Source organism: Balaenoptera physalus, assembly GCF_965194825.1.
Source record: "Balaenoptera physalus genome assembly, chromosome: 1".
Taxonomy (NCBI): Eukaryota; Metazoa; Chordata; class Mammalia; order Artiodactyla; family Balaenopteridae; genus Balaenoptera; species Balaenoptera physalus.
The window spans coordinates 1,276,569-1,560,908 of record NC_138882.1 but is presented as its reverse complement, the minus strand read 5'-3'; the positions used below and the strand labels follow the sequence as shown (position 1 = coordinate 1,560,908).

Sequence of the window (284,340 nt, the reverse complement as noted above, 5' to 3'; positions counted from 1 at the left end):
AATTAATCTATGACAAAGGAGGCAAGGATATACAAGGAGAAAAGACAGTCTCTTCAATAAGTGGTGCTGGGAAAACTGGACAGCTACATGTAAAAGAATGAAATTAGAACATTCTCTAACACCGTACACAAAAATAAACTCAAAATGGATTCGAGACCTAAATGTAAGACTGGATACTATAAAACTCTTAGCGGAAAACATAGGCAGAACACTCTTTCTTTGCAATAAATCGCAGCAATATTTTTTTTGATCCACCTCCTAGAGGAATGCAAATAAAAATAAACAAATGGGGCCTAATTAAACTTTAAAGCATTTGCTCAGCAAAGGAAACTATAAACAAAACCAAAAGACAACCCACAGAATGGGAGAAAATATTTGCAAATGAAGCAACCAACAAGGGATTAATCATCTCCAAAATATACAAACAGCTCATGCAGCTCAATGTCAAAAAAAAAAAACAAAAATCAAATAACCCAATCAAAAAATGGGGTTAAGATCTAGATAGACATTTTTCCAAAGACGGCATACAGATGGCCAACAAACACATGAAAAGATGCTCAACATCACTAATTATTAGAGAAATGCAAATCAAAACTACAATGAGCTATCACCTCACACAGGTCAGAATGGCCATCATCAAAAAATCTACAAACAATAATGCTGGAGAGGGTGTGGAGAGAAGGGAACCCTCCTACACTATTGGTGGGAATGTAAATTGATACAGCCACTATGGAGAACAGTATGGAGGTTCCTTAAAAAACTAAAAATAGAACTACCATATGACCTAGCAATCCCACTACTGGGCATATACCTGGAGAAAATCATAATTTGAAAAGATACATGCACCCCAATGTTCACTGCAGCATTCTTTACAATAGGCAGGACATGGAAGCAACCTAAATGTCCATCAACAGATGAATGGACAAAGAAGATGTGGTACATATATACAATGGAATATTACTCAGCCATTAAAAAAAACAAAATAATGCCATTCACAGCAACATGGATGGACCTAGAGATTGTCATACTGAGTGAAGACAGAGAAAGACAAGTATCATATGATATCACTTATATGTGGAATCTTAAAAAATGGTACAAATGAACTTATTTACAGAACAGAAACAGAGTCACAAATGTAGGAAACAAACTTATGGTTAACGGGGGAAGGGGGGGTGGGAAGAATTGGGAGATTGTGATTGATATATACACACTACTATATATAAAATAGATTAATAATAACCTACTGTATAGCACAGGGACTGCTCAATACTCTGTAATGACCTATATGGGAGAAGAATCTAAAAAGAGTGGATATGTGTATATTTATAACAGGTTCACTCTGCTGTACAGCAGAAACTAACACATTGTAAATCAACTATACTCCAATAAAAATTAATTTAAAAAAAAAGACTGTATTAGCGGGGACTTCCCTGGTGGCGCAGTGGTTAAGAATCCGCCTGCCAATGCAGGGGACACAGGTTCGAGCCCTGGTCTGGGAAGATCCCACATGCCGCGGAGCAACTAAGCCCGTGAGCCACAACTACTGAAGCCCGTGCACCTAGAGCCCGTGCTCCGCAACAAAGAGAAGCCACTGAAATGAGAAGCCCACGCACCGCAATGAAGAGTAGCCCCCGCTCGCTGCAACTAGAGAAAGCCCGCACGCAGCAACGAAGACCCAACGCAGCTAAAAATAAATAAATAAAATTCAAAAAAATATATATATATATATATGAGTCCCTGTTTAAAAATAAATAAATAAGAATAAAATTTTTAAAAGACTGTATTAGTCGTAACCCCTTTACGTCCCAGGGTACTTCCGGCAGTAGCAACACTGGTGACGCAGCGACCACAGGGCCACCAGTCGCTCCTCCCCATAGTCACGCACCAGCCCCGTTTCACAGACGCAGGAACGGAGGCCCAGGGCCTAGGCGGCCCCCGCCACTTAGCTCACAAGCCCTGGAATTGAGGTTCCAACCAGTCACCCGACCCGAGAGCCTGCAAAAGCACGCGGCTTTCCTGTATCTGGCCGCACCCAAGCACATCACCCAGGGAAGGAGCAAGGTTGCAGCGAGGACTCCCGAGCCACCTCCTGCCTGCGTGACAGCACCCGGCACCCCCGCCCTCCTCATCTCCGTGCCTCAGGCTCCCTCCGCACCCACCCAGGGTGGGTTTCAATCTCTCCTCCAGGAAGATGGCACCCAAGTCCACCCCCGGAGCCCCTTCCTCCCCGGGGTGTCGGGGTTCCTCGCCAGTCCTGCCCCCTCTACACAGCGGCACATCAACCTCCTACTCAAACCAGGGCTGCCCATTAATAACAAAAGTCATCCAGGTTTACGGGGGACGGAAAGAGACTGAGGGAGACATTCCCCATAATCCTGCCTTCCAGAGATAACACAGGTTAGCGTCCTTGGAGAATCTTAGAACAGTATTTTCTTCTGAGGGTGTTTTACATGTTGAGATCATACTATATATAATCGGGTATTCTGCCCTTTTTTCACATAAAATTTTGTCACAAGCATTTTCCTTTATCATTAAAAACTTCCTTTGTTATCAAGTAGGTAAATAATACCCTGCTACATGGTAGTACTGTATTTGATACTTAGATGGTTTGCAAGCTCCTGCTGGTAAAAGTATTATTGTGATGGTCTTCATTTAAGGTAATGTTCTTACGAGTTTTTAAACTCTGCTCCCCCAACCCTCCCCTCCCCACCGAGCTATTTCTGCTTCTCAAAATGGGGGTACAAGCCCCCTCCACAGGCCCTGTGAGGTCAGACGCAGGCAACATCAGCACCCCTCTGCCCGGCGCACGGTGGGAGCCCAGGGGGTGTCCAGACGGCAGCGCACACCTGCGGTGCTCCAGGTCATGGGACAAACAGCACATCTCCTAGAAGCACCAAACACACAGCAGGACGCAAACAGCAAAGGCAGAAGCGAGGCTCTTCTCACTGTGCTTCTCCCTACGCTCAGAGCTCTTCGGAGGGCAAGTTTTAGGGGCCCTGAAGCTCCACCCCTGCTCTAAGAACCTGAGTTCTCGCCCCGGAGCCAGTGTGGCCGGCACAAGCCGCCCTGACCACACGGCGATGCAGACGCATTCTCCCCGCTCACACTCGCCGAGAAGTTTAGCAAGCTCTTGTTACGTGCAGGGTAAACTAGCCTTGATCCTAAAATTCATCTCGAAAGGGAAGGTGGAGCCCGCCGGGCCTCGGGGGCTCAGCCCCATCTCCCTCACCCCCACCTCACTGTCCAGGATTCCGCGGCCTGACTCTAAGAGGGCTTAATTGAGATGCAATTCACATCCATTCAATTCACTCATTTAACGTGTTCAGTTTGGTGGTTTTTAGTATACTTACAGGGTTGTGCAACCACCACCACAACCTAATTTTAGACCATTTTCACCAAAAAGAAGCCCCACTTCATTATCAGTCACTTCCCATTCCTACCCTCCTCCCAGCCCCGGGCAACCACTGACCTATCTGTACAGATTCCCCTATTCTGACTTTTCATACAATTGAAATCATATGATAGGTGGCCTTGGTGTTCAGCTTCTCCCACGGAGCGTAGTGTCCTCAAGGGTCATCCATGTGGTAACAGCTGTCAGCACTTCATTCCTCTCTATGGCTGAGTAATATTCCACTGCCTAGATAACACATTTTATTTCTCCATTCATCAATTTATGGACACGGGTTATTTCCACTTTTTGTCTATAAGAATAATGTTGCAATGAACGTCTCTGTGCACGTTTTTGGACATGTTTTCATTTCTCTTGGGTAAATACCTAGGAGTGGAATTGCTGGGTCATATGGTAACTACATTTGACATTTTAAAGAACTACCAAACTATGTTCCAAAGTGGCTGCACTGAGCCACTATGGAGAACAGTGTGGAGGTTCCTTAAACTAAAAATAGAGTCGCCATATGACCCAGCAATCCCACTCCTGGGCCTGTATCCAGACAAAACTATAATTCAAAAAGATACAAGCACCCCAAAGTTCCTAGTAGCACTATTTACAACAGCTAAGACATGGAATGTCCATCGACAGAGGAATGGATAAAGAAGATGTGGTGTGTGTGTGTGTGTATATATATATATACATATATATATACACACACACACACATATACACACAATGGAATATTACTCAGCCATAAAAAAGAATGAAATGACGCCATTTGCAGCAACATGGTTGGACCTAGAGATTATCATATTAAGCAAAGTAAGTCAGAAAGAGAAAGACAAATACCATATGGTATCACTAATATGTGGAATCTGAAATATGCCACAAATGAGCCTATCTACAAAAGAGAAAGAGACTCACAGAGGGAGAAAACAAACTTGTGGTTGCCAAGTGGAAGGGAGGGAGGGGGAGGGAAGAACTGGGAGTTTGGGATTAGCAGATGTAAGCTATTATCCATAGGATGGATAAACAACAAGGTCCTACTGTAGAGCACAGGGAACTATATTCAATATCCTGTGACAAATGATAATGGAAAAGAATATGAAAAAGAATGCATGTATGTGTATAACTGAATCACTTTGCTGTACAGCAGAAATTAACACAACATTGTAAATCACCTATACTTCAAAAAAATTTTTTTAAAACAGCAGCTGCACTGATTTACATTCCCACCAGCATCGTATGAGCGTTCCAAGTCCTCCACATCCTGGACAGTACTTGTTATTACATGTCTTTTTGTTTATAGCCGTCCCAGTAGAGGTGAAGTGGCATCTCATTGTGGCTTTGATTTGCATTTCTCTGATGACTAATGATGTCAAGCATCTCTTCATGTGTTTATTGGCCATTTGTATGTCTCCTTTGGAGAAATGTCTGTTCAAATCCTTTGTCCATGTTTTAATTGAGTATTTGTCTCTTTATTATTGAGTTGTATGAGTTCTTTGTGTATTCTGGATACCAGTTCCTTGCCATATGTATGTTTTGCAAATATTTCCTCCCATTCTACGGTTATCTTTTCACTTTTCTAATGGTGTCCTTTTTTTTTTTATAATATATTTTTGGACGCATTGGGTCCTCGCCGCTGCGCATGGGCTTTCTCTAGTTGTGGTGAGCGGGGGCTACTCTTCATTGCGGTGTGCGGGCTTTTCACTGTGGTGGCTTCTCATTGCCGAGAACAGGATCTAGGCGCATGGGCTCGGTAGTTGTGGCACACGGGCTCAGTAGTTGTGGCTCGTGGGCTTAGTTGCTCCACGGCATGTGGGATCTTCCCAGGCCAGGGCTCGAACCCGTGTCCCCTGCACTGGCAGGCGGACTCCCAACCACTGCGCCACCAGGGAAGTCCCTTGATGGTATCCTTTGAAGCACAAAAGTTTTCAATTTTGATGATGTCCAATTTATCTGTTTCTTTTGTTGCCTGTGCTTTTGGTGTCATATCTAAGAAATCATCACATAACCCAAGGGCACAAAGATCTACTATATTTTCTTAGAGGAGCCTAGTAGTTTTAGCTCCTACATTCAAGTTACGATCCACTTTGAGTTCGTTTTCGTGAATGTATTTTGTGTATGGATCTCCATTTGTTGCAAAGACTGTTATTCCCCACCGAACCGTCTTCATACCCTTGTAAAATATTAACCAACCATAAATGTGAGGGATTATTTCTGGATTCTCTATTGCATTCATCTATGTCTATCCTTATGCCAATACCACACTGTCTTAATCACTGCAGCTTTGTAGTTAAGTTTTTATATCAGGCAGCGTGAGTCTTCCAAATTTGTTCTTTCATGAAGATTATTTTGCCTATTCTGGGTCTCTTGCATTTCCATATGAATTTTATGTTCAGCTTGTTTAAAAAAAAAAATCAGCTTGTTTATTTCTGTAAAAGCCACCTGGGATTTTGATAGGGATTGCACTGAATCTGTGGGCCAATCTGCGAGTGCTGCTATCTTAACAACGTAATATTCCAATGTCTTTCCCTTTGAGATCTTCTTTAATTTCTTGCAACACTGTTTTGCAGTTCCCAGGATAAAGTCTTACACTTTTGTTAAATTTATTTCTAGATATTTGATTCTCTTTGATGCTGCTGTAGACAGAATTGCTTTCTTAACTTCATTTCAGATTGTTCACTGCTAACAGATAGGAATGCAGTAGATTTTCGTTTATTGATCTCATGTCCTGGCATATGCTGAACTGGCTTACTAGTTCTGATACTGTGTGGTGTGTGTGTGGAATGTGTCTATGTGTGTGTGTGACGCGCATGTGTGTGTGTGTGGTGTGTCTTCCCTAGGACTCTCCATCTGCAAGATCATGCAAAGAGATAATTTCACACCTTTCTTTCCAATCCAGATGCCTTTTCTTTCTTTTTCTTCCTTAACTGCCATGGTAAGAACCTCCGTGCAGTGTTGAATAGAAGTCGTGAGAGTGGGGGTTCTTCTCTTTCCTGATCTTCAGAGAGAGTGTTCAGTCTTTCTCCACCAAGTACAACGTTAGCTGCAGGCTTTTTGTCAGACTCAGCCCGCATGGTCGTTGGTTCTGGATTCTGTGGTGGGCAAGAGGCAGCCCGGCTGGGAGAGGCAGACTGTGATCCCGGGATGCTTACCGCTTGCCAGATGACTCCAAACAAATCTCGTTCTGAAACTCGATTTCCTCATATAAAAATGGCAGAAAATAATACCTACTTTTCAAAACTGTTGTGAAAATTAAAAGAATAAATTTGATTGTGTCTGGCACGGAGATGATGTTCGATAACTGTGGTCGGATCTGAATCCAGGAGCCCCTTCGAAGGGCCTGAGTGGCCTCGGCACAGCAGAGGGACCCCTACTGGACGTGGACCTTTCCCCAAGCCCACAGGACAAGTGAGATGAATCATGAAACAAAAGAATCGACCAGGGCAGACAGTGCTGCGTGTGCCACAGGCTCAGGGGGCCCCACAGACCAGGACGTCAGCTGGAGAGCCCATCCCAGGGGCCTTGAAGTTCAGGAAAAGGGGCTCGGATGGACTTACGTCCCCAGCAGGAGTGGCCTGATCTGTTTAAAAGGCAACGACAGCTCCACGGGGAGCAGAGGGGGTGAGGCTGGGGCAGGGGGCCCGCAAGGGGTGAGTTCACAGTCCGGCCAGAGATGATGTGGACCCAGACAGGGTAGGAACGCCGGGGACAGAGCAGAGAGAACAATGGGGGAGGTATTCATTCATTCATTCAACAAATAACTGATTGAGTGCTTCCCTGCTGGCGCAGTAGTTAAGAATCCGCCTGCCGATGCAGGGGACACGGGTTCGAGCCCTGGTCCGGGAAGATCCCACATGCATGCCTCAGAGCTACTGAGCCCACGAGCCACAACTACTGAAGCCAGGGCACCTAGAGCCCGTGCTCCACAACAAGAGAAGCCACCTCAATGCGAAGCCCATGCACCGCAACAAAGAGGAGCCCCCGCTCACCACTACTAGAGAAAGCCCGTGCACAGCAATGAAGACCCAACGCAGCCAAAAAAAAAAAACATTGATTGAACTCACATCCCACTTCCCATGCGGGACTTATAAGCTGGATGTTAAATAACTGTACACAAATGAATGTAAAATTGTAACTGTGAGAAATGCACAAAGGAGAGACCCTTGCTGGTGTGAGTCTGTACTGGGGTGTATCTGACCTAATCTGGGAGAGCAGGAATGCTTTCCTGACGAACTGGTGATGGAATGGGGGGCCTCCAGGCAAAGAGGAAAGGAAGCAGCAGCACATGCAAAGGCCCAGGGGTGGGAGCAGCATGGGGAGCCCAGAGCCTGGAGGAAGCCCAGCATGGCCACACGGAGGGAGCACGGGTGGAGGTGAGCCCGCAGGACCAGGCACACAACCTTACAGCCACGACAAGGAGTCTAAGGATGCAGGTAACGTGTTCACATTTACAGTTTGGAAATTTCGCTTAGACTGAAGAGAGTAGAAGTGGCTGGAAAGGAGCCTGGCTCCAGAGGGAAGGGGAAAAGCGTCAAAAACAGCCAAAATGAATGTCTTGTCATCCGCAAGTTCTTATGAAAGATAAGACAACGTTCCCGGGGGTTCGGGGCGGGGGGTGGGGAGTGACAGCTGCTGGGAGGGAGCAGGGGCCGCAGATCCGTGGATCCCAGGGCCTGGGGCCTGAGGACACAGCTGCCCAGAAAGCAGGGGAATAACACACATCCTGAGAAGGCAGATGCCGGCCGGGCGGAGGCGGGGCGGGGGCGGGGCCGGGCCCCCTGCCCAGGCGGTACCAGGGGCCCCGCCCAAAGCCTTGGGGTCCTCAGCCCCTCCTGCCCTCGCCGTCCAGCCGGAGCATCTGCAAACTCCCTCCTCCACTCACCACGTCCCCCAGTTCAGCCAAGAACAACAGCCACGTTCTGGAAGGTTCCACAGTGCTCCACTCAGTCTAATCCCCACACGGCAGCCGGGCTCCACGTGAAGCCCCCAGGGCTTCTGTTCACAATCAGAAAAGAGGCCCCGCTGGCCTGGGCCCGGCTCCTCCTCACTGCCCTTCCCTCACCTCTGCTCTCTGCGTGCGCCACAAGCTCACCCAGCAAACGCCGACCCCCGGCCTGACTCCCCCTCGGCCTGGACGCCCCCCGAAACCTCCTTGGCCTCGGAGGGGCCCCTTAGCCCCTCGGCTCACGTCCTCCCAGGTCCCTGCACCCTGTTTCTCTGTCTTGTTGTGAGACTCACCGGCGAAACACCAGCCCTGAAATTGCCCGGCGGACTGAGTGCCGGTGACCCCCAAACTCACGTGTGGCTCTAAGGCTCAGTGTGACGGGGGGCGGGGCCTCGGGGGGATCCGGTCAGGGGGGTGGAGCCCCACGGGCGGGTGGGCGGGGTTCGCGCCTAGAGCCTGCTGGCCCCGCCCCCCTCCACGAGGGCCGGCTGCCGCGGGGGGGGAGGGCCTCGCGGGACGGGACACGCTGGGCCCTGACCTCAACTCCCGGCTTCTAGGGCCGCCGCGCAGGGAGGGCCGGCCTCCATCTCCAGGCCTAGTCGCCCGCACCCTCCTCTGTCCTCCCGGAGGAGACACTTCACAAAAGCCGCCCGCCCAGGCCAGGCGGCGACCCCTGCCCAGCCGAGGACCTTCTCCCGTTTGAAGGGGACCCTCTGACCCGTTCCTTCTCACGCTCACCTCCGGTTCCCCCCTCCGTCCCCCCTGGGCTGTGCCCCTCACCCCACCACGCGGCTCTCTGTGAGGAGAGGTCACCAGACCCCGTGGACACTTGCGTGCCTGTCGCGCCGGACAGCCCGCGATGGCCACCCGACCGGCCCCGCACCCTGGTTTCGGCCACAACTCCGACTCCTCCGTTTGCCTCAAGCCCCTTCTCTGCCAGGCCTCGGTGACCCCGCGACCTTCCCCGCACCCGGCCCCGCACCCACCCTGCCCCCAAAGCAACCTTCTAGAACGTGAATCTCATCCTGCCACCTTTAGACGCCGCCCTGGGGACCGCAGCTGCCCCTGAAGGCGGCCTTCAGGCCCGTCGCCTGTGTCCGGCGCCCTCGCCCCCATCTCCATCGCCCCCCAGAGCGCCTCCAACCACCGTGGCCGAGTGACTGCCTCTCTCCGCTCGGCGCAGACGGCTCCCCTTGCTCCGGCGCGAGGCCCGGCCTCACCCCGCACACAGCCTGCGGCGGCCGGAGCAGAGGCTGCGCTCGCCCTGCCCGGCCGGCAGCTCGGCTGCGAGAACCAGACCCGGCGCCGCCGCTTGCTGTGAACAGGCGTCTCCGGAGCACGGCACGCGGGCCCAGGCCGTGGCCTCTCTGGCGGCCTTCCCGCTGCAGCCGAGCGGAGTAGCTGCCACCGAGGTTGTGCGGCGCAAGCCTGAGACGTTTCCTCTCTGGCCCTGGGGGGGATCTCTGCGACCCTGCCCTGGCAGGTGTCTCGCCGTCTGGCGCGCGACGGGCACTCGGCAGACGCGTGTGGGGCGGGCAGGGGGAAGCCAGCAGCACAGACCCTCGCGTCACAGGGCGGGCGGGGCTCGGCTGTCCCCACGGCCCCCGGGCGGGTCCAGGGGCGCCACCCCAGCACGGGGGCAACGGGCCTGGGGAGCCTGTCGTGACGGGGGGGGGGGTGGGCGTGCACCCCTGGGAGCAGCGGGGCTGGGCCCTCCGAGCGTCCTGCCCGGCGGGGACTTAGGCCTGTTCCTGGCCGCGCGGGCTGTGGCCCGGCGCGGGGCTGGACGAGCTGCCGGCCCTCCCCCAGCACCGGGAAGCCTCCTCCACAGCCTCCAGAGTCCAGCTCAAACCTTAAGCAGCCCCAGCCCTTGCACACTGTGCCTCCGGCGCCTCTGAGGGGCAGAGGATTCCCCGTCAGAAGCGGCAAGATGGGGTCAGACCTACCCAGTGGGGAATGTTCGGGAAATCACCAGCCATTTCTCCAGCAAAAAACCGAGGCTTCACGTTCCCTCCGGATAAGCCTAAGGAGTGGGGGTTTCACCGCCGCGTATTCCACCAGAAGCTAAGGAAGCAAAGATACTCGACAGCAGTTCTCAAGACCCCTGTGGGGAAGAGGCCCAGAGAGGTGAAGTAACCTGTCCAAGGGCACACAGCACGCGCTGCCGGGGGCGGCGCTGGACCCGCAGCCCCTGGAGCACAGCGGGAGGAGAGCAAGCGGTCCTCCCCAGGGACTCAGGCCGCAGTCCTCGGCAGGGCTCCAGGGTTGAGGGTGATGGATGAAGCAGTCTCCCGCGGCTCCCGCACAGGAAGCGTGAAGCGTGAACTGGCGCATTAGCCAGCGATGCCCGCAGAGAGCGCATGCGCAGGAGAGAGGACAGGGTAGGGCTGGTGAAGAGTCAAGAGTCGGGTCACCTGCCACAGTGCCCCACCCCCGCCCCCAGCCACTCGGTGGGAGGGAGGGAGGGAGGGAGGAAATGGGGCCGCTCACCTCGAGGCAGGTGGTTAGGGCCGCGCTCCGTATAAACGAGGCCCTGAGACCCCTAGATCCGAGGGTCAGGCCAGGGGAAGTGCGGGCCCAAGGCCGGGTGTTGGAAGGAAAATAAGCCCCTGAGGCTGTGCCCGCCTGGACCGTCCTCACCTGCCCTCCTGGGGGGCGGGGGCCGCGGCATCACCCCCTCCCGGGACGAGGCTCTTCTGCTCAGACAGCTGAGTGATCTGCCCCACAGGTCGGCGTGAAGGTTGGGCCTCAATCCGCCGCGGCCTAAGCCTGCGGACCCCCCACCTCCGCGGCAGGAACAGGGCCCCATCCGTCTGTCTGCCCGTCCAGTCCATCTCTCCAGGGTGGCCACTCGGCTCTCTGACCGTCTATCCCAGGCCCTCGGACCCTGCATCTCCCCCGGGAGTCGGTCCCACGAGGGGCCGCAGCCCCGCCCTGACCCCACACGGAACCTCTCCCGAGTGTCACCGAGCGAAAGCAAAGGGACGGTCGCCTCGGCCAGACCCCCAAGGGGCCCAGGCCCTGGATCCGGATCAGAGGGAGCCTCGCCGACGGGACTGGAGACGGCGGGAGGCGCCCATCTCCCCCTCCCCCTCCCCTCGCGCTGACGCCCACCTGCCCCAAAGAGGCAGCCGCACCTCCTGCTGCTTCTGGGCCCCTCTGCGCGCTCCCAGAGGAGCACGACCCCTAAATGGAGCCTGACCCCATTTGGGAGACGAGAAAGTTCTACCCCCACGCCCCTGCCAAGGGCACAGGTGCCCACACCCCAACACACACACCCACGTGCACACACACCCCCACATGCACACACACACCCCACACACTCAGGCCCGGCTTCCATCGATACGGATAACGGAGAGCTGAGGAGATTCCATCTTTGTCGATGCTGTATTTGCAGAAGCCAAAGGAATGCGATGGAAACAAGTTAACCAGCAAGATGCGTCTCGCTGAAGCCAGCGGCTAAGTAGATCGATACTTAAGAATAAGTTTGTCTTTATTTTTCTGGACCCATGCTTCAGTCCAACATTTGGTCCTAGAAGAGGTGGAGACTAAAGTTTGAATGAATTAATTTTCTAGCTCGTTTTGAAAATAAATTGCCCATTTCTGTGAGTTCCTCGTGTGCCTGCCTGGGTCGGCCGTGGACACCTGTACCTGGAGCCAGGCCACCGCCCGCGTGCAGAAGCAGAGCCTGCTCTGCACCGGCCCCAGGGCTCCAGCCTTGGGAAGTCCCTCCCAGCGTCTCACTTCAATCTCTCCTGCTCCAGCCACGCGCCATTGCCTTCCCCCGCGTCCGGGCTGAGATGAGCAAATCCCAGGCTTCCGCCTGCACACCCGAAAGTGAGGATGGTCAGAGAAGAAAGCTCCCGTGAGGCCCCACACATCTGCCACGGGCCGTTCTCCCTGGACCTGGAATCCGGGTGCAGGATTCACAAATCACAGACGAACAGAACCCGGACCCCGAGAGCCCAGGGAACCCTGCACTCCACGCGGTCCAGAGCCCATGTGTGAAACGTCACACGGGGAAAGGCTGCACGCCCCTCCAGGTGCACCACAGCCACTACCTCGGGCGCAGGGGGCGGGGACACCCCGTCAGGGACCGGCAGGACCCCAGCCCGACCCCACCCAGCACCCGCAGTGTCTCCCAAACCCACAGGCGCCCTCATGGGCCTCAGGGTCTCAGCGAGCAGGTGGGGAAGGGGGGACCACGAAGGGTGACTGAGGGGGGTCCGTGGACACGGGGACCACAGGCTGCCGGATGCAGGTTGTGGGAAGGAGGGGGGAGCAAGGCTGGGCCTGGCATGGCCCCCAAGTGTCAGGCGCCCAGGGGCACCCGACCTCGTGCTGTGGATGCGGGCAGGAGGGGCAGCCCCGGCCCCCGGCTGAGCAGTGATGACCCGACGGCACAAACCCGCCCTGCACGTGGGACCGCAGCCCCACGGCCCATTATCCTTCCTCCAGACGCACAAGGACGCGTTCAGCTAAAAACCATTAAAAATGGACACACTGTCTTCCCGGCTAAACGTTACGGGCTCTGACACATAAGGGCTGCTACACACGGCCCCCCTGAAGGAGCTGGGACGGGGGCTTGGGCTGAAAGCAAATGCCTTTTAATGTGAGCATATGAGAGTGTGTGCTGTGTGTGTGTGGTGTGTGTGTGGTGTGTACAGTGTGTGTGTGGTGTGTACAGTGTGTGTCTGAAGTGTGTACAGTGTGTGTGGTGTGTTCAGTGTGTGTGGTGTGTACAGTGTGTGTGTGGTGTGTACAGTGTGTGTGGTGTGTGTGCAGTGTGCGTGTGGTGTGTGGTGTGTACAGTGTGTGTGTGGTGTGTGTGTGGTGTGTACAGCGTGTGTGTGGTGTGTCTGTGGTGTGTACAGTGTGTGTGGTGTGTACAGTGTGTGTGGTGTGTGTGTGGTGTGTACAGTGTGTGTCGTGTGTGTGCAGTGTGCGTGTGGTGTGTGTGTGGTGTGTACAGTGTGTGTGTGGTGTGTGTGTGGTGTGTACAGTGTGTGTGTGTGGTGTGTACAGTGTGTGTGTGGTGTGTGTGTGGTGTGTACAGTTTGTGTGTGGTGTGTACAGTGTGTGTGTGGTGTGTCTGTGGTGTGTACAGTGTCTGTGTGTGGTGTGTACAGTGTGTGTGTGGTGTGTACAGTGTGTGTGGTGTGTGTGTGGTGTGTACAGTGTGTGTGTGGTGTGTACAGTGTGTGTGTGGTGTGTGTGTGGTGTGTACAGTGTGTCTGTAGTGTGTACAGTGTGTGGTGTGTACAGTGTGTGTGTGGTGTGTGTGTGGTGTGTACAGTGCGTGTGCGCGCCGTGGAGAGGGAAGAGCAGCAGGCAGGGGTGACGGGGGTGACAGGCTCTGCGAAGACCGCCGACCCCCTCACCGCTCCCCGCATGGAGCTGGCAGGCGGGGCTCCACATCTGGTGGAGCCTGTGCGCCATCCCCTATCCCCCAAACACGCATACACACACGGCGGGACCGCAGGTCACACAGGAGGACGGAGGCCCCACGGCCACCTGGGAGGGGCCTCAGCAGGGAACCGGAGAGGCATGTGTGTGACACGTGTGTGATGTGTAAACACCCGTGTGATGCGTGTTATATGGCCACACGTGGGAACATGAGGCGCCCTGGGGCGGGAGGCTACACCCTGACGAGGGGCCGGGCTCCCGGGTGGTCACATGGCACAACCACAGCGCCTGGGGGCTGGGAGGGCCGCAGGCCACCTGCATCCGCTGGCGTCACCGTCACCTCTGGCCCATCCCTCGGGCGAAGGGGCTTCTGCCTCCAAAGGTGCCAGGAGACCTGCCCCCTTCCCTCCACCCTCTGCAGAGCGGCACCCCTCCTCCCGGGGGCCCCAGGCTTGAAGACGTCACCTCTGTGAGCAGCACGAGGTGGGCAGTGAGGGGACGCTGGAACCGGACCATCCCAGCCGGGCAGCCCCGGAGACGGACTCTGTCTCAGAGCTGATCCCTCGGCTCCGCGCAGGGCAAGTGTCCGTCCCCAGGGCAGCCGCTGAGATGAAGCCGCGTGTGTGTCGGATGCAGAGTGGACCCCAGGACACACACGTGCCCTTCCTCGGTCCCCTGCGTCACACATGCGCATCGTCTGACCCTGTGTCCCCAGAGCGAGGGGGCAGATGTGGCCCAGAGGCCCAGGCGGCTCTGTCCAGGAAGCAGGGGAGCTGGGAGGGGCGGGTAGGAGTCCGAGGCCCCCCCTCCCTCCCAGCTCTGCCCGCTCCTCAGACTGGTCACTCCTGCCCGTGTGACAGCCCCTCGTGTGAGCAGCCCCCGGAGCCGCCCGGCTGCTGGGCCTGGCAGCGGGTAACCGAGAAGGTGGGGTCCACTGGGCGCTGCCCTCTCCCCTCCGCAACCACCATCCTGCCCGCCAAGCCCCCGCTTCGGGGAGAGGAGGGAGACCCACAGCAGAGGCAGGCCCGTCAAGGCCAGACCCGCGCACCCCGGGGCCCAGTGGTCACGGTCTGGGCGGGCAGGCCTGGGGTCCTGGATGGCCCAACAGGAGGGAGATAAGCAAGCGATCCTGGGGAGGGGCAGGGCAGCTCAGAGCCTCCAGAGAGTCGGGGGGTTGAGGCGTGAGCACCACCTCCCTGATTACCTAGGCAGCGGCGTCTGCCCGTCCAGCCTTGGGAAGGACCCCTGGACGTCTGACTGTTTGGAAGTCCACCCTGCACCTGACCCTCCCTCTCACGCGCTCCCCCAGGTCCCCGCAGGCTCCCTGCTGAGCGGGCAGTCCCCCAGCAGCTCCAGAGATCCAGACTCAGGCCCTGGTGGGCGTGCAGCAGATGGGCTTCTCCCCATGACGGAGGCCTCCCTGAGGGTGTGGACCCCGAGCTCCCAGCCCCCCGCCAGGGCTCCTTCCCCAGCCAGCAGGTCCCACTGTGGGAGGACGGGGCAGGGGGAGGGGGAGGCCCCACGAGGGCCACGTTGCGTTTCTCTCCACGCTCAGCCCCGTGAGGTCAGTGCTTGGCGCCCACTTCAGAGATGAGCAAGCAGGCTGAGCAGGGATGAAGTCACCACTACCGCATTCCCTCCCCCTCGGGACCCTCAAGGCGCAAACATCACGGGGGCTGAGCCAGGAGCCCTGCCTGCCCTCGGTGGGGTGGGGAGTCAGTGAGGAGGATGCAGTCTGTCCCCCCTATTTCCACGAGGGCCTCCTTCCTCCCAGACGCCTGGCGGGCCCTGGGGAAAAGACGTGCCCAAGACTTCCCTGGTGGCACAGTGGTTAAGAATCCACCTGCCAGTGCAGGGGACACGGGTTCGAGCCCTGGTCCAGGAAGATCCCACATGCCGCAGAGCAACTAAGCCAGTGTGCCACAACTACTGAGCCTACGCTGTAGAGCCCACGAGTCACAACTACTGAGCCCGTGAGCCACAACTACTGAAGCCCGTGCGCCTACAGCCCGTGCTCCGCAACAACAGGCCACCGCAACGAAAAGCCACGCACCGCAACAAAGAGTAGCCCCCACTTGCCGCAACTAGAGAAAGCCCGCGCACAGCAACGAAGACCCAACACAACCAAAAATAAAATTAATTTTTTTAAAAAAAGAAAAAAAAGACATGCCCTTCACTCTTCACACAGAGATGCCTGTTCCCACCAATACCCCTGACAGCTCACCGTCTCGTGCGAATCCCAGGACACGATTATCCTCCCTGAAGAAGCCAGCTTCCTCCTGCCTGACCCGCCATGCCTCTCCCGGCCCAGACACTGCCCTGTGGCTTTCTCTGCTTCTCCTCCAACTCCAGCGGCACCAAGGGCTGGGGGCCTGACCTTCCCCGGCAGCTCCCCACTTCACGGTGTGGGAGCACAGATCCAGGCTCAGAGTGAGGAAAGAATCTGTGCCTCAGCACTTGCCGAAATCCTGATGGGATGTTGGTTTTGTGAGGTAATGGGTGCCCTGTCATTGGGAGTATTCAAGCTGAGGATAGACCACTACTGGCATGACCCAGGGAGCGACACAGCGTTGGCCTAGACGAATTTCAAGGTCCCCTTTCTAACCCCGCACATCTCTAAATCCCTGACACCTCCACCCCACCCCTACTGCCAAGTGGCCGGTTCCCCAGGCAGCTTGTCCTCAGGAGGAAGCTGCCACCCAGTTTTTGGGGAGCCCAACGGTTCTCTTTAAAACATCACTACTCTTGCAGGGACAGCCTGGTGGTGTTAAAATTAAATACAAAATAGAGACTAGACTTCAGAAATTCCCTGAGCAGACAAAACCATTTAAGCCACGTAAGCAAAAGTACATCTAGCTTATTTCATGAACATAAGCAAACCTTAACCTAGGTTACTTCTTGTAAATGCCTCTGACAATCATAAAAGAAACAAGTCATCGTCCTAAAGGCCGCGGGAGACAAAGGCACACCTCACCCTACCGTGCTTCGCAGATATCGTGCATTTCGCAAATCGAAGGTCGTTGCAGCCCCACGCGGAGCAAGTCCATCAGCACCATTTTCCTGACAGCCTTGCTCGCTTTGCGTCTCTGTATCACATTTTGGGAATTCGCACAATATTCCAAACTTTCATTATTATTATATTTGCTGCGGTGATTTGCGAGCAGTGATCTTTGATGTTACTAGTGCAGGTGTTTGGGCATTTTTTTTAGCAATAAAGTGTTTTGTAATCAAGGCACGTGTGTTGTTTTCACAGAGATGACGTTACTGCACACTTAAAAGACTGCAGTCTGGTGTAAACGTAACTTTTAGATGCACAGGCAAACCAAAAACTTCATGTGCCTGTCTCTACTGCGGTGTGCCTGCTGTCACTTTTGACCAGTCCCCTGGTGTCTGGAAACCTTGCTGCAATGAGCAACCAAGGTGAAGGGTGAACACTCTCCCGGGCACCAGATGCACCATCCTGGGGCATCCCGCCCGAGCTTCCCGTCAGTCTTTGAATTTGAAAGCTCCCAGTTCACAGTTGGTCCTCACATGCCCGATAAACCCTGATGACACTATTTACTGATTTGGTGGTTTGAACTGTGCTATTTCTGGGTTTGGAACAGGGGTCGGGGTAGGGTGGGGGCTGCTCCGGGGCCTGGGCTCTGTCTGGTGTTGCCGCCCCGCGGTGAGCGGGCCACAGGACAGGGCAGAGTCTGGACCAGATGGGGACCAGCCCGGCTCCTGCCAATGGAGGGACGGTGGAGGGGGTGCTGGCAGGAGAAAAGGGAGCCCCGGCCCAGCCCCCCGAGTGCGTGAGAGGAAAGGTGAGTGTTGGAGCACCTCGGGGCAGGCAGGCGGTCCAGTGGTTAGGACTCGGCGCTCTCACTGTCGTGTCCCGGGTTCGATCCCTGGTCGGGGAACTAAGATCCTGCAAGCTGGGCGATGGCCAAAAAAAAAAAAAACAAAGGGCCCACGGAGCTTAAAAACAGTGGGAGGCACAGGCACGGGGGCGTGGGGAGCTCAGCAACCACAGGCGGGAAAGGCCACCCTGGAGACTGAGCACGCTCGGTGGAAAGAGGCGGGGGGAGGCAGGCCAGGCCTGCAGGACCGCCCCGGCCTCAGGCAGGGAAAGAGCTGAGACCCAGGGACACGCCGGCCGCCTGCCCAGAGACACTCCGGTGGTCCCCCTGGGTCTGGGCCGCCACAGAAGCCGTCCTCTCCATCTGGCGTGCAGGCTTCTGGAGGAGACAGCCATCGCTCACATCCTCCACTGCCACCTGCCAGCTCGCAGAAGGCACTTCCCCAGAGGCGCCGCTGATCCCTCTGCGGGTTAAAGGCTCGGGACACAGCGCCTGGATCCAGGAGGAGCTCTGACCAGCAGGTGCCAGAAGCGCGAATGCGGAGTGGAGGGAGGGCCAGGAAAGGCTGCAGGACGCGGACACGCGGAAGGAAGACGCACGGCGGCCACGGCTGCCTCTCCCGGTGTCACCAGACGGGGCTGGCAGGCTCGGAGTTGCCTAACGCACACTGGGCGCCTACTGTGTGCACAGCACTTTCCCACGGATGAGCCCAGCCCAGGAAGGAGGGCCGAGCCTCAGAAGCCCGCTGGGTGCTTCACCGCTATGAGGCCACAGAGGCTCCAGGGAGCAGGACCGGGGCACAGGTGCGGGGCACACAGTGATGTGGCTCTTCCCGGGCTGACATCCAGGAGGTCCCCAGCCCCTGTCTGTGGTGGGTGCCCCCTCCTCCCACCCCCCGCACTCAGCCCCCACCTGGCTGGTCGGCACACTAGGTGGGAGAAGCATTGCTGGGAAGACGGCGCAGAATCTCCACGGGAGGTACGACCTGGAAGGAAGCCCAGGATCGGGTACCCCAGCCCCTGCTGCACAGCAGGAAATGAGGCCCAGAGAAGGGAAATCTCTTTCCAAGTCAGGAGGGGAGTCAGAGCTGGGACACCTCCCTCGCCCCAACCCCAGGTGGAAGGTCCTCTCTGCCTCTTAAGAGCCATGTGGGAGGCTTTCCATACTGGGGGGACACAGGAGCCCCTAAAACCGCACACGGGGACAGAGGATGCAGGGGTCTGGTCACCTCCCCAGGAGGGCCATGTGGTGGGCAGGGAACACTCCCACAGCATTGCACTCAGGCCAGTGTGTCGGGTTCAAGCCTGGCTCCCCAGCAAGTATCCTTGGAACCTCTGAGCCCCAGGTTCCTTATTCTGTAAAATGGGAATAATAATAATAGTACCTGCTTCACAGAGAACTGGGATAATTGAAGGAGGCTGTCCACATACAGTACTCAGAACAGGGTCAAGTAAACAGCAGCTTTAAAAATAAGTACCGTTGGGACTTTCCTGGTGGCCCAGTGGTTAAGACTCTGTGCTCCCAATGCAGGGGGCCCAGGTTCGATCCCTGGTCAGGGAACTAGATCTCACACGCATGCCGCAACTAAGAGTCTGCATGCCGCAACTAAGGAGCCTGCCTGCCTCAACTAAGACCCAGCGCAACTAAATAAATAAATATAAATAAATAAATATTTTTTTAAAAAGTACTGTTGTTCTCAGTCTCCATGGGAACTGGTTCCAGGACCCCTCAGACACCAAAATCTAAGGACGCTCAAGTCCCTTATATAAACCGGCGTTGTGTTTGCGTATAACCTAGCACATCCTCCAGCACGCTTTAGCTCCCCTCTAGATTACTGATAATACCTAATACAATGTAAATACTATGTAAATAGTTGCTGGCATGTGGCAAATTCAAATTTTGCTTTGTGGAACTGTCTGGAATTGTTTTCAAATATTTTCAATCTACAGCTGGTTGAATCTTCAGGTGTGAAGGAGAACCCACGGATGCAGAGAGCAGACTATATACCATTTGACCCAGCGATCCCACTCCTAGGTATGTACGCAAGAGAAATAAAGACATTCGTCCTGTCTAAAACCTTTACACGGGGCTTCCCTGGTGGCGCAGTGGTTGAGAATCCGCCTGCCAATGCAGGGGACACGGGTTCGAGCCCTGGTCTGGGAAGATCCCACATGCCGCGGAGCAACTAAGCCCGTGCACCACAACTACTGAGCCTGCACTCTAGAGCCCGCAAGCCACAACTACTGAGCCTGCGCGTCTGGAGCCTGTGCTCCGCAACAAGAGAGGCCGCGATAGTGAGAGGCCCGTGCACCGCGATGAAGAGCCGCCCCCGCTTGCCGCAACTAGAGAAAGCCCTCGCACAGAAACGAAGACCCAACACAGCCATAAATAAATTAATTAATTAATTAATAATTTAAAAAAAAAACCTTTACACGAATGTTCACAGCACCAGCGTTCACAACAGTCAAAAACCAACCAAAATGCCCATCAACAGATGCATAGATAAATACACTGCGGTCTATCCCTGCAACGGAATATTATTCAGCAATTCAAAGGAATGAAGGACTGATACATGATACAATGTGGTTGGACCTTGAAAATATATGTAAGTGAAAGAAGCAAGTCACAAAAAACCACATAATGAACGATTCTATTTATGTGAAACGTCCAGGGAGACAGATTGACAGAGACAGAAGACAGATTATCCACCGGCTAGAGGTTGGGGAAAAGGAGAACAGGAGTGACCACTAATGTGTATACTTTTTCTTTTGGGTGAAAAATGTTCTGAAGTTAGATGGTGGTGGTGGATGCACGACTCTAAGTGCACTAAACCCACTGAACTGTGCACTGCAGCTGAGTGACCTGTACAGTACGTAAATCATATCCCAGTAAAGCCGTCTTTAAAAGTAAAAAATCTACAAACCCCTGTAAGGTAAGGGGCTTTGATCACAGTTTTGAGGAGGGTGATGGGTTCAGAGAGCTCGAGCTTCGGCCCACAGTCTGGGCAGGAGGCTATAGGGTCTGACTCTGGACTCTGTGGTACTGAACTCCAAGTCTGGGGCTCTTTCCCGAAGCTTCTCCCGAGCCCGAATCCAGCCTGACTCCCAAACACCTTGGGAAAAGCCTTCGCCCCTCCTCTCTCACGGAGCCCCTCAGGAAGTCCTTCCAGCTCTCTCATCACACCTCCAGCTTCCTGAGGGAGGACGTTCCATGGGATCTAAGGTCATAGCCAAGGTCACAGGAGACAGGCACCTGACCAGGACCCTACACTCCAGCCAAAGCCCAACACCTTCTTGAGGAAGCCAGGGGGTGGGGCGGACGAAACGCAGTGGGCTCTGGGGGCTGTGCTCGCTTTCGAGGTGACCTTGGCAAAGCAACTCATCTCCAGGGCTCTTGGCAAAATGATAATGAGGAGGCGACATTTCCAAGGCCCTGAGTAGCTCCGAAGACTTAAAGTAGCCTCTCCTCTCCATACCTGCCATTCACCCCAATGACCAGCCAGAGGGCTATGGGGCAGCGGGCATCACTCAGTTGGTGGCCTGGGTACCTGCAGCGTGCCACTCCCCATCCTCAGCAGAGGCCCTTGGCCTAATCATCTGCCCAATACTGTCAGCAGGCAGGAAGGAAGGCGGCAGGCGAGGGAGGGGACAAGGGTGCCATCAACCAGGGCCCTGGACGCGCCTGGCGGGAAAGGTGCTGAATGTGCCTCAAGCCACCCTCCGCCCCACCCCGCCTCCTCGCACTGCAGACAGCCTGGCCGCGGGTGAGGAGGAAGGGCCCCCCTGCCGTCCCAGGGTCACCAACCAGGTGTCCCAGCTCGAAGGAGATGTTCCCCCGCCCCCGACTCTCTGCTTGTACAACCGGGGACCACGTCCAGAAACACTCCCGCCCGGAGCAGGCCGACCAAGGAGGAGCAGACGCTGGGAGAGGGCGGGCTCAGCCACCCAGAACCCTCTGTCCTTGTGGGGAGAGCGCCGCACTGGGGCTGGTGCTGTTTGTAGAAAGCGCAACAGGCCAGAGCCTCCACCGGGAAGCCCGCCTTGGTCAGAGGTGAGACGGGAGGAGACCAGCGTCTCAGACCATCATCCAGGGCATCCTGGGGAACGCGAGGGAGGCGGTCACCCTTCTCCACCTTTCAGAGGGGACAAATGAGGTCCAGGGGTGGGGAGACGCAGCTTGCCTGGGGCCGTGCGCGGTAACTTCACAGCAAAATCACTGGATTCCAGGTCCTTCTGACCAAATACCATCACAGCCTTGCCTCATCCCCTGCTCCAGGCTCCCACGCTGCTGCTTTATCTACAAAGCGTCCCTTCGGTTTGAAGAAGCACCATAATAACAACAGCGAAATCGTCATACTCTTACTGTTCTCAGAGCTTCACATAAATATTAATACACTGGATCCTCGTATCGACCGTATGGCATACACACTCTTTTATTCCCACTTTAAAGATGGGGAAACTGAGGTGCCCAGTGTTGCAGTAACTTAGTTACGGTCCTGCAGGAGATGGGATCTGGACGAGGCGCCTGGCGCCTGGGTGGCGGTGCTGGGCACCTGTCACGTGCCAGGTCCACACACCCCAGACCCCACCCCGATGGGCCAGGGCCCCGGAAGACGTAGGGAGTCTGCTCTGGGCTGCGCTCTCGCCCAGGGCTGTGCGCTAGGGGTCCCGGCGGACAGGCTGCAAGCTGCCTCCGGCTGAAGGCTGCCCCGCTGCCCCTGCTGCTGCTGGACGGCTGATCAGACCAGGTCGCAGGGCTGGCCTGGGCGGGGGAGGCGGGGGGCCCTCCCTCAGTCTCCCTGCCGCTGCCCCAGGTCCACGTGGGACATCGATCGCCCTGACTCTCCGGTCTCCGGGGACCGCCAGTCCTGTGATCGTCTGGGGGCCAGGGGACCGGGGTTAGTCTTGGGTGGCAGCCCTGACCACCAGGAACGTCGCGGGGCCCCTCTGGGGCAGGCAGCACAGCCAGAGCATTCCCAAGAGAGGAAGGGGGCTTGGTGGATCCACCCACAGTCTCCCACCTGGCGGATTCCCACAGCAGGCAGCCCCTCCTGTGCCCAGTGCAGCCCCAGGGCCTCGCCCCAGTCGCGTTCTGCTTCCCAAAGCTCCCTTCGTTAACCTGTGAAGGTGCGATCCCAGGCGACCACAAAAGCCACTATAGCAGCCGGCAGCTGCCGTGGGTTCAGGAACTGCACTTCAGTGGAGGAAAGGCTCCGGGCTCTGGCCCTCCTCCCCCGCAAGCCCTTCCCCAACTTCAGGACACAGAGCAAGCAAGCAGGATGCAGAGAAGGAAAACGAAAAGATAACAAAACAAAGGCAGGACAAAAAAAAATCAGGCACAGCCTCTCTTGACCTGACAAGGACTTTTTCCACATCTTTCCCTGGGCTCAGGGGCCAGAGAAGGAGCGAGCCTGAGCCCCGCTCAGGGGGCCACCCGCTCCGAGGCCTTTGTGCAGGAGTCCATTCCTCCAGGGAGCTGGGGGCGCGCCAGCTGCAAGCAATCAGGGAAATGTATCGGGGGTCAGGGCGGCGGGCGGGGTGCAGGCTCTCCGAGACACACACAAAGGGTGATTTAACATGGTGGATCCAAAGGCTGCCTTAGAAGCCGAGTGCTGACGCCGCAGGCCCCAGGCGCTGCGACCTCGCTTTTCAGAATCACTCCCCTCACTCCCGTCCCAAATCGGACTTATTTCCCTTCCTTTGCCACTGGACAAATATTGACTTTCTTTCACTCGTGTCACCGATGGCACTGAGGCCAGCGGGCTGGCTATTGTCTCCTCTCTACAGGGTGGGCAGGCTGTCACGGAACAGCTCAGAAGGGCCGGCAGAGCCAGGCCAAGAGGGAAAGCCAAGAGAGGAAATCTGGGTCTTGGAAGTAATGTTTCTGCCTTTCTGTCCTCTCTCCCTTGCCCAAGCCCGTGGGGTTTGTTTTTCCACGTCTGGCTGTCCTGCTGCCATGCAGCCTGTCAGGCCCAAGAGAAGCAGAGCAGCAGCTGGTGTCACTGGCAGAGCTCGGGCCTCGGAGCACGCGTCTCTGGCTCTGGGTGACCTCAGGCCGACCCTTTCATTCTCTTGGGCCTCAGTGTTCTAACCTGCAACCTGGGAATGTTGGATTTGATGATCTCACATCCTTTCCGCTTCAGTCAAGGCCCCTGACCTTGTGCTCTGATTTTAGAAGAGATGGAAAATAGCTGCTCCGCGGTTCATGGGGAGAGTGGGAAGGGCACCGGCCTGAGCATCCACAGGGCAGGTGCAGCCCCGTCTCTGGTGCTCGGATGCTGTGTGACACTGGGCAAGGTGCTCCCCCTCTTTGAGCCCAGCTTCCCCACCATCAAAATCAGAGACTGAGGGCTTCCCTGGTGGCGCAGTGGTTGAGAATCTGCCTGCCAATGCAGGGGACACGGGTTCGAACCCTGGCCTGGGAAGATCCCACATGCCGCGGAGCAACTAGGCCCGTGAGCCACAATTGCTGAGCCTGCGCGTCTGGAGCCTGTGCTCCGCAACAAGAGAGGCCACGACAGTGAGAGGCCCGCACACCGCGATGAAGAGTGGCCCCCACTTGCCGCAACTAGAGAAAGCCCTCGCACAGAAACGAAGACCCAACAGCCATAAATAAATAAAATAAATAAATAAAATTTTTAAAAAAATCAGAGACTGAATGAGATGACGCCCAAGGTCCCTTCCGGCACCCCAGGCTGTGGTCCACTCACCACACACGGCCCGTGGGCGGTGATGCCTTTTCTCCAAGAACTTATTTTCCAGCCCTTTCCTCACGACTAACCTTGAACGGAGGCTGTCGGGCCTCTGCCTTGTATCCTTGTCACCAGAGGCTTCTGTCAGCCTCCCAGTTTCTCTCTGCAGACTCACCTCCGCCTGCAGCCCCTGCCCCCAAGGCCCTGTGATGAGAAGCAGCTCCTGAAGTCCCAGGCAGAGTACAGCGAGAACAGGATGAGGAAGGCAGGGCTTCTCAGCAGCTGTGCGTGGCAACACCTGTGGGACGGTGGGCTCCGTCCCCACTCTTCCTCTAGCCTGAGTCCCCTCTGTGATGACACAGAACCTCAAAAAGCCCATTCCTCATGCAGCACTCAATTCACACTAAGAACTCCCCACATCCCAGAAGTTTTACATAAATTATTCCCGTGTAATCTTCAGAAGAACCCTAAGAAGTAGGTAACATTGTTCCCATTTCACAGATGACATAACTGAGCCTCAGTTATGTCAAGTAATTTGCCCCAATTCACACAGCTAATATGGAAAGAGCCAAGATAGGAGTCTGAACCTGTCTGTCTGCAAAGCCTTTACTCTTAAGCACCAGCATTCTTGCTGAGGAGATGTCATCATCTCCTCGCAGGCTGTCCCAGGACCTTAACAGAGGGGTGGTGAGAGGCAATGCCCACATGACTCCGCAAACCTCCCACCCACCCCGCCCCCAGCCTCAGCAAAGGCAGAGCCAACGGGGTCACAGGCAAGACGGTCAGAAGGCCCTTCGAGCATCTAAACCAACCTTTTACTTTGCAGTTGAGAAAACAGGGGCCCAAGGGGTGTGACTTGCCTAAGGTCACACGGCAAGTCTAGGGTAACCCCACTACCCACCCACCAGCGCACCCGTGTTGACATCCCAGGGTCCCGAGAGCGCCCCCAGGCAGGGCCAGTGCCTCTGCCATTCTCCCGCCGAAGCCCTGGGTGCAGATGTGCTCTGGCTGCTCACGCCCGGGGGCCAGCCTCACCCCCTCTCGGCTCCAGTTGGCTCCTTCCTCGAAGGCTGGGGGTGGGGAGGATGGAGTGAAGCCCATCTTGTAACCACAGAAGGGATGGGAGGTGTGGCAGGAGGTGGGGCCGGGGGAACCAGAGGAAAAGAGGTGAGATTACAGGGAAGTCAAGCATTTTCTTTCTTTCCCGTGAAGTTTCTGCTGCAGAATCACTCGAATGATCCAAGACAGAGACAGAGACAGAGAGAGGCAGGCGGCGCCGCTGTCCCCATTCTGCAGAGATGCTCTGGAAGCTGCAGGGAGATCACACCGCAAGTCCACCCCCACCCCCACCCCCTCCTCCGGCCTCTGTCCCCGCTCCCCGCAGGTCTTTATCTTTCTCATTGGCAGCAGCTGCTCGCTCGGGACTTGGAAGGCTCAGCACTGGACTAAACATCGTACATGTGTTTCTCATTTACTTCTCACAACAACCTAAAACACCACAGCTGTTACCATTTTGTCGCGACAACTAACTGAAGCTCAGAGACGTACAGTAACTTGCTCAAGGTCACACAGCCACTAACCAGTGATCCCGGGCCTCCCAAGGATGCATGGCGGGGGCGCACAGGACCAGACTGTGGCCCACTCATACCGAGTAACTCTCTCGAGCTGTCTCCACTCTGCGGACAGATGTGCACTGGGAATTCCAGGGCCACCTGCCCCATCACCCAACCAAGCCCACTTCTTACGATCAGACTCCAGCCCAGAACTGCAGCCACAGGACTGCAGGGCTGGGAGGGTCCCGGGGAGTCATCTAGTTCAACCCCTTCCATGTATAGGCGAGGAGAGCAAGAAAGGGGCTTGCCCAAGGTCACACAAGGTCACACGAACGGGAAGCAGCGCCTAGAATTAGACTCAGGCCTCCTATCTTAAACCAGGACCCTCTCCACAGCACCCTGAGGCTCAGTGAAGAGCTACCGTCCGTCTCCACTGGAACAGAGCCAGAGGCACCCCAAGGAGGCGTCAGGTTAGATGCTCCCAGCAAGGGCAGCGAGGTGCACAGCGGGGTGCTACGGGCCATCGCGGTGCAGACCTTTCAGATCCTCCTCCTCATCCTGGACACAAGCATGACCTTGGGAGGCCCCTGACACCCCCTGAGCCCACAGGCCTCCTGCCCAGCACTGGGAACTTTTCTCCAGGAAAGGCCTTGCCCCTACAAAGAGGGTGGGTGATGCGGAAGATTCTGAGTCTCACAGCCCTGCTGCCTTGTTGCAGGAAGGAGCTACAGTTTCCCCAGAGGCTAGGTCACAGGAGGGGTCCGCGGATGAGGCTGACCCCAACCCCTCAGCTCACCTCACCTGCGGGCGGGCCAGGACTGAGAGGGACTTCAGACACCATGAACTCCAAACCCCCATTTTCCAGATGAAGATACTGAGGTCCAGAGGGATAAGTGAGCTGTCCAAGGTCATAGGCGGGGTTGGTATGGAAGCTTCCCGACTCCCCCCAGGCACGCTGGGAGCGCAGCTCCACACCGCCCCCCCCCCCGCCCCGCCTCCCCAGGAAGGGAGCGCTGAGCTGCCGCAGACAGGTGGGCGAACGAAAACGGCTCATTTCTAAGCGCCCAGGCCCGGCAGGTGCGCCCGTGGGCTTGTTCACCCACTGCCCTGCCCCCACACGTCCCCACTCCCCACTGGGGCACCACGCACCCCATCACCCGGAGATCAGAGATGTGCAGCAGCTCGTCCAAGGTCACACAGCAGAATGAGTACAGCCTGCTCTCCTACTGCCCTGCTGCTCCTTCCCCACCCCCTCCTTGGTCTCTCCAAGCTCCGCCGCTTGCCAGGATCCTGGGGACCTTGCTTCCCCCGATGTACCGGGCAGCGCGCTGGCTCGTGTATGAAAAAGTTTCGTGGAGAGGAAGGGGCGGAAGACGCCGCCGCCCATCCCAGGCCCGGACAGCCGCGGCCTGGCGGGGGACGCGGAAAGGAAGCGATCTCCGCGCTCCGCCAGGTCCCCGGCGCGCCCCGCTCCCTCACCGTCTCCGCGGTGGGCGCGGCTGGGGTCCCACGCCCGCATCCACTCGCCAACGCGCACCCATTCCATCCGCCCCCCGCGGCGCCCTTCCCGCGGCTCTCGGAGAGGGGTTCCCGGGATAATTCAGGACACCTCCCCAGGGACCATCAGGGTAATTCCGGCGCAAGCGGACTCCCGGAGCCCCGTTCCGCACCCGGTTCATCCGCCGCAAGCGCCGAGCCCACAGTCCGGGAGTCCCAGGTGGGCGCCCGCATCCGCCCGCGCCCCCGGCCCCGGCCACCCCGCCCGGCTCCTCTTACCCGGGGACGTTCCGGCGCCGTGAGCCCGAGCTCTCGGCGAGGGCAGCGGGCGGGACGCCGCGCTCCCGGGGTCCAGGCCCCTCTCCGCCTTCCCGGCGCCCGGCCGCTGCGGCTCCGCTCCGCCCGCCCGCTCCCTCGCGCGCCGCAGTAGTAACACCTGCCCCGCGCCCGCCGGCCAATCGAGATGCTCCTCACATCCGCCAGCACGCGGCGCGGCCCGGGCCTCGGAGGGCGACCCCCGCCGGCCGTCGCGCAGACCCCGCCCCGCGATCCCGCCCCCTCTCGGGCCGGGGCGGTGGCTGGCAGGAGGCGGGGGCGCGGGCGGGGAGGGGGAGAAGTTTGCGGTGGGCGGGGCCGGCCGCGCGCCCCCGGAGCCCCGCGGGGAGCCCGTCTCTGTGGAGGCGCCCCCGCCCGCCGCGCCCCCCCCGCGACACTCCCCCCAGCACCCCGCCACCCACGGGCTTTCCGAGCCTCTCGGGCTTGGGGATTGGCTGGGAAGGACGGCGGGCGGGGGGCCTCCCCGCGATCGGGAACCAGCTAACGGGTGGGAAGGAGCCGATTTGCTTCGGGGGCTACGGATGAAGGTTTTCCTGAGTCGAGAAAGAAAAGAAAAGGGAGGCGAAGAGGAGCGGTGGAGACAAAAGGGGCGGGGGAGGCGGGGGCGTCGGGCCCAAGAGCCCCGACAGCCCCGGCCCAGCACCCCAGCACCCGTCCGAGCATGAAGTCCCGACTGGTACCCAGGGCTCTCCCCGCCGCGTCTCGGGGAGGAGAGAACGCGGGCCGGGCGGAGGGGCCCTGCGGGGGAGGAGGAAGCGTCTGGGGCACAGGATCCCGGACCGGCTCCCTCATGGGAACCCACCGCTTCTGCCTCTCGAGAAGGCAAGGCCTGGGCCCCCTGGACACAGAGGCAGGTACTCCCCACCCACAAGTCAGGATGGGCAGGGAGGACGCCAGCCTGGGATCGCCTCTGTGCCTCGGTCTCACCCCTGAACCCCATACTGGGGGCCCTCAGCACCCACCGCCCAGATCTCAGGACCCCAGTTCAGCCGCGCAGAACTTAGCGCTGGTGCCAGGCGGCCCCCATCCCCACCTTCCCCCCTCCCCTCCACTCTCAGCAGCTCCTCCCCGGTTGCTCTCGGTCTGCATACTCAGAATCCTGGATCAAGTTTGGGGTTCGACCCAGGAAGAGACACCCCCAAATCCTGTGTGTTGGGGGAGGCCTTACTCAGGCTTCCGGGGCCCCTCATCTCCGCGGAGTCAGAGCAAGGAACCCCGGGAATTCCCGGTACCTGCAACCCCCCTTGTCTCCCCTCCTCCCTGCGTCCCCAGCCCGCCAGCCACATCGCTGGGAGCCGGGCCACTGCAGTGCGGCGGCGGCACTGCTGCTCTCGCTGGGCTGGAGCCTCCCTTTAGAACCAGCCAGGCACGGACCCTGGTCTGCAGAAAATGCTGACTCGGGGTTTCCAGGCTGCCAGCGCAGCAGGGAGTGTGTGCCACCCGCATACCTGGCTGGGGGGCACGTGGGCGGGAAGAGGGAGACAGGACTGATGTCCGAGACCCTCTAGTCAGTTCTGCTGACCCCTCACCATTCCTCCCGAGGGTAAGGGCTCAAGGTCAGCTGTTCAGCAGGAGGACACCAGGGGTTTCCTCCCACCCCTCCACACCCCCCACCCCAGCTGCTGGTCTCCCACACTGAGTGGGGACCTGTCACCTGGCTGTCCCTCTTCTGCTTCTCCCTGGAGAAAGAAATGCTTCTCCTTTGAAATCCCACAAAAGCATCTTTTGCCAGGAGGAGGAAGGAAGGGGCTGAAAGTTCCGCAGGCTGGACTCAGGTCAGATGCTGGGATTTCCTGACGCCCAGGGTCCCGGGCTGCCATCCTGCTTGATTAGAAAGCCTGTGGCTTAATGATTGGACAGTCATGCTGCTTGGGTGCAGGGGGGTGGATGAAATGGCCCTCATGGCTCCTTCTGGTAAAATGGATCAAAAGATCCCTGAGCCTCGCTCAAAGCTGCCTCCAGTAAAGTGGTCCAAGAACTGATGAAACGGTCTAATGACAGGAAAACAAAGCATTTAGGCAGGGCTGTCTGCTCCTCCGGAGGATACCTGTGTTTGAGGTTTGAGCTCCCTTCAGTGCACCCTTCCCCTGCTGGGGGCTGGGGTTCTGAAGGGTCAGGTGACATGTGCACAGGCAGGGCCGGGGACTAGATGGGGAGGTGGGAGCACCATGGCTCCTTGAAAAGAGGCAGCTTGGAGCCTCTCAAGCACCAGATGACCCCTCTCCCGGGGCGTGGGGTGGGGGGGTAAAAACAACTTACAGCCTTGATTTCACTTGAGTCTTTTCAACAATCCCAGAGGCAGCAAGGCAAGGATGGGGCAGGTCTTCACTCCACTGTGGCACAGGAAGCCCCCAAAGGCTTCCCAAGGTCTCGTGTTGGTGCCGAGTGAGGCGTGGAGTCAGGTCCTGTGACCCCAGATGCTGGCCCTCCCCTAGTCCACACAGGCTAGTGCACAGCTGTAGCTGCGCCTTCCTCCCGGACGCTCCTTACCTCCTCCCCGCCATTGCCCCTGCTACCCTGTCTTCCCCTGTCGGCTTCCGGTGCACATCACTAGATGTGGCCCTTACCCAGCCTCCAGCCTCACCTGGCACTGCCACGCTTGCCTTCTGTGCTCCAGCTGCACTGATCCCCTTGCAGGTCCTTACAGGGCTGTGCTCTTTCCTGCCACACACAGAACCTCTGCCCATGCTGTCCCCTCCACCCACACTGTCACCCACCACCCCCTTCATCCTGCCAGCCTCATTCCCCGACGCCTCCTCCTGTGTACCATGCTTCTCCTCTGCAGCACCTGTCACCTGTTCTTGTTCCTCTCTCCCCGTCCCCGGCCCGTGAGCTCCAGGTGGGAAGGACCTCAGTAAATCTCAGTGGTTCTGAGGCTCAGCATCCTCGAATCCTGGCACTGCCGCCTGGATGCTGTGTGATCTTGGGCAACCACTCTATGCCTCGGTTTCTCACCTGCACCACAGGGGTTCTAACTCTAATTCTAAATCAGAGTTACTGTGGGGATTAAAGGGGTGATGTATGTACAGAGACCAGTGGGCTGCCGTGGCTGGTGCACGGCCTCAGCTTCTGCTGGTAAAGAAGGAACAAAGGGTGGACACGTCCCTCTACTGCCAGCCTTCTCCCCAGGGACCAAATACATCTCCTCTCCTTGCCCCCCAGCCCCCTCTCACTCCGCGGCTCCTGAACCCTAACTTCTGCCCCCGGCTTCCGGGATGAGCGGAGAGCGGCTGCAGCCACTCCTTCCCTCCCCGCCCAGGCCTGGCCTCTCCAGTGCTGGCAGCCGGGTCCTCTGCTTTGTCCCTGCATTGGCCTCGGGTGCCAGCACAGCCCGGGTGTGGAGCCCCGGTGGCCGAGCCAGGAGGCAGGGTGGCCTCTGTCACAATCTGCATCAGCGTCTCCCCGAAAGCCACGTCCAGTGAAATCCGCGTCCCCAGCCTCTGGAGGGGTCCTTTGGCGCCTCCTCTGCAGAGACCCCCGAGGTGCCCCCGACCTGGGCTGAGGCCAACCCTGCAGGATCAGGTCGGGGCAGTCAGGAGAGGGCCCCAGGGGCCTTGGCCGTCTCCCTGGGTTGGCTTCCTGTTGCTGTACCATGTCCTCCTTTCTGTCTGATCTGGGCCTTCGTGAAGGCCGCTGCCGGGGAGGTGGACGGCCCTTCCCCAGCCCTACGGCCTGACACCCCACAGCTGGTCCCCTGGAGAAGTAGCCACGGCAGCCTGGCTAGAAACTTCCCCCAACCCCCAGCCCGGGGGAGAGGGAGGAGGGAGGGAAAGGAGAAGAGGCCTCTCTAAAGGCTCTTGACCGAGTTCCCTCCCTACTTCAGACCTGTCCAGACAAAGTAATGATTCTCAGCTCTTCCTTCCAGAATTGCAGCAATTGGGTTTCTGCAAAGAGCTTCTAAATCCTGCAGTCACCGCCGTAACCACCACTCGTGCTAACGGTGGCCCTCCCACCCCCTCCCTCCTCCCTTCCCTCCTCCCTTCCTCCCCCTGGGCTTCACTGGACAACCTAAGCAGCAGTCTGGGACCACAGACTTTGAAGGACGGGACCCTCACTGCCGTCCTGGCCGCACGGTGGACGCTGTCGGGGTTAAGAACATAGGCTCTGCAGCCAGACGCTGGGAGTGAACCCTGGCTCTGCCACTTAGCAGCTGTGTGACTTTGGGCCGGTTACTTAACCTCTCTGTGCCTCCTCTGTAAAATGAGGACAAAAATTGTTTGTGCCTCATACAATCACTGTGAATATTGCATAAGTAAAAAAACATTAAAAAACTCAGTGTCTGGGACATGACGGGTGCCCAGTAAGCATTAGCTCTTTTTTATATTATCTCTACAGATGGGCAGACAGAAAAGCAGCTCCTGGTTACCGAGTGCCTTTCCACGTGCCAGGCGGTTTGTATGTCGTGGCGCAAGGGGTGCAGGATGGGCCACGTCAAACCTGAGGAGTCTGCTGACACCCCTCGTCCGGGAATTTATTTGCATCCACTTGTTGATGTGGGGCTAACGAGCGGCACCTGGGGAAACAAACTGCGTCTACAGCTGGGCTCCAGGCACGGGTGGCATATCTGGCACCCGTTAAATGGGGGTCTCGGATAAAGAAATGGTCAGAGAGAAAGAATGCAGCTGACGGTGAGCCAGACCCCACAACAGGGCTTGAGGGTCCGAGGGAGGGACCCTACAGGAGGGGGAGAGTGGCTGGCCCTTGACCTCCTCTGACCCGGTGACCTGGGAAGCAGGGCAGGGCCCCGGCCGCCTGCTGGGAGACCTACCCCCGAAAGGAGCATTTCACCCCTGAGTGTTCTCATTCGCTCTCTGAAGGAGTGAGAATGTCTCGGGGGCACCGAGACAGCCCAGCTGCAAGTGGGCAAGTGGCCGCCCAGCAGAGAGGCACCTCGCCGGGCAGCTTGCGGAGGCTCCTGGGACGCTGGCCAGGTGAGGCCGGCGGGGGGTGGGGAGGTTTCCTGGAGGAGCAGGTGGACAGGGTCGGGTTCTGAGATGGTGAGGACAGGAGACACACCGAGTGCTCTCCTCGTGCCAAGCACTACCTGCTTAATGCTTCTTATTCCCATTTTACAGAGGCAGACAGAGGTAAAGCAACCTGCCCAAGGTCACACAGCGAGGGAGTGGAAGACGCAGGGTATGAGCTCTGACGTTCTGCTCAGAGGCTGCACCCTGCCCCCCTCTGCCACCTGCTTCGCTGATCAATACTGGGCCCCTCATTCCTAACTGCAAGCTGGACGGGGTGTGGACACTCGGGTCCCACCTAATCCTTACAGCTACCTTATGAAACGGGTGTTGTCCCCAGCTCACAGCTGAGAAAACTGAGGCTCAAAAATGCAAAGGATTTGCCCGAGTTTACATAGCTGGGAAGTGCCAGAGCCGGGGTTCAGGTCCCCCTGCCCAGGACCACCGGCTGCCATAAATCCAGTTCCAGCCCCCCCTGCACAAAAGGCCACTCCCACACAGGCTTCACCCAGGCATGGGAGCGATTCCAAGGTCTCTCCAGACTCTGGCCAGACATGCAAGCCATCGAGTTTGGGAGAGACCCCCAAAGAGGAAAAGGAATTGGGTCTGAGCTCGGAGGATCTTCCCAGAGAGTTCGGGAAGCCACAATAACCGAGTCCTGTGACTGTGGGTGTGTAAACTGCAGTCCGAGGGCCTGTGTGTACGGCGTGAGCCTCCTCTGAGCCATGTGTGAGGGGCCCAGATGATTGCCTGCTGGGCAGAGCACAGGTGAGGGTCAGGCTGCTCTTGGGGGGAGCAGAAGCTGGCAGGGATCCTTCCGTCCCGCACCCACTGGACGTGTGTCCATCACGTGTAAGCTCTGCTGGCCGGGTCCACGGAGCTGGGACACAACCCCTGCCCGGGAGGGTCTCCATCAGGATGGAGCAAGGGACACGGGCTCGGGGCAGCTGTGCACCTGGAGGCCTGGACCGGGCGGAGGGTGCCTCAAGGGGGCGGAGCCATGAGAACTCCCTGGGGAGGGGAGGTGCTCAGCCAGGGCGCGGGCACCGAGTGCTGACAAGCATGGAGGCGGAGGCACCGGGCAGAGCCGCCGGGGGGGTTGGGGGGGGGTCCACACACAGGCCCCCTCGCTTTACTGCACTTCGCAGACTCTGCGTTTTCACTAACAGAAGGTCTGTGCAGGCCCTAGACAAGCGAGCCCATCGGCGTCTTTTTTCCAACAGCCTTTGCTCACTTCATGTCTCTGTGTCACATCTGGTAATTCTCAGAATATTTCAACCTTTTTCATTAGTGTTCTGCTTATGATGATCTGTGAGCAGTGGTCTTTGATGTTCCTACAAGGAATAGTAGAAGGCTCAGGTGATGGTCAGCACTTTTACCACCAAACTATTTTAAAATTACAGTATGCACATTGTTTTTTCAGACATATTGCCACCACACACTGAAGAGGCCACAGGATGGTGTAAACATAACTTTACATGCACTGGGAGACAGGAAAACTCGTGTGGCCCGGCCGGGCTGAAGGGGCCGGCTTTGACCCACACAGGCAGCAGGGCTGTTGGGTCAGGGGAGACGACCCCGCCAGGCTAAGGGGGAGACCCCACGCTGGGCGACTGGATGGGGTGAGGGGACACGGGGGTCGGATGGCTCCTGGGTCTGGCTGGTGACTGGAAGGGGAATGAGGTCGTTCATTACGAACAGGAGCACGGTGGGCGGGGGTCTGGGGAGGTATGAGCTGGGAGTCCACGTGGGGAGCAGGGCCAGATTCAGGAGGAAATGTCCAGGAGGCTCTTGGAAATGTGGCCTGGAGCTCAGGAAAGGGGTTTGGACGGGAGATGCGCCTTTGGAAGACACTAATTCATAGAACATGGAGAAACACCTGCTCTGAAGATGTTAGTAACCTAAGTGACAGCAACCAGCTTTGGTCCCAGACTTGGACTCAGGCTGGTCAGTTCTCGCCACCTCAGTGCTCCTCTCTCTAATAGCTTCTACCTCAGGTCTGAGCAGCTGTAAAATGCCCCCAAACCATTCCTTTCTCTTTCCTAAAGGTCTCGGGTGTGAGTTTCTAGCCACATATCGTTCTACCCATTTTACAGAATTGGAAAGTTGAGGCACATCTTTACTAAGCCATGCAAGCTGACTGTAGAATCTGAAGCGGTGTCCATCCCCGCCGACCTCAGCCGGGAGAGCGGTTGTTTTTTTGTTTGTTTTTTCTGGGGTTTTTTTTGTGGGTTTCCCCCCAAAGGAATGCTGTATTGACACATCACCCATTATCTACTTTAAGGAAAAGATAAATCAGTTATTATACCTGCATCCTGCCTTCCCGCCACACCCCATCTGAGAGGTTCCAACCCTGAGGAAAGAGCACAGAGCAGTGTTCCTTCCAAGGCACGAGTGTGGACTGCAGCCACTGCACCCCACAGTGTGTCTGAAGTGACCAGCAGACACTCAGGTACCAGACAGCACATCACGGTCGACCAGAGAAGACACTGAGCTGACGGTCCCTCCCCTTCAAGAGTGCACAGATGCAGGCGAGGTCTCTGCCCGCTAAGAGCCTGTAAGGCACAGAGCTGCCCCTGCAGGCATGCCAGACGTGGCGCCCTGGGTGAGAGGCTGCTGGGCTGTGGCAGCTTCGGAGCGGAAAGAGATCTCTGTAGCTCCTGAGAAAAGGCAACAGCAGAGTCCCAGCTGGCCCGACGCCCTGGCCCTGACCTACCTGCGGGTCTGCCTGCTGCTTGCTGGCCCTGGGCCTCAGCTGAGCTGGTGCAGCCGATGCTGGGGAAGGGGTGCCTCCCCTCCGCCCCGCCGCCTGGCTTGTGGGGAGAAGCAGGCGTGTGTCAGCGTGGTGGTGACGGCAGAGCATGGAGCGCTGGGGCCATGCACACGCGAGGGCTCCAGCCCCCGTCTCCGCTGCCCCCCCCAGGACCCACCACACAGCCCCTCAGCTCCATCTCCCACGTCTCCCTCAGTTGCTGGCGTCTGGCTTCCGCGGGACATGGTCCCAGACCAACGTTGACGCTCAGGCTGTCTTCTGTGCTTCCGGCCTCCGTGAGCACAGTGGACGAAGCGCATGGGGACAGGAGTCTCCCCCACGGTGGGACGGCGGGAGCTTGCTGCGGCGCAGGGGTCCTCGCCTCTCCGTCCACCAGAGTCACCCGAGGACCTGGGAAGAAGGACTGCCAGCCCCCGCCCCAGACCCACCCCTCCATGGCAAGACCACGACTGCAGAGTCAGGCCTGCCTCATGTTCCCGGTGGGGCTGGATGAGCTAGACCCTGAGCTCCAGGTTCTTCTCCTGAAGGAACATCCGTGGCCGGTTCCCCGAGGGAAACGCACAGGAAGCACAGTGCCTGCGGCCCGAGCTGGCCTTTGACGCACGCGCACCACCCCACCTCCCAGCTCCGCGGCGCCTGGGGCTTCCTCCCAACCCGGTGCTGCAGTCAGCCCCCAGCCAGCGTCTGCGGAAGGTGCGCACCTCCTGACGGCACGACGGCCTCACACCTCCAGGCTGTTACCCCAGAACCCTGGTGTCACCTTTTCCGGCTGCACCCACCCAAAACACCGTTCTCAAACTGGCCCATCTGATCGCCCAACTCCCGCGGCCCTGCGCCCAGCGCCGACTCTCCTGGACCTTCCGGCCACGCAGCCTCCCAGTGCCCACTCCCCGCTTTGACTCTCACTGTCTGGGTCCCCTCGCGGCCCAGACATTGTCCCTGCCCCCTGACGGTCCTGTGGACACGAGCCCAGCACTGCACACCCTCCTGCACCACCCCACCGGTTCAGACTGCAAACCCCTGAGGCAGCGCAGTTGCCGGCACCTGGCGGTGCTTCATCAGCCTTGACCCTTTACCTCACGTGGGGTGACAAAGAGATGGGGACGTGTGCAGAGACTAGGACAGGGACTGAGCCGTCTCCAAGCGCACCCTCAACAAACTCGCGCTTCAGTCTCCAGATGGGGGAGCAGAGACTGGTGCTGAGGCAGGGCTGCTCCAGGGGAGCCAGACCTCACCGGGCCTCCGCGGTGCCACCTCTGTGGATTTTCTCCTCTTCTGGTTCTGATCCGGAAGCCTGGGAAGCTGGGTTCTGGGTGCCCTCATGGGGCGTTCAGTCCACTTAGGGACCTGACACTGATCGTACGACCACAGACACACACGGCAGATCTTCGCTAAGGTCAGAACTGTGATGGAGAGTGGGATGGTGCTATAGGACTATTAGAGGGACTTCTCAGTGAGATCAAGGGCAAAGCTTCCTGGAGGAAGCAGCGCCTGCACTGAGGCTTGAAAGCTGCCCAGAAATTAACCAGGCAGAGCGAGCAGCTTCTGCATGACCCGGGAAAGAGGCGGCCGTGGCTGGACTGGGTGCCGGGATGACGGAGGAGAGTGAAGGGTTGGATGTAGAGGCGCGGGGCGGGTACTGACAGGCGGGATGGGAAACCTGGAGCCAGCCCAGGCATGGGCAGGTGGGTGAGAGCATGAGGTGGGTGTTGGGTCACCTGTGAGGCATGCAAGTGGAGACTCTGAATGTGCAGGTGGGTGCAGGCGGGCTTCAAAGGAGGGGTCCGGGCTGAAGACCTGCTGTGAGTCACCCACTTAGAGGAGGGGGTTGAAGCTGAGGGGCCTGGACCCCCCAGACAGCAGCCCTTCTAGAGGGACATGCACCCCGTTTCACAAGGCCGTCCTGTTCAGCTTCTCCATCTCGGACTCATTTAGGTCCCCTGTTTCCTTTATCTGTTGTTAAACCAACAGCTGACCACGTGCCCACGAGCCGTCGGTGACGAGGGAACATCGCTGTCAGCTGAGGTGCGAGGGGGGCTCCCGCCAGCTTCGTGCTGTCTTTCCACGTCCCTCTCGGCCCTCAGGAGGCAGACATCCCTGCCCTTGTTTCCGGAGCAGGACGCTGGGGCTCAGAGAAGCAAAGCCCTGCCCGGTATCAGTGCTGGACGCCTTCTCGCTTCCGGGGCTGCTTCGCCAGAAGAACGGCCCGTGCCCAGAGGGAGGAGGGCAGGAGCCAGGCACCACCTCCACTCAGGGACCGACTCGCATCCCTGATGGACCAGCCTCTGCTCACACAGTCCTGGCAGCCCGTGGCCCACTTCTCACATCGTTCAGCGCTATTAGAGTGGATTCCTTATCGTAACTGAAATCTGTCTCCCTGTGGCTTCCTCTGCTGGTCAGAGGCCAGCCGTCCAGGAGACCTGCATCCTCCCTCTCTGAGAACAGTTGCCGGGCCTCCCTGGACGCCTGTGTCTGGTCAGGTTCACTCCTGTTCCAGTGTCTTCCTTTGCCTCTCACATCCTGGCCAAACTCTTCTGGACAAGACCCAGTATGTCTGTGTCCTTCTTAAAACGGGATGTACAAAGAGGTACAACCCACCCTAAATATGAGCCAATTCGCCCAAAATCAAGGTCAGATGGAGGCAGAGCCAATCTCTTTACGGTCAGTGGTACATCAGGCCCAGGCTTGAGCGGAGCTAGTCCAGACCCACTGCACAGGAGGCATGTCCCAGGTCTTAGGGGACCACAAGAGGCGCCCAGGACTGGAGGGCATCTTTCTGCACCCACGAGGCTCTTCCCTGCAGGCAGGCCTGGAGCCCACTTCCCCGGCCTCCCTCCCTCTGGGGGCCGGGGTACCACGGGGCCCTGGGGAGGAGTTAGGGAGGGAGCAGGCAGTCAACGCAGGGACCCGGAAACCCTGGTGGGTCCCTGCTCGCCTCTCCACCCCACACAGGATCTCGGGGCGGCAGCTGGGAGGTGCCCCCAGGCCCACCTTCCCTGGGGCCGGCCCAGAAGCCGAAGAGGGCAGCCTTGACAAGGTCTGGAAGTCAGGCCGGGCCAGCAGCTGAGGGTGGGTTTTGCCTCTGGAGGGTGGGGGGCACAGGGCTCCAGGGAAGCTGGGGGGACGCCAATCATGCTGTCCCCGTATGTGGCATCGGAGCCCGGCTGCCCCACCCCTTGGCCACCTGGAACGGCCAGCCAGTGGGCCCCCAACGTCCTGCACCAGCCCGGCCTCTGCTTGGGACCAGCTCTGCCCCCCTCGCTGACTGACCTGGTCAGGGCACGTCCCCGCTGGGGGCCTCGGATCCCTGTTGGCCCAATAAGCTGGGCCTAGATGGCGGCGTGGGCCCTTTAGCCCCAACAGTTCTGGGGGGTTCGGGGGGGCTGGCAGTGGGTGAATGACCGAGGCTGCCTGGCCCCTTTTGGGGGGGAGAAAGAGGAGAAATGGTGAGCATGGTGATTTCAGCTAAAAGCGCCCCGAGGATGGGGACCCACGGGTGTTGGGATGAAGGCGGCGGAGGCCAGAGCCCCAGGAGCCGGCCCCCACCCCGGCCACCCCGTTCCCCACTCTCCACACTCCGACTCTGTCCCTCGGGTCCTGCCCCGGCCGTCAGGGCGAGGAGGCCCCTGGAGCTGCATGAGGACACGAGGGTGAGCCTGAGGCAGGAGCAGCCCACGCTGTCACATCGGCTCTGCAATGCAGTGCTGCGCTTTTTTGTTAGTTTTTTTTTTTTTCCTAAAAGTCCTCATTTCCCAGGGAAAGTGCAGCCAAGTGCTTCCAGAAAGGGGTGGCCAGGTTGCCTGGGGACGTGTCAGCCCTTCTGATTCCAGGACCTGGCAGCCGCTCCTGCCCCCCGCTCGGGCAAGCAGCTCTGCCCTGGGCTCTGTGGAAGGAGCAGGAGGGGCCAGGGGCGCAGCCAGGGGAAGCTCGGGGATCACGGACTGGAGCACCTCTTAGCGCCGGGCCCAGGCCTCTGGCTTAGGCACCATCGCAGATGCAGAGACGCCTCAGGTCGAGGGGGGCTCAGCCTCCTCCCACCACCCGCCCTCCTGCTCTCTCTCTGAATGAGCTCTTTTTTGGGGGGTGGTGACAACATCCCCCTTTGTTGTATCAAATACCAAATCTGCCGCAGGGTTCTCTCCCTCCCCTTGCCCACTACATGACACACTTTCTGCAGACACTCTGCCTCTCTGCTCTCCTCCTGTTCTTGGGTTTCATTTTAAGGGAACTTTTCGATCCAGCTCTGCCTTCCCAATTAAAAAGGTGATGGGTTCAGTCAGCTACGGAAACAAACCCAAACCCGGGCCAGTGGAACGGGCAGACCCTGCCTTCTCCCCAGCGGCCCCAGGGAGACGGAGAGCAGCAGAAGGAAAGGGGCAGGGGAAGAACTGTGGTTCCGGCCGCAGCCCCTGGCTGGGTGAGTGGCAACCCCCCCCCGGGGGGCAGGTAAAGCTCTCGGTGCCCTGAGCTCTCTCCCCATGACCGGGAGGGGCTGCAAGGTCCCGTCTGCCCTTCTCCTCTGACGGCAGGTCTCTCAGGCACAGATGGCTCTAGCTTGGGGGCAGCCAGGACACAGAGGAGCCAATCTGGGCACAGCCCAGGGAGAGGCACTGCCAGTCTGCCATCTGCCGCCCAGGTGACAGCCGGTGACGCAGAGCTCCGGGCTAGGAGGTCAGAGCCTCTCCCTGCTGCCACCAGCCTCCCAGGGCCTGGCAGGAGATGCCTCCAGGCCCCGAGGTGCAGTAGGTCTTTAAATGAAAACAAGCCAGCCCTCTGCCTGGGAGACACTGCCCTCTGCACGGTGTTTCCACCAGGGCACAGGCTGTGGACGCAAGTGACAGCTCTCTGTCCCGAGCTCGGGACAGGAAGGGGGTCAGGTCAGCCGTCAGGGGGACACCCACCAGGAGTCAGAGGGAACCCCGTAGGCAGAGTAATGCTGACTAGCCTAGACTGTGGTTCCCAACTCCTCTGCCTTCTGGCCGTGGGTCCCAGGGCGAGCTCACTGACCCCAGAGCCCCGCTTTCCTCACCTGTAACGGGATGGGATCAGCCACAGTCACAGGCTGCTAGGAGGGGTAAAAGGCCTAGTGCCCCTGTGCCCTCAGCAAGTCATGCCTCCTGTTTACTGCAAATACCCCTGGACTGCCCACTTCAGCAGCCTCAGCCAAACGCCTGCCAGGTTTTCACGTGCGTTAAAACTCTCCTGGAAGCTCCACAAAGTGCAGATCCCAGGCCCGGCCCCAGAGATTCCCACTCAGGAGGCTGAGTTCAGGCACCCGGGGGATTACGACATTGTGAGAAGCAGAGGACAAGACGGTCCCAAGCCCGCAGGTCTGAGAGCGTGCGGGCGCGAGCCCAGATCCTCACCACGTCCAAGCCCTGCCCCTGTCCCCGGCCTACAGCAGCCCGGCTCCTCTCTGCACACAGAGAGTCTCCAGCGCTTTGCTCTTCCTGCTGCGGCCCATCCCTTTGCACCCATGTTCCTCGAGTCAGTGACTCATGAGCTGCCCCACCCCGTTCCAGACTTTTTCTAGGGCTGGGGGTCAGGCCATGGGCCAAAAAAACCCCTCACCCTCGTGGCCCACGTAATTCTTTATTCACTGACACATGGACTCACTCATTCTCTCTCATTCATTTGCTCACTCATTCACTCATTCATTCTCTCATTCATTCATTCACTCATTCATTTGGTCATTCATTCACTCACTCATTCACTCATTCATTCAACACTTCTGCGAGTCTACTCTCTACAAGGCACAACACTAGGGGCCAAGGTTGACACGTGCAAAGCACCCCCCCCCTTGTCAGAAAAAGGCCAAGGAAGTGATGGTCCTTAGAAGCCACATGCCCTTGGGTACCCTCAGCTCCAAACCCAAGGGCAGGCTCAGGCTGACTGCCCCCCACCCCACCCAGGAGGTGGCCAGAATGGGCCCCCTGGGCTGCCCCTGCTCCCTGGAGGAGAAGCTGTCTGGAGAGGGGGACGGCCCTCCCCAGCACACGCACCGTCACTGCCAGGTACAAAGTACTTTTTCCTCCCATCCAGCCCCGGCCCTTTACCTAATTCTGTGCCTTGTAATTACGTGTGAGGACGGGCCAGTTCCCCCAAACACAGCGCTCCCTGGAGCCGCCTGGCAGGGGAGCTCGGCCGTGGCCTCGATTCTTCCTGCCACCCCGCACCCAGCCTCTGCTCCCAGAACAGGCTGCAGGCGAAGGCCACTCCCCCACCCCCGCCGCGGAGCTCAGAAAGCACCCAACCCCCTCATCTTGCAGAAGGGCGAGAGGCTCCGAGCAGGGCCTGATTTGCTCTGGGTCGGTCACAATCTAGTCCATTTCTTCCATTCACCCCTCATTCATTCATTCGTCCAACACCTTGAGAGTCTATCAGGTACCGAGGCCGTGCTGGGCACCGTACACACGAGGATGACCAAGACGTGGTCAGTACAACCGCCACAATATAGCACAGGAAGTGCACTGAGAACAGAGAGGGGCCAGGGCTCCGGGGAGAAGTTTTAGGGAGAACAGGAATCACACCAGCACATGGCATAGGAAGGGCACCCCAAGCACAGGGAGTGGCAGACAACCAGCGGCAGATTTGGGACCAGGCCCAGATCCTCAGGTTCCGGTGTTTCCCTCCTGCCTCCGAGGCCTCGCTGCTCCCTAATACTTCCTGACCCCCTATGCGGACCTGGGCGTGCCCAGCGGAGAGCTTTGCACACAAGGGGCCAGAAGGCTCACACCCTCAGGTTAGCAGCAATGTTCAGAGCAGCCCTTCAAGGGCGCGTCAGGGCCAAGGGCTGCCCTTCCCCCACTCAGGGACAGGACGGCCAGGCTGCCGCATGGCATGGACCAGTGGTGCCCCCAGCTTCTCTGGGCAGGTGCCAGGTCACTGGAGACACTGTGCACAGAGATGACAGATGCAGCTGGGGCATCACACACCGCTTGTTTCAACCGTTGGCTCAGCCACTGACCATCTGAGGAGACTCGGGCAAGTCAGGTCACTACTCTGAGCCCCAGATCGTCATCTGTGAAAGAGGGTCAGTAACAGCCATTTAATAAGGTTGGAGGAGTAAACAGAAGGTACACAGACGGTCAACATAAGTGCACACGGTCAGTAGGTCTGTGTGACGGGGCGGAGGGACAAGTGGCTCGTTCTTTCCCGGAGGAGAAGGGGCAGCAGCGGAGGCTCCGAGTCCCCGGAGAGCCTGTCCTCCACCCGAGTCACTGTGCGCACCTACGCGAGTTACTTAACCTCTCTCGGCTTGTCTGTGGCTGTCTTGGGTTTTGCCCCAGTGGAAATGCAAACACTTCACAGGGTTACTATGAAAATTAAATCCTCCCACGCACGGGAGCGCCTGCCTGCGGTGAGAGTGCAGTAGACACTTTCCTTCCTTCTACAGAACTAGGCTCCTGCTCCACGCTTCTCAGCATCATCTCAGGTCCTATGCCCTGAAGTTTTCCTTCATGGGACTGAGGATATGGGATGTGGGGCAAGGGATGGGGCCGAGGTCCCAGCCCAGCATAGGGGGTACCCTTCGCGGTCACCGAGAGACAGAACTCAGGCGTCCTTCCGCTCCAGGACGAGGGGTATCACCCTTGGCAAGAAGAACGATTCTCCCCATCGAGCGCCCCAGCTTTGCCTCCAAACGGGATCCTCCTTCAGGACTCCCAGAGCCCATTCACGGCACCTCGGGCTTCTGTCCGCTCTGCTTCAAAACTCAGGGTCAACGTCTCACAAAGACATTTTATTACAGACACTATCAAACTCATGTAGAAGCAGAAAGAACGGCCTCCTGTGCTTGGCCCCCGGCTCCAACATTTATGAACGTTTTCCAATCTCGTTTCGTTTGCCTAGATCCCTCATGCTTTGCTTTTTTTTTTTTTTTTTTTTTCCTGGAGTATTTTAAAGTGAGTCCAGATATCATGTTATTTTTCCCATAAATACTTCAGTATAACTAAAAGGCCTTTTGAAAAAATATATCTCTCAACGAACTTATGGTTACTGGGGGGAAGGGTAGGGTGGAGGGATAGACTGGGAGTTTGGGATTGACATGTACACACTGTTATATTTAAAATAGATAACCAACAAGGACCTACTGTATAGCACAGGGAACTCTGCTCAATATTCTGTAATAACCTAAATGGGAAAAGAACTTGAAAAAGAATAGATACATGTATATGTATAACTGAATCACTTTGTTGCACACCTGAAACTAACACAACAGTGTTAATCAACTATACTCCAATATAAAATAAAAGAATTAAAAATATATGTATGTATCTTTTTATGACTATCTGGCCATTATCACACCTAGCACAGTAAGATTCTTTAATAGTATTAACACCCAATCCACATTCAAACTTCCCTAACGGTCTCAAATTTTGCCCTTTTTTTCTAAGTCCTATGTTTTCTTCTGGGTTTCAGGTCTTATGTTCAAGTCTATTTTGAGTTGACTTCAGTATATGGTGTAAGATAAGGGTTCAGTTTTCCCAACACCATTTATTGAAGAGACTGTCCTCCCCCCTTTGTATACTCTTGGCTCCTTTGTCGTAAACTAATTGACCAAATACGTGTGGATTTATATCTGAGCTCTATTCTGCTCCATTGATCTGTGTGTCTGTTTTTATGCCTGTGCCATACGTTTTGATTACTGTAGCTTTGTCATATAGTTCTTTTTAAATTTTATTTATTTTTTTGGCTGCGTTGGGTCTTCGTTGTTGCACATGGGCTTTCTCTAGTTGCAGAGAGTGGGGGCTACTCTTAGTTGCGGTGCACGGGCTTCTCATCATGGTGGCTTCTCTTGTTGCAGAGCACGGGCTCTAGGCATGCGGGCTTCAGTAGTTGTGGCACACAGGCTCAGTAGTTGTGGCTCGTGGGCTCTAGAGCACAGGCTCAGTAGTTCTGGCACAGGGGCTTAGTTGCTCCATGGCATGTGGGATCTTCCCGGACCAGGGCTCCAACCCGTGTCCCCTGCATTGGCAGGTGGATTCTTAACCACTGCGACACCGGGGAAGTCCCTGTCGCATAGTTCTTATAAACTGATGGTTGGATCTCGAGGCTCCATTAGCTGCAGGTTAGATTTCCGCCATGACCCACTCATCTCCTTCCCAGCACCACTGGCCCAGCCGCAGCTGTGTGTCCTCTACACTGGGGCTTCCTCAACGTCTTGTAAATCCTAGATGCAGGCTCCCTCTCACCTCTGGGCCTTTGCACCTGCCATCTCCTTCTTCTGCTTCCCTGGGTGGGATGTAACTTTTCGGACACAGTTCAGAGACACTTGTGTGGGTGGGTGCGTCCCCTGCTGTGCCCACTCCCCCTCACAATTCCCGGCTCCGGGCTCCTCACTTACCTCTGTCCTTGCATGCATCCCCCACCCAGGCTGGGAGCCCCTGAGCTACAGGGCTGACACTAGTCCTCTTCCTACCCCCAGGGCCTGGCACCAGGCCTGGCACAGAACAAGCATTTAATCAGTGTTTAGGAGTGGATGCAACTTGCCCAGCAGCAGCGCTGGCTCAGAGGGCGGTAGGGCGGTGATGGGGTTTTAGAAATGTTCTCAGGCCGGGCGCTGGATGAATGGTTAGCACCCGGCAGCAGCAGAAACCCACAGGCCAGGGAGAGCCCGCCTTCTGCGGGGGTGGGAGCGACAATCCAGCCAGGCTCTCCTGGACCCCGGAGCCCGTCCCGCCCTCGGGGAGCTGGAGACCGGCACTCCCCGGGCTGCGCTGCGTAAGGAGAGCCTGCTCTGCCTCGGGCCGGGCGGACTGTTAGGGGACCCATATCACAGGACTTCAGGTGGAGTCTGCACCCACAGGCGGAGGGTTAAACGTCCCCAAAGGTGTCCAGATGGGGCGTCTTGACTGGTCACAGCAGGGGCCGGACCACGTCACACGTCACGTCTTCCTGCATTTCTCTCCTTTCTGCTCATTACGGCCTCCGAGCACGTTCCCCCCACCCCCTTTGCTCTATCTCCCTTCCCATCTGTCTCCACGCCCATCACACCATCCCTTGTTCTGTTTTTCCACATTAATTGGTCATCAGTCCAACATTTATATTTTTATTACTCGTTGTGCTTATTCAATAGACTTTTGTGGTCACAATTCCTAATTTAAGAAGCAGATAAATGGGACATCAATTTGTTTCTTCAAAGAGCTCACTAAAATAAGTCAGTTTCGTCAGCAGCTCTCAACAGGAAAAAAAGGTTATCTGGTCCCTGGTCCTTACGATGCCAAACAATTCATTTAACTTAAATTTCCCCAGTGATCTGACAGCTTGACTGGCTGTTTCAGCAGAATCTAGATCCAATCTGCTAGGGGAAATGGTAAAATTCTCTTCACCCAGAGAATTTCCCATCCAGGAAACTGGGGCAGACTGACGCCCGCGGAGCAGCCCCATGGCTCAGGCCTCCCTGGGAATCTGCGTCTACTTTATGTCTCACGCTTAATACCAAGAGGAGGGACAGTGTGAGGGCAGGAGCCAAGCAGGGAATCTCTCCCCCAGAGGGAGGCGCTAGTAGGAAACCACAGCTCCTCCAGCTGGCAGAGGGACGGTTGCAGGGGCAGGGGGCGGGGAGGGGAAAATGAGGACCAGAGTCTGGACCACCTGTTAGGGACTAGAGCCACAGAGGACACACAGGCGGCTGCTGGAGCGGCCTCCTGAGCAAAGGGAGAGGGGCCTCCCCCCGCCCTCCAGCCTCAGCCTCCAGTCTCAGCCTCCAGCCTCGCCAGCGCCTACCTTTGAGCTGAACCTGCCCAGGTTCCAGCTGGCAAAGGAGCCTGGGAGATGTAGTTCCCTGCCTTCTAGGCTGAGAAGAGGGCAGGTGGGGAGTGGGTCTCAGGGCAGCAGGCGACCAGCACAGCGTGTGTGTGTGTGTGTGTGTGTGTGTGTGTGTGTGTGTGTGTGTGTGTGTGTGTGTGTGTCTGAATGTCGGGTCTGGCCAGAGAGAGGCAGTGACACTTTAGTGCATTCTGGTTTCCCAAGAAGCCCCACGAGGTAATGACCTGAGAGCACAGCAGGCCCCTCCCCTCGCTGTCAGGGCCCCGACACCACAAATGGGTAGAGAGCTCGGCGGGAGCAGAACAGAGGCCGGGGTCTCGGGCCCCCTGGGACACAGTGCCCTGAGGGTCCAGCAACAGCGCACTGGTACCCACAGACACGCGTAAGTGAACACCACGCGCACGCCTCCTGACTCATACGTGCGTGGCACACTCAGACACGCACAGGAACTGTGGCTGAAACTCCTCGTATGGGCTTTGAATCTTCTTCCTAATGTGGTCTAAAACTCTCAGATGTGGTGTGTGGGGTAAACAGGTAATCGTACCTGTGGAAGTGTTTCTAAAGTTCATGGCGCGTCTCACACAAGTGCAGAAACGGCACCTGGGTCGTACCGAACCTCTGGTCTGTGCTCCATCGGCTGGGAGTGGAGGTGACACAGACGTCACAGGCGGAGTCACTGTAAGGGTCACAGGGCTCCGAGGTGCCCCTGACCTGGGGGAAGCTCGAAGGACAGCACCGCCCCCCTGTGGAGCCCCCCAAGACCGGGCGTCTCACGGGCGTGGCTCTGTGCTCCCCTGGGAGCTGGTCTGAGAGGCTGGCCCACCTCCCAGAGGTTAAGCAGGAAGACAGGGACGTATCCCCCCAAGTCGGTCGCCGGGAGCCCCTGCCTGTCAGGTCAGGGCGCGAGCCAAGCCCCGCTGTGGCCTGGTGACACTTCCCCACAGCTGTGGGAGGAGGTCCAGGGAACGCAGCGTGTGGGCTCCGCCCGCGGGCCGCGATCACGAGCGAGGGGCCCACAGCTGAGCAGCCCAGGAGGACGGAGGCCCAGGGACCAGCCTGGCACCAGGAGCCGGGGTCACAGCGAGGGCTTTCAGGGCTCCGTGTGAGCCTGGACTTAGAACGCAGCCCCTGCAGCTTGGCAGGTCCCCGGCACGACCCCACCTTGGGGCTCTGTGGGCAGACAGAGGGGGCCCAGGGGCACCATTACCCCCAGACCCAGGCGGGCGGGTTGCAGGGGACAGAAAAGCTCTTTGGCCAAGTTTCCTTTGACACCAGGGAGCTTCTGGCTGACACGGGGGTTAGGCTCCTGAGACCCCCGTAGCTGAAGACCTGCAGACTCCCCAAACCCCCGGCTGCCATCTCAGGAAAGACATTCTTCCCGAGCCATCTACGAGTAGAAGGAAGGGGTGGGGGCCAACTACACCGGCCACCAAATGGAGATCAGTGAAGTTCCCGCCAGGACTAATTACCACACTCTCGAGCCGGGAGCATTTCTACCGGCCAAGCGGCCTCGGCTGGCTTGAACAGCATGGGTGGGACGTGCTGGTGCCTTAACCCCCTGGCGGCTCTGGTCTGGACGCAGCTGTCAAGGAAGCAGGGTGAAGGGGGGCACAGCCGGCGGCCCTGGGTCGCGGCTCTGCGTTGAAATTCATCACGGTTTGTCCAGCTCCCTCATCTTTGCTCAACACAGGCCCTGAACAGGTCACGCAGCCACTGGTGCAACCTGGCGGTGGGAAGGCTGGTTCTCACACGCCCTTCCTCCCCGCCTGGGTCCACGCGCGCCGCACCGAGGCCTCCCCACCACGTGCGCGTGTGGGCAGCGCTGGCCGAGGCGAGTCCAGTCAGGACTAGTGACCGGTCACACCGCGGGCCACTGGCTGGGCTAGAGGAGCAGCCAGAGCAGCACAGCGCAGGGGCGCCGCTCTCCCGCTTCCCCACGGCTTCCCCGCGGCTTCCGCACGGCTTCCCCGCGGCTTCCCCGCGGCTTCCGCACGGCTTCCCCGCGGCTTCCCCGCGGCTTCCCCACGGCTTCCCCACGGCTTCCACTCGGCTTCCCCGCGGCTTCCGCACGGCTTCCACTCGGCTTCCCCGCGGCTTCCCCGCGGCTTCCGCACGGCTTCCCCGCGGCTTCCGCACGGCTTCCACTCGGCTTCCCCGCGGCTTCCGCTCGGCTTCCCCGCGGCTTCCCCGCGGCTTCCACTCGGCTTCCGCGCGGCTTCCACTCGGCTTCCCCGCGGCTTCCGCACGGCTTCCCCGCGGCTTCCGCACGGCTTCCGCACGGCTTCCGCACGGCTTCCCCGCGGCTTCCGCACGGCTTCCACTCGGCTTCCCCGCGGCTTCCCCGCGGCTTCCGCACGGCTTCCCCGCGGATTCCGCACGGCTTCCCCGCGGCTTCCACTCGGCTTCCCCGCGGCTTCCCCGCGGCTTCCGCTCGGCTTCCCCGCGGCTTCCGCACGGCTTCCACTCGGCTTCCCCGCGGCTTCCACACGGCTTCCGCACGGCTTCCCCGCGGCTTCCGCACGGCTTCCCCACGGCCGAGCTAGCCCTCAGCCAGAGCGAGCGCATCATGGTCTTCCTCTGACTCTTGAAAAAAACCCGAAAGAGGTTTGGGGAAGAACAAGGACCAGAAGCTCCGAGCTGAAGAGGAGCGTCTGCAACAAAGCCCCAGCTCCAGATGCCAGCCCGGTTGTGCCTCAGGCCGAGGCAGCCATGCGTGTGCAGGACAAAACAGAGGGACACCCTCTCAGTAAAGGGAAACTAGGCAGCTAAGATCAGCCCTCCTTGAAGGCAGCTAGGAAAAGTTTGATGTAACATAACAATCATCTTAAAAGTATCCAAGACCCAACAAGATAAGGAGGAGACACTGGGCTGAAATCTGGCAGCGGGAGTCCAGAGGTAAAGGCACTTTTGTCCTGAGAGCGTCCGTCCACCGTCCGGCAGGAAAAACAGCTAAGCAGCCTCCCGGGGGTGGGGCCCAGGGTGGGGCCCACCCAGCAGGGACTTTGATAAAAACCACCTGTCGTTCTAAACCCTGGCCTCATCACGGGTGTGCATTTTAGAATGGACCGGATGGACCTCTGCTCTGACTTCTCACCCTCTGGTGATGGAAACCCAAGCCTTGAACTTCAATTAAGGTGCCTGCTTGAGGAATGCCCCCAGCACCTGCTGAAGCAAACAAAAATCCTCTCTGGGGGAAGAGAGCAAACGATTTGTCACACTCGATGCTCAGCAAGAAACTGAAGATCAAGCGCAGAAGGAAACAGAGGCCTTGAGTGCAAGCTGTCAGGAAGAACAGGTGACAGGAGACCCACAGGGGCGCCAGGGGGTCAGAAATCGCAGGTGCCGACCCTAAATACGAAGCCTGTAACTGATAAATGCAATAAAACCCGGTGGACAGATCTCACTGCAGGTTTGACGCAGCTGAGGAGGAAACTAATGAACTGGGAGACAGCTCAGAAGAAGGAGTGGCGCACAGCGGCGAAAACTCGCAAACGCCCAAGGAAGGGTAAAAGACTGTGAAGGAGACGTAGACTTAACTGGAGTTAGAGTGAGGAAAAACAGATGACGGGGCAGAAAGACCGAAAAGGATACTCAGGGCTGAGAAAAGATATCAGTGCACAGATTCAAGAACCCCAGCAAATCCCAAGCAGAAAAAATAAAATAAATGTGCATCTAGACATATCAGAGAGAAAACACAGAAAACAAAGAAGAAAGTCCTAAAAACAGAGACCAAACAACCAGGCGCAGAGTGGGAGAGAGGCAGGTGCCTCCTGATGTCCAGGAGCTGCTGGGACAGAGCTGACGAGACCCTGTCCCTCCTGGACACCCAGGCCTGTGGGTGGGGTGGGCAGAGTTAAAAGGAGCAAAGAAAACCTGGGGCCAGAAACAAACGTTAAGGGTCCCCCGATGGCAGGTGGTGGGCCTGGGTCCCTGATCATTGTAACAAACCTCTGGAAAGGGGGAAGGTGCTTCTCAGTCTGGCTTAGAAACTGACAGAGAACAGACAGCAGGACAGTCTCCAGGACAGGCCTCTGTGGCCCGACAGCTTCAGGGCTAGAATGCATAAGTTAAAAAGCAGGTGATGGGGACTTCCCTGGTGGCGCAGTGGTTGAGAATCTGCCTGCCAGTGCACGGGACACAGGTTCGAGCCCTGGTCCGGGAAGATCCCACATGCCGTGGAGCAACTAAGCCCATGCGCCACAACTACTGAGCCTGAGCTCTACAGCCCGCGAGCCACAACTACTGAGCCTGTGTGCCACAACTCCTGAAGCCTGAGCGCCTAGAGCCTGTGCTCCGCAATTAGAGAAGCCACCGCAATGAGAAGCCCACGCACCGCAATGAAGAGTAGCCCCCACTCGCCACAACTAGAGAAAGCCTGTGCGCAGCAACGAAGACTCAACGCAGTCAAAAACAAATAAATAAATTAAATTAAAAAAAAAAAAAGAAAAGCAGGTGATGATGGCCCAAACAATCATACAAAATCATGGGCCTGAAACCTCAGTTACCTTCCAGGAAAGAATCAGCAATCTGTGTCTAAATGAGGCCCAAAACAAACCAAACACAGATCATTTTGTCCACATACTCCAAAAGCAGTCTGGAGTGAGTTTGGACTCGACTAGCATCGAATGACGTGGCTGTTACTGTGTCGAGAAGACCTACCCTCACGCTGGGACACGTCGGCTCCAGCCGTTCACCCTGGGGTGACCTCAAGGGAGCAGTGTCGCCACACGCCCGGCCCCTGCCCCGCTCTTGGGTGAGCAGGGAGCCCAGATGCCGGCCGCCCCTCAAAGATTTACTGTTCTGTTCCCACCACCGTCTCCAGCCACCTCTAGTTTCTCAGCCGGTAATGCATTTTCTACATCCGTACAAGGTTTGTTCGAGCCGGGGAGGTTTATTTAGCACACTCAGGCTCAACAAAGCCTCCTCAAGTTCTGAGTGCGTTTGCCGTCAGAAGCCTGGATGGGGCGGCTCGGGTGCCGGGCGGCGGCTCCGGGTGCGGTGACGTGGGGACACGTTTACACGGCCACGACGCTGCTGTGCTGTCCCGAGTGGACGGGCCAGCGCGCGGGCGCCCAGGTGGATTTAATTACGCACGGGCCCGGCGTCAGCTGGCCTGCCGAGCACGGGGACACCTGTGTGGAAGGGGACGATGGTCCAGCCCTGCCCTCCGAGCTGACCTCAGCCCCCTCGCGCTGCCCTGCACGTGCTGCTCTGGTCCCACGGCACCACCTGTCACTCTCAGGGCCCCTCGAGGCCCTGTGACCACCCCGGGGTCTCAGTCTCCCCGGCTGCTGTAACAAGACACCTCAGACGGCGGCTAGTCCACAGCTGATTTCTCACAGGCTGGGGCTGGACGTCCAAGGTCAAGGCCCCGGCAGATTCTGCGTCTGGTGAGGACCCGCTTCCTGGTTCACAGACGGCGTCTGCCCAGGGTCCTCACGTGAGGATGGGGCGGGGGAGCTCCAGGGGTCTCTTCTCATAAAGTCACTGACCCCAGCACAGGGCCCAACCCCCAGGGCCTCACCCCCCCCAGAGGCCCAGTGTAGGTCGGGGGTCAGCTCAGGGATTTGGGGGCCCGGCCTTCAGCTTGGAGCCCCGTCCCTGCCTGTCTTGCTTTCCTCGGCGCACTCAGCCCGTCCGAGGTTTTCCTGACTGTCCCGTCTCCCACGTCCGCGAGCTGCACAGAGAGCTGCTTCATATTTATCACCAACCCCCGGGACTCTGCACGTGAGACCACACAGCACACGCTGGGGCAAGTAAGAGGCAGTGAACGCCGTGCTTGTGGGGCATGTGAATCAGAATGAGTCGTGTTGCCACGCGTTTAAGTTCATTCATTCGTTCAACAAACCCTCCGGAGCTCCCACCAGACGCTCCAGCCGACGGTGGGGACTTGCGGCAGGCCCAGCTCCCACTGAGCTCCCGGACACGGACACGACCGGACGTGAGATCGCGCGAGACTCTGGATGCCGGGCCAGGGACGTGGTTGCACAGGGGCTCCCGGGCTGCGGGCACGGCGGGTGCAGAAGGACACTGGGCACTGCCTGACCCTCCCGTGTGCACTCGCCCTGGGCGCCGGGGTCTGAGCACCGAGCAGGACTGTGGCCCTGATGAAACACGTTCTGACCCCCAGGATTCCTCTCTGGCCTCCGCCCAGTCCAGCCGGCCGGGCTGACACAGCCGAAGGGCACCGACAGGGCCAGGTGAGGGCTACCAGGCTGAGGTTCGGGCCGCCTATCACCTGGCCTGACTTCAGCAGGGGTCACTCTTGCCCTGTCCAGACACTCTGCAGTCTCCCCCCTCCACGGGCCGGGCTGGGCAGTGCCTCGGCCTCCTTCACAGACGGGAAACCAGACACTGAACAACCTGCCTGGTCGTCCGGGCAGGACCAGCTTCCACCGGGCACGACTCACCCCGAGGACCAGTCCCTCAGGGGCCTCTGCCCCTCCCACCCCTGCAGCCAGACAGGCGACCCGCCCTGCTCCAGCCGTGACCCAGCGTGGCCCATCCCCCGCCCTCCCCTCCCCCTCCCCCCATTCAGAGTCCACTCAAGTCCCACCCCCTGCACCCAATACGCAACTTCGAGGTGCTGGGGACTGGAGGGAGGCTGGGTGAGAACCCTGTGGCCCGGGGGGCCCAGAACATCCCTCCCGAAGCCCACCTGGCCCACCTGCTCTGAGCGCCACTCCGCTGACAAGCTCTCGCCACCCTCATGGTGTTTGCGTGTCTCTCCCGATGGGTTATTGGTTTCTCCAGGGCAAGAACCTGCCTTATATTTCTTGCCCACCTTCCAAGTCCTGGCACACAGACCCTCCCTCAACTCATATTGACCGATTACGTTTCTCTTGGCCTTTTCTTGCTGAGGCTACTGCTTTAAACAAGTGGCACGAGTCTTGCGTTTCATACCAGACAACCAGGCTCAGCTTTTTGGATATAACAGCTCTCATCAAAACAGAAGCTTTTCACTAGGCTCGCATTTGGCCTTAATAATAAAAAGCTAAGCTGAAGCCAAATTCATGGATTTGCTGCTAATCGCTCTTCCTGGCTGCCTGGACCCGAGCCCGACTTGACAGGCATAAAGGGGTCAGCTCAGTTCTGAACCCCATGACGAGATGCTAAGCGGGAGAAGCAAGTGGAAGAAGAATACGGACTACAGAACGCTATTTGGGTAAAGGCTGTGGACACATGGCCGGCAGACCGTCTCCCATCAACCTCCTCTTCCAACGTGACGTCGACACCGAGAGAGGCCTCTGCCCTCCCCTCGAAACCGGGTGGGTTTGTGACCGAGAGATGACGCGGAAGTGACGCTACACGGGGCGACGGTTAGATAACGAGTGCGTCTCCACCCTGGTCTCCCGGGACACCTGCCCTCGGAACCCAGCCGCCGTCACCCGGAGAGGGACAGAGGTCACCGCCACCCGCTGACGGCAGCGCCGACTCGCCACACGTGATGAAGCCGTGCCAAGTGGAGCCTCTGGGCCGTCCCGTCCCTGCTCAGGTGTCAGCAAAGCAGTCTCAGCAAAGCAGTCACTGCTGTCGCCTGAGCCACGGAATCGGGGCGGCTTGTTACCCGGCACCGCCCCAGTATCAGCAGGCCCTCTGCTGTAACTGATACCAAGGCCAGCCCGCCACGCTCCGTGGACGGCCACAGGGGCAGGACTGGAGGGGACGCTCCAGCGGGGACTGTGCCTTACCCAGGATGCTTTCCATCCATCCGCACGTTCTTATGAAGGAAGAGAGCGTAGGTATATTATTTGTGTTGTTTTTAAAATATGGAAAAAAACTGACGAAACATTAGTTCTGTGAAAATGGATGTTTGTTATATTTCCCTGCTATTTTAATTTTCTAAATTTCTTTTAATATGGCAGCCGGTGAAGACTGATTCTATGACCGCGAGAATCCGGATTTAGGGTCCGTGACTGGGAGGCAGAGACTGTTCATCCCGACGTGTCTGCACCCCTTCTCCCCTCTTTCCTTCCATTCTGAGGCTCCCCGGACCCGCCTCCTCACGGCATCGCCATCTCAGGCGTCCTCTCTGCCCGAGCCCCGCTCTCCTGACCACCACCCGCACCCGTCCCCCAGCCCGCTCCCCACTCTCCTGAGCCGCCACCCGCACCCGTCCCCCAGCCCGCTCCCCGCTCTCCTGACCGCCACCCGCACCCGTCCCCCAGCCCACTCCCCGCTCTCCCCAGGCTCTCTCCTGCCTGCCCCGTGCCCCCCCTCCTCCGTGTGCAGGCGCTCAAGCGCATCCCATCCATGAATTCACACGTGCGCCCACACACGCACCGCCCATCTGCACACTAACCCAACCCCTGGCGCCGGCGGCCTGGCGGCCTCCGAAGTGCTAGTTCTCATCTGACCGCAGCTGCCCGTTACCCCGTCCTTGCTGTGGGGCAGCACCCGTCGCCTGCCCTCCTGCACCCTCTCCCCCTCGGCCTGTCCTCCTGGGGCTGACACCGCCACCCCTTCTCCTTCCCTCCCTGCCCGGCTCCCGAGATGCCCCAACAGTGAAGACCCCGTGTCCCCTCCCGTGTGCCCTCCCGTGTCCCCTCCCGCGTCCGATGGCCAGAGCCAAGCTCTTCCCCACCCCTCAAGTCGCGTCCACCTTCCCCCTCCGTTTCTGGCTCAGCTCTCGGCATCGCCTGGTCCGGGGCTCGGGGATCATCTCCAGCCTTCTCCTCCTCTGTCTCCCGCTACCAGGTCTGGGGCATTATTCTCCTAATCAGCCCCCAGTGCAGGCACACCCCCAGAGGCCCAGGCCCTCACCGTTTCTCACCTGGATCCCATTAACCCCCGTCTCCCTGCCGCTCGCCTTTAACCAGGAATCACGTCTCTGCCAGAGAGAACTTTCTAACATGCACACCTGGTCCCACCTCACCCGTCATCATCCTCGATGGGTAAAACCCAACTCCCAGCCCTCACATCGCCTCCTGCAAGCCTGCGTGCAGCTCACGCCTCCCTGCTTTCTCCTGCGGGGCGCCCGCCGCCCAGGACGCCCCGATTCCTCAGGTGACCTCTACTCCTCCTTCAAGGTCAGCTCCAGTCAGAGTGTCCTCAGCACGACCTGAACCTCGTCTCATGCCGTTGCCCAGGACACGGGCTCCTGAGAGCAATGCGGTGGCCCTTTCTCCCGTGTCTCAGAATCCAGCATGAACATATGGGGCTCCATACACTTTGGCTAAATACAGAGCGTCCTAAAATCAAACCTGAAAATCCAGAGGATTCTGATTAATATGGGCCATCGTGTGACTGTTGCTGAAACACGAGAGCAGAACACGTGGCTCCGCCCCTTGGAGACGGCGCAGCGCCAAGGGGGACGTGCCTCTGGGGTCATTGAACCTGCGGAGCCAAGGGGGGCGTCCAGGGCTGTGCACCCGCTGGGGGCCCCAGGCTGCAGGATGCTCTGAGGAGCGGGAGGAGGGCCCTCGCAAAGGTGGCGTTTCACGGCGCTCCCGTGCCCCAAGGCCAGGGCCACGGCCACGCCGTCCAGCCGGTGCCTGGGGACCGCGTCCCACACACACGTCCCTGGCCACACACGCACACACGTGCCCCCGGCCACGGCCGAGCATCGGGGCACGACTTCCCTTGCTGCCCCCAGCCGGCCGAGCCTCCCCAAGGCCACCCGCCCACCGGCCTGACTCCAAGGCCATGGACCCTCCCTCAGGCCCCGCGGCCCCGGGGAGTTAGAGGAAGGGCCTTGGGACGGGAGCCAGAGACGCGCCCACCCTCCACAGGGGGACCCCAGAGCACGGTCCACTTGGGACGTCGAGTGGAGGCCCCACCGAGAGCCCATCAGCCTCCAGGGCTTCAGACCAGACCGCAGGACCTTGGCCACGAGGGCAAAGCTGGGGCAGGGTCCCCAGAGCAGGATGGGCCCTCCCCAGAGCGGGGGCAGGGATGCCTGACCTCGGGTATGGACGGCAGGCCTGAGGCGGCTGCTTGGGGTACTGCTTCCGTCCAGCGGTGGGCAACGTGAGGGCTGAGCTATGCCCCATCTCCTAGCACTGCCTGCCGTGGAGTGGGAAGTGGGGTCCTTGGTGCCGAGCTTTCTGGAGGGCAGCTGTGAGCCTGGCTGAAGGGTCACATCTCAGATGGTGCCCTCATCAGCGGCCCACCGACCGGCCAACCACGGGCCTTCTGGGTACAGCATCCCTGACGCGGCAGGGGCTGCAGCCGGGGCGGCCCTCAGGCTCCAACACCACCTCCTGGCTCTCTGGGCCCCCATCCCATCTCCCCGCTGAGACGGACCCCGTGCAGGGCAGGAACCACTTCCCGCTGCATCAGCCCGGCCCCTCGCACAGAGCTGACGCACAGTAGGTGCCCAGGAGGGCGTGCTGGCCCCCTGGGGGCACACACAGGGAGGCAAAGGGAGCAGGAGAAGCTGCCCTGTGACCTGACTCCGGCTGCCCCACCCTTCCTGGCCCAAACAGGTGCCCAGAGAGGCACCACCAGCTCAGGAGACTGGGCACGAGTACAGAAAGTCAAACAGTGAGATACACAGCCACAGGGGTCATGACAGAAGAGGGTTAACTGCTAAAGGACGCAAACAGACAGGAAGGGCCAAGGGAGCTGTGTCAGCGTTAGAAAAGGCTTCAAGGAGAAGCGGGCTTTCGTCTGAGCCTTGAAGGTGGGGTGGGGATGTGAAAACCCAAAACGGCTCCTAGTGAGCGAAGGCCCAGAAGTGGGAAAGCCTGCGGGGGGCGGTGCTGGGGGGCCTCAGCTGTCCCCCAGGGTTCAAGGGGGGCAGGGGGGAAGGCCGGCGAGCAGGGACCAGCCCACACGCGGGACAGGCAGGAACCTGACCCAGCAGGCGAGGGCAGGAACCAGGGAATACTCAACCAACCAGGCAGATCCTGGCCTCCTGACTTCCCAGCCGTTCCGCTTCAGGAAGAAAAGCACACGTGAAGGATCGCAGCCCCGGCCTTCAGGAGACGCAGGGATGCCGCCCACGAATCAGTAAGGAAAAGACAGGTGACCCAGTAGCGAAATGAGCAGAAGACTTAAAGAGGCACCGCAAGGAAGGCCAGCGAGTGCGTGGAAAGGGGCTCCACTGCTCAGTCACCGGGGAAATCAAAGGAGAGACCACACCCACCCACCCAAACGGCTGAAACAAAAAGACAGAAAACACCAAGGGTTCGCAAGAATGTGGGGCAGGAGGAGAAACTGGCACGAGTATTCGGGAAAATGCATAACCTCTGATGAAACACAAGACACACACACAGCCCAGACGCAGCAACTGAAAGGCGTTTATCAAAAGCACAGGAAGCGGTTTGAGCGTGGGGCGGGGCCTAGGCTCAGGACCCACGAAGCCAGAAAAGGCCTTGGCCGGCAGGGCCTGGGCAGGGCAACGTTCAAGCGTGGGGCTGGGCCTCTGCTTAGGACCTTGCGCGGGAGGGGAACGGCAGCACGTGGAAAGGAGGGCCTCCGGAGTGTGGGGTTCCCGAGCGTGGAGGATCGTATGTTCCAGCAGAATGTGCTTCCTTTAGAATTGCCGAACAGACTTTTACAAGAGTAAGTACTGATGATGATACTGAAACAAATTCATCAACATTTATGAAGGAAATGAGAGAGCCATCATCTATTAGATGAGAAAATGCGTCACCATAATAATGATGAATGAAAATACTGCTGGTTATAAAGTCAAGGAAGCTGCCCTGTGAAACTGGGCTATCATTCGGCAGTGTTGTTGAGTTTTCCCTTCTAAATTCAGGTTCTAGGTTGTTACAAGATACTGAGGGACTCCCCTGGTGGCGCAGTGGTTAAGAATCCGCCTGCCAATGCAGGGGACACGTGTTCGAGCCCTGGTCCGGGAAGATCCCACATGCCGCGGAGCAACTAAGCCCGTGCGCCACAACTACTGAGCCTGCGCTCTAGAGCCCGCGAGCCACAGCTACTGAAGCCCGCGCCCCTACAGCCCGTGCTCCACAACAAGAGAAGCCAGCGCGATGAGAAGCCCGCGCACCACAACGAAGAGTAGCCCCCGCTCGGCGCAACTAGAGAAAGCCCGCGCGCAGCAACAAAGACCCAACGCAGCCAAAAATAAATAAATAAATAAATAAATATTTTTAAAAAACATAGAAAGCAGGTTAATGACAGCCCCAGACTGGAAACTACCTAAAGGTCATCAACAGTAGACAGACGGGTAAGTGGAGGTGCATGGTCAGGACGAAACATGACCGCCGCGCGAAGAAATAAACCGAATGACGGGCAGCGAGACTGTGAATGTCGCAGGCGAAGCTCTGCGTGAAAGAAGACCGTCACAGGTGAGGGCGTTGGGGGCCGTGTTATTCCAGATCGAAACCAGGCAGAACTAGTCGATGGTGCCAGAGTGAGGCTGGGGAGATGCCCGGAATCCCTGCCCATCTTGGGGCGCCGGGGGTGCTCTGTCCCCTGGTCTGGCTGCCGGTGACGCAGGCTTGTTCCGTTTGTGACCCAACCGGGCTGACAGTCTGTGCACTCTCCTGGACTGATGTTGTACGTCAGTCAAACGTCTCTCAAAGGAGGGCGCGTGCAGAAGCTTGTCCGGGGCACCTTCTCTCCGGCGTCCCCCCCTGCCCTGGACGTACGGCCTCTCCTGAACTTCACACGTTTCTTCACACGTGTGGCAGAGCCTCCAACGCCCTCTCAGGCTCCCAGCATCTTAGCTGGACCCCTCCCTCCAGCCCTGACACCCTCCAGGAAAAAGCACTTGGTTGGGGGGGGTGGGTGACCTGCCACGTTAACGCAGCAGTGGGCTGGGGGCTAGCGGGGAGGTGCCCAGGAGCCCAGCCTGGATTGGAGGGAGGCGGGCAGCACAGCAGGGAGACAGAGCCCTTGGTGCAATCGGGCTCTTGGAATCCCACCCTCTCCCAGCAAACCGCCTGCCCAGGAAGTAACTGTGGGACAAACAGCACTTTTATCTCCTAAAGAGTGAAATAAACGAGAATAGAGCCGTTTCCGCTCACCTGGTGGCATCACTCGCTCTCTGGGCAAAGTGTGTCTAGAGGTTATGAGAGGTGGGGCTGGGGGTACACGTTGAGAGAGACTGATCTCACTAGTGATCCCCTCCACCCCAGGCCCCCCTCCTCACCACCGCTGCTCACGCCAACAGGAAGTCCACTAGCAGTTAATCCACCAGCGACGCGGGGAATCACCGGCGTCCACCTATCCAGGTCCAGGCATTCAGCACCCCATGCTTCCTTCCATACACCCGATGCCGCCATCATTCTGGAAATTCGAGGCCCAGGTCCTCTGGTGTCTCTGCCCCGAGGGCCCTCTGGAATCAACCTTTCTTAAACATCCACAGTCTTTCCCATGTACTTCACCCCACTGCCCCATCTCACCCGCAGGCAGGGTTGCCATGTGAGGGAGAGAGGAAAGTTCGGGGAAACGTACCCTTGGAAGCTGGTGTCTGGGTGAGGTGCCTGCGTTTCTCCTTTTTAATGCTTTGTTGCAAAATGCACCGGGTGTTTTATTTCAGTCCAGACTGAAGCACATTCCAGGGCAAATTTCCTATCGCCTGTCACAGCTCAGGGGAAAAAAGAAAGCACGTTTCCCAGCTCCATCACCTAGGGAAACAGGCTCGCGGCAGAAAGTGTGTTTCCTGCAAGTCAGGCGAGGGAATGAGGTCATCGGGAAACAGTCTCACGGGGTCCGAGGCGACTGCCGGGTGCCCCTGGGGCCGGAGAGAGGACCAGACCGGGGGACGTGGCCGTGGTCCCCGTTAGCACATGCTCCCCGGGTCCTCGCTTGTCGCCCTCCTGCCTCAGCCTGGCTTCTCCTTGTCACCCCGCCTCCCATCCTAACCTCGGACAGACAGGGTCTCAGGGAAAACAGGCAACTTCTCTCCTTCTCGAGGGTGGAGTCCCTGCCACCTGGGTCTCCAACGGCCAAAGAAAGAGGGGCCGAGGTCTGGGGCAGGGGCTCCCCACTCCCAGGTCCCCCACGAGGCCGAGGACAAGTTACCCTGAAACCCATTCCCGACACTCTGCCGGGCGGAGCAGGTGGAGACCCTCCACCCCTGACCGCCGGCCCTGGCTCTCTGCCCGCACACCCCCCGGCCACTCCCCGCCCCCGCACGCGGCCCAGCTGCACCCCCCAGCCCCTGCAGTTTTGTTCCGTGACCCCCTCCATCTGTCCGGAAGGCACCGGCTCTCCTTCAGGACGCCTTCCTGACTTCCTTGGGCAGAACTGACAGCCCCCTCCTTTCACCACTTTGCTGTAGGAGTTCATCTCAACACACCGTCCTGTGCGGTGTGCTGCCCCTGAGCTGGCGCGGGGCAGGGACCGTGTCTGAGCACCTCCACACCCGCAGCACCTGGCAGCGCCTGCCCCCTGCCGAGTCCCCACTAAAACGTCGGCCGCATGAATGAGTGAGGCTGGCAAGGACCCGCCCGCCGGCTGTGTGTCCTCGAGAAGGTCCCCAGCCCCAGCAGTCCCACACGTGCCAGGTGTGAGATGCTGCCCCGTCACCTCCTCCATCTCCCCCCTCCTGCCTGGAGCAGAGAGGAGCCCAGAGCGTGGCCCCGCTGGGCAGGTTGTGGGCCTTCAGCTGGACTGGGCGCTGAGTGACTGCTGGGCAGAGAAGGGGGGCTGTGAGGGGGCCCCCCCGGACACCGGAGAGAGAGCCTGAGGGTGGTGACACCCCGGCCCGCCTGCTCAGACAGGAAAGGCTGATCTGTGAGAAACAGCCTCGCTGGCTTGTTTTTAAAGAATAGATCCTCTTCCATGTCATTAATTTTCCCCTTTGGGAACCTGAGACATAAAAGCTATGCTTTCCTCCCTCTCCCGTGCCTTCCTATTTGCCAAGTCCTTTGCACCAAACACTGAACTGAAGCTGAAATAAGAAGAACGGCCGTCTCTTCAGCCATCACAGCCCTGAGGGCACATTCTCGGAGGGGGGACAGTGGCCCAGACGGCAGCTGGTCAGCCAGCGCCCCTCCTGCCGCGGCAGAGGCTGGGACAACAGAGATGCCATCGTGGGCAAAAGCTCGTGGCCACGGCCTCTGGTCCCCGTCACCCCTCAGACCCGGGGCTGGACTTCAGGGCAGAACACCAACGTGCGTCCACCCCCCCACCTGCAGCGTGAACTCCGGCCACGCTGCTGAGTCTCGGTCGCCCCGTCTGTAAAGTGGGCTGATGCACTGCCTGCACCCTCCTCCTCCACCCCTGGCACCAGCGAGGAGGACCCTGTCACTAAAACACTCTGCCCACCCTGATGGAGGACACAGGCTCAAGCCACAGTCCTGGGAGACCTTCTACTGGCCTCCTGGACGGCGCCCAGGTAGCAAGGGCAGACGTGCGTCGGGTTGGCGAAGAGAGAGCTACCGAGGGATCTGGCTCTGCACCCAAATCCCCAATCACATGTTCCTCTCTGCTGAGCAAGCATCACTCACGGTCTGCCCTGCCCGCCGCGTTACAGGGGACCTTGCGGGGGGTGGGGTAAGTGCAGACCCAGGGGGGTGCGGGCTGGAGCCCGGGAAAAACTTCTCGACCACGGAAGGAGCTTGCAGGACGTGGAAACAGACGGTCAGAGGAAACGGCCCATCTCTCGGGGTCTTTCAGAACTGGCGAGTGTGGGCCGAGTTAGTCTTTGTGCCTGAAGCAGTGTCTGCAGGTGGCCCCTCACCCCCCTCTGGCAGTGATGGGAGAGCCGGGACAGCGTGGCAGAGGGAAGATTAAACGGGGAGTCAGGGTGTGCAGGCCCTGGTCGTGGCCTGCAACTCCGTGGAGGGTTAAATGCTCATGGGAGCGGCTCCAAGGGGGCCGACCCCACACCGACAGAGCCGGGGGCCGTGGAGGCTCTGCGGGGGGCGGGGAAGGCTCTCCCTCCCTCCCCACCATGGAGCCAGGCCCCGAGCAAATCCTAGCCCAGGCTCCTCCCTAAACACGGGCTCTGCCGTACTCTGCACCCTGCAGAGCTGATCAGGAGGGGCGGGACGGGGGCGGTGAGGGGGGATGGAGGGAGGAGGCTGGTGCAGACCCCTAAGCACACACCCGGAGCACAGCAGACTGCCCGACAGACACACACACACACACACACACACACACACACACAAAGACAGTCCCATCCTCCCATCCCCCACGGGGACCAGCCAGCCTTCTCAGCTGCTGTGGCTGTAATTCTATCCTGGGATCCCAATGACATCATTTACTACCCACCAGCCATACGACCTTAGGCAAATCACTTAAATCCTCTGAGTGTCCTTCCTCATCTGTACTAGAAGGCCATTCTCCAGGACTGCTTTAAGTCCCCAGGGGCAGGCATTGTGGGTGGACCCTCTGTCCACCATCAGTGTCCCACTGCCTCGCAGACACCCTGGGGGCTGCCTGCCCCCTGCCCCGCTGCCCGCCAGTTCACTGACATTCCAAACACTGGGCAGCAGAGACACCCCACAAAGCAGGCAAGTCCTGTCCCCAGAATTAAGGACTCTGGGCCCTGCCCCTCCCCTGCAAAGTTCACCCAGAGAAGGCTGCCCCGCCGGCCCCCTTGCACAAAACCCCATCCCCCTCGGGGAAGAACCCCCCACCCCAGGGCTCTGAGAGACAGGGAAAGCCAGGAGTCCCACACCTCCCAGGAGGGCAGCGGGTAACATCTGATTACACCAGCCTGCTCCAGCCCCGCTGAGTCTTTCATACAGGAGCAGTGATCCATCAGTCACCATCAATTATTCACCCACGTCAGGGCCAGAGCCAGGCACGCAGCCCGGGAGCCGCTGGAGCGGGTCCCCCCGCCACCCTACCTCCACTCCCCCGAAAGGCAGTCGATCACCTCTCCCATCCCCCCCCACCCCGCCCACCCGGGGTCTCACGAGCGCCCACCTCTGGAACGCGTACACGATAGTCAGATGGCTATCACCCCGCTGAACACATGGCCAGCAAGTCACAGGCCAAGCAAAGGCCGGCACACAGGAGTCTCACAGCAAGGATTTCCAAGAATCAAGAAACAGAGAGACCTGCTCTCTGTCAAGGTGGACAGGCATGTCTGGTGGCAGAGGTGCCTGGGCAAAAGGTCCCAGGCTCCGTGTCCCCAGAAAGACGCCCACTGCCAGCCCAGCCCCGGCCCCATCCTGAAGGTCCCCTTTCCGCAAGGAGAGGTCACAGGATCCTGGACTCTAAAAGTCAAAGAGGAGGGACTTCCCTGCTGGTCCAGTGGTTGGCACTTTGCCTTCCAATGCAGGGGGTGCGGGTTCGATCCCTGGTCGGGGGGCTGAGATCCCACCTGCCTCGCAGCCAAAAACCGAAACATAAAACAGAAGTGATATTGTAACAGACTCAATAAATACTTTAAAAATGGTCCACATCAAAAAAAAAGATCTTTAAAAAATAAATAAAATAAAAGTCAAAAAGGAAAGGCCCTCAGGACCAAGCCAGCAGTGTTGCAGGTCCCTCCAACAGCACGACCACTGAACCCACCCGCGGACAAGGCCCTCCCATCAGCATTTGCCCAGTAAACATTTACTCGGCATCTTCCAAGGGTCAGGTGCCAAACACGACACTAGTTTACACCCAGCACAGCCCAAGTCCTTGCTGACCGCCTTCCTAAGAGTGGGTCACGGTCAGTCTTTGTGGATCAGGTGTTGTTCACTGGGCCCAGCAGGAGATGAGACGGGGAATCTGTTCTCCTTCGGACCAGAGCCTGGAGCTCGCAGCAGTGAGGCCGGGGCGCCCAGCTTGCTCCCCCAGGCCGGCCCTGTACCACAGCCACCTCCCCGTTTGGCAGTGGTTTTTCCAGACTGGACCTTGGCAATGAGCATTCCTGGTGCCAGAGGTTTAAGCCCCAGGTCTCCCGCCCACAAGAACACTGTACCCACGCGTGTATCCAGCTGTCTTCTCTGCCAGGATCTGCCTCACTTGTCCCTGCCCTGCCCTACTCCCGGATCTGGTTCTGCCCACGGGTGAGGAAGGCAGCAGACCACCTGGTGTTATGAATGGCATGAGGAAGCACTGCCCAAAATACAGCCCGGTGGGAGGGGGCAGGGGAGGGGAGGCCTGGGTGGCAGGGACACCAAGTAGGCACTTGCATCTCCGAGCGGAGTTCGCAGGGAGAGGCACCAAAGGGGAGACAGCAGGTAACCTGACTATTGCGAGGATTTTCCCTTTTGTTAGGTGAGTCCTGGAGGGTCCTAGTGACCCCATGAGGAGGGTGGCACCTGGGCTGCCTGCCTCTCATGACTCAAGGGATGACAGTTACACCTTCTGTCCTGGCCACATGCCCTAGACAGGGACACGGGAGGGCGTGGATTATCCGCTTTGGAAGGTATATGGTGGTCCAGGTGGAGCTGTGGGTGGGGAAGGATAGAAAGGGAAGGAACAGAGGCGGAAGAGACCTCCTCCACCTGCAGGGCGCCCTGAGCTCCGGAAGCAGAGGAATGAGCCTGTTCAGATGAATGGAGAGGCCGCAAAGCAGCGCTGCCCAGCCGCAGGGCCCTCAGAGCTCTGGAGAGCCGCCAGCCCCTGCCCCCTGCCCCGGCAGCTGGCCCCGCCCCCTCCTACCCAGCCACGCCCCCTGCCGCCCCCTCCTACCCGGCCACGCCCCCCGTCTGCGGGCGGCCCCCAGCTCAGCCCTCACGCCCGCTCCGACCCACCAGTCGGTGCAGCCCCCGCTCCAGGGAGGCCCACCCCAGCCTCGCTTCCTGCTGGGTCCCCGCAAAAGCCTGCCCCTCCCACCAGCCCAGGCTGGTGTCCGCATGAGAGGAGTGGGCAGTGAGGCGTCAGCATTAAGGGCCAGAGGGACGAAGTCGCTGACACTGAGAGGCCGCAGCCGGATTCCAGGGCCTGAGGTCGTGTGTCGTGTGTCCCTAGCGCCCACAAGCTAACCGTCCCAACCCAGGCCGCGCGGCAAACTGCTCCTGAAGGCCTCCTGCTAAAGGCGTCCCAGACACGGGCTCACGGCAGAGGTGCTTGGAGCCCGTGCCCCCATTTTATCGTAGAAAGTGGGACCCAGGGGGGAAAGGCGGCTCGGCCACGGTCTCAAAGAGAGGGAACAATATCCACCACACCGGTTGTCCCCTCACCCCCGCCTCTGTCTCCGCCGAAGGGTAGGACGCAGCCGGGACCCTCCATCAACTGAGGCGCGCGGGGCTCTGTCCGTGGTGCTGAACGGCCGCCGCCCCGCGCGCTGTCAGCCCCGCGGGGGCCTTGGCATTGCGGGGGCGGGGGGCGGGTCCATCCTTCTGCAAGGACGGGGGATAAAGAGGCAGACGTCCCGGAGCATGGGAACGGGGAAGCCCACCACTCCAACACCCACCGCTGCTCGTGTCCTGAACTGGGCGTGCGCACCTGAGCGGCGATGCTGAGATACGGTCCTTGCAGAGAAGTTAGTGAGAAAACAGGACTGATCTGGTGAGTCCCAGGGTTCCCAAGAGGAAACTTTCTAAGAAGGAATTCACAAGAGAAATGTGGAGGATATGTAACAGGAGAACCTTTCAAGGGTGTGGGGGGATTCTGAAGGGTCCTGCCAAGAAGCTGGAGGTCAGGTGTCAGGATCTTTCAAGGTCACAGGTCCAAAGTCCAGAACCATGACCCTGACCCTTCTGGGGGGGTCCTTGGAGTCTAGTGGGCGGAGTGTCAAAACATTAATGCACTGTCTATCTGTCCTCTGTTGGTGGCAAAGTAACTTCAGATTAGGTTTATGTGTTTCTAGCATAAACCTTGAGATTCGCTGGGAACAACAGCAGGGTTGTGTTGAAAAGAAGGGGCTGAGTCTATCCCGAGCCCCAGCCTGGAGTCCCTCCTGAAAAACCGAGAAGCCGTATTCCTCAGGGACCTGGCTCTCTACTGTCCCTTCACTACTGAGGTTGAGTGATGGTGGCGTGTTGCAGGGCAAACATTCCGCATGTGTGAATGGACCGCACACAAAAGAGCCGTTTCAGCAGGACACGCACAGCCTCCTGGATTTAAATGGGCAGAACAGGTGGTGGGAGCACCTGCGAGTTCCCCTGCAGGTTTGACTCTCACAACTGAAGTCTCCTGATGCTGGGTCCACACACAGACACACACACACCACCCCTTACCCTGGAGACAGCGTCACGGCACGGATGAAGGGGGCTTTCACCCTGCGAAGCCCCTCTCACCCGGCGTTATTCTCCCCACACACACACTGAGATGCACCCACTGAACATGGTGACACCGGCACACAGCTCTCCCCACACAGACCCTAGGAGGGAGGCAGTTGTGGTGGTCAGTCCACCCTCTCCTAAACCTACCCTGGCCCAGACTCTCCTCTGGGAAGGAGGTCTCACCACCTGCTCAGTCTTCTGTCACAATGTCTAACAACATTTACTGTTCAGAAACTCCTCTTGCATCCACTTGAAATACTTCACACTTTAGGTTAATCCTATTGCCTTTCTGACATCGTGAATCATTTTTAAAGATGTGGAGAGTCTCCCTCGTTGGAAGTAGGGAACAGGGTTTCATCGGACCCCCCGACCCACATACACACGGAGAACCTGTGGCCACGGGTGACGACAACAAAAAAGTCCAAGGACACAAAGGTCCCTCGAGAGGGCATCTGATCCTCCCATTTCCAGGGACAGCACTGCCCCAGGGTCCCCTGAGGAGAAGGCCTGGAGGAGCCCATCTCCCGCCCTTGTTTCTGGGTCTGAAACGTGAAACACCCTGGCCTCCCTTAACCCCCAAGCCCAGCCCCCCCCCAGCAATCACATCACCAGCAACTAATACACTTCTCAGAAGCCATATTTCTATTACAGCAGGACAAGAGAGCAAAGGTGTAATTGGGCTCGAAGTGATTGAGTGTGACAACTGCACAGTTAGCCACATGTGTCATCAAGAGACGGGAACTAGGGACAGTTCATGCTCAAAAACTCATTTCCCAGAGGACCTGACATCTCCCTCTCACAGACCTCCAGACGGTGCTGACATCAGTGGCTAAGCCAGGAGGAGAGATCCGTGGACTTGTCTGAGGGGGAGACCTTGGGAGGTCATCCACCACCCGCACCTCCGCACAAACACTCTCTCTGAAAAGCTCTTTCTCTGCTTTTCTGGAACATCTATCCGGCACCCTCTCTTCACCCCTTTGATCACCAGCCAGATGTCTCAGTGCCACAAGCAGGAAAGTGCAGCCTAATATCTACCCTAAGCCCTGCATGCTTCAGTTCTCAACCGCTGCTCTAGTCCCCCCCTCAGGGCAGTGCCAGCCACTTCTCCTGTCCCGTCTCCATCCCTGACCCCAGCCACACTGGGGACACACCTGCACACCCACTCACCATCTGAGACACCCCTGGTTCTCGAGCTATTCTCCATCCCCCTGCTCTCTGGAGGGAGGGCCAAGGAGCCTTCTCAGTCTTGTTCCTGAATTCCTGTCCCAACCTCCAGGGGAAGAACTATAGTTTGACCTTTGAAAACCTTGAATACTTTCCTGGGGCTCTGAGAAGGGGCGGCAGGATTTTCTAGCCAATCTCCTCATTTTACAGAGGAAGGGACAGCTACAAAGAGGGAAAGTGACCCGCTGGAGGCCACCTGGCAAACTGAAGGCAGAGACCACACTGCCCGTCCCTCTACAACCCAGGCCCTGCCCCCAACTCAGAGCTCCTCCCACAGCCCCGCCCACAGGTGCAGTGCTGCACGGGTGCACCCACACCCCCGGCAGTCCCGGAGGGACCTCCCGGCCCAGGAGAAGGCCCCTCCGCAGCCCATGAGTCAGGCTGAGCCCCCCACTCCCAACTGCTGGGCTCCCCCAGCATAAACCCTTGGGACACTGGGCACTTTTTACTTCATACCAATTATCACAATCGTAACTAAGTGACCATCTTTTGTTTACTGTCCTGCCTCCTCAGACTGTAAGGGCCCCGAGGGCAGGGACCGGTCAGCTCTGTTCCAGCAGAGTGCCTGCTCGTGGGTGGAATGAACGAGTGAGTGAGTGAGTGGGAGGCTGGAGGGGGTGGGGGCCTGGCCAGGGACACACAGGGAGGGGCTGTGAGGCTGGGGGCCCTGCTTCTCTACCAGCTCCAACACTGAGGACGGAGGACAGGCGACGTCGTGACTTTCCTTCCCTGGAGAACTCAAGCACGGAAAGGATGCTTGACACTGGGGGCTGGTTTGCTCCAGGCGAGCCTTCAGGTTGCTGGAAGGAGTGAATGAGGCTACATGCTTCTGTACGTGCCTCTCCCCCCTTGTCCTTCCCCAAACACCTCTGTCACCAGGGCAGCGCGCCAGGTCCTGACACACACGCACCATCTCACCCACCCCGCGCCAAGCCCCTGCGGCCCCTGAGCGACCCCCTCCAGGAGGAGCTGCAGCCTGGAGATACGGCCTCAGGGTCAATTTCATCCTCAATTTCCAAAGAATGTGAGAGAGAGGAACCCGTGCCCACGGGCAGGCTGCCAGCCGTGGGTGCACAGCGGGTGTGCCTTGTGTGTTTGTGTGAAATCGTGGCTCTTCCCTACCCTGAGCAACATGCCCGGAGGTGCCGCAAACCCCAGACAAGAAGGAAATGCTCTCTGGAAGGGGGGCCGCTTCGGATCCGTCTAGTTCATTAAGGGCCACAGCCCAGGGCCCCAGAACTGAGAGTCCTGGGGGTCCCAACCCGCCCTAGGGAGGCCCCTGCCATCCTCTGAGCACCTCCAATCACTCTTGAGTTCTCTGCCCACTAGTGCCAGCCCAGGGCCCACCCTCAGCTCCTGGGTGCAAGGAGGATGAGCCAGAGGGGAGGAGCGCTGGAGAGCGAAGAACTCCCGCTGCAGCGGGAAGACCCCACGGGCCACGTCCAGGGTCTGGACGCCCACCGCCCTCCCCAGGAAAGGACAAACTGCTCCAGTGACCCTTCCCATCCGGGGCTGGCGGAACCCATCCTTTCCTGCCTTGGCCTCGCCCCACTCCTGGACTCTGGTGGGTAGCCCAGGATGGCTGAGCCGGGAAGCAGCCACGTGCCAGCGCCGTCACTCACCTGGTGAGGCCGTGAAGAGCAGGACGTGGGGCCCCACAGGGCCCAGTGCGCGTGTGCAGGCACCTACCCTTGCCCGGAGGCAGCCATCCAGCAGCCTCCAGGCCTCCCCGCCCTCCGCTCACCCTCCCGGGATGATCTGACCCCAGCCTCTCAGAGCCAGAGCCGAGGAAGCCACGGAACAGACGGCAAGACTTCCTGTCCTTCCCACCTCGGAGACCACGGCGCTGGATCTGCCTTCCCATACCCCCCTCCACCCCTGCTCACCACCTACCCCTGGGGGAAGCCTGGGGACGCCTCCCAGCCTCTGCAGGGGTGAGGACCTGGCTTCTGTCACTGTCCGTGACCCCTGGGCGCCCCTGCTGCTCCTCCCCCAGGAGCCCTGCTTGGCTGGGGGTGGGCCCGGGTCTCCCCACGAAGCCTCAGACCTCAGGGCGGTTGCCGACCGCGGGCTGGGCCCTGTCCCCTCCCTGCCCCCAGGAGCGCCCAGTTCCCAGCATCATAAAGCTAATCCAGGGGCTTCCCTGGTGGCACAGTGGTTGAGAATCTGCCTGCCAATGCAGGGGACACGGGCTCGAGCCCTGGTCTGGGAAGATCCCACATGCCGCGGAGCAACTGGACCCGTGAGCCACAACTACTGAGCCTGCGCGTCTGGAGCCTGTGCTCCGGAACGAGAGGCCGCAATAGTGAGGGGCCCGCGCACCGCGATGAAGAGTGGCCCCCGCTTGCCACAACTAGAGAAAGCCCTCGCACAGAAACGAAGACCCAGCACAGCCAAAATAAATAAATAAATAAATAAATAAATTTATTAAAAAAAAAAAAAAAGCTAATCCAATTTCTTGGCTGTGCTCCCCTCTGCCCCCTGCAGTGCCAGGATGGATCTGGAACCAGGGCAGCCTCATTAAAGGGATGCCTTTTCCTCCCCGTGGGAGAGTCACCCTGGGAGAGCCAGCCGTGTCCCCTCCTGTCACTTAACCCCGTGCTTCCTGCTCACAGCGACCCGGCCACACCTCCACCTTCCTTGGCTCCTGGCGGTGGGGCTGGGCGTCAGCCCCCAGGCCTGCTTCCTGGGATCCCACGCACTCGGCCCCCAGGTTCTTGTTTACCCTCCCTGCACCCCTCCCTCCAGGTGGGTACAGGGAACCCAAGGGCCTGGCCCCTGACCTCCGACCCCATCACTGGGCCTGAGATGGGCCCATGTCAGTGGGCACAAGGGACCACAGCTGACAGTGAAGGGGGAGCCAGGCAGCCCCAGGAGGACAGAGATGAAGGACGGTGTGCTGGCTTTTGTGCAAACACACACAGGAGGTCACAAAGGTCACAAAGGGCTTCGTTTCTGTAAACAGCAGGAAAGTTGCTCCCTCGGTCACTTTCCAAAAGGACACGCCCGAGACACGGGGTGATCAGTTCAGACCAGAGTCGAGGTCAGGAGGAGACACTCCACGCACACCTTCCTGCCCTCGGGGGGGTCCTTGCACTCCAAAGCTGACCTGGGGATGTCACCTCTGCTCCGGGAGGGGACAGACAGGCAGCCCCACGGGCCCCAGGCCACACACGCGTGCCCACCCCACCTGGTGCCGACAGCACAGCATCTGCGCTTCAGAGGAAACCGAACCTAGGAGTGGGCGTGAGGAAGGGGCTACAAGGAGAAAGAATGGGAAGACAGGGGCTGAGAGATGAAGGTGCAAGGCAGCCCCTCTCGCTCACACACACGCACGCATGCACCCGCTGCAGTCGGTGACAAGTCTGCTTTCTCCACAGCCGAGCAGGAAGCCGGGTGCAGAGCCATCTCCCCCTCGCCTCCCCAACGACCAGCTGCCGTTGTCCCCACCCTGCCCCTGCCGGGCAGCCTGAGCTAAAGGGCTTGCAGGAGGACTGGGGTGAGCTTCCGTGATTTGGCCTCCGTACCCCTGCCTCTGCTGGGCTCCGGGGAGGGTTAAGTGCCTCCCGCCACCCCCATCCTCAGTCTCAGAGCCCCTCCCACTCCTCCGTTCATTTCTCTGTTCCCATCTCCCTAGCACCAGGCTCACAGTTACAGCCACTACCCTCGATACTAAATGCATGGCATGGGTGAATTATGCTCTAATTGCAATATTCCCTAAGTGCTAAATTCCAGGGCCACGGCATCAGCCCAATTATGGGAAGCCCTGCTAGGGCTCTCCGTGGCCTGAGGACGCCCCATCCCACTCAGAGGCGCCTGGTCCCCACAAAGACCTCAGGGGAGCCTCCCCTGCCCGGCCACGGTCCTACCCCGGTCCCGGGGTGCCCAGCGATGGGCCTCAGGCTTCCCAGCTTCTTGGCGGAGGGCACAGAGGGCTCCACAGTCAGAGGAAACCTGGCTCTGGGGGGCAGCAGTCCTGGGCCAGGAGCACCTGGAGGCCCAGCCCCCAGGCGCCACGCCCTGCCCCGCGGGGGCGCTCCCAGGCTGCTCCCTTCTGCGCTGGCACCTTTTAGGAGTAGGTCTTAGTCCATCCGCACCGGGGGTGGAAGGACGGGAGCCAAGGAGGAGCCTGTGGGTGGCCCTAGCCGCCCTCGCCGGCCAGGCTGGGAGCAGGGCTGGGAGTTCCACGAGGATCCTGCCTTCTCAAGCCCGGACATGAAGGAGGAGCAGTCAGACACCAACTCGATCCCATTTCCCTCTGCTTTCCAAGGAGCCCCTCTCTATCCAGTCGGTCCCCACGGCCCCCAACATGCATGCGCACACATGTATGCATGCACACACGTGTGTACACACGCGCGTGTACACAGGCCTGTGTCCTGCTGCTGCTGGGAGGCAGAGGAAGCCTGTAATTAGAGAATTCGGGCCTTGCGGAGGCTTCTGGTGCCAAGCCAGCGTCCCACTCAGACAAGGCTACTGAGGCCGGGGCCCCTCCATCTCTCTGGCGCACCCGCCACGGCTCCCCCCCGCCACCCCTTCAGGGCAGGCGCTCCTGAGGCTGCCCAAGCGCCCTGGCGAGTGCCATGAAAACCCAGCACCAGCGCAGGAGGCCGACTCAATTTTGCCAAGGGGTCGCCACCTCATCTGGGAAACGTCTGTTGCTTGTGCTCAGAGTATGAATGGCCTCATCCCTGAGGACCCGCGAGCGTGTCTGTCGAGGGCTCCACAGGCGGAGCTCGTGGGAAGGGGCAGGGAGGGGAGGAGAGCCCCCAGGACGCCCCCCTCAGTGGTGCGAGATTTTGAACAGGTCACATAACTTCTCTGGGCCTTTGCCGCCTCACTGTGAAATGGGACAGGGGTGGCTGTTCCGAGGACCGCAGTGACGAGAGAGGCAAAAGCTTCATCACGGGGGACGGACCGAGGGAGAGGAGGGCTTGACGAAGCAGCGGGTCGACCCCCAGCTCCGTGTCCCCCCGGACACGCCGGCCACCGCGGCTCTGCCCACGGCGAACGCGGAGCTCCAAGGCCCCAGACGAGCAGCCAGAGATGAGCCTCTCCTGACTTCACAACAGCAGTCGGGCTCCCCTTCTTCTTCTTTCGCCCGACCCCCAATCTGGGGACTGCCCGGTAGCACCAAACCCTCCAGGGTCAGTGACCATTATAATGGCCCCAGCAACTCGTACCCCACTTTCCTAAGCGGCCAGGTCTGGAAGGGGCCTAGCAACCAACCTCCAGACCCTGGTGTTTGGTCAGAAGGTCCCACGGCCAGATAGGTGAGGAACTCTGGTGGAGGGTACCTGGGGAGGGGGCTTTCAGGACACCTCTGCGTCCCATGCATTTGGGGATCCTTCTTGGTGTGGAACTTTGGACCCCTGGCTGAAGTTCAGACGTCTTTAGGGGAGGGGCCGGTGGCCAGGGGCTCCCTGCAGTCCAGACTCACAATGACTGGCCAGGATCCAAATTTACCCATCACTCTGGCCACTACCCTGAACTCTCAGTTGCAGGGATGAAAATGAAGACTTCTGGGACAAATTCTTCCCCAAAATTAAGCTTTGGTAAGACACGGCTGGGGAGGCATAAATAGCTGCCTGAAAGTCAGAGGGATGAAACGCTGGAAGAGCGCGCAAGGAAGCTATAGCTGCTCCTTCCCTTGAGTTTTTAAGAAAAGCCAAGGGGGAAGTGCCCAGTCCAGCTATGGAACCCAGAAGGAGCCGTCTGTGTGCTAGGAGGCAACGCAATAATGATGAAAGCGCTTCCACGGCGCTCCCGGCGCTGTGCGCTGCTCCAAGCACGTTCCTGTAACTGATTCATTTAATCCTCACCAAGAACCTGTGTCACATGTGTGAGTTTCATCTCCATTCTACTGATGGGGAGACTGAGAAACAGAGTTTGGTTAACTTGCCCACAGTCGGGGTGAGTGGCAGAGCCCGAGGGAGCCCAGGCGACCCGGCTCCAGTCACCACCCGGCCTCAGATAAACATCCACGCTGTGACACTCCTCCAGGAAGCCAGGCAGCACAGCGCGGGCTTCCTGCTCACTGACAACGCAGGTCTGGACCCCAGCTCCTCCAACCGAGTGGATGACGGGTATCAACCCGCTGTCTGTGCAGTGATTGTTCACGTAGAGAATTTAGAATTTTATCTGTCCAGCGGGCTATGTTGACAGTTACCAGTTATTAAGTGCTCACTACCCTGTGGAGTGAGTGTTATCACCTCTGTTTTACAGACGAAGCTCACCAGACCTGGTCAGGTTAGCCCATTATATGCTCTCCAAGCATCCTGTATGCTCACCTAACACCTGTCACAGTTGTGATTAATTACCTATGTAATTATCCGTTTAATTGTGTTACTCACTGGACCGTAAGTGCCATGAAGGCAGGAACCAGGTCTGTTTCGTTCCCACCGAATCTCCACTGCCTAGCGTAGCCCCTGGCAGATAGCAGACCCCCAAAAACTAACGGCTGAGTGACGCAGAACCTGACGCTCAGAGCAGCTAGGGAACTTGCCTCGGCCCCAAGGAGCGCAGAATCCAAACGGCAGGGATCTCGTCTGCTGTGTTCAGCGTGGTACCCACAGCGACTAGAACAGAGCCTGGCACGTAGTAGGGCTCACCAATAAGCACTTGTTGAATTAATAAAGTCACACTCTGTAATCAGTGCTCAGGAGATTTGAACCCAGGCCTGTAGGGCTCCCAGCCTCTATGCTTCGCTGCTTCCTACGTTAACCACCCCGCCCGGTACTGAGCAAACACCTGCTACTATCCCCTCCGGCTGCCATTCCGCTTCTGAAGGAGTACCCCCATCACCCGGGACCCTGTGTTGTCTGGCTCAAGAAAAGCAAGCCCAGCTTCAGCTAGAACCTACACCAGGAAAGTCCAACTACCCAACCGCGGCGCCAGGTGAAACAGTTCCTCCTTATCCACAGCCTTGGACCACCCATGAGGACGCTCTGTCCGGGGCGGGGCGGCGAGCCCCACTGTCCCAGCCCAGGAGCCCCAGCCTCCTCCCCCTCCATCCCCACCATCCCCACACCCACTCCCAGCCCGAACACCTGCTGCCCTCTGCCTGAGGGGACCCAGCTGAGCGCCCAGCGGGAGACAGAGGGGCCAGTAGAGGTCACACTTGCCTGGGGCTGGGGAATATTGATTGGCTTGGGGAGGGCAGGGAAGAGGCTTCTGCAGGTCTCTGCTGTGCCAGGGACAGCCCTGTGGCATCTGCCTGGAAGCCGCCTGAGGGTGAAAGGGAGGATGCCCTCCGGCTGCAGTACAAAGTCAGGAGAGCCCGGCCCAGCTCCAGAAAGGGTCTCCCTGCCCCTGCCAGGTCTGCAACTAGGTGCGCGCTTTGCCCAGGGATAAAACCAACACCAGTTATGAGATGAAGCCAGTTGCAAGCTCTTCTGTAGGGAAAGGGCAACGTTTACAAACACTAACACCTTTCTCTTTCCCTGGTCCTGATCAGTGGGTAGCAGGTCCCAAAGCTGAAGAAATGAAAATTGTATTTGCGTAATCCCCCCCACCTAAAAACTGTTGCCTGGAAAAAAGTCCTGGACTGCTGAGCAAAACAGACTCTCAGTACAGTAGGCTGGGCTCTACTTCCTGGGGACAGAGGGCCAGGTCCACGTGAGGCTAGAAATGGAACGCTTACCTCTGCGTCAGCTCCCCCTTGGACAAGGCAGGGAGGGGAGGGGGCGAGCCTCAAGCACAAGAGGTGCCCAGAAAAAGCCAGGCCCCCCAGGGTCATCTGTCCAAGAGCCAGCAGGGCAGGGGAAGTTCACCGCAGAGAGGAGCCTGGGGTGAGGACCCAGGTAGCACTGGGGGCGTGGAGAGGAGAAGCGCTGGGGCCAGGCTCTCTGGGCCAGGCTGCAGTGTGCCTGGCCAGGACCCCTGGCGCTGACTCACCCCCAGAGCCCAGACACAGGCTGCAGCTTGCAGTGCCTGCCAGGCCGCTGCTCACCAGGACGCCAGGCACGTCCCACTGCATCAGAGCTGCCCTGCCCCTCCCACCGGCCCCTGTGCCTGGGTTTTAGGGGCACTGGGCACGGCTCTTTGGCTTCTCTGGTGGTAACAGAGATGTTTCTAGCAGCCTGGAGACTGGACTTGTCGGACCTAAGCAGGGGGAGATGACTTGGGAGGATTAAACCTGCCCTGTTCTTACGGTCACACCCTCTGATGAAGTGCCCATGTTACGGGGAGCTGGATGGGTGGGTTGAGGGCCATCTATTATACATGGGAGCCTCCCCCAGGGCCGAAGCAGGGGTGGGGGTTGGGGGGAGGGGGCCCCCCAGCTCTCCAGGTCAGACCCTAGCCCACCCTCCCGTCTTTCTGGGTACCCCTGGATCCTAAGGACTTCCTGGTCCTTGTGCCCACCCCACTCCAATCTGGGCAGCCCTCTCTCCCCACTGCAGTGCCCCCTCCTGGGCCACCGCCTCCTCTGTCCTTGTGCCGCTTTCGGCCACCACAGGAGAAAGCAGCGGCCAGTACTTAATCCTCTACCCTAACAGCGGAGGGGGGAGGTTGCTGCAGAGGGGAAAGATGGGGCTTTGGCGGCCCCCCTCACACACACACACACCATGGGCTGGGGGTGTCCTGGAGGCACCTGTGGAATGTGGGAATGAAAAGGGGGAAGGAGAAAGGATAAATCACCTATCTTTTCAGTTAAAAAATAACCACCCGGTGTCCTGAGACGGGGAGGGAATAGAGGCAGGGGAAGGGGGAACCCCAAGCAGGAGAGTAAATGAAGGAGCCCAGGAAGCGAGTGGGTCTGGGTGCCCAGCGGGGGAGGAGGGCTGCCGCGGGACGGGACGTCCTAGGTCTGCTGAGTCATGAGATTTGGAAGAGGTGAGGGGCGCCTCCATCTCCCTCGCGGCCCTTGTCCCAGTTCCTCCGGACCCTCACTTCCAGACAATCCCCGTAGTTTGCCTCCTCACCTTCTCCCCATCCAGGGTCTCCGCCTCCCGGAGCTCTAGGACCCTCCCTGCCCCCCCCCCACGACGGCGGGGCCGGCGGTCCCCGAAGCTTGAGGCGGGGGCAAGAGAACCTCCGTTGGAGACGGCTCAGGCGGCAGGGGTGGGCGAGACGCGAGTGGGGGGTGTCCCGGAGACGCGGGAAGGGCGGGGGGCGCAGAGGCCGGGGGTTCAGGGGACGTCGGCCGCCCCTTTGCCCTGCAGCTCGCCCCGGGGTGCCCAGGGCAGAAATCTGCCCCCTCCTCCCGCCCCAAACCGGCAGAGCAGCCGACTCCTCGCCGCTCGGGTCCAGCTCCCCAAACGAAGCTTCATCTGGACGCGTGCAAACTCCCCCCAAAGGACGGTGCGGGCGCCAGGCCCCCTTGGCCTCAAAGTTCCCCGACCCCACCCACCGCCTGGAGCAGACCCCACCCGAGGCCCCTCGGCTCAGTAGCAGAAACTTCGGAGGTGGAGGTCGGTGCCCCCCACGGCGCCGGGGTACGACTCACCGGGGTGGCCAGCCAGGAGAGACCCGGGTCCCCGACGTGAGGGGCGGCGGGCTGCAGACGACGGCCGAGGAGGCGTCCGCTCCCGGCCCGGAGTCCCGCTGCGCCCCGGCCCCAACTCGCCCGAGTGTCTTTGCCGCAAGACTTGCTGAGCTTGCAGCCTGCGCCGCTGCTAGGGAGGCGCGCGACCCGTGGTGCGCGCTGCAGTGCGGGGAGGAGGCTGGGGGCGGGGTCGGAGGAGGGCGGGGACCCGGAGGAGGGGGCGGGGTCCCAGAGGAGGGGGAAGGGAAGGGGAGGAGGGAGACGGGACCAGGAGGAGGGGGCGGGGTCCGGGGAGGAGGTGGAGAACTGACAGGAGGGGGCGGAGTCCGGGAGGAGGGGGAGAGGACGAGGAGGAGCGGGGCGGGCTGGAGGAGGTGCAGGGGGCGGCCTGCCCTGAGCAGACCCGGGTCCCCCTTCGCACAGTCCCTCTGAGCTCTCAGCGCCCCGCCCCCTTCCTGCTCAAGGTCACGGCTGCGGCTCAGGGTCAGGAAGGGTCGAAGCGGAACCGGGTCTCGTAGTCCCCGCCTGAGATGGGCTGTGTCTCTAGGGCCAGCTCCTTCTCCCCAACCCACTGCAGCTCGAGGCTCCATTAATGGCCTCAGGAGCCCGTAGCCATTTGGGATCTCTAAGCCCCTCTCCTCCCCGTCCTCCTCCTCGTAAGGCCACCTCTACCTGTAGTTGTCACCTGGAGGGAGGGGTTTCTGAGCCTAAAGGGTTGGTGAGGAAGAGGAGGATCCTTGGGAGAAGTTAAAGGTGCCTGGGGCAGGTGAGAGAACAGGGAGGGAGGGGAGGAGGAGGACCTAGAAGGAGTGGAGATGACCATTTACCACATGACAGGGGTTTCCACACGCGCTGGCCTCTCAGTGCTGAGGACAGCCCTCTAGGTGGGTGTGAGGGCGGTTTGCAGGGAGGAAACGGCCCCCGATGGTACTTTGGCCATGGAGCCGCAGACTGTCCGTGGTGGATAGAAGGGGCAGGGGTGGCAAGCACCAAGTAGAGCTCTTCCTTCCGGGGCAGCGGGAGGAGGGACACAGCGCCAGGAGCTCCTGGCAGCACGGTGCGACTATCTGAATATTCACGAGCTCATTTCCAGTCAACTTTACAACAGGACTGCAGCACCTGCCTCTCCCAGGGATGCCCAGAGAGGTTCCCGCCAGAATGCGCCTGACCTGAGGTCAGTCCTCAGTACACACTTACTGAGTGAGGGATGGAATACCGCAGTAGGAGGGAAGGAAAGAGGAAGTAAGCTTTGTGGAGGGGGGAGGGGGGAGGCGGGGAGAGAAGCAGGGCTTTTCCAGATCACTTAGCTGATAATACGAGGCAGAAATGGAGGCCATCCCAGCCAGCTTGCCTCAAGGGGATGCAAGGCCTGGGGGATCCTAAATGAAACTGAAGCTGTGCCCGCCCAAGGCCTGGAGGTCACCCCCACTCACCGGGCAAGGGGCAGAGGACGAAGCCGGGAGTGGAGTCTGAATCTGTGACCACGAGGGAGGGTGTCCTCAGGCTACCCACCTCAGCCAGCGCGTCCCAGGACCCGCTGCTTCCCTAAAGCGCTCGGGTCACTCCTTCCTGCTCCCCCCGACGGTGAATCTGCAGGACGCAGGCCAGAGAGAGGACTGCAGTCTTCTGGCACAGAACCCGGCCAAGCCAACTGGGCCGCCTTGCCGCCCACCACTCCACTCAAAACCTGTGTCGCCTGCTGGCCCCGCATCTGTTAAATGAGCCCGGGGATCTAAGGGCAGAGGGAGCCAGCCTGCCTCCCAGACTATTTAGAGTCAAGGCTATGGTCAATCTAGTTAAACGAAAAATGTGGTGTCCCTGGCCACGGCCTCCCATGTTCTTTTACTTCATCAGGACCAGCAGTGTCGGCTACAAACCTGACTGGGAGCTCAGCACCCCTGGCGTCCATTCCCCCGGGCTCAGGGGCTAGAAAAGGAAAGGGTGGGAGGGACGTCCACCGCCCACCCGCCAGTTGCTAGATACTTCCTTTTCAACTGTTTGTCCTTTGAAAGAAGAGTTCGTGGTCGTACTAGACCACCGTCTCTGAACGGCTGCTCAACTGGGCCACCAAGGCAATCCCTCTGTCTCCATGCAGCACCATTTGAACCCATGAAGGTGGGGGAGGGCTGCCTAGTTTTGAGAGTTCTCCAGGGAGAAAGAGCCCATAAGCCCCCGGTTACGCAGCTGCTCCACTTTCTACCGAACAAGTGCTTCCTGCTGTTTCATTTCTGGTTGTTCCCAGGTCGGAGACAGGGCACAGAGGGGACAGCGGCATCTCCCCCATCACGGCTCTCCCCGGGGACCCAGACTCCCTGCCCCTCCGCCCGCCGGCCGCTGAGCTGCTTAAATCATCCCATTTTTGCCCATCTTCTTCTCTTACAGGTCTGCTGGCACTTGGATTGCTCCCGCCCTCTGTTCTGGTGATGTCTTTGTCCTCACGAAGTTGTCAAAGCTCTGCTGTTGCCATTAGAGCAGACAGACAGAACAGAGCCAGAGCCGCCATAACACCGCAGGCCCCGGGCAGCTCCTGGGCCCTGCTTTCTCTTCACACCCCTCCCAACATAAACCCGCTCCCAACCCTGCCCTTCCCATCCTCCCACGGCACCCCCCACCCCATCCTGTCACTCTCTGGAGCAGTTTGCATTGTTCCTGACAATTTGGCAGACCTTGGTGAAGCTCTCCACTGAGACACCTGCTTTCCTGCTTGTGAGAGAGTGAAGGCTTTTAAAACTTCTGTGCAATTCCTGCCACTCAGGTCTTGGTGACCTTCATCTAATCTGATTTCGTAGACATACCAAGCTTAAATGTATTTTGAATTTACTTACATCAATATATTTCACACGAAAGTCCACTTAATTTTAGCTATTGCATAAAAATGCTTTTAATACAGAAACATTAACTCATTAGATGGGGCCAAAAAATGAAACATGGATAAAGTTAAATATCATACAATTCACATAATATCTTACGTTTTAATTAAAAAAACAAAAAACCCAAAAAACTGGTCTCTAAACAGCCGGTCAAGGCCAACTCCTCCAGGAAGCTGATTAAGTGAACTATAATTGTTTATTCCCCATGCAATGAACAAAATAAAAACAATTTTTAAAAGTGAGTCCAATAAAACGTTTAAATACTACAGAATGGGGAGGGTGGAGGAGGACTTCTTATCTCTAATTTCACACTGCCAGAGAGGGGGCATCTTAAGGTTTTTAGGACCATACCTGACATAGAGAAGAAATTAAGTCACAAAGATAATGATCTCAGATTTTCATCGGATCGAAGGACTTAGTGAACATCATGGGGCCTTCCTCTTTTCACATTCTTCCATCCCCTAACTTGGCTGAAAGTGAACCGGATTTCTCTTCTTTCTCAGAGTCAAAGGGAGTAATAATTTTAAACACCGGGTTTTATCACTGTATTTCCTCCTTCCTCGGTGAAGCTCCAGTCAGTCCTGTGTCCCAGGTAAATCCTCTGAGCCCGGGTTCTCACTCCCCCAGGAGAGGAGAGGTTTCTCCTGGACTATGCTGCCCCCTCCCCAGACCCCCCGGCCCTCTTGCAGTGAATCCAGAAATGCAGGAGGGGCTCTGCACAGAGGGGCGTGCCCCCCCGGCATGTGCAGGGCGCGTGCTCCGAGCTGGAAACCACAGCAGGCGGGACGACTCTTCTTTCCCAAGGCAACCATGGCTCTCAGGACACCGACCATCGAGGGGGTGAAAAGCAAATCAGTTGAGACACTTTCTGAATAATTCACCCGGGCCCTTTAGCATGCCCGCATCCATGAACCCTCTATGCGTTGAGGGCGCGTTTCAGAGCGGCCTGGCAGGGCCCGGCAAGGTGAGCAGCGGAAGCCAGAGGAGAGGACAGCAGGGGGAGAGGCCTCGATGGACACACGACCGGCTCGGGTGTCCCAGGGCCACCAGCCACCCTTCTCCAGGCCTCGGGTGCCACCCTGGAGCAAAACCTCGACTTCAGCCTCACTCGCGTGCCTCTTCTTGTCCAGTCAGAGCTCTCCCATCTCCGAGGATGTTGTGTATCAGGCACCCGCCAGGGGCTGGCGGCATGGAGGCCAACACTTGCACGCCCCCCAGGGCTCATGGCCTCCTTAGGGAAGACGGTGGAAACCACGTGCACCAACTGGAACCCGAGAGACCCCCAGGGGGACGGCAAGGGTCCCTCAGTGACTGACCAAGTGACTTTCCAGTGCCTCCAGGCCAGGTGGCAGCAGCAGGTCAAGGTGGACAGAACTGGAGAGTCGGACAGGAAGCCGCGTGGCCAGGGGCGCGTCTCCTAACTCTCTGAAGCTCAGCCCCCGAGTCTGTTGGATGGAGACTCCAGCACCTACCGAGGCACTGCTGTCACCGCTGGGAAAGGACTTCAGAAACCCTGAGCAGGACCTCGACAACAGGCAGCTACTGTTCTGACACTTTAGGGACAGGAAAATAGCCCCGCCAGGGGCCACGTGTGCTGGGACTGTGGGGTCGTGCAAGGTCAGACGCGAGGGCAAGACCATGGTGGTCGGGCCTTAGACCAGGCTGTTAGGATTTTCTTCAGAAGCGAACGGAGACCATTGAAGGCGTCTACACACAGGAGGAACCTGGTCAGGTTTGTGGTTTAGAAAAGCCACTCATGCTGGGTGGTTGGAGGCCCAGGCTGGTCCCCTCCCCTGCTGGCTTCCCAAAGGGGGCCGCATGTGTGGTGCCGGCCAGTTTGGGTTCTGAAGCCCAGCTGCCTGGGTTCAAATCTCAGCTTGCCTCCCACAGGCCTGGGTCCTTAGCAAGTGAGTTCACGTCATGGGAATGAGGGGAGGATCAACGGAGGGGGTCCAAATACCCGGCCCAGAAGGGGCTCCATTGGAGCCGGGGGTTATGTCATTCTTATTTCTGGCTCTGGGAGGCAAGTTTAATGATGGCTGTCCTCATATGCCCGAGAGGCTTAGTGACTTTCCCAAGGAAACCCAGTGAGTCTAGAAACCTCCTCCTCCTTACCCTTACCTGGGTAAGATTCAGAAGGGAAGAATCCCTGCACCCAACCCTGGCCCCTTAGGGCACTGCCTTGCAGGTGGCCTCCTGTCTGGAAGATCGGGGTGTGTGTGTGTGTGTGTGTGTCTGGAAGATCGCTGTGTGTGTGTGTCTGGAAGATCGCTGTGTGTGTGTGTGTCTAAGCTCACAAGTGGCACGGCCTGATGGGTCCTTTACCTGGGCTGTGGGTGTTGACGGGGCTTCTGCCCAGATAAGGCCCTGCTACCACAGAGCCCTTGCTTCAGGCCGGGCTAGTCGGGCCAGTCACCTGGAAGCCATGGCCCTCCCATCACTATAGGCCTTGTTTCCTCGCGCTGACTTGCTCTCGTTGCCAGGATCTCAATGGCTATGCCTGGCCTCCGTCCCGAGTGATGTGCCTTTGCCCACCCCAGGAGCCCCGAAGGGCAGGGTGCCCGCACACAGGCCTGCATCTGAGGCAGCGGATACCCAGACCTTAATGAGGCAGCTGAAATGCATTTCCAACTTGACTGAATTAACCAACCCAGTTTAAGGGGAAAAAAAAAAAGGTCACTCAGTTCTCTAAAAGTAAGGCTTCTGTAAGCTGCACCCTACTGGTGGCGGGAGAAAACCCACAGCCTTTAAGGGCATCAGAAACTTTGCTGTGGAGTTTTTAGGAATTCTTTATTGCTCTGGGGAGCCACACATCCCAAACGCTAGGCTCAAGGATACACAGAGGCCTTCCACCTTGTTTGTACGGGTTCAGACTCTTGAACCAGACTGTCTGGGTTTGAATCCTGGCTCCTCTATACCAGCTGGATGGCCTTCAGTCTTAACCTCTCTGAAATCCAGGTGCCCATCTGTGAAATGGGTACGAGAGTACTGACCTCATTGGGAGGCTGCGGAGGTTGAGTCACTCTATGCAAGGCTTTCAGAGAGTGCCCAGCACGTATTAAGGGTTGTGTTGGCTTTTATTATTTCTCGTCGTTGTTCGCCCCACACGTACATCTCGTTCTGGCCACACCGGGCGTCCTTGAAGGTGTCGTCTCTACTCACATGAGCAGAGTTCGTACCCAAGGGTCCCACTTGGAGGCAAGGCCTGTCCCTTCCCCAGAACGACGTGCAGTCAACATCTCTGATTCCCTTAGGTGGGAACTGGGTGGGAATGGGGTGGGGGGGAAGGGAGGCAAGTGGGCCAGGCCTTCATCCTCAGCACGACCACACAGCCAGTTTGTGGTGAGACAACCCAAGGGCAGCTCTTCTCTGACCCCGTCACAGCTGTGATGCCCGTGAGAGCAAGAAACCCCAAAGACCTGTTTACGCAGGCCCCTCTCCCACTGGACTTGAGCTCCTCGGGGACAGCGTCCACGTTCTGTGGGCCCCGAAACTACAACATTCACGCGGGTCACACAACTGGGACCAGCAGCAGCTTGGGTAGAAGGCCTGACTGCCCATCTGAAGTCCACGACTCAGTCTCCCCTAAACGGAGCGGAACCTCTAAGGGGCTCCATGTTGCAGGCGCTGGCGTAGGGGCAGGACGGAGAGGCCCAGGCAGGGCGCCAGCAGGGGCCGCAGAGGCCCGGCTCAGGGACCTGGCAGGAAAGCAGCCCGGCGCCGGCCCTCTGCTGCCCTCTGCCGCCTGCGAGACACTCCTGCAGGCTTGTCCTGAGGGCCACCCGACTGTGTCAGCGCATTCAGGGACTGCGGTCGGCGGCCAGAACTGTGATTGCCATGAGCTCAGACTAGCACAGAAAAGCCGGGCCGGCGGCACAATCTCCTCAGGAACCTGGACATCCCTCCCTCGACTAATACCCACGTGCTCCTTATTTCCAATTCTAAAGCTCAGGATTAAGGGCACAATTTGGCATCAAAATTCCAGCCGTGGCCGCACACCCAAGGGGGAATGTCAGCTCCGGAGTGGGGGTGAAGCCGTAAGAACGGCACCCGGCCGCCGTAAAGCGCTGTACTGTGCAGCGGTCTCGGCACAGTGGGAAGGCCTGGCTGCGTTATTTCTAGGACACAGGCTTGCGGTCCAGCTCATGAGTGCCCCCGCAGTCCTGCTCAGGCCACACCCCCACAATGCTTGCTCGGGGTTCAGTCTAGAAGGGGCTCTGGGGTCTGGAACCAGCAGGGAGGCTCCCAGTCACACAGCTCAGTCCACTACCGGCCCGGCCTTTCCCTGTGGTCATCGCGTAAACTGTGATCCCTGCACCGAGGGCCTTTGTCCCCAATCCCTCCCTCCGCATTTTCCAAAGACTGAAGTTGGGGAAGGGGGCATGCGAGGCAGGGCTGGAGCCTTGGTAACGTCTAAAGCGGCCAGAGATTGCCTGGGCCCACTCTGCTCCTCTCCTGGCCGATCCAACCAGGGAAACCTCCGCCTGCACCCACGAGCAGGGCTCCAGGGGTAGAGCCTTGGGCGGCGGTAGGGCCTTGCTGAGCCGAGAGCCCCGTTCCCAGGCACGCTGCCTCATTCCCGCCTCCGTCTGCTTTGCTTCCTGGGCACTGCTTGCCCTTAATGCAGCAGTAAGTGCCCTCTAACTTGCTCACTCTTGCTCCTTGAGAAGTTTCTTGGAGGGCGGGGGGGGGGTGGGGGTGGGAATGAAGAGAGCAGGAAACGGGCTGGGCACCCACGTCCACTACGACCTCAGCTAGTCAATGTCCCGAGCACAACAAGGTTGGGAGGCCCGTGCCCAACAGACCCTGGCCTCACGGGGGACACGCAGAAGCATAGTAAGGCCAGCACCATCACGGACACACCACTGTCCTTGATAACTGTGGAGAAAAGGAAACTTAGTGAGGAATTTGGGGGGCTGCTAGATTTCAGTGCATCTCTGTAACGTAAAAGCCCCTCACAACCAGGGCCACAAAGGCACAGATGACCCATCGATGGCAGTGACATAGATCATCACACTTGCCCCCTCTGGTCCCTGCTGTCTGGGAACAGAAGATGGTGGGGCATGGGCAGAGGGGTGCAGCAGGCTCCCCAGCCCCGGGCAGCACGCTCAGATCTTTGAGAGCCCAGAGGCTGCCTCTCACTTAAGAGTAGGCATAGAGCCAGACCAGGCTCATCCGATTCCAAAGCCCACGCTCCAGGGACTGCCGCCCCTCAGCTCTCACACCCGTGAGACAGGGATGCTCGCCACCGGCGCTGAGAACAGAAGCCCCGGGGGGCCACACCCGGCCGGCAGGTCAGGACCGCCCCGACCAGAGGACACCGGTCTATCTCCTAGGAGCTTATGAAGTCTTCCAAGAGCTGGACCAGGCAGCTGTGAACACAGCAGACGACCGACTGGCCAACGGCAGCTTCTCCCCTGCTCGGGTCTTCCTTGGCCCGAAGTCGGCCCTCTTCCGGTCTCGCCTGTTCCTAGTTGCCCACGAGTCAGTCTGTTGCAGCCATTATGTTTTGATTATTACATAAACCTATGAGTGTGAAGAGTTGTTTTTATAAAAACTAGATTGAGTTGCTTTACAAAGTTGCTGTTAAATTAGGTACAGGTGAAAACTCTAACAAAAGATTGGAGAAAATAAGTATCTTGAATGCTAAAGTCAAATTCCTTCACAATGTCTAAATTCTTTATCCATTTTAAAGGAAGCCGAAACTGAAAATCATAGATAACGCATGTGATTTTTGTGAAGAAAAGCCCTTGTCTCTCCAAACTAATTTTTCTCAATTTTCGTTTCTTAAGTGGATGGACATACAACTTAGGTAAGCATATCTTTTTTCATCCGTTAACTGACATTTTGATGAACTGTCCAACGACCTGTTCCGGCCCTATGCAGAAGGGGCCTCCTTCTGTGTATGTTCCTACCAGGATCACGGGCAGACAGGAGCCAGTGCTTTTTTTTTTTTCTTTTTTTAAAATTCGGTAGGTGAGTTGTTACACACTCCTTAGCGGATTCCGACTTCCATGGCTACCCTCCTGGAGCCAGTGCTTTTGAACCCGCACTCCCCCTGACCCCAACATCCGGCTAGGGGAGCTTGCAGGAGCCCCACATTTCCTTGTGGGGAGAGGGTGTCTTGGGCATTTCTTTTCAATAGAGCAAATAACCTTGTTCCCTGACAAAGACCATTTTAAATTTCTCTGTGTTCCCATTCAAGGGAAACAGAAAGAAGAGTCCTTTGGCCTCCACTCACCTGCAGCAGCTCCAATGACCTCGCAATCCCATTCCTCCATCCAACGCAGCGGGTCCTCCTGAAAATAAGAGCACATCGCTCGCCACCCTTCATCCTAGCACAAGTAGCCCAGAACCGAAAAGGGAGCTGGGTCACCATCTAAAGGTTCCATCCTAACTGATAAAAAGGTGAAGATGTATTCCTATGTAAGCAATCTTGAAACATGAAAATGTTTACAAAAATTTGGAAAAAGTGAAAGGTGCACTTTACAGATGGACTCGTTATGCTCTGGAAGTGGATTTATGACAGTACGACTTCATACGAGGTCTTGTCCAGGCAGCTTCTCTGACCCCCGGAACCGCCCAGAGAAGTCGAGGGCCTCAAAGAATCCACGTGCTGGGCTGGAGAGGGCAGAAGATGGGAGCCATCGCCCTGGTGCTCAAGGAAAGGCACTGGGCTCTTCATCCTTTTCCTCAGCTCTTCCTCCCAACAGGCGAAGTCCAGCAGAAAGGAACTGTGTTCTCTGCATCTTTACGCCGAGGAAGGACCATTCTAACAGAGGCCAACGCACAGCACAGACTGGCACAGGTACTGAACGGCAATGGGCAACGACGGTTAAAATCCCTGCTGTGCCATTCCGCCTCCTGTCCCAGGTACATGGCATCGACAGTCCACCCCAGTCTGTGTCACATGGCAGGAACCCCAGGTGGGGCCGAGCCCAGAAAAACACCCACAGGCACGAAGGCCTGGTGCAAGCCGGAAGCGGGTCTCCGTTTGAGAGGGTGGTGAGACTAAAGGAGCGGCGGGGGCCCGTGATGAGAGCCCAACCAGAGGGACAGGGGCGCCGGGCTCCAGCCCTCCGGGAGACACCCACCCTGTCCACAGGCTTACCGCTGCCCGGGGACCCATGCTTCTGCCGAAGACCCCAAGTCTCATGAACACCTCTGCCTCTCGTTACTGGAGCGTGCAGGCAGAACAAAGCGGGTTTCTACCACCTGCCACAACCTCAGGTGGCATCTCTGGCTTCAGATTCACTCTGAGAGGGATAAACGAGCCCCTCCCCCCAGGACGCTGAAATGAAGCGGTAAAGAAGCGGACCTTCCTTTTACAGTGCGTCCAAATCCCAGTCTTCCTCCAGGATAGGGACGACACACAGGCAAGCCCTTTGCGCTCGGTGAGAAATCCTACAGCCTGACTTGGGAGGAAAAACAAACAGCAGTCACGGCGCTGAGGTGGGGGCACCAGATTCTTTTCTTCACCCACGTACCCTCCTGGCTTAGGCTCCAATCTCACTCAGCCTTTTCTTCCTCACACCTCACGCAGCTGCAAGACCCAGGACGGAACAGTGTCAGCTTGCGTGTGTTACCGTCTCGCGCGTGTTGGCTCGTGTATCCACAAGGGTACAGGCCAGCCTCACAGCTCACACGCACAAGCACGGTTTGTAGATAACACACCCACTCTGGAGTCTCGGTGGGTCCCTCACAGAAGGCGTCCATCGGGGGTCCGTGTTTCTGCGTCGTGCTGGCGTGCAGGTAGGACGGAGGCTCCAGGAGAGCCGTCGTCATTCACTAGCAGGATAACTGTTGGCACGTGACAGGCCTTTAACTTCAGTATCATCGTGTGTTAACAGACCATGGCCCCACCTGCGGGGGAGGTGGTTTACATACACACACTCCTGCCCACCCCCCCACCAGCCGGGGCAGAGACTCTTCAGCACAAGGGTGCTACTGTCAGGGACTGCGAACAACCCTCCAGGTGAAGAACAAAAGCTCGTGGGGCAGGGGAGGTGCACACCAGATGGGCAGAAGCTCCCTACAGGCAAAGGCTTTATTCCAGCAGCAAAGTCCCCTTTAAGCTTATGTTCTCCGTGGACCTGGGAGAGTCAGCATCGCGCCCTAATGTCGGGGAGTCTAAGAATCGGGGTGCTTACAAAGGCCAGAAACCAGCAGAGATTGGCACAACGTTGTGAATCAACTACACGACAATGAAAAAAAAAAAGGCCAAAACCACTGCCACTCCAGATCGGACTCTGGAGATTGTTCTTCTCCACTGGCCCCAGAAGCCCATCAGACAAGGAGAAATATGACAACTCTGGGAAAACTGCAGACGATTCAAAGTCATTCTTAAAGAGATTTAATTATCTGAATTGCATAAAAGGGGGCAGTACACATTTAAATCTCTGCTACATCACAAACTGCTGTTTTTGTTGTTTTATTAAAGACCCACTGTTTCTACCCATCTTCAGGTTTATGGCTATAGAATGGAGGGAAAACAGGTATTATTAGCAACAGGATAGCAAACAGCAAGCAAGAGTCTGTTCACCAGAATGTCTTCTCCACTGCAGAACAGAGTCCTTTAAAAAGAAAAGGCAGGGAAAGGCTGTGGGCCACCCACGACCAGTAACCACAGCGAGAGAGAGAGAGACAGCCAGGAAAGCGAGAGAGCAGAGCCTGGGTGTCCACAAGCGCCTCCTCGACCCGCACCCTCCTAGCCCTCTGTGAGTGTGCACTCTCCTTACACCTCCCCTTCTGACATCTCAACCCTAAACCAAGTTTCCCTGTCAATTCAAATATAATAAAGACATCATTCCCACAAGGAGGGCCGATCTGAGGATTGGAATGATTTGCCAACATTCTGAGAAAGCCTATTTAAAAACAGCATGGCTTTAAAGACAGGTTCTATTCCTTGAAGACGGGAGGAAAGGGGGGTCTTTGTTAGTGGGGATTGGAGGCATACGGCCCACCGAACAGAGCAGGATACCAAAGAATCCCCTAATGTCTGCAGGCTACCATCCACCGCTACTGTAGCCTGGCTGGGCAGAGGCAAAAGCAAGCAACCCCTCCAGCTCTTCAAAGCCCACAGGTGGAGGGGCAGAAGCAGATGTAGGCTAATGGCTCTTAATAACCAGCATTTAGTGTCATATTAGGACCAAGGATTTATTCCACAATATAAACTGCAACATTTGATACAAGCTACCAAAAAAACAGGCGAGGAGGGAAGGAGCAAGGAGAAAGCCAAAATACAGCTGTGGCAGGTACTTACAGAGCAGCCTCTTTTCTATGTCACTAGGTCACCAGTGACACTAGAAACTAGATGTTTGCGTTCTGACATCAACCAGATGCTAAAGCACCAACACACTGTTTGGAAGTTTGTTTTGTTTTAATTCCAGCCACTGAAACCAACATGGAAGTTATTGCTTAGATAAATAAACCTAGTCTACCAGGAAAAAAGAAAAGTGGATAAAAGAAACAAACAAAAACCCCAAAAGTGAAAAACTTAAGCTCCCCAATATGGTAACAGAGTAAACAAGAGAGAAATCCCTCAAATGAGGATTTACTGGAATTTCTGGTGCTCTTCTGGGCACTGAAACTGAGTTGGACTCTTAAGCCGGTAAATCCCAGAAAGAGGTAAGATTTTAATGCTGTACATGAAAAGGTGCACGCTCCAATCCTTCCACATTGGTGGGAACCCCTGCAAAAAACAGTCAGCATTTCAAACCTCAACAATCACAAACAGCTCTTAAGGAAAAAAATACAAAAAGTGTCAAAAAATTTTTTTAGTCGTTTTTTTCTTTTTTTCAAAGAGTTCTGGAAAAATGATCCCGTAAGGAATAGAAATAGCACCGTTCACAGGCTGGTTTGAATGCCAGTCTTGCAGCTTTGCTGCGACACCGGAGGAGTCCTCTGGCCGAGTCCTGAATTACAGTTAGGGTCTGTTTGTTTTATCTCCGGCCCGGCGCGTCCGTCGCCGCACAGCACGCGCACACGTAGTCCTCCTCCTCGGCCGTCTCGGGAGAGACACCAACACAGACCTGATGGAACCACCGATTGCAGCTGCCATCACACTGGACCCAGTCCACCTGGTTACAGAGAGCAGGGAGACGGGGTTTTCAGGGGAAGAACAGGCCCGACAGACACCGGGCAGGCCACTGCCCCAGCGCTGGGACCTTGGGCACAGCAGCCCAAGCGACCGAGTCAAAGCCAGTCTTCAAGTGGTGACTGCTCTGGGGCTAAGACAGCGCCGCCCTGTGACAAGGAAGCAAAGGGCGTGGCAGCAGCATCCCTCCCACCTTCTTAGCGCTGGGCGGTGAAAGCTGGAGGAGCAGGAAGAGGAAAAAGGGCAGAGGAAGAGTTTCTTCAAGAAAAGGGAGAAGACCCAGGAACGATGTGAGAGCAGAGATACCAGTGGGGGAGGGTGAGCAATCCACTCAGATCGGCTCAAGGCAGGTAAGCAGGAGACAGACCCGGCCGGGTGAGCTGTAGCTTACAGGGTTTCTGAGTTAAGGGAACGCACGTCCTCCGCGGCCCAAACCTCACTGACCTCGTCTCCTTCCGGCTGCAGGCAGCTCACGGCCGGGCAGATGGCGTCCTCGTCCTCAGAGTCCTCCTGCCCCGAGTAGGACGTGTCTGAGGGCAGGGACTGAGTGTCGGCAGAAGGGACCAACTCATAGCTACGCTCCCTCTCTAACTTGAAACTGTTCGTGTCCTTGGGGTGGCTCAGTTTGATTCTCTTCTTTTTAGGGGTCCACATTTTGGCGACTCGATCCCACCGCTCACTGGAGAAACCTTCTCTTTCCAGGCGTCTCTTCAGTTTGCTCTCGAGGCCGCTGACTCCGTCTCGCTTCCCACGGCAGCCGTCACTCTGGGTGGAAGACGGCAAACTCCATTTAGCCTCTTGCTAAAGCCAGCGATGCTAAGAACCGGCTGCACGAGAAGCGGGTGCTGCCCATCGACACCGACACGTGCTGCAGCCCACCCCACCCCCCTTCACGTCCTACAGGACCACCTAACTTCACTGTTTAGTCTACAAAAGCAACACTGGAAAACAGAAATGTCACAGACACAATTCGTTTCAAATTAGCCAACCAGCTCCGGGAGATGGGAGATGCCACATTCTTTTTGCCAAACCCACGAGGAAGTGCCTGACGTCCACAGAGTTTCTATCTAGGTGTTAAGCCACAGACAGCTAAGGAACCAAGGCAATACCTTGCTTCTTTATGGACATCTCCACCCCTTACAGGAGGAAGGTGCATTAATTGAACAGAGCTGATAACAGTGCTACACTATTTGGTGTCATAATGAAAAACAAATCCTAAATGCCAGTGTCTGCCCTCATGCTGTCTTCAGTGACATTCCTCCCTAACTGTCTACATTCTCAGGGGCCTTACATGTTACAGGTCAGCAAGTCCACTCACAGGAAGCAGCAGCAGCATCTTACGCTGCTAAGAAACAGGACATTATCAGTTATCCCCTTCAAGTAAGTCAGCACTCAAAACGGGCACTCTTGGGACTTCCCCGACGGTCCAGTGGTTAAGACTCCTCTCTTCCACTGCAGGGGGCATAGGTTCAATCCCTAGTCGGAGAACTAAAGATCCCGTATGCCGTGCGGTGTGGCCAAAAAAAAACCCAAAAAACAAACAAACAAAAAAAAAGGGTACCCTTGGTCTAGTCACCTGGTCCTCACACCAGCTGTTGGGTTTGGTTTAGAAGAGTTAAAGCATTTGTTACATGTTGACTCCAAGAATGAAGGCTTTATCCCAAAGGCCTTTCCAGCTATAATTACATTTTCATCTCTACAGTAATTCCCTTACTGAAGAAAAATAATCCTGCTTCTAGCTATTATCACATGGAAATGATGAGAAGCACACCTTGCTAAAAGGAAACAAAAATTTCACACAGTGGCTTAAAAGCCAGTATCAAAATCCAGGTTGTGAGCCCAAAGTGCTCAGTGACAGCCATCGGAACAGGGCTGTGGGGTAGGTGGTCTGCATCCTTTCCTGGACCAAAGACAGCATCTCGTCCCCGAGCTATTGACGGATGACGACACTCCGAAGCACGCCGCCGCCCAGACCCCGACGCCCACCTTCTCACTGCTGGGTCTCACTGGAGAGCTGCGGTCAGCTTGCTGCGCAGGGCTCGGCTTTGCGAGTAGCGTCTGGTAGAGCTCCTGAATTTCAGGAAGGGACACCTGGAGCAGCTGGGCCTCCATCAACAGCTCACTCACTTCTGGGCTTAGACCTGCCGGAGACCAGACCAGATCACGGTGACACCCACCTTCGACATGAGTGGAGGAAGACCACTGCTCCCATTACCACCCTTTCCCTTCAAGTGAGGTTCACTCCACAGGCCCAGAGCCACAGCGTACCAGGCCCAAACTGGACTGTGTAAGTCTGTCAGTGACTAGGAGGACTCCTGCTAACGCAGGAGGGAGGTAACTCTGCTTTCACAGAAGCACAGAAGAGCCAGGGCCTAGGCACTCTGAGTGGGCCCAGGGTTCCAGACAGAACTCGTGGGGGAGAGTCGCCCTCAGGGAGGGACAGGAGGAAGGAGGCAGGGTCTCTCTAGAGCCCCCTCAAGTCTCCTAAGTAATGAAGCAACAAGGGAACCCATGACTTAGCATCTGATGACCACAATGCTTGGTGTTTAATTATCAGTTGGCATGGGATGAACCCTTTCATCCCTGAAAACAATGGATATAAAGACTTCCTTTCTGTTTCTTTTGCATTTACGAGCCTTTAAATACAATTCTTCTCCTACCTTACGAATACATAGTAATCCATATCCTACATACGAGGATAAAATCCTTTTTAATGGTTCCTGGTTTATCTGCAACAAAAACCTACTGCATGATCACTTTTTACTATTCAGCCCTCAAAATCATAACAATAATAATGGTGATGATAATAATAAATACAGACCATGGAGGGGGATACAGCTCCGTCCAGTAGAGAAGGGAGAGTGTAAATATGAGGTTCTGTTGTCCCAGTCATCGGGCAAGGAAAAGGACGTGGGGCCAGGAGGCTGAGATAGCTGATGGAAGGAAAACATTGCACAGTGAGGCTTCTCCAGGGTTAAAACTACTCCCACCAGCCCAAGGGAAGTAGTTTGGGTTATCAGGTAGCAACTAGCAAAGAGAAAGACTTGATTTTCCCAAACTGAAAGAAGTCTCCTGGCATCTCAGATCTGGCCAAACCAACTCATATCCACCAAGCCTTTGGTCTTCCTGGTTGTACCTGGACTGACTGCAGAGGTGAAGAGCACCACTGGGAAATAAGTCATTTTCTCTGCATGGAAACAAATCACACAGCCTTTTAATCTCTAGGTAATTCTCCTTCTGAAGATTATAACCAGACTGACACAGACATGTACCCCCTCCGGGTAAACCAACTGAGGAACTTCCAGATAGCATTCACATCCACGTCCCTACCTTCACCAGAGCTTATTAGAGGAGCTAGGAGAAACAGTCCTTTGACCACAAATTAGTAAGTAAATAACAGCTGTGTCTTTCCCTTTTATTAACATAGGTGAACTCCTAGCACATCGTGTGTAAGGAACACAAATGTCTCCAATGTAGGCTGCCCAAATATCCACAACTCAACTATGAGACAAAAATGTAACACATCATTTGCTAAGTGCCAGGCACTGTATTTCAGAAGCCTGGGGAGAAATTAAAAAGACAAGGAAACAAATACAACAGAGACCAATCTTCTGTCCTCATCTCTACTCTGCATGACTTTCAACGCCTACACTTCACACGTCTCTGCTGGTGCAGCACAAGGGACACGTAGTATCTGCAAGAGAACCTGCCAGACTTGCAAGTCACCAGGGTAACGTTGTGAGAGGCCTGAGCACTGCCTGCCTGGCTGCCCTCCTCATCTCCCACGGAGACGACAGAAGCCTGGCCGTCCCGGTGACGCTCAGGGAACATGGCTTTGGCAGGAAGACCACGGATGGTATGAAACCCACCGCCTCTGCTCTGAAGCAACTTACTAACACTCAAGACACCTCAAAACCTCTTCTTCCTCAAAAGGCAACAAGAGACAGGAGGAGGCACTTTCCCTTTCTCCTCGGTGACTTACACGAGAGGAAGCAGGAAAAAAACAGCCAAGCAAAGAATTTTAAAACACATGTATATTAAAAATACATCTGGTTCATACACATAAATGGAAAAATCACATGTACGTATGGAGAGGTGAAATCTGCTCCACAGGAAGCGTGCCTGACTATCAGGAGCAGAGGGAACTGAGGCAACACGGCAGCTACGCACAACCCTTGAAGGTAAGGCGCATGCTGGCACCGGCGGCACCACCAGAGCTACCGGCTCCACAAGAAGGTACAGAGCTGAGTCCGATAAGGAGCGAAGGAGAGTTCCGGCTCACCTTGCTCGTCTCTGGCGCCTGTCCTGCCGCGGCCTGCCATCTGCCGCATAACAGTCCTGCGCCCGCTCGCTCCCGCACGGACTGGAGGTTCCCTGACGAGAGCAGTTGTCGGGCTCTGTGCTGCCAGTTGACGGTTCTTTCGATCATATACCGCAGCGCATCCCCCTCGGGAAGGCGGACTCGGATACGCTGGAGGGAGGCCAGCAGGGGCAGAATTTTCTCTAGTGGAGGTTTCTCTGACCTCCGACAATGGGGACACAGCCAGATCCGGGGGCCCTGCGCAATACTGGGTACCGCCACACAGCCGGTGTGGAAAGCATCCCTGCAGAGTTCACACTGGATCATGGGGGCAGCTGGGGCCTTCTGACACAGGCAGACCTTCATCTCCACATCCTGGACTGGCGACAGCAATTTCCCCTCATTGGCTTGTCTGAGAGACTGCAAGGCTTCCATTTCTCGTAAGCGGGCTTCCCCAAGCGTTGCCATCTAGAAAGGAGATAACAATCAAGGACAATGTCACAGAGAACTCAGTCTTCTCCTAAAACTAGGGTCCTGGTGGCTAAGAACACCGGGCCCCAGAGTAGACTCTGCCTGCCTCACTAAGTCACGTGGGCAACAACATCCCACGGTGGCTAAATTTCCACACGTACAGAGTCAGTAACAGTGCCCACCTCACAGGGCCGCCACGACGGTGACATGGGCTGTGTGACAGACGCTCTGACTGGCACTCAGCAAACCCTCTGTGTGAGCAACTACCTAACACACACCATTCTTCGAAGTCCAACTTCCTCACACATTTCTCTCTTAGAAAATGTACCTCTCTTGAAAGATACAGGCTTTTCACAGTCTAGGTGTACTAATTTCTGAGGTTTTCGATTTGTTTTCAGTTCCACTAGCCTTTGAGTTCTTCCAGAAAGGCACTTTAGATGAGAAAGTCTGTTAAACAGCTGTAGTAACCTGTGTCTCTTACTGCCTTTAACATTAGGCCTTATATGTGCGCTGGACACCGGAACTGTATGTAGTGAAACTGGGTCCCTCACGAAAGGATCAAACAGAACCACTTCACCAGACTTCCCTTACACACATACACACACACACTCACACATTGTAAGATCATGAGGGCAGAGACAAAAGCAAGCTGCTTTTCTGCAGAAAGTGGCAAGTATACTCATTATAAAGTCTTTTCTCTCTATTAAAACGAGAGCCATGTCTCAGCAAAGTTCTGAGTTCAGTTAATCTGTATAAGCGACTTGGAAACACAAACATAATCAGCTTCACAACAAAAAGCTGAAGTGACACTGAACATGTTTCTGACCAGTATGTACAAGCTGTCCATACACGGGACTTCTACGTGAACAGACCAGGCGCCCACTACATAAACCAGCCCAGGCATTACAGATTTATTCACCTCGCACCATGAAGTAAAAGCTGCCTAAGGGTGACCAATTCAAATCACTAGCTATGTCAGAGTTAGTCGCTACCCCCTCGAACATAACACATCCATCTTCCACAGCAGAAGGCTGGACCACCAAAATCTTAATACTTCACTGAGAGAGAAATACAGAGCAACAGGGGGTAAACATAGGCCTTTAAAACTGAGCCTTCCCCTCTAGAAATAAAAACTACAGGCTGCAGGAACCATTCCTTTCCCAAGTCTATTCCTATAAGTAAGTCCTTAAAACGTTAATTTGTCATAGTTAAACCATTCTCGATGATCGGATCCAGCCACCACCAGATCCACCCTGATTCACCAGAAGAGGAAGCTGAGTCCTAAGGCCAGATCGACTCTTCTGGATGAGAGAAGAAAATGTATGAATGATGGATTAGGGAAGAAACAGATCTAGAAGTAAACCACCTAACAAACCTTTGGTATATTTAAGAAACCTACTTATTTCTCTAGCTAAAAACAACGTACAGGCAGCATATACGGGTTATGTGATCACAAAGTGATCAACAGGTAATGTACAGAGGTTCGCAGACTAGATCAGCAAGACTAGACAAGCAAAACTCAAGACAGTGTCTTTACAAAAACGAACCACATAACAGTGGAAAGTAGTACCTTGAAAACACCAGAATTATGCTCAGGCAGCCGCATCTGATTAGAGCCTGAAGTAAGGGACAAACATGCCAAAGAAAGTCTGGGTCAAAATACACAAACACATCAGGGCAATCCCATGTCAATCACAGGAGAGGTCAGGCAGCTACGAAGGATCAGACCAGAAAGAAGGTGCCTGGACCAAGGACGAGCCCAGGCCCAGTAGCAGGTATGTTCCTGCTCTGGAATGGACAATGCTTTGTGCCTTCAAAACCATCCTAGAAGTTTGACTTCATCAAACCAAAAAGCTTCTGCACAGGGAAGGAAATCATCAACAAAATGGAAAGACAACTTACGGAATGGGAGAAAATATTGGCAAATTATAATTTGATAGGGGTTAATACCCCAAATCAATGAAGAACTCATACAACTCAATAGCACAAACAAACAAACAAAACACGATCACCACTACCAAAAACAAAAATCCAATTAAAATGAGCAGAGGATCCAGTAGACATTTTTCCAAAGCAGATATACAGATGGACAACAGGTACGTGATAAGATGCTCAACATAACTAATCATCAGGGAAATGCAAATCAAAACCGCATTGAGATTATCACCTCACACCTGTTAAAATGACTGTCACCAAAAAGACAAGAAATAACAAGTGTTAGCCAGGATGTGGAAACAAGGGAACCCTCGTGCACTATTGGTGGGAATGTAAACTGGCGCAGCCACTGTGGAAAACAGTATGGAGGGTCCTTAAAAAATAAAAATAGAACTACCATATGACCCAGCAATTCCACTTCTGGGTATACATCTAAAGGCAACAAAAACACTAACTCGAAAAGATTATCTGTACCCCCATGTCCAGTGCAGCATTATTCACAATAGCCAAGATATGGAAACAACCTACATGTCCACTGATTGAATGGATGAAGAAAATGTGGTATGTATATACAATGGAATATTATCAGCCATAGAAAAGAAGAAAATCCTGCCATTTGCAAGAACAAGGATGAACTTTGAGACCACCATGCTAAGTGAAATAAGTCAGAGAAAGACAAGTACTGCATGATCTCACTTATATGTGGAATCTACAAAAAAAAAACAAAACAAAAACAACCCCACAGATACAGAGAACAGACTGGCAGTTGCCAGAGGCAACTGGTGGGGGAGATGGGTGAAGAGGATCAAAAGGTCAAAATAAGTCCTGAGGATGAGATGTACAGCATGGTATGACTATAGTCATTAATACTATGTTATATATTTGAAGGTTGCCAAGAGAGTAGATCTTAAAAGTTCTCATCACACAAAAAAATATTGTAACCATGTGTAGTGATGGATACGAACTAGATTTATAGTGCTCATTCTGCAATATATACATATACTGAACCATTGTACTATACACCTGAAACTAATATAATATTATAGGTCAATTATAGCTCAATTAAAAAAAAATTTTTTTTTTAGTTTTCAAAAAGCATCCAGATCACATAGCTATCCCTCTTTTGTTCTGATACTCTGCTCACTAAACATTAGCTAGATACTGCTTCATCTTCCTGAAGATGATATAATCTTTGAATCAACAGGGCTTACACTAAATGCAGGTCAGACTCAAAAGTATCCAGTACCCTTTTAAGTGTATTTCTTGTTGTAAACTAGTTAAGTTGGCATTGCAGTTCACATATCCGTTAGCCTGAGTGTCCTGAGTCTGCATCCCTGGACCAAGCCTCGGGCACTGGAAAGACTGTTTCTGAATCTGGGAGGCCTTCCCTGAGTCCTCTGCACCTCCATGCACCTTCCATTCAAAACTTTTACAAATGACAATTCTCCCAAAGTCGTTTTGGTAAAACAGAGTACTTTTAAAGTTATTCTTCTACTTGCGTTCCCAATATGACCAGTAAGTAAGAGAATATCCTCCCCCATGGAGAAAAGAGGAGGAAAAACCCCAGTACATACAGCTGAAGCAGTCTCTCTGCTTTCAGTCAGAGCTCTCTCCAGGTCACTCAGACTCTCTACTCTGGGGCTTCTCTTCTTGCCACTTGGCAAGGGCTCCTTTAACTTTCTCTGTTTCCTCTTCAACCCCAAAAGGCCAATATCACATCGAGGACACAGCACCTAATGTGGACAAAGCACAACCGCTGGTAAAATGGATTTCAGATGAAGCATTAGGAAGTCCCCAAATAAAAGCCTAAGGAGTGGGAAGGATGTGAGCTTCTTAGTATTTTCTGTGTAACATGCCTCCCTGAAGCCAGAAACTCTCTTCTACAAAGGAAGGAAGAAAGGAAGAGAGGGAGGAAAGAAAGAAGGAAATCTCACAAAAAGACTTTGATTCCAGATTCAGTCAAACAGTAAGTAAAAAAATGATATAGAACGATTCCAGTCATAATGTGTGACCAGCATCAGCTTACAAAAAAACACAAGAAGGGCAACTATAGCACTTTGAGAAGTGGATGAAATCTTTTATCGAGCTTGTTAAAAGCAAGTGGTGAAGCATGGCCAAGGTTAAACGTCCAATTTCAACAAACTGAGGAACTTCAAGGAGGAAAATTTCTTTCTTAGACAGTGAATGCTATCCCTAAACATATGCAGAAAACATTTCAAGATTCTTCTAAGTCTCTACTGAAACTTTCAGTAGAGACTTAGAAGAATCTCCCTGGCTCCACTGAGAAAAATAACTCCTAGAGCATAGATCAGTCAGTGATGGCACCTCTGTGTGTGAGGGACACATGTTTTGCCAGGCTAGGGGACCCAAGGTCTTGTAGGTGGGCTAACTGCAAACTTACCTCCAAGAGAGAATAGGACGAATTCTCAGTCAGGAATGTATGAGCAGCACATTCTTTCCAAACGTGAACCTCAGCTACTAGTGACTCCAGTCTCGGTAAAGAATTCAGATGCACCGGGATAGACCGGCCTCGCGTAACAAGTTCTATCAGTGTGTCTAACACTGGCACACGTCCTCCAGCCTAATAAATCAAGGGGAAAAAAAATACTTCTATGTAAGTGGGAAAAGTACCATTCGGACTGGGCCTACCCCATGATTTCAACATATTAAATTCACGGACGGATGCTGACAAAACCTGCCAGCTGGCTGATGGTGGTGGAGGTGGAGCAGTGTGGGTTCTTCCACTCGACAAGTAAGAACCTACTTTGTGCTGGGCCCATGGATACAACTTTGGACCCGGCATATACTGTGGTCCCTTCGTTCAGACTGTTTATGCCCTTGTCAATTCACTTGTCATTTTGGTCCCTATGGATGGTTTGAAAAACATTCAGCAGAAATGTAAATCTGTAATAACTCAAAGGATTTCCATACTTTTATTAGAGAAATAAAAGCAACAAAACAAATACTTTATTCCAATTCACTCACCAATGATGAATTATAGTAACTCAATATAGATTATTCAGGAAACCAAAATGAGTTGTGAAAGCCCACTGGCTCTCCAACTTTATTATTCATTAAGAATCATCTGGGGGCCTTCTATTTATTCTCACAGGATTGAAACCGTAAGGGCACAGGTATTCTGCTGGATGCGTAAAAAAGGTGACTCACAAATTATAGCCTATGCCTATGATACTCCATTTAGAAACATATGGAGTACTCCCTAAGTGAACAGCAGAATACTGGATGACATTTTAAAATAAATAATCCACTAAACACGAAGAGGTTCCTTGTTGTTGGTCACACCTCTCTACTAGTCCTTAAATATATGATGCAAGGAAAGGCCAGGCTATTATTTCAGAAATGGAGCAAAACTTGCTTTTTGTCCTTATGGACATTGTTGCAAACATAGTACTAAGTAGTACATACATTACAGCACGTGAAGGGAGCAAACCCACCCAGATGTGTGTCCTCGCTTCTGATTTCATACGCTCACCTCTCCTCATCGCCATGACCTCACCTTCTGGCTGCCAGCAACCACGAGTGAAAGGGGGACCATGACGATAACCACTACAGTTCCAACAGTCACAGACAGGAGCCTGCATCAAAGACCTCACTGGGGAAGCTTATGTACGTAGCAAACACTTGCCTTGGTTTTTTCTTTGGCGGGCTGGGGTCACCCCTTAATTATGTAATATTTATCAAACAATGTATCTTCTCTTCCCTATTAACAAGAATAGATGTCCAGATGTTTTGTTGAAAACATGTGGCTAAAACTGTCCTGTTTGGCATTTCTCATTAGCAATTGGTTAATTAGCACCGCTTAAAATTACGTAGATATTCAGAAGACCAGATGGTATTTTATTCCTAGACTCTGATGGCTTCAACAAAACAGAACTTGAGCCTCAAGAACAATATAAATTAAAATTTTAAAAACCTATCCCATTAAATAATTCAAAGATCTTTTTTCTCAATAGGCCTGTAAGACCCACTGGTTTATGATCGTTAGAGAGAAAAAGGAAGACACTCCCACCAACCACTTTTCAAATGAAGTTATCCAGCTGAATATTGGGAAAAACATAGAATATATTCTGTCTATACCTTAATAATGTTACAAGTGAATTTAATTTTCTATTTTAACTTATAGGTAAGTCTTAGCAAGTATAACATCTAGCACAGGGGCACAGATACTCAGTGCTGATTACTTTGGACAGTTACTTTAGAACGTGCTAATCTCACTGCTTTTGTAGGTATGGAGCACATTTAAGTCACTACTTGGTGAAAGTCCTGGGCCTGAGGGCCTAGTTTGGCCATGTAATCACGTATCGAGACTCACTGAATCTGCTACTCTTCATTATGTAAACTCCAAGCAGTTGGCAAGCCAGCAAGAGACAGCCGTACTTGTCAGACGTTAGAAACTGTGTTTCTCCCACAACTTCATTTTTAGCTCTTTTTCCTCAACCCCAACCAAGTAATTAAGTCTGTTATGGGAGGGTCCCAAGCTCCCAGAAAAGGTTGGTTAAATTACCTAAGCTTTAAATACTGAGCCAACTAGTCAGGACAGTAGATGGGGTGGGTAAGTGCATCTACACAAGGTTGAAGAGAATCAGTAATCTGGCCAACCCAAACACTGAACCTGTGTAGTGAGATCCAACATGTTCCCCCCTTACAAGTGTTTACATTACTGCTCTTTAGAGAAGCACTTACACACACGGGACATTTTGTAAACCCACCTGCAGGGCCTCTACGTCCTGAAGCCAGTCTCTGGCTCTCTGCACAGAGTCTTTCAGAGCCGCACCATTGGGCAGGTACGCGGGGATCTCCTCGATCTCCTTAACCACTGTAGCAAGGCTGTTCAATGAATGCCGAGGCCTACAAAAGCAAAATGACACTACTTAGCTTTTACCTTGTGGCTCATTTTTCTCATGGTTTACTTACCAGAGAAAATAGGAAAATCACTTCAGGGACTTCCCTGGTGGCACAGTGGTTAAGAATCCACCTGCCAATGAAGGGGATGTGGGTTCGATCCCTGGTCTGGGAAGATCCCACATGCTGCGGAGCAACTAAGCCCCTGCGCCACAACTACTGAGCCTGTGCTCTAGAGCCCACAGGCCACAACTACTGAGCCTGCACGCCACAGCTACTGAAGCCCATGCGCCTAGAGCCCATGCTTTCCAACAAGAGAAGCCACTGCAACGAGAAGCCCGCATACCGCAACGAAGAACAGCCCCCGCTTGCCACAAAAAAGAAAAATCACTTCAAAGGAAATTCAGAATAGCAAATAACTTTTTTCAAATGGCAAATAACTACTAGATATCAAACTACGTATTTTCAAATGGTTGCATAAGACTTAACGCAAATAACTCAGTGAAGCATTTAAGTTCGACTTATTTCTGATTTGACATCGGAATAACCATAAACTCGTATTTGCAAAAGATAACTTAGGGATAATTGACGCTATGTTAAACTAGATACGCTATCAAGACTCATACAGCTTCACTAATAAAATTAAAAATCTCCAGGATATCAACATACCAAAAGCACAGAACCCAAAACTTTTGTACCGTCTGCTCAGTGACCACTATTTCAGGATTACAAAATAATGTCTGGAATCTAGGTATTTCTTGTACTTTATGTTGTCAATTGGAACAGTAAAGATCTGTCAGACAGAAAGCAAGATTAGGGAGGAATCATCTTCTCCCCTCGGATGGTTAGCTTGAGTCCAACCCATCTCTCGAGTATAGATAAGGTCACAAAGCAACAGCACTAATGTGGAGAATTACAGCACCATCTTCATCTTAAAGACAGTGCACCCTGACTCTCAGATGTTTCTCTTTAAGACTCCTTGGGATCTTTTTCATTAACTGTGGGTTTAAACAGTTCCACTTATTTGGAAGTGTTTCCTTCTCTCAAAGATGTTATCCTCGAGGTCCAGGGAAATTTCATTAAACCAACTCTAGAAAAGGTATTTCCATTTGAACCACTCATTTCACAATCGGTTAAGCAAGGAAAGAAATTAATATTCTTTTGCCCAAGCTCCAAAGCAGCTCCGAACATCTCAGCTATTTCCGCACGCACAGCTCAGCTACTGTGCCCGCGTCCCACCCTACTCCCCATGCTCTGTGCTCCCGGATGGACGCAGTGCCAGCCTTCCCTGGGCAGAGGCATGGGTGTGCTTGTTTACCTGGCCTTGAGGAGACTCCTGGCTTTGTCATCCCAGTGCTCTGATACCGTGAGTAGTTCCTGAAGCCGTGCCATAGCTTTCTCCACAGCTGAATACGGGGCCAGACCCACCCCCAGGTCTATGAGACGTCTCATATCATCTAAGGTGAGAGAGCTGGGGTCCAGGCAAGCCTGCTGCACCTCCTCCAGCCAATGGGCCTGCTCCAGCCGGACACGCATCTCAGCAAGCTGGGGAAGCTCGACATCAAATTCAAAGCTGACGTCTAGCAAGTCTTGCAGCTCAGCGGCACTGGGCATCTCCTCAGAGAGCAATTTCTGGCTATGCTGTTGGAAGTCTTCTACACGATTCAAGAGGTCCTTAAAAAACACAGGTTGTTGCATCAAAACGATATTTTCAGTAACTGGCTTCTTGAAAACTCAGAATCTTCAATGCATATTCAACATGACCCTCTGCCATTTCACTTGATTCTAGCAACAATACGGGTAAAACAAGGTAATACATAAGCCAACTGACAGTTACACAAGTGACTCTAAGAGAGACTTATACCAACTGTAGTAGCTGGTGGTCACTGTGAAAGGTAAAAATTTCCAACCTTCTCTCTCCTCTGCAGGCCTGTTACAATCTCTTTATATACATGTTACCACTCAACAGGTTACCAAAAGCATTTGCAAATAAATGTACAAATTAACCACACGGGAAGACAACTTGATCATGTGAACTGGGCTTGTATACAAAATACACGAAGGTGGGCACCCCCACCTCCCCATCCAGGTACCTTCAGCAGTGGCGTCTGACTGAGGACACAGGGCAGGGCGTGCAGCTGGCTCACGAACTGTCGGAGCTCATTCACTGTCAACTGATTGTGGGATTTCCCTCCACCAGATCGATACCTAGACAGACAAAGGCCCAAGGAGACTGCATGAGAGCAGGTACCCCACCAGCCCCAGACTCCAACGTCATGGGGAAAACCAGCCACAGCAGGCTGCCGAAGAGCCCAAGCCAGGGCGTGCACAGTGCCCACCTCGTCTGCCTCTTGCCGTTAAGCAGCTGCTGGGCGACAGAGGCACATTTCTCCGCGTCCTGTGTCACTAAGCGGAGGTGACGTAAAAGATCGTTGTCCGGGAATTTCTTCGTCTCAGATTCCTCAATCAAAGCCTTAAAGCTGACAAGGCCTAGGAATAAAGAAAAGATCACCTCTTCTGTGATCATTATGTATGAAATACTGGTACGAAATACAGAGGGGGAGGTTCGATTTGATCAGTTCTTACCTATAGATATTTGCAATGTTTTACCTCTTTAATAAATTTGTTCTTTTTTTTTTTTTTTTTTGCCTGAGAGTGGAATGTTTTAAAAAGTGCCTAAAGCTGCCCTTCAATGTGGAAATGTTTAAGAAACAAAGAACCCCTGCCTTGTCAAAACAGAGCAAATGCAGTTCTTCCTGTGGCTGGAACCACTTCTTCCTCCTGCATTTTACTCTGCACCTGGCAGGGGACTAGTGGGCTCAGAGACAGTGACCTGCACCGGCCCTGAACAGGAGAGGGCAGCGCCACCTGCTGAGCTACAGAAAGGAAAGCAAATGAAAACACTTTCAAAGAAAAGATGCGAAGGGAAGCAGTGCCTTTCAAATGTAATAACAAGAGACAGAGACCTTGACTAGAACGAAGAAGTAATAAACCAGCATTTCACAGACTCTTAATTTAACGATATGCTGTCTTTGTCCTGAGATCTAGTTCAAAAACAACAAGCAAAACAAACAAAAACCTTTTCTAAAGGTCCATATAAAATGTGAAATACTTTTATTTCTGAGACAAAGAGGTGTAAAGGTTATTTTGTAACAACATGATGTTTGTTAAATACATGATCCTGCACAACTCATATATCAAGACTTCACTTTGATGTAAGGACATCTGCCTCATTCACTCTTGGCTTTAAAACCTCTGCTAAAGCTCCAAATCTGGCTGGACAGATGGGCTAAGTCAGGCTGCTTCAAGTAATCCATTTGCTGATAACTTTAAGTTGGCTATGTTACAATCCGTCCCAATTTGCCAATCACCAAGTCACACTTTCTATATACCACGTACTTTTCTTCTTATTAATCTTCGCCTCCAAAGCTTCGTTCACATTCAAGGCCCATTCGTTGTAAGATTCTGCTCGAAGCTTCAGTGCATTCATCATGGGGTAGAGATCATCCAGAGTGTATCTATACCTGGAAACAGAATAGCAGGCTTAGCTCTGAGATATGTGGGTTTGGAGGAAATCAGATGTTTTATACTAAGGACTTAGTGTTTTCCATAGAAAAAAATCATTCTTCCTACTCACCGCAGTTTATATTTATAAGGAGGACAGGAACATAATTCCTTTACATGATGCAGGCAAACAAGCAGGCCAGGTTTACAAGAACAGGAGATGGCAGACATGAAGCATGTGGTTTTGCATTTTACACACTGACGCTCATCATCTGGCAACAGCTCAAAATCCATTCTTTCTGAATCAATTACTCCCTAGAATAAAGTGTGTACTTTAGAGATCTCCAAAGGATAATACAATCCATCAGCCCCCAAGACAAACATGTAATAGTTGAGTTTAAATTAAAAAAAAAAAAAAAAGAGCCTAACCAAAGTAGAGAGTAGAGAGTGCGTGATTAAAAATGTGTGGGGGAATTCCCGTGTGGCGCAGTGGTTAAGAATCCACCTGCCAATGCAGGGGGACACGGGTTTGTCCCTGGTCCGGGAAGATCCTACATGTCGCGGAGCAACTAAGTCCGGGAGCCACAACTACTGAGCCTGCGAGCCACAACTACTAAAGCCCGCGTGCCTAGAGCTGGTGCTCCGCAACAAGAGAAGCCACCGCAATGAGAAGTACACGCACCACAACGAAGAGTAGCCCCCGCTCACCGCAACTAGAGAAAAGCCCGCGCACAGCAACGAAGACTCAACACAGCCAAAAATAAATAAGTAAATTTTTTAAAATGTGTGTGGACCTAGCAAATGTGGGCAAGTTAATCTATTTCACCCATCTAGGGAGAACCTCTTCTGGACACGGTAGGTCCTTATGTTTGGCCATTTTGATCTGAGTATGAGAACAGTTATTAACAGGTCCACAAAACTACAGAGATTAGCTGTTTATTCTACTCCAAATTGGCCTTGTCCATATTTTGCGTCTAGATAAGAGCAAAAGAAATGCATATACTTTCTACTACAGAGGAAATGCTATACAGGGCTTCAGAGTAATGTTGCTGGAGAATCCACAAAAATAACAAATATAAATGAAAGGAAAGAAGATGGGGCAGGTGAAAAAGACTATCGTACAGGAATTGTCAATGTGAAGATTCTGAGTGGTCTATTAGCCTCTTATATGGAAAGTTCTTGGAAAAGGTTCGACAATCTGTGCAACAGAGACTGTAATTGTAACAAGGCATTTCCCAATTGATACTGTCAAGATAAATGAGGTCTTGAACCAGGAAGTTTCTACTGTAGTTTGTACCACCTGACATCTAGCCCTTCTAGGATATACCTTTTGTTATGTAAAAATCAAACTTGTACCACTTTCTCTCCTTATCCAGAACTGGATCCAAATCTCACCTTGAGAATGCCAGAGTCTGATTAAGTCAGTTTATAAACCATCAAGGCTCCTTTGTTTTACTCTTTTATTCTGTATTTCAACCTTTTGACCATTTCACTTCCTGCTAATCAGGAAAGTACGGAAAATCTAACAAAAGAATTTTGGTTTTAATCTGGAATTAATCGTTAAAAAGGACTTTGTGATGGAGATGGCTAAAATTTTGTTTAAAGTAAGATTAAGGATCAACTCCATGGATTTTGGTTGAGAATGAATCATATTAGTTCACCCAATTTTAATTTGTAAATTTCTACATCTGGAAAAAAATTATGCGTGCTCAAAGTTCCAAAGACCTTCGTAAGATGCTTAAACCCTCTGGGCATTGTTTTCCTAATTCTACAATATCAGGGGAAGGTGAGTAAACTGCTGTTGGTTCAAGGTGAGCTCCAGGGAGCCAACACTCTAAAGAGGCACATAAAAGAAAAAAAAAAAAAATCAATGTGACTATTTGTGGATATGACTGTCCCAAAAGAATCTACAAAAAACTACTAGAACTACTGGGTTTAGCAAGGAGGTAGGATACAGAGTCAATTTTGGAAAGTCAACTGTATTTTTAAATACTAGCAATAAACAATTGGAAATCGAAAAAAATTTTGAAGTACCATTCATAATAGTACCAAAAAAAAAGAAATACCTAATTATAAACCCAAGAAAATATGTGTAAAATCTGTGTGCTGCAGTCTACAAAATACTGAAAGAAATCAAGAACACCTAAATAAATGAGGGGATAGACTATGTTCATGGATTGGAAGACTCAGTATTGTTAAGATGTCAATTCTCCCCCAAACTATCCATAGGTTTAATGCAGTTCCAATCAAAATGCCAACAGGCTTTTTGGTAGAAATCAGTAAGCTGATTCTAAACTTTATATGGAAAACCAAAGGAACTAAAATAGGCAAAACAATTTTTAAAAGGAACAAAGTTGGAGGACTCACACTACCTCATTTCAAGACTTATTAGAAAGTTACAGTAATCAAGACCATATGGTATTAGCAAGAGGATAAATGCATAGACTAAGAGACTAGAACAGAGTCCAGAAGTAGCTCCACACATGTGTGAATTAATTTTCAACAAAGGTGCCAGGGTAATTCAAAGGAAAAAGGAGTCTTTTCAAGAAATGGTGCTGGAACAGTTAGTCAGCCATATGCAAAAACAATGATCTCAACCCACACCTTGCCATAAACAAAAATTACTTAAGAGGATTAAAGACTTAAATGTAAAACCTAAAACTAGAAAATCTAGATGACTACACATGAGAAAACCTTTGTGACTTTGGTTAGGCAAAGATTTCTTAGGAAGGACACACCAAAAAAGGTCCATAAAAGAAAAAACTGATAAACTGAACTTCATCAAAATGAAAAACTTCTGCTCTTTGAAAGACACTGCTGAGAGAATGAAAAGACAAGCCACTAGCTGCAAGAAAATACTTGCAGAACACTTATCTGATAAAGGACTGGTGTCTAGAATAAAGAGAAGTCTCCCAACAATCCAATGAAAAAGGGGTAGAGCAAGACATGTGAGAAGACACTTCACCAAAGAGATACATATGCAGGTAGCAAATAAATACATGATAAGATGTTCAATGTATCATTAGCCATTAGACAAATGAAAAGTAAAAGCACAATGAGACGTCAATAATACATCTATTATAATGGTCTTAAAGGAAATTAGACTAAGGAAAAGTTTCCTTAAAATGCTATCAAAGCGCATAAGAACTTTACTAAGTAACACCCAATGACATGCAGTTGGGGTTCCAGAAACCTTACCAATTTACGAACAGTTTCCCTTAGAGCCTTCTCGTCCTCAATCATAATGGCCATGTCTTTCTGAACAGTTGATGCCACTACAACGTCTAGTACGTCCGCCTTGGAGGCCATCTTGCAAATCATCTCGTCGTGGGAAAATACGCAGTAGCGGTGCAGCAGGCGGTAATGCTCCACACACTGTCGGCCTAAGGGCAGCTGCGCCAAAAGACAGGGAGGACACGTGACGTTCATCTCTCTCCTTCCTGTTTCCAAAGACTCCTGACCTTTATTATCAATGACCAAATATCACATCTTGGGTCATATACTGATATCATATATCAATCCTAAAGCTAGACTCTAACAAGCCTTGGACCTTTTAAAATCTTTGCATCTCAAGGATCTGGCAAATTAGGTACATTAATTAAAAACTGGTTTAAAAACCCAACGTATTAATAATGCAGTAATGTCTACAACAATGTAGAATCTAATTGGAAATAAGAATTTACACATTTCCTGAAACAACTGTGTGGAACTGGTGTGGTTAATCTACTTCAGGGAACAATAATGCTCTAAAAACTATAGAACAGAAAATAATTATAGATGTAGGTATTACTACTGGGTACTATTTTATTGGGCCAACTATTTTGGGTTGGCCAAAAAGTTCATTTGGGTTTTTCCATGACATGTTACAGAAAAACCTGAAGGAACTTTTTGGTCAACCCAGTGTTAAAAAAAAAAAAAGCACTGAAGGTCGTAATTTATTAGATTTAACACCACACCCACTTAAACTAGGTAGCTCTTTTTAGGCAAATGATAAGTATTAATACTAATATAAAAACTCCACTTTACAACCACCTGAAATCAAATGTCATTTAAAATTACTGTGTTTGGATAATTTAAGCCAGTGCTGCGTAAAGTACAGTCTTAAGACTGGAACTGTTTGTTATCAGTTTGCAATGAGATACTAAGCTTCAGCCAAAACGTCACTCAGCAGACTCTTCACCAGGTCTTGGCTGACACTGCAGGGCCAGGGCCTCTCCTGCTGGGAAGGTACACAGCTGGCTGACCTGCCATTTCAGCAGCAACTGGTTTAAGCAACTAGACACATGACAGCTTCTAAGCATTCTATACCATTTCTGCAGGAAAAACGGTAAATGTGAAAAGGCTTGCTAGGTCATAATTACACACCCAGTCGACAGTGCAGAAGTTAACAGCCTCAGCGAAATTAAAACCTTGATTGAAACCGCTGTGGTAGGCTCTTGGAAATGTGATCACAAACTCCCCAGCACACTGATTAGTTCGGTAAACCTAAGGAGACAGAAATTGGAGATTTTCAGTGACATCCTCACAAAAGACAATCTAGACATAGACTATCAGATGATTCTCCAGAAAGGGTAGGAAAAAAAGTATGGCTGAATATTACCTAAAGATATTCATTTCTGCCACAAGATGGAGTAGTTCCCCAGACTGCCAGGTTGGTAAGTATCTCAAGAGAAAACAGCTTACACCACAGAAATCTGGCTACATCCAGGATCAGGACACATCTTTCCAAATATTATCATACCGAAATAGGATCTCCTACCACCAACTGAAGAAATTCCACTCTATTTCAAGGATCTCATTCCACACAGAGATCTTCTTGATTTGGGCCTCAAACTTACCTCCCACCAACAATTCCCCTTTTCCCTCTACCCAAAAACACCTATATTGCTCTAGGCACAAAATCCTCAGACTGAACGAACTACTACATAATAGTAATAGTATTAGATGTCTTTTCAATACATCTCTCTCCACCAGCGGTTCTCCAAAATGTAGTTCCCAGACCAAAAGCAGCAACAGCAACTGGGAACTTGTTGGAAATTCCAATTCTCAAGCAGCACCCAGGCCACAAGGACACGCAACTCGGGCTGAGGCCCAGCCCTGTGCTGGAACACGCCCTTCCGGGCTCTGACAGGCCAAGTCTGCAGCCGGCAACCACCGCAAGAGCACAGCCCTCCACCGGGACGGCCTCCTCCTCCTCAACTCTCTGCCACACGCACTCCCCTTCAGAGCCCCACGGCGGAGCCCTTTCCAGCCCTTTCAGAGTTAATGGCTCAGCCCCCGAGTCAACACCACTGTCAAACCACACCACTCTTCCGTGATCTGTGTAAATGCTGTCTTTCCCTTACACTGTGAGTCCCCGAATGCACGAGTTCATTCACCTTCCTCGCTAGGTGCAGAGTCTAGCCCCACGTGGTTTGCTCAACTATTAAAGAACAGGGCGAGAGGTCTCTTCTAAAGCCAGCGACTCATAACGAATCAAAAAGACCGATCAACATGGGGAGGGGGTAGGGGGGTCAAGATGGAAAATGCCAACAACGAGGAGATGGTGGTATTTTGATGACTATTGGTCCTTATTTTCTAAGCTTTGGCCCATGAATATTTTATGATCCCTCAAAGAAAATTCCTTTCCATCTGCCCCCATTTACTGGCCTATGAACCCATAGGCATAAAATGAAGGTCACAAGATCAAGAATTCCTCTTAACATTGTAAATGTATCATTTACATTTGGTTGAGCTAAATAAGATGGATTCTTCAACTTCATACATCTCAATCTGGCCTCCCAAAATGCCTTCAGAGTTTCCTCCGAAAGGAAGCCACTAAGCAAAAATAAGTGCCACTTCGTAGAAAAACATCAGAGGAAGAAGTACCAATAGCATCTTTCAGTCTAGAGTGGGAACCCTGAAATCCATGCTCAAGACACTGAAATAAATTTTCTCTTAAGCTTAATTAGGGGCAGCGGGGAGAATGTAAGATCCACCAAGCATGTCACCGTGTAAATTCAATGAGTTATTTTCTAAAGTAGGGATGGAGTATGAAGGATTCTGACACAAGAGTTTAGATCTAATTATATCAATAACAGAACCTAGCCATTTTCAGAGTACACTAATTTATACTAACAACACTTATTTTTTTACAGTTTTTGTTTTGCTGTGCTGAAGGACTGAAGTTATAAACAAAAGTTATAGTTTAGAAAGCAGGAATGGTGATGGTGTACAACCTGTGAACGTACTCTGAACTGAACACCAGAAAGGAAAGGAAGAGACAGCCGCACAGTTACTATTGCAAAGTAAGGCTGCTCAGCAATCTAGTCATCAGCTGCGACAAATCAGCTTTTTATGGTGTCTGAGGATCCAGTCCCACTGGCTTAATGCAATATTGTACTAAATTACACCACACAGCTGTTTCTATACAACCAAATCAGCTTCATAAAAACGTGAGCAACAGGGAAAAAGAGAAGTGGGGAGTTAAGCCTGGGTGGCAGGAGGACTGACTCAAAACATACAGGCACTTCGTGAGTCATCAGGGTATTGGGGTTCATGATGGTGACGAGCTGGTGGAGGAGGTCGGGCTGGGAGATGAAGAGCTCCGGGGCCAGCCTTTTCATCACAGTCTCCAGCTGCTCGGCGGCGTACCCTGGGACTCCATACCAGGTCTTTGGCTCACCCCTAAAACAGATTGTAAAAGCAGATCAATCTCAAAATTTACATGAAATTTCAGTAGCTTCTTCAACTCATACAACACTAATGCAAACAAGATGGTTAACCAGTTCCTATTTTTTAGATCCTGCTTTGTAAGGCAATGTTCAAACTGAAGAAATATCACCAGAAATATGATCTGAACATATGTAATGCATTTTCCCTCTTCAAGGATGAAGTTTAAACATGAGACTTCCCATCTGAGGTCCCTCTCTTCCCTCCCATTTTACCTGACCCTTCAGAAAATGTAAATATCTAGCATTTCTAAGAATATAAGGTATTATGTTAGCTACAGGGTATGTGGTCACCACAATTTCCTACAGCAACTAGCAAGGGATGGCAACTCTCCGCCCTGACAGCGAGTTAAACCAAACTCTAAGTAAGGCGATTAGCATTTCTAAAGAGCTCTTCTTCAAAGCACGTTTAACTGTCAACCAATTAATCTGTAACATCCCTGTGAAGTATGGTAAACATCATTTCACAGCTGGGAGCAATTGCCTGGGGAAGCAGGACTGACACTCTGCACGTAAAAGGCCAACTCCCTCTTTTCTTGTGGTACATCCTCAAATTCCTTGTGTGGGAATTTAAGTGAGTTACAGATCTTCAAATATTTTTGTACTCAGAAAGCAAGGGAAATGGAGGGGAGGGGAGGGAAACAGATGTGAAATAAAAGTTAAAAAGCCCAAATATCCGCCGCAGCCCACCACACACACACACACAGACACGCGCAGATGGGGCGCACTCTACCTACCGTGCAGAGTGATGCCAGAACTCGGCAGGCCGTGAGGAGCGGTCAGTCCCAAGGTCCTGAAGGACCCACACGACCCACACCCCTCTCCTTGCCCAAAGGGCTATCTGGGCCGCCGGGCCCACAGCACGGGAAGGGGTTTCCACAGTAAGAGCAACTCGGTGCTTTCTAACCTTTCTGCGAGTAAAGACTTCTCTGACAATTAGAGAAAAGCTGTCTATCTTCTCCCCAGAAGCCTGTTATACTTGAAAACTCATGTGCAAGTGCAGGGCTTCATGGATTTCCTACGGATTCTTAAGAACCTTTGTCTTAAATTGTTAGGATGCCTGTCCAATAGTAGTTAAAAAAAAAAAAAAAAAAAACTTAAGGAAAAAAAACCTCACCACTCTTCAGACTCAGTTAAGAGATGTGTCACAACTAAGAGGCGGGTAAGTTTTCCAACTCAGCGTGCATACCATCTGTAGGGGCTCTGGAACCCCTTACCAGTGCAGGTAGTTAATGGAATAGCTCCAGTGGTCTTCAATATGCCAACAGAAGGAAGAAAAGCACATTCCCACGTACAACCAAGGAAGCTTCATGCCGCATATGTCAGCGGTGATGTGAGCGAGGACAGACTGCTCCATCACTGGCATGTTGTTCAAATTCCAGCCACTGTCAAGATATTCCTAAAAATAAGGAGATAAAGTATAAAGGTTTATACTTTATACTTAAATTCTCTATCATGCCAGCATTTTGGAACTCTGCTGGTTTCAAAAAGCTGGCTGAAAAGTCTCCTTCAAAATAAAAAGAATTTGGGGGTGGGGGCTGGGGAGCCACTATGCTTACCTCCTGGATGCCCATAGATTACTTCTGCCCAGCTCTGCGCTTTATATAAATGGACCTGTGTGTGTGTGTCTATATTATGTGTATCTGGTTCCAATCCCTCAGATTTTCTTCAGAACGAGAAACCAAAGTTACAGAATCTGAAGTCAAAGGGAGGTAAGTGATTCTCCCATATCATCTTAGTTAGGACTAGAATTCTTCTATGGGTTCTTTCTACTATTCTTGAAATCATTAAAAATCTGGTAATTAAGGATTTTCTAAAGTATCATAAATTACTTCAAGCCAACCAACCAATTTCCATGACTATCTCAAGTTCCAAGCAACATATACGTGTTGTATGTAGCACAGCTGCTACTAGCCCAGCGTGATGACCTCTGGATCAATGGTGGGCTGGCTCTAAAGGCGCCCCCCACCCGTCCCCCCGGCGCCCCCGCAAGTCCACGAGCTCACAGCCACGACTACCTCCTCCTCAGGCGAGAGCTTCACTTTCCCGTCTCGGACTGGGAAGCCACTGCCGAACTCCTTTGAGGCGATATCAGCTCCATATTCCACGGTAACATCCTCTTCGATGGTGCTCACCAGTCGCCAAAATTCTTTCTCAACCAGTTCTGTGGGAACCATCTGTATACAAAACGAGGAAGTAAAGAGAGTGAATCTCCGCAGACACTCACAAACTGCCCGTGACCAATGTGACTAGACAGGCTAAGTGACAGGAATCACAGGATAGCAACCTGAGGAAAAACTGTGTCCATAACATAACGTCCCAAATGTTCCTCAACTGGCCCCCGACAGCTCAGACATGAACATCATTTTCTAAAAGGAATTTTATAACCAAGAGCTGACTAAGAATTCATGTTCCTCTATCAACAACCTGGCCACTACTGTAAAAGGAGTCAAGGAAAGCAAAGTGCTAAGATTTAAGAACTGGAGGTGTTTTTCTGTTTTGAGAAATCTAATATACAACCTGGTTGACTTCTGTTTAGTAACAGTAGTTAGCTGTATTTGAACGATGCTTCATTCTCTGAAATGCATTCAAACACATCACCTGAGTCCACCCTCTCACTCTTTCCACTAGACCTGGCGGAGAGTAATGTGGGCAGCCACGAGGAAAAGGCAGGGTGCAGCAACTCTGCGGCTGCAGGCCCGAGTGTAAAGGGCTGGCCAGGCTGAGTGCTTAGGATCTGCACTAATCTGATATGAGGCCAGAGGCCTGTCCCTCAAAGTGCAAAAAGCCAACCACAAATACAAGAGGCACCAGGACTGGTTAAGCGAACATATGGGGACATAATATGTAATGTAGGAGAGGTCAAAAGAACTGAAAATTCAAAAGGAATATTACTTGAATTTATAAGCCTGTTAAATAAGGGGACATTTTAAGTAACTTAACAGTTAATGTTAGTGATGTTAGGCGAAGCAGGTTCACTCATACACTGCTATGGTCCCGTAAATGATACAGCTATTAGATGGGAAAAAAATGGATAAATATTAAGAAAATAATCCAATTAAAGAGACGCATACAGGACTTCCCTGGTGGTGCAGTGGTTAAGAATCCACCTGCCAATGCAGGGGACACGGGTGGGCTCAACAAACAGATCCCGACTGGTTCCCGGATCCCTGGTCCGGGAAGATCCCACATGCTGTGGAGCAACTAAGCCCATGCGCCACAACTACTGAGCCTGCGCTCTAGAGCCCTCACGTCACAACTACTATAGCCCGTGTGCCCTAGGGCCCACGTGCCGCAACTACTGAAGCCTAGAGCCCGTGCTCCTCAACAAGAGAAGCCACCACAATGCGAAGCCCACGCACCGTAACAAAGAATAGTGCCTGCTCACCGGAACTGCAGAAAGCTCACGCGCAGCAACGAAGACCCAACACAGCCCCTGCGCCCCCAAAAAGGAGATGCATACAATGTTTGCTATAGCACTTTGTTGGTAGTGAGAAAAAACAGCTTAAATATCCAGAAGTATGGTAGGAAACCATTCATTTTGGTGTACTCATTTGATGGAATAGTAAATGCTGAATGAAGCATGCTTATGCTTCTAAGGGAATAAAGGAGAATTTAAAATACTAACGTTTAGGGACTTCCCTAGCGGTCCAGTGGTTAAGAATCTGCCTTCCAATGCAGGGGACGTGGGTTTGATCCCTGGTCGGGGAACTAAAATCCCACATGCCGCAGAGCAACTAAGCCCGCATGCCACAACTAGAGAGAGCCCCGTGCTCCAAAGAGCCCGTGCACCGCAACTAAGACCCGACGAAGCCAAATAAATAAATAAATATAAAATCCTAAAGTTTACAGTGCTACCTTATGACAACATAACAAGAGGTAAACGTGCCCCCAGGGCACAGCACATGGACTGGCACACAGGAGTCATTCAATAAATTTTGCAAAGTTTTCTTTGAATTTTATTTGTTGAGCTGAAAGAACTGCTGGTGATTTCCTTTCATTGGTATTCTGTTACTGTCACTATATGATTTGTCTCAAAAAGCCTATCTTTAGAGAAATCAAATGAAAAATTAGAATGCATTTTGAAGTACTGTGGAATGTTAATACTACCGAACAAATTAAAGGTTTCACTGTGCAAGACAATGGCTGACTATCAGGGATAAGGGCCAACTCAAACGTCTTCAGATATACCTTTCCCCAAAGTTATTAAAATCCTAAATCGAAGCAGTTATGTATGTACATACATGGACTGGCATGTTGAAGTAATCAGATTTGAACGCATCCGCCATTTCCCCGAAAGTACGGAGGGTATAGTCCCTGGCTGCCTGTTCAAAGCCAAATGCTTCCTGTGGCTTACTGCACTCCTGTCAAAACACAAAGAAAGAAAGAGGAAAGATATTTATTTATATGTATATTTACTTATGGTTCACATATATATGAGAAATCATATATATATGTTTACTAAAATTACTTGTGTAGTGTAATTCCATTTGTGTAATTTCCATTTGTCTGAATATATATCGAAATATTAACAGTGATTATCTATGGACTATGAAATTACCTATTTTTTAAGTTGTTCAGTGCCTAAGAATTTTTGCAAAGAGCATGCTTTTTTTAAATGAAATTTTTAAAAGTGTAGTTATTAAAATGTTTTTCTGACTCTCAGCTTGCTGCATAGCTGTGCAGCTCACTTCCAAGACCTCTTTCCTATTCAGGCCCACCCCAATTTTTGTCAGGAGACTCCTTATTATCAATTACCAAATCTAAAACCGGAAGGTGAAGAAAAAACCTTCTTAAGGAAGTTTTCTAATGCCACCTCTGCTATTAATTCTGACCTGAGCCAAACACTTAGGACACCTCCAGTCTCCCTTGGGAACATCATGGAGCGGCGGGATCAGGCAGAAGGTGTGGTAACTGTCATCACACCCATCACACAAGAGAAGCCGGTCCTCATCGTTGCCACTGCCACACAAGAGGCAGACATACAGGTCAACCTGCAGCATGAAAATGGGCACAGAACACAGGGGCATGAGCTGCTGTTTGATTCTGTGAAACTCTAGGAATGAAATGGATCTGAGGCATAATCTAGTCTCTCCAACATGCTGCAAGTGAAAATGTTTCACCCTCTATAAGGGACATTTTAAATAAAAATGCTTCACCTTCTGTTATGAGATATTTCATAATATCTCATGCATTCCCAACTCTGAAGAGTAATCGCCAAGATTTCTCAATTGTGTGTTTTAATTAAAGTTTGTTACTTAAATATCCAGCTTTTAGCAGCTTACAGAAACACAGTCTTCTAGAAGAATAACATGTTAGGCAATAAATTATCCACCTAACCAAAAACAGAACTTAAAAAGAAAAAGTTCAATTCTGCCATGTTAAAAGGCAAAAGTTTTTACAGTTTTTACAAAACTGAAACAGTTTCCTTTTAACATGGCAGAACTGAAGTTAACTAACCACATTAAATTACCACTTTACATTCTAATTAGTCATAGTTAAGAAGTTCCCCCAAATACACAGTAATAAAACTACACAGTCATTACCTACTATGGGTCGTATCATGTTTCCCCAAAATTCCTATGTTGAAGTCCTAACCCCCAATACCTCAGAATGTGACTGTATTTGGAGACAGGGTCTTAAAGAGGTCGTTAAAAAGGTCATATGGGTGGGCCCTAATCCAGTATGACTGGTGTCCTTGTAAGAAGAGACTAGGACACAGACACACACAGAGGAAAACCATGAGGACACAGGGACATGACCGTCTATAAGCCAAGGACAGAGGCCTCAGGAAAAAACCAAGTCTGCAAACACCTTGATCTCAGACTTGTAGCCTCCAGAACCGTGGGAAAATAAACTTTGCTTGTTTGAGCCACTCGGTCTGTGATACTTCATTATGGCAGCCAGAGCAGACTTTTTTGTTGTAGCAAATAGAAACCTGGGCTCTGCTAGTTTTCTGACTGCTTTGTTTGTTTCTGTGCTGGGGCAGAGGGAGATAATAGTTATGAACAGAACATTTAATTGGAATAACTTCCAATTCCAAGATCAAAAGCACTGTCCTCAAGCTGCTCCCAGGGGCTCAGAAGGGGGCTGAGGAAGAGAGCTTGGCTTTTTGTTTCCACCTGAGTGAACAGCTCCCCAGGCCTCTGACCCTGCGAGGCCCTAGCCTCCCTCCTATCTGCGCACTCCTTCCCTTATCCTTCCTTGCTGTCAAGTTGGAAAACATCATCTTGATTTCTGATCTACCTTCAGCTCGCTTGGAAGTGGGCTAGTCACTTATCGACAATTCTCCATAGGATCGAGCTCACCATTATTCAGTGCTAAACTGAACGTCCTCCAGAAAAATGGCTGTCAACGCCCCCAGCTGTTACTACTGATTTCATGACGCACCCGTGTTTCCCTGTTTATAAACGGATACTACAAACCACCTCTAAAGGTCTTTTCATTGTGAGACACTGAACCAGCAGTCCCAGGTAAGGCACTAAGTATAAACTGGGCTGTAAAAGTTTTTAAAGATGTCGACTCACAGCACTGGTGGTTTTTTTCGCTCGACTCCTGGGTTTCTCCTTCTCACTCTCTGTAATACACTCCTTCCTCTCAGCAGGTTCTTGCTTGAGGCTGCTTTTCCCGTCTTTCTCTGTAGGAGGCAGTCCAGGTCAGCACTCCCTCTGCTCTGCTCCCGTCAGCTCCCTCCCGTGCTCATCCCTCCTGCTGCTGAGGCACACCCGGACACAGCTCTCTGCTCGCTTCAGCGCAGCAGCACCCAGAGTTACTACGTTCAGGAGCTCCGTGCTGACTACTTTATGATGACGTGCAACTCTCACACCATTCAAATTCCAAGATACAAGCACAAGATATGATACCAGATGTTGCTCAGGTCTGTATGCTTTCAAAATGGGAGCCGAAGATATGCTCTTCTTATGACTAAGACATAGCATATGTTGGTGAAAGCAAATTCCTCTTGATCTTGACCATAAGACACTGACCGTTCACCAACAGCAACCCCTCCACGTTACAGATTATCCCTCCATGATCTAAGATTACTAGCCTCTCTAGTTTCCTGGTTTCAAAGACTGAGAATTTTCTAAAACACTAGCTATCAATTAATGAGCTATTCTGCGAAAGGTATTGCGCTAAATGCTTTCCATCAATTGTTATTGTATCAATCATATAATCCTTTGCAACCAATCTGTTTCAAAGACAAGAAAACTGACGTTAAAAGAAGTCAAGAAGTATCTCTAAGGTCATACAACTAGTTAGTGGTTCAGCCAGGATTCAGATTCAGATCTGTATTTTTACAACTCCATCTACTTTCCATTACATTGTGCTGCCTTTTCCACTAACTCACCAGTCACTTAAGAAAAGCCCATTTCAATAACTACTTCTTCATTACTAAGTGCCTGCCTATACAGAATTTCTCTCAAAGAGAGTGTCAAACCTACCTTTCAGTGACTGACATCAAGCAGTGGCCGGGCAAGCATCTGTCAATTAAAACTCAGATTAAGAAAGCCTGCCTGCCTGCCATGCCTGAAACAAACCTATCAGATATTCAGTCAAAGGCACCTATGCTTCTCACAAATCACTTCTTTACAATTAATGCTGTTGAACCAAATTTCAAAGTATTGGGTTGGCCAAAAAGTTTGTTTGGTTTTAAGTAAAAATAAGACACATTTTTCATTTTCACCAAGAACTGTATTGAACAACATATTCACTAACCGAATGAACTTTTTGGCCAACCCAAAGCAACTAGTTACAGTTGAGAAATTCAATCACATTTCTAATATGCATATATTCATTTGTTTATCTCTCCTTCCAGTCATCTAATTATGAAAACAAGGATATTAATATAATAAGATTTTATTTCTCAAGGCACAACCCAGTGACTAGTATGTAAAGTTGCTCCAATATTTTCTTAACTACCAGATGAATGATTGTTTTTACTTATTCACTCTTCCTTCCTATTCATGGATGAACTTTCTTACCATTTTCACACTTTGGAGCTGGACATCCCATTCGACGTCTCAGGTTATGAGTTCTGGCTTCTGCTGTCTCTTCTGGTTCTATTTTAATATTCATGGCCTTAAAAAAATTTGTCATATACATGAATATTTCCTTTAAAAAGACAGAAATCTTCTAAAATCCAACTGGAATCACAAAGTGCCTATAATCTTATAAATTATCTCTATTAATAGGACATTCAAAACTCTCTCCCTTAGAGCAGAGATTCCACCCTTAATATTTTTATTACTTAAGGAATGAGTGAGGAAACTTAGAAGTTAGGAGTATTCTCCACTTCAACAGGTCAAAAATTTAGGGAAAAGTCAAAGGATCAGGGATGACTTATGGGAAGTGTTACTACCCAAACTGGGAACAGTGTGTACTTCCTCCTAGAAGTTCCTCAGTTCTCATCTACTCACAACTTACACTTTGTCAGTCATAACTTAGCCAAATCCTAAACAGTTACATAAATAACGTAATTTCATCAGCCTAGAAGAGTGTGCTGGCTCTTCCAAAGTATGACAGCATTCAAGGAAAACTCAGCTTCCACAACAAGTTTCTATTAATTCTTGTAGTGAACTGTCACTACCAACTGCTCCCCTAACACCGCTGAGTCACGGCTCCCTCATCAGTGAGAGCGTGTGAGCCAGTCTCAGTACCTGGTGTCCACGAAGTGCGCATACTGGTTGATAAGCAAAGCCCCGTCTGCTCTGGGACACAAGTGACGTAGTGGAACTGTGCCTGTGTTCATTCGTGCACAATCAGGATGTCTACTGCTAACACGATTTCTTCCAGGGCCATACCATCACCTTGATGTGTCATCAAGACAGATCTAGGCATCCACAGCACTGGGCATGTCTTAACACATTTAAAGATCAAGATGTGCTCAAACAAGAACTGACTTTAAGACGAATAAACTTGAAGCCTGCTTGTGGGCTTCAAATAACCATATATGTTCCTATTCTGAGGGATTCTCACTTCAAAAAAATGGAGTTGCCAAATGTTTTCGTATCTCCAACTTACCTAAGTGAAAAGTAATTCTCTTATTTATCCATTTCCTCAGAAACCAAAATGGCTGATTTTTTTTCATCCTCACCAATAATTATTAAATAACCCAACTATTGATTTAGAAACCTAACGAATGTCATGAGGCTTCCCAGTTCTAAACTGTTCCTAATATATTAACCACCGACTCTTCATACTCACATATCCATCAAGGAACCCAAAACCTTCCCACCTCTGTGTGGGAACAAGGTAACTGGGAGAATACTCTTCTCCCTTTCCAGGAGAAACCTCTCAGAGCAGAAAAATCTAAGAGCAGCTTGTCTTTCTTAAGTATTTCACTCCTCATCTTCCCTCATGCTTCACTCTCATTTTATCTGTGTGTTATTATCACCAGCCCCCCTTGCTGCCTGAATATTTTCCGGCTTAGCATAAATGTTTGCCACAGATTCCATACTCCTCTTCAGGAGGTCTGAGAAAAACAGCTTTCACTACCTTCTTCGTAACCTCTCAAAAACAGTACTTTTCAGCAAAAATCTCCAACTGCACTCCTACTAACCTTAATTCCCAATAAACCTTGCCCAACATCACGAGGGTCACGATGAACGCCTATTCACCTACTCTTCCCTAGGCTCTGACCGTTTACCATGCAGCAGCTGACTGTCCAGGCAGCATAAACTAGAAAGATTTCAATTCCTCACTCCTCTGACAGTGCAATTCCCCCAAGTGTAAAAGCTAGAGTATACACAGCATCCCTCTGTGAGGCTAGTAAAGTTCAATCTATGAAGAGCACGTGCATGAGAGAAATCCAGGGTCAGACACACGTCAGCACCGGGACTTGAGGCCTGTCTGATCAACCTCATGAGGCTCTCACCTCCGCTCTCATGCGTTTTGCTCGTCGAGCTGGGGGACACGTTTCCAAGGGCTGCACAGACTGCCTCTGGGGAATATCATGGGGTTTGTACTCCTTGTCCTTTGTGTCTGTGGTCAGGTTTGGCTTCTGCAGACACTGGAAATAAAACACAACTGTACTGATGAATTCTCCCCCACCCCTTTTTTTAAAAAATAAATTTATTTTTAATTTTGGCCTTCGTTGCTGCGCACGGGGTTTCTCTAGTTGCGGCAAGAGGGGGCTACTCTTCATTGCGGTGCGCGGGCTTCTCATTGCGGTGGCTTCTCTTGTTGAGGAGCACAGGCTCTGGGCGCACGGGCTTCAGTAGTTGTGGCACGTGGGCTCAGTAGCTGTGGCTCGCAGGCTCAGTAGTTGTGGCTCGCGGGCTCTAGAGCGAAGGCTCAGTAGTTGTGGCGCATGGGCTTAGTTGCTCTGAAGCATGTGGGATCTTCCCAGAGCAGGGCTCGAACCCATGTCCCCTGCATTGGCAGGCAGATCCTTAACCAATGACCCACCAGGGAAGTCCCTTCCCCCTTTTTTAATCTTAAGAGAATTTCACTGGATTTTTGCAGGGTATATTTTACAATGATTTATGGAAATACATAACAGGTGTGCATATTTTTTAAATCTACGTAAACACAAAGACAAGCTTGCAGTTACCAACCATATACACACACACATATAGTTATAACAGCTTGACTTTTTTTCAGGAGGTGAATGGTGTTGCTTCAATTCATTTAATTGTTGATATCACCTCATCAGGTTACAACAGGCCACAGCAGGCTCGAGGCAGTCCCCCATGAGCCAGCGACAATTATCCCTGCTTGCAACTGTAAATTAAGTGAAGGCCCAAACTGCTAGAAAGGCCCCCTGTATGTTCCCCAAATAGCTTTCCATAATCAGAATATCTCATTTTAAAAATGTTTACAGTAATAAAATATGGAATCCAGTAAGTTTTCTAAATTTTACAATCCTGTAGGTTTAAACATAATTAGCAACCTTCTATTATCAAAAAGATATCATTTGAATTGAGAAAACAGACCATGTGACTATTATCCCTTATTAAAGCTTTCCTTTTCTTCAATATATTCCTACAAAGTCTAACTCACAAGGCAAAGGTTAATAGATAGCCCACAGCAATAACTTCGGTTCTGATCACAGAAGAATCTCTTCTTGCTTTGATTTTTCTTTCTAGTTTGATTCTAAGCTCACCGAGAAACAGTATTTAATGCCAATACAACAAAACACAGTGACAACAAAATATTACCACTGAATCTAATATGAATTTCAAGTAAATACCACTCCTTTATAAGAGGTCCTACAAATGCCACAGGAAGCATTTTTAAAAGCAGGCTCCAAAATGTAACCACTGAAGGTCTACTGTATCATCCATACTTGTAATAAGATACACTGAAATTATAACCTTCTACAACTCTTGGCTCTGCGAGCACCATTACAACCATGCAGTGTCACTAACATGACTGGCTCCTTCCTCCTGACATTTGCAGAAAGAATCCAGAGAATGGGGAGAAGGACAAAAGAAAATACAGAGCAACCATCTAACACAATCTATTTCTGACATTTAAGTAATATGTACTATTACAAAAATACTAGAGTAGATTTCTTGATACTCTAAACAAGTAACGAATCTACCACTGGGAGCACAACCTATAATATTAAATATTCTGCTTCTTCTAATTAAACCTACACACTGATCTGATCTAGAAACATCAACTCAACTAGTATGGAATATCACTGTCCATTCCATAACAAGTCCTCAATTGAGCGTTTAGAGTATGTTCAATGAAAACATGCAGATGGGAATAAAACCTGTCCCCCATCTAAATTAACCTCCTTTATGTATTATATAAACTTTCTATCGAGACCTGAAAGTATGTGATTGTGGAGATATGAAGTGAGCTGAATCACAGACATTTTATTAAGTGGATGGTCAGAAATTCAGATGTTATGTATGTGGTTCTCATCTCCCACTAGTCTAAATGGTTCTGTAATCCATGGCCTGCTTGGCTGTATAAGGACTTTGAAGAACTAAGATAAAATCAAGCTCAGAAGCTCTTTAGAATATATATGAAGAGATTATTTTGTTTCAAACCAGGATTCAAAACATACACTTGATGTGTTTGTTTTATATTTAATGCTATCGCATGCCAACTCTTAAACCTTTGTTTGAGAAACTGGGATTTAGAGGTGATTTGTATCATCACACCGTAATGACATCATCCTACAGGGGGAGAGCAATCCCTTAAGACATTTAGAAAACACAGGGATACAAGACTGAGGCCTCTGTCCCGTTATCCAGCACATCACCACTCAACTTCTCTCAAGTTTCCCGAAACTTACTTTAGGCTTGAGTTTACCCTTTTGCAACAGTTCCTTCATTGTGCACTCTCCCCCTGCCCCCTTTATTACGGGTTTATTTTTTAAGAGCAGTTTTAGGTTTACAGCCTAGTTGAGAGGAAGGTACCTAGATTACCATACACCAGCTGCCCCCACACATGTACAGCCTCTCCCATCATCAACATCCCCCACCAGAGTAGTAGAACATTTGCTACAACTGATGAACCTACATTCACACATCACCCAAAGTCCACAGTTCACACATCAGGGTTCACTCTTGGTGCTGTACATTCTATGAGTTTGGACAAAGGTAGAGGATCATCCAGAGTACTTTCACTGCCCTAATAATTCTCTGTGCTCTGCCTATTCATCTTAACACTCCTGCCCCCAGCCCCTTGCAACCACTGATCTTTTTACTGTCTCCATAGTTTTTTCTTTTCCAGAATACCACTGAGTTGGAATCATACAGTAGATGCAGTCCTTTCATATTGGCTTCTTTAACTTTCATAAAAATATGCACTTGGGACTTCCCTGGTGGTCCAGTGGTAAAGAATCCACCTTACAATGCAGGGAATGCGGGTTCGATCAGTGGTCAGGGAACCAAGATCCCACATGCTGCAGGGCAACTAAGACCATGCGCCACAACTCCTGAGCTCAAACACCTCAACTAGAGCCTGCGGGCCACAAACTACAGAGCCCACGCGCTCTAGAGCCCACACGCCACAACTAGAGAAGAGAAAAAAACCTGCACACCACAACTAGAGGGAAGCCCACGCACCACAACGAAGGATCCCGCATGCCACAACTAAGACCCAACGCAGCCAAAAATAAATAAAACAAATAAATAAATAATAAATAAATCCTAAAAAAAAAAAAGAATGCACTTAAGGTCCCTTCTTGTCCTCTCATGACTTGACAGCTCATTGTTTTTTAGCCTCCATCGTCTGGCTGTACCGCAATTTGTTTATCCATTCGCCTGCTAAAGGACATCTTGGTTACTTCCAACTTTTGGCAATTATGAATAACAAACCTGCTACAAATATCCACATGCAGGTTTCTGTGTGGATATAAGTTTGCAACTCCTTTGGGTAAATACCAAGGAATGTGATTGCTGCATTGTATGATAAAAGCATGTTTATTAGTTTTCTAAGAAATTGCCCAACTGTCTTCCAAAGTGGCAGTTCCATTTTGTATCCCCACCAGCAATGGAAAAAAGTTCCTGTGGCTCCACATCTTCGCCAGCATGTGGTGTTGTCATGTTCTGAATGTTGGTCATTCTAATGGTGTGCAGTGGTTTCTCGTTGCTGTTTTCCATTCTTTTTTAAAAATATGTATTTTAATTCTCCTTTCCTCTAAGAATTATTTTCAAAAATCAGAAATGGGCATAAAAATTTATGCACAAAGAATTCAGCAAGAGGAGACATTCACAGACAGATGGACAAAATGAAAAGGCAGAGGACTTTCTACCAGATGAAGGAACTAATAAAACCCCAGAAAAACAATCAAATGAAGTGGAGATAGGCAACCTTCCAGAAAAAGAATTCAGAATAACGACAGTGAAGATGATCCAGGACCTTGGAAAAAGAATGGAGGCAAAGACTGAGAAGATGGTTTACCAAAGACCTAGAAGAATTAAAGAACAAACAAACAGAGATGACCAATACAATAACTGAAATGAAAACTACACTAGAAGGAATCAATAGCAGAATAACTGAGGCAGAAGAACGGGTAAGTGACCTGGAAGACAGAATGGTGGAATTCACTGCTGCGGAACAGACTAAAGAAAAAAGAATGAAAAGAAATGAAGACAGCCTAAGAGACCTCTGGGACAACATTAAACGCACCAACATTTGCATTATACGGGTCCCAGAAGGAGAAGAGAGAGAGAGAAGGGACCCGAGAAAATATATGAAGAGATTAGAGTCAAAAACTTCCCTGACATGGGAAAGGAAATAGCCACCCAAGTCCAGGAAGCGCAGAGAGTCCCAGGCAGGATAAACCCAAGGAGAAACACGCCAAGGCACACAGTAATCAAACTGACAAAAATTAAAGGCAAAGAAAAATTATTGAAAGCAACAAGGAAAAAATGACAAATAACATACAAGGGAACTCCCATAAGGTTAACAGCTGATTTCTCAGCAGAAACTATACAAGCCAGAAGGGAGTGGCATGATATATTTAAAGTGATGAAAGGGAAGAACATACAACCAAGATTACTTTACCTGGCAAGGATCTCATTCAGATTCGACGGAGAAATCAAAAGTTTTACAGACGAGCAAAAGTTAAGAGAATTCAGCACCACCAAACCAGCTCTACAACAAATGCTAAAGGAACTTCTCTAAGTGGGAAACACAAGAAAAGAAAAGGACCTACAAAAAATAAACCCATAACAATTAAGAAAATGGTAACAGGAACATACATATCGATAATTACCTTAAACGTTAATGGATTAAATGCTCCAACCAAAAGACACAGACTGGCTGAATGGATACAAAAACAAGACCTGTATATATGCTGTCTACAGGAGACCCACTTCAGACCTAGGGACACATACAGACTGAAAGTGAACAGATGGAAAAAGATAGTCCATGCAAATGGAAATCAAAAGAAAGGTGGAATAGCAATACACATATCAGATAAAATATACTTTAAAATAAAGAATGTTACAAGAGACAAGGAGGGACACTACATAATGATCAAGGGATCAATCCAAGAAGAAGATATAACAATTATAAATATATATGCACCCAGCACAGGAGCACGTCAATGCATAAGACAACTGCCAACAGCTATAAAAGAGGAAATGGAGGGACTTCCCCGGTGGCACAGTGGTTAAGAAACCACCTGCCAATACAGGGTACACGGGTTTGAGCCCTGGTCTGGAAGATCCCACATGCCGCAGAGCAACTAAGCCCATGCACCACAACTACTGAGCCTGAGCTCTAGAGCCCGTGAGCCACAACTACTGAGGCCACATGCCACAACTACTGAAGCTCGCACGCATAGAGCTTGTGATCCGCAACAAGAGAAGCCACCGCAATGAGAAGCATGCACACCTCAACGAAGAGCAGTCCCTGCCCACCACAACTAGAAAAAGCCTGCGCACAGCAACGAAGACCCAACACAGCCATAAATAAATAAATAAATAAATAAATTTTTAAAAAATAATTTAAAAATTTAAAAAAAAGAGGATATCAACAGTAACACAATAATAGTGGGGGACTTTTAACACCTTACTTACACCAATGGACAGATCATACAGACAGAAAGTTAATAAGGAAACACAAGCTTTAAATGACACAAAAGACCAGATAGATTTAATTGATATTTATAGGACATTCCATCCAAAAACAGCAGATCACACTTTCTTCTCAGGTGCATACGGAACATTCTCCAGGATAGATCACATCTTGGGTCACAAATCAAGCCTCGGTAAATTTAAGAAAATTGAAATCATATCAAGCATGTTTTCTGACCACAATGCTATGAGGTTAGAAATCAATTAGAGGGGGGTTTCCCTGGTGGCACAGTGGTTAAGAATCCATCTGCCAATGCAGGGGACATGGGTTCGAGCCCTGGTCCAGGAAGATCCCACATGCTGCGGAGCAACTAATCCCGTGCGCCGCAACTACTGAGCCTGCGAGCCACAACTACTGAAGCCCACGCTTAGAGCCTGTGCCCTGCAACAAGAGAAGCCACCACAATGAGAAGCCCGTGCACCACAATGAAGAGTAGCCCCAGCTCTCTGCAACTAGAGAAAGCCCATGCCCAGCAACGAAGACCCAATGCAGCCAGAATTAAGTAAATAAAATAAAGGAATTTATTTTTTTAAAAAATCAATTACAGGGGGAAAAAACGTAAAAAACACAAACACATGGAGGCTAAACAATACGTTACTAAATAACCAAGAGATCACTGAAGAAATCAAAGAGGAAATCAAAAAATACCTAGAGACAAATGACAATGAAAACATGACGATCCAAAACCTATGGGATGCAGCAAAAGCAGTTCTAAGAGGGGAGTTTACAGCAATACAAGCCTACCTCAAGAAACAAGAAAAATCTCAAAAAAACAATCTAAGCTTACACCTAAAGAACTAGAGAAAGAAGAATAAACAAAACCCAAAGTTAGCAGAAGAAAAGAAATCATAAAGATCAGAGCAGAAATAAATGAAATAGACACAAAGAAAACAATAGCAAAGATCAATAAAACTAAAAGCTGGTTCCTTGAGAAGATAAGCAAAAATGATCAACCTTTAGCCAGACTCAAGAAAAAGAGGGAGAGGACCCAAATCAACAAAATTAGAAGTGAAAAAGGAGAAGTTACAACAGACACCACAGGAATACAAAGCATCCTAAGAGACTACTACAAGCAACTCTATGCCAATAAAATGGACAACCTGGAAGAAATGGACAAATTCTTAGGAAGGTATAACCTTCCAAGACTGAACCAGGAAGAAACAGAAAATATGAACAGACCAATCAGTAACGAAATTGAAACTGTGATTAAAAATCTTCCAACAAACAAAAGTCCAGGACCAGATGGCTTCACAGGTGAATTCTATCAAACATTTAGAGAAGAGCTAACACCCATCCTTCTCAAACTCTTCCAAAAAACAGCAGAGGAAGGAACACTCCTAAACTCATTCTGTGAGGTCACCATCACCCTGATACCAAAACCAGACAAAGACACTACAAAAGAAGAAAATTACAGACCAGTATCACTGATGAATATAGATGCAAAAATCCTCAACAAAATACTAGCAAACAGAATCCAACAACACATTAAAAGGATCATACACCATGATCGAGTGGGATTTATCCCAGGGATGCAAGGATTCTTCAATATACGCAAATCAATCAACGTGATACAGCATATTAACAAACTGAAGAAGAAAAACCATATGATCATCTCAATAGATGCAGAAAAAGCTTTTGACAAAATTCAACACCCATTTATGATAAAAACTCTCCAGAAAGTGGGCATAGAGGGAACCTACCTCAACATAATAAAGGCCATATATGACAAACCCACAGCAAACATCATTCTCAATGGTGAAAAACTGAAAGCATTTCCTCTAAGATCAGGAATGAGACAAGGATATCCACTCTCACTACTATTATTCAACATAGTTTTGGAAGTCCTAGCCATGGCAATCAGAGAAGAAAAATAAATAAAAGGAATACAAACTGAAAAGAAGAAGTAAAACTGTCACTGTTTGCAGATGACATGATACTATACATAGAGAATCCTAAAGATGCCACCAGAAAACTACTAGAGCTAATCAATGAATTTGGTAAAGCTGCAGGATACAAAATTAATGCACAGAAATCTCTTGCATGCCTATACACTAATGATGAAAAATCTGAAAGAGAAATTATGGAAACACTCCCATTTACCATTGCAACAAAAAGAATAAAATACCTAGGAATAAACCTACCTAGGGAGACAAAAGACCTGTATGCAGAAAACTATAAGACACTGATGAAAGAAATTAAAGATGATACCAACAGATGGAGAGATATACCATGTTCCTGGATTGGAAGAATCAATATTGTGAAAATGACTATACTACCCAAAGCAATCTACAGATTCAATGCAATCCCTATCAAGTTACCAATGGCATTTTTTACGGAACTAGAACAAATCATCTTAAAATTTGTATGGAGACACAAAAGACCCTGAATAGCCAAAGCAGTCTTGCGGGAAAAAAACAACGGAGCTGGAGGAATCAGACTCCCTGACTTCAGACTATACTACAAAGCTATAGTAATCAAGACAATATGGTACTGGCACAAAAACAGAAACATAGATCAATGGAACAAGATAGAAAGCCCAGAGATAAACCCATGCACCTACGGTCAACTAATCTATGACAAAGGAGGCAAAGATATACAATGGAGAAAAGACAGTCTCTTCAATAAGTGGTGCTGGGAAAACTGGACAGCTGCATGTAAAAGAATGAAATTAGAACACTCCCTAACACCATACACAAAAATAAACTCAAAATGGATTAGAGACCTAAATGTAGGACCGGACACTATAAAACTCTTAGAGGAAAACATAGGAGGAACACTCTTTGACATAAATCACAGCAAGATCTTTTGTGATCCACCTCCTAGAGAAATGGAAATAAAACAGATGGGACCTAATGAAACTTCAAAGCTTTTGCACAGCAAAGGAAACTACAAACAAGACAAAATGACAACCCTCAGAATGGGAGAAAATATTTGCAAACGAATCAATGGACAAAGGATTAATCTCCAAAATATATAAACAGCTCATGCAGCTCAATATTAAAAAAACAAACAACTCAATCCAAAAATGGGCAGAAGACCTAAATAGACATTTCTCCAAAGAAGACATACAGATGGCCAAGAAGCACATGAAAAACTGCTCAACATCACTAATTATTAGAGAAATGCAAATCAAAATTATAATGAGGTTATCACCTCACACCAGTTAGAATGGGACTCATCAGAAAATCTACAAACAACAAATGCTGGAGAGGGTGTGGAGAAAAGGGAACCCTCTTGAAGTGTTGTGGCAATGTAAATTGATACAGCCACTATGGAGAACAGTATGGAGGGTCCTTAAAAAACTAAAAATAGAATTACCATACGACCCAGCAATCCCACTACTGGGCATATACCCAGAGAAAACCATAATTCAAAAAGACACATGCACCCCAATGTTCACTGCAGCACTATTTACAATAGCCAGGTCATAGAAGCAACCTAAATGCCCATTGACAGACAAATGGATAAAGAAGATGTGGTACATATATACAATGGAATATCACTCAGCCATAAAAAGGAATGAAATTGGGTCATTTGTAGAGACGTGGATGGATCCAGAGACTGTCATACAGAGTGAAGTAAGTCAGAAAGAGAAAAACAAATATCGTATATTAACACATATATGTCGAACCTAGAAAAATGGTACGGATGAACTGGTTTGCAGGGCAGAAATTGAGACACAGATGTAGAAAACAAACGTATGGACACCAAGGGGGGAAAGTGGCGGGACGGGGTGATGGTGGTGGGATGAACTGGGAGATTAGGATTGACATATATACACTAATATGTATAAAACAGATAACTAATGAGAACCTGCTGTAAAAAAAATAAATAAAATTCAAAAATTCCAGAAAAATAAAAGAATTGAGCAACAGGAGAAATCAAATCAAGTTATGGGTATTAAAATGGAATGACACAGGGTCATTAAAACCTGTATCTTCAGGCTTCCCTGGTGGCACAGTGGTTAAGAATCTGCCTGCCCATGCAGGGGACACGGGTTCGAGCCCTGGTCTGGGAAGATCCCACATGCTGTGGAGCAACTAAGCCCGTGCGCCACAACTACTGAGCCTGCGCTCTAGAGCCCGCGAGCCACAACTACTGGGCCTGTGTGCTGTCACTACTGAAGCCTGCATGCCTAGAGCCCGTGCTCCGCAAAAGAGAAGCCACCGCAATGAGAAGCCTGAGTACCGTAACGAAGAGTAGCCCCAGCTTGCCACAACTAGAGAAAGCCTGCGCACAGCAATGAAGACCCAACGCAGCCAAAAATAAATAAATTAAAAAAAAAAACCCCAAAAACCTGTATCTTCAAAAATATACAGTGACATGTTAAGCAGGAAAAATACTGTATACGTAAAGAAAACACTTCCAATTTGTGTATATGTGCATAAAAATAGCCTTGAAAGAAAAAGCAGATAAGAGGATTAGGAGGGATTTATTTTCATCATACTTTCCTTTGTTTTTATACTTTCCACAAGGAACATGTATCAGTAGGCCCCTCAACAGATATTTATCTGTGTTGTAGATGTAATGTTTGTAAAGGGTATCGTTAAATACCTGTTCCTTTCAGACTATGACTGTATAAATGCTTACCCACTTTTCAACTATGAAACTTAGGGCCTCTCTAAGTATATAGACGAGCTGTTTCTAAACCCATAAAGCAGGGAGACGCTCTCTCTCCCCTTATTCATCTAACTTCTGCACCGAGATAAAAAGGTTCAAAGGAGAAAATCTATTGTGGGCAACTGTATGTAGATCTGACTATAAAACAGAGACATAGAGGCTCCATATACAACACTTTAAACAATTTCATCCATGGGTTCACTAAACATTCACACAGTGCACATTTCTTTAAACAACTTTCTGAGTATTAGATTAGTCACATTTTCTAGGCTAAAAAGAAAGCCCACCTGGAATCAAGGGAGAGAGAAAAGAAAAACACAATGCTACGAAAACCTATAGGATTTAAGCATTCCAGATGATATGTCTGTATCAAGACAGAGTTTTGATTAGCAGGTTTACCCTCGGAAACTATGTTGTGATCTTTCTCCCTCTCTATAGCACAGTAACAATTCCTAAAATTATAGGGCTCACTGCTCTAGTGTAGAATATCTCAAAGAGTGTAAACAATTATGACATCCTGCTTTCTACCAGGGCCTAAAGTAAGTGGGAAGTTTTTATAATATTGTTTTGCTTTTAATTAGAATAAAAGTTTGTGTCTGGATAATTTGGCAAATACCACCTTTGGGGCTTCCCTGGTGGCGCAGTGGTTGAGAATCTGCCTGCCAATGCAGGGGACACGGGTTCGAGCCCTGGTCTGGGAAGATCCCACATGCCACGGAGCAGCTGGGCCCGTGAGCCACAACTACTGAGCCTGCGCGTTTGGAGCCTGTGCCCCGCAACAAGAGAGGCCGCGATAGTGAGAGGCCCGCGCACCGCGATGAAGAGTGGCCCCCACTCGCCACAACTAGAGAAAGCCCTCGCACAGAAACGAAGACCCAACACAGCCAAAAATAACTAAATAAATTAATTAAAAAAAAAAGAAAAAGAAAAAAAAACTTGCCAAAATGTCACCCGCAAAAAAAAAAAAAAAAAAAAAATACCACCTTTGTAAGGAAACAAACACGGTTACATAGGAACTATTAGCAGAGAGCTCCATGAGCTGTCCAGCATTACTGAGTCCCCTACTCTCTACCAATGTCAACATTCTATGAAAATCTCCTCGGAGACCTCAGCTGGCAAAAGAGAGCAGGCAGGCAAGTTATTTCACATGTTGTATTTTCATGTGACAACCAGGAATACACTTTAAACAGTAAGTGAATGCAAAAGCATAAGCCGTAACAAGTAGGTAATAACCAACTGCTGTAAGAAAGGAACATCTATAGTGAAGTTAATACAGATTTCAGTTTTTGATAACAAAAGAATATTTCCTCTGTAACCTTATTCATTCCAAAACAACCTTCTTAGTATGGCTGCTCTCAAAACAGAACTAAAACATTGGAGGAAAAATCCATAAAACAAAAGTCTTCCAAGCAAGTCTTCCACACATAATCAAGGCCTTTTCATTCCTCCCAAAGACCATGTGCCAATAAGCAGTGAAATAAAACAGGTTAATGCTAGCCCCACTCACCCTCAAACTGTCTCCTGACAGGAATAAGTTGTAGGGGTTGAGAATTCGCTCATAATGCCCTCTGATATGGGAGCCTACAGCTTTGCCAGGAGCAAACCCCATCTTGGTGGCAATTTTGGTCCATTTTCTATCCTTGCAAACAACTGCAAATCCACCTTCCTCTGCAACTAACTGTTAAATAAAACAGCAAAAGAAATTAGTTCTTGGCTGTGGTCATCTTTTAAAAATACATTTTCCAAGTAAAATATATATATATGCATTATTAATTTTAAACTAGAAATTTAAAACACTGCTTTTAACAGCATATTCCATAAACTTTTTGTACCCCTCCAAAAGCTACTTCTCAGTTCCCCAAAGCAGCCAAGACTTTCCATGAGGAAGAATTAAATTAGCAATGAAATCTCTGATAAAGAAAAGGTTCTAGTAAACTGAGGAGTAGCAAGAACGGCAGCATGTCTGGTGGAAATAATGCAGGCTTTAGACTGAAATGAACTTTAAGATATAGAATTATAACTCAGCCTTTTCAGTTGGTCACCTTGGACACTGAAAGCCTCTGTTGTCTTATCTGCAATAAAACAGACAGGAATATCTACGAGGACCACTACGAAGTTTAAAAATTACCAAAAAACAGGTGGCAGCAAAATATTTCACAAGATAAGGCTTTCAGACCTGACAAGCAGAGACCAATTAATCAGAAAACTAAATGAAGAATTTTATTTTACATATTTCAAGCAGTAAATTTCTTATTTTAAGGCAAAGAAGATCAAATTCATGCTGTCAGAAAAATTATTCAGTGAGAAAGATGGTCATTAGGCTTTTACCTTATTAAGCTGAAACAAGTCCAAGATCTTCCTCTCCACATGTGGAATTTTCAGAGTACTTCCCTGTAATTCCCAGTACTTTGCAATCTGGTCCAAGAAATTTAATTTTACACGAGTTTGAGCCTAAATGACAAAGAACTGAGTTTTACTTTTACCTAGCTTATTATAAAGCTCCTGTCTATTACCTGAGCATGTGATATTTTCATTCTTAGAATATTTAAGTGCAATACCACTTATGAATTCAATAGGGGAAACTTCCCCAAAATATACAAAATAAAACTGGTTAAATAATTATACGTTAACTCAACAAAAATTTAATCCAGCCCCTACCATGTGCCAGGTAAGTAGTAGTTACACACTCAATAAGTCCTCCCGTAACATAAATAGGCGATCTGAGAGGTGCTTTATTTAAGGAGTATCATAAGTAAGTTTCTATATGCCCCTTTCGTCCTTTTACAGTTTGGGTATTTTAAAGTCCTGTTCTCTCTGAGTACAAATTTTCTGATTTGCTCAAACACAAATCTAAAAGCAGATTTACAACAGAACCACTTATCTTTAAAGTCCTGATAACTTAAAGATAACAGAAAACCAGAAACTTTCTTAAATGTTATTCCCTTGACAGATTATTACTGTCGCCTACAAGTCATTTTTAAAAATTTTGTCATTTTTCTTTCCACTCATTGTGAAATTAAGTCAGACAGTCTTAAGACTTTTATCTTGCACAAGACCAAAATTGAGATCAATATTCAGATATTCCCAACCACGTCAAAGTTAATACCCACCTCCCTATCTTTCAAGCTCGACATGAAAATACACTGAAATACTTGAAAATACATACACTAGATGCTACCACTGCCAATGCCCACAGAATTCCAGTGGACATAGGTGCCATTTAAGTTAAGAATGTTTGGTTTAGTATAGAAAAACAAAACACGGTTCAATATGAAAATCAGATTAGCAAAACATTCATATAAACAATGAACCTCTATGCTATCAATACCCAAGCCTTATTCACCCAGCACTTTAGGGCTTAAGTCGCCCACAGACTAAAGAAGAAATACTACCTCTTCTCTAGAGAATCCCCTGTGCTATTCACTCTTCCTAGGGAAAGTAAAGTGTGTTATTAAATCTAACTGAAGACATGTATTTTGGAAGAATATCAGAGCTGGAGAATCTTTTCCATTAAATGGTTCTGAAAGCCTTTCAAAACCTAAACTCTATTGGTCGTCACCTAGATTGAGAAGGATTTAAATGCATTTATTAATTAATAGGCTGGCAATTATTGAGAAAAATCAGTGTTTTTAATGAAACTGGGTTAGCTGCAAAGGTTTATCACCATTTGTTTTACCACGATTATCAGTTACTAGCCATGTTTTAGCTTCACTGAAACCACTAGATTTGTGACACAGCCTCTTTCAAAGAAGCCCCCGCTGGAATACAGGCAACCAGTATAGTAGTTAAGACATTACCTCCAATTCATTCAGCCTCTGGATACGTGGGGTAAAATGAAGTTTGTCAACATCACACGCAAATGGTGGCTGCCAATCCTAGTGGAGAAGCAAAGGTTTTCATTAGAAAAATGTGTAATTCTGACATTTAAAAAATGGTTTTAAAGTTAAAACCCTGGTTAAGTAAAGCATGTTATCTCTAATGAGTCAAACAGAACACAGGGCAGTAGTTCCTTCACTCTTTTTCCACCAGAACAGCAGAATATGTATGATGACCCTTCTCCAAACGATACATCCTGTACACACCCCGCCTAGCACCCCTCCAACCAGCAACGTCACTGAGCCTCAACAGCCGTTGAAAAATCATCAACTCAGGCAAAAAAAGACTTTGACTCCTCTATTCCATAAGTATCTCTCCTCCTACAAAATAGCTATATTAATGTCCAATTATCTACAAACTGTATTTTAATATACGTAACCCAGTTACATTAACTTTTATTATAAAATTGAGGATAAGTTCTTCTGTGGGGGGAAAAGAAAAAAACTGACATCCAAAACCAATTTTAAGAATCACCCTTAACATATCTACTGATACAGGTTCTTGGAAGAACTGCTATCAGGAGAAAATAGACAGGAAGGAGAGTGTGTATGGACTGTTGTCTGTAAGTGGAGAAAACTGGAAACAACTTAAATGTTCACGATAAGAGAACAGTTTAAAGGCATAAAAATTATGCTGTGTAAATAGGTACAGAGTTTCAGTTTGGAATAATGAAAAGGTTCTGGAGACGGACAGTGGTGATGATTGTACAACATTGTGAATGTACTTAATGTTACTGAATTGCATGTACCCTTAAAATCGTTACAATGGTATATTTTATATTATTCAGTATTTTAATATTTCAACATAATTTTTTAAGACAAAAAAGTTCATGCTGTTGTATAGCTCTGTTTATTGACATTGAAAATTTTCCTTATATATATTTTATGAAAGAAAGAAAAACAGGCTGTGCAACAGAAAAATAAAACACTGGAAAGAGACAGCAAAAAGGTTAACAGCGGTTTGTCTTTGGTAGGATTATAGGTGATTTTTCTTTTGCTTCCTTACCCATTTTAAATACAATCGGAAATATATTAAATACATTAAGTAATACCTATAAAATAAATTATTTTAGAGTAAGAGAACAAGTTAATACAAATGTTGGTACATCTGTAAATAACAATAAAATACTCTGCAGCGGTAATAAAGAATATCTAGATGTTCTAAACATGGAAAGATAGCCAACAGTGGATGAGTAAAAAACTAAAACATGCAAATTTGTGTTAACATATGTAAATTTTAAAGACTATTGTAATACAAAGGGAGAAAGACGTTATTTTTATTTCAAATTTATACTGCTGGAGTTTATCACTGCTTTTAGTTTAAAAGTAAAACAGGTTTTGTTTTTGTGATACAAACAAGTAAAAATGCCCACCAGCAATGCCTGATTAAATATTATGTTAAAAAGTAAATTTTACAATTTTTTTTCAAAGGAAAAAAGCAGATTACAAATTGGTACAAAGCTTTTTACTACCACCCCAAAAAAGAATAGGAAGGAAAAAAAAGAAAAGAAAAAAGAAAAAATGGCAATACCGTTTAAGAAGTCAATGACAGATCAGGACTTCAAGTGTCTAATGCTGTCATACAGCCTCTTCAACAAAAACTATGGCTAATGTTTAAACGCCAGTTAAAGATATACTGTACTGCTAATACACTTAAAAAAATACTACCTACTCCAAAAGATTTCTTTTTCCTACTCAAAAAGATTACAGTGATTTTTGTTTACCTTGATAACTAAAGATAAAGAAAGCAATGTGTTTAATTATACATAATACCATGTAGCAGAAGGAAATCCCATCGCTTCTTAATATTCTGTGGCAGGCTAATGGAAGACTTGATATTGCTCAGAGCTTTGCTCTCTAATACTTTATAAAAGCTGTAGCGCTTCCCTGGTGGTGCAGTGGTTGAGAGTCTGCCTGCCAATGCAGGGGACACGGGTTCGAGCCCTGGTCTGGGAAGATCCCACATGCCGCGGAGCAACTAGGCCCGTGAGCCACAACAACTGAGCCTGCGCATCTGGAGCCTGTGCTCCGCAACAAGAGAGGCCGCGGTAGTGAGAGGCCCGCACACCGCGATGAAGAGTGGCCCCCGCTTGCCACAACTAGAGAAAGCCCTCGCACAGAAACGAAGACCCAACACAGCCATAAATAAATTTAAAAAAAAAAAAAAAAAAAAAAAAGCTGTAGGCTTTCTGAAATGAATTGATCTGGGTTGAAGGTTAGACCAAAAATATATCAAAGACAATGTGTCAGAATATACAAGTAAATGATTAACATACTGTCCAAATGACCTGCAATTTTTATAGATTAAGATTTATGAGTAACGTATAATGATATTCTCCAATGAATCAAATATGCCTTCTACTCCCAAAACACGATACAAAAATTAATTTCATCTTAAGTCTACATATTAAAGTTTTATAAATTAAGGTGAGCTGTGTCTTTGTATGTATGTATGTTATTTAATTTATACTTGTTTTAGCCTGAACCCTTTTTCAAATAAAATAAATCCTAAAAATCAAACATCAAAGGGAAAACACTATGTATCTGTCACTAAGGAAGTTCACACAGTGGGTATAATACGTTTAAAATTAAAACTGTGTCAGTAGATCATTCCTTCATCAAACACAGATCACTGCAAATTCTGTCTCCTCCTCTGGTTACAAAGAATGAGAGAAAATGGGATAAATGTCATTCGGTTTTGAGACTTTGTCAGCTGTAAAGCTCTACCCCAATAAAAGAATTACATATTATTTGCAATGCTCACTGTCATATTAGAACAAAGATATCCTTGGCAAAGTCTGGCCTCACTGGGCCATGACTTTTACATGTGGAAAAAAGCCATTTACACAACATTGTATATCAACTAATTTCAATAAAAAGATTTTTAATTCAAAAAAAAGCCATCAGAGAAGGAAAGAGACCATATTAAAGCCTTTAAGAAGTGAAAAATTTCCAACAGGAATATAATCCTCAAATTAAGTAGTCAAATAAATAATGAAAATCTCCATTTAGAAATGTGATAATTTTTGGTTTGACACTTAAGTATCTAAAAGGGATATGTAATCTAACCAAAACTTTTAGCCTCTACCAATAAAATGGTTCATAAAATCATTTTTTTTCTAACATAAAAATAGCATTTCCAGGGCTTCCCTGGTGGCGCACAAGTTAAGAATCCGCTTGCCAATGCAGGGGACATGCGCTCGAGCCCTGGTCCAGGAAGATCCCACGTGCTGTGGAGCAACTAAGCGCGTGCACCACAACTACTGAGCCTGCGCGTTAGAGCCCACGAGCCACAACTACTGAGCCCGCATGCCACAACTCCTGAAGCCCGCACACCTAGAGCCCACGCTCCACAACAAGAGAAGCTACCGCAGTTAGAAGCCCGCGCACCGCAATGAAGCCCCTGCTTACCGCAACTAGAGAAAGCCCACGCTCAGCAACGAAGACCCAATGCAGCCAAAAATTATTATTATTATTTTTTTAAAAACAGCATTTCCATACAAACAAGATAATAGATTGCAAGGAGTTCCATGTAAATTCCCTGCTGAAATTCATCTTAATTTCCTTTAAAAACTTTAAAATGGTTTTATTTTAACCCTTTCAAAATAAAAGTACAGCTATATTATTTAAAAGCTCAATTATTTTCCTGAGCATTAAAAAATATATTCCTTGGGAAAGCAGTTAAGTAGGCCATTGACGCTTAAAAACCCTCAGAGAGGCCTGAGAAACACCAGGTAAACATTTTCCTTAGTCCTAGCACTAACCAAGCAAAAATAACTTACAGCACATTTAACTGAGAGAAATGTTTGAAATTATAAAATTGACCAGTATGAAAATAACTTTCATCAAATGCTAAAGATTTTTCAAAAACACCGTGAAAATTCACTCTGTAAATGCTCCACTGTTAGCACCCACATACTTAACATACTGGAATACTGTTTTAATCTTTCTAGAGGCTGCCATCATTTTAAGACCTAACGATCAGCAAAACGAGAAAGTACACCCTCTACAGAGCTTACAGGTTAGTTCTCTGATTCCCTGCAGGCAAAACCAATTAAAAATCAGTGTCAAAAGCACATTCTGGTTAGTTTACAAATAACAACATGAATTAAGAACGAAAGCATTTTTCTAGTTGCGTATATTCTATCAAACCCAGTCATCACTGAATAAATGCACTCACAGGATTTTAATCCAATGCCAGCAGAGGTAAACTCAGTGTTGTAAACACAGGTTCTTACAGTTTCTATGTTATCAACATTACCACAGAACTTCGGTGCAACTTTTAAGGATCCAAACAAAGAATTTATCTTAGTATTTTAAGGCAAGTTAGAAAAGCTTTCTGTTGAGCTTAAGATTTATCAACCTTAATAAAGATTTCAGTAACACATATATGAAATACAATTTAAAAGACTACTTTCTCATCAATTAAATGGTTTGTCAGTAAGATATCCTTAAGACACCTGCACAAATGGAAGAGGTAGTACAAGGCACAGCATAATCCTTATAAATTCCCACTTATAAACTGTAAAAACAGACTTACTATTTATGAACCCCTCAGGCATCCTATGCCACTCATGACGACACTGATAGGTGTCTATCAGGAAAGCTTTGTAATACAAAAGGCTTCATTCAAAGTCTTCCCAAGGTAAATAAAATGCTAGTGCTGCTGCTTCTCCCTTGCTTCTTACTTCCCTCTGGGCAGACTTGGCCCCAAGCAGCTTTAATTAGCCACCAATTTGTTCAAAGCCTGTTTAAGATCTCCGGTCCTTAGTGAGCCACTAGTAAAAACACTTTGAGGATTTCCTTTTTAGACTATGGAACCACACTTTTATACCCTAAAGCCTAGGCATTTAAATTGTAAATAGAATTGAGTGTATGTGGATTTTTCTGGGAAGGCTCACAGCTTTCACCAGGGTCTCAAAGGGGTCTGTAACCAAACAAAGGTCCTGAGAATATGTCTGGCTTTCCTTTAAAAATTTTGCACCTTCAAGTTCTTATCTTACTACCCCAACCCACTTTCTTTCAATCCCTTCTCTTTTTACTTAACCAAGCATAATAATAATGGATAAGACACTTGTTCCTCAGAATGTAAGCAGACGATTAGTACAGGACCAAAAAAAAAAGAGCAACACACTGAAAGTCAGAAGACCAGAATTTGCGATTCGATTCTCTTACCACCACTTCAGGAATCTCAACTTTTCCATCTGGAAAGTACGAACAATAGCTACTTTCAGGACTATGGTAAGAACTGAAATTACAAATGTAAAGTTTGTTTTATTATAAAGCAAAAATAACAAGTATTACATGACATTAAGTTCTGACCACTGAAATGTAATTTTCCTCTAACAAGAAGTGAATGCAACCTCAACTTTCAAGGAGCAACTGACCTCTGAAGTTTACCTTTAAGGACCCCATTCTTTCAGCCTAACTCTAGTTAGCATCTAGTGGCCAACCAGCACTTTTCATCATAGCAATTTCAACACAGGTTAAAGAGTTCCCCTAAATAAAGCAAATATTTTATAATAACTATAAATGGAGTATAACCTTTAAAAAAGAAGAGGGCTTCCCTGGTAGCACAGTGGTTAAGAATCAGCCTGCCAATGCAGGGGACAAGGGTTCAAGCCCTGGTCTGGGAAGATCCCACATGCCGGGGAGCAACTAAGCCCGTGCGCCACAACTACTGAGCCTGTGCTCAAGAGCCTGCAAGCCCGCACGCCACAACTACCAAAGCCTGCACGCCAGAACTACTGAAGCCCACGCGCCTAGAGCCCGTGCTCCGCAACAAGAAGCCACCACAATGAGAAGCCCGCGCACCTCAAGGAAGAGTAGCCCCCGCTCACCGCAACTGAAGAAAGCCCGCGCACAGCAACAAAGACCCAATGCAGCCAAAAATAAATAAATATATAATAAAGTTCCCTTTAAAAAAAAAAATAAGAAAGCAACATTAAAAAAAAAATAACAGTATATTTGGGAGAGAAAAGAACTTTTTGTTTTAACTTGCATCCTGACTTTTTAAAGATAATTATATATATTATGTATTAAATCCCTCTGTGTATACATTGCTATTTTATACATTTAACTCAATAAAGTCAGAATAAGCTTATATAAAATTAAAAGCAAAAACAAAAAAGGGCTCCCCTGCGTCATCCTCATCTGTCATTTCTTCAGTGCTGAGCTTTAAGGCACAGTGGTGCCCTTTACCACCTCCTGTACAGTAGAACAGACGTCAAAGAGGGCAGGCTCTCAGTCACACTGCCTGGGTTCAAATCCTGACTCTACCGTGTGGGTTTGAACTAGGTTAATCTCCCTGTGCCTTAGGTACATGTAAAAAGGGGAAACCAGGAGGCTTAAATAAAATAATAGCGGCAAAGCCTTTAGACAGGTGCCTGGCATTTACAAAGTAAATGGTTAAAAAAAAAAAAAAAAAAAGATAATCATTAGGGAATGTTCATGTTGCAAAGCTTTGTAGTTTCCAGGAAGCCTACTGCAACCTTGTTTTTGTTTTTGATTGGTTATGTTTAACACAGTGGTTTTGATTCTCTAATCTTCATTATAAATTTGTATAAGATAGAATTCATTAATATATACTACTCAAGGTCCATTAATCTATTTTTTTGCTGTATTCTTTTTCCAGCATTGAGATACATGCATCTTGCTTTTTAAAGTCAAGAGAATGTACTGTCAGATCTCCGTGCTTAAAGAGCTTCCTAGGGAATTCCCTGGCGGTCCAGTGGTTAGGACTCTACGCCCGCCCAGGTTCAATCCCTGGTCAGGGAAATAAGATCCCACATGCCGCATGGCGTGGCCAAAAAAAAAAAAAGGAAAAAAAAAAAGAAGAAAGAGAGAGAGCTTCCTGTAAGATTGTCTTCGGTTTATTAATTCAAGGGTAGAGGCGGTTAACAATGGATCTGCCAAGAGAGGAGCTGCGAGGGTGGCAATGGAATTCAGCTTCCGTAACACAAAAAACAACACTCTAGTGGGCAAGCCTACATACCGTCCCATATCAGTATTTTATATTGACCAAGCCATTTCCTGTATGTCCACTACATAAAACTTCCTAACTGCATACTCTCTTATGTGACAAAGACTAAGCAATAGAATGGGTCTAAAATACTTTTTTCCTAATACAAAAGTAATGCTTATTACTGAAATTTCAGAAAAAACATATAAAGAAGAAAAAATGAGCCAAAATCGCAGAGAAAAACCTGCTACATTTTGTTACACGTCCTTCCAGTATTTTTTCCAAAATGCTTATCTTCACAATTTCAAACCAAAAAAAAATTATATTGCCTTTTACTTATTACTATACTGGGAACATTAACATTTCATTGTATTGATACTTTAAAAATTTCTTAGTATTGGACATTTAGGTTATTTCCGTTACTTTCCAATGTTATTCATTATAAACAAAATATCTATACCTTCTAGGAAGCTTGTTTCAGCTCCATTCAGGGTCACATTTTACATACTGCAGTTACAGGAAAAAAGAAATCAACATGATCACAGTGATTACAGGTGCCTGCCTGAAACTGCCTTTTATGAATGATGGCGTGTTCTGCCTCTATAGAGAAGTGTAAAAATGGTTATTAAGGAAGAATTTAAAATGAAAACTACCTTCATAGAACAGTGCTATGGATGTTCAATAAATGTTACTGAACAAGTAAAAAGTCTAATTAGGAAAATTAATTTTAAATATCTCTATAAAGCTAAAGATTAAAAAATATAAAATCACAAAAGCTCTGCTAAAAATCTGCCAATGAAGAAAACCTGGTGACAAGAATTTGAAAACAAAGAGAACAATGTTTTAGTAAAAACACATCATGCTCCTTATTTAGATATGGGCAACTGTATCAAGCAAGGTTCATATTGTAGCACAGGGTTTACTTTAGTTAAGTGTAATACAAAAACTCCCACAGCTTTAGTGTTCAAATCATTCCACAGCCAACAGAAAAGACTGCAAGAATAAATGTCCCTTTAAAAAAAAAAAATTGCCCATATACCCAGTCAGTCCTCCTCAAAACGGTCAAGGTCATCAAAACCAAGAAATCTGAGAAACTGCCACAGCTAAGAAGAGCCTAAGAGACCTGACAACCAAACGCAATGTGGTGTCCTGAATGAGATCCTGGAACAGAAGAGGACGTTAGGCAAAACCTGAGTTCATCTGTGTAAGTTCATGGACTTGGGTTAATAACAACAGCAGTTCACTGATTATAATAAGTATGTGTCATACTAAATGCAGAATGGTAAGAAAAGGGGAAACTAGGTGAGGAGTATATGGGAACTCAACTATCTTTTCAATTTTTCTGTAAATCTACAACAGTTCAAAAAAAAGTCAATTAAAAAAATCATTTGGATCAATTTTTATCTTTTGTGTTCCAAACTCTTCTGATTCCAACAGAAAGCTCTCAAAAAATGAAACACAATCATATCTTTAATATAAAAAATTTTAAACTTGACAAAATGAGACCAAAAAGGCCCACTTCGACAGTTTAGTTGTTACTGGCTATGTGGAAAAATTTATTGTTTGCCTTTTTGAAAACACTTTACGATTTTCACTTCACAGAAGCAATAGATAGGTGAATAAGGGAAGTTTTTACCAAACCCTCTACTGGTGTTATACTATCCTCTTCAAAGGTTGAGCACAAAGAGAAACTGCTTATGCATAGGTCCTAGATTTACTCCTATTGAGTCAAGCCCTTGCAGAAGTTAAGTTCCTTTTTTAAAGTACTGCAACTCTCAAATTCTTGGCCTTAGGTCCCCTTTAAACTCTTAAAAATTGATGACCTCAAAGAGTTTTACTTCAGATGGGTTCTATCCATTTATTTTTATTGCATTAGAAATTAAAAGACATTTAAAAAAACAAATTCATTTAATAATAAGCAAAGAATTGGTGAGAAGAGTTTTATTTTGCAAATCTCTTTAATGTCTGGCTTAATAGAAATAAGCTGGATTTTCATATCTTCTGCTGTCAATCACTTGTTGTATATGTTGTTTTGATTAAAATATATGAAGAAAAGCTGGTCACAGATAAACATTTAGTTGAAAAGAGGAAGTTCCCGCAGACCTGCTGAAAAGGTCCTGTGAACTCTCCCAAGAGTCCTCAGCCCAAACCTTGGAAACAACTGCCCTAACAGATCCCTACAGGGTTCCCCACCCAATCTGCCCCTCCAGAGAACTCTGTCCACACAGATTTTAAAAGCAGCCCCTTCAAGTGTTTTCTCCATTCACTAACAATGATTTCTTGACCTGTTCGTGTAACGCCAACGTTTTTAGAAAAGCTATATGGCAACCCAGTCTTCCCTAAAGTCCTACCACCAAAAAGAACCTGAAAATACCAATGCAGTCATTTGCAAACATACACGGACTTTTGATAGTTGCACTAAGATAATAAGTACCAAGGAATAAGAACATTTGTTAAATGTTCCTCCTATAGATGGGGCTTGGTAAGAGCCAGTTTGCAGTTTTACACAACTTCGTTTAAAAGAATGTTTTAATTTCTGAATATTAAGTATTTGGGAAGGCAAAGCATTGTTTCTATGGACCATCTATTAGTAAATGAAAATACACCAGTAAAAAAGAGACATGTCGGGACTTCCCTGGTGGTCCAGTGGTTAAGAATCCGTCTTCCAATGCAAAGGATGCGGGTTCGATCCCTGGTCGGGGAACTAAGACCCCACATGCTGTAGGGCAATTAAACCCACATGCTGCAACGAAAGATCCCGCGTGCCGCAACTATGACCCAGCGCAGCCAAAAATAAATAAATACATAGAGGCATGTCATGGTGTTTCCTTATTAAGCATTAGTCCCAATAAGTTCCTTTTCCACCACTTTTAATAAAACTTGGAAATGATAATCTGTATTTATACAGCCTCTAAATGACTTAAATTTATTATTGTTAAAGCCATATGAAAATATTGATATAAAACAGTCCTCCCATTGATACTGCTTCTCAAACCTCAAAGAAATAGTTTCCTCCCAGGCCCCTCTGTAGGAACAAGCTAAGTACAATCTGGTTTATAAACAGTAAGAGGGAATAACTAGATCACATGGAGGCCATCTTACTCTTCCAAAATGTCCTTAACAGATAACTACCAAAGTCACCTGGAGTGATTCATACAGATTTTTGGCATATCCCAAAAATCTCATCAAGCCTATAATGGAAGTATCCTTTTAAATTCACAGAGGGGGCTTCCCTAGTGGCGCAGTGGTTAAAAAATCCACCTGCCAATGCAGGGGACACAGGGTTCAAGCCCTGGGCCAGGAAGATCCCACATGCCACAGAGCAACTAAGCCAGTGCGCCACAACTACTGAGCCTGTGCTCTAGAGCCTGCGAGCCACAACTACTGAGCCCTCGTGCCACAACTACTGAAGACCGCGCACCTAGAGCCCATGCTCTGCAACAAGAGAAGCCACCGCAATGAGAAGCCCACGCACCACAACGAAGAGTAGCCCCTGCTCGCCACAACAAGAGAAAGCCCGCGAGCAGCAACGAAGACCCAATGCAGCCAAATAAATAAATAAATAAATTTATTTTTTAAAAAAATTATAAAATTCACAAGGAAGGATCCTAAGAAAGCTAAATCCCTAGAACAAATCATCTTCCACTTAAATGGGCTGACAACATGATGGCCAATCATGAAAAGTTAACAGGAAAGCATTATATATTTCAGGTCATTCACAGACATCTTATGGTCACTGAATGAGTCCAGGAGAAATTTCAGATCCCTCTCCCTTACAGCAATTGTAACTGGTGCAAACGTTACTTCAATATGCCTACACCAAACCATATTACGATCAAGTAGCTACAGTGCCACGGTTCCCCCCTGCAAGGAAATTATTTAGTAAGTAGTTTTGATTGTTTTCTTTCATACCTAGGATCCCAGTGAGGAAAAGGCAGTTTTCTTGCAGAAAACTGAGACTGCTAAAGTTAAGAGAAGATTACATACTTCAGAAAGGTTCAAACAATGATTTGTCAGGCTTCCCTGGTGGCGCAGTGGTTAAGAATCTGCCTGCCAATGCAGGGAACATGGGTTTGAGCCCTGGTCCGGGAAGATTCCACATGCCACAAAACAACTAAGCCCGTGCGCCACAACTACTGAACCTGCGCTCTAGAGCCCATGAGCCACAACTACTGAGCCCACATGCCACAGCTACTGAAGGCTACATGCCTAGAGCCCGTGCCCCACAACAAGAGAAGCCACCGCAACGAGAAGCCTGCGCACTGCAACAAAGAGTAGCCCCTGCTCGCCATGACTAGAGAAAGCCCGCGCACAGCAACGAAGACCCAATGCAGCCAAAAATAAATAAATAAATATTTTTTAAAAAAATGATTTGTCGGGGAAGGGGTTTAGGAACGAGGTTGAACTCTGCCCCCTCAACCTTCACTCAGCAACACCCAAACCTACCTGGGCACCAAGGGCATGGAAAGTTAAACATCCCACACCCTAACTTTAAGGCCTCATTAGATCTGTAAACACTTGCTGCTCTACACCTTTAGTACTTTACAAACTGGTGGTCACTCCTGGAGATTCAAAATCAAAGTCAGGAAAGGGACAGTAGTGACACTAAAAATCAGCCTGAGCCTCAGAGAAGTACTAAAGGGTAAATCTTTGTTTTGTTTGATGTTCCATCTCAAGAAACATTTGCAACTGCACTAAAAAAACAAACAAAAAAAAGAGCAAATAGTAAGCCACACATTTCACTAAAAGCAAATGTTTAACAGCTCTTCAGTCCTGCTGCAATTAAGACATATTAACTATACGTCTAGCAATAAAAGTGGAAATAATTTTACAACACATGTGATCCCTAATAGCCGTATCTGAAGTAAAAGACTGAAGCTCGAACCTGAACTGGAATTGCTAGGAAGCTGCTCTGTTTATCCCACTGCCGATCATCTAATATTTACACAAGTACAACCTGATAGTCTATTCAGTATACTCTAATTCTGACCATGCTTCAAGGCTAGATCTCCTGTATGAAAGATAAAAGGGTGTACAATTACACAGGCAAGCTCAGTTTAGGATAGTAGATAAATAAATCTCATGTCCAAAACTCTTAAAATAAATTTATAATGTATCTCAGTGTTATTGTTTTAGAGAGAGCACTATCTTATTTCTTTCACATTTATTGCCACATTTAACCATCAATTTGGGGAATCCCCTGGAGGTCCAGTAGTTAGGACTCAGCACATTCGCTGCCAGGGCCCAGGTTCGATCCCTGGTGGGGGAACTAAGATCCTGCAAGCCATGCGGCACGGCCAAAAATAATAATAATTTGATTTAAAAGATGACCCACTTTAACCTAAAATATGAGGAAGTTCCAGCCTGATAAAACTGGTCCTCATTTGAATGGCTGCCTGCTATCAATGGGACACACTATAAAAACTCTTCTATTATCTACTTTCCCAGATTTTAAATAGAGGATTTTACAGCTGTGTCTACAGTTGAGACTTAAGAAAATCGTCACCAAGAAGTCATGTAAGTCTGAAATACAGGCTCAACAAACCAGCTTTTTCTCTCCTTGGCTTCCCAGCACATTTCCTGCGGCCACCAACTAGATCCTCTTTATTCCTTAAATGCTGGTGTTTCTGAGAGTTCTCATGATCCTCATTCTCATTCTACACTCCTATTCCTCCCTAACCCTGGCCTAACCCAATGCCTTCCCAGATACCCCCCAGGCAGCCCCCTCTCCCCATACTCCACCCACCTCCATATCCCCCCAACCCTAATATCTTCAACCATTCTATATACAATTTCCATTACTTGCACACATCCTACTATATAATCTAATTACTGATCTTTCTCACCAGCAGACTATGAGTTCCTTTAAGTCAAAGTTGTAAACTGCAGAACCTTAACACAATTCCTGGCACTTACTGACATATCAATAAATGTACTGAATTCAACCCATAACCAACCCCAAGGACCCAATCCATTTCTTCATTCACCAGTGCTGACAGAAAGGATTCCTTAGTTTCTTGTAGTGGTGCTGAGAATTTCTACTAATTCAAAGTCAACAGGTAAGAAAATTCCTTATATTGGCTTCCCTGGTGGCGCAGTGGTTGAGAATCTACCTGCCAATGTAGGGGACACGGGTTCGAACCCAGGTCTGGGAAGATCCCACATGCCGCAGAGCAACTGGGCCCGTGAGCCACAACTCCTGAGCCTGCGCGTCTGGAGCCTGTGCTCCGCAACAAGAGAGGCCGCGATAGTGAGAGGCCCGCGCACCGCGATGAAGAGTGGCCCCAGCTCGCCACAACTAGAGAAAGCCCTCGCACAGAAACGAAGACCCAACACAGCCAAAAATAAATAAATAAATAATTTTAAAAAAAAAATTTAAAAAAAAGAAAATTCCTTATATTAACAGCTGCCTAAACCTCATCAGGGAATTACCTAAACTAGTAGTTCTCAAACCTAGCTGAGCTTTCCAATGGCCAGAGGAGCTTCTTCCATATTCTTCCAATTGAAGCTAAGCGGTCACCGAAATTGATGAGCCAGGAGTTTCCACACAAATGAGCCAACCAACCAAAAGTATATGGAATGGCCAAGCTCATACACATTGATAAGTTAAAAAATAAGGGCACACGGTTTACTTAAAATTTTATAATTACATTTTACAGACAACTATAACAGACAAAACAAAATGGTACTGTACTTTGGTATCACATATGGGCAGCTTTCTAGTTCTGATTTTCCTGCAGTGCGTTAGGATAACCAGAAAGAAGCAAAGGAAGAGCACACTCTCCTTCCCAAAAAGCCCAGCTAATTTCTGGGATCTATGAAAGGAGCCACTGGCCACCGCGTATTAGAAAGAAGAACACTGAACTTGGAAGTAAAAAGCCAGTTTGGAATTCCCCAATTTGTCCTTTAAAAGCTGTGTCACCTTAGACAAGTCATTTAACACCTCTCAGCCCAGCTTCCTTTTCTATAAAATTGTCCTTGGAAATCGCTGGCAGTCCAGTGGTTAGGACTCAGTGCTTTCAATGCCGTGGGCCCGGGTTCAGTTCAGTCCCTGGTCAGGAAACTAAGATCCCGCAAGCCGCACAGCACAGGGGGGAAAATAAAATCCTACCTTAGCAGCAAGAACTAAGTTAACAAAAGGGAAAAGGGAACCCTCCTACACTGTTGGTGGGAATGTAAATTGGTGCAGCCACTATGGAGAACAGTATGGAGGTTCCTTAAAAACCAAAAACAGAGTTACCACAGGATCCAGCAATCCCACTCCTGGGCCTGTATCTGGAGAAAACCACACTTTGAAAAGCTACATGCACCCCAATGTTCATAGCAGCACTATTTACAACAGCCAAGACATGGAAGCAACCTAAGTGTCCATCAACAGATAAATGGATAAAGATGTGGTACATATATACAATGGATTATTACGCAGCCATAAAAAAGAACGAAATGATGCCATTTGCAGCAACATGGATGGACCTAGAAATTATCATATTGAGTGAAGTAAATCAAAGACAAATATCATATGATATCACTTATATGTGGAATCTAAAAGATTACAGCAATGAATCTATGTACAACACAGAAACAGACTCACAGACATAGAAAACAAACTTAGGGGTACCAAGGGGGAAAGGGAGGGATGGGGAGGGATAAATTAGGAGTATGGGATCAACAGATACAAACTACTATACATAGAATAGATAAGCAACAAGGATTTATTGCATAACACAGGGAGCAATATTCAATACCTTGTAATAACCTATAACAGAAAGTTATCTGAAAAAGTATATATATAACTGAACTACTCTGCTGTACACCTGAAACTAACACAATATTGTAAATCAACTACACTTCAACTTAAAAAAAAAGAATAAAAAGATTCATAATTTTCCATCTGCCGTCTCGTGTAACCCCAATTTCATGTAGATATAGGCACTATAAATAATGGTTAAGAGTACTGTGTGGGCTCATATCGGGCTCCTCCACTTAGTAGCGGTGACCTTGAGCCTGTTTACTTACCTCTTTATGCCTCATCATGTAAAGCAGGGCCAGAATTATCCTCATTTTAAAAGGCAGGTTAGGGCTTCCCTGGTGGCGCAGTGGTTAGGAATCCGCCTGCCAATGCAGTGGGCACAGGTTCGAGCCCTGGTCTGGAAAGATACCACATGCCACAGAGCAACTAAGCCTGTGTGCCACAACTACTGAGCCTGCGCTCTAGAGCCCGTGAGCCACAACTACTGAGCCCACATGCCACAACTACTGAAGCCCACGCACCTAGAGCCCGTGCTCCGCAACAAGAGAAGCCACCAAAATGAGAAGCCCGCACACGTAAGAGTAGCCCCGCTCGCCGCAACCAGAGAAGGCCCGCGCACAGCACAAGGCAGCCAAAAATAAATAAATAAATAAATTTATTAAAACAAACAAAAAAAGGCAAGTTAATGGAATAAAACCTTGAAAATCCAACCTCAAGGCTGGAAGCTCAAGGATAACATGAAGATAATGGAACACACACCAGAAGCCAAATGTTTGGATTCCTGCTCCACGATTTTTCCATGAAATTCCTATTCTCTGCAAGTTGTCATGTCCTAGCTAGCTAATACCAACCGCCAAAAACAAATTACCTTGGATCCTAAATCAAGTTTTAAACCCTGTTCCCCTCAAAAAAAATCTGATGAGCAATTATCTATTAACATAAGTCAAGGATGTATTTTACACTTGGAAGACAGGAAAAGCCACAAGGTTAGCAGTGGAAAAGAAAGTACTTATAGAAAGGAACCCAGAAGAATGGGCTGCTATTAAGTACAATCTTTAAAAACCCCAAACCAGAGCTTCCCTGGTGGCGCAGTGGTTGAGGGTCTGCAGGGGACACGGGTTCGAGCCCTGGTCTGGGAGGATCCCATATGCCGCGGAGCGACTAGGCCTGTGAGCCACAACTACTGAGCCTGCGCGTCTAGAGCCTGTGCTCCGCAACAGGAGAGGCCCGCGCACCGCAACGAAGAGTGGCAACTAGAGAAAGCCCTCGCACAGAAACGAAGACCCAACACAGCCAAAAGTAAATTAATTAATTGATTAATTTAAAAAATAAAAACCTTTAAAAACCCCAAACCCACACCCTACACAAATCCCCAAAGCCAGCCTTCCACTGGAAAATCTGGTGGCTGTTCTCAATTTGTCCAAAATATTGGATAAGAGCCTCTCTGCGAGAGGAAAAAGCTTGGAATACCTGGAATTTTACAAAATGGAGGTTACAGTCCCCAAATTCTCTTTCTAGACCTTGCTCATCTTCATGGCCTCACCCCATCCCACAAATAAAAAGACACCAGAGTACAAATCCTAAGAGAGCCTCACTCTCCCCGTCCAAGTTAAAGCCTGGCAAGGATGACATATTCCCATCTGGTTTAAATATCACCAAATGATGAGTTGGTATAACCGCACAGAAAATTGGGAGGATCTTGCCTTAAAGACCTTGAAATTATGTGGTTTTGACAGGATTTGTTCTTTGTCTCTGGAGTTAGCAGTGGAGTAGACAGCCATGTTCAGGTATCTGTATGCCTCATAGGAACGCATGCTTAACAAAAGCTCCAGCCAACTGCTGAAAACCCACTCAGGTTTAAACTCAGTTTTCTAACACTACAATTTGATCAAGCTGTGAGGTGGCAAGAATTAATGTAGGAATGCACAAAAATCTGCCTAGGGCCACACAAGGAACATAGCTGGGAAGAGAAGCTCAGCCTAGCTACGTGCTCGCAACTAAACGAAAACGCTTTCAACATTTAAAGATTTTAAAACTTTGTACACCACTAGACAGTGTTTTAACACATGTAGAAAACCGTATTGAGTGAATTGCTTGATTCAAGACAAAAACAAAAAAGCCACACTAGTAGAAATACAATATATATGGGTCCACCTAAGAAGCAATGTTATGAGATCCCATAACATATTTGAACAAAAAAACATGGTGAATCCAAATTTGTATGATCATATAGAAGCTCTAATTAGCTTTATTTTAAAAAAAAAAGTCTGCCTACTTGTTAGTAAAAGAATAAAATATAATTGGGCTCTGTCCTGAAGACCAAAATAAACCTTTTCCCTGACACCTCTTCTACTTTTCTCCCCACTTTACAAGTAACTTATTAAAGACTCAATCTACTAACCCTTCAGGCAAGAACTGGGACTATTTAAATTATGTTAGACAAGATATAATGCTGCAGGGCTTCCACAGCATCACAGCCCTCCCACACTAGGGGAAATTAAATAATCTTAAACACTTCTTAACACAAAGCTTACCAAATACAAACTCCTGCCTGTATAACACACATACACTGCAAATTTTCTGTAATAATTTACAACAGCTCTACCTGAAAAACATTTTTTATTTCAACTAATTTAAAAAAAATCCAGGTACAGAAAAGCTTCATCTAAACCAACAGAAGAATTTACATTTTGTATATTCTAGTTCTGATGTTGGGCTTTTGACTTTTCAAGTTTCACTTTTAAAAATCCCTTCGCTGTAGGAGAAATGAGGGTTATGTATTTGGCACTAACCCTCGTCTCTCTAAATCTGTCCCCAGACCCTTCTTAGCAGCGAGCAAATAAAAGCTCTGGAATTTAAGCTCCTTGCAATCCATCAATTAATCTGGACAACAGCTCTAAGTCAGTGTCAGATCTCCTTACAGCAGGTAAGAAGGCATACATTGGAAAAAAATGACTCTGTCCAAGGTCGTGATGGTATTAGATTCAAGATTCTACCCACTCATTTAAAAAAATTTAGAAACACTGACTCCTTCTTTTACATAATAGAAAAAATAAAAATCCACATACACTCCACTTGATAAAGCTTACTTTTATCCCTGCAAAATATTTCTTAAAATTTACATCAGTTGTAAAATAACATTTCCAAGTGAAATGGAATCAACAAGTTTAAAAAAAAAGCCATTTATTATGTCACATTCTGCCTAGTGATGTTTAACTTAGTTCCTGAAAAATGAAGTTATTTATTATTTTGGGGAGGAGAGTGCTTAGACTTTAAGGGGTTATTTACAGAAAATATTTTTCAATGGCCTGACTTTTAAATCACTTCTTTTGAACATTTGAGGCCATCTAAATGTTCATCAGCAATTCTGCTGAAACAGGAACTGCATCATCAAGGCTGGAAGTCGAACCACCATCTTCACAGGAAAGTGAACCTAATGACATCCTGACCAGCCACTCATTAGACCCTTTGACTCTCATTTCCTTCAAACTCCTTTTCCAAAAGGGACTTCGTTCTACTTCTTGGTCACTCCTGACTCCCAGCTCTGTGCTGCTGAGATGACGTCAGACAGGAAAATGGACCAAGAGCAGGAAAGGGAACGACGGGCACCACCTCTGACCACCACCTCCGACCACCACGCCTCTGCATCCAGGAGCTGGCCTGACAGCGGTCAGGTTCCCACACAGGCTCCAACAAACGTGTCACAAAGCAACAAAGGCCCTGGAAAGACTGAGAAATCCAATCCCCATCCTGATTAGGCAAAGAGTGGCCATCTCTCACTAAAGGCTAGAAACCTCATTCCTAATTGCCCAAATCTCACTCACCCTGAATAAGACAAAAGCTAAGCCAAGTTGTTCTCTACACCTGAGGTCACTAGTTTGCTCTCAATTCCAACACTGCTGCTCTGCTTTCTGCCCTCTTATATCCAGGAAAATATGTAAAGGGACTATATTCTCTACACTTTTGTGTATGCTTGAATTATTTTCATAATTTAAAAAATGTCATTTATACCCTGGAAATGAAGGCTCTAGCAGAGCAAAGTAACTGGTCCTAAGTCCAGAAAGAAAACTTAAATGATTAAAAGTAATAAAACAGAGGAACAGATGGGATGACTCTAGGCCATGTCTAAAGGCATATGACAATGATGCTTTAAGAGGAATGGCCTACAATTAAAATTCTGAATGTTTAAAAAAAAATTTAAAAAGACAAGAATACATTTAGTCAAATTCTTCCATCTTAGTTATGAAACAGAAATGTCCCACTGCCCTAGAGTCGGCTTCGCCCCGTTAGTCTTCATAAACTTGGAGGTTGAAAAAGCAAAGTCACCACTGAACTCATCTAATAGTTAATGACAGAAAAAGCATTTTTAGAAGAATTTTTTTTAGGTGTACAAAGGTAATATCTCATTTTTCTCTTTAATCCCATGTTAGGACACAGCAGTTGATAAATACTTAAGAAATCCTTGTTAAGCTGCATACAATTCTCATGTCTTAGACAAGTTTCTCACAACTCAGATTTTAAAATCCACTTATTAGTTTCTCAAACCTTAAGTAATCGAAAGTAAATGAGTGGCCCAGTGATATGGCACGGACCCACTCACCCCAAAGGGACACACTGGTGTGCTTCTGATGATTCCTCTTCAAGGGACCCAAACTTAGAGATTTCTTAAAGTATAGTCAGTCCTTCAGTTCCCAACATTTATTCCACATAATTAAAAAAAAATTTTTTTGAGACTGCAGTGATCTTCTACACATAAAACAGGTATATCAGCAAAATCTCCAAAGAATATCTAATTCTTTTAGAAAGGAAAAATCACACCACCAGCTCAATGCAAGAACTGTACAATGAGGAAAGCCAGGTCTTTCCAGGTAACTGGTTTTTAAACCCATAGATGGCCTTTGCCAAGAGATACACAAGTAGGCTTCGTAGAACCTAAATCCAGGAACCTAATTAATCAGCACTTTCATTTGGGGGCATGAGGTCTCCCTCTATCCTTTTCTACAACCAAACTTTAATGTGGCCCAATTAAAACAACGAGAGGTTACCAAAGCCTGCAAAAAGCTCCCATTTACAGCACATAAACCAGATTCCTTTTTGGTTTTTTTTTTTAAATTGAATAGTTCACAATGATATTTTTGCCTTTCTAAAAGAAAATTCTCTCACTGGCAGATTTCTGTCTGCCTATATTAAAGTACTGTAAACATCTGGACTTTGTTATTGTCTCCCAAACTAAACAAATAAGTAAATGAGTTTACTACTGATCTATCAATCAGAAATAAAGAAAATTAAGGACCTTAGAGACAAAGAATGAAACTGAGGATTGATCATTTTCTCTAATTTTTCTTATCAGTGTCTCTCAATAATGAACTCAACACCCCAGCTTTAAATCAGAACATTTATTAAGATTCTTCAAAGGCAATTCTCTAGTCATTCTGCTCTTTAAAAAAGGTTTGGACTGCATGTTTAAAAACAAATCCTACAACCACAGGAAAGGAAACCTTTCCAGTGGGGGTGGGGATGTAAACCTTAAGCTGTCTCATATATTTGCAATATCACTCACATTCCATTCTAAGAGTCCATTATTAACTTTTTGATTAGTTCACTAAGAGTTACAGCTAAATGGATGTCTGTGAGTGTGACCAATCTACCACTGGCAAAGTCAAATTTAGCTAATCACCCATTCAAAGACTACAACAAATGAAGTTTGTTTTTACTTTAAGGCAGACACATTCAAACTAAAACTGTAGGACTTAATCCAGCCTCCTACCAAGTGAGAAAATAAAGTTCTTCTTTTGAGAGGTATAGTTCTAAATTTCCCTTTAAAAACTAGTTACAATTGGGTACAGGGTTTCTTTTGCAGGTGATAAACATGTCCTAACACTGACTGTGATGATGGTTGTAAAACTCCATGAAAATACTAAAAACTACTGAATTGCACACTTTAAATTGATGAACTGTACGGTAAATATATTATGTCTAAACAAAACTGTTATTTTAAAAAAGTAATTATAAGTTCTTCCTTTGCTCAAGAATATTTCTATTGATAAGCTTTTCCCCCAAATATTAAAAGGTTTAAGGTGGCAAGGAATCACAACTAGAGTAAAATTTCATGACACCAAAGAAACTGGAAAAACAACAGAGAGGATTGGGCCACAGTCAAGCAAACGTAACATTAGGGAGAATGATGGGCTGGAATGAGAGCAAAAGAGCTCTGTATCACTCACACCTCCCCCCATACAAAGAGAAGTGTATTTAAGTTCCTTCATGTTCTAAGGGCGGAACCAACAGGCTCAATCAAAGACACTGACTGGATTAAGACACTGACTGTATTAGAGCATTTGAAAGTTTTACACTTTGGCTATGAAGCCTAAGGGATCAAACTAACAACCACAAGAAGTTAAAGTTGAAAAATGTGTCTATTGTGCCATCTGGGGTTTGACTTAAATCTCTAGCGTCTGGACACCTCCAGAGAAGAAATTTGTGGAATCTGCCTATCTATGGCCAAATGTTACATGTTTGAGAGCAACAGAGTAAATTACTGAAGCCATCAAATATATTCCTATCAAACTCAAGATTGAGAAAAGTATTTACTGAGCAGTCCACTATTTTTTGCCTAATAGTTACAGCCCTAAAATTAATCATCTCCAAATACCACAAAGTGACACGGAAAATATAATTTGTCCTTAAAAAGAAATCTAAGCACATCAAGGAGGAAATGAAAATTTGCATTCTAAAGGTAACAAACCAGAAGTCAGATTAACTATAAATTGGAAAAAAAAAAAAAAAAAAAAGTCCAGGAAACAAGCCTAGTTATCCCACATACTTGATGTAATTTGAGAAAAGGTTTGTTTACTACCCTCTTTAAACTTGTAACTCAGGATCTGAATAACATCTTCTTGATTTTATTACCTTTTACCATATTTATCTTACTATATTTTCACAAACAAATTTCTGTGAACCTCAAGTTTTCAGTAGCAAAGCAGTTTAAGACCATCACTAAGAATCAGCTATAAATTGAAGCTACATTAAGTACCATTAATTAAAGGTGCAAAGGTAAGGACAAAAGGAAATAGAAATGCTTTGTAATTCTTTCCCTTATCTCCGAGAAATAAAATACCAATAAACCCAATCCCCATTTTAATACAGTCACTTGTATTCCAAAAACTTAGTGGTCACAAATCATCTAGAAACACGGGCATTATATAGCTATCGCCATGGAAAATATTTCCTATCTCTTGGTTTGGTGTTGCTTTATTTCAACTATATGAAACCACTTGTTCACAGTTAGCTTTCTAAAAGAAAACGGTTTCTAAAACAAAGACTGTTTACATCTCCATCTCTTAAGATCCCTTTGTTCCAACAAGACCCTTCTTCAAGAGCTACAACTTCTGGAAAGGTTTCCCTTTTTGCGGTTATATCAACTAGAAATACTCCCAAACTCTTTCCAATTGGCATAGGAGTTTGTTAAACAAAGGAGGAAGCAAGCCTCCTCCACACAAAGGAGGTCTCCAAAACAGAGCACTGGTTATGTTTGTGGATTATTTATTTGTGCCTCTTTAATACCCTTCTCCTCGGCTGTAGTAAGTACCACTCTCAATACAAAATGGTGGCCATCACGTCTGTCTGACATTCAGAATGGGGAAAGGCAGTAAGATAACACGTTTCGCAGAGCTTACCATTAATATTCTGGCCAAGATGCGGAAATGAGTAGCCAAGCCTAACCAGAGCAACACTATCTTTCTAGGAAAAGAACCCGACAAAAGGAATAGTGTACGAAAGTAGATAAAGGGTTTACCCCAGCCCTAGTGCACCACAATACCAACATGGAGGACAACTCACTCCCAGGAACCGACTGCACACATTTGGGCTCCCGAGAACTCACTCAAGTTGCCTAGTTCCAGAATAGACGCCCATGGATGCAAACGCGGACTATTCATAGTCCCCGTCCCTAACGCTTGACACGAAGCTCCGCTGCTACCTGCCCATGCCCTATTCTTCCACAACTAAAACCCTGGCCCCAATCACCGCACAACTTCTGCAGGCCTCTGCGCTCCAACCGACACGCACTTCCCTTAAGCAACGACAAGCAACCTTGTCTACTTCTTGAGAGAAAGGCGTCTATTCTCAATCATCTCCCCCATCCTAACTGACCAGTTATTCCCGGAAACAGGTATTTCATCTCCACTTCAAACTACTCCAAGAAAAACTCCAATATAGAGTCCGCGTTTCAATTCGGGGGGAGGGGGGACTTGGGATCAGACAGACTCAGTCGGGATCTCCCTCGACACAGCTCTCCAGGCTGAGCGGTTACGCACAGAACCCCTCAACTCCAACGTCATTACAAAGAGCAAGCCTAAGAAAGAAAGGGGCGGGAGGGGGGGCTTCCTCCGAGGGAGCGGGGGCGGAGCGGGCAGAAGCTTCGCAAACTGTCGGAAAGGCGGTTAAACCTCCGGCCAACGGTCCCGGCCCATCCAACTGCTCAGGCCGCCTCGGCCGGTCCGAAAGGTGGGCACAGCCCAGGGGTGCGGAGCTTGCGGCCGGGGGCTGGGGGAGGGGGAGGGGAAGTGACGGGAGAGGAGGGGGAGGGGAGGAAAGGGGGCAGGGGCCGGCCGGGCTTCTCCGCCGACGTTGCAGCCGTTGGTGACCGTTTCGGGAACACCCACCCTCACGCCCACCCGGGCAGGGAGCTGCGCGGGGGCCTCCGCTGCGGGTCGCGGGACGCAGGGCGGCCTCCGCCTTCGGGGCTGACACCGCCCGCCGCGGGCAGCTCTCGGGGCGGGGGCCGGGGAGCCTCTGGGCGGCCGCCCCCCGAACCCCACGCTCACGCCCCCTCGGCACGTCCGCTCGTCCCGGCCCGCGGTGCCTCCGTCTGGCGCCGTCGCCCCGCCTAGTCCCCGGCCCGGGGGGCCCGCCAGGGGTCCGGGCCGGGGCGGGGGGTCCGGGGCCGGAGGGTGGGGCGCCAGGTGAAGCCGCCCGGGCCGCCGCCGCCTCCACACAAAGGACCAGGGGCTCCGCCGCCATATTGAAAACTTTCCTCCTCGCGACAACTCGCGGGGCGCGCACCCCGCACCCCCAGCGCCCCGCACCCGCCGCACCCACGCCCGGGGGCCTCCGCGCCAGCCCGCCCTCCGCCCCGCGGGCTCCGGCGCACGGCCGCGACCCCGGTGCCTGTGGTGCCGCCGCCTCTCCGTCCGCTTCCGAACCCCGGCCGCGCTCCGTCCGCTGCCCCCGCGCCCCGCGCAGAGGCCCAGCCGCCCGCCGGCCGGCCGTGAGCCCCACTCGAGACTCACCGGCGGCGGCCGCACCTTGCAGATCCCGGTCTGCTCGGCTATGGGCCGAATCTTGTGGATGAAAGCGAAAGGGTCGGCGAACTCCTCCCAGCTGGGCTCAAAGACCGGGCACTCGGGCGGCGGCAGGAACTCGCCCAGCGGGCCGGGGCCGCCGAGGGCCGGCGCGGGGCGCGGGCCAGGGGCCTCCATCCTCGCGGCGCCGCGGACGCGGCTGAGCGACGGTTCTCGGCCTCCTCCGGTTCCTTGGCCTTCCTCCTAATCCTCCTTCTTCTCTTCCTCCTTTTCCTCCTCCTTCTCTTCCTCCTCTTCCTTCTCCTTCTCTTCCTCCTCCTCCTTCTCCTCCTCCTCCTCAGCCTCGGATCCGGCTCCTCAGACTCCGACTCCGACTCCGACACCGACCGACGACGCCGTGCCGCGCCACGCCAGCCACGCCGTGCGCCTCCGCCGCCACGGCGAGGAAAAGGAGTCCCACCCCACCCCCACCCAGCCCGTGCTGAGCGCCCGCCCCCGGGCCGGGCGGGGCCGCCCCCGGGGGACGGAGCTCGTCCTCATGGTCCAGCCCAGCCGGCATCCACTGACTACGTGCCAGAGCCCCTTCCCTCCCTCGGGAAGTTACGGGTCTGGGGGAGAAGCCGGGCCCACGGGTGGACGCTCCGTCCCGTTCCGCCCCGTGGGAAGCGCCGTGGTGGAAGTGCAAGGACACCTAGTCAGACCCCGAGGGGCGCAGGGTGTCGGGGACGGAGGAGGCTTTTCCAGGTAGAGGGAAGAGCTTGAACGTGACAACAGCCTGTAGGTGAGAAAACAAGTTAGGGGGATAATAAGCTAACACTCTGAGCACTTCATCTCCTAGGCCCTGTGCCACGTGCTTTCATGATTAATCTTTAATATACACAGCAACCCTACGAGGCAGGTACTCGTTTCCATTTTACAAATAAGGACAGCGAGGCATAGGTTGATCAAGAAATTTGATCAAATTCCTAGGCTAACAAGTGGTGGAGACTCCACTTATTGGAAGGTAGGGTGTTGCAGGGAAGTGTGGTCTGCGAGCAATACACAGCGAAGCTGGATGTGAGAAGAGCGGGAGCCTTGAAATAATCCAGATGAGGAATGATGGGGCCTAAATTAAGGCAGTGGTGCTATTCATTAGGAGAGAGGGATGCAAATGGAGGGCATAAAAGTCACAAATAGGGGAGGCGCGATTCAGGGGTGTAGGTACATGGCTGAGTGGGTGCGGCCGCTGGCATCGCTGGGGAACAAGAAGTCAGTCTGGGGAGGGAGCTCGTGGGTCCACTTCTGGCCATGTTGAGTCTGAGGTGTCTGGTACAGTTGGAGATACCCAACAGGCTTAGCGTATAAATCAGAAGGGGAGAGATCAGAAGTGGAGATGTAAATCTGGGAGTGATTAGCCTGAATGAGAGCCCTTCTTTACCTGATGCTTACTGTGTGTAAGGCGTCCTTGTAAATGCCTTGTGTGTAGTGGTATATAATTCGCTCCTTGAAGCTTCACTCTCATCCCGCTGGGGAGGCACTGCTATTACCCCCATTTTGCAGAGCAGATCATGAAGGCACAGAGAGGTTCAGTCACTTTAAGAGGTAAGAACAATTTTGACACATGGTGGGGGGCGTCAGGTAATGTCCTGCCCCAGAAAAGGGGAGAGAACTCGAAAAGTAGGACTTAAACATTAAAAAAGATCTCTTTTATCCAGAAAGCAGCCAAACCCATGCAAGGACTGTTTGCCAGGGCCTCCTTCGCAGGTAGGTGTCAACAGAGTCCTAGCCCTGCTTTTAGATTGACCTGGAGTAAAGAAGTCTCATCCTTGAGGATTCTTCGACTAAAAGGCCGGCGAGGGGAGAAGGCTCCTCTTCAGTAAACTCTTAAGTAAACCGAAAGGTCCTTGGAGAAGGCAGGCCTTATCTGTCTAGGGCTTTGGGACCTAGCTAAGCCACGACAATGGAGACTGAGGCCAAGAGCAGCTGGCATCCTAGTAGAGAATAAGTCATCGGTGTAAGAAGGATATGAGATAGCAAGTTAGAATCTAGGTGCGGGGGATAGAGGAGTCGACTGCAAAAAATTCTTTTAACTTTGCTGAATCAAATTTTTTCACAGTAAAACGTTGGAGAGAAAAAATCCTCGTTGTTGCTCTTTGCCGTGGGCGGTCTGTGCTCTAGAGGGTCTCTCTGGACTTGATTTCCTGTCATGTGCTCTTTCCTAGGAGCGACGTTAAGACTATTTTCCCACTTAGCATTGGCATCCGCCAAGCCAGGTAGGCATAACTTTGAGGAAAACTCTAGACACGTACGGATTATGACCGAGATGCAGGACAGCGAACCCACGGAAAACTCTCCAGTCCCCAGCTGCCCCCGGGCCGCCCCCGCCCCTCCCCGCCTCGCGTCCCCAACTTCCGGTAGCGACCCCAGCCACGGGATTTCGTGGCTCCAGACGGCGCAGCGGCTGTCGGCTCCCCGCGGACGCGTCGTGACGCTGAGAGAGGCTCGGCCGCCGGGCGGCGAGGGGACCATAGAGATGCTCCGCAAAAGGCTGCTCCGCCCGCGGGGACGCGGAGGCGCTCCCGGCCCTTTATGATGTGTGTTTACATGCGCGGAGGGATCCAGCCAGCTGACAGCGGCGCCGCGACGGTCCTTCTTTTTTTAAAGAGCCCGGCCGCGGGCGCTGATTGGCCGGCCGGCGTGGGCGCTGATTGGCCGGCCGGCGCGGCGCTCGGGGGCGGGGCACGCGCCTCATTGTCTGCTCCGCGGCCGCCGGGCTCCCCAGTGGCTGGGCTGCGCTCTCGGCCGGAGGTCCGGGTCTCTGGGCAGCTGGCAGCGAGGCAGGGGCGGGCCGGCGTCGCGGCCGGGGCCGGGGCCGGCGGGTGGCAGTCCCGGCGGCCGGAGCGGAACCGAGCCCTGTCCGGGTGCCACGTCTCCAGTAACCCCTCCTCACCCGGGACGACACCCCGCCCCGCCGGGCTCAGTCTCCAGCCGCCGCCTGTGTGCGGCCCCGGAGCGTCGCACACGTCCCTAGGGTCTCTATCCTCCTCCCGCCCGCTCAGCCCCCAGGCCTCCCGAACAGCCTGCCCGACCCCACCCGGGCCCGCGCCCCCGGCTCTGCAGCCTGCACCCCGGGCCGGCCGGCCGGTGATGGGACGCCCTCGCGTTCCTTCCGGGCGCCGCAGACTCGCAAACCGGGGGGCGACCTGGTCCCGCGCCCACCTCCGGACTGGGCTCCGGGAGCGGGGAGGCCGGCTCCCCGGCGGCCGCAGAGTGGGCGGCCCGCGCGGCACGTAGCGCACGTGGAGGGCAACTCCCGCCCCGAGGCCGCCGCCGCCTCCGGCCGCTTTCCTGGCGCGCGGGGTGGGCGTGCGCCTGCCCTCCGCGCGGCACCCGGTCTCTGCGCGGCGTCCCTTCCACAGCGCTCGTCCCTCCCCAGCGCTGTTGGACCTCCTCTCTCCTCTCCTTTCCCCTAATTTCACCGACGCACAGGCCTTTCCTTGGCCTCCTCACGGTCCAGCTCGGCTCCTTCCTCTAGTTCACTGTCGTCCTCTCCCACCCCTTTGGGGGCCCTGGAATGCTTGGTGTCAGATGTCCCCTGTGGAGACAGACCCACAGACCTTGAGATCTCAGGATGAGCTGCCGCCTTGGTGGCCTCCGTGTTTTGCTTCATTTATTTTGTGCACTCCCACGACGTCTCTCTATTCCTGTACCTTTAACCAGGCATTTGTCTTTTTCCACTGCCGTCCCTGCCCTCTTGCCCTACACAGGCAAGAGTCTCCACCGGATTGTAAACCGCTGGAGGGAGGGAGTCACGATCTTCAGCCCGGGACCAGGCACGTGGTAGGAGCTCCACACGTTTGTTGAAGGGGAAGGGAAATGGCCTTTAGTGTCTGTGGCTCCGTCTGGTCGAGGATGGAGTTTTGGACCGGACAAGGAGAAGAATCTGGTTGCCCAGGGGAAGCAGGAAAAGGTCTCACAACAGATCAGTGTGGGGGGGCGGTGCGGGGGCGGGGGGAGCCCACGCACTGGGATGCGCCCCTGACATTCCCCAGCTCCCCTGCCCTGCTTATTTCCCTGGAACCAGCAACCTCTCCCGCTCTGCTGGACGTCTCTTTGGCGGGACTTCTGTGCTCCCGGTTCTGCCCCAGCCGCAGCTATGGGGGCTGCCCTTGCAGATTAACTCCCACGGAGACAAGGGTCTCATCCCTGGGCTTCTGTCCCTGGGAAGCTGAGCTTGGGGAGGCACCTGGTTATACCTCTTCCTCCTCCCCATCCGCTCTTCCTCTCCAGTCCTGGGACCCCTTCTCTCTGGCTCAGCCCAAAGGGATCCAGGATCAGGACTTTGGTTTACCTGGGTGTGTGGGTCCCTCCCCAGGGAGCCTCAGTCCTGGTGCCGCCAGCCCTGCCCATAGGGGTGGGGCGGGGCAGCAGCGTTACCCACACTCGCTTCGGGGTGTTTCCTCCCATTCAGGTTGGGCCACTTTGGAGGTTCTGGACTCTGCTGGGAAAAGCTGAGAGGCAGAGAGAAGAACTCAAGTTCCCTGTTCACACTGCAGCCGCCACCGTCACCCCTAAGGAAGGTCTCTGGACTGAGGCCCCCTCTCAGCATGCTCTAGGGCCTTGGATGGTTGGACTGTTTGAAATTCTCTGCAGCCGGGATGAAAGTCTTGCAACAGGAATAAAAGGACTTCTACACTAATTATATCTGAACTTCCCAGAGCACTCCCGAATCCACCGTGCTCATTTGAAATCCAGTGTTCAACCAAATCCTGTCACATGTCCGGCACAGGGTCTGACACAAAATCCTAACGCCGAGTCCCTTTCTTCTCTCCCCTGGCAGGAAGGGATGCGATTTGAGCACCTAGAGATACTGTGCGACCAGGAATAAGACCACACCAGCGGCTGGGAGTAATTCATAGTCTATTGGATATACCAACCCTGTGAAGTAGATGGGTGATACTGTCACCATTTTTCAAATGGAGAAACTGAGACTCGGAAGAGTTAATTACGCAAAATCACACAGGTGACAACAGAGCTAGGACTGGAACACTGGAGTCTGTGATCTTCCCTAAACACCAAGCTGAGGAAAGAGGACATGGAAGCCCCATCCCAAATCTGACCACCAGCTGGCCCTGCAGCTGCCAACACGTGTCCATTCTCTCCCCTCTGAGCTGCGCTGGTTTCACACTTTCTGGACTGTCATCTATAGTACCTTCGCTTACATTCTAACGGTTTCACAAAACAATACTTGCCCTTATACAGTGACGCACGTGCCGGTTGAGACTCATGAGGTTGGTTTTGTAACCTGTTATGGATTCTGACCCTCAGTTGGAAAAATGCTGCTTGGAGGTTAGTTTGTCCTCTTGTTTGGTAGCTTTCAAGAAGACGTAGCTGCAGTAGTTTCTTCACACCCGCCTCACCTCAAGGTTTGGCCATTGCCCCTTGCCACGTCTTCCCTGCATCCTCCAGAACGCTGTCCGCATCACATACAAGATCAATCCCTATTGCTTATCTCTTCGGTCTGCTTTGTACTGTTTATTATTCACTTGGCTGCAATCTTCTATTCATTTCCCTCCTACCTCTGCCCACAGCCCTTCAACTCGAGGGGTCACTTTGTGCCCCATCTTTTCAGGTGCCCAGTATAAGACCATAGGCCTAGCATAGTCTTCAAGTCTCCCAAGACCTGACTTAGAGCAGAGGCCAAAGACTCAAATGCCTACAGGGGACAGAAATAAATGAGAGGAACCAGCCAGGTGGACGCTGAAGAAGAGGATGCACGTCCGGCTGCTGGGGCCATCACTGCTCAGGCCAGGGTGGCAGCAAGTTGCAGTTTTTCAAGAGAAGCCAGAAGTCTAATTATTTATACAATCTCTCCTAATTTTTAGATGTTCAATCTTCAATCAAATTTCTAAGAAACAGTGTGTGGGCCAACCAGACGCGCTTGTGGTCCAAGTGTGTTCTGGGTGGAGCCACCTCCCCGGAGAGGCTGGTGGGATGATGAGTTTGCTGACCTTCAGGGAGAACAGTGGTTACCAAGGGAGCACCAGAGAGAGATGCTGGAGGGATAGAGGTGAGCTCCTGCCCGTCTCCCCACCTCCCCGCCGGGGGTCAAGTTCATGCTTCGAGGCTGGAAGGAGAGCTCTGACTTCCAGCGAAGTCTGGAGCACACACCTGGGACACACCCTGGCAACAGGCACAGCATCTCAGACGGCTCACCCCGACCTGCGCTGCTGCCAAGGGGCCTGCCAGGGCTTGTTTAGTATTTATTTTCATTTTACGTCCACTGCGCTTCAAGTAAAACATACGTATTTTCCCCTCTTCCTCCACTCTTTGCCCCCTCTAAAGCCCTCAGAGGAGTGCGAATCGGGTGCCAAGATGCGGAAGTGTTCTCAAAGTGCTGTGCGTCTGTTTAAGAGTCTAAAAGTAAAAATTTGGGTGGGGATTTAGGAGTAAAGGGAGATGGGCCTCTCAAATATGACAGACAGGAAGCCGGTGCTGGTCTCCGTGTTTGAAAAACAGTCATTGTTAGCACAAAAGTGCTGACGTTTATTGAGTACTTGCTGTATGCTAGGCATTTTTCTGTGGCTGATTTCTTTTCATCCTCATAAGAACACCTGAGAGTAGCCATCGTTATCTTTAGTTTCTAGATGAGGAACTGGGGTTCAGAGAGGCTGAGTCATTTGGCCAAGGTCACATGGCCAGTAAGTTTAGCAGAACCACATTCTGGCCCAAGTCTGAGTCTGAGTCGAGAATCTGAGCTCTTAACCATTACCCACATATTGCCCTTCTCTGTTGTACTGCCTGGTCCTCCTGGCACTGCTGTGTCCCTGGCACCTAGCACATGTTTGTGGAAGTCATAGATGACCACTCACCATATCGCATAATCCCGATAACTAGTGACTTCATACATACTTGTTGAGCTTGCTCCCTGGGCCAGGTACTGTGCGAAGTGCTGTGGATGTGGCATTGAATAAAACAAAGGCCCGGCCATCAGCCTAGTGGATAGAGACAGACAGCGACACATACAAGGAGGATAGCTTCTGGCAGAAAGAAATGCTAAGGAAAATAGAATACATGGTAGCGCAACGGGAGGATGGGAGAGGTGGCGAGAGGCGACTTTAGCCACGATGACTGGAGGCCGGAGAAAGAACGTCTGAGCTCCGATGTGAGTGTTGGGAGGGGTCGGCTCTCAGAGAGTCTCCGGAGGAAAGTTCTAAGAAGAAGACCAAATGCAAAGGCCTGAGTTGAGAAACAGCTTGGTTTGTCCGAGGGATGCTCCCTCCCCCAGACAGCCGGGGGAGGAGGGGCGGGGAGGGGGGGACGGGACATGGAGTCAAAGAGGCAGATGGCCAGTCGGGCAGGACCGAGGAGGCTGTGGTCTGGAGTTCGGGAAGGGCTATCGCTTGGTCTACAATGTAAAAGACCTCTTTGCCGCATGGAGGGGAGGTTGCAGGAGAACAAGGGTGGAGGGGAGGGACCAGTCAGGTGGTGGCAGTGGTCCAGGCAGGAGATGGTGCTGGTGTGGACTCGGGTTGTAGCAGCAGAGATGGAGAGAAAGGGTCGTATTCCGGGTGCATTTTGGAGGAAAAGGTAACAGGACTGAGTAGATTGAACGTGGAGTGTTAAGGAGAGAGAGGCATTGAGGATTTTTCCCATGAGTAGCTGGAAAAATGGTGGTGCTATTTACTGAGATGGGGAAAACTTGGGGAGGAAAAGATTTGGGAAATAGGAAGAGTCTATAGTTCTATTTGGCTCTGTTAAAATTAAGATACCTGTTATCCAAAAGGAGGTGGTGAAGAGTCAGGTAATTTGGAGCTCAGGACAGACGCCAAAGCTGGAGGTAAGATCAGCCCTAGGAGTTCTCAGTGTGTGCATGTGTGTGTGTGTCTGTGTGTGTGCACGTGCACGTATATATGAAACGTACATATACATGAAAGGATGTATGTAGATATACACACCTTATATGTGTATGTATGTACACACGTGCATGCACATGCCTGTAATGTACACATTACTTAAAGCCGTGGGACTGGGTCAGAACCCTGGGACGCTTGACATTCACTGGCTGGGAAGAGGAGGAGCCAAGAAAGAACCAGGGAAGGAGGGTCAGGCTGGCAAGAGCTGCATGGGAAGCGTGTCTCACGGAGGAAGGGGCTGAGTGAGGTGCAGGAGGAAATGGCGAGGTGAGACTGATGACGATGGCACAGCTTTCCAGGGGTGTTGCTCTTGAGGGCTGCAGAGGGACGGGGCAGGATTTGGAGAGAACATGAAGTCAGGGAGGGATTTGCTTTTTGCCTTTTTTACCCACCGGAAGATAGTAGACGTCCTTTTTACAGTGACGGGAATGGTCCAGTAGAGCGGGAGAAGTGGCAACATCGCAGAAGTGAAAAAGGGTAATTGCAGGGGTGACGAAGTCAGAAGGTGAGAGGGAATGAGAGTCGGGAGCCAACCACCGAGGGCAGGAGGGACGGGGTAGAGGGAGGGCGTGCTGGAGGGCAGTTCCGTGCTTCTCAGGTAAGCACCGCCCACAGGTAAGTCCTGGCCGGGTATAGATAGCCCTGATGATGGGACACAGGACACAGAGCAACATCACAGAGGGAGCTTAGCTCAAGGCTGGAGAACTGGGGGGAGGGGCCCAGTTTGCTTTGCTGGTCCTCAGCACCCCAGCTCCTCTTTCTCTCTCTCCTCGCCTCCCAGGAGCCTGTCAAACTCAGGACTGAGCGAGGGCAGTGCTCCTGGTGGTGTGACAGGTAAACCGCACAGGAGGGGCAGAGGGAACGGGGCTGTTCCCTTGAGGGTGAATTCCTCCGGCTATAGTTGTAGAGCCTTTTATTCAGTCAGTATATGTATCCATGTATTTATGTTCTAGAAAAAAGAAGCCTATTTCTGTTACATGTAGTGGTTTGTATCTGAATGACCTATCTGACTTAAGGAAACCAGGTAAGGAAAGTTTAAGCCTTCCTACCATATATAAGTACTGTTTTTGTAACTCTTATCAAAAAGCTAAATGGTTAAGGGAGGGAAGCATGGTAACCTCTACCAAAATACTAAACTGGCAGGGAATCATGAAAATGGGGAAATTCGAGAATAGTATAGCCTTGGGAGCATAGAAATTACTACGATTTCTTTCCTTTTGTGTCCTGACTAGGCAGACAAATGACCAAGAGTGGGAGACAAGGTATATCAGAGCCTTTCCTCTGATCATTTAGAAACAATCAGAAAAACACATTCTCTCCGGAGAAAAGACACTAACAGGGAAAAAGCAGCACACAAGTGCTTTTGAGTCTGAGCCAGCCTGAATTCCAGCAGCCCACCACAAAAGGCTTTTTTTTTTTTTTTACTCTGAGTTAACAGAATCATGTTCTTTTTTGTTGTGGAGCATGGGCTCTAGAGCGCGGGCTCAGTAGTTGTGGCGCACGGGCTTAGTTGCTCCGCGGCATGTGGGATCTTCCCGGACCAGGGATCGAACCCATGTCCCCTGCATTGGCAGGCGGATTCTTAACCACTGCACCACCAGGGAGGTTCCAGAATCATGTTCTAATCAAGGTCTGTGAATGAGATTAAGGATTGGGATAAATTAAGGACGCCCTTTACAAGAAGTAAGAAAGGCACCAAATTGCTTAGCACTTAGCAACACTTCAAGTTCAGCTATTTTAACAAATTGTTTGACTTTTGTTTAAAAAAGTAGGGGTGGGTGGTGACCATCTTTCTAAGATAAACGGCCCTCATCACTGAAGGCCCAGCAGACTGTTATCATTTGAGCAGGGAGAGCCCTGGGGAAGTGGAATCTCCAGACAAACCTATAAAGAGAAGGCGGCAAACATCCCAGGACAGGTGGCCTCCCCTCTTGAGGCCGGGAAGAAGGCTCAGGTTCCCAGGTCAGACAGAAAGGCGGGCGTGGGAAGTGAGTTAACCGTGGTGAGAGGAAGGGTGGAATAGGGGCGTCGGGAGGGCCAGGCTCCCAGGAGTCGGGGAGGTGGAGGCGAGGACCAGGGAGCAGCCCCTGACATCCTGTCGCCCTCCTGCCCTCTTGCTGTAGGAGCTGCCATGCAGGGTTCCTTCCGGCACTGCTGCGTCACCGTGGTGGGCGTTGGGTTCCTGTGGCTCTGGTTCACTCTGAAAGTCCCCAGGGAAGTCGAAGATGACCAGAACAGGATGGCTATCGAAGCCCAAGTAGCAACCTTGCCTCACTGTGGGGATTAAGGGTGTGTGTGGGTGTGGATAGGTAGAGTCTTGGAAATGCCCTGTACCTCTCACCGGAGTGGAGGAGGCGCCGAAGGGGGTGGGGTGCGGACCTGGCTGGACCCGCTGGTCCACAGAGAAGCTGCATTTCCCCCCATATTTGTTAAGGTAAGGAAGACAGCAAATACTGCTTGAGCCCTGGATACTCTGGCCGGTGGTCAGACATCCTGAGAATGTGCTGGGCTTGCTCTGGGGAGACTGACCCACTCTTTCCTTGGAAAGGCTCATGGGAAACCACTAGTGGCTAAACCCTGTTCTTTTTATGAAAGGAGGACCAGGCGTTGCCTCTGCCAAGGCCGCAGGAGGGCAGTTATAGGAGAAGGAAGGATCTGGAGCCACTAGAAGACTGGCAGAATCTCACCTTCAAATATTGGGAAAAAATCCAGCAGAGAAAGAAGAGTGAGTTCCAAGGAGGGGAGTGGGTTCCCCAGGGGAGCAGGGGCATCAAGAGAAGAAGGGGACCCAGAGGGAAGCAGGGGGAAAGGCGAGAGGGCAGGGGGGCCGGCAGACAGTCCTCTCCCTGCCGAGGCCTTTGTGTGGAGGGGGAAGGAGGGAAGAGGTAACGTGGCCGCTCCAGGAGGTGGGATCACTGTGTGCGAGAACCCTGGGGGGCGAGGGGGCCTTCGGGCCACGTGTCCAGCTCCCCCAGTGTTAAGCTCAGGGGCACAGGGACCTGCTGGAGGCCACATAGTCAGTGGCAGAGCTGAGACAATAGTCTTGGGCTCCTGACTCCCAGGAGAAGGGCTTTTTCTAGTAGATCTTCTTTAAAGGAGAGCTTTGGGAAGATGAGCTGGGTAAAATCAAAAGGAATGATAATAACTATAAAAATAGCTAATATTGGGAATTCCCTAGCGGTCCAGTGGTTAGGACTCGGCGCTTTCACTGCCGGGGCACAGATTTGATCCCTGGTGGGGGAACTAAGATCCCACAAGCCGAGTGGCGCAGACAAAAATTAAAAAAAAAAAAAAAAAAGCTAATATTTATTGAGCACTTAAACCATGTGCCACAAAATTCCGGTTCAAAGAAGCCTCGGAGGCCCGTGCGGACGCAGCACCCCAGCTCAGGCACCTGGTGACGTTGTTAAAATGCAGACTCTGCTTCACCAGGTTCTGCATTTCTAATAAGCTTCCAAACGGGGCGATGTTGCTGGACTAAGGCCCACACTTTGCGTGGCGAGGATCTGAACCTCCCCCCTGGGGTGGGAAGTAGCAGAGCGAGGGCGGGAAGAGGGCCGGTCCCGCAGAGCATGCACCCGGCCTGCCTGCACGCTGACCGCGCCGCTTGCCTCCCCAGCGTGGCTGACGGTGGGCATCTCCTTGAGGCCCCCGCCAGACCGCAGCGGCCTCCCGTCCACGCTGCTCTCCGTGTTCGCGCCACCTTGAAGGTGCAGCGGAAGCGCCTCACGGTGCCGGTCCACCTGGCGGCGCTGACCTGGCCTGGCTCAGGGAGACCGTCCTCCACATTTCCAGCCTCTTCGGCCCACAGATCGTGGCGGGGCAGCCGCTGCCGATCCACGCCCCGCCGGAGGCCTATCCCCCCGAGGGCGGTGTCGGGGCGGGGGCCTCTCGCCAGGAGCCCTGCTCCCGGGGGACCATGGACCACGCCTTCCTCATGAGCTTGGCCACGAAGCTCTCGGAGTACTTCTGCTGCTGGAGGACGACACCTTGTGTGCCCCCAACTTCATCAGCCACGTTCAGTGGAAAGTGGACACCCTGGGGTCCCAGCCCTGGGCGCTCCTGGAGCTCTCCAACCTGGGCTTCCTGGGCAAGCTCTTCCGCAGCGGGGACCTCCCGGTGCTGGCCCACTTCCTCCTCCTCTTCTACAGGGAGAAGCCCCTCGCCAGGCTCCTCCCTCACTTCCTCACCCTCCTGGCCCAGAAGGACCCGATCCTCTGCCGACCGTTCCTGTTCTACCACCGGGTCTCCTACCATGCGCCGAACGACAGCCAGAAGGCCTCGGGCACGCAGAAGAAGAGCCCCTACGCCCCTGACAACCCACCAGGAGCCGTTTTCACCGACATGAAGGTTTTTGAGGTCCATTTCCCCTGGGAGGCCTACACTCTGGACGAGTCCTTCTTTTGGACCCACGATGTTAGCGCAGGGAACCACCTGACGGTCATCCTGAACCACCCAGCAGACCCGAGGAGGGTGCGGGTACTGGCGGGCACCATCGTGGATGGCAAGCACGCCCTGGAGAAGGGGCAGGTGGAGCTGGGCTACGAGCCCTAGGGGACACCGCAGCACCGCACCAGCCTCGCCTTGCTGGGCCAGCTCCTGGGAGGGCAGCTGGACCAGGAGGGAGCTCCAAAGAGCGTGGGGCACGGGGTGAGCTGCATGAGGCTGGTGGCGAACGCTACCCAGGTGGGTGGGCTCATCATCAGGCACATCTACCTCTGGGAGGAACATGCCCGGGACATGGGGGCAGCTCAGGAGGAAGATCTCTCAGTAAGACGGTGAAAACTTACAATCTTGCAGCTATGTCATTCTAGCCTATCTGAGTGACCCGGGGGCGGGGTGGGGATGCCGGGGAATGAGGGGCAGAGAGGGAAGACGTGGCCATTCTTCTGGTGCCGCCGAGATGTTAGACCTGTTCCTTCCTTTTTCTACCCAAACGAGTGACTCTTATAGGCTGTCTTTTCCTGGGCTGGATATAGCTTAGCCCAGTTTGGGACAAGGCCTTGGTCATTCCCAGAATCTATCCCTGGGATGCTGAGATCGGCACAAATACAGGGTATTGGTGTGTGTGTTCGCACATAGTTAGAGGCCAGGGGTGAGGGGTAGCAGGAGGGGAAATCATGGCCAGGCCCTGGAATTCACATCATAAGAAGCCAAGGAAGGGCCTCTCATCAGAAGTCGAACTCTCTGAGGCTCTGGAATGCAGCAGATGGACGCGTACCAATAAAACTAAGCCCCTGACTCTGTCCTTTTAAGCTGTTCTGTGGCGCCAATCTAGTTCCCTTCTTCCCTCACAAACGAACTCGGGCATAAATAGCTTGTAACCAAAGCTTCACTTTCTCCTCTGCAGTCACTCCTCATCCCCACTCTGGCTTCTGCATCCCAGCGCTGCTGAAACTCCTCCCTATCTGTAACGACAAAAATAGTCAAAACCTAGTGGCATTTTTTTTTTTTTCAGATCTCATTCTCCTTAACTCTCTGCAGTAGTACACGGTACAAATTAGTCTTCTTCCTTGACTTCTGGGCTTCATCCATTCATCAGAATTACTGAATCCCCACTATGTGCCAGGGACAAAAACAGCTCCTCTTGGGGTTAAGAAGTACAGGGTCCTTGGGGAGTACAGACCTGTGTTAAAACTTTATTGGGAGCTTAGGAAAGGCTTTTTGGAAGACATGTAAGCCTAGACCTGCCAGATAATTGGAGAAGATAGACAGGTGATGAGGAAAGAAGGTCAGGGAAATTTTCCAGTAAAAGAAACAACATGTAGAGAAGTGGGCCAGAGGTGAGAAGAAACATGGCTCATTTGGGAAAAAAAATCATGTAGTGGGGCTGGCGATGGAGGGCAAGCAGGAGTAGTGGCGGGGCAGAAGGCGAGGCCACAGGACTAAGAAAAGACCTGCTTACGAAGGGCCATGGACAGTTCAGTGGGGGAAAGAATCGTCTTTTCAACAAGTGGTGGTGGAACAGCTGAACACCCATGTGCAAAAGAATGAAGTGTGACTCCTACCTCACATTGTATTAAAAGTGAACTCAGAATGGATCATAGACCTAGTTGTAAGAGCTAAAAGCTATAAAACCCTTAGAAGAAAACGTAGGTGTAAATCGTTGTGACCTTGGATTAGGCAATAGATTATTAGGTATGACACCAAAAGCACAAGTCATCAGAGAATAGATAAATTGGACTTCATCAAAATTTAAAACTTTTGTGGTTCATAGGACACTATCAATTAAGTGAAAAGACAACCCACAGAATGGAAGAAAATATTTGCAAATCATATATCTGATGAGAGACTGGTGTCCAGAATATATAAAGAAAGCTTACACACAATAATAAAAAGACAAATAACCCAATTAAAAATGGGCAAAGGATTCGAATAGACATTTCTCCAAAGAAGATACACAAATGGCCAATAAGCACATGAAAAGACACTCATCATTAGTCATTAGGGAAATGCAAATCAAAACCACAGTGAAATACCACTTCATATCCACTAGGATGGCTATATAAAAAACCGAAAATAAGGGCTTCCCTGGTGGCACAGTGATTAAGAATCCGCCTGCCAATGCAGGGGACACGGGTTCAAGCCCTGGTCCAGGAAGATCCCACATGCTGCGGAGCAACTAAGCCCGTATGACACAACTACTGAGCCTGCGAGCCACAACTACTGAGCCCATGTGCCACAACTACTGAAGCCTGCGCGCCTAGAGCCCGTGCTCTGCAACAAGAGAAGCCACCTCAATGAGAAACCCGTGCACTGCAATGAAGAGTAGCCCCCACTTGCCGCAACTAGAGAAAGCCCGCGCGCAGCAACGAAGACCCAACGCAGCCAAAAATAAATAAATAAAATAAATTTTTAAAATAAATAAAAAACAGAAAATAAGTGTTGGTGAGGTGTGGAGAAATTGGAGCCTCATACATGCTGGTGGGGTTGTAAAATGGGGCAGCCACTTTGGAAAACCACTGAACAATCCTCAAAATGTTAGATAGAGTTACCATATGATCCAGCAATTCCACTCCTAGGTCTGTAGAAGTGAAAATGAATGAAAAAATGAAAACATATATCCACACAAAGACTTACACATGAATGGTCATGGCAGCATTATAATAACCAACATGTGGAAACAGTCCACATGTCCAGCAACTGATGGATGAATAAACAAAATGTGGGGTTTCAGATGATGGAAATGAAATACTACTCAGACACAAAAAGGAATGGAATACTGACACACGCTACAACACGCACAAACCTTCAAAACATTGGGCTACATGAAAGAAATCAGTCACAAAAGGTCACACAGTATATGATTCCACTTGTATGAAATGTCCACAATAAGCAAGCCCAAAGGGGCTCATATGGGGGTGATGAAAATGTTCTAAAATTGACTGTGGTAATGGTTGCACTCTGTGAGTATACTAAAAATGATTGAATTGTATACTTCAAGAAGAGTGAATTTTAGGGTATGTGAATTATATCTCAATAAGGCAGTTATCTGTTTAAAAGCTGTAGAAGCAAATGAAAGGGTTTAGAATACCCTGGTGGCAACAGAGAATCACGGAGCAGTTCTGAGCAGGAGAGCGAAGTGACTGTTCGTGCTTTGGTGGGGTCGCCCCAGGCATCCCGGCGGGCTAGCCAGGGGGTCAGGATAGGGAGCCGATGAGAACAGGCACTCCCTCGCCTTCTCCCTTCCAGCCCTCAGCTTTCTTCTCACCAATCAATCATAAACTAACCTGTTTTTCCACATACCTCTCTGACTAGTCGTGGTCTCCATCTCCGCCACCCCTAAATGTGGGAAAATTCCGAGGTCTTTCACTCTGTCTGCATCTTCTGTGTTTGATGACTTTCAATCACGGTCAGAGCCTTACCTGAATGAACTTTGAGGCACCACCCAAGTCGACATCACCCTCTGAGGTCTCCAATCTGAGCCTCCAAGTCCCGTGTCCAGCTGATGACGACACTCTCCACTTGGGTTTAACTGTCACCTCAGCCCAGCACGTCTGACACCAAATTCTTCAGCTTGTGTGTGTTTCTGGCAATGGTTACCTTGCATACATAAACTCAAAATCCTAAAACAGTGCTTTGAAAAAATGGTCTATGAACCACTTGCATCAGAATCCCCTGGAATTGCTTATTTAAAATGCTTTTACCCAACCTTGCTCGTTCTCCCATCAAAGTGCTTCAACCGCTGTAAGCTCCTACTTTCCCATCCACCCCAGTCTAGGCCTGCCGCTTAGGCTCATGTCCAGACTTTTCCTGACTGACCACTACATGTCAGGCCCCGGGCACAGGGACAGAGTAAAAGCCTGCAGATTCTGGCCTTGAAGAGCTTCTAGTCCAGAGAGAGAGAGAAGTGAAATACCGCATTGAAGGGGCAGAGAAGGGACTTCCCTGGTGGCGCAGTGGTTAAGAATCCGCCTGCCAATGCAGGGGACACAGGTTCGAGCCCTGGTCTGGGAAGATCCCACATGTCGTGGAGCAACTAAGCCCGTGCGCCACAACTAGTGAGCCTGCGCTCCAGAGCTCGTGAGCCACAACTACTGATGCCCTCGCACCTAGAGCCCACGCTCTGCAACAAGAGAAGCCACGACAATGAGAAGCTCGCGCACGGCAACAAACAGTAGCCCCTGCTCGCCGCAACTAGAGAAAGCCCGCGCGCAGCAACGAAGACCCAGTGCAGCCAAAAATAAATAAATAAATAAATTAATTAAAAGGGGGCAGAGAAGAGGGATCAGGGGAGGCTTCCCAGAGGAGGTGACAGCCAACAGGTGCGGTGTCCTCAGACAGGGAAGTGGAAGGAAGCTGCGAGCAAGTGGCCTGAGGTCCCACCAGGGCCTCCCCTCCCCGCCATGTCTCCGGAGCCCGAGGGTCTACCGCCTTGACGAGCCCCGTGCAGGACCCCACACCAGGGAGAGAGCTCTGTTACAGGGGCAGGGAGGTCGGGAAGGCTGGAGGCCTCTCGCTGGCTGAGCTCCTGCCAGAAGGGAAGAGGGGTCTCTCTTCTTCTCTTGGGCTTTGCAATCCCCTGATGGCCTCCTGACTCTCTTTTAATTGAGGTTTCTGTTAATTTTCACAGCAAGCTCCCCGCTTCTTGGGGATCTTGGTCGTTAGGTGGGGCTCCGGTGCGGGTGGGGAGGAATCAGAGTTCCCACCAGCCCCCCACGCCCTCCGAGTGGTCCCTCAGCAGCCTGTCGGGCTCCCCTGGGCCAGTCCTCGCTGACCCCTTTCCCTGCCTCCATGCCGGCCACGTCCTCTCCTTTGCGTCCTCCTGAACTGCCTGTGTCTTGGGAGCTGGGTTCCTGCTCCAAGTGCTGGCCCGGCAGGACAGGACCTGGCTTCCCAGTGAGACTGGGGAGGCCTGGACACCCATCCCCAGGGAGCGGGGGAGAGCCCACTGCCTCCGTTCCCCCATCCCGGCCCCAGTCCAGGACCCAGCGGCAACACTTTCCTTCCAGCTTTTCATTCATCCAAACCTTTACTGAGTACCCAAGGGGTGCCAGGCACCTGTGCAAACTCCCCCTTCTCCTGACGCCGTGGGCTCTATCCACGGGTTAACCGGCCTCAGTGGGAAACCCGGATGGAGGCTTTGTCGTCACCAGACCTGGGTTTTAGTCCCAGCTCCACTTCCGAGCTGAGAGATCTTAAAACGTTATTAACCTCTCTGAGCCGTCTCCCCACCGAGGATTCCACCCGCCACACAGCGTTGGCACGAGGGTTAAAGGGACTCAAACCTGTGAGGCAGGTGCCAGACCCCCAGGTGCATCAGCTTACGTGCCCGTTCAATCTGGGTGCCAAGGCTCAGCATGTAGAGCACCCAGCCCTCCCCCCACCCGAGCTCCCCCCACGGAGGAGGACCCCAGGCCTCCACTCACTCCCAAGCAGTGTCTGGGGGGCTCCCTGCTGGCGCATCCCAGGGCTCCTACTACAGGTCTGAGCTCCTTCCCTCCTCCCTGGGAGCCCCAGGCAGGCCCGGGCAGGTAGGAGTTTCCACTGTGTTGCCCACCTGGCCCCAGGTGGGCGGGGAGGGGCAGACTTCCCACCAGAAGGCCTCAGGGCGTGCGCCTCCTCTTGCTGGTTGGGCTGCTTTGGGATCTGGTTGGATTCCTGGAAGCAGTATCGTCACCCAGAGGGCTGACAGACAGGGCAGCTGGGGCTCCCTGCTCCTCGGGCACCGGGGCAGCTCCCTTGTAGGGCAGGAGAATGGGGTGGGGTCTGGACCTCTGTGATCCCAAGTGGTCTCATCTGTAGGATGAAGACATTCAGGGCTGCTGAGGGAGCAAATGACGGCTGCACGTGTGAGGGGTCAGACTCTCAAGAGACACACCGCGTCGGGTCACACTACCCGGTTAGCCCCGTCGGCCAACCTCCAGGCTTCCCCTCCCCTCCCTGCCAACCTAGGAGCTGGCCTGTCCTGGCTGGAAGTCAGTTTCCGCACCTGAGAAACAGGAATGCCACTTCCCCAAAGAGCTGCAACCTCGAGGGACGCAATCACTGCCTACGTGTCAGGCCGTCCAGCACCTCGGCAGCATGTCAGCCCGATGGAATCCGTTTCCCTTAGAGTCCACCGGGGTCCTCGGGGCTCCTTCCCACCCGCACGCTGGCCCTGTCAGGTCAGGGTCGGTCCAGGGGACTCTGATCCAGGTCCACAAGGCGCTGACGCAGTGGGAAGGGCGCGGCCCGGCGCCCACTTGGGGCCCCTGCGAGGCTGCGTCCGAGGCAGGGACCCTCTTCTCGGCTTCGAGGAGTGAGCCCCGCCCTTTCTTGGCCTGTAACTGTTGGTGGCCATAGGGACGCTGGGACCGGAGGCAGGTCCAGAGCGTCCAGAGGACACAGGGACTTGCAGGGCAGTCAGGTCTGTAACCTCGGGGAGTCAGAAACACTTGCACACGGCTTGCAGGATCTTAGTTCCCTGACCAGGGATCAAACCTGGGCCCTCGGCAGTGAGAGCACCGAGTCCTAACCACTGGACCGCCAGGGAACTCCCAGGAACACTTTTCTCTTCATTTTATTAAACCTCTATCTTGTTTGGGCTGTGTGTGTCACTGAGGAAAGTTTTTCTAACAAGTGTGCCCTGACCTGGTCCCATCGCACTGGTTCCTCGTGGTCTGGGGCCCCGGGAGCAGCACTTGTCACCCCCAGCTCAGGCTCTCTCAACGCCAGAGCCTGGACGCTACCCTAGATGAGCCCCAGAAGCCCTGGGGTGGTTGGTAAAGCTCCGGTGACCCCGACGCCAGGCCCTCCAGGCCGCTCCCCGTGTGCTCCTGAGAGAACCTGTTAGAAGGGCAGAGTGTCAGGCCCCCACCTGCTGCGTCGGACAACTGTTGGGGGGTGGGACCAGCAGTCTGTGTGGACAAGCCCTCCAGGAGATTCTGATCCAGGTGAAAGAACCCTCAGAGGCACAAAGTTTTAAAGCTGGACAATCAAGAAGGACATCTTATCTAAGATGGGAAAGGAGGCACGGCTTCCCCACGGCCACCGGCAAGCCCTTGGCAGCAGGGGGTCTGCAAACACAGCCACCACAATGCCCCAGCCTGGACGCGGAGGGCACCCCTCCCATCAAGGGTGGACGTCATTCCCCTTCTGTATTAGCTTGCTGGGCTGTGGTCACAAAGTGCCACAGACCGGGGGGCTTAGACAACAGAAACTCATTGTCTGACAGTTCTGGGGGCTGGAATTCCAAGGTCGAGGGGTTGTCAGTCCTCTTTCCCAGGATCTGGTAACGGTGGGCGCTTAACTCCAATCTTCAGGGACCTTCTCCTTTGTACCTGTCTGTGTCCAAACTCCCCCTTATATATGGACACCAGTCATGTCGGATTCGGGGTCCACCCTCCTCCAGTTACATCCGCAGAGACCCTACTTCCAATGACGTTCAGGTCCTGAGGAACCGAGGGTTAGGACCTCAGCAGGCGGTTTGGCCGCGGGGAGGGGGGATGGTGTTCGGCGTGTAACACGTCCCGCTGAACCTGGACCTTGGGCCTGGGTCCTTCGAGTCCCCCTGGTTTCTGTGCACCCTCTGGAAGCGGCCGTCCGTGAACAAAGTGTCCCCCCGCCGGAGGGAGGGGCCCTGGACCCAGAGGCTTGGCAGAGGGAGGGAGGCCCAGGCCACCCACGGTCCAGCCACCTTAGTGGAGGCGGCCCCGCCCACCCTACCTGGGGGCAGCGGGGCGGCAAGCCACCTCCACACGCCCTGCTCGCTCACAGAATCCCGAGCGAATACGCGGTGGTGGTTGCCCGGCACCAGATTTGGGGTGGTTTGTCTCAAAGCGTGAGACGAGTGCCACAAGCCTCAGGCCCGGAGCCTGGTCACTAACGCTCACTGCTTCGGTCGGAGGCCCTTCTGCCAGGAACCAGCGCCGGCCCATCACTCCGATAAGGTATTCGGGTCTCACTGCTGGCGGAGTGGCTGGGAATGAGGACAGAGTTCTGCTTGTACCTAATGAATGGCCCCTCTGACCTACCTCCAAGCTGCTGGGAGCTCGGGGGGCGGGCTGAGTGTCTGGCAGTGAGAGCGCGAGCGGGACGGGCCGGGAGCCACTTTGTGCGATGAGCCCGGACGCTCAGGGCCAGTCGTGTGGCTCCAGACACAGCACGACTGGTGAGAGGCCTTGGCTGCAGAAATCGGGATAATTAACCACTGAGAACAAGTGTCTTCAAAAGCGCTTAATTTTTGACCCAGCTCCTAGAGAAATGGAAATATAAACAAAACTAAACAAATGGGACCTAATGAAACTTAAAAGCTTTTGCACAGCAAAGGAAACCATAAACAAGATCAAAAGACAACCCTCAGAATGGGAGAAAATATTTGCAAATGAAGCAACTGACAAAGGATTAATCTCCAAGATTTACAAGCAGCTCATGCAGCTCAATAACAAAAAAACGAACAACCCATCCAAAAATGGGCAGAAGACCTAAATAGACATTTCTCCAAAGAAGATATACAGATTGCCAACAGACACATGACAGAATGCTCAACATCATTAATCATTAGAGAAATGCAAATCAAAACTACAATGAGATATCATCTCACACCGGTCAGAATGGCCATCACCAAAAAATCTAGAAACAATAAATGCTGGAGAGGGTCTGGAGAAAAGGGAACACTCTTGCACTGTTGGTGGGAATGTAAATTGATACAGCCACTATGGAGAACAGTATGGAGGTTCCTTAAAAAACTACAAATAGAACTACCATACGACCCAGCAATCCCACTACTGGGCATATACCCTGAGAAAACCATAGTTCAAAAAGAGTCATGTACCAAAATGTTCATTGCAGCTCTATTTACAATAGCCAGGACGTGGAAGCAACCTAAGTGTCCATCATTGGATGAATGGATAAAGAAGATGTGGCACATATATACAATGGAATATTACTCAGCCATAAAAAGAAATGAAATGGAGGTGTTTGTAATGAGGTGGATGGAGTTAGAGTCTGTCATACAGAGTGAAGTAAGTCAGAAAGAGAAAAACAAATCCAGTATGCTAACATATATATATGGAATCTAAGGAAAAAAAAAAAAAGGCCATGAAGAACCTAGTGGCAAGACGGGAATAAAGACACAGACCTACTAGAGAATGGACTTGAGGATATGGGGAGGGGGAGGGGTGAGATGTGACAGGGTGAGAGAGTGTCATGGACATATATACACTACCAAACGTAAAATAGATAGCTAGTGGGAAGCAGCCGCATAGCACAGGGAGATCAGCTCGGTGCTTTGTGACCACCTAGAGGGGTAGGATGGGGAGGGTGGGAGGGAGGGAGATGCAAGAGGGAAGAGATATGGGAACATATGTATATGTATAACTGATTCACTTTGTTATAAAGCAGAAACTAACACACCATTGTAAAGCAATTATACTTCAATAAAGATGTTTAAAAAAAAAAAGCGCTTAATTTGGGGGAAAGGAAGAGCTACAGGGAAGCACAGAGAAGGGAACCTTCGAATCAGAACAGAGGCTCATTGTGCGCAGAGCACTGATGGAAGGTGACTGCTCAGATCAGCCCCGGGGGGGGGGGCGGGCTTCTGCTGACGGCCACGCTGACAACAGCCAACACCGGGGACCCTCGAGGTGCCCCAGGTGCTGTTCTAGGCATTTAATCCTCCTCACAGCCCTCGGCCGCGGGTCCTACCGTTTCGGTCTCAGTTTATAGATGGGAAACTGAGGCCCAGCGGCTGGACAGGGGCCACACACAGTTCTTGAGCAGCAAGGCTGGGACTCACATCTGGCCAGTCCGGCTTCAGAGTCTGTGCTCTCAACCATGAGTAACACCGCTGGATTCCCACGTGGCCCCTCACACCTCTGCAGAGCCTTAAACGCAGCAAGTAGATGTGACTTGTGCTCAGGGCTAATAAAATCCACACCGAGGGGCCCGGCCACCAGGGATGGGGCCTCTTCCCCCCAAGCTGCTCTCTAGAAGAAGATGGCCAAATGGGCCAGGGTCTGCCGCCTCCCCCCTAGCTGCTGCTGCATGAAATCCTGCGTGGGACTCGCCTGCTGCCCTTCCGACGGCAGGAAAGCCACCCCTCCCGGGAGAGGCCGGCAGTGGCCCGGACTTGCTGGGAAGAACTGCAGACGCCCCCTCCTTCAACTTCTCCCCCGTTGCCTGGGTTCTGCATCCTCGTCCAGAGAGACATGGGGGTGTCCTTAGCTGGAGATCTAGTCCACACCCCTCAGTTTACAGAGAAGGAGTGACCAGAGGAAAGAATTCCTCCTCCCAGCGGCACACTCACCGGGCTTTCTTCCCGAGGACGGGGGTGCAGAGGGGAGGAAGCCCCAGGGGGGCCCACGACGCCCCTCAGCTGGGTCCTGCCGGGTCCTTCTGAGCAGGTGTTAGGTCACCAGCTGCATCTCCCCAGGCGATGAGCTGGCCTCAAGGTGAGGTGTCAGGGACACGGGGAGGACCAACATTTATGACCGCCCCGTGAACCTTAACCCCCGCACTCCTGAGGTCTCAGGTGGTCACTGCCCTTCTCTGCCCACAGCCGGGCACCACAGCTCCCCCACACCTCGCCCCAAGACCTTTAACCTGGCTCGGAGCTGGGCACGTGCCTTGTGGGATGCACCCACACAGGGACCCTGGTGGCGCAGTGGCTAAGAATCCGCCTGCCAACGCAGGGGACACGGGTTCGAGCCCTGGTCCGGGAAGATGCCACATGCCGCGGAGCAACTAGGCCCGCGAGCCACAACTACTGAGCCTGCGCTCTAGAGCCCGCAAGCCACAACTACTGAGCCTGCGTGCCACAACTACTGAAGCCCGCGTCCTCCGCAACAAGAGAAGCCACCGCAATGAGAAGCCCACGCACCACAACAAAGAGTAGCCCCCGCTCGCCGCAACTAGGCCCCACCTCTGGGGCCCTCACTCCTCACCAGGGGGCTCCTGTCTGGGCAGGGGTCCCTCTCCTGTGAACGGCCTGCTCCGTAGTTTTCACCTTTTTCCACCACTCTGCCCTGCTCCTCCAGGGAAAGCTGGGTGTAGTTCTAAGATGTTAGGCTGTGCCCTCTGCCTCATTCCTTCCAATTGGCCTGGTCAACTCCTATGCAGCCTTGAAAACCCATTCAGTCAACGCCCCGGGGACTGTCTGCGCAGGTTCACAGTCACATTGTACTGTGGCCTGTTCACAGAGCTTCCCCCCCTGACTTTGTTTCTTCCCTCCTAAGCTTAGACTCCAGCGGCAGGTGTTGCGGTCCCTGTGCCAGGGACCCCTTGGTAGTGGCTGTGTTGAGGCCCCAGGGTTCGGGGGGTGGGGCCACGTGTACTGCTTGAGGAACTCATGTCATGGGCCCCCAGGGTGCCGGGGGGGGGTCGTCTCGCTCCAGGTGCTTCTTCCCCTCCCCCCAGAAGATCAAAAGTCTTGAAGACCGTCTGACTCGTGTCTTGCATTCATGTGAATAAATAAAATGAATTCTTCTCCCAGGAAGTCCAACTTCCCACCTTCAGACGCACCTGTCCAAGCACCCACCTGTCACTGCGTCTCTGAGCCTCGTAGTCCGCACCAGAACACGTCCCGTGCCCTAGCCGTCCGTGGCTCTCCTCTCGTGGCTGGGCGTCTCTCCCGCTGTGGACAGCCGCACCCCAACTGTCCCCTCCGTCCTTCCACACTCCCCGCAGCTGACCTCGCCCTGACCTCAGGCTCCAGAGCAGCCCCTGGGCACCTCAAGCTGAACGATCTACTAGGGGCTGAACTGTGCCCCTGAAGTCCTGGCCCCAGCACCTCGGAATGTGACTGTTTGGAAACAGGACCTTTAAAGAGGTGATGAGGATAAACTAAGGTCATCGGGTGAGTACTCTACGACTGGTGTCCTTACAAGAAGAGAGAATTAGGACGTAGGCACAGAGGGAAGACACAGGAGGAAGACGGCTGTCTGTGAAGCGAGGAGAAAGGCCTCGGAAGAATCCAACCCCGCTGACACCTTGATGGTGGACGTCCAGCCCCCAGAACGGTGAGAAAATCAACTTCTGTGGTTGAAGGCTCCCAGCCTGTGGGACTCTGTTACGGCAGCCTCAGGGGAGTCATACAACGTCCAGAGCTGAATCCGTCTCCACATCCAGATGGGACCACGTGGCAGGGACAGCATCGCATGAGGGCCGAGGCAGGAATCCAAAGTCAACCACGCTCCGCTCCATGTGACACGTCATCTGGCCACCAAGTGCCGTGACCCAGCCCCTCCCTCCCCCACCTCACTGCTCCGAGTGAAGCCTATTCACCACCTTGGTCACTACAGCTGCCTCTGTCCCTTCACCGCCCGTGCGTGGAGACCTGCCCACCCTGAAAGCTCCCCTCCTGCAAACACCAAGCCATCCTTTGAGGCTAGGTCTTCCCAGCTCAGCACTATTGACATTTGGGGGAGGGATCATTCTTGTGGTGGGGACCTGTCCTGTGCTTTGTAGGGTGTAGAGCAGCGCCCCTGGTCTCTACCTACCACGTGACCCAGTGTGACAACCTAAAACATCTTGCGGCTTCACCGCAGGCTGAGAACCACTGCCCTGAGGACAGGTTCTTCCCAAGTGTAGCACCTGAAGATTTCATACAGGAGGAAGTTAAACTCCTTTGTTCCCCACTGGTTCCCTAGAGTGTCTAGAAAAATCCATGGCATGTAGAAATGCTCGATAAATATTTGAGAAAGAAATGCAAAGCCAAAGTCATCCAGCTCTGTACGCTTTTCTCTAGCTGTCTCTTCCTCCACCTCGAGTTTCAGCTACAAACGACTCAGCATCACCTGAGCATAAGTGTGCCCGCATTTCCCACACCTTTTCCCACTCCCGCCTCTGCCGCCTTCAGCACCCGGCTCCCGGAAGCCTCCCCTGGGCTGGGCCGGGGCCCCGTGCCCTCCAGGCTCATCCACACACTTCTCATCCAATTCGCCGGAGCTCTAAGGATGGGCAGAGCCAGCAGGTTCTCACATCGCAGCTGTCCCCGGGGAGGAGGCGGGGAACACACAAGACTAGGAAAACTGTTAAAAGCTTCACAAAGGAACAATTCGACCCGGGAGCCTGTCTTTCACCTTATACGTGCAGAAACCTGTCAACACGTCCGACAGAAGACAAACTTACCCCTGAGAGCGGTCAGATCTACAGGCTCTGGTCTCAGCCACCCGGTCACAGTGCAGGTGCGGAGCCAGCCTGAGACCGGGTACCACGGAGAGAAACAGCCTCCCACCCCATCCATACGGTCTCTGAGCGCAGGAATTTTCTGTTTTGCCTGGCATACGGGCCACGTGCTCTAGCCTTCCTGCCCGTATAGGGGCTAATTCCCTGTCGTCTTCTGCCCTGGACCATCAGCAGGAGAACCACCAACTTCCCCCAGTGGCCCCGGGGGCTGGGTCAGGGGAGGTGGTGGTACCTGCAGGAAGTCACCTGGGTTCAGACCTCTGCTGTGGCCAGGACCGCAGTCCTACAGCTCCAACTCCAGCCCAGTAACAGCGGCTTTGAGAAAATCCCAGCCCTGCCGGGGAAGCGGTCACTTCATGCTCATGCATTAGGCAGAGCACCTACTGACTTCAGGTGTCTCCAGTTCAGGCCACAACTCCGAAGGCAATGCTTTCTCCTTACATCCTCACCCTACCAAGGGCTCCCTACTTTGAAAGGAACCCAGGCAAGGCTCTCCCTGGGGACCGAGGGACTTGGCTCCAGCTGGGTCTTGGAGGTGGGGTCCAGCACAGATTTAACAAAGATCCTCTCTGCTTATTTAAAAAATTCAAAAAGGATGGGAGGTGGGAAAAGAGCATGACTCACATCTATTCCAGTTTAGGGCCACGAGAGAAGGAAACGGCAGCTGGGACTTTGTCCAGGTGAATCACGCAGCTTGCTCTGCACACTAGTGACTGACTCACTATCTGGTACGGGACCACGACGGGGGCTGGGGGGGCTCGGCTCAGGGTGACATGTCCAACCCTCCCTGGCCTTCCTCCTTCCCGTTGCCTGGGCTCCTGTGTGATGAGGGGTGGTCGCTCTCCTTGGTGCTTTGAACAAACAGAAGGACTGCTAATATTGATATGTATGAATTCATGTGCCCAGCAAGGGAAAAAGCAGAGAAAGGAAGAGAGGAAAGAGAATGTCGGCTGTTGCTGTCCAGGTAAGATCCCAGCAGAGCAGGCTGGATGGACCCACCCAACATAGACCCAGATCCTTGATACGGCCCCGGGGAAGGTTTCTCTGACCACCCCCCTTTCCTCTTGTTCCTTAACTGCCCCCCCCAATCCCAGCCCCCAGAGCCCTAGAGGAACCAGGAAGTTAAAAGGTTCTTAAGTAGAAAGTTAACAGCTCTAGGGGCTTCCCTGGTGGCGCAGTGGTTAAGAATCCGCCCGCCAATGCAGGGGACACGGGTTCAAGTCCTGGTCCGGGAAGATCCCACATGCCGAGGAGCAACTAAGCCCATGAGCCACAACTACGGAGCCTGCGCTCTAGAGCCCGCGAGCCACAACTACTGAGCCCTTGTGCCACGACTACTGCAGCCCACACACCTAGAGCACGTGCTCCACAACAAGAGAAGCCACCGCAATGAGAAGCCTCTGCACAGCAAAGAAGAGTAGCCCCCGCTCAGCACAAGAGAAAGCCTGCGCGCAGCAAGGAAGACCCATCGCAGCAAAAATAAATAAATAAAATAAATAAATTTTTTAAAAAAAGTTAACACCTCTAGCAAGGGAGACTCTATTCCCTAAAATGGAAGAAAGGGGTGCAGGTAAGGAAGACCCAGGCCAGGGCCAGAGCTGGGCTTTTTAAGATTAAGACAAACCAATAAAACAGGCTGAGGGCCTTGTCGAGCGGGGACTGTCAGACCTCTGCCCTCAGACCTGTGGGGACAGAGGAAGCTGGGGGGCCAGAGCCACAGCTTGGGACTGACAGCCCCCATGACACGCATGTGCGGGCCCCGTGGGGGTCACGGGGTGGGGCTGGGCACCATCCTCTCAGCAAACCCCTCCCAGGGGTCCATCACATAGGGCTCACAGACGCTGGGGTCAGTTCCTAGGTTAACGCTAATACCTCGTCCCCTGAACCCAAGGCAAGGCCTCCAGTGACATTCCCAGGCAGCCCCAGGGCTCACTGGTGCAGACACACATCCTGAGCTATAGGCCAGAAGTGAGCGTCCAAAAATCAGAGCAGGGAGACCCAGGGCGAGAGCACAGGCCCCCGTGCCCCTTGCTGAAGGGGCCTCTCAAGCCGCCTGGACCCCGGGCTGCGCTGGCAGGGCGTCCGCCCAGCCCTTGGCTCCTGCCGTGCCCTTGCACTGACGACACACTGATCTCTCAGACGACAGACCCTAGAAATATAGTTCATTTCTCTTTGGGGACCCTGTTGAGAATAAAAGCTATAGACCTCCTCGCCTAAGAGGCTCATGGGCACTTTGTAAATTATTTCAGGGGCTCGTCTTTTGGAATCCTTGTTCTTGGACGCCGTGCCTTAACAAGGTGTCGGGTGGAGCCCTTGTAAAACGCTCGCGGACCGGCCTGCGAGTGCACAGGGCCTCGGCCTCCACTGCCCTCGCCGGGACAGTCTCCTGGGCCCAGGGACTGAGACGCTCTCCCTCGGCTCCCGGGCAGGCGCACCCGCAGCAGCTCCAGCCGGAGCCCCTAGGCGGCGCGGCTCACCTGTCCTTGAGGCCGGTCCTAACACCCGTGGGGCTCACCCGGGACCACAGGCGCCCTTGCGGGCGGAGGCCACCCTGCGCTACCTTGGAAGGAGGGCAAGGGCGTTGGAAGGTTGGAGACCGCCCACTGCCCGGCGGAATCCCGCATCACAGCTCCGCCCGCCCGGGGCGTGGGAACAGCGGACGGAGGATGCAGAAGTGCGGAGAGACGACCTAACATCCGGGTCCTCGCTCTCGTCCTCGCCATCCCCCCACCCTGTGCCCCTCTTCACGGTCTTCCAAGGCGACCAGGTCCGCAGGGGGCTCCTGTCCTCCCCCCCTGGCACCCAGACACTGGGCACCGGGGGGGGGGGCTGGGGCCTCAGCCGACCATGCAGACCCCCCCCACCCCCCGCTGTTCCCCGGCGCCACCGCGGGGCTGGTGGCTGATGTCGAGCTAAGAAGAACCAGCAAGTAGCACGAGTGCCTGCGTCTGTGTTCCCTGGAAGTTGTCTGTACGAGGGTTCTTATGCCTGGGAAGGGCGGTCACCTGCGGTTGGTCTGCCAGCCTGCAGGAAAAGGAGGCACAGAGCAACGTGCTGCCCACCACCAGGAAACAGAACTCCAGAACGTGGGGCATTCAAGACGGTGAGACGAGTCCCTTCCGAATCACAGTTCAGAAAAAGGGTGGCTGCTTTATGGCAAAAAATTGAAGACAAATAAATACAACACTTGGTCCTTGATTATATGCTGACTTTGAAAAACTGACAAATTTTGTGGCAACTGGGAAAGTTTGAATACCGATTAGGTATTCTTTGGGGAAGTATTATTAGTTTCGTTAGTCACAAAAAACAGATTTGTGTGTTATGTAGTAGCTATAAGTGAGTTTAAATGGGTCAGCAGAGCAAAATAAACACAGTAGACTCAGATATTGAATCCAGGTAGTGGGTATATGGGCATTAATTACACTAGTCTCACCACTTTACTGTAGTTTAGAAAATTAATAGTTTAAACAATATAAAACCTTGTGACAATCTCCAATTGGATCTAAACTTAACCTACTTTAAACATTGCTCTGTTCAGAATATATAAATACATTTCCAATTCAGTGTTTTAAAAAAGGGCAACTTCATGTGGTACACATACACAAGGGAATACTACTCAGCCATAAAAAAGAATGAAATGATGCCATTTGCAGCAACACGGATGGACCTAGAGATTATCATACTAAGTGAAGTTAAATCAGACAGAGAAAGACAAATACCATATGATGTCACTTACATGTGAAATCTAAATTACGACACAAATGAACTTACTTGCAAAACGGAAACAGACTCACAGACATAGAAAACAAACTCATGGTTACAAAAGGGGAAAGGTGGGGAAGGGATAAATTAGGAGTTTGGGATTAACAGATACACACTACTATATATAAAATAGATAAACAACAAGGTCCTACTGTATAGCACAGGGAACTACAGTCAACACTCTGTAATGACCTATATGGGAAAAGAATCAGAAAAAGAATAGATATATGTATAATTGAATCATTTTGCTGTACAGTAGAAATTAACACAACCTTGTGAATCAACTATACTTCAATACAAATTTTTCTTTTAAAAAAGGACACCTTCCCCTCAAAGCCTCTAAGGACGGCAAGGGCGCTACTTCCTGAGGGCAGCTGCTCCACCCCGAGAAGCCACAGCTTTCCTAACGTGCAGCCTCCCAGATACGCTGCCCTGCTGCCCTCGTGCTGAGCTACAGACACCTCTTCACTATTATCTTTGTGATCAGGAGCCCTGCCTGCCCTCCCTTCATGCTCACGTGGGCAGCAGGGTAACAGGGCGGCAAAGCTGCCTGTTTCCTAAACGCCACAGCTGCTAGGGTCTCACCCCGGAAGAAAACCCATAGAACTTGCACCAGGTCTTAACGCCAGGTTCCCTCTGGGACTGTGCACTGATGAGAGGGTGGAACAGAAACCAGTTACTCAAAAGGAAGAGACGGTGTTCTTAGACCTCTGACCCCCGTGTTGTCCGTTATCTGAATGGAGGCCTTTCTGTGCCCCCCGCCTCCCTGCCCCGACCCGGCCCCTGTGGGAGCCACAGTGAGCGGGTGTGTCCCCGGCACGTGACCGGTGAGGCCCTCGCCCCAGCCTGACTGGCAGGCCCGGGGATGCCTGTCTGACAGGCTAACAGGCATGAAACACTTTTCCTTTCACAAAGGCAAACTTTCGGATAGATTCGACCCTGTGGCACAGGCCAAAGACCTGGGTTCCAGACACGGTCTGTTAAGTGAAAGACAGCCTCTGAAGCTGAATTTGCAGGACTCTCCCATCCCTAGTGTGTTTGTTTTCATGCCTCCAGCTCTGCAGGACCCTCCCCGCTCAGGGGGTCCACAGGCCGCCGCCAATCCCTCCCTTCATTCCCACTTGCCTTGAAAGCTGTGGGACACCAGCCCAGCCGGACGGGCGCCTGCCCTTGACCATAGCCACGGCAGCTCCCATCCTGGGCACCGGGTCTCCATTGTGGATCTGCCATGGCGGGGGCCGCACTCGACCCTCTGGCTGGAGGGCTCAAAGCAGGCACTGGAGATCTCGGACACTGAGAGCTCCTCTGGTCGGCCTTTGCAGCCAAGACAACGGGTGAGTCAGTGACCAGAGGCACCTGGAGCTCCGTGAGGTCCAGGCCAGGGCATCCTCAAAGCAGGGAGGCAGAGATGAGCCAGCTGAGGCTGGTGGACGTGGGGCACTCGGTGTCCGGGTTGGGGCATCATGGATGATCTCATTGTCCACCACAAGGGCAGAGTCTGGGTGCTCAGGATGGAGCTGGAAGGGTTCTACAACTGCTGTAGACACTTGGGGGCCGGTAAGTAGCAAACTTCAGCTTGGACCTCTTGTCCTGTCAGCAGAAAGCCACTCCCACCAGCAGGGACTTGGGGCCTGAGTGCCCCCAGAGCTGTCAGGAAACAGGAAACCCTGAAGCCGGTGCCCCGGTCCATCCAAGGCGGGAGTAACACCGTAAGGATGCAGACGGCACATCACCTGCCCGGCCCTCTTCTCCACACAGGGCCCTTTTGTGTCTAGAAAACTACTGCGACCCAATACAACTGTGTCCACTTCTGCATTTCAAAAACAAGACTTTGAAGCATACTTTACACTTAAGTGCATATGCTTTACTGTATGCGCAGTGAGTGATACAAGTGTATGGACCTATAGAACAAGCCAGAAGAGATATAGAAATTCCCATCCCTCCCTCTCACGCTGTGCTGCTTCACCTCTTCAGAGGTGACAAGAGAATGCCCACAGGGGCTTGGAGTCCTGGGGAGACACACGACGTGGAAGGCCGTGCCGTGTGTGTGTGTGATGCGGGAGGTGAGGTAGGGGAGATGAGGGTTGGGGGACAGAGGGCATGTCGTCAGAGCTTGGCCACCCTGCTGCGGTAGAGTGGGGGGTGCGGTACCTTGTTGAGCATGCAGATTCCTAGGCCCCACCTCAGACGGGAACCCAGGAACCTGCAGGTTTAACAAGCGCCCTTGGTGTCCCCTGGACTAGAAAAGCACCAACCTACAGCAGACACACAGTAGTGACAGTATAAAAATTCTCCATTTACTCGCAATATATACACATATCAAGTCATTATGTTGTGCACCTGAAACTAATAGAATGTTGCCTATTGTATATCAATAAAAATAAATTTAAAAAAAGAAAAGCAGAAGGAAAGAAAGAAAGAAAAAAAAGCAGGTTTCATGCAAGTTGTTGACTAAGAAAAAGAAAACTTTCCTTTTAAGAAAGATCTAAGCCTAGGGGTGTGTTAATGTCCTCAGGTCACCGAGCAGCAGACAGTGTCTGGACAATCCCTCTAAAGGTCCAGTGCCAACTGCTGGCTCCCAGCCGGCCTCGCCCCTGGCTCTCCAGGCCTCGGGCAGGGGATGGGGGGAACTGGAGAAGGGGTAGAAGGCAAGCAGGAGCCCCTCCCAGCTGGAAAGCCCTGCTCAGGAGTCTAAGAACAGCAGAGCATCAAGGCTGATTCCTCCCACCTGCTGGGCTAGACACGGACCAGAGTTCAAAGGAGGCTTGGATCAGACAGTCAGACGGCAAAGCCAGGAGCCAGCCGGGCAGGGCCTGCGTCCACAGTCTCAGGGCAGGGCTGGCAGCTCAGGCTTCTATCCCTGATCCACACCCGGGACACACAGCGGCCCCAGGGGAAGCTGAGTGGACAGACAGGCCAGAGGAAGCATGTGGATGCCACCGGCACCGGCCACAGCCCACATCCTGTGGTTCCCTTGCTTCCACATGTATCCAGCCTCCTGGGCCAGAGAGGAGGCTCCAGACATGCTGATCTCCTGCAGGTGCCCAGGGCACATGGTCCACTCACCAATGTCCAGTTGGTCCAGCACCGGCTGGAGCATCTCCTTCCCTGTGTGCAGTGGCCTCGGGCAGGGTTGCTGGCTGCATCTTCCTCACAAGATGCCAGCGGCTCAGGGTGGGTGCCTGTAAATGCCAATTCTTACCCCATCCAGAGGGGAAGCGAGGTCCATCCCCCACGAGGACACGGGGCACGAGGACTGTGCAGCTGAGCCCCCAGGTGGAGCCCACCACGGGGCGTGAGGGACGCGAGGCCCACTTCTCAGCCAGTCCTGCCTCCTGCCTGGGCAGGGAGGGGGACTCAGGGGTCCCGTAGCAGCCGTCCCTCAGATCACAGACGCCGCGTCCTGCTTGGTGAGGAATCGGGGTGTTTAGGGGGGTCTCACTTGACTTTTGGTTGGGATAAGAACACAGGCTAATGCAGAAAGCCCGGGCCACAGCTTAACACCTACAACATGTCTTTAGAAAGACGGGGAGGGTTTTCCAGGAACAGGAAACTGAGGAGGATCCAGCTGCAGAAAGGAGGCGGCCAGGACCCCAGGAGCTGGCGACACATCCTACCAGGGCCGCCTCAGTTCAGGCTGAGCAGGGGCCCCTGGGAATGTTTCCTTCGGCCACGCTATGCTCAAGAGTCTGAGGGTAGGAGAGGGAGTTTCCAGGCTCTGCTTTTATATCCGCTCTTTTCTGCAGTCTCCGTGCTGGGCTGGACCCCGACTCGAGCATCTGGCAGTTTCCAGGCAGAGCTGTTTGCCAGGACCGCAGTGTCACAGAAGCTCGGCCTCGGTGCTGTTCTTGACAGGGGCCCCCAGAGTCCCAAGAGCTTCTCCCCCCAAGCAGAGCTCCCCTGACTCTGGGTTGGAGGAGGGGACCCTCAAGCACCCAGTCACCCAGGACAGAAGGCTCCGGGTCCACAGAGGCAGCTTTGTGCGGGTCTGGCCAGGGTGGTGAGGGGCCTCTCGGGTCCCCAGGCCGTGTGCCTGGGCGTGGCGCCCTCGGGCTGGCACTGCCCGCCTGGCCCCGCCCCCGGGTGGAGGTAGGGGCGGGGTGGGGGGGATCCGAGCAGGGCGTGGGGAGAGGAGGGGGGCCTGAGATTCTCCAGGAGTCTGACGCCTCTCAGTGCGTTACCTGGTCTGAAGCCCAGAGGCTGGGCTCCCTTTCCCCGCGCCCCTCCCTGCTTTAAGGCCCTCGTTTTCTCTTCCTGCGCTCAGGGCTTGAGCTCTCCAGGGGCAGGAACTAGAGAAAACCGACACCAAGCAGCACCCCCCCCCCCACCCCGCCTCGGCCTCCCCACCCCCGTCTGCTGGGTCGGAGCGGCTGGGGAGGCTCAGAGCCCGGCGTGCTTCTAGCCCCGGGCCCCTCGGAGAGGGGTCTCCACGCCGGGACCCTGTGCCCCTACGCCCCGAGGCGCAGAGGACTAAGCTCAGGGCTGTGGGTTAACAGAGGCAGAGGCTCCGGAGTTAAGCCGGTCTGAAAGCTCGCCCACACGGTCCTCTTTCGGGGGGCTGCGCCCCTACTCTGGACACCTGTCGCGGTCCCCTGCAGTGCAGAAGAGTTAATCCAGATGAGGACTGCCCGGGGGTCACCGCGGAGGCAGAAGACTCACCCCTCCTGTCAGCTCTCCTCACTCCAGCGAGTCCGGAGCCGGGCGGACTCCCGCTTCTGGTCCTGCGCGCAGCCCGCTGGAGCTGGTCGAGTCGTCTACACCCGCAGCCGTTCAACAGTTTAGTTAGGAGCTCCCTCAGGACGGCCTCAGGGCCCTGGCAGGGGCTCGGCACGGGGTGGGATCACAGGTTCCCGAGAGGCGCCGGGACCCGGGGAGACACCCGGGCTCTTCGTTCCACGGAGGGACTTCGCGTCCCGGGCACCGACGGCGGAGAGAGGGCCGCCGGGAACACCCCGGTCAGCTGGGCCGAAGCTCGGGCGCCTCTGACCTCGGGCCGGAGTGCAGAAGAGCCGGCTCAGAACTGGACAACCCGCGGGAGCCCCGGCCACCCGGGGGCGGAGAGGTCCCGCGAACTCCCGCCGCGGCGCCCGGGCTCCTCCGGCGCGTGCGCCCCACGCCACCCGCCTTTCCGCGCAGCCCGCAGTCGCTGCGGATGCCCGACGGCTCCCAGCCCCGCACCGCGGACTCTGAGAACCTCAAAGCAGGCGCGCTACCCGCAGCGGCGCCCCCAGTCCAGGCGCCGGCTGCCTAGAGGGGTTTACCTCCCCGCAGCGGCCGCCTAGCCGCCCCCTACCCCGCGCTCTCGCGCTGCCCGCCCACACGAGGCCCCCTCGCCCCGCTATTGGGCGGCCGCTTATGCAAGAGCCCCGCCCCCCCGGTCATTGGGCAGGTTGTAGCCCAAGGGAGGGAAAGCCGCGAGCGTCGAGTCCTTCTGGCCAGCTCGACCCGCTTCCCCGGTGGCCTGTGTGTCGGGCTGAGAGCTTGAAGCGCTGGGCAGAGCCTTCGTTCCGTTTTTATCTTAGGGTAACACCGCAGACCTGTCGAAAAAGTGCGTAACCGGAGGGTGGTGCAGACTTGAGGTGCGCAACCACTAGAGAGGGAGAGATCCTGTGATGAGAACCAGGTGCGGGGAGGTTCGAAGGCGGGGCAGAATGCGGCTGGGGGAGGGGTGCCAGACAGGTGTGGGGAGAGCATCGCAGGTGCAGGTGACGGAAACTTACCTGCCCTTGGGGGCTTCCCTGGTGGCGCAGTGGTTAAGAATCCGCCTGCCAATGCAGGGGACATGGGTTCGAACCCTCGTCCGTCATGATTCCCACATGCCGCGGAGCAACTATGCCCCTGTGCCGGAACTACTGAGCCTGCGCTCTAGAGCCCGCGAGGCACAACTACTGAAGCCCGCGCACCACAACTACTGAGCCCGTGTGCCACAACTACTGAAGCCCGGGCGCCTAGAGCCCTGCTTGGCAACATGAGAAGCCACCGCAATGAGAAGCCCCTGCACAGCAACGAAGGGTAGCCCCCGCTCGCCACAGCTAGAGAAAGCCCCTGCGCAGCAACGAAGACCCAACGCAGCCAAAAATAAATTAAATAAATAAATAAATAAATAAACGTACCTGCCCTTTGACTGGGGCCCCTGCTCCAGTTCGGGTGACTTCAGTCCCCCAAAGAGCGAGGGGTCCAGGCTGCCTGAAGCAGATGAAAGAGGACTTGTGGCTGAAGATGGGAAGGGCCTTGGTTGCTAGTCTGGAGAGTATGCACATCATTGCACCGGCGATGGGGCGCTATTGAGGTTTCTGGGTGTTTTTCTGGCTGCGGCCGTGCTGCGTGTGGGATCATAGTCCCCTGACCAGGGATTGAACCCTTGCCCTCTGCATCCGAAGCACGGTGTCTTAACCGCTGGATCGCCAGGGAAGTCCCCATTGAGGGGTTTTGATCAGAGAAGCATTTTAGACAGTGCACAGATGTACTTTTTTTTCCCCCCAGTAGTGGTTTTGTATTTTTCCATGATGAAGGCCATACACACATTTTCCCTCTCCCCAAGCTGGCAGCTGAGGGACCTCTGAGATGAGGTTTTACTTCTAAATACCTAAGTGTAACTCGCTGGTCCATCTTCTAGTGTGAGAGGCTGGCTGTCGTCTGGTTTTATAAGATGATTGGGGCCCCGCAATAATACCCTCACTATTGTGTAGCGCCATCCAAAGGACCTCACGCACCTGTCATCTCCTGTGGACAGGTGACTGCACCCAGTGTATGTGGGTCGGGCTTGGAGGCTTGGATTCTTGCCTTGGAAAACCTGCAGCGGTAATGACTTCCTGCTGGTAGAGCTCAGGAAGACAAAGTTAGGGTCACCCACCAGTGCCCCTGGATTCCTGCACCTGTTTACCCACAAGACACTAGCCATGTCATTTGAAAGTATCCTGAAATATTTTAAAACTAAATGCCCAGGCTTCCCTGGTGGCGCAGTGGTTAAGAATCCACCTGCCAATGCAGGGGACACGGGTTAGAGCCCTGGTCTGGGAAGATCCCACGTGCCACAGAGCAACTAAGCCCATGCACCACGACTACTGAGCCTGTGCTCTAGAGCCCACGAGCCAAAACTACTGAGCCCACGTGCCGCAACTACTGAGCCCGTGCACCACAACTACTGAGCCTGAGCTCTAGAGCCCTCAAGCCACAACTACTGAGCCCACGTGCCACAACTACTGAAGCCTGCGCGCCTAGAGCCCGTGCTCCGCAACAAGAGAAGCCACCGCAATGAGAAGCCCACGCACCGCAACGAAGAGTAGCCCCCGCTCGCCGCAACTAGAGAAAGCCCGCGTGTAGCAACGAAGACCCAACACAGCCAAAAATAAATAAATTAATTAATTTTAAAAAAACCCCAAAAAACCTAAATGCCCAAGTGTCTCAGGTGGCTTAAGTCCAGGGTGACCAGCTGAACCTGGAACTCTGAAAAGTGTCCTTTGGTCTCAACTGTGGGGTTTTCTGAGGCTGCCCACTCTAAAGTGGATGTTCTGGTCAAGGGATAAGGGGAGAATGTGTGGGTGGACATTCAAGTGAGTGCTTTGAAACCTCGTGTGTACAAAGCTCAGATGTGTAACCTATTGCCTGTCACTGCCTTGAACCAAACAATTTGCACGGGGTGGCCTGCTGAAGGTGGGCACTTCAATGATCAGAGTGAAGCTGCCTGCCCATGAACCCAACACCATCGTCTCTCCCTTTGCCTCTTTGGCATTCATGCCGCCCGCTGGCAGAGTCACCCGGTTAAAGTCCTTCCATCCCCCTACTGGATAGAGCCCCTCTGACCCAGGGATTGTAAATACATTTGAAACAGTGACATCCTCAGTGTTACTTGTGGAAATGACACCGGCCCCTTGACACTATGCTTCTTTACATCACACCAATTAAAATTAGTCCTTTTTACAAGGTATTTGGATTTATTTCTATTATCTAGACTATTTCCAAGTTTAGATTTTTATTTCTGACTTTTCCTCCTCCTTTTCTCTATATCTCCTGTTAACCTCAAAAATAAAAGAGGCAGTTATTTTACCAGCAAAATGGGTTTATTCAGGAATGGCAGAGAATTTCAACTTGGGACAGGCAAGCTGTGGTGAATCACAGGTAAGTTGGGACAGCGCAGAGGGACGTGCTTTCACCAGGTTTAGGAGCTTGCGGACATGTGTTCTGAACAGGACACAGTGGAAAAACAGGAGTCCAAGGTTGTGAGGGCTTCTCATTGGCTGCCAGGGGTGGTCAGAGTGGGACCACCACTGGGCAGGGAGGGATTTTCCTTCCCTTTTTTTAAGCAGGAGATAAACTGCCTATGTGAAAAATGCACTCCCTTGTACCGGAGGGAAAAAAGCGACATCTTATCTTCCCTCTTCCTGCTGGTGATGCAGGCACAGGTGTGAAAGGCCCCCCTTCCGGCCTCCCCACTCCATGTAAGATGGGGTTCCTTGATTTCTTCTCACACCCCACACTCATCTCAGCTTCAGGAATTTAAAATACTCCCAAGGTTGGAGGGGAAGGCCCACGGTCAACTCTAGTTTTCAAGCCATCTGAAGAATACTGACAAGTCTGCATCCTTTTCCTGTTGGCACCCCGTCCCCATGCTCCCCCATCACGTAGCAACAAAATGACATGTAACTGAAATGACAAACACGGTGAGCCCGGGCAGGGGAGGGGCAAAGGAAGAGGGAGAGTCTTTGTGGGAACAAGATTATCCTCTTGGTGAACAATCAAGGTACCAGGGAGACACCAGGGCCACGCCCAGGCTCATCATTCTTGAGCCAGTGACAAGGCTGTGCAGGTGGTTCCTGCTTTCGAATGACTGAATTGCTTACAGAAGTGGGCTCTGTATAGGACCATTAGTTACTTTCTTTTAACAACCTTTTTATTATGAAAATATAACATGTGTTCAGAAAAGTGCACAAAAGATGTACAGCTTAATTTATGACATAACCACTATGCAGATATTTAAAAACTAGAACATTATGAACCTTGCAGAAGCCCTCCTGACCCTGTCCTTCCAGATCATGACCCCCACCTTTGTCATAAATCAAGTATCCATCTGCATGGTGCTGTTTCTGAGAGATTTTGTTTTACCCTTGTGACAAACTATGATGTCTCTCCAACAGAGAAATTCTCCCATCTGGTTTTTCTCCATGACCGTCTTGGCTAGTCTTAGTCCTCTGCACTTACATATAACTTTTATTTTATTTCATTACTTTATTTAAAAAAATATTTATCTATTTATTTGGCTGTGCCAGGTCTTAGTTGCAGCACTCGGGATCTCCATTGCTGAGTGTGGGATCTTTAGTTGCGGCATGCATGTGGGATCTAGTTCCCTGACCTGGGATCGAACCTGGGTCCCCTGCATTGGGAGCTCGGAGTCTTAGCCACTGGATCACCAGGGAAGTCCCCTTACATATAACTTTTAGAATCAGTTTGTTGAATTTCACACACACAAAACCTGTTGGGTTTTTGATTGGGATTTTATTAAATTTATATACATCAGTTTGGGGAAAAGTCAACATCTTTACAATTAGTCATGAGTTGGCAAAATTTTTCTTTAAGGACCAGATAAATATTTTAGGCTTTGTGGGCTAAGAGGCAAAACTGAGAATTTTATGTAGGCAAAAACCATCCTTAACTCACAGACTCCTGAATCTCAATAAATCAGATGTCAGCTTGAACGGATCTGGGCTGTGGTTTTCTGGCCCCGTGAATTTGCTTGTTTTCCTTTAACTTCTCTCGGTAACGCTGTATGAGGTTTTGCGTTGTGGGCTTGCAAATCTACTGCCAGCTCCCAGTTTCCTAGTTCTCTCTCCAGCTGTGTCTAATCTTCTATTAAAACCTTCCAGTGAATTCTCACTTTTGGTTTTGGATTTTTTTAGATTCTATAATTCATTTTTTTTTTTCCTCACATGTCTGGTATCTCCTTTACAGAGTAAGCAGTTATTTTACCGTCTACATCTGAAAGCTCCTGTTTCCGCAGCCTCAGTGGGCCTGTTCCCACGGTCTTTTGTTTTACTGGTTTTATCATCTTGTCTCATATGCTTGGTTACATTTTATTATATTCAGGATATTGTAGTAGCAAAATAGTTTGCAGAAAGAATTTGAAGTTTCGGATGGTGACATTTTCTTCTAGAGAGGGTTTTTGTTTGCTCATGCCAAAGGCCTGGGGCAACGACCACTTGGGATCACCTTAATCCAATTTCAAGGGCTGAGATTTTGAGGCTGTGCTGCAATCCGTCTTAGAAACTTTCTACTCCCCGCCCTGCTTCGCCCTGCTTCCGGGGGCAAAGGACCGAGGGCCCCAACCCGAAGTGAGGGCCGGCCGCCTGGTCCACACCCTGTGACAGGCCCTGTCCCTGCCTTCTGCGAGGCCGTCAGGACCACCCATCACCCTCCGAGCTGCCTCCTCTAAGTTGGGAAGCGCCCCCAGGAGGAGAGCGTCCATCACACTAAGCCCACCGCCCGGGGCCTCCATCTTCTCCGTGGTCCCGATCCAGTAATTCTCCAAACTCGTGTTAGCGCCCTGATGCCTACGGACTTTTAAAGTATGTGTCCAGCCTTTGGAGCTGCCCTCACTGGGATGGTCAGTCCACCAGTACTGGGAGCACGAGTCCTCATAGTCACGCGGCGGAGTTACTGAGGAGCCTCATACAGTGCGCTGACAGAAGTAAAGTGTCAGTACACCGCTATCCGTCTTTAATTCTGTGTCAAAACAGGAAGGCCCTGGAAAAACCAACTGCTCCCCCACTGCAGCTGCAGCCTCGATACAGCCGCGGTCGTGGGCTCCCCCTTATGCCCCAGCGCACACAGCGACCTGACTCGCAAGGGTTTCCCCAGAGCCCACCATGTGTGGGGGGCAGGGAGACGACCCTCATTCCACGACAGACACCGAGGGGCTGATTCCTCAGCCGACAGACCCCAGGGTAAATCCTCAGGCGCAGGTTTCAGCCCTCCTGTTTCCAATTATACATTCTTCCCAAGGACGTGCAAGAATCTAATTGTCACTGTTTAAATGCCTTTATTTCTTTCAAATCAAGCTGAAAAGGCAGAATAACTCGATATTTTGGCTACTGGAGGAACAAAGTTTGGGAAATCTCAAGAAACGAAACACAAATGACCAGTAAATATATAAAAATTTCATTAGAAATAAAATAAATGCAAATTAAAACAATGAGACACTATTTTTCCTATTAAAGTAGCAACATATTCATTTCAGATAATAAATACCCAGTGTTAGGAACTGCTGGGGAGGAAGGTAAAGCCGCACAGCTGTTCCAAGGTGTGCGCATCAGTCAGCAGAGCCGTGAAGACGCACACACCCTGCAAGCCCGCTGCTGCTGACGCAGCCGGGGGAACAGTACAAAAGCCTGGACAGATTCAGCTACAAGGTTGCACCTTATATCACATGGTTTAGGAGAGGCTGGAGACAACCTAACAGTGGACTGTAAAATAAATTACAGTACAGAAATACAACGGCGGAGATGGACATCACCTATGTGGGAAGTATTTTGTTAAATGGAAAAAGCAAGTTACGAGAGTACTACATGATCTCATATTTGTTTTAAAAACCCTACGTTTATTTATACAGTACATATAGAAAAACGCTGAGAAGAACATACACCGCATTACCGTCTGCAATCTCTGCATGGTGAAAATATGAATGATTAAAAACATTTTTATACCTACTTTTTTTTTAACATCTTTATTGGAGTATAATTGCTTTACAATGGTGTGTTAGTTTCTGCCCTACAACAAAGTGAATCAGCTATACATATACACATATCCCCATATACCTACTTTTGTATTTATCTGCAATGAATGTGTACTATTTCTGTGATTAAAAAAGGAAAGAAAAGTCAAAGTCTAATTTAAAAAACGCTTTGCCCAGGTTTTGGCTCATGATATGAGGGGCCACATGTCCCCAGAGGCATCTACGTGGTTTTGTGCCTTCTGACCTGAGTGGATACTCTCACAGGTTTTCTGCAAATGCCATAATCATGGACGTCTGACCATCCGTCTAGAAAACCGTTCTCTCATTTTCTACCAGAGCTTGTGAGGCTACGGCCGGGGACGGAAGCCACCTTTCTAGGGGAGGAGGTTGGTGGCAAAACTGTGCCCAAGGCCCGCACTTCAGTTGGGGGGCCCTTAGACCACGTTCTGGGGAGAAGGAGGGAGGAAGCAACTGGAAAACAGGTCCGAAGGAATGTCTGTAAGGTCTCCACTTAGTCCTCATTTCCATTCTAGGTCTCCTGAGCCTTAGAGGCACGGAAGATGGGAGGATACCTGGAACCTGGTCTCACAGATTCCTTCTGAGATGGTGAGTCGTTTCAGAAGAGAAATGACAGAACTGAGAATCGTACTGAACATCAAACGGTCAGAGCAACCCCACAGCTACAAAGAGCGGCACCTGGATGGAAAGTCTGTATTCTGGGTTAGTCTAGAGATTCCAGCTGAATGAGAAACCTGTGAGGACCACGCCCAGTGCATACAGTAATGATGACGCCATCCACTTCAGAAGTCTGTGCTAGGAGCAAAGAGAGAGTTATACGAGAGTTATATGAGTCCAGGTAAGACAAACCAATGAACTCACGTATGACGTGGCAAAGGCCCGCCCCCTACGTCCCACACTCCCCGCTGACTCCAGGAGATCTTGGGAACACAGCCAGGGCTGAGTTTTCCTTGGGGCAGCTGACAGATGGGGTTGGAAATCTGACTTTCAGCTTACAGGTTATATATAGCAGTGCGGAGCTAATACAAAGAAAAACTACATCAAGATTTGAAGGGAAGAGTGGCCACACCCACCTTGACAATAAAGTCACTGTCAGCCTAGAGGAGAGGCCCCCAAACGTGGTCTTAGAGGCATGTCCAAAGGAATGTATTTCTGATTAGTGGTTTAAATACTGCAGTTTGGAAATGCTTTACTTTTAGAAAGAATAAATTACTGTAAAGTTAGCCACACAGACGTTCGTGCACTTTCCTGAATGAGAAAAAGGCGGGTTTCAACCGTCAGCACCATCATGAGCACCATCTGTCACGTGTCATCATGGCTAAAAGGTTGCATAACTGCTCTCTGAGAGTAAGGAACAGGGAGCCCCAGGGTTCAGGAGAGCAGGAGGCCGGGAGGGGAGCAGATCTGTGGAAGCACCCCGTGTCCTAAACCCGGGGGCAAAGGGAGCTGAGGAAAGGCGGTAATGCATGTGAACTAAGCAGGAGGCCGGCGCTGAGGCCGTGAGGAAGCACGTGGACGCGTGCTGGACGGGGCGGGCTGACACTCGTGACTGACGTTAGTGCAGAGAAGGCGACTCGGCCGTCCTTGTGGGGAGTAGCTTTTATAGTGGGGGTGGAGCTGAGTCCCCTCCCCTCAGTCACTCATGGGAAACCCGTTCCAAGGCCACATAGAAACTGTTCTTGTCGTCCAGGCAGTGCCAGCCGATGGGGCCGATCTCGCAGTCTGCGCAGACCAGGAACTTGATGTTGCCCACGTCCTTGGTGAAGCCCACGTTCTCGAAAGTGAACATGTCCTCCACCAGCCAGTGCTCCTGCAGAAGGTCGCCCTCAGGACTGCCGCCGTCGGCCAGCGCCGGCTTCTTCCTCATGGGCGGGAGGCAGAGCTGCGTGGAGAGAACACAGCAGAGCCCTGCTCACTCCGCACGGCCCCCGAAGCTCCCACAGTCCAGGCGCCCGGCAGTAAGCCCCAGGCCAGGATGCGCCCGCCACCCCCGTCCACGCCAGCCTCTCCGGAGAAGGCGGAGAGGCGCTGCCTGGTTGCCGTGGTAACCGGGACCGCCCTGCGCCTACAGGGCCGGCCTGCTCCTCCTCTCCCCCTCCACGGGCTCCTCCTCCCCGACTCCTAATGGGGCCAGTCTGCTCCGCCCCCGGACCCTGCAGGGCCAGCTCCTCCCGGACACTTGGCTCACACATGGCCTCCTCAGGGTCTCCCCCAACCGGACAACCTGGACGAGCTTCCCATGCTGCCCACTGCGTTTGTGTTTTTTAAAGTGGCTCAACTGAGGCGTAACTGACGCACACTGCACAGATCCGAAGCGGACAATCTGACACATTCTGGCACACGTATACTGCACGCCAACGAGGCTTTACCATGATCACGATGACGAGCATGTGCATCACCCCCGAAGCTTCCTTATGCTGCGCCACTTCTTACTCACCGTTTCTGAAATCATCTTATCAGTTCACTGCCTCAGTTATCTAGCAGGGGGCTCCCTCCACCAGCTCACTTTTCCTGTTCATTACCACATCCCCAGTGCCTGGAACGGCAAGTGACACAGAGCAGAACGCCAACATTTGGGACAAGAGTAAACACAGGATGTCTGGCTTCACGCTATTCCATCACTGTTGTTACGAAGATACTGGGTTTACCTCATAAAAGGAACATTAAAAAGGAAAATCTAGCTCTAGAATTTGGAATATTATCTCTAGGACCCTTGCATCTCCCATTCATGAGGAGAAAGCACGCGCACACACGCACGCACGCACGCAATCCCTTTGACTTCTTCCACATGGTCAGCTGACGCCTCAGCTGCCCCCGACTGCAGAACACGTCAGCCAAGCTCCTTCCCTGCTCCTCACTACGGCTGCCGCCAATGCACGGAGTATTTCCCACCCCATGATTCACTTCTAACGCACCCCCAAACTCTAATAAAACAGAATGGCCTTAGTGTGCTAGCCTGGCATTGGCAATCAGGACAAAAGCAAACAATTTAAGAAGTTTTTTAAAAATTAGACTGACATCAATCCAAAACAGGTAAACGCTCTGGTGGGGATGAGAATGTCAGGAAGTCCACAAGAGCTGCCAAGGTGTGAAATACCCTGGAGCCTGCACTTCTGAACTCCAGTCCTGCTGACGCTGGTAGGGTATCCCTGGCAGGGAGGAGGGAGCTCTGATCCAGAACATTCCCCCTCCCTGTCCCCCAAGCACTCGGCTTGTTAAAACACATCTGTGCATTTCCCTTTGCTGTGTCACCTGAGACTTCATCTGAGGACATCACAAAATATGATAGTCCCTCTTCCTGTTATATTGTCATTCCAGCCACTCTTTTTGCCTCATCTGATGGTTAAATGAGTCCCTAATGCTTTGTTTTACCCTGAGTGAAAATGGGAACAGGCAGAGGCAATGAGAGGTAGGAATCAAAATTCAGGAACCAGAAAACCTGAATTCCAGTCCTAAGAGTTACTTTCTGTGGGCCTAAACGTCCCTAGGTACATTTCCAGCCTACCTCCTATATTGTCGGTGTGAAATCACATCTTAACTAAATGCAAGAGGAGTGAAATGTGAGGGGAGAAAATTGAAGACTACATAAGCATTAGCCCTCAGGACATGTCTAGCAAAGGAGCATGAGTCTCCCTCACATTATCCCCGTTCGCAGTGCATAAGGCCACCTCTGCTGTCTCCCATTTGATTAGTGACTAAAGGGCAATACTACTACTAGCCATCCATTCAAGGGGTCAGTCACACGGGGTCTTGTTCCCTCTCTTCCTCAACATTCCCATTTTTACTGAAATCCTGTTAAGTCAGACCCATGTATGTGCACTTGCCTGTGTATCTGTGCCTGGATCTCAACAAAGTAGAGGACAACACTAGGGTCACGCTGTGGGATGTAACATGTGGGACACAATGAGGCTTTCTGGATAGACTACTGGGGTGGAAATCTAGAAATTAATACCTAATTTGAGGTGGCCAACTCGGTTGTTAGGGGGTCAAAGTCGCCAGATCCCTGACGAGGTGGGTTAACTATGCGGCCAGGGCCCCGATCCTGGACAGGTTTCCGAGACGCAGCGAACACCACGACTCTGAGATTCTGCTCATGTCTCGGTGAAACCTCTTTTGCTTTCTTCAAGAACCATTAACAGTACCCTTTAAAAAATAAAATATTTTCTTTCTCTTTGTAAAAATACATTCTCATTATAGAGAACTTGGCAAGCATGCTGCACTATAGATGAGAATAAAAACTGTTACAGTACAAAGTAAACTTGTTAACCTTTTTTGTAATTTTTCCCCCTTCAGTGAGTACTTGTGGTGGTTTTATTATTTTTTATTATTATTTTTTAAAGATACTGACATGGGGAAAGAACCCGTGATATATATATATATATATATATATATATATTTATTTATTTATGGCTGCGTTGAGTCTTCATTGCCGCGCGTGGTTTTCTCTAGTTGCAGTGAGTGGGGGCTACTCTTCGTTGGGGTGTGCGGGCTTCTCATTGCAGTGGCTTCTCTTGTTGTGGAGCACGGGCTCTACGTGCACGGGCTTTAGTAGTTGCAGTGTGAGGGCTCAGTACTTGTGGCTCACGGGCTCTAGAGCGCAGGCTCAGTAGCTGTGGTGCAAGGGATTAGTTGCTCCGCGGCACGTGGGATCTTCCTGGACCAGGGGTCAAACCTGTGTCTCTTGCATTGGCAGGTGGATTCTTAACCACTGCGCCACCAGGGAAGTCCCTTGTGGTGGCTTTAAAACCACACAAATGTCCACAAATTCTTTGACAACCTTTCCAAGGTGTGGAGACTGTGCCTCTCCCCTTGAGCCTGGGCAGGCCAAGGTGGGAGTGACAGGCTAGGTTAGGGAAGGATGGGCCACTTTTGCAGGTTGCTCTTGGAACAGTTGCTCTGGGAGCCCTGGTGACCCTGTAAGAACCATGGCTACCCTGAGGCCTTGTGGCAGATAGCGGGAGGAGCAGCCCATCACAGCCTGTTCCAGGTGCCTGAATCCTCTCAGTCCACAGGCAGGCACGGGAGTGAGCAAGCTTCTGAGATGAGCTCTCTAACCGCTGCCCCGTGAAAGACCATGAATGAGAACTGCCGAGCTGCAGCTGGGCCCTGCCAACCCCCAAATTTGTGAGCAAAATAAACGTTAATGTTTTAAGTCACTGTCTGGGGTGATTTTGTTATGCAGCAATAACTAGAACAACACTGCCTAACACACCTGAGGCATGTTCCATTTTGATTCCTGATTTTTTACTGTGATAAACTATACATAACATAAACTGTACCATTTAAATAATTTTTAAGTGGGCAATTTGATGCCATTAAGTACATTCACATTATTGTGCAACCATCACCACCATCCATCTACCCTTTTATAACCACACTTGCCAACACCCCTGACCCGCCCCCGCTTCCTAAACCCTGGCAATCACTAATCTGTTGACCATTTCTAAAATTCTAAAATGTCATATAAATGGAATGATACAATAGTAATCTTTTGGGACCAGCTTTCTTCACTCAGCGTAACTCCCTGGAGACTCATCCTCATCCAAGTTGTGGTGCCCGTGGTGTGGCATCATTCACCAGCAGAAGGCCCGCTGGGCTGTTTCTGGTTTTCAGCTCTTGGGAAGAAAGGTGCAGTGAACATTCGTGCACAGGTTTTGTGTGAACATGTTTTCATCCCGCCAGGGATAAAGGCCCGGAGAACACTTGCTGGGTCCTATGTTAGGTGCATGCTTAGTTTGAGAATAATGTCTCGGTTTGCTCGCATTCTCATCCAAACAGTGCTCTATCCTTTCTCTCCCACCAGCTCATCTTCCACCTCCCTCTCCTGCCCCAACTGCCCTCTCCCTCAAAAGGTAACAAAGCAACTATTCCCTTCTCTAACTCATCACCCTTTCCCTACATTCTCAAGCTCTTTGGTGTTTCTTTCCTCTGTGACTGTAATTTCCTCTGCCCCAGACTACAGGTGAGATTTCACAAAGGACCGAGTCGGGGGTCTGAACATTTTATAAAGAAACCGTTCACAGGACTTAAAAAAAGAACACGTCAGGTGATCGATGGCGCCTGCGACACACGGATCCGCTCCGCCTGCTCTAACCCTTAGTCTCAGGGACTGAGAACTTCACTCCCTCATTTACTTAAATCCCAATGTCTGTGTCCTCCCTCACGCGCAGTCTCGGGGCAGCGGGCGCGGGACACGGGACGTGGGACACGGGATCTGTGCAGCGGTGTGAACGACACTCCTAGGGATTCACGACGTCGGCGGGGATCACAGACCCGGGAGCGAGCGAGCGCTCTGCGGGTTCGGGCCTCGCCCCAGGACGGCCCCCGCGTCCCGTCCCTCCCTCCCGTGCCCACCCGCCCAGTCCCTACGAACCGCCCCCCAGTTTCCCCGCCCACTCCTCCCCGGGACCCCGCGCCCACTCCCGGGGCGGGGCGTGGCGGCGCAATGGGAAGGACGCTGTGGAACGTGACAGCGGGACGACGGGCACCGACACCTGAGCCTGAGGAAGTAACGCTCAGGCTCCCTAGAAAGTCGGTCTGCAGCGGCCCGGCGTCGGGACCCCGCGGTCGGCAAGCGCGGCCCCGGGGCACCAGTGTCCGGTCGTGTGTCCGGGTCCAAGCCGAACGGGACCCGGTGTCGCCGCCCCCCACCCCCCCGCCGCGTCCCCTCACCTGCCGGCGGGAGAAGAGCGCCGTGCCCGGCTGCAGCACACGGGAGCCACAGCGCTGGCACAGCACCGCCTTCCGGTTCCGGCCCTCAGCCGACACGAGCTCGCTCGGCGGCGCCGCGGGCTCCATGGCCTCCACCCCGGCCCTTGGCGGCGACGCGCAGGCGAGGTCTCAGGGCGACCTCTTCGCACTGCGCAGGCGCGGTCTCGGCGGCGCCCCTTCAGCGCAGGCGCCGCTTCCCGGCCCTGGACGCCACTGCGCAGGCGCTGCCGGTCGCCGCTGCACAGGCGGCCGGGTGTCGGCGTGGCTTTGTGACAGGTTCCTCCTGGGACGTGACAGAGCTTCTGCCCAGGCTCACCTGGGCGCTGGGCTTCCCTTACACTGAGTGAAACCTGGGCCAGTCCAGGTGTACGTTTAGCCCCGTGAACGACGGGGACGTCCTGGGGTCAGACCCCCATCAGCAAAATCTCAGCCGCAGTGGCTCACAGAGGACGCGACCTACAGGGACACCTGCCTTGTGGGCGGAGACAGGCGCCTGGAAGCTTCAGTTGCTGCTCTCTGTTCTACTCATACTGACCACTAACTACGTGGCAAGACCCGGTGTTGACGCGCTTCCAGAAACGTCTCGAGTCCCAGTTTCCCTATGGGTCGGTCGTAGCGCAGTGAGGCGGTAAAAGTCGGAAAGGCTACCTTCCAGGGCCCACGGGTCCAGGCATGGCCCTAGCGCCACTGCTGGGTCGTTACACTGTATCTCACTCTCACCGGTTCGTCTTCAGATGTCTAGCTTACTAGTTGTAGTGCGGCAGGCGTGGCCCTCCTGAGATGGCAGGGGAGGCAGATACGAAGGGGAGCCAAGCCACCTGAGAAACGTCTCATCTACCCACCACCCCCCGTCGGCGGCACGTTTTTCTTCTTCCTCTTTGTCCTTCATTAATTCAACATTTGCTGAGCAATTACAGAATATGCTACACCCTGAGGATACTATGACGATAGGCACTTTGTACTGGAGAACACAGTTTAAACAGGCAGACAGACCCAAACCCAAGGACATGTGATAAAGACAATCCAGGGAACAAAGTAAATGGAAGCACGGATCAGGAGTAATTCCATATGGGGAGTCAGAAAAGGTTTTACCTAGGTGACACGTGAACTGGGCATTAAAAGGTGACTAGGATTTTGTCGGGAGAGCAAGATTATTTCAGATAGAAGGAACAGTATAATACATCCACAAGGGTGAGAACAAATTTAGGAATGGTTAAGACCACTGTGGATGAAGCACATTATACCTGGGGGAAGTGAGGGTGGTAGAGGAGACAAGATCAGAAAGGTGCAGTGAGTCCAGATCACCATGGGTCTAATGTCATGCTAAGGAATTCAAACTTTATAACATGGACAATGAGAATCTATGGAATTTTAGGCCAGAAATAACTTTGGTATTTACTGAAAACGTGCTGTATGTTCTGTATTGTAATGGCCCTGTCCGTGCTTTAGAAAGATAACTGATGACGAAAGGGAGGGGCTAAACTGGAAAGCAAGAGAAGAGTAGAGGTAAGGATATCAGGAGACTATGCTCCATGAGTCTGGGCAAAAGATAAAGTCTGAACTATGTGGTAGCAGAGGGGAAAAAAAATACAGGAATGGATTTGGAACAATTAAAGTAAACTCGTGTACAACCTAAAAACTAATCGGATGTCTGTATAGTGGTGGAGGTGACAGGTGACACAAGATGAAGGTAGCTTTCAGAGGTTGCATAACTTAGTGGCTGCCTGCCAGTTATGGGAGCTAGAAAAACAGGAGGAACCACCAAATAAGGGGTAGCTGTGTGTAGGTCCATGAGCAGGGGAAAGCACAGAAGATTGGGGAAAGGGTGGAAAGGGATGGAGGGGGCTATTCAGCTGTGGCTGCCATCTAAGAACTATTTGGGAATTTGGTCTGAAACTCAGAAGTCAGCCATGAAGACAGCCCAGAGCCAACAGCCATGGGTTCTTCACCCCCCTCCCCTCCTCTGCCTCCCCTGGTCTCTTCCCGAGAGAACGAGTCACATGTTTCACAGTTTGGTTTAATCAGCAGGCACAATCCATCTGCTAGAGAAAGGCTGGCAGGCCTCTTTCCTGAACCTCTTTGGCCCCCCCTTCCCTTTGCTCTGGGAGTATCAAGAGTTTTGCAGTTTTGCAAGCCTTCCACATAGCTGTTTGTATCACAAACAGCTGTTTGTGGCACAAATCGAGGCAAATGGAAAAAGGACTGGGGCGACTAAAACCCTAAAATTCAAGTGGTTACAAAACGAGCCCAAGATTGCCTCTTCTTTATCCCCTGTGGTTTCTAAGTAAAGTCCAACTGTGAGAGTCCGTGAATATGCAATTCAGATAACCTTGTATTGATGGGAGTCTCCAGACATCTCTTACCTGTCTAACAGAGACACAGCAGAGCTAGTTGGCAAACACACGGGTGAACGGGCTGAAGAGACAGGACCTGCAGCTGATCCCTATGCCTGGTCCCCCAAAATGTCTGCAAGACAGGCACTTGAGACCATTGATTTTCAATATTTTCTTAAAAAAAATACAAACAAAATGAACTTGAGGTCAGTACAACTCAGGGAAAGAGGAATAAAAGGAATTTCAGAGCAAAGAGAAAATGCATCCTTCTTTAGGTGATCACGTCCCCACACTCCCAATACCCACAGAGCAGGAATGTCACTGCACAGCACAGGGGAGCCTTGGAGGGACAGCGGGTACCGAAACTAACAAAAGGATTTTAGTTCTCGTTGATTATTCTGTCCTGGGATGAATAAAATCCACTTTAAAGACAGGGAAGGGGCGTTCTAATAGCAAAGAACTACATGTACAAAACACAGCAGTAAAAACCACACCTTAGCAGAAGTATGCCCTTAAAAGAATGAGGGAGTAATCAGGCAGCTGAACTTCTAGGCGGCTGCCATCCCCGCCCCTCCCCCGCCCCCTCTAAACAGTATGGACGCATAACAGTGGAGTGAGTAGTATTTGATTCAACAGAGGAAGACCTTCCCCGTATAGATGAGTCACGGCAGGGAGGACTACTGTGAAGTCACAGGAACTTCTGGTTTATCCCTGGCCCACTGAAGGCCCACTTCTCCTCCACCTCTGCTCACCTAACATGTGCTGGCTCTGTTACTCTCTCAGTCCCCAGGGCCCAGAAATACCAGGGGGCCATGGAAAGACCCTCAAATAACACTCCCTCCTCAGCCTTCCAGCTGTCGCAGGTTCACTCACATTCCACCACGTCCAGCTCCCTTCCCGCACTCTACACCCAGCTCTGACGCCAACCCTGTCCCCCTCTCCCCAGGCCCCCGAAGTTTTGACAGGGCTCTTCCCTCTGTTTTCCTCCAGAACGGAACTGTGTTGCCCCTGCTACCTGTAGACTAGGAAAGCTATTTATTGTTGTAAAACAAGAGTTGGTATCCTTCCAATCATCGAGGCTGGATACTGTCCACACCCCGGCGCTCATACTCACCTTAATTCTCTGCAACACGCGAGGCACAACTTAAATGTATATTCTCCCAAGCGCACGCTGAGTCAGAAATGAGGAGAAAGCGCCCCCGCGGCCGGGAGGAGAGGTGGTCTGGCCTCTCACACCCACTCAGTGTGCAGTCTCCTCCCTTGAGGGTCGGCTGCCCACCCTCCTCCGGGACAACCACCAGCGCGAGGGGCGTCAAATAAGCACAATCATCGCGGCACTGGTGCCTGTAATCACCCTGTGCACACAGTGAGAAACAGACATTCTGGAAAGGATCCTTGGTTCCCTGCAAACTGTCTCTGGGACCGGTCACTTCTCGCGGAGAACACACACGCCAGCGTCGCAGCGCTGGGTTCCCATGGAGGTCACGACCTCCCAGCTGTCGATGATGGGGTCGTAGCACTCGATGCTGCTCAGCAGGGAGTTCCCGTCGTAGCTGAGGGGGAAGAGTCGGGACTGAGCTCTGCAGCCACACGGCCCCCTCCCACACGAGCCGTCTCCCTCCCGAATCAAACCCCATCGCCACCCCAAATGCGGCTCGGATCACACCGCCCTGGATGACTGGTTTAACCCTCACCCTGCAATTGCATAAAGTCTCCCCCGAAGCACCGTGGCCCCGACATAGCATCGCGGGGTGGTCATGCTAGTGACCGTTGTCCAGGAATCGGTGCGAATGTTGTACGCTTCGACAGAAGAAAGGTGGGCTGTACCATCGAATCCCCCCACCACATAAATATGGTCATTCAGCAGGGCTACTCCCGCACCTGGGGGAGAAAAGGTACAGCAAATGAATACTGCTAAGCTCAGGATCTGAATTCTAGAAACAAAACACTGTCAATGACGGCTAGCTGAATTCCAGAATGGCCGAGGGATGGGGACGGGGCCGGACAGGCCTGGAAGAATCTAGTCCAGCACAGGTCACCCGCCTGTAAACCCTCTTGAACTGGCTGTCATCTTCACCTTCGTTAATTCACAGCCCAACCCTTATCAGGAGAAGAGAAGGAAGCGGAAAAAAGAAGGCAATGAAGGGAGGAAAGGGGTTGTGACTGGCTCTGGAGCACACCTCGCCCAGAGGAAGGGCGCTCTCCTTCCTGTACCCCAGCCTGGGGGCTCAGGAAGCCCCCTCGCCGCACACGCACATTCCCTCACGCAGTGCGCACCACGTGCACGGAGCAGGACTGGCTGCTAGGGTGCAGGGAGGGGCCCAGGTGCAAGAAATGAGTAAGACAGGAAGCCTTCGCCCTCAGACTGTACCCTAGTCAAAGTTTAGGCTGCCGTTAGTCTCACTGTATTTAGAGACAACAGGCTGGAGGAGAATGGACCTGACTCATGTTTCCCTCTGTCTCCAGTGAAGACGGGGCTGCAGCCCTGGTCCGATGCCTGGCCTGTGGCTGCACCCTCACCGCACATACAGGGTTTGGACAGCTCCGTCTGTTGCCCCCCCAGATCTGACTGGTCTTACCAGAGCGCTTGGTGGCCATCGGTGTGACATTAGTCCAGTGTCCTGTATGGGGATCATATTTCTCAACTGAATTTAAGATATTCAAGCCATCATATCCTCCTGAAAGACAAAGCAGAGACCACTCCAGAAAGAATGGTAAGTCCTTATGCCCATTCCCATTCTGCCTTTCTCGAGTGTTTCAACTAAGTCTTTTAGTTCCAGTTCTCCCTCAAGGGTTCCAATAATCCAAAAAGAAATCTGACAGTACCCTGTTTTCTGCTTCCATGAAAAGGAGAATCCCAGTTAATGAAAAATATACTGCGATAGACCGGGGTTTTAGTGGACGGAAGTCTATGAACGTCAGTCTGGTAAAAAGGATCCCACCCCGAGGCTGCCGCCCATCAGTTCTCCCCGCGTCCCAGACCACACACCTAGGCAGTAGATGACCCCACTGGCCACCACGAGGCCGGCGCCTTCCCGGGCCGTCTGCATGTCTCCCAGCATGCTCCACTGGTCGATGTTTGGGTCATACCGCTCCATACTGGTGTGACGCCTGCTTCCGTCAAAGCCCCCCGAGACATAGATCATATCTGCTCAGAATGAACAAGTCACAGCTATTAGAGAACGAGAGCCTTCTAATGACTCTTTTCTCTACAGATCTCCCACAATTCTTTCCAATGTTTGGGGGCAAAAACAAGTGTTTTTTTAAGGGATAAGTCAATGAAGTCCTTTTTAAAGAGGACAGCACAATCGAGACATGTAAAAAGAATGGGGTAAGATGGAATCTTCAGAAACATTCCAAGACTAGATGGGAATTTGCAAAAATACAACTAGTGCCAATTCCCCACTCAGCACACTGTAACTTGATTTACCAACTCTGTTGTCAGCGTTGAAACACCCATGAGTATTTCCGAAAGCAGAAAGGCGTATCTGGTCTTACCAGTAGCCTCCACATTTCATAGAGAGGTATGAACCCCAATCCAGCCACCCCAAAATGCAAACACTGCCCTGTGCACCAGCCTACCTCCTAAGGTGGTGGCTCCAGCCAGGCCTCGTCGGACATTCATAGGGGCCACAGAATACCAGACCCCATCTTCGTCTGCTGTGTAGTCTAGACACTCCACTGAGCTGAGACGGGAACGGCCATCATAGCCGCCAATCACGTAGATCCGGTCGTGAAGGGACACTGAAGCTACGTAGCGTCTCTTCCGAGTGATGCTCTAGGATTCAGGAGAGAAGAGGTCCCTCTGTCATTTCAGTCACGCCAGACTTAGGCCTCACCTTCTGCTGTCCGTCCTGTTTTTATCTATGCACCTCTGCTTCTTCACCTGTCACTGTGCAGCCTTCTGAGCAGAGGTTCATCTGCTGTCTGGATGAAAACCTCTTGCTTCTTGTGTTGCTCTAACAGATTAAAGCCTTCCGTACATTTGCCTCCTTCCAAGGCTTCCAAAGGACCTAATGTCCTTCTGTTATCCAGTATCCGATTCCTTTCTATTCCATAAGGCACTGGGCTAAAGACCGACATCCTTCCATAAAGTAGAAAGCTATTACCACAGTGCTATCTAAGGGCCAGGACCCAAAGACCCGAAAAGTTACGAGAAATGATCAAAAGATATCCAAGTTTTCTCAGAATTACTATTGTTCATTCAGCACTGAAACAGAGACACACCGAAGGAGAGAGATACAAACTTCCAAGTTCCACTGGACGCCAGTTCAGCGCAGCACAGCTTAACACAGTGTTCAGGTTAACAGGGCACGAGGGGAGCACCTTGGGAGTTGCACAGGCAGCTCAGGAAGGCGCGGGAACGGTGGCGGCCAGCTGAGTGTAACTTGACACAGGGTCATTAATATTTCTGATGTCTAATTAGTCAATAACTAACTACTGTAACTAAGTGTTGTGAGGAACACGATGCTGTTACCAGGCTTTTCTACTCTAAGGGCTGGATTAGTTATGATCTGGAGTCAGGGACTGCATTTAAGCTCTTTCCCCAGGCTTGGTTCCACCACTACTTACTGGCAAAAAGCTCCACTCCTGAGTCTTGGGATCATACTTCTCTACCACGTCGATGGGAGACTGCTGGCTTCCGAAGCCCCCGACCACCAGAAGCACTTCGTTGGCTCCTGAGGACAAGGGAGAAGGAGAGAGGTCACTTCCCCATCGCTGCTGGGTAACTCCTCACAGGGAAGGAGAAGGAGAAACAGGGCTAGGATACCTTGTTCTCTGTAGCCCAGAGAAGCCATCTGAAATAAGGGATTCATCATAAGCCTACCTAATAGGAAATTATTTCTTCCTGAGAACCTGAATCTCTGAAATTTAAATTTCTGGACAACATTAAAACTCCAGAAGGCAAGCCTGAACACACCCTACACCATTTCAACCCATCTAGACAACTCTGGCTGATTTCACAACAGGCTCCAAGTGCAGGCTGGAGGTTGGAGGAGCTCTCTGCCCTTCTCACCCCGTAAAACTCAAAAGGGGAGTTTTTTTGTGATGGCAAAGAATGCTCTCCTAACCTTGTCCCCCAAAAGTTGAGAGTTGTGGCTTAGGAACCAAATGATGGATTAAAAAAATCTTTTCCATGACTTTAATTTTTCCAAATTAGCCAACTATACGACCACATTCCCTGCTAATTCATCAAAACTGCCAGGTAATCTAAGACTAGGCTTTTAAAGGGAGTCTTTTTCTCTACTATTTTCCCAAACAAGACATTTTGATAGCTTTTATATCGTCCCCTTTCCCCTAAGGACTTATTTGGATAATATTATTCTGATAGTATTTCTTTTGAGGAAATCCCCCGTGTATTGCTCTACTGGAGAGAACACTTAGCTGGAGCATTTAGGGAAATTCAGTCACCAGGAGGGCATTTTGTTGACCTGGACTTGAAAGAGCAAATGTAGTACCTTTAAACTGACAAGAAATACAGACAAGCCCCTAATGAAGTCACGGCTGTGACAAACATCCACAGCTGCTATGACCATCAGGGGAAAGCTCACATACCGCTTCGTAACACTCAGCAGGAAGCACGCCACCATCACTTATGGAGTATTCTCGCCGAAAAACTGAGGCTGCATCTTGAATCTTATCAAGCGTCTAGTCTAACCACCAGTTTACAGGAAATATAGGGGACAGAAGAATGTGTTAAATGAGACTACTTGGATGCAGTCAACAAAATCTAGACTGTGGGAAATTCTACAGGTTTCTTCAACACATAAATTACAAAGGAAAACCAAAGCAGGAGGGAAAAACCTATGGATTAAAAGAGACTAAACAGGACTTCCTGGTGGCACAGTGGTTAAGAATCTGCCTACCAATGCAGGGGATACGGGTTCAATCCCTGGTCCAGGAAGATCCCACATGTCACGGAGCAACTGAGCCCGTGCGCCACAACTACTGAGCCTGTGCTCTAGAGCCCGCGAGCCACAAGTACTGAGCCCACGCGCCACAACTACTGAAGCCTGCGTGCCTAGGGCACGTGCTCCGCAACAAGAGAAGCCACTGCAATGAGAAGCCCACGCACCACAATGAGGAGTAGTCCCTGCTCATCACAACTAGAGAAAGCTCACGCGCAGCAACAAAGACCCAACGCAGCCAAAAATAAATAAATAAATTAAAGCCCAACAAAAAATATGTGGAAAAAAAATAAAGTTTCAAAATAAAATAAAATAAGAGAGACGAAAGAGTGCTATGAACTCAGTGCAATGTGTGGGCCTTGTCTGGATCCTGATTGGAGCAACTGAAGTGTCAAAAACAAAGAAAAATCAATTACGGGAAAACTGAGGAAGTGTGTATGTGTACTTGATATCTGATGAAGATAAATGCTGGGTTGTGTGTTTCTTATCTTTTAGAGATACACACAAAAGCATAATATATATGGATGGAATTTTATCCTGTCTGGGATTTGCTTCAAAATACATAGGCTACGAGTTGATAATTGTTGAAACTGGACAATAGGTGTGGGGGAAATGCTTATATTATTCTGTTTTTATACATGTTTGAAATTTTTCTTAAACCCACACATAAAGCATGGACTTTAACCTCCCCCTCTGAGAGGGCGCCTGTCCGTGAACTTGCCAAATAAAGTCCGTGGTCCCTTCTCCAAGGTGAGCAGCCATCTCCTTTTAGGAAACGAAGCATGTGAACAAAGGGCCCTTTTGTGCGATGCAGGCTTTCTTTCTGGAATCCCTCCAGGCTGCGGGAGGCCAGGGCCTGCGCTGGCAGCACCTCTCCGCCATCTGCCCCTTTCTCCCGCCTCTGACTTGAGCAGAGGAGGTGAGGCAGAGATGACTCCCGAAAGCGCCCACAACAGCCAAGGGGATTTTCTACGCTTCGCACATTAAAAAAAACTCCATTGATTTTCAGCATTAATTTCAAAATCTGGAGGACCAATAGCACTCCCGTTGGCTGCACGTTTCTCAGTAAACGTCCTGGTAACCCTGCATCCACAGAGGAAGGTGGACAGGGTGTCAGCGTGAGTCGCTCAGCGATTTATGGCTCTGAACCCTGGGGCTCCTAGACCACTAGAGGCTGGGGTGTCCGAACCTCTCTGCCAGGAAGGCCTCTTTTCATTACTTTTCCTGAAAGATCCTGTGTTTTAAAAGACTGCCTGCCACATGAGTGTAAGTGGTTAACTTCCCCACTGCGGCCGGAGTTGATGTCGGTGCCAACAGAGCTTTTGATAAGGACGAGAGGGCCAGTGTCTTAATACTGAAAACATGTAATTTTAGTCAATTCTGATGTCTGTTTAGCCTGTGTAGCTTTTTCTAGCATAAAAATGATTTTCTTTTAAAAAGTTTAAAAAATAACTCAAGGGCTAGTATGACTGCCATCCTCACTCACGTTACCCACCCTTTGGTTAAAAAGATTTAAGAATTTTATGTCGTGTGATTATAAAACATATAATATATAAAATACATTTTTACTGTTAAAAAGCTTAAAAAGAAAGTGTTATGAAAAAAATTTAGCTATAATTCCACAATACAAAGACACACCAAAACATAAGATTATTTCCTTCCAGTTTTGTTTCTAAATATTTATACAACATAAATGGGACCATATTGTAGTGCATCCTGTTTTTATTTCATTTTCTCAAGATATTAACAAAATCCTTTAATATATGATTTTAGTATTCTTAGGCATTTCAGGAGTTCATGATTTGGGGTTATAAATAATCACATATAATGCTATGATAAACATCCTTGAATATGAAACTTTTCCCAGTCATTTTCTTAACATAGTAATGGGAGGGCTGCCTAGTGAAGAACGTGAACCTTAAAGAAATCTTTTGATCTATATTATAAAATACTGAGGTTGAAACAAATTCCATTCCCACCAACACTCTAAAGGTGCCAATCCATTCTACTCTCTGTAGCACTGGTATTGTTTTTTTATTCTTTGATACTTTGGTAGGCAAAAAATTGTATTTATTGTTTTAATTCTTGCCTTATCACTGCTAAGACTTTATAACTACTCCGGCTGAATCTCGCCCCTTACATTTAGCAGGACTCCCCTTCTGCGAGCCGTACACTCAAGTCTCTAGTGTTCGTTTCTTGCATGCATTTTTATGAGCTCTTTGCATGGAAACGACTTTAACCTTTTGCTGTGCCTGCAGCAGATTTATTTTCCTGATTTGTCTTACAATGTTGTACATGATTTTTATTTAGTCAAGTACACTGGCCTTTTCTTTTGCAACTTCTTCTATTGCTTTGTGCCTAGAAAGTCTTCCTCCCTCAGAGGAACTCCTAGGGTTTCACTGTCTTTGGACCCTCAGCTGGGACCACTACTCCAGCAGACTTACGAATGTGAGAAAGAGCCAGGCAAAGGGCTGACCAGAAGGAAGCCTGTTTGTTCTCTGCCAAGGAATGTGGCACTTGTCAAGTTAGATTTTTATCTTTATGATGAGGAAAATGTGTCTAAAACACCTGATAAGAGCAGTGTGAAAAGGCACATTACTCACACCGAGGCCTCCTGACAGTGCCACGTCACTATTTTTTTGGGGGGAGGAGGGGAACGTGTGTGCGCTGGGGTGTTTTGTTGGAGGAAAGTGCAGACAGGTTGCAGGACTGCTAAGAACAGGTTCAGGGACCGACATTTCCATGTGCTCAGAAAAGAAGCCAGTGACAAAGTAGGAACTACAATTTCTATTACATCTTTTATGAGAGAGTAATGGGTAAGATTAATAGTTAAAACAAAATCCCCACACATTATTTGGCATGCTATTTTTCCTCAGCTGTATATTTAATTTCCTTATGCTGTATGCAAAGAGCCATCATCCTGGTAACTGGCTTAGCAACCTCTATGAATAGAGACAGGCAGAGGATAGGATGGCTGGAACAATTTACTTCTAAGGTACTAACGTGGAGATGCTAAATTAAGAAGCTAGTAGGGTACAGTTTCATTATTTCCTTCCTAGAACTTTGGAAAAAAATGACCTCAAAACTATGAGGGCACGTAGAATCATATTCTAATCCCTCAAGGTCAGGACAATAAGCAAGTTCTCTGAGCAAGCAGGAGCTTTCTGCTGCCTGTTCAAAGAAAAGCAGGAAATGCACTCTAAAGAACCTTCTGGGTTTGGTGGTTCACACAAATTTTCATTGGACTTAGTTCGGTTTAACAAGCAATTATGTACTGGCTGGGACACTTCTGGCTCTACAAGAAAGAAACACATCTTCTGTATTGGAAAGAACTCTAGTGGCTGAATTTAACTCCTTTCATATGCCGAAGAAGAAATGGTAATCCAGAGAAGCTGAAGGACTTGTCCAAGTTCAAACAGCACGTTAGTAGACTAACAGAACTGGGAGTAAAAAATCAAAGTAAGCGAAATGTCTTGTCTCCTAGTGCCAGATTCTTTCCACTACATCACTGGCCCTCCTGGTACTTATAGAATATATATTTGTTATTTTCTCTGTAAGCTTATAGTAATAACACGGAGGTATATAAACAAAACATTAGTAGTTAATATCCCCCCCGCAATCTCACTTTATTAAAGGTTAGTGTTTATCCTGTGTACATATCGTTTGTTTATGCTCAGGCAAACACACATATATAGGAGTTTTTGCCTCTTTCTTTTCCCCCACTCAGTGTACACAATTAATCTTACGTGTATCTGACTCAATGCTTTTAACAGTTTCGTGACATTCTATGGTACAGCTGTGCTATAATTCAGTCAACCATTAATCCCCCCCTTTACTTGGCATTGTTGTATTCATTTTTTTCTGGATATTAGCAATTTCTAGTAAACGTTCTTATGCATATATCTTTCCTCAAATGTGCTTATTTCTGTACTGACACACTGTTTCTACAGTACAGATTCCCGGAGGTGGGACACACAGGGTGTGCCCGTTTTAAACTCTAGTGACTACCTTGTTCTAATCTGAGGCTCCAGACCTCCTAGTGGAGCATCTCTGAAGCACAAGGTGTTCCCTCACACGTCCTCCTCCGTGTGCCTCTGTGTGCTACCTGTGCGCCTCCCATGCCGCCTTCTGTGGGGTCACTGCTCTTCTTCTTGTTGATACGTATGGGTTCTTTTTACAGTAGAAATGTTAACCTTTTGTCATACACATTGAGTACATTTTCTCCCAGTCCCCATCTTTTGACTTTACGCCTTTTGCCATCAATTAAAAAACCCAAAAAATCTCAAAAAACTGATGTAGTCAAGTAACCTTGAAGAGTTCTAGGTTTTTCTGTTTTAGTTAAAAAGGGGAGTAGAGGAAAGGGAGGTTGCTCTCTCATGGATACAGAATCTCAGTTTTGTAAGATGAGAAGAGTTCCTGACACGGGTTGTACAACAGTGTGAATGTATTTAACACTGCTGATCTGTAAACTTAAAATGGAGAAGATGGTAAATTTTATGTTATGTATATTTTACCACAATTAAAAATAGAAAAAAAAGGCTCCTACCCAGAAGTTATACAAATAATTTTCGTATAATTTCTTCTAATATTTTCATGATTTTTCACTTAGTCCTTCAGTCTTTTTTAAAAATTACCTTTTCTATTTTTTCAAGTTATATTGTGTTGATTACATATCTCTGTATATAACAAGCGATACAGATCACATTTTGTCATCTCCCAGGAATTAACAGAACAGCATCCCTTTAAAAACAACAATAACAAAAAGTAGTATCTCTGGGTGGTAGAATTATGGATGACTCATTTATTTATTTTTTGCTTCTCTGTATTTCTAAAACTTCTACAGATATATACTACTTATGCCATTAAAAAATGAGATAAATCATCATTCTACTTAAATCTATCAATGAAAGGCTTAATTATCAATTAACACCTTAGCACACATGAGTCCACAGTCAGATAAGAGCAAAAATAGGAAGTGATAAAAACAAGATACCACCCAATATACACAGAGTAATTTATAACCTATGAAATGCTATCACACACAGTATCTAGGATCCTGGGACAGTGAAATGGAAGTGACGTAACATTTGAGCACAGATGACGTGCCAGCTGCAATGTCAGGCATCTTACATGCGTGATGTCATTGGGCCTCCACAACAACCAGTGTGATAAGACATTAGCGTCCTCATTTCAGAGGCGAAAGCGTTGGCTCAGACAAGTGGACACCCTGCCCAGGCTCACAACCAGCCAGTCACTGGCTGGGCTGGGATCTGAACCCAGGTCTGTCTGCTGACATGGCAGCCTCCGTGCACAGCACTCACGTGTGCCGAGAGCCCTTCTCAGCCTTTCACTTGCTCTTCACGACAACCTTCAAGGGAGGAGCTATGATGACCCCCATTTTACAGATGAGGCAACTGACACAGAGAGGCTGAGTTTCCTGCCGAACACCCGGCAAGTGGTAAATGGGGACCCGCACCCAACCCACAGTCTGGCTTGAGTCCAGGCCCTTGACCACTGCATGCCATTGCCTCTGACCACCCTGGACTCCTCCGCAGTTCACCACGCTGCTGCTTCCCCTTCCTCTTTTCTCTTCACGTGGAGAAGGGCAGAGGTGGGGGAAGCAGACCACTTACTCACTACATGGCATTTGAGATATTTCTAATTCACAGGCTCCAAATATACTGAAATACAGTGACAACTTATGTTGCATAATACTTGACAATTTATGAAGTACTTTCACACACTTTATCTCATGTAATCCTCCAAAGAGTCATGTGAAATAGAAGGGAAGATATCCTTGGTTTAAAGGAAAGAAAGCTCAGGGTGGTAAAGGGACTTGTACAAGTTGACACAATTAATACAAGATGCCAGCTTACCTAGACGCGCCCTTGTCCTGGGTCCCTGCATCTGACTGCGCAGCTCAGGCCGCAGGTGAAACTTCTTTGCTTCATCAACGAGGTCCCTGCACTGTAAACTACAGCGGATGAAAGGCTGAAATACAGCAGGTAGGAGAGTGAGCTGCAGGACCATATCTAATAAAAGCATAAATGGCACATATAAAGAATTAAATTCTTAACACAGAAAACCAGTTTCCAAAGCCCTGTGGTTCCAGGAGGGCTGCTGGTAATAATTATGCTGCGGGTTTCCGGAATGATTAAAAAAAGATCTTTTTGAATAGATGTTACATGATTCAAAGGTATGTGAGGGGTATGTGAGTGGACTATAAGGAAGAAATTACAAACAGGAGACAAAGAGTTTGAGATGTGACACTAACCACCGGCATCTTTTCTAATGCGAATGACTGCAAAGCTGTGTCTGTAATTAACTTCCAAAGAGACCAGGGCTGGGCCAGAAGCAGGAGCACACGCGCCGCCCGTCCAGGCCTCACCTACACATTACAAATCAGCGGCCCCCAGGGTACTGTCCAGGTAATGCGCATGGTGAAGGTCAGAAAACGCACCACCGAGATCTCAGGCTGGAGAAACACTTATAAACAAACACGATATGATCCAAGTTGATATTATTGGGTTGACCAAAAAGTTCATTCGGTTTTCTCGTAAGCTGGCTCTAGTAGCACTTAGCTGTCTTTAACTTCATTCGAAACAATTTTGTTAGACTGTATCGTGACAGCTGTCATATCAGCGTGCATTAAAAAAAAAATACTTATCAAAATTGGTGAATTTTTGTGTAGCCATTTTAATACTCAAGACGGAAGAAAAAAAACATTCTTGGCATATCATGCTTTATTATTTCAAGAAAGGTTAAAAACGCAACTGAAACGCAGAAAAAGATTTGTGTAGTGTATGGAGAAGGTGCTGTGACTAATCGAATGCGTCAAAAGAGGTTTGCGAAGTTTCATGCTGGAGATTTCTCGCTGGACCATGCTCCACGGTCTGGCAGACCAGTTGATAGCGATCAAATCGAGACATTCATTGAGAAAATCAACGTTATACCACGCGGGAGATAGCCGACATACTCAAAATATCCAAATCAAGCATTGAAAACCATTTGCACCAGCTTGGTTACGTTAATTGCTTTGATGTCTGGGTTCAGTATTAAGGGGAAAAAAACCTTCTTGACCGTATTACCACAAGCGATTCTCTACTGAAAGGTAACAAAGATGTTCCGTTTTTAATTATTGTGATGGACGATGAAAAGTGGATAGTGTACAACAATGTGGAATGGAAGAGATCGTGGGGCAAGTGAAATGAACCACCATCAACCACACCAAAGGCCGGTCTTCATCCAAAGAAGGTGATGTTGTGTATATGGTGGGATTGGAAGGGAGTCCTCTATGATGAGGTCCTTCCGGAAAACGAAATGATTAATTTCAACAAGTACTGTTCCCAATTAGACCAACTGAAAGCAGCACTCGACAAAAAGCATCCAGAATTAGTCAACAGAAAACACATAATCTTCCATCAGGATAAAGCAAGGCTGCATTTTTCTTTGATGACCAGGCGAAAACTGTTACAGCTTGGCTGGGAAGTTCTGATTCACCTGCCAGACATTGTACCTTCAGATCTCCACTTATTTTGGTCTTTACAAAATTCTCTTAATGGAAAAAATTCCAATTCCCTGGAATACTGTAAAATGCACCTGGAACAGTTCTTTGCTCAAAAAGATAAAAAGTTTTGGGAAGATGGAATTATGAAGTTGCCTGGAAAACGGCAGAAGGTAGTGGAACAAAACGGTGAATACGGTTTTCAATAGAGTTCTTGGTGAAAATGAAAAATGTGTCTTTTATTTTTACTTAAAAACTGAAGGAACCTTTTGGCCAACCCAATAAATGCATCAAACTCCTTTCATGCTGGCCTCACCAGAAGTCAAAAATAGAGACTAGATAAGCAAAGCATCTTTTCTGAGGCAATTTGGAACAATTTCTGTTTAACAGAGAAGGGGACAAAACTTATCATCCAATGTTGCTTATGCAAAACACTGAGGAGCACGTAAAGTGAAAAGACAACAAAGCACAAAATTAAATTAAGCCATAGACTCATTTCTGCCAGGAGACTGACTGGCCAAGCGACCGCCTGCAGACTCCCTGCCCCGAGCCCCCCGGGACATGCTTCCCAGGACGCTCGTGCCTCCTCTGAGGTGACCAGTTCTGAGTTCACGACACGAAGCTACAAGAGACGCCCACAGTCCTGGGTCCTGTGTGACTCACCTCGGCATCTATGACATCCGTGATGTACCTGGGGGTCAGCAGGGGCATACGGACGTACTGCAGCAGGTCCGGCAAAGACTCTTCCCGCTCCTTCTTGGCGTGCTTCACCCAGTTGATGACGGCCTCGAAGACCGGCTCTTCAGAATCCACCTGCGAGTGTGTGACCACATCGTGGGGCTGCTCTGTAACCTCGCTTCCCTTCCCTTCCCGCCCCATTCCCGCCACCATTATTTCCCATCTCCCAGAAATAAGTAGGCTCTTGGGAAAACAATCGTTTCAGACACAACTTGCTGAGATCATGAAGAGAGTTATAGTCAGACTGGGTGAAAAATATCTAAAAGAGATAGTACCTAATAGACCATCAGTCACAAATCGGCTTTGAATTCAGAATTTTCCCCATTCCTGAATTTTTTTCTGGTCATTTCTGAAACTTCAGCAGGGGAAGGGGGAATCTGTTGCCCTATTCGAAACTGGCTCTTTTTTTAAAAAATTTTATTTATTTTGTTTATTTTTATTTTTGGCTGTGTTGGGTCTTCGTTGCTGCACGTGGGCTTTCTCTAGTTGCGGCGAGCGGGGGCTAGGCTTCGTTGCGGTGCGTGGGCGTCTCATTGCGGTGGCTTCTCTTGTTGCAGAGCACGGGCTCTAGGCACACGGGCTTCAGTTGTTGTGGCACGCAGGCTCAGCAGTTGTGGCTCGCGGGCTCTAGTGCGCAGGCTCAGTAGTTGTGGCGCACGGGATTAGTTGCTCCACGGCATGTGGGATCTTCCCGGACCAGGGATCGAACCCGTGTCCCCTGCATTGGCAGCCAGAGTCTTAACCCCTGAGCCACCAGGGAAGCCCCCGAAACTGGCTCTTAAAATAACTTTTATTCATAGGTGTTGTCTAAGGACCTCCATGCTCACTCTCGGACCCCTCAGCCAAGGCTGTGAGCAGGAACTTCCCTTACGGCATCGTAAAGAGTGCAGGGTCTTCAAAGCACCGTCAATTAGTATTTGAGCAACTACTCTGTATTAGGCACCATGCTATTTGAGATGACACATATAATTAATAATTTGGGGAACTTAGGTCTAAGCTACATATGACAGACTGGATAAGACACACCCTAAAAAACCTACATTACGTCCCCGGACAAGCACAAGGTACAGTAACACCTAGTACCTCCCCGAGACTGACACCTGAGGACTAGGCCTGTGTCCCTCCATCAGCCCCTAGAGCGTGTCTGTTCTGAGATAACTTTCAGAGTGTGACAGTGCCCAGACAAAGACATCACTCTGTGGACTTCTCTCAAGAACTGAAAATACAGAAAATGTTTCAGAATGTTCATTCATTTGATGGGTTTACCAAACACCTACTAGTGCCAGGAATTGTGGAGGGTTAATTATACAACGGTGAAAAAATCAGACATGAACCTTCCTCTTAAGTGGGGAGATAATTGTTAAATCAGAAAAATGAACAATCCCATTCTGTCATTATGTACCACATAGGAAAAGTACAGGGGCTATGAGACAGAATAACACGAGATTTCTTCATTTAGGCTGACGGCACAGGGAATGCCTCCCTGCAGGAGCAATAGGTTTAAACCTGATGGAAGAGTAGCAGTTAGCCTCGGGGCAGACAGAAAGCACTTGGAAAAGCCCTACAACTGCACTGTCCAACACAGTAGCCATGAGCCACGTGTGCTATTTACATCTACATTAATTAAAATGAAGTTAAATTAAAAATTCAGCTTCGGGAATTCCCTGGCGGTCCAGTGGTTAGGACTCCACGCTTCCATTGCAGGGAGCACACGTTCGATCCCTGGTCGGGGAACTAAGATCCCGAAAGCCGTGTGGTGTGGCTAAAAAACCCCCCAAAACCCCAAAAGTCTGTCCTTAATAGCAATGAACGTGGCCAAAAAAAAAAAAAAAAAAAAAATTCAGCCTCTCAGTCACACTGGCCACATTTCAAGTGCTCAACAGCCACCTGTAGCTACTGGTCAGTGAACTGGACAGCACAGACACAGGTCCTTTCCATCTTCACAGAACTTTCTATTGGACAGCTTGGGAAACGACAGAGGTTGATGTGGCAGAATGAATGAGGGAGGGGACGAAAAAGATCAAGCTGGAGAAGTAAACAGAGCATCAGGAGACTGGATTTCACTCTAAACCGTTAAGAGGCTTCAAGTAGGCCAGTGTTGGGCCACACTGATGTCTGGTAAAGATTACTCTGAGAGCCACGGGAGGGCGGTTTAGAAGGGCTAAGAGCTGGGAGGCCAGTTAGAGGCTACTCAGGTCCATCAGGCAAAAGGTGACGATGCTTAGACTACGGCAGTGACGACAGAATCTGCGTAACCAAATTTATGGGATGGCAAACTAGCCCAGCCTACTCACGGGTTACACGAGGTGAGGGTGCAGAAAGGTGGTCATGATTTTTTAAATAAACTTTGGTTAAAGGCAAGGACGACAGGCTAATAGTTCTGAACAGCTGCGTGCTAGACTCTGACACATTCTAGGTTTAAATTAGATATATCCATTTAAAATGGGGTTTTTCAGTCATGAGCAGAGATCCTTGATCTTACTGAGGACAGAACAAACTAGAATTGCAGAGAAAGAGCTAAACTGGGAAGAAAAACCCCCAACACTAATGCTTCACTATGGAGAAGATACTCTCCATAATAAATTTTCCCAGAGACTTCGTTAATGTATCTGGCACTATCAGGCACTGACATTCTTATTTAATGCTCAGAACAGCCCTACGTACTAAGTACGACTATTATCTACATTTTATGGGAGAGGTACCTGAAGGTCAGGGGTTAGGGGACATGCGTCACACAGCCAAGCCCAAACCCCAGTGTGACCCTGAAGCTCCATGTTGTTTTAAACAACGTGACACGCTGCCTCCATTGTTTCAAGTACTATTGTTTTACATGGTCCAGAGGAAGCGTTAGCCCTGGGGCCAGACATCTGGTTCCTGCTTCTGGCTGGTATATGAAAGAGAAAAAATGTCATTTGCTGAAAAAAAGCAAAGGCCAGTCTCGCTGGACACTTAAGGAAGACCGTACAAAAGAGTTCACCCCGGCTTCTGCAGAGGTCAGTTGTTTGCCCTCCCTGTTCCATCCGGTTTTATCCCCCAGTCTCCACTGTTCTAAAATAAACGGTTGCTGTGACTACTTCCAGATCTGGTCAGATAGAAACACAGCTCACAGCTCCGTGGTTAAGAGAAGAGACTGGGGGTGCAGATGGGCGGTGCTCGTCCTGCCCCTCCTGGCTGTGTGAGGGTGATGACTAACCACAGCGCCAGTTTCCTCCTCTGAAAAATGGACACAGTTCTGAGAATTCAACAAGATTTACAAAGGCCGGACTTCCCCAGCAGTCCAGCGGTTAAGACTCTGTGCTCCCAACGCAAGGGCCCGGGTTCGACCCCTGGTCAGGGAACTAGAGCCCGCATGCCGCAACTAAGACCCGGCGCAGACAAATAAATAAATAAGTAAACGTTTAAAGTCGTTTTTCATTATTATCTCAGGAGAGTGAGAGAGGAAAAAAAAATAAAAGAACTCTTAGCCTCCTTAGAGAATCGAATGTCTCCTCACTGGGGAAAACAAACCCAACAGGTGGACCCCTCCCCAGCACTTGGCTCTGCTAGGTGTCTTCCAGAAGCTTCTAACCAGAGGGCTGGAGCACTGGAGAGGAATGCCTGGCTTCCGCAACACGTACAGCCCCTGCTGCACTCACTCCAACGCCCAACCTAACTACAGATCTACACGCGACCACTGCTCTGCGGGGGACTAAGGCTCCCTCTCCGCTGGGCTGCGCCCCTGAGCGCTCTGGCACACCAGGCGGGACCCTGCCGCTTCAACGCCCGGTCCGCGGGGCCCTCTGCTCCCACGGGCGCCAGTCAGCTGGCTCCGGCTCACGATCCCCAACTTCCCGCCCGTCCTTTTCAATCCACTTCCTGTACAATCTCATTTAAATCCAGAAGGTTTTCTTCTTTCCTCTATGGAATTTCCTCCCTTTGAATAGGCTCGTTATTCTCCTGACGCTCAGTCATCATTTTTGTCTTCTTGTCTGTCGCTACTACTACACTGTGAATTCTCTGAAAACAGGACTGTGCCTTACTCACTCTTGGCTCCCCAGCACCTGGCATGGTGATTGCTATATAGGAAGACATTCTTGGTAAACGTTTTAAAATGCTTATTCCATACTGTTTAATAGTGATTCTTAACCACTGGGATCACAAATTTCATTGAGGGAGGTAGCGAACTCCCTTCCATAAATATGCAAATACGCTTGGCATGTAATTTCAGGGACATTTAATGAAACCTTAGAGCTTAATATGGACCCTGCTACAGAAGTACAACAACTCCGCCTTGCTTTCTGGTCTTCTGGCCCAGTCCTGAAGAGAGCTAATGCCAAGCCAAGACTGTACCTGGATCTCATCACACTTGATGAGCTTTTCCACCTCTCCTTGACTGAGAAGAATGAATTCTTCATGCTGCACCACTTCAGGAAAATGCTTCTGGCTAAAAACCTCAGCTGCTTGCATCAGATCAACACAGTTGTGAGTTTCCGCGAAGTCCCTGATACCCAGGCAGTTAGAAGGGTCCAGCTGGCTTTCCAAGAACTCGCAGCAGGCTTGCTTCACGCCTAGGACAGACAAAGACAGTGAGTCCTTGAAGACACTCGGCCAGGTGGATGGGCCTATATTCTTGGATCACAACATCTCCACGTAGTATCAGAGGAACCCTGGCTCAACGCCTAAGAATCAGATTAGAAATTTTATGCTTTGGGAATTCAAATCCTATTTTTGTCTTACGTGCTGTGTGGCCTTCTGCAAGGACTTTACAAATGTCTGCTGCTGCATTAGAACAAGTACGGCAAGACGAATTGCTTCTATGGACACTGCCACAATTAAACAAACATGCCTATAAAACTCTTGGGAATCAAGCTATAAAACCAACTTAATTTAGCATAGTGTACCTAATTTCTACCCCACATGAAAACTTACTAAAAGACTCCGGTGAAGGAAAAATAGGAGATACTGATAACAATCTCATATTTGTCTAACTGAAAAGCTCAGAGTATAAAATTAATGTTAGAGCTGTGCACTAATGCAAAAACTTCACACAGTTTCAATCATGTATGAAAAACTGAAAATAACAGAAACAGAACTGGAGGTTAGGGACAGACAGGTTGGGAACTGGAAGGGGGATCATCTCCAATCCTGTGAAAACTTTACACTTTCACTTTTGTGTGTCAATTTAAATTTTTAATAGATAATGTATATGATTCAACAAATTAAAGGCACAGAAGGGTTTATGTGAATAGCCGCCCTAGCCTCCCTACCCACCTGGTCATCTAGTTCCCTTCCACGGAGGCAACGACGCATATCAGTTTTCTGTGTTTCCCTGCAGGACTGCTGTGCACATATATGGAAGGAAAGGCATCTATTATCCCCTTCTCCACTTTTTTAAAAACAAAAAGTAAATGCTCTCTTCCAAAGAGCCAAAGACTCACATTTGGAGGCTACTCTATACTGCAACTGAAATCTCAACTTCTGTGCCATGGGCAGTAAACATGAGGCCCACAGTCTGTCTCCTTAATTTTCAGGATTAAGTTTACATCACGAATTTTAAACATCTCCAGGGTCACTGTGGCACGAACAAGTTTAGCATCTGTACCTTTCAGCTGAAGCAGGCAGGCTGCAGGGAGCAGTTCCTGGACATTCTCCACCGTCACGTGCACGGTCTCAGTGTACACAAAGTCCAACAGGATTTCCATGGTCGAGGCAGTTAAACCCTGGATATCTACATACGGTTTCCCCTTCTCTGAAAGCTGAAAGTTCAAAGGGTATGAAACCATGGTGGTTATAATTCCACAAGATTAGGGCAGAGTCTCATATACAAGAGCTTGAAGGGACATTAACAATATTAACTGAGTATCAGAGGAACCCTGGCTCAACGCCTAAGAATCAGATTAGAAATTTTATGCTTTGGGAATTCAAATCCTATTTTTGTCTTATGTGCTGAAAGATCTAAAAAAAAAGATCGACTATTTTGTTTCATTTGTACAAAGCAAACACGGCATATATTTGTAGCTTTTCAAATAGGGGGGAGCTATGTGTAAGCCAAGAAGATACAGAGGTGACACCTTCCTGGAATATTAATTTTACTTGTGAATAATTTTAAATGCTGCTTTCATACTAAAACAAATACAGACGTAACACCAAATAGAACCAAAAGTTGCCATGAGCATGCCACTAGTGTCCATGAGCTTTTAAGATGAAATACAAACTTCACTGAGATTTCATGCTTATAGATGCCCCAGGAGTTCCAGCTCCAGACCCTCCAGGATGAGCCAGCACGGCCCTATCTGTCCCTAGACTACACGCAGGTCATCTTGAGAGGGCGTCTGCTGTACCACTGAAGACAACAGGATTGTGTGATACTTTTTTAAATACTGGGTTGACTCTCTTTTGGGATTACCGAATTACTGGTGGTACATTTAGTCTAGACTATATCCTTGGAGTTACGAGTGTAGTTGAGGCCAGATAATCATAGAAAATGGTTTAGCTAATGGTAGAAATCTTCAGTTTTACAGGACAGTAAACTATCTGAAAACTGATTACCTTACAAAAATTTTACTCGATTGTAACCTTAGTTTAGAAATTCCAATTACTTACAAAATTCCAGTGCACGTCCATTATGAACTAAATGTCTTTATCATCAGCCCAGAACAATAATCAGAAAGTATTCTCTACCAAAGCCAAGAACAAAATAAATCCCTAACAATACAAAAAGTCACCAGTACATTATTTTGGAAAAACATTTTACTAACATTTAACACAGTATAAGTATTTACAAACAGAAACATATGAGTACATTTATGTCAGGAATTTCTTAGTCGATAAACTATATTCCCATTAGCCAAATAGCTTAAATATGTAAATGAGATCACTATGTAATAACTTAGAGCAACTGTAGTATTTCACATTAATATTTGCTTTACAATTTTTCAGGGTGCCTCTCATTTATTATTATTTCATCTGATTCTCACAGCAAACTGGTAAGGCAGTCAGGTCCGATATTACTGCCCTTTAAGACATAAAGGATCTAACGTTCAGCGAAGTTATGTGACTTAACCAAGGCCTCAACTAATAAGCGACAGATCAAAGCCAGGCCTCCTGCCTCACCCTGTGCTCTTTCAGTTGCACCACATTTAAGGAGCAATTTAGGGCTGGAAGAGAACGAAGAAGCCATGAAGTTCAATCACTCTGTTCTACAGACAACCTAGTGAGGTTAGATGGTCACCAGGGTTCACAAAGAATTACTAAGAGAACTGAACCTAAAATCCAGGTCTCTCCCGCCTCCTAGAGAAATGGAAATAAAAACAAAAATAAACAAATGGGACCTAATGAAACTTAAAAGCTTTTGCACAGCAAAGGAAACCATAAACAAGACGAAAAGACAACCCTCAGAATGGGAGAAAATATTTGCAAATGAAGCAACTGACAAAGGATTAATCTCCAAAATTTACAAGCAGCTCATGCAGCTCAATATCAAAAAAACAAACAACACAATCCAAAAATGGGCAGAAGACTTAAACAGACATTTCTCCAAAGAAGATATACAGATTGCCAACAAACACATGAAAAAATGCTCAACGTCACTAATCATTAGGGAAATGCAAATCAAAGCTACAATGAGGTATCACCTTACACCAGTCAGAATGGCCATCATCAAAAAATCTACAAACAATAAATGCTGGAGAAGGTGCGGAGAAAAGTGAACCCTCATGCACTGTTGGTGGGAATGTAAATTGACACATTCACTATGGAGAACGGTATGGAGGTTCCTTAAAAAACTAAAAATAGAACTACCATATGACCCAGCAATCCCACTACTGGGCATATACCCTGAGAAAACCATAATTCAAAAAGAGTTCATGTACCACAATGTTCATTGCAGCTCTACTTACAATAGCCAGGACATGGAAGCAACCTAAGTGTCCATCAACAGATGAATGGATAAAGAAGATGTGGCACATATATACAATGGAATACTACTCAGCCATAAAAAGAAACAAAATTGAGTTATTTGTAGTGAGGTGGATGGACCTAGAGTCTGTCATACAGAGTGAAGTAAGTCAGAAAGAGAAAAACAAATACTGTATGCTAACACATATATATGGAATCTAAAAAAAAAAAAAAAAAGATTCTGAAGAACCTAGGGGCAGGAAAGGAATAAAGACGCAGACGTAGAGAATGGACTTGAGGACACGGGGAGGGGGAAGGGTAAGCTGGGACGAAGTGAGAGAGTGGCATGGACATATATACACTACCAAATGTAAAACAGATAGCTAGTGGGAAGCAGCCGCATAGCACAGGGAGATAAACTCGGTGCCTTGTGACCACCTAGAGGGGTGGGATAGGGAGGGTGGGAGGGAGAGGCAAGAGGGAGGGTATATGGAGATATATGTATATGTATAGCTGTTATTCAGCTATACATATGTACAGCTGTGATTCACTTTGTTATAAAGCAGAAAGTAACACACCACTGTAAAGCAATTATACTCCAATAAACATGTTAAAAAAAAGAAAAAAAGTCCAGGTCTCTGGAACCACTCCTTTAAACAACTTAAATGCAAGGGTATGCAGAACAGTATGGAGGTTCTTAAAAAACTAAAAATAGTTATCATACTTTAGTTCTTAAAAAACTAAAAATAGAGTTATCATACTCCTGGGCATATATACGGAAAAGATGAAAACTTTAATTTGAAAAGATACATGCACCCCAGTGTCCACAGCAACACTATTTACAATAACCGAGACACGTAAGAAACCTAAGTGTCCATCAACAGATGAAAGGATAAAGAAGATGTGGTGTGTATACATATGTGTGTGTGTGTGTGTGTGTGTGTATGTATGTATACACACACACACACAATGGAATATTACTCAGCCATAAAATAGTAATAAAAACAATTGTGCCATTTGCAGCAACATGGATGGGCCTAGAGATTATCATATAGTAAGTGAGGTAAATCAGACAGAGAAAGACAAATACCATATGACATCACTTCTGTATGGAGTCTTAAAAAAATGATACAAATGAACTTATTTACAAAACAGAAATAGACTCACAGACACAGGAAACAAATTTATGCTTACCAAAGTGGGGGGGAGGGAAAATTAGCAGTTTGGGATTAACAGATACACACTACTATATATAAAACAGGTAAACAACAAGGACCTACTGTATAGCACAGGGAACTATATTCAATATCCTGCAATAACCTAAAATGCAAAAGAATCTGAAAAAGAATATACAACACACACGTATAACTGAATTACTTTGCCGTACACGTGAAACTAACACAATGTTGTAAATCAACTATACTTCAATTAAAAAAAAAACAAACTCAAGGGGCTAGGAGGATGAGTGAAATAGATGAGGGAGATTAAGAGGTAAAAACTTCCAATTACAAAATAAATGAGTCACAGAGATGAAATGTACAGCACGAGGAATAAAGTGAATAACATTGTAATACCTTTTAACAGTGACAGATGGTAACTAGATTTGTTGCAGTGATCATTTTATATTGTATAGAAATAATGAATTACTATGTTGTGCACCTCAAACATAGTGTTGTAGATTAATTATACCTCAGTTGAAAAAGACAAGACCATTTGACACTTTCTTGCCTGATGTCAGTTTTTAAAGAAAGACTATAAAATAATCACTGGTGAGGAAAAAAATAAAAGAGAGTTCTTTTACAGAACTCCACACTGATTCCTGAACGTGCAGAGAAAGAGTGAAGACCGGATGCACAACGTGTAGTGAGCAGCCAGCAGTCCGAGTCCTCAGTGCTTCCTGCTGGCAGCCGTGACACTCGCCCAGTTAAATAAATACCAGCGCTTCTGGTGCTCCTTGGGATACTGTACAGGACAGGGTCTGTAATGTCGCCCTGCACAGGGTCACTTTAAAATTAGCCTAGGGCTTCCCTGGTGGCGCAGTGGTTAAGAATCCGCCTGCCAATGCAGGGGACACAGGTTCGAGCCCTGGTCTGGGAAGATCCCACATGCTGCGGAGCAGCTAAGCCCGTGCGTCACAACTACTGAGCCTGCGCTCTAGAGCTCACGAGCCACAACTACTGAGTCTGCGCTCCAGAGCCCGCAAGCCACAACTATTGAGCCCAAGTGCTGCAACTACTGAAGCTCACGCACCTACAGCCCGTGCTCCGTGACAAGAGAAGCCACTGCAATGAGAAGCCCGCACACCGCAACGAAGAGTAGCCCCCGCTCGCCGCAACTAGAGAAAGCCCGCGTGCAGCAACGAAGACCCAGCGTGGCCAAAAATAAATAAGTAAATACATAAATAAATGTTTAAAAAAAAGAAAAAAAAATTAGCCTGGATCTGCTGGGGCGACGTGCCAGGCTTCCGCGTTCTCCCTGCCAGCCATGTGCCTGAGCACTGGTTCAGCATCACACACGACTCTGGCTTTACAATTAGAACATCAAAATTAGAATCAAGCTAAGTTAATTCAGGATTAAATCCCCTCTACTGTTTACAAGCTATAAGGCATTTAGCACCTGAGATCTTATTTCTTCATTCGTAAAATGAGACGGTAACAACTACCCCTGGGGTGAGTGGGATGCGACAATCACCTAACACAGCATCTGCCCGTAAAAGGCAGTTACTGACATTTTCGTGACACGATCTCTCCCACTCAGGTCACCAGCAACACCCGCACTGATAAAACACTGGTGGTTGAGAGGATTTTTTAAAAAGTGTTACTGTAATGAAATATGTCAGCCATACATATAAGTAGAGATAAACGATATAATCAACAGCGGTGTACTCACCATTCAAGCTTAAAAAGAAATCAAGACAATTTATTTAAAATTAAAAAATCAGACTTGAGATACTGGGAGCTGAGGCCTGCAGTGCTCCCCTCTGCTCAGCTGAGTCCCTCATGATTCACCCAGCAGCCTCCTTCACATCTTAGCTGTCTTGCCAGGCAATTACTGAGGCAGTCTTTTTCCTAATACTTTGTGAGCACTACCTCTTTTCTTGCCAAGCCAACCTGTTTTAATTCCCTTGTTAAAGGCTTGTGCTCCAGAGCCAGCATCTTTTTCTAGGTGATACTTCACACACCCACACAGTCAGGCACTAAGCCCTCTCCCTCTCATTTGCAATTACTCTAAAGCCTTCGCTGGTAGAATGAAGACTGATTTTCTCCACATATTGTTAGAAGAAATGGGATGAGGACTGAGGCTCACTCCTCTTTCTTCCCCCCTCCCTCTTCCCCAGTATTCACTTTAAAATATTAAACTTTAGAAGAAGGAAAACAAATTTACAAAACAGTAAGTAAAATCCAATAGCTGGTATTTGTTTTACTACGTGCTAGACATTGTTCTAAGCACGTCATATGTAATTTTCTCAAGTAATTGTAACAGTAACCGTATGCTATTGTGTATTACTATTATCCCTCATTCAGAGATGAGAAAACTAAGGCACAGTCAAGTGGCAGATCTTATCCAGAGTTGGCCCATTTAACACCATACTATAGAAATTCACTATTACATCAAACTTCTACTATTTTATTCAGTGAAATGAGACAACTGTGAAGTGACATGTGTGAGGTTCCACTTGTGAGGAGATGACTCACCACTTACCTCACTGGTGAACATGGCACAGAAGTAATCGCTGCAGGCAGCCAACACAATCCGATGGGCAGGGAAGTCTTTCTGTTCCACTCTCAGTGTCACATCACAGAGCGTATTGCTCTTCCTGAGGGAGTTCATAGAATTAAGGATGGATTTAGCATGAGTATTTGTCATTATGTCTTTGGGGGCCATAATGTCGCCCATCAGGCAATATGGAGAGAGAATGAAAGGGATCCTTGGATTCTGCAGGTACAAGAGAGAGAAAAAAAAACAACAATGAGCATATTTGAAGGACTGGAGAAACTAAATATATTCAGTTAGCTTTACAAATTAAGGAGGCTCCATCAGACTTAAACATCCACAAATAGGAAGCACTCCTATTCCTGGTATTACCAACACAATCTAGCCACTAACTATCCCGAGTAAAAATGATCTCTTCTTCCTCTGAATTCCATTATCATCGAGTGCCCAAACCACTTGACATTTATTGTAATCAGTACTCAACTGTACTGTAAGTAGAAAGAGACTATACATTTCCTGCCTATCTTCACAAGGCTGCTGTCTCACATGATAAAATGAGAAGATAAAATTTCTTAATGGTGTGACATCGCTATTTTTAATATAACCCTAACCCTCAAGTAGATTAAGCAGGTAAATATTTAGAGGGTGGGGACCCTGTTTTATATATTTTTTTCTCTCCTAGCAAGTGTATAATAAATGGTTAGTAATAGAACACAAGAAAAGAAAAACTGCATATTCAACCTAGAGCAATAAAGGCCAGTATCAGTAAAAATAAACTTTTCTAAAGAAGCGCACAAGTAATTATTTATGATGACTTCCAACTATATCTGGATTTCTTCTTAAAGTGAAACTTCAAATGAGGACCCAATACCTATACTGAATAATGGAAACCATGCAAGCTTATTTATGAACTTTCTCTTAAGCTACTGAAGCTGTTCTATAGAAGGGTCTCCCTACTCTATTAGTAAACATCAATCAGCATTAACAAATCAATATTTGCAGTAATTCTTCTATACTGAGAGAGAGAGACTTACTAAGATAGAAACCTATCAAAACTCTACTACTAATTTTACGGCCATAGCCAGTCACTTGTAAAGTTCACCTGTATGCATCAATTAAATGAACTCAGTAATATCAATAGGTTACATATAAAAAAGAACGAATGTAAGAAGTACTTTCGTGGTTGTTGACAGGCTTTAGTCCCACTATTTTTTTGTTGTTGTTTATTTGCTTCCAGGACAATTTCTGGGGAATGAAATGGGGTGGTTATTAAGAGAGTCTGTCTTATGTGGAATCCAAAACTTTCTGAAAGGATCCAAGAAAATAAAGTCAATCTATGGTTTTCAAGAGTCCACAACTCACAACCATAATTTCATATGAATAGGAAAAACGAGATCCTAAATTCTCATCTACTCCTGTTTATACTTAGCGTATTATTCTATGAGCGCTCCAACCACTCCGCAAGACCCATTTTACAGAAAAGGTGATTCATCAAAGCATAAGATGATTTTCAAAAAGATTTTCCTTAAGTCAACTTAGTTTCAACTCTGGAGATGTGAGAAAGGTCTGCACAGACCCCCTCCCCCCCTTTACGGTGAAGACTTTCTCGGGGGGTTACGACCTGGCTCGGCCTGTCAAACCAACGCGACCCCAACGCGGCTCGGTCTCCCTCCCGGGGTTCTCGACCTCCGCCCTCCGCCCCGAGGTGACCTGACCCAAGGCTCCCGCGAGCCTCCCGGTGGAGCGGCTGCGCCGCGGAAGCCTTGGGCGGCGTCGAATTGCGGAGGGGCCGCCTTCCCGGCGGGCGAGGAGCGATGCTGTCCTACCAAACAGCCTGCAGGCGAAGGTCTGGGCGCTGGACGCCAGGAAACTCCTCCTCGCCCGGAGGGGACGACGGTGGGAGAGGCGGGAGGGAAGGGCGTCGGCCGCCGCCCCGGGGCCACTCACCTGCGCTCCGGCCCGTGGGCTGGGCGCGGGGCGAGCTGGCGGCCCGGGAAGAACCCAAGCGCCGCCGCCCCGACCCAGAGGCTCAGGCGCGGTCCCGGCGGCCGCGCGCTGTGATGACGCCACGCCCGCCCGCGTCACGTGAGTGGCCACGTCACGTGACCCGCGGGTGCGCATTGCCGGCTTCTGCGAGCCTGGAGAAAGCAGCGAGGAGGGTTCGGGGGACTGGGGACGGAGAACTGGGGGAGGAGGGGGATTCGGGCGCGAGGGCCGGGGTGCAGCCCCAGCCAGTTGACCGGCTGAGACGATGTTCCCCAGGGCCGCGAGGCGCGGCGGACTGAGAGGATTCCAGCGATTTCTAAGCTAAGGGGCTGACTGCAGGGCGTGTTTTACCTGACAGGTATTCAGGAGCCCTCTCACGTCGAGAAAACCCACGGAGGCTTCCAATTTCTTCACTTCCATTGTCCACAATGGCCTTTTCGGGCCGACCATCGCTGTGGTGAGAATCCTCTGAGTCCTGCGACCACGGACTTCAGCGTTCTCTGTGTCACAATCGGGCCTGTCATCACTGCTGGGTGGTTCTCCTCTGCTTCTGCAGTCCGAGACAGTTAAGTGGAAGGAACTTGCGGTCCCTAGAAGCTGGACATTGCGAGGGAGATTGCGAAGGATCTTCTTAGAAGTCCCAGGAGTCCTCATCTCCCCTATTCCGCTTCTGCTGCCTTTCACAGCTCTTGGATGCTGAGCTTCTGATTGATTTCGGCGCACTTATCTCAGTGGCTCAGAAGGGAATGAGGTTCCTTGATTCAATTCATTTGAAGGTCCAAACCAGTTGTGTTTGTACTGTTTTCCTCTGTGGGGCCTTTGATTCTTTAGGGATAATAAAACTGTAGCCAAGTGGGTAGCAGTCTAATTTTACGTAGTGTTTCCATCTCTCATATCGTATCTCTGATCTAAAATTCTCTCTGATTTACATATTGTGAGTGCAGGATTGGTACAAGTTTTATGGGGGGCATTTTGGAAAAGTTCACCAAAATGATGAATGCAGATATCCTTTAACAGCGATTTTTATAAATCTATCCTGTGTATATATTCACACACATGTAAAATGATGTGTGTGCAAGGTTGTTTGTAGACCGTATTGAAAAAAAGTTTAACGCCCATCAGTAGGGGACTGGTTCAGTAACGTATAGTATATCCATACAGTTCAATACCATGAAGTTGAGAAAAGTGTGCATACTTTGCTATTAGTTGTGTAAAAAGGTTGGGAAGACATAAATAGTTGTATTTGCCTGTATATGTATAAAAATTGCATTTGGAATGATGATACAAAATAGAGTAGTAACATTAGTTTCTTTGGAGAGAGGAACTGGTTGGTTGGGAGACAGGGTGGGAGGGAGATGTTTTCCTCTATATATTTTTATGCCTTTTGAACTTTGCATCATGTGAATTAAAAATATGTATAATTTAAATAAAAATAATCCCTTGTTTTCTGGTTGCAGAATAGCACCCAGATGCTTTAATGATATTGCCTAATTCCTGGCTGCTAAACTGAGTGTTTTTCCAAATATGAGAGGGAACTTAATAAAAGAGGCTTTGTTTAGAATATGCGCACTCCTTTTCCAGAGAGTAAAAGATGGAGAAACTGCTAGCAAGAAAGCCAGCACACTGTGGGAACTAGTTCAGGCTTCTGTTTTCTTCAAGGGTACAGCCCTAGCACGTTTTGAGTGCTTAAGTTGTGGGAACACGGTCCTCAAGTGAGAATATTTCTAGTCGTTTGGACATCTGACTCAGTACGCTACAGCCCAGACTGATTCTGAGTTTCTTAAGTCCATTGTTGGAGGGGTGTGTCTGGATGAGGTGAGTCAATCAGCCAGGTTCCACACACTGCCCTGCCTTTTTGTTTGGACTCCAGGGATGACTCTGGGTGTTTACAGCTACTGAAGGGTTTCAGTAAGGGAAAACGGGGATGCGCTGTGGAACTCTAGATCAAGTACGTAGAATATAGGTCAAATCTCTAAACCAGCTAGGCAGAGTGCATTGCATTTTTGTGCCACCAGAGTATGGCAGAAATGAGAATGCGCCTCTTAATTACTAATGTAATCACAGCAGGGCCCCAGCTGCTGCTTTGAAATTTATCGTGAATTTGCACCCAGGCCTACCTCATGCCTCCCAAGGGCTGGTTCCTGCCCCTGACCAGTGATAACACAGATACTAAGGAAGGCACTTTCTGGGGGAGATGGGAATCCTCTGTGAGCCGCTTTTACATCAAGGACTTCTCCCAAACATAGGGCTGTGCTGAACCTTTCTTAGATTGCAAGACGATAGATGTTCTATAGCTAGAGATTAGTCTCTTCCCTAATTGTTTACTTAATGATAGGAAGAGGGTAGAGTCAGATTCTTAGCTTTCATTCTTGGCCTTTCTTTAATCAAAACTTATCAGTGTTTCTATCATCACTTACTTTTCTCCTGTATTGCCTAGAACACCGCAGGTCCTCAACAAGTATTTAGGAAGTGAATGAACCATAGCATGCAGTTAGAGAAAGAAGGTAATATTCACCTGCTGCTAGTTAGCAGTTTTGGTAAAGGTAAGGGATAGTGAAATCAGGATTTTTAAATGATCTGAGGCTTTAGAACCTGGGGTTTAAGTCAGAATGATCTGGATTCAGATACTGCAATCCTGTCTGTCATCTTGTGAAAAAGTCTTGGTCTTTTGGGGCCTTAATTTCTTCATCTGTGGAATGGGATAATACCACCTACTTAACAGGGTTAAAAATAAAGACATAAAAGAACATGAAAAGTACAAAGAAGATGCTCAAGACATCAAAGAAGAAGTCTCGCTCAGACTGTTTCCCTGGTCCTGTCTACTGGAAGATGAGGAAGCACATACACGTGGGGTCTCACCAATTGCTGTGGGTCTCATATTTCCTCAAGTACAACATGGATGGAGTTGGACCAGATGTGGTTCGTTTCCTTCCAGTTCTTTCTATACTAGTGGTTGCAAACTCAGATGCCTCCAGGGGCCAGGCAGGTGACCACACCGCTGGGTAGGGCCCGAGGATGAACCTGAGAGCGCAGCCCTCTGTAAAGACACAGCCGCTATTGGGCCGAGGTTGATTGTTTCCGAACAGGTCAAGTTTGTGAATGTTTGCGGCCTGCAGGTCAGCAGTTTGAGACTTCTGCTATCAGCTCCCTAAGTCCTTGTGAATGTTTGCGGCCTGCAGGTCAGCAGTTTGAGACTTCTGCTATCAGCTCCCTAAGTCCTTTTTTTTTTTTTTCATTTTATTTATTTATTTATTTGTTTGTTTGTTTATTTATTTATTTTTGGCTCTGTTGGGTCTTCGTTTCTGCGTGAGGGCTTTCTCTAGTTGCGGCAAGTGGGGGCCACTCTTCATCGCGGTGCGCGGGCCTCTCACCATCGCAGCCTCTCCCGTCGCGGAGCACAGGCTCCAGACGCGCAGGCTCAGCAATTGTGGCTCACGGGCCTAGTCGCTCCGTGGCATGTGGGATCTTCCCAGACCAGGGCTCGAACCCGTGTCCCCTGCATTGGCAGGCAGATTCTCAACCACCGCGCCACCAGGGAAGCCCCCCTAAGTACTTTTTTAAACTTAAAAATGTTTTGCATTAAACAGATAGACTTATTATATATGCAAGAAAAAGTGATCACAGTATGAACACCCAGGTATGCAACTCCAATTTAATAAATATAAGCTTTACTTTAGAAATATCCAGTATGTTACCCTGTCCTTTCCCCTTCAGAGGTAACCATTTTTCTGAATTAACATTTCCTTTTTTAAAGTATTTACCATGTTTATACCCTTAAGCTATCATTAACTTTGCACATTTCTGGACGGTACATCAGTGCAATCACACCAGACGTATTACTCCAAGTAGCCCCACTCCCTCCGAATCTTGAGATTCAACCATGTTGTCATCACTGTAACTAGCTCTCACTGCTAAATAGTGTTTCATCATAAGAATAAACCAAGATTTATTTTTCCACTCAAAGTTCTGGACAGTTGGCTTGTCTGCAGTATGTTGCTACTGTGCAAAGCTACAATGAATCTGTTAGTACAAGCTAAGTTTTTCAAGGGTAATGTTTTTCAAAATGTGAGTTGTGACCCATTGATGAGTTATGAAACAACTTAGTGGGTCAGAACCAGCATTTTTAAAAAAATTTATTTTTGGCTGCGTCGTTGTGCACGGGCTTTCTCTAGTTGCGGCGAGCAGGGGCCACTCTTCTCTGCGGTGCACGGGCTTCTCACTGTGGTGGCCTCTCTTGTTGCGGAGCACGGGCTCCAGGTGCGTGGGCTTCAGTAGTTGTGGCTCTCGGGCTCAGTAGTTGTGGCTCGCGGGCTCGAGAGCGCAGGCTCAGTAATTGTGGCACACGGGCTTAGTTGCTCTGCAGCATGTGGGATCTTCCCGGACCAGGGCTCGAACCCGTATCCCCTGCGTTGGCAGGCGGATTCTCAACCACTGTGCCACCAGGGAAACCCCAGAACCAGCATTTTTTAAATGAAGTAACCTAGGATAGATATCAGATGCATCTCACATTGTATTGTTTCATGTAATGTTTGAATGTTGTAATATGTATACTCCACCATGTCCAAAGTGGTCCTACTATGTACGGTTCCACCAGCAGCATCTGGTCTGCTCCACATCCATACCAACACTCAGTCTTAGGACTTTTACTTTGTGCCAATCTGGTAGGAGTGAAATGGTTTATCAGGTTGGTTTTAATTACATTTCCCTGATTACCACCGGAGGTAGAGATTTGTTGGCCTAGTTGGATTATTTTTGGAAAGGATCACTTGTTCTCCTAGTTGTACAGACTTGACCCTTAAAGTGAACCCAACTCTGTAACCCAAGAAGATTCCCATCTGGGGACTTCCCTGGTGGTCCCACTAGTAAGACTCCGTGCTCTCAATGCAAGGGGCCTGGGTTCGATCCCTGGTCAGGGAACTAGATCCCGCATACATGCCGCAACTAAGAGTCCACATGCTGCAACTAAGAAGTCTGCATGCTGCAACGAAGATCCCTCGTGCTGCAACTAAGACCTGGCGTAGCCAGAAATTAAATTAAAAAAAAAAAAAAAGATTCCCATCCAATGCCTACACTAGCTCAGAAGTGACTACTGCAGGCCTTTTGCATCCAATGAACAGAACTCGTTGTCAGGCTGAGGACAATTTGCAAAGGCACAAAAAGGCATGGAATAACCTCTTGACGAGACCACCTTAATCAGGGCAGTTTTAAAAGAACTGAAGTCTAAAGTATTAATATTATGTAGTAGGCCTTTGGTGTTCACAAGGCAGATATCTTCTAATTATTGAACACTACTACAGCATACTAACTTCTCCAGGAAATGTCTGGGCACTAAGTAGAGACACGTAAAGCGGTCTGGAGGAGCAGATGCTAGGAATTCAGTTAGGCTCATTCGCTGGCCTGCACACGCCAGCCTGTCAATACCTATGATTCAGATTTGTGCCTCAGCAGAATCTGAAATGATTTTACTGGTTTTAATCCTTTGGACTTATGTGCAAATAGCTGAGACCACTCATGTTAAATCTTTGAATGCCAAGTGTCTTCTGTACTCTTTTATTATCATCATAGTCTTTGCATCAAGATACATAGCAATGATAGCAGGTTTCTTTTTAAAGCTTAGTATTAAATATTAAATATCTTTCCCCACTTTAATTTTACATTACTCTGCCAAGAAAACATTAAAACTCAAGTTATTTGAAGCCTGGACACACTTCCATGATTAGCCGGCTGTGTAAAAGTTGGTGGCTTTGCTCTTCCTGCTGTGTGAGCAGGTCCAGGCCCTAGAAAGATGGACGAGGTTATAACTGTTTTTCAAAAGTGTGCTACAAAAACGGATGGCCTGTTATAAGCCAGGTTACAAAGTCAAGACGGGGGTGAGGGAGGGACAGTTTCTTCCAGAAACAGAATTTCTGAAAAGTCCCAGTCCATCATTTTTCCCCAGAATGGTTGGAGGAGGGGTAAAATCTCAACATGAGCTTCAAAGCCCCGTCTCTGTGAGGGGACAGTAGTTGCCTTACCGAGGGGGGCGCGGCCACGTCTGCCCATCCCCACTGCTCTCAGCGAGGGAATGGAGAGTTTATTGCCCAGTGAGTGTGAAGTGGGCTGAAGCTCGGTTGGTACTGAATTCTCTAAGAGGTTTCTTCTAGAAACAAGACAACTCAGACTCTTCCTCTCACTTCAGCAAAGAAGTTATTTTAAAAGCACTTGGGAAGTTCCTGCTGTGGGGGGCGGCTCAGAGGAGGGAGTCGTCAGTACAGCCTCCTTCCAGGCCGTATCGAAACTCCTGAAGGTTGGAGACCCCGTAGAAGTGGACGAAGGCGGCTGCCACCACCAGGACGTGGAAGATCTGATGAGACTGGAACTGCAGGGACACAAGAGAGGGGCCTCAGGGTGACGGCAGGGAAGGCTGGAGGAAGTAGAGAAGGTACTCGCCTCTCCTCGTTCCTCCCTAAAATTTTTTACATCATAAAAGTGATAAATTTGTTGGAGAAAAAAAATTTTTAAGCCCTGTCAGGGATATGCCAAAATGTTACTAGTGGTCACTCCCCTCCCCGCCATTCTCCCACCTACACGCATGGACATGCATGTAGGAACTCGTGTGCAACCCCAGACACTACCTGACCCATGTCTCTCGCTGCCTCTGACTCCGAGCTCTACCTGTGGGCCGGTCTCACCACCACAGGCCCCGCTGAAGCATCGTTTCTTACCCATATGTCGAATTTTCCAGGGAAGAAGCGCTCAGGAATCCGCGCGGCATAAAGGCCGGCTCCGGTGATGTACATCACAGCCATGAGGAAGAACCAGCCCATCTGGCCCACCGTGGTGGCCTTGACAAAGCCCTCCGCGATTGTAAAGTGCATGGTGGGCACGACGCCGCTCAAGCCAAGCCCCAGGAACACCCCTGAACAAAGCAGACACAGAGCGTCAGGCATGGAAACAGTGCTGCTTGGAAGGCACTGCTGTCTCACTCTGATGAGCTCTTTCTGGTGAACAGTACATGTTCAGGAAACTTAGCGCAAGATGGAGAACACTCAGCAGATATTTCTTTAACATTCAGAATGGGAAGAAGGCTGTGTAGATGCTGATATAGCTATTCCCTCCTAAGGAGCGCCAAGAACGAACGTCTCACATTCTTTATTATCCATGAAGCAGCCTAGGCGACCATGTAGGTCAGAACCTCCTGATGGCTGCCTTGGGTACAGAACCGACATGGTGAGGCCTCAGGTGGTTTGCCAGCCAGGGAGGAGCAAGACAGGTTTCCCATTAAGATCAGGACCCTGACCTCCTGAGGAGACAGACAGACCCAGATTACAAGTCGTCAGTGGCCTCTGGACACAAAGTAAGTAAAGGGACGGACAGAACGGGTGGGTGCCGGCTCAACACCACCGCCCTACATGCAACCGCAGGGCAGGGACCGCCTCTCCATTTCTGCAGACGGCCTTGGTAAAGCATCAGTCTGGCACATGGTTGGCACTTGATGAGTACTTAATTCTTTTAAATGAAGGTTAAAACACAGCAGATGTTAAGTCTAAAGGGACTGAAGACTAGTGCTAATTGATGTGCTGCTGCGAGTAATAAAGCTCGAGTCTGGATGAGACAACAGGAAGATGTTTATGCTCACAGCTATCGCGTTACTTGGTAACAGTGTTTATGCCAAAGGTATTTTTATTTACCAAGCCAAGCCTTCCATTTCCTTAGTAAAATAACTTTGGGTGGTTTAATTTTAGCCCCTTGGTTTGAGCTCAGGACTGAGCTCAGTGACCCTCAGGTCACTAAAATGACTGCTTTGTACATTTTTTAACTTCCTCAAACCAAATATAAGAGCAGTCATTTCTACACTTGTAGCTCATTGACCAGGTTGGTAATTATCTGTCCCATTAACATTTTACTGAAATAGTATGAAACTTGGAGGAGAACTGAGCTTTGAAAATGCACGCTCTTTTGAAAGTTCTAAACACAGATCAGGGTCTGGATGGGGGCCCAGGGTTGACCCCCTTGGCCTCAAGGTCCAAATACCTATGAAGCATTGTGCTCTGTCTTCTGACCCACCTGCTCTTGTCTGCCGGTGCTTAGGAGTGGCAAACCGGTCCCACTGTGCCACAATGATGGCAGAGATGCCCAGGACACAGACGATGGAGAGGTAGATGAGCCGTGGCTGTGGGGAGCAGTAGAAGGAGTAATAGAGCCAGGGGACAAAGCTCCCCATAATCAGCAGGGCAATCCCTGAATAATCCAGTCTAAAAAGAGCCACAAAATGAAACGGATCAGTGGGAGAAGTGAAGAACTCTTAGGGCTTGTTAAACTGGTTCTTTCTGTTCTCCAGCTGCTCTCAGATGTGACCACCCCCCGCCCCTCACTTCCCACGCGATCTATCCTATATCCTGAATCAAAATCCCATTAGGTCAAGCACTTCTATTTTGCAGTGGCAAAGTCTGAACTGCATCCCTTTCCCCTGGTTGTGAGCAGCTACATCCCCCTCATGGATGCTTAAATTCAGGAATTCCATCACAATCCAGCCAGCCCCAGCTTCCACGCAGGAAGGGCTCTGAGTATTCCCCAGTTCTGACAGGTTGAGTTCTAAAAACAAAACCCTTAAATTGGGAGTATTTAAGGTGTACTGTTCTGTTTTAGTCGACTTTTTAAAGATAAAAATGTTTTCTTGTTACTGGTGTTACTGAGAAAAACAAAATAACTCACCGTCACCTCCAAAACCAACAACAACAACAACAAAAACAAGCAAACAAACAGAACTCCAGGCTCAGAACTGGGGAATAAGGAGAGCCTTAGAGGATGGACATCTGGGGCTTCCAGCAATATGAGGGCAGCAAAGGTAAGCTTTACTGGACTGGTGGGTCGGAGCACCAGCAGGACGGAGCACAGAAACTTTGCCACGTCCCGAACGGCTTGGGCCACCAGGAAGGTAGGACAGGACTGGGTACTCAGTCCTAGAGAGCAGCCCACTGGTACCCCAAGTGTCACAAAGGGCAGCACTGCACAGGCAGAAAATATACCCACAACTGGACTCCATCTGTTGAGGAGGCTGCAGTGAAACTTTTCATGAAGGATTTAAGAGAAAAGCTTCCTGATCCTTTTATACCCGCAAAACAGAAAGCCCTTCCTCTGGCACATCAGGGAATCTTTAGGAGTTGCTGGAGTTTCCAGGACCTGCCAGCACCTGGATCACAAGGTGTGACAACAGTGCATGGTCGTTCCCTACCGATGTTCTTCTCACTCACTTGGAAAAGGTCCGAGAGACCTTCTCTGAGTGACAGTAGACGGTGTGGAAGAGCCAGGAGAAGCTGAGGCAGAGCACCGCGCCCAGGAAGAACATCCCGAACACCACCTTCTCCTGAAGGGGGGCCATGAAGTACATGTTTGGTCTGAGCATGGTCAGGATTCCCAGAAAGAGAAACAGCACAAAACCTACAGGACGGAGAGAAAAGAAGCCTGAGGAAAAAGGGAACGTGTGATGATTTAAACGAGCACTAAAGCCACAGGTTGAGCTGTGGGCACCGCGGTCGACAACCTCCGGAGAAAACGGCACCAGTCACACAAACCCAGACAGAAAGAGCATTCTCTGAAATGCTGGCGTTTTGTTTCTACCACGGGGATTATGAAGTGGGAGGAGCTGCCTGCACCGGGGACGGTTCTGACCACAAAGGACGTCGTCTCCTCCCGCTTCTAGGCCCCCCCAACCCTGTCTTACAGACCAGCGATGAAGGGCCCAGCAAGCTCACTGGTAGTTTAAAGGCACGACGCCAGCTGTCAAACTGTCACAACACGTTGTTTTTCTTTCCCATGGACAAAGGCTATACAAGTCCTGGGCATTTAAGGAGACAAAAGTCTGCTTTTCCACGCAGACCACTCACCAAGCAGGTGGGTCCAGATGTTGCCGGTCTCCGTGTGGATGCGGAAGATGCTCCTGAAGCAGGCCCGGAAGGAGGGCATGGGCGGCCTGTGGCCGTGCAGCAGGTAGTCGTTGTCCTTCAGCCAGTCGGGGAGCACGTCGTATGGGATGACCCTCCAGCGCCCCTCCCAGACCTGGAACCACACACTCCCTCAGCCGGGCCCGGAGGACGCGAGCCTCCCCAAGGACAAGGGGCGAAGGGGAGCATCAGCCCGGCTCCAGAGGGGCCCAGGGAACGGCGGGGCCAGCCTGGGGCCAGAGAAGCCAAGACACAGCACGAGCGAGGCTACCCCAGGACCAACGGCTCGTTAATGGCTTTGTTCTTGTGTCATGATAGTTCACCCGGACATGCTTAGGTAAGTAGATAAGTGTTTTTCAGTCTTTAAAGAGAATACGGCAGGACCTCCTTTCAGCTACTTGAGTTTTAAAATTCAGTAGATGTAGTGAATGAAAACAAGGAAATGGAAATTATATATATGGTTTTAAAAATACACATTTACCCCTCTGCCCCTCTGCCCCCGGAGACTCTGGTGGCCGCCTGTCCATCCTTTCCCCCCTTTAGATGCTAAGTTCTCACTGGGTTGAGCCTATGACTTTTCAGAGCAGGGCTTCTTAACCTGGGACGTATGGACAATGGACAGTGTTGGAAATTTGGATGGAAAACAAATTTTTATTTTCAATCACTTCTAACTAAATTTAACATTTCCCTCAGTTGTAAGTGTGAGCAAGCCTAGTATTAGAATTTGTGACTCTGTCACCAATAGAAATCACAGATATCTTCATACACTAGTTTTGCAGATATCAAAATATTGCTTCTACTCATTACCACTTAGAAATTATAAATTCTAATAAAATGCATTATAGCTTGTTATGCATATTTAACGTATTAATAAAGATGCCCGTGTTACTATATCACATTCTAATATTTTGATGACTGCCAAAGGGACTGATAGCAAAAATAGTTAAGAACTCCTGTTTTAGAATATATTTTGAGCAACGCCAACACAGTAGGCAGTAAAAATTTAGCCAGATTCCCCTTGATTTACTTCACCGTAAAGAAAACCAAGCCCACGCACAGGAGTGAAAGCTCTTCCCCCCAGTGCATGCCTGCCACGTGGGGGGAGCCCAGGTGAGCCTGCCCGCCCCCCTCCAGGACAGGACCTTATACACAAACTCCTCCATCTTCTCCATGGCATGGTGGGCTTGCAGGGGCAGTGTCAGCACCCGCACCTCCTCCTCCTCTTCCTGAGGCACTGGGCATGCCTGCTCTTCTTCGGCCTGCAGGAACGAAGGAAACACACACCCACCCCAGGAGTTCCCTAGTCCAGAGTGAGCGATCCAGAGAAACCCCAACTCACTGCCCTCTGCCCAGACTCTCTCCCACACACAGGCCTTGTGGCCTTTTCTCCTACAGCATGACAGTGCACTAGTTTACAACTCTGTAAATGCTGGAGTGAAAGCCCAACGCAGCACACGGGGGACAGACGGATGGACACTGGCACCCGAGGCACACGGGACTAGCGCACCAGGCCTACATGCTCTGTAAGTCCAAACAGCCCACCCTTATCGCTAAGACAGTGGTTCTTAACTTGCCCCAATTTCCCGAATATTTCTCTCTCCCAGATCACTGAATTCTCAAAAGAATGAAAAAGACAGAGTTTCAGAGATTCCCCTAACAATTTAAATCTCTTCAGTTCTCTGTTCACTGGCTCTGGGGATGCCACCGCAACTGAAACTCTGCATCCACAGCAGCTCCCAGGAGAAGCAGGGCCTCAGAAGTGGTTCCGCGAAAGAAGCTGCAGGCCCTCCTGTGCTGTACGGAGGCCTGACACACAGTGTGCAGTCCGACAGCCCTCGCCTCCCAGGGAGAGAGGCTCCGAGCCATGCAGGCGGACGGCAGCTCCTCCTCCCGGCTGTTCTTTCTCCTGTGACGCTTCCTCTTAGATTTCGTGACGCACACTGATATAGACCCCCTCTCCCCCCATTCTCTCTCTCCCCCTCCGTAACGGAGTCCTTGGTTTCACTCAGGGTGGCAATGCTACTGCAATTTTGCTCAGGCAAAATGAAAAGACCACATCGATGCGCATGAAATACTGCCAGGTGCTTTCAGGAAGGGTGGGCCCTTCTCCCCCACCCCCACCCCCACCCCCACCCCTCGGCGACACATTAAGAATGAGATGGACGAGCAGGACAGGTGCCTGCCCGGAGTGCAGCGTCCACACCAGCCTGGAGCGGCTACTTCCAGAATTCTTCTACGTGAGAGACTTCTACCTTGTCAAAGCTACAGGTTTGTTTTTTTTTTAAACATCTTTATTGGAGTATAACTGCTTTACACTGTTGTGTTGGTTGCTGCTGTATAACGAAGTGAATCAGGTATACGTAAACATATATCCCCATATTTCCTCCCTCTTGTGTCTCCCTCCCTCCCTCCCTATCCCACCCCTCTAGATGGTCACAAAGCACCCAGCTGATCTCCCTGTGCTATGCAGCTGCTTCCCACTAGCTATCTATCTGTTTTACATTTGGTAGTGTATATATGTCCATGCCACTCTCTCACTTTGTCCCAGCTTACCCTTCCCCTCCCCGTGTCCTCAAGTCCATTCTCTACGTCTGCGTCTTTATTCCTGTCCTAACCCTAGGTTCTTCAGAACCATTTTTTTTAGGTTCCATATATATGTGTTAGCATATGGTATTTGTTTTTCTCTTTCTGGCTTCCTTCACTCGCTACAGGGGTTTTTGTTTGTTCATTATATGAAGCCCAGCCTAATCTTGCCTGACTGCTTCCTTCCTTCAAGCACAGACAGGCGCTGACCACTTGCAGGATTTCAGGTCTTGTGCTAAGCACTGGGGTATAAGCAACCGCTTACAGTGGGAAAAACAGATAAAAAGAGTTATACTACAGGTGATGAGGACTGGGGTAGAGAGAGTCCCTTGGGGAGACAGTCGAGACCTTAAGAAACGGAGACCGATAGGCCTAAGGGGAGAGGCAGGCCCTGGGGGGACAACTTACTTTGGTCGGGCTGGCGACGCCCCGCTTGCCCTGCTCCTCTAGCAGGGGGCCCAGCTCAGCCAGCTCCACTGTGTCAGCCTCCCTGTTCCCGGCAGGAGCCCCATTGCCCTGGGCCACCACAGGTCCTTTGTGAGAAGACATCTGGCTGGTACCTCAATGCTCTGCGGCTTCAGCTTGGGGAAAGGGTGGGGTCTCTCGGCCCCAGGGGGCAGAGAGTTCCCTGTGATGGAAGACACTGAAAGCAAACACAAACACAAAGGGTGTCGACAATTTATTCCTCTTACATCTCATTTCTACAAGTCAATACACAGGGACTAAGACACAGCCCCTCAACTAACAGCCTCTCCAGTCCTAGAGGCCAGTTAAGCGCTTTTGTTCTCCTCTTAACTATCACCCTTTACTTGGAACCTCACTAATCTTAAAGATAAGGCTGAAAACCTAGTTGCTTGCCTTCACAGGATTTGTTTTTTGCACCAAACTGTCACCACAGAAAAACAGCTACCCACCCGCAAGTCCCTCCCACACGTACGGAGCCGAGTTTAGCCCACCATTCCCAGAGCTAGTCTGCCCTGGGAAGTCCTGGCTCTGAGACTGAGGAGCAAAACGAGGAAGCCGACACCTGGCTGTAATTACTACGAGGCCACCCAGGCTTAGGCGTGAACTAACTGCCGACTGAACTCAGTGGGCTTTACCTACAAATGCTCTGACACGTGTGCCTTGCACACAAAAGGAACTTGGCTGTGGGCTAGGTGCCCAGTGGTTAATTTCTCTGCCAGGTCTACTACTTCTATTATAGGATCACAGCCTGGGTTCAACAACTGGACAGCAAGCTTTCCTCACAGCCGCTCCTTACAGCAGCAATAACTTGCCTGGACGCGGGAGGCTGAAGGCAGGAGGCAGCCCAGCCTTGTCCTCTGCCACCAAACAACCGGCTCAGCAAGCTGTCCCAGCAACCATGGCTCATGACCTACACCCAACTCAAACGAGCTTTTCAGAGACCTGAGACGGGCACACAGATCCTGTAAGGAAGTAGTCTTTAATCAGGCCCCAGGGAGATGAAGGCAATACGGAAAGGAGGGGAGAAGTGCCCCAAGATTTCCACCCCCGCAACAGAGGCGTTTACTGCTTGCAGCAAGAGGAGCCAGAATATTCACATTTTCTTGCACTGGTCACCCGAGCCCCGATAACCACAGGGCAATGCAAAGAGGGCCAGGCGACACCTGCACACGGAGTGAGCTGCATGACGGGGAGGAAACGGAAGCTCGGGGAACCCACACCTTGCCTATGGGCAGTCAACACAGCCATGCTCCCGAGCAAGGCACCGTGTCCGTCCCCCGTGGCTGTTCACCAGACATCCATCTTTGGCATCTTGTACCAGTTCTTTGTTTACCCAACGGTGATCTCAACTCTTTCTCAGGGATTATCATGGGATATATGCAGTCAGGTGAGGGCAATCCTCAAGTTTCAAAACAGTCATGCTACGCTCAACACACAAGCACAGCTGAAAGCTACTGGCAGAGCTGGTTCAAGAGAACAGACGCCCATAACTCAGTGCACGCAGACCTGTCTACAGTGTCAACACACAGGCAGTTCCTCTTCCTCCAAATGTGCAAGACTCTGACAAGAGAGATGCCAGCCCACAGTCATAGCCAACAACTGAGCCCAAGGAGAACAGGAAATTGGAGGCCTCTGAAACCTCAAGAGATAGGCAACCCATGTAAGCAGAAACATTGGGAAATCTTTCTCAATAAGCTGACCACAAAACATATTTCCTCAAAGTGAAGTACTACTGAATAAACAGCTTAAATAAGAAATAATTTATACTGGGGTGAAAACATAAATAGCTTTGGGCGTCTTGGAGAAGTCTGAAAAGGGGAATATACTCAGCTATTCTAGAATACTGCTGCCAGTATTTGAGGGGTGGCCACTAGGGCTTAAAACAGATATATAGATATAGATATAGATATTCTCAGGTTCTGGGATACAACACTACATAGATCACAAATTTATACATATCCCTGATTTTGGTCAGAACACGTATTTCAAAATGAATGAATGAATGAATGAGGCAGCATTCCAGCAAGAAGCATATGACCTATTAGCTTCTGTTGCTAGCTAAGGGTTTATGGACTTGTGCTTGTAGGGCTTTCTCCTGTCCCTCTCCCCAGAGTAAGCCAACACATTCACTGAATACTTAACAAATGTATTTAGTGCCAGCACCCTAAGGCACTTTAAGGTACTGTGCAAAATACGAAGCTGAACAAGTTAAGTCATTGTCTTGAAAGAGCCTGTAATCAGATGGCATAAGATAATCTGTGATATGTACAAAACCAGTGATACAATTGCACTGCTCCAGGAGGACAGTGGACGGAGGACCCCTAAACTAGGATGGCCACACACTAAGTTCAGTTACTTTGAGTGCTGTCATGTCACCATAGTGAGCAAAGTCCACTGTTCAGCTGGGTCTTCTAAACTGTAGCAACACAGGGACAGGAAAGGGAGAGAGAGGGGTTGGAGGTCTGGCAAGAAAGAAAAGCCAATAATGCTAGGACCTGAAAATATAACTTGACAGCGTGGACCACTCACAAACAGCTGGGAATTACTGCAAGCAAGCATTTCAGTTTCTACTATATAACACCAGCCTCAGTCCCTAAAATGTTAAGACTGACTCTGGGAGCCCTCAGGAGAGCCGAATGTACTTCAGCTTTCTACTAGCTTTCCTATCCTTACCTGTTTTAGAGGAAACACATTTTCCCTCAAACTCGCCACACCCAATATAGCAATTATAATTGGGCCAGACTCCACTGAGTGCATTTTTGATGGGATTTCTTCAATTCAAGCTGATAAATCTTTACCACTAAGCTTTCCAACTGGATAAACCTATGACATTAGAGAATAAAGCTGTGGAGGCAGGGAGGTGCTTGTGTTCCTATAAATAAGATTATCTGGTGCCAAACTAGGGAAAGGACTGATTCTTAATTGCCAGCATTTGCTGGTGAGTTTATTTCTCTCACACTTTTGGAGACATTTATTTTGTGAACCAGTTCCCAAGTTTTCCAGGCTATAGCACATTCCTTCCCTGGAGTCAAAGGCACAAAACTTCTTCTAGGAGTTTTTAATCTGGGGTCCCTGGGCCCTCAGAGGTTCCATGGGTAAGCTGCATCTTACGCCTACATGACTCTCATTGTTCTAAAGCAAGACTAGCCTAGCAGTAAAGACAACACAGCCATCTTCTCCTCTACCTGCTTCTCTTTCTTAGGGAAGGTGGTTTCACAGCACTGCTGGGGGGAAATGAGTCAAGGCAAAGGCTTATGTTTGAAAACTATCAAATTGCAGTAAGGGAGCCTCAGCTTTCCTATTTGATCACAGTGTCACTGACTTAAGAGTCTGCAGTGAAAAATCACAATGTAACTTTCTTTGTAGCTCTTCTCCAGATAAAGCTATCCCAACAGAAGGGGTCTTTTTTGATCCCAGAGACACGTAAGCTTTTCAAATGCCGTGACAGAAAGAAAAAAAGTAAAGTATACAGGAATATGAAGGTGTTTCGTACCAGTCCTTGTTTTTAATACCTGGCTTTTAAGTAAATTACACATATATGGCCACTATAGTTACACATTATAGTGATAACTTTATATTGTGAAAGCCCCGATGAAACAAAAGCAAACTAGGTGCATGTCTAAAAGCCAATCACTTGGAACCAGTTTGCCTAGAGGGCACTTTCAAGGATCTCTTCAATCCAAGATAGCTAAAACTTTATAAACATTAATCACGTCCCCAACATTTCTGAGCAGGTAAAGGGAATCAACTTTGAGTACAGTGAGAGGAACAAAGTCCAGTGGGTGCCATGAGGGACAAATGGACATTAAGGACAAAATGTAACAACTCTGATGAGTACCAGCACCAGAAAATACCCCACCAGTATTAATAAAGCTTCTGGATTTAAAGATGACTGTTTAGTTCACCAGCTATGATCACAAGTAGATGGGACAGCCGCGTCCCCCGCTGTCAACAGCCGTGGTGGCTGCCGTGCCTCCCAGTCGTCGGGGTGAGACGTCCGGATTCGGGCTCCGACTCGGGCCCGCCAGGCCGGAGCTGAGCCTGGTCCCAACGCCGCGCGAGGCCAGCGCGGAGGGGCTGCAGGCCTGGGTCGCGGAACCGCCTCTCGGCGGGGAGTACCCGCCTTTGGTGGCCTGAGGAGCTCCAAGGTTCCTAGACCGTGACAGTGCGCCCACCTTGATGGGGGAGAAGGGAACGTTGGTGGACAATTTGCCTTTGTTTAAGGTAGTCCCAAAAGCTGCAATGTGAGTAAAATCTAAAGTACGTTGGGGAAAAACGAAATTTCATTCCCTCAGAAATCTCTCATTGATGCCATCCTATATTTGAGATTTTTGGTCAAGCCTTCGAGCTTTAAGAAAATAGGTATGTTTCTCCTTGGTTTCTGGTGCTACATTGGCGAAAGGGAAACTGACAAGAGCGTTTAAGACTTTCCGTTTGGCTTTATGGTAAAGGAGTCAAGGACATTTCTTAGGGAAATAGAGAACAAACTTCTGGGCCGAGAACGAAGTGCAAATGTCTTTTATCCATCTGCGAATACCATTGATTATACACAACACGCGTGGCACTGTGGCTACAGAGAAGGCAAAGAGACCAGTTAGTGCCTTCGCATGGCTGCTGGCCTCTATTTTAAGAGGAGGCAATAACTTCTGTTTTCTACTAAAACCACTACAAGGCTAAATGCCATAAAGTGCTGGAGGAATTCAGAACAAAAGCTCAATTTTAGTTGGAATAATCAGGAAAGGTACGGTGGAAGATTTTAAAAAAGGATCTTGATAGGTAAAGATGCGATCAAGGCATTCCAGAAGGGTAGTGCTATGAACCTAGGCAGGCTTGAAAGAACAAAGTCCCCAGGGCAATGAATAATCCACCTTCCATAAGGAAGTCTTGGAAAGGTAAAACAAGGCCAGACTTAAGAAACTGGAGACAGCCTAAAAGCCTACCTACGGTGGTGCACTTTATCCATTAGCAATGGGGAGCCTACTGGGTTAAGGCTGCGCCCTTGTCTGAGTTTCCCTCCTACTTGCAGGCAAAGTGTTTGCTTAAAATTTCTGTTTATCCCCTGGGGATCATGTAATTTCTTGGCCACTGAGCACTGAATGCCTTCAGATTCTACTCAGAAATTAGGTATAGTTTTGTGGAGGTCTACCCTAAGATGGTTGCTCACAGGGAACACAGCAGTTTTTAAGACTGATCCCCCAAGTATCAACCACTATAAGGTAACACGGAAGTTACTCCTGGGATAAAGAAGTTTAGTGGCTGCAAGCTGGGAACTACCACCCTGACGCTGCAACCTGTTTGACACCAGCCCGCCTAAGTTCCTAGCACTAAGTTCCTGTATGGACGCTACAAAACCTAAGGAACAGCAGTTGCTCCATCACCGGTGACGCAACCCCTATTAAGAGAGAAAAGCAGGAGACAGGTCCCACGATCACTTCATTTCAGAAAAGAACCAGCCATTATAGCGTTCGCTTGATTTAAGTCAGTGGCCTATATAGTCCCTGCTGTGTTTTCTAGCCTTTCTTCTACATACTGGGGGGAAACTATGGTTAATCCAGCTAAGTACTTTGTAGGCCTCCTGTTGCTCCTCTGACACCTGAAACTATGTAAATGAAATTCGCCTTGTCAGTTTCCCTTTCGCCAATGTAGCACCAGAAACCAAGGAGAAACATACCTATTTTATTAAAACTCGAAGGCTTGACCAAAAATCTCAAATATAGGATGGCATCAATGAGAGATTTCTGAGGGAATGAAATTTCGTTTTTCCCCAACGTACTTTAGATTTCACTCACATTGCAGCTTTTGGGACTACCTTAAACAAAGGCAAATTGTCCACCAACGTTCCCTTCTCCCCCATCAAGGTGGGCGCACTGTCACGGTCTAGGAACCTTGGAGCTCCTCAGGCCACCAAAGGCGGGTACTCCCCGCCGAGAGGCGGTTCCGCGACCCAGGCCTGCAGCCCCTCCGCGCTGGCCTCGCGCGGCGTTGGGACCAGGCTCAGCTCCGGCCTGGCGGGCCCGAGTCGGAGCCCGAATCCGGACGTCTCACCCCGACGACTGGGAGGCACGGCAGCCACCACGGCTGTTGACAGCGGGGGACGCGGCGCCCAAGGGAGGGGCCACGAAGGTGGACACCCGACGCGGAGTGGCCGGAGGCGCGGCCGGCTTCGGGCGGGGGTCTCGGGGCCCTCGAAGCCCTCGGGTCGCCCGGGCGGGCCGGTTCCACGGCTGCCGCCTCAGGCCCGCGCCGAGGCTCCCAGGGGGCCCCACGCTCCGGCCTACCCCTGCCCTCCCACCCACTCGCCGCGGAGCCCCGGGAAACTTACGGCGGGCGGCGGGCTCTGCTCGGGGCCACTGACCCGGCGCTACATCCCGCGGCGTTAGAGACGGCCTGTGGCCGAGCGGCCGGAATCTTCTGCGCCCTCCCCGCGCCGGAAGGGGCGCGCACCCGCACGGCGTCACCTCCGCGGGAGCGTCACGTCCGCACGGACGCTCCGCCCCCTTGGCCCCAGCAAGGCCCAATCACAGGCCGGCTTCTCAGCCCTGCCCCGAGCGGGCCCCTCCCCTCCATCTGGCCACGCCCCCTCCAGCCCGACAATCTTTCCTCAGTCCCAATCATAGGCCCGCTCCCTCGGCCCCGCCTCCCCCTCGCGGGGCCCCGCCCCTCAGGACGGCCCTCGCCCCCTCCGCGTCTCGGCGGCGCCTCAAGTCCCAATCGCAGGTCCTCTCCCCTCGGCCCCGCCTCCTGCGCGCGGGCCCCGCCCCCTCGCTCTGCTCCAATCGTAAACTCCCCCCTCGCAAGGCCTTGCGGGGGCCACGCCCCCAAGTTGCAAACTAGGGCGAGTGACGGAGAAGGAATTTCAGGGAATTAGACCGAACCCTGCGAAGGAATGCCGAATTCCCTACCCTGCATCTTGTCCTCTAGGCTGGGCACTTCTTAATCCCTCTTTTTCAACCTCATGGCCCCTCCCTCCCTTCCGTAAATATTTACTGAGCGCCCGTCGTGTGCGAGGCACGAAGCAGGCAGGCTCCTGGTTAGAAACAGCGCGGCGGCGCTGACTGGTCTTTCTCGGGGACTCCCTGCTCCGCCCCGGGCTCCCGCTGCGGCCAGAGGGGGACCGCAGGGTGCTGCGGCCCTCGCCTGGGCGACTGACACTTCTCACTTCTCCCAAGGCTGGTACGTGACCAGTGTATTCTAGATGCAGAGAGAAGGTACTTTAGTATGATCCTGTATGGATGCTTCAGGGCAGTGGGATTAATTCTGGTGCTGGTTAAAAGCGTAGCAGGCTCTGGAGTCACATAGACCCAGGCTTCTGTCCCTGGCCAGGCTCTCACCTTGAGCACGTTACCGAACGCCCCACATCATAAGTACCTCGTCTGAAAAACAGGAATAAAATAGTGCTGTTTCACGGGCTCTTTGTCAGGATTGAGATAATTTATGCAGGCTCTTAGTTTGATGCTTGGCAAATCGTAAATGCTTCACAAACCTTAGCTATTATGTGCTGCCCGCTGTATAAAACCCTCAGAAACGTGTGCTGTCCACAGGACTGAGTTTGTTTCTCAGCATGGCGTTACAAGGCTCTCACCTGCTCCCAGGCCTCATCTTCCTCCACTTTCCCTCTGGCATTTGGGCCTCAATGAACTTGCCTGGTTCTCCAAATATGAACTTCTCTTCTGCTCCTCAGGCTTTTGCACACACTGATCCTTCTGTTGGATTGCCCATGCCCCCATTCTCTGCCAAAGGATCCAAGCAACTTACAATTCCCAGTTCTAGGTTTGGCTTTGGATCGAGACAATCCTACCTTCACATTCAGGCTCTGCCAGCCGCTGACCAGCTGTATGACCTGCATATCCTTAATCTCAGACTCACAGGATTATAACAAGGATTCAATTACACAACGATCATTTAGCACAGCACCTGCTACGAGGCTGTTAACTAGAAAACTTTTTTTCTTCTCTTCCTCCTTCTCAGAATCTTTTCCAAACCCTTCCCATCTGCACCTTGTATCTCTTCTGTAGTATTAACCACACTGTGTTGTAATTATTTATCGCTGTCTTACTCTAGACGATGAGTTTTTTGGGGTCTAAGAACAGTCTTGGTCATGGTTGAATCCTCAGGACCTAGCACAGTGCTTGGCATGTGGCAGGTCCTTAATGTTTGTATATTGAGTGGATAAGGCAGGAACCCGTGCGAGGCAAGGAATGAGCTTCTGTGTGGGAAATTCTCTTTGCTGGGCTGCTTCACTGTGTGAGCCCAACAACCCTAGGCAAGATTTTCCTTTTTGGAGGTGAGGTGGCCGAGTGTGTCTCACAGAGCCCAGTACACACACATACCAGCTGATCAAGACATGTCTGATGGAATTCCAGTACCACAATTTAGTGATGGTTCTACCCTAGGGAGTGTCCACAAGCCTTTCTTCCAGGGGCCCCAGGGGAAGCAGTATACAGTTCCATGCAGAAAAACAATGCCAACCTTCCTCCTGACCTGATGCATTGTTCTGTTCCAGTGTGACTAACAGAAGATCTGAAGAGGTGGCCCTGGTGTGACGCTGGGAGGGAGTGGACTGGGCCAGGCTGTTGGGGCAGGAGAAGGGCGGTCAGGACAGATGTACCTGGGGGCCAACTCTGTCCAGGCACCAACCAGTCTGGCCAGGGCTGGTGATGTCAGGTTACTTTTTAAAGGACAAGGCTTCTCTTCCAAATAGAAAGACAATACTTTGACTTATTTGCCAGGTACCTTGAAGGATAAATGCAGTGAAGAAAGGGCTAAGGGAAGGAAGGAGGGAAGGAGTGGCCAAACCAAGGACCACTGTGAGGGGTACCTGGGCTCCAAAAGCTTCCCTCTCACTTGTATTCTACTTCCTCCACCATAAAAGTTCTCCAGGGAGAAGTTGAGCTTCTGGCTCTGCTGAGACAGTTGCTAAGATGAGTGTGGAGTTTGGTGGCAGCTCACATTTCAGCACAGGGTACAACCGCTCAAAGGTTCTTTGGAAGACCCGGGGGAAATTCTGTGCTGGGAAACCCTTCCTCCCAAGATTCTCAGGCATGAAAAGCCTTGGAAACAAGGACCCCAGACACAACCACCTCTTTGGTAGAACACAAGGGCCTTAGCCCCATTTATTTGCATAAGCCAGAGGTTTCTGCCACAGTAACAGTCTTAGATCATGGGGAGCCCTTTCCCGCCAGCCTCGGCAGGGCCAGAGGGAGACAGACACACGAACACGTATTTCAGATTCCTTTCTCTGAGGTCTGAAGAAACCATCTCCTCCTCTCCTGTTGCCTCTAAAAGATTAGCTTTCTAAGTCTGCACCCCCCACCGCACACACAGTCTGCTATCGGTTAAGCACCAAATATTAAATCAAACTCATTAAACAGGTTTTTCTTTAACCACAGACACAAAGAAGGGTGTGATGCCATCAAGGAACCGGCCAGTCTTGGAACAAGTGTGTATGCTCCCTGCTTTCTGACCTGTGGAAGAGTCTGCTCCTTGAGCGTGACCTGGATGTTTCATCACAGGGAGACTGGGGAGCCTTCCAGGGAGTGACTCGGCTTGGGCCCTCTTCCACGGCTATAAGGATGTTGTTCCCGCAGGGACCATCAAGATTCCAGCTCCGGAGAAAGACAAAAAGGCTGACACTGTTGGGAAGGGCATCTAGGGCTTATAGCATTTGAGGGCCAACTCGGGGCAAATGGTGGCAGCGGGACCAGGGCAGTGAGGGGATGCTCAGTAGGTAAATCGCATCTTCTGCGAGTAGCCCAGTTTGTCTAGGTTGGGGTGGCAGGCCAGCTGCACCATCGGGGGTGGCCCACAGAGCAGCAGCAGCATATCGTCCCCTGGGGTGGGCAGGTGTTCCTGGATCATGTCGGCAGACACAAAGCCCTTGCTGTAGGCCCAATCTGCACGGGGAGAGGAGAGAATGACACTCCAGGTCCATGCTGGCAGCGGGGTGCAGTGCGGGGCCGGGGTGGGGTGGTGGTAGTCCAGAAAGGCTCCTGAGAGGGTACAGAGTTGTGGCGGCAGCTGGACGGGTCTCCTCAGCCTGCTTCAGCGGCACGGCCAGCCCTGCCACCCACCCGGTAAACAGGAACCGCGGGAAAGAGTCCAGGAGACCACTGTGTCCGTGAGCTCAGAGTTTGGCAGTGTCGGGCAGGGTCGGCTTCACTGAAACCAGAACCCACCAGCGGGCGAGGCCCTGATTTGTGGATGTCCAGAAATGGGGAGGGTACCTTCTGGGGGGTGATCCAGAGTGAACCAGAGCTTAAAGTGGTGGGATGTCGGGCCTGCAGCTCCTCCAAGTCCTCCCGTAAGATTATGTCCTTTTCAGTCTGAAATGAAGAGAAGCAAAGTCTTTAGGAACCTTCTCAGGTTCCTAAACATAACAACATAAAAAGTTCTCTGCTATAACAACTTTCCAACCAGGAAAGAAAAAGAAAACTGAAGTTCTAGGGAATAAGCAAGGGTTTTAGGGAGTTAGGATGAGGGGAGGGAGAGGGGAACAGCCTTTATTTACACAGTATGAAGGAATAAAGACGGAATATTTAACAACGGAGACTCAAGGAACAAGTTTCTATACTCAGGACTAGACTCCTTAAATGTTTTCTTTTTTTCTTTCCTTGTGGGCCAGGGAGGGAATTTGGCTCAGTGCTCTGTCCTCCTTATTGTGGAAGAGGACCCTCTACCCGCAGGGAGGCCTTGGGCAGAGGCTGAGCCAGACACTGGGCTAGTTTTGCCCGTTGGTACCACACCTCTCCCCACACAGTAACTCTGAAGTCCCAGGCCTGAGAAAAGGAACACAACCTGGTTGGCAAAAAGCAGAAAGCACTGGGTTGGGTCTTCTGGGCCTTTCAGGATAGCCTGGATCAGCTGCAGCACTGGGGTGACTCCTGCACACAGAAGCCCCACAGTGAGGTGCGGTGGCCACCCTCCCCATCCCTGCTCCTTAGCTGCCCAGCCCTTTCATCTTAATCCTACTTACTCACCCCTTCACTCTGTTTTCCTTTGTGTCCTAATTAATTCTCTACGCTCCCCCTGTGTCTTCACAGCACCTACATTTCTGGACAGATAGGCCCTTTACCCCAAACTCACTAAAATTCATATCTGGTAGGTGAATTGTGGTCATGTGCTCAAAATTCACATAAGTTTATATTGCTGAAATCCTTCTAAGGAACCAATCCAAGACTCTCTGGAAGTCCCTTGGAGGCTAAGGCTCCAGTATCACAGATGACTGCAAGTACCTACTGATTCAATGCTGAGATGCCTGGAGCCCTGGACGTGCAGGTTAAGTGCACGTGCTTTGGAACTGAGCAGAGCTGCACGCTAACCCTGCCTCTTGCCATGTGGACACGATTCAACCTCTCTGAACCTCCGTGTTCCCATCCGTAAAATGGGAAGGCTTGTACCTATGTCATAGACACGTATAAAGAGTCTAGCACAGTGTTTAACATAGGGAAATGTCCAATGTTAATTTTCTATCTTCTCGACTGTCCTATTCTTAGCTGCTTCTCTGTTCTCACCTAAAATTTATTAGATTCATTCCATGTGAGGTCTTGGGAGAGCCCACATGATTTGTCTCTCTCATTCTGTCAGTTAAAATAGATTTTTGGGGGTTTCTACCTGATTATGATTTTGTCTTGTAGCAACTGGGGAGCCCTAGGCATTGCTGGGAATCCCCTGATTAAGTTTGGCCATGATTACCAAACCTTCTGAGGGTCACCTGGAAGCTGCCACGGCAACAGTCACAATGGTGGGAGGGAGCAGGGGACAAGCACCTGTGCCGCCGGCAATCATTCCCAGTTTCCTGGCCACTCTCGGTTCTGGTGGAGACTTTTTGTTGGGCTGAATGCTAAACATCCCTGAGAAGTCCAGTGGAGAGAGGGATGAAAGAACAGTCAATTCAGGGAACTAAGAAAACAAATGCAGAATCGAAAATACGCCCCAGGCCAGTTCTGCAGCTGCTGTGGAATCTGATCCTGGAGCTTGGGTATTGAGCCAGCCCTGACAACAAGACACTTGAGGGACAATGGGGCCAGGACTGTCTGTCCCACATTATGAGCTACAAGTCAGTTTAGGAACACACAGTGAGTCATAAGCTGACTCCCACAGAGGGTCACTCCCTGCTCAGGGCGACAGGCATGAGGCCAGGTGTGAATCTATTTTCCCAAGTGGCACAGAGCAGCTCCCAGGCTTGCTAATGCACCCAGCTGTTCCCACTGGAAGGGCTAAACGCATCTCTGGCTCTCTGCACAGCTCGGCCTGAGAGGCGACTCTCTGAGGGAGAGAGAGGCCCGCGTTTGCATTAGTCATCTCCAGGGCTGTCACGGTGGGTGAAAATTCACCGGAACTGATCCCTGTGTCAAGAGGGGCTGAGGAACACGCCTTTCTATAACGTCAGGGCTGTGTTTACAGGAGGGGCAGCTGGCCCTTACCCGCGTGAGCACACACACATGGACACACAGAACCACACTGTGTGGAGAGGACGCCGGGCACCGGAGACGTGGGAGCTAGGCCATTACCTTTCCCAGCGTAAGTGAGCAACCCACTTGGCCCCCGAAACTCCACCACGTCCCCAGTCTTCAGGCTATCCAGGTACTGAGACATCTTTCCCCCCTCAGGAAATCTGGGGTGCACACCCTTCAGGTAGACCTGATAAGACAGAATGGAAAGTACTTTGTTTGGAATGTCCCTGGTTTCTGAGACCCCTGTTGGCTGAATCTGCCTGAAGCAGGGCAGGGGTGACACACATGCTCTCTCTTCCCAGTCCACATACTTTCTTCCTGTCCACAAAGGACACGCATCTCCTCCTATCAACACATCTTGGAAGTTTCTACAGATCCCAGAGGGAGGAGGATAAGGGGCTCCTGGGGCTCCTTCCTACCTTCTTACCTTGATGACAAGATCCACATAGCCTTGGTCCTCATCGCTGGTGATGGGAGTGTACGGCCTGATGACCAGGCTGCCATCGATCCTGGCAGAGAGGTAGACATGTTTGCCTGGGGACCACGTGCAGAGCTACGTAAGGGCTCCTGTGGAGGTGCTGCATTCCTGTTACCTTTCAAAATAATCTGGGAGGTTTGAGAAGACAGAATCGTCTTGCTCCGTGCTGGGGCCCCAGGGAGCTACCAGGCAGGGAGGATTCACCCCTTTGAGCCCCCAGCTGGATCCCTCATAAACTCCCATCTGCTGAGATTCTTATCAGTGACTGCCAGGACCTTAGTAGTGAGTTGAGGGTCTGGGCAATGGGGAAAAGATTAGTGCTTGCTCAGTGGGCATATGAGCAAATCCTGCAGGAAGGAGGGAGGACTGCTGAGTGTCGAAGATATCTAGGGGCACAGAAGCCACACCCTAGTGTGGCCCAGGGCACCTCACAGCCTGGAGGATACGCAGCCTGGTGGGGAAAGGGTGATGGAGTGGGGAGGCACTAGACTGAAGCAGCGCGTTTCAGGAGACCCCAGAAGGGGCTCACCCTATTAGAGTACCAGGGAAAGGAGCCCACGCCACGGTTCTTACCCACAGGCAGCCCCAGAACGTGGTGGGCGGTGGGCAGGGCAAAGCGGAACCTCTTGGTGTTGTGGTTCACGGTCTGGAGGATGGATGACAAGCGTCTCACCAGGCAGGTCTGGTGTCGCCAACTCCCCGGGGCCTCCCAACCACAGCCGAGCGGAACTCCGGTCCCCTCCGCTACTCCACAACTCACTGTCTTGTCTAGCAGTCGCAGCAGGTACTTCTCATTGGGGTCCAGGAGCGTGATCCGCGGCCGGCGGGACCTCCGCACCAGGTAGGAGCCCAGAGCCAGGCCGAGCAGAGTCAGCAGCCCCACCCCCAGGGAGGCCAGCAGGACTGGGCTCTGCGGGCAGAGGGGGCAGCGTGACGGTCGCGCTGGGGAAGAGCCCAGGGCGTGGGCGGTGACGGGCCCCTACGACCTGCCCCCCGGGTGGCGACCCCGAACTCCGGCGCAGGAGCAAGCCGAGCTCAGGGGGCAGCTTGGATGGGGTCCCCAGCCCGAGCGTGCGGTACCGGGACCCCGGCATCCAGGGCGGGTGTAAAGCCCTGCGGGGCGGGGTCGGCGGTGAGAGCCGCTGGTCCGGACCTGAGTGTCGGGAACCATAAGGGGCGGAGTCCCCTGGTGCGGGATACGGAGCGAGGGTCTCACCGGCTGCAACCCCATCATCAATAGCCGCGTCCTCCACCTCGCAGCCAGCGCCCAGATCCCACAATGCGCCGCGGGGCGGCAAGGAGGCGGGGCCTGTAGGGGGCATGGCCTGACTGGGCGGGGCCCGGTAGGGGCGAAGTCACTCCGCGCCCCACCTCTTTCCTCCGGACTCGGCTCCCAGGTACTCCTACAAGGAGGGGCTGCAGCTCCAGACCCTCCTCCGCAGACTTCTGTCCCTGCTACTTAGACCGCTTAGCCTCGAACAGGGAGAGAGTCCTGTCAAACGTAGAACCACACCAAGCTGGAACTGGAAATCTCCAAGTCTGCAAATTGCTTAGCAGGGAGGAATCTGGCGTTCAGAGAGAGACAGGCTCAAAGTAGAGCAGGAGGGCCTGAAACTGATCATTGTGTAGTCACGTTAGTTCTTCAAAAGGCAGACTTTCAACCAGAGGATTCACAGCCTGGCCAAGTCTCCTCAGGAATGACAGTGGCATCTTCATTTCCTGCTTCCGTGACTGGTTTTGCTCACATGGCCAGGCCCTCATGCCATCAGCCTCATTCAGGAGCTCCTTTTGGGTCCAGATCAAGCTTCTCATCTGGATCTGGGTTCTCCAGCCCCCGGGGCCAAAGACCTGGCTTTGGGGGCAGACTGGACTGAATCAGAACCTGGACGACTTCCTCAACTTCTTTCTGACTCCTGTCTACAGATAGGTAAGTGCTATAAGACATGTAATGTGCTTAGCATGTGGCCTGTCATAGAACAAAACACTCAACAGATATCAGCTGCTACAATGACTCTCTGCAGACAGTGCTGATGCTCGGTTAGAGATTCTAGCTGAGCCCTGCTGGCAGCAGAGGCAGGGGACAGGAGGAGACAGTAACAGATGCTGAGGGCCAGGAGCCACACATCGGCCGAGATGCCCATTCCCTCTCATACCCAGTTCCCAGCCGGGTTGACGTTTGCTCTTGATTTCTCCTGAGGCCTCTCTCCCTAGCCTGTAGATGCCCATCTTCTCTTCACTGTGCGTTCACATGATCTTCGCTGTGTGTGTCTGAGTTGGCAACCTTTTTCTGTTTGGGTCAGATGGTAAATATTTTGGTGGCATACGGTCTGTGTAGCAATTATTCTGCTTTGCTGTTGTAGCATGAAAGCAGCCATAGATAATACGTAAATGAATAAAAGTAACTACTTTCTAATAAAATTTTACTTACGAAAACAGGTAGTAGATCCTCATCCAGGATTGCCAAAATCCCTCAAATAAGCTGATACGCAGCCCCTTACAGACCCACAGAAAAGTACTCGGAGACTGTTCTGGGAGGCCGCCCAGACTCTCCAGTCTGGATTTGGACACGGAGAGACACCCCCAAGTGACCCAAAGGACACTGCTCAGGTGACGAGCACTGACCTCCAGCCTGCCCACCAGAGAAGTCACCTGATTCCTGCCCAGGCCTGCACGGGGCCCCATCCGCCACCATCCAGCCATGTTCCAGGCCAGCTCAGAATGGTCTTCACCAGACTGGACAATGCGTGGTGAAGCTCCAGGCACAGAAGAGCCTCCTAATTCCAGCCTCCTGAGACAACCACCCTTCTCTGTCATGTATACATCTAAGAAAGATAAAAATTCCCATGTTCCATGCATTTTGTGTTGACCAGTAAAATGAAAGCAAAGTCTTAGGGTGAGGTTTCCATTTAAAAATTCCAATAAGGGCTTTTTCAGCTGACAAAAACCTGTTTTGCATTGGCCTGGTAATTCTTCTTTACCTTGTTATTTTGCTATGGCTCTCAGTCAGATGCTATGTATATTTTGTTCAGCTGTTCTAGTTGTCTTCACTAAGAAGTTTCAAATTACCTAGATTGCTATTATAAAAAACTTTTATGTACGACTTGAAAAGATCTTCAAGACACAACCATTAAATGAAAATACTCAGGCTTCAATACAGTAGATTCACTACAAAATTATTAGTTAATGCAAAAAAAAATCTACACATTTCTATTCAGTGTAATTACAAATAAAGAAACTACAGAAGATTCTGTTACTGATGGTTTGTCTGACTATGAACACTATAAAAACTCTCCTGATTAAAACAACTAAATATGTGACTCTGAAGGACATTGATTGTCTCTGTGTCCCATTGATTTTTCTCTTAGGTGACTTTCTGCTCGGCTTCTCCTTTGAGCAAAGTGACTGGAGGGAGAAACTTCCACAGTAGGTAAGACTTGGGTTTTGGCCTCAAATAATGTGGAGGTGACTGTTAGTTTTGCCTCTTTTAGGAATTTATATAAATGGGATCGTACAGTATGTGGTCTTTTGTATCTAGCTTCTTTTTTGCGTTATGTTTGTGAGATTTATCCGTATTGTTGTGATAGTAGTTTATTCATTTTCATTGCTGAGTAGTGTTCCGTTGTATGATTAGATCAAATTTATTTACCCGGTCTACTACTGACGTTCGTTTGGGTTGCCTCCAATTTGTGACCGTTAAAAATAATGCTCCTGTATACATTGTCGTACATGTCTCCTGGGGCACAGGTACTTGGATGAGTGTTTACCCAGGAATGGGATTAACCCATCGTCAGGTGCACGATATTTGATTCAGTGGATTCTGCAAACAGTTTCCTAAAGTGATTGGGCCGAGTTGCACTTCCACCAGTAGTGATGAGAAGTCTTGCTTTTCTACATCAGAAGTTCACAAATATTTTCTGTAAAGGGTCAGACAGTAGATAGTCTAGATTTTGTGAACTATACAGCCTCTGTCGCTGCTATTCAACTCTGGCCTTGCAGCATGAAAGTGGTCCTAGACAATGTATAGACAGGTGGTCATGGCTGTGCTCCGATACAGCTGTGTTTGCAAAGCAGTCGGTGGGCTGTGTTTGGTCCATGGGCCATAGTTTACCAATCCTTGTTCTCTGATACATCCTTTCCAATATGCGGTGCTTCAGTCTTTTTAATTTTAGCCATTTTAATTTTTATTTGCAGTTTCCTGAGGAGAAATGAGATGAACTCCTTTTGAAACACTTCCTCTTTTGCAAAGTTCCTTGTTGAAGTTTTTGGCCCACTGGGTTGCCTGTCTTTTTCTCATTCATCTGTACTAGTTCTTTATACATTTCTGGGTGGACATTCTTTGTTCCATGTACTACAATACTCCTCCCACTGCGTGGCTTGCCATTTCTTTCTCTTCATGATGTTTCTTCATATGACATTAAATTCGGCCTATATTGAAGATTTCTTTCCTTATATTTTCATTGTTTTTTGTTTCTTCTAGTTTACTAAATTCTTATGATGGATGCTTACCTTTTTAATTTTCAGTCTTGTTTATTTTATAATTTATAGTCTCACTTATTTTCACTTAAGGCTATAAATTTCCTTCAAGAACAGGATTAACTGCACGACCCAACTTTTCCTATTAGTAATTCCATTATGGTTCAGTTCTAAATATTTTCTAACTTCCATTGTGATTTTTCTTTAGCTTATGAGTTATTTAGAAATATGTGTGTATGCCAAAAAATATGGGTTTAAAAATCTTTCTTTTTATCATTAATTTAGAAGCCAGGTAGGTTAGAAGCTAACTGTATTGTTGTCAGTGAACTTGGGGTGCCACTTCAATTCTTCGGGACTTGTTGAGATGCTGCCCGGTCAATTTTCATGTATGTTCCATGTATGCCTTTAAAAAAATTATAAAGGATGCAATGTTCTATATGTGCCCATTGGGTCAAGCTGGCTGATTGTATTCCAACCTTACTAATTTTGTTTTTTGGCTGGGGAGAGTATTGTAGATCTATCAGTTACTGAGATATGTTAGAATCTCCCACTATGATGGTGAATTTAGCAATTTCTCCTTGGGTGTTTTGTTAATACTAATTTTGTCTCCTTGAGGTAAAGTCTACAGTTAAATACATTGTTTTAGCTCCCTCATCAGGTTCATCTTTCATCAAACAACCCCTAAGATATGTCTTGATCTTCTTTATCTCTGGTGATGCTTCTTTTTCTTTTCCCCTTAATGTCTGTCTTGTCGGATATCGTTTATTTTAGTTGTATTAGCCAGGTATATCTTTTTTCCATGCTGTTTCTTCCAGCTTTTCTGTTATTAGGTTTCAGGTAAGCCTCTTATAAATAGGAAAAGCTGTATATTTTTTAAAATTAGACAATCTTTTTTAGCTAATGAGTTTGGTTCATTTTCATCTATCAGGTAATATTTATATTTATGAATTTATGCTATTACATCAAGTATCTTCTACTTTTCTTTTTTCTCCCTCTCTTATTGCCTTTTAGGAGACCTGGTTGAGTTTTTCTTTTCTTTCTCATTACTTTTTTTTTTTTCTCTCCCTCTCTCTGGTTTTGGCAGTAAACACTATTTCTAGCCTTTGGAGTTATCCTAGAAATTTAATGTGAATATTTTTACCTAATATTTGAAGTTAATACAATAATGATTTTTTTTTCTTCTGGTTCTCACTATGGTGTCTTATTTCCTTGTGTGTTTCGTGATTTTTTTTTTTTTACTATGAGTTTCTATTCTTTAGAACTTTGTGAGGATTCTTTGAGTCCTAAATTCTTCAAAAGATTTGCATTTGCCTTTTCCAGGCATCTTGGGGGAAATTACCAACTTGAGTGGTGGCCAATTTAAAATATTATCTTGGCTGGAGATTTTTGAGATCACCTCGTAGTGTTGAGTCAGGTGGCTGCAAATCTACACAAGGGACGGCTTGTGTTTGGGAATATCAGGGGAGATATTTTCCCCTCTAGTAGATTTTGTTTCTGTCCCATTTAGTGGTGTGTATTTTTCCCTAGTTCTCTCTGTTGAGTGTGCAGCCCTTGCTGTTGCGGCTTTACGTGGTTGTCTCCCATATCTTGAAATCCTAGGTTATCCTGACCTTTTCCCGTCCCTTGCACCCCGCTCAGCCCAGTGTCCCAGGCACTTGACTAATTCCCTCAGGGCAAAAGCCAGCTTCAGTCCTTATTTACCTATCTGGAGTCCTATTTTTGTTTAATTTTTTGGTCTCTGAGAATTTCTCATATTGTTTTCATTCCAGTGATACACATAACAACGGCTTTTAAGCGTTATGTGTAGCATATTTAGTTGTTTTAATCAGGAGAGTTTTTATAGGGTTCATAGTCAGACAAACCACCAGTAACAGAATCTTCTGTAGTTTCTTTATTTGTAATTTCACGGAATAGAAATGTGTAGTTTTTTTTGCGTTAATTAATAATTTTGTAGTGAATCTACTGTATTGAAGCCTGAGTGTTTTCATTTAATGGTTGTGTCTTGAAGATCTTTTCAAGTCGTACATAAAAGTTTTTTTATAATAGCAATCTAGGTAATTTGAAACTTCTTAGTGAAGACAACTAGAACAGCTGAACAAAATATACATAGCATCTGACTGAGAGCCATAGCAAAATAACAAAGTCAAGAAGAATTACCAGGCCAATGCAAAACAGGTTTTTGTCAGCTGAAAAAGCCCTTATTGGAATTTTTAAATGGAAACCTCACCCTAAGACTTTGCTTTCATTTTACTGGTCAACACAAAATGCATGGAACATGGGAATTTTTATCTTTCTTAGATGTATACATGGTATCCCATGATGTTATTCTGTTTCTAATGAAATGGGAGAATAAATATCCTAGGGAGAGACCATTAGTTATATTCAAAGATTCTTTTCATAAGTTTAAATTTAGGAAATATTTCAAAACCAAAAAAAAAACTACAAACCTCCTCATTTATGTTGTTGTTGTTTTTAAAAAATATTTATTTATTTATTTATTTGGTTGCACCAGGTCTTAGTTGTGGCAGGCAGGCTCCTTAGTTGCGGCATGCATGTGGGATCTAGTTCCCTGATCAGGGATCGAACCCGGGCCCCCTGCATTGGGAGCGCAGAGTCTTATCCACTATGCCACCAGGGAAGTCCCCTCATTTATGTTTTTATTGGGGTTCATCAATTTCAATCATCAAATTAGAGAGAATCAGAACCGATATCACATTTAATTTTAATTACTGATTTTTGTGTTATGTCCTTTGTTGATGTCATCCATGTTTGGTTCATCTTATTATTCATATTACCTTGAACAGCACTTAACCTTAAGTTTGCATCCGAATATTTGCTGAATAGATACACGAAGGAATATGTAATACCAACTCATTTTTTCAGTGGAAGTAGAAGGATTTCTGTTCTAAGTTACATACGGTTTCTTCCCTCAAGAAGGTTATAGCTGCTGGTTTAGTTATTCTTAATTTTTTGAGGCAGATATGGAACATTTCAATGCTCTGATGGAAGCAAAGTATCCTCTCAGAAAAATGCACATATGAATTCATACCAAATTTTGCACACAGTTCTAGGGTATTCACAACTACTTGAAATGTCTATTCCTGAATCCCAGCTAAGCAAACTTTCCTCCAGCAAGGTCTTAACCTTGACACATTGGAGGTTTGGGTCTTCCTGTGGTCTAAATGTGTCCCCACAGAATTCATACATTGAAACCCTAACCCCCTAGTTGATGGTATTAGAAGGTGGAGCCTTTGGGAGGTGATTAGGGCTTGAGGGAGGAGCCCTTGTGAGTGGGATTTCTGCCCTCATAAAAACGAGAGAGCCCTCTCACCCCCTTGTGAGGTACACACATGAGGGCGCAGCAGAAAGACGGCCGTCTATGAACCAGGATGTGAGCTCTCCCCAGACACTGAATCTGCCAGCACCTTGATCTTGGACTCCCAGCCTCCAGAACGGTGAGGAATAAAGTTCTGTTGTTTACGAGCCACCCAGACGGTGGCATTCTGTTATAAGAGCCCGAACAGACTGAGACAGGTGTGTCAATGTGAGGCAAAGGCAGTCCCACCTCCACGATCATGGTGCTGTCAAGACTGTGGCAGTTCCAGATAGGGCGGCAGCTCCTTCCTGCAAAGACCCTAGGATGTTATACTTGTGTGTAGATAAAAATCAAGGCAGTTCACAGTGACTCCTTCCCTCTCACTGGCCCTTGGGAGGTGGAAGTGTATTATCTTGTTTGTGCCCCTCATCAGACTGTGTCCGCTCTCTTAATCAGCCTACAAAAACCAGAATTAGGGTGACCATACATCTCGGCTTGCCTGGGACCATCCTGGTTTATATCTGTTGTCTAGTGTCGTTTCGAATAGTGCTTCTTTTTGCTCTCACTCTCAAGAGTGTCCCAGTTAGAACAACAAATCACGTGGTCACCCAACTCAGAGTGAGCAGGCCTCCATCAATTTCTAGCTTTATTTCTTGCCAACCACGTAGATTCCATTCCCCAGCCCCGTCCTTCCCGGATTGGCGGTGTGCTGGCTAATTCTCCTCTTCCTCATCCTCGGTGATCCAGGCTTTGATCTGCCTGATGAGGAGCCAGGACTCTTGAGGTGCTAGCACCAGCAGCCGTATGCAACTCAGCTCCTCCACGGAACCTTCCTCATAAGACACCATCTGGTCCAAATGTCCTGCCACCATTGGACCTAGCAGCATGTAGCGAGCACAGCCTTTGAAATCCTCCAAGGGGCCGTAGCCCAGTTCCACTTGCCCTTGCTCCAGCTTGTACTGCCTTTGTTTGCCAGACCCTGTCAGCACCTCTATCCGGATGACTTTCTGTGGCTTCTCCAGGACCACTGTCAGGTGGTTGCCTTTGACAGGACTGAGGGTGGCGAAGCTCTCCTTGTTCAGAGTGTAGGCGTACTGGGGGACATCGTTCAGCACCGTCACCATGTCCGTGCGGACACTGGCGGTGACGTTGTCTCGTTCACCAAAGACCTTTCCCTTCTCTGCAGGAAAGCACGTGTTCTCGAGCACAGAATCATTGCTCATGTGGTAGAAGGCTGAGGAACCGAAACGAACTGGAACGTTCTGGGCCAGGAGAAGACGGAATTCAGAGAGAAGCAAGTGAGTAGGAGTGTCCTTGTGGAAAAGGAGGAAGAAAGAGGTCAAGCGGGGGAGATCGCTGGAGTGGGAAACTTTCCCAGAGAAGCTCAGGCTGGAGAACTCCAGGGTCACCCAAGGCAGCTCTTTCCAGGCTGACAGTGCCCAGTAGACGGTAGAGATAAACCTGGGGACACAGTGAACCGAGTCTTCCAGCATCAGAAAGCTTTCGGAGAGGTTCGCAGCGAAGTGCATGAGGAGGGCGTAGTCCGCCTTCTGCCTGGAGTACGGGGCCTCGCAGGGGGAGGAGTGGCTGGCGTTGTGCAGACCGCCCGGGACAGGGGGGCCGCCGAGCCGGCCACGGACCGCGAGCAGCTGCTGGGCCTCAGTGTGCGCTCGGAAGAGGTCGGAGATATTGGCGGTCGTCTGGCTGAGCCATTCATGGTCAGAGTCGGACAGGGAGGCCAGCACCACGATGCACTCCGGCTCGGGTCCCGAGGACGCCTGGAACAGGGGCCGCGGGGTGTTCCGGAGGCGGCTCCCGTGGGGCTGCTGCGCTGAGGAGACGCCCACCGTCAGCAGCTCTGGGGGGCGGAGGGGCCGTCCGCACTTCGAGAGGGTGGGGAGGCCCCGGCTCTCTCCCCACACGGCTGCCCCTTATGGTCAATACCCGAGATAAGCTCACACGTCCTCTCCCCGGGGCAGTTGACCTCTGGACAGAAGCAGGGACGTGGTTTTAGCTCATCACTGCCATGAAAGGCTGTTGGGGGGTCCTTATGAAGGACAAGCCTCCCTCTGAGGGGAGAGGCTGCCAGGTACCAAAGGAGAGTTTGCTGGCCTTGACCTCAGAGTTCTCTCAGTGGCCATGGATCAACCAGACCTGGGCTGGAGGCTCTCCAGGGACCCGGGTAGACCTGGAGCCCAGGGGTCTGCACCACCACCCTCCGCCCCCTCTGTCCAGGCTTCCCCGTGCTGCCCCCGCGGGGGTCCTCTCCCAGCCGGTCCCCCTTCCCTGAGGGGCCTGTCCCACGGGGACCCTGCCTCAGAGCGCCCTCCCCTTCCACCCACCTTCCTCTCCCTGCTTGGAATATGTACCTCGTCTACCTTCTGCCAGTCTGACCAATGCTTGCCTGCCAGCCACTTCTCACTCTTTTCCCGGGGAGGGGCTCCAGCCAAGAATTTGTACTTGGCATGTCGGAGCAAAGGGGAGGTTTTCTGCATGTCCTTGAAGGCCTCCAGACGGTTCTTGATTTCGGAGCTGATTTGCTCCTGGTTGAGCTGCCCCAGTATTTTCTTCTTTTCCTCCTGCTTAGAGGAAGATAAGCATCAGCCCTGAGCTTTTCCCTTAGATGCCTGGAGTCAATTGAGGGTCAGGTTCCCCTTTCAGGACAGGCCAGGCAAGCCCCTGGATGCGGTCAACCACTATCCCCCCCTCATCACGGGAACACGCAGGGCTTTCTTAAAGGGGTGCTGGGCCCTGGAGTCAGGGGAGGGGCCCCCAGTTCTGTGCGGAATGCCTGCGGGAAGGTCCCGGGCTTATGTTGAGTGAGGACTTGTCGGCCCGCACCGGGGCCCACATCTCCCTCTACTCCACTCTCGGGCTGGCAGATGTCATCCAACTCGGTGCAGACTGTGCTGGGCTGTGGGACAGACACTGAAGGCAGTGCCTGGCCCAGTCCTCAGCTCTAAAGGCCTTTCTTTCGCCCAGTTCTGACCACACACACATTTCTGAACCGCCTTCCCGCGCCTGCCTTACGCTAAGCTCTGGCTGGTCTGACAAGGATCCTCTGGTCCTGAGCTTCCATGCCGACTTCATACACAAACACGTGAAGGGGTCATGGTTGCATCTGATGCCGGAAGGCAAGCACAACCTGCATTTACGTTTTGCAGATGAATTCAGCAAGTTAGCGGAAGACTTCCTACAGTGACAGTGTCCCCAAGGACATGTGACCTGTGAATCCTGAGCCTGGGGCTTGAGCCTGGTGCTGCCTTTGAAACCCACCTGCGGGTCACCCCCCAGTTCACCTGCCTTCCCAGGCTCCCCGTGCCTCCCCACAAACTGCGCCTAATCCAACAGCAATAATGACATATTATAAGCATCCTCTAGCTTTCACAGCTACAAAAATTTCAGAAATTTCAGAGAAGCGTGGGCTCTAGGACCCACGTGACCTGTGCTGGGCCGGTGTCCTCCACAGGCAGGTGGTGTATTATACGTTGGGGAGGAGTTACTTCGGGGCCCTGAGTGCCTGTCCCTGTGTGAGGACGGGAGGGATGACGACTCCGGCTCTGGAGAGGGACACCTTCGAGCCCCCCACCCGCCCCCCACAGGTGTCCTGGAAGCTCTCTGCCCTCCCTCCCTCCTCGCCTTTACTCAAACCTTATACGTATTTCAAGGCTGGTCCAACATTTATCTTTTCTCTGACCCTCTCCTGATTTTTCAAGAGCTTTCTTCTTAGAACTTCCACAGTGATTTTAGAGTGTTTGCATAACTGGAGAAACTTCCCCCCCACTGAAGGATTGGCAAGTGGTCCAAGCTCAGCCTCAGGGACTCACCAACAATAAACTGTATTTAAGATGCTCTTCATTTTTCTCTTGGAGGAAGAAGCTCAGGAGGATCAAGGTCATGGCAACTGTGATGTATTTCCACAGGCAGTGATGCGTGCTGCCGGGGCCCCGAGCAGCTCTGCAGGGACGTGGCAGGTGTGGTGCTGCGTCCTCTGCTCCCACTTCCTTCCCCCCTCCTCCCCGACGCCACTGCCAAACGACTTCCCTAGCCTTTCCCACCGACGTCGACCTCCCCCTGCGTGTAGCCCCCTCAGGGAAGACAAAGGCCAGGAAGGTTGGTTCTGTTCAGCCTCCACCTTCCTCACCTCCCGTCTGGGCTTCCAGGTGAGACTGGAGCAGCTTCTGTCACTTACCCACTCTTGGAGCAGAGACCCAGCCAGAAGGATGTGTCACCAAGAAGAGGAAAGCAAGGGTTCGGTATTAATCAACCTCAGACCTTAAACTCAAGCCAGAGTCTCCACTTGGGTGTTACTGGCCACTAAATTGGGTCTTGTCTGTTGGTTCCCACTTACTTTTGTGTCTGATCCTTCCCAGGATTATGGTTGGCAGATTATGAGGTTATGAATCAAGTCAGAGAAACAAAGGGAAACTAGTTAGTATGTGTCTCTCTCCCACCCTGGACTGGTCAGAAGGACGGAAACCTAAAAATGGCTGGAAATTCCTAATCATGTGACGTCTTGACAGGGTTTAGAGTGTTACCTCCGTTGGAGTTTTTTGTCTAAAATGTGGCTTGAGGGTTTATCAGAGAGCAGGGATTTCTATGAAATCAAGGAGAAAAAACTTTAACGCTGCAGGATGGGGGCCCAGAGGGCTCTTCTGAGGCGGCTGAACCTGGGCATCCTCCCAGGAGACCCTGCTTGACAACCATTGTTCACCTTGAATGGGGGCTGCTCAGCACCCCAGCTTCACAGCAAGCACCTGCTTCTGGGTAGAGGGGGATCACGTTTGAAAGCCAGCTTTCCAGGCTTTCATCTCAAACCCAGAAGTTTGGAAATTAACTGTGAGTTTGAATCAAATGGACGAGGTGGGTATTGAACGACCCCTCCCGTTCCTGGAGGGCTCCCAGCCGGCCCCTCCCTCCTGGGCTGCGGTCACGCCTGGCTGCCTGCGGGGTCTCTAAGTCACCACAAATAGGACCTCAAATCTCCAGTTCTCCCTGGGGCCCAGAACTGCCCAGGTGGCCTCTGAAGTTTCCTTGTCTTCTCCTTCTCTGTCCTTTTTCATTACTAAGAATATATTTTAGCTCTTTCTGCTCTCCCCTCCCCATGCTAACATGCTTGGCTAGGCACTAGGCAAAATGTAGATTTGGGGAGGGAGACGCAAGAGGGAGGAGATATGGGGAAAAATGTGTACGTATAACTGATTCACTTTGTTATACAGCAGAAACTAACACACCACTGTGAAGCAATTATACGCCAATAAAGATGTTAAAAAAATGTAGATTTGGCCTTTTACTGAGAAAAGAAGATAATGAGATGACATCGTCTCTTGATGTATCAATATTTAGTTTTGTTTAAGGTGTTCAGAATAATAACTTTACTTACATATATTGCAAAATGATTACCACCATAAGTTAACATTCATCTCCTCATATAGATACCAAAAAAAAGGAAAAGAAAATTTCCTTGTGATGAGAAGTTTAAAAAAAATTTATTTATTTATTTTTATTTATTTGGCTGCGCCGGGTCTTAGTTGTGGCACGCAGGATCTTTCAGTTGCAGCGTGCGGGCTCTGAGTTGCGGCATGCGTGATCTAGGGAAAGAAGCCAGGTCCCCTGCATTGGGAGCGTGGAGTCTTAGCCACTGGACCACCCGGGAAGTCCCGTGATGAGAATTTTTAAGATTTACTCTCCCAGTAACTTTCAAATATACTATACAGAGAGTTTACTACAGTCCCCACGCTGTACATCACACCCCCAGGACTTATTTATCTTATAGCTGGAAGTTTGTACCTTTTGATCACCTTCCTCCAATCCGTTCTCCCTCCCCCACCGCCTCTGGTAACCACAAGTCTGATCGCTTCTGTGACTGTTATTTATTTATTTCTAGATTTCACACACATGTGAGATCGTACAGAATTTGTTTTTCTCTGTCTATTTCATTTAATATAGTGCCCTCAAGGTGCCCTCTGTCCTTGTCACAAATGGCAGGATTTCCTTCTTTTTATGGCCAAATAGTATTCCATTGTACGTATGTATGTATGTATCTATCTATTTATCTATTTCTTTATCACATTTTCTTTATCCATAATAGTGTTGTTTTGACAAGGCCATCTACCTAAAAACTGTAGCCTTCTAACAGGGCATAACTTTTTTTTTTTGATTTATTTTATTTATTTATGGCTGTGTTGGGTTTTCGCCTCTGTGCGAGGGCTTTCTCTAGTTGTGGCAAGCGGGGGCCGCTCTTCATTGCGGTGCGCGGGCCTCTCACTATCGCGGCCTCTCTTGTTGCGGGGCACAGGCTCCAGATGCGTAGGCTCAGCAATTGTGGCTCATGGGTCCAGTTGCTCCGCGGCATGTGGGATCTTCCCAGACCAGGGCTCGAACCCACGTCCCCTGCATCGGCAGGCAGACTCCCAACCACTGCGCCACCAGGGAAGCCCAGGGCATAACTTTTTGAACTAAAAACTTTTCTCCTCCCCCTCTCTTCCCCACTTTGAATCTTCTTCCAATTTTTGCTCTTTTTCCCCCTCCCTCTTTCTCCTCTGGGAACCAAAAAACAAAAAATCAAACAAACAAAAACTATTCAAAGTTTTGTATTGAAGTTAGGATGGTTAGAGAAGATCTAAAACATTTTTTTTGAATTAACAGTTATGTGTAACCTTGATGTACAATTTATTATTTTTTCTTTTTATGGTCAGTGATTTTTAAAATCCTGTTTAAGAAATATTGTATACTACAGGGTTGCAAAGATATTCTCTTATGTTTCTTTCTAGAAGCTTTACGATTTTGGTTTCTCCCCCCAGCTTTATTGAGGTACAGCTGACAAATAAAAATTATATATATTTTAAGTGTACAACTTGATATTTTGATGCACATTTACATCGTGAAATAATCACCACCATCTACATAGCATACCCATCGCCTCTCATGGTTACCATTTCCTTCTTTCCTTCCTTCTCTCTCTCTTCTTTTCTCTTCTCTTCTTTTGTTTTCTTTCTTTTGTTATTAATCTTAAGACCCTTAAGATCTACCCTCTTAGCAAATTTCATGTATAAAATACAGCATTGTTAACTATATTCACATTGCTGCACATTAGATCTCCAAAGCTTATGAATCTTCGCATATTTTGATAAGATCTCTGCACTTCTCCCGTCCCCCGGCCCCTGGCAACCAACATTCTACTCTTTGCCTCTCTGAGGTTCGTTGTTTTAGATTTTACGTATAAATGAGATCATGCAATGTTTGTCTTTCTGTGTCTGGCTTATTTCACTTAGCATAATGTCCTCCCAGTTCATCCATGTTGTCACAAATGGCAGGATTTCCACCATTTTAAAGGCTGCACAGTACTTCACTGTATATCTTTATACACCACATCTTCTTTATCCATTCCTCTGTCAATGGACGTTTAGGTTGTTTCCTGCCTTGGCATTGTGAAGAGTGCTGCTATGAACATGGGAGTGCAGATGTATTTTGGATAACCTGATTCCAATTCCTTTGGATATATAAGTACCAAGAAGTGGGATTGCTGGATCAGAAGTTAGTTCTATTTTTAATTTTTTGAGGAACTCCCATAATAGCTAATAGCTAATTTATGTTCCCACTAACCGTGTACAAGCGTTCACTCTTCCCCACATCCTCACCAACGCTTATCTTTAAAAAAAAAATTTAGTGAAAGCAATTCTAACAGAAGTGAGGTGATATCTCATTGTGGTTTTGGTTTGAATTTCCCTGATGGTTGGTGACGTTGAGTATCTTTTCATGTACCTGTTGGTCACTTGTATGTCTTCTTTTGAGAAATGTCTATTAAGGTCCTTTGTCCATTTTTAATTGGGTTATTTTTTTCTGCTATGGGTTTCAATGAGTCCCTTATATATTTTGGATATTAACCCCTTATCAGATAAATATCTTGCAAATAAACATTTTCTCCTATTCAGTAGGCTGCCTTTTCATTTTGTTGATGGTTTCCTTCACTGTGAAGAATATAGTGTTAGTTTTTACCTTTAGGTCTGCATTCATCTCAAATTCATATTTGCGTATGGAGTGAGGTAGAGGTTGAGGTTCATCTTTTTTGCACTGATATCCAGTTGTTTCAGCACCATTTTTGGAAAACAGCTTCCCTTGCCTTCTGAATTACCTTGGCATCTTGTCAAAATCCAGTAATGTGTAAGCCTGAGGCTATTTTTACTCTATGTAGTTCCACCGATCTATCTATCTGTACTACGCTGTGAATAGTATCACATCGTCTCCCCTCCCCCCAGCTCTGAGGTCATAATGATGGTCTCCTGTGTGTTCTTCTTGAAGTTATGCAGGATGGAGTTTTCAGTATGAACGTGTGTTGCGGTTTCAGTCATGCTAGCTTTCTCATGTGGATGACCACACATCCTGGTGCTGTTTACTCTCCCCAGGCATTTGCAGCACCATCTCTATGATAAATCAGGTTTCTCTACATCCTTATTTCTCGGGGATGGTTTTCTAACCTTGTGCCTAAACCATGCCATTTTGATTAGAATAATTTATTATTTTCTTTTAGTTTTAAAGTCAGTTCTATTGACATATAACTTACAAACTATTTTTAGCATACAGTTCATTGAATTTTAACAAATGTGTACAGTTATGTAACCACCGTTACCATCCTCAAGGTATAGAACAGTCCTGTCCCCCTGGAAAGCTGCTTTGTGGTCCTTTATTGTCAATCTCTGTCCTCCCCTGTTCCCCCCACCCACAGTCCCAGAAAACCACTGATAAGGTTTCTATCAGTATAGTTTGCCTTTTCTACAATTTATTTATGTTTATCTCTTTATGACTTCTGATGAACATTTGAGTTGTTTCAGCTTTTGGCTACAATGAATAAAGCTGCTCTAAAAATTCATGGGCAAGTTTTTGGGTAAGTAAGAGTGGGACGGCTGGTTTGTGTGGTAGGTACAGATTTAATTTTGTAAGAAACGGCCAGGCTGTTTTGCAGACTGGCTGCACCACTTTGCATTCCCACCAGCAACGCTCATCCACATATTTGGCAACACTTGGTATTTCAGTCCTTCAGTTTTAACCATTCTAGCAGGTGTGTGCTGGTATCTCACTGTGGATTTTTCCCGTTTGTAAATTAAGATATAATTTACACATGGTAAAATCACCTTTAGAGTTCTGTAACTTTTTTTAAAAAATTATTTATTTATTTATTTATGGCTGTGTTGGGTCTTCGTTTCTGTGCGAGGGCTTTCTCTAGTTGTGGCAAGCGGGGGCCACTCTTCATCGCTGTGCGCGGGCCTCTCACTATCGCGGCCTCTCGTTGCGGAGCACAGGCTCCAGAAGCGCAGGCTCAGCAATTGTGGCTCACGGGCTTAGTTGCTCCGTGGCATGTGGGATCCTCCCAGACCAGGGCTCGAACCCATGTCCCCTGCATTGGCAGGCAGATTCTCAACCACTGCGCCACCAGGGAAGCCCTGTAACTTTTTTTTTAATTTTTAAATTAAATTTAATTTTTTTTATACAGCAGGTTCTTATTAGTCATCAATTTTATACACATCAGTGTATACATGTCAATCCCAATCTCCCAATTCATCCCACCACCACACCCACCGCCCCGCGGCTTTCCCCCCTTGGTGTCCATACGTTTGTTCTCTACATCTGTGTCTCAATTTCTGCCCTGCTAACCGGTTCATCTGTACCATTTTTCTAGGTTCCACATATATGCATTAATATACGATATTTGTTTTTCTCTTTCTGACTTACTTCACTCTGTATGACAGTCTCTAGATCTATCCACATCTCAACAAATGACCCAAATTCGTTCCTTTTTATGGCTGAGTAATACTCCATTGTATATATGTACCACAACTTCTTTTTTTTAATTTTTTTACACACACACACTGTATTTTATTTTTACAAGAGATAAATAGACTGACACCAAGCATTGTACATGGATGACCACAACAAAAGCAACAATGATTGCAATTACCAAACATGAAACACACTCATACTATGTCATAATATTGACATTCAGTCCAGTAATCCTCCACTGTAACAGCTCCTTTACCTTGCAGTGAAAATTTATTTGTATATTCTTTGCCTCTGAGTCCCTGTTGGATTTTTTTTTAATTCAGACAGAAAGTCACAAAAATTATACTCATCCTCATCAGTTCACTCAGTCCCATGTAATTAATTTTTTTTATCTTGATCTTTTGTTAGCACTTTTATGAGTTCATCAGTTTTTCATTAGAGTTCTGAAAATGCTTATTCATTCAGTTCAGCAGTACAGTCAGTTACCAGAAACCTGTACTTGTCAGAGTCTTTTCCATGAATTTCTTAAAGATGAAACCCTTTTATAGGAGCATATTTGCAAAAGCATCAGAGTACACACAGAACTGTCTGTAAATGACAAAAGACTTAAAAATGACCACAGTTAAAAATTTGATGAAAGTTCATAACAATGCAGTTGACAAGAAAATTAGTTATTTCTGAGATATACATTTTAAGGTAATAACTGGGATTATGACTTATAACATTATACCAGAACATATAAGATTTTTAGAAATTTCATGTAATGTCTGAAACATTTATATTAACATATTTCCATACAAATAACCCAATGAAAGTTTAGTATTAGTTGTTTTGTTTGTTTGTTTTTTTATACTGCATGTTCTTATTAGGCATCAATTTTATACACATCAGTGTATACATGTCAATCCCAATCGCCCAATTCAGCACAACACCATCCCCACCCCACCGCAGTTTTCCCCCCTTGGTGTCCATATGTCCGTTCTCTACATCTGTGTCTCAACCTCTGCCCTGCAAACTGGCTCATCTGTACCATTTTTCTAGGTTCCACATACATGCGTTAATATACAATATTTGTTTTTCTCTTTCTGACTTACTTCACTCTGTATGACAGTCTCTAGATCCATCCACGTCTCAACAAATGACTCAATTTCGTTCCTTTTTATGGCTGAGTAATATTCCATTGTATATATGTACCACATCTTCTTTATCCATTCGTCTGTTGATGGGCATTTAGGTTGCTTCCATGTCCTGGCTATTGTAAATAGTGCTGCAATGAACATTCGGGTGCATGTGTCTTTTTGAATTACGGTTTTCTCTGGGTATATGCCCAGTAGTGGGATTGCTGGGTCATATGGTAATTCTATTTTTAGTTTTTTAAGGAACCTCCATATTGTTCTCCATAGTGGCTGTATCAATTTACATTCCCACCAACAGTGCAAGAGGGTTCCCTTTTCTCCACACCCTCTCCAGCATTTGTTGTTTGTAGATTTTCTGATGATGCCCATTCTAACTGGTGTGAGGTGATACCTCATTGTAGTTTTGATTTGCATTTCTCTAATAATTAGTGATGTTGAGCAGCTTTTCATGTGCTTCGTGGCCGTCTGTATGTCTTCTTTGGAGAAATGTCTATTTAGGTCTTCTGCCCATTTTTGGATTGGGGTGTTTGTTTCTTTAATATTGAGCTGAATGAGCTGTTTATATATTTTGGAGATTAATCCTTTGTCCGTTGATTCGTTTGCAAATATTTTCTCCCATTCTGAGGGTTGTGTTTTCGTCTTGTTTATGGTTTCCTGTGCTTTGCAAAAGCTTTAAAGTTTCATTAGGTTCCATTTGTTTATTTTTGTTTTTATTTCCATTTCTCTAGGAGGTAGGTCAAAAAAGTCTTGCTGTGATTTATGTCAAAGAGTGTTCTTCCTATGTTTTCCTCCAAGAGTTCTATAGTGTCCGGTCTTACATTTAGGTCTCTAATCCATTTTGAGTTTGTTTTTATGTATGGTGTTAGGGAGTGTTCTAATTTCATTCTTTTGCATGTAGCTGTCCAGTTTTCCCAGCACAACTTATTGAAGAGACTGTCTTTTCTCCATTGTATGTCCTTGCCTCCTTTGTCATAGATTAGTTGACCATAGGTGCATGGGTTTATCTCTGGTCTTTGCATCTTGTTCCATTGATCTATGTTTCTGTTTTTGTGCCAGTACCATATTGTCTTGATTAATGTAGCTTTGTAGTATAGTCTGAAGTCAGGGAGTCTGATTCCTCCAGCTCCGTTTTTTCCCCTCAAGACTGCTTTGGCTATTCAGGGTCTTTTGTGTCTCCATACAAATTTTAAGATTTTTTGTTCTAGTTCTGTAAAAAATGCCATTGGTAATTTGATAGGGATTGCATTGAATCTGTAGATTGCTTTGGGTAGTATAGTCATTTTCACAATACTGATTCTTCCAATCCAAGAACATGGCATATCTCTCCATCTGTTGGTATCATCTTTAATTTCTTTCATCAGTGTCTTATAGTTTTCTGCATACAGGTCTTTTGTCTCCCTAGGTAGGTTTATCCCTAGGTATTTTATTCTCTTTGTTGCAATGGTAAATGGGAGTGTTTCCTTAATTTCCCTTTCAGATTTTTCATCATTAGTGTATAGGCATGCAAGAGATTTCTGTGCATTAATTTTGTATCCTGCAGCTTTACCAAATTCATTGATTAACTCTAGTAGTTTTCTGGTGGCATCTTTAGGATTCTCTATGTATAGTATCATGTCATCTGCAAACAGTGACAGTTTTACTTCTTCTTTTCCAACTTGTATTCCTTTTATTTCTTTTTCTCCTCTGATTGCCGAGGCTAGGAGTTCCAAAACTATGTTGAATAATAGCAGTGAGAGTGGACATCCTTGTCTCGTTCCTGATCTTAGAGGAAATGCTTTCAGTTTTTCACCGTTGAGAATGATGTTTGCTGTAGGTTTGTCGTATATGGCCTTTATTATGTTAAGGTAGGTTCCCTCTATGCCCACTTTCTGGAGAGTTTTTATCATAAATGGGTGTTGAATTTTGTCAAAAGCTTTTTCTGCATCTATTGAGATGATCATATGGTTTTTCTTCTTCAGTTTGTTAATATGGTGTATCACATTGATTGATTTGCGTATATTGAAGAATCCTTGCATCCCTGGGATAAATCCCACTCGATCGTGGTGTATGATCCTTTTAATGTGTTGTTGGATTCTATTTGCTAGTATTTTGTTGAGGATTTTTGCATCTATATTCATCAGTGATATTGGTCTGTAATTTTCTTCTTTTGTAGTATCTTTGTCTGGTTTTGGTATCAGGGTGGTGGTGGCCTCACAGAACGAGTTTGGGAGTGTTCCTTCCTCTGCAATTTTTTGGA

General features: G+C 50.2%; 8 protein-coding genes and 1 long non-coding RNA gene across 26 annotated transcripts in view; 2 read left to right on the top strand and 7 right to left on the bottom strand.

Moving 5' to 3' along the window:
* SYT2 (synaptotagmin 2) overlaps positions 1-77,043 on the bottom strand; it is an 84,760-nt gene extending 7,717 nt beyond the window's left edge. For 2 of the 3 annotated variants that reach the window (XM_082413253.1, XM_082413256.1), the window contains exon 1: positions 27,611-27,820. The gene's annotated coding sequence lies outside the window, so the exon portion shown is untranslated. Of the gene's footprint in view, positions 1-27,610; positions 27,821-76,879 lie in introns of those variants that run through there. The other variant, XM_082413254.1, reaches the window with a different exon arrangement.
* An 11,082-nt stretch (positions 77,044-88,125) lies between these two features.
* On the bottom strand, positions 88,126-161,278 carry KDM5B (lysine demethylase 5B). 10 transcript variants are annotated; one of them, XM_082413066.1, is made up of 28 exons: positions 161,142-161,278; positions 159,713-161,056; positions 135,634-135,711; positions 134,165-134,287; positions 133,344-133,514; positions 121,542-121,676; positions 119,650-119,746; positions 118,195-118,304; positions 116,503-116,661; positions 115,912-116,031; positions 113,686-113,844; positions 112,885-113,066; positions 111,461-111,623; positions 109,323-109,442; positions 108,156-108,350; positions 105,091-105,272; positions 104,853-104,977; positions 103,793-103,943; positions 103,547-103,661; positions 102,772-103,127; positions 101,321-101,459; positions 98,992-99,171; positions 98,165-98,323; positions 94,167-94,652; positions 92,706-92,817; positions 91,871-92,025; positions 90,329-90,649; positions 88,126-89,867 (listed from the first exon to the last, which is right to left on the bottom strand). In XM_082413066.1, the coding sequence occupies exons 2-28, from the start codon at positions 159,899-159,901 to the stop codon at positions 89,730-89,732; spliced, it is 4,620 nt and encodes a 1,539-aa protein (XP_082269192.1). In that variant the 5' UTR covers positions 159,902-161,056; positions 161,142-161,278; the 3' UTR covers positions 88,126-89,729. The 10 variants fall into 10 exon arrangements, with proteins under 10 accessions (XP_082269192.1, XP_082269191.1, XP_082269189.1 ...); XM_082413065.1 differs by having other exon boundaries at positions 159,713-161,029; positions 161,142-161,269; XM_082413063.1 differs by lacking the exon at positions 161,142-161,278 and having other exon boundaries at positions 159,713-160,018; positions 160,061-160,119.
* Positions 161,279-162,170: 892 nt separating this feature from the next.
* On the top strand, positions 162,171-181,546 carry LOC309637934 (alpha-1,3-mannosyl-glycoprotein 4-beta-N-acetylglucosaminyltransferase-like protein MGAT4E). The gene is given in 6 exon segments (XM_082413304.1): positions 162,171-162,297; positions 163,471-163,543; positions 164,175-171,363; positions 171,366-171,587; positions 171,590-172,170; positions 172,174-181,546. Coding segments are annotated over 4 exon segments (1,203 nt in total). The 5' UTR covers positions 162,171-162,297; positions 163,471-163,543; positions 164,175-171,191; the 3' UTR covers positions 172,402-181,546.
* A 19,011-nt stretch (positions 181,547-200,557) lies between these two features.
* RABIF (RAB interacting factor) lies at positions 200,558-207,623 on the bottom strand. Its single transcript, XM_082422863.1, has 2 exons — positions 207,404-207,623; positions 200,558-202,613 (listed from the first exon to the last, which is right to left on the bottom strand). Exons 1-2 carry the CDS (start codon positions 207,527-207,529, stop codon positions 202,368-202,370), a joined length of 372 nt encoding a protein of 123 aa, XP_082278989.1. The 5' UTR covers positions 207,530-207,623; the 3' UTR covers positions 200,558-202,367.
* A 2,309-nt stretch (positions 207,624-209,932) lies between these two features.
* On the bottom strand, positions 209,933-239,053 carry KLHL12 (kelch like family member 12). Of its 5 annotated transcripts, XM_082422813.1 has the most exons (13): positions 237,342-237,576; positions 236,691-236,760; positions 235,504-235,737; positions 229,508-229,661; positions 228,256-228,473; positions 223,852-224,001; positions 221,561-221,675; positions 214,348-214,454; positions 213,358-213,553; positions 212,765-212,923; positions 212,355-212,453; positions 211,470-211,656; positions 209,933-211,328 (listed from the first exon to the last, which is right to left on the bottom strand). In XM_082422813.1, the coding sequence occupies exons 3-13, from the start codon at positions 235,696-235,698 to the stop codon at positions 211,202-211,204; spliced, it is 1,707 nt and encodes a 568-aa protein (XP_082278939.1). In that variant the 5' UTR covers positions 235,699-235,737; positions 236,691-236,760; positions 237,342-237,576; the 3' UTR covers positions 209,933-211,201. The 5 variants fall into 5 exon arrangements, with proteins under 5 accessions (XP_082278939.1, XP_082278940.1, XP_082278936.1 ...); XM_082422814.1 differs by lacking the exons at positions 236,691-236,760; positions 237,342-237,576 and adding an exon at positions 237,853-239,053 and having other exon boundaries at positions 235,504-235,743; XM_082422810.1 differs by lacking the exon at positions 236,691-236,760 and having other exon boundaries at positions 237,463-237,610.
* A 3,962-nt stretch (positions 239,054-243,015) lies between these two features.
* On the bottom strand, positions 243,016-256,948 carry ADIPOR1 (adiponectin receptor 1). 2 transcript variants are annotated; one of them, XM_082414645.1, is made up of 8 exons: positions 256,795-256,948; positions 250,416-250,650; positions 248,567-248,683; positions 247,368-247,539; positions 246,735-246,945; positions 245,548-245,735; positions 244,206-244,399; positions 243,016-243,859 (listed from the first exon to the last, which is right to left on the bottom strand). In XM_082414645.1, the coding sequence occupies exons 2-8, from the start codon at positions 250,554-250,556 to the stop codon at positions 243,731-243,733; spliced, it is 1,152 nt and encodes a 383-aa protein (XP_082270771.1). In that variant the 5' UTR covers positions 250,557-250,650; positions 256,795-256,948; the 3' UTR covers positions 243,016-243,730. The 2 variants fall into 2 exon arrangements, with proteins under 2 accessions (XP_082270771.1, XP_082270772.1); XM_082414646.1 differs by having other exon boundaries at positions 246,735-246,921.
* A 2,607-nt stretch (positions 256,949-259,555) lies between these two features.
* On the bottom strand, positions 259,556-264,729 carry CYB5R1 (cytochrome b5 reductase 1). Its single transcript, XM_082414668.1, is given in 10 exon segments — positions 259,556-260,365; positions 260,696-260,737; positions 260,740-260,794; positions 261,267-261,352; positions 262,238-262,321; positions 262,982-263,111; positions 263,352-263,458; positions 263,976-264,048; positions 264,163-264,312; positions 264,619-264,729. Coding segments are annotated over 10 exon segments (918 nt in total). The 5' UTR covers positions 264,637-264,729; the 3' UTR covers positions 259,556-260,192.
* Positions 264,730-264,748: 19 nt separating this feature from the next.
* On the top strand, positions 264,749-276,470 carry LOC309638582. 2 transcript variants are annotated; one of them, XR_014251204.1, is made up of 4 exons: positions 264,749-265,329; positions 266,768-266,829; positions 272,378-272,489; positions 275,064-276,470. It is a non-coding gene; the product is annotated as an uncharacterized lncRNA (long non-coding RNA). The 2 variants fall into 2 exon arrangements; XR_014251205.1 differs by having other exon boundaries at positions 264,750-265,329; positions 266,768-266,825.
* On the bottom strand, positions 271,337-275,117 carry LOC309638578 (alpha-1,3-mannosyl-glycoprotein 4-beta-N-acetylglucosaminyltransferase-like protein MGAT4E). Its single transcript, XM_082414684.1, has 3 exons — positions 275,019-275,117; positions 273,614-273,773; positions 271,337-273,049 (listed from the first exon to the last, which is right to left on the bottom strand). The coding sequence occupies exons 1-3, from the start codon at positions 275,088-275,090 to the stop codon at positions 271,905-271,907; spliced, it is 1,377 nt and encodes a 458-aa protein (XP_082270810.1). The 5' UTR covers positions 275,091-275,117; the 3' UTR covers positions 271,337-271,904.
* Positions 276,471-284,340: the final 7,870 nt, after the last annotated feature.

What these genes read in the sequence shown, in the direction of transcription:
- KLHL12 (XM_082422814.1), bottom strand. Translation starts at nt 238,155, where the DNA reads ATGAGGACTCCTGGGACTTCTAAGAAGATCCTTCGCAATCTCCCTCGC. An exon ending in TCAAGTGTGATGAGATCCAG is followed by an intron (nt 224,002 to 228,255) that starts GTACAGTCTTGG and finishes ACACACTCGCAG; the next exon opens with GTGGATTCTGAAGAGCCGGT. An exon ending in AGACTTTATGCAATTGCAGG is followed by an intron (nt 211,329 to 211,469) that starts GTGAGGGTTAAA and finishes CTTCCCCCTCAG; the next exon opens with CTACGACGGGAACTCCCTGC.
- LOC309638578 (XM_082414684.1), bottom strand. Translation starts at nt 275,090, where the DNA reads ATGACCTTGATCCTCCTGAGCTTCTTCCTCCAAGAGAAAAATGAAGAG. An exon ending in TTAAATACAGTTTATTGTTG is followed by an intron (nt 273,774 to 275,018) that starts GTGAGTCCCTGA and finishes TCTTCCTCTAAG; the next exon opens with CAGGAGGAAAAGAAGAAAAT. An exon ending in AGCCCCTCCCCGGGAAAAGA is followed by an intron (nt 273,050 to 273,613) that starts GTGAGAAGTGGC and finishes TCCGCCCCCCAG; the next exon opens with AGCTGCTGACGGTGGGCGTC.
- KDM5B (XM_082413066.1), bottom strand. Translation starts at nt 159,901, where the DNA reads ATGGAGGCCCCTGGCCCGCGCCCCGCGCCGGCCCTCGGCGGCCCCGGC. An exon ending in TCCATTAACTACCTGCACTG is followed by an intron (nt 111,624 to 112,884) that starts GTAAGGGGTTCC and finishes AATCTGTTTTAG; the next exon opens with GGGTGAGCCAAAGACCTGGT. An exon ending in GGGAAACTGTTCGTAAATTG is followed by an intron (nt 105,273 to 108,155) that starts GTAAGGTTTCTG and finishes ACTTTATTCTAG; the next exon opens with GGAGTAATTGATTCAGAAAG.
- ADIPOR1 (XM_082414645.1), bottom strand. Translation starts at nt 250,556, where the DNA reads ATGTCTTCTCACAAAGGACCTGTGGTGGCCCAGGGCAATGGGGCTCCT. An exon ending in CATCTGGACCCACCTGCTTG is followed by an intron (nt 246,946 to 247,367) that starts GTGAGTGGTCTG and finishes CTTTTTCCTCAG; the next exon opens with GCTTCTTTTCTCTCCGTCCT. An exon ending in GCACCGGCAGACAAGAGCAG is followed by an intron (nt 244,400 to 245,547) that starts GTGGGTCAGAAG and finishes TGCTTTGTTCAG; the next exon opens with GGGTGTTCCTGGGGCTTGGC.
- RABIF (XM_082422863.1), bottom strand. Translation starts at nt 207,529, where the DNA reads ATGGAGCCCGCGGCGCCGCCGAGCGAGCTCGTGTCGGCTGAGGGCCGG. An exon ending in CGCTCTTCTCCCGCCGGCAG is followed by an intron (nt 202,614 to 207,403) that starts GTGAGGGGACGC and finishes CTCTCCACGCAG; the next exon opens with CTCTGCCTCCCGCCCATGAG.